Source organism: Mesoplodon densirostris, chromosome 3, assembly GCF_025265405.1.
Source record: "Mesoplodon densirostris isolate mMesDen1 chromosome 3, mMesDen1 primary haplotype, whole genome shotgun sequence".
NCBI classification, from domain to species: domain Eukaryota; kingdom Metazoa; phylum Chordata; class Mammalia; order Artiodactyla; family Ziphiidae; genus Mesoplodon; species Mesoplodon densirostris.
The window spans coordinates 141,387,427-141,650,663 of NC_082663.1; the positions used below are offsets into that span (position 1 = coordinate 141,387,427).

At 54.1% G+C, this 263,237-nt stretch overlaps 13 protein-coding genes and 1 pseudogene across 38 annotated transcripts; 8 read left to right on the top strand and 6 right to left on the bottom strand.

Moving 5' to 3' along the window:
* The first annotated feature begins 5,069 nt into the window (after positions 1 to 5,069).
* On the top strand, positions 5,070 to 37,590 carry PGPEP1 (pyroglutamyl-peptidase I). Of its 3 annotated transcripts, XM_060093874.1 has the most exons (5): positions 5,070 to 5,187; positions 7,237 to 7,289; positions 20,504 to 20,620; positions 29,566 to 29,798; positions 34,854 to 35,134. In XM_060093874.1, exons 1-5 carry the CDS (start codon positions 5,154 to 5,156, stop codon positions 35,044 to 35,046), a joined length of 630 nt encoding a protein of 209 aa, XP_059949857.1. In that variant the 5' UTR covers positions 5,070 to 5,153; the 3' UTR covers positions 35,047 to 35,134. The 3 variants fall into 3 exon arrangements, with proteins under 3 accessions (XP_059949857.1, XP_059949858.1, XP_059949859.1); XM_060093875.1 differs by lacking the exon at positions 29,566 to 29,798 and having other exon boundaries at positions 34,854 to 37,590; XM_060093876.1 differs by lacking the exon at positions 7,237 to 7,289 and having other exon boundaries at positions 5,100 to 5,187.
* LOC132486548 (COMM domain-containing protein 10-like) lies at positions 22,248 to 22,875 on the bottom strand. Its single transcript, XM_060093878.1, has one exon. It carries the CDS (start codon positions 22,873 to 22,875, stop codon positions 22,267 to 22,269), a length of 609 nt encoding a protein of 202 aa, XP_059949861.1. The 3' UTR covers positions 22,248 to 22,266.
* A 10,395-nt stretch (positions 37,591 to 47,985) lies between the features above and the next one.
* On the top strand, positions 47,986 to 48,792 carry LOC132486549 (ferritin light chain-like; annotated as a pseudogene).
* Positions 48,793 to 62,037: 13,245 nt separating this feature from the next.
* GDF15 (growth differentiation factor 15) lies at positions 62,038 to 64,544 on the top strand. The gene is made up of 2 exons (XM_060092174.1): positions 62,038 to 62,344; positions 63,650 to 64,544. The coding sequence occupies exons 1-2, from the start codon at positions 62,062 to 62,064 to the stop codon at positions 64,291 to 64,293; spliced, it is 927 nt and encodes a 308-aa protein (XP_059948157.1). The 5' UTR covers positions 62,038 to 62,061; the 3' UTR covers positions 64,294 to 64,544.
* Positions 64,545 to 67,425: 2,881 nt separating this feature from the next.
* LRRC25 (leucine rich repeat containing 25) lies at positions 67,426 to 70,227 on the bottom strand. The gene is made up of 2 exons (XM_060092175.1): positions 69,437 to 70,227; positions 67,426 to 67,564 (listed from the first exon to the last, which is right to left on the bottom strand). Exons 1-2 carry the CDS (start codon positions 70,225 to 70,227, stop codon positions 67,426 to 67,428), a joined length of 930 nt encoding a protein of 309 aa, XP_059948158.1.
* A 12,696-nt stretch (positions 70,228 to 82,923) lies between these two features.
* SSBP4 (single stranded DNA binding protein 4) lies at positions 82,924 to 99,938 on the top strand. Of its 7 annotated transcripts, XM_060093882.1 has the most exons (17): positions 83,548 to 83,935; positions 92,037 to 92,109; positions 92,481 to 92,542; positions 92,629 to 92,713; positions 96,122 to 96,211; positions 96,931 to 96,990; positions 97,076 to 97,145; positions 97,332 to 97,399; positions 97,484 to 97,551; positions 97,881 to 97,926; positions 98,023 to 98,058; positions 98,159 to 98,213; positions 98,297 to 98,367; positions 98,446 to 98,524; positions 98,924 to 98,952; positions 99,099 to 99,206; positions 99,577 to 99,938. In XM_060093882.1, the coding sequence occupies exons 1-17, from the start codon at positions 83,877 to 83,879 to the stop codon at positions 99,604 to 99,606; spliced, it is 1,089 nt and encodes a 362-aa protein (XP_059949865.1). In that variant the 5' UTR covers positions 83,548 to 83,876; the 3' UTR covers positions 99,607 to 99,938. The 7 variants fall into 7 exon arrangements, with proteins under 7 accessions (XP_059949867.1, XP_059949862.1, XP_059949866.1 ...); XM_060093884.1 differs by lacking the exon at positions 83,548 to 83,935 and adding an exon at positions 82,924 to 83,001 and having other exon boundaries at positions 92,655 to 92,713; positions 97,332 to 97,551; XM_060093879.1 differs by having other exon boundaries at positions 83,542 to 83,935; positions 97,332 to 97,551; positions 99,099 to 99,322.
* A 256-nt stretch (positions 99,939 to 100,194) lies between these two features.
* On the bottom strand, positions 100,195 to 104,009 carry ISYNA1 (inositol-3-phosphate synthase 1). The gene is made up of 11 exons (XM_060092176.1): positions 103,918 to 104,009; positions 103,123 to 103,251; positions 102,819 to 102,980; positions 102,313 to 102,445; positions 102,027 to 102,220; positions 101,681 to 101,830; positions 101,385 to 101,600; positions 101,108 to 101,272; positions 100,894 to 101,007; positions 100,603 to 100,820; positions 100,195 to 100,477 (listed from the first exon to the last, which is right to left on the bottom strand). The coding sequence occupies exons 2-11, from the start codon at positions 103,240 to 103,242 to the stop codon at positions 100,276 to 100,278; spliced, it is 1,674 nt and encodes a 557-aa protein (XP_059948159.1). The 5' UTR covers positions 103,243 to 103,251; positions 103,918 to 104,009; the 3' UTR covers positions 100,195 to 100,275.
* Positions 104,010 to 107,908: 3,899 nt separating this feature from the next.
* Positions 107,909 to 188,774, bottom strand: ELL (elongation factor for RNA polymerase II). Its single transcript, XM_060093888.1, has 12 exons — positions 188,628 to 188,774; positions 136,068 to 136,115; positions 129,195 to 129,316; positions 128,656 to 128,819; positions 126,228 to 126,502; positions 122,554 to 122,678; positions 117,011 to 117,107; positions 115,294 to 115,768; positions 111,382 to 111,448; positions 110,997 to 111,168; positions 109,768 to 109,812; positions 107,909 to 109,024 (listed from the first exon to the last, which is right to left on the bottom strand). The coding sequence occupies exons 1-12, from the start codon at positions 188,760 to 188,762 to the stop codon at positions 108,908 to 108,910; spliced, it is 1,842 nt and encodes a 613-aa protein (XP_059949871.1). The 5' UTR covers positions 188,763 to 188,774; the 3' UTR covers positions 107,909 to 108,907.
* A 7,808-nt stretch (positions 188,775 to 196,582) lies between these two features.
* FKBP8 (FKBP prolyl isomerase 8) lies at positions 196,583 to 212,930 on the bottom strand. Of its 9 annotated transcripts, none has more exons than XM_060093893.1 (9): positions 212,911 to 212,930; positions 204,177 to 204,478; positions 201,675 to 201,844; positions 201,423 to 201,511; positions 200,910 to 201,130; positions 200,166 to 200,338; positions 198,181 to 198,258; positions 197,549 to 197,680; positions 196,583 to 197,122 (listed from the first exon to the last, which is right to left on the bottom strand). In XM_060093893.1, exons 2-9 carry the CDS (start codon positions 204,475 to 204,477, stop codon positions 197,036 to 197,038), a joined length of 1,251 nt encoding a protein of 416 aa, XP_059949876.1. In that variant the 5' UTR covers position 204,478; positions 212,911 to 212,930; the 3' UTR covers positions 196,583 to 197,035. The 9 variants fall into 9 exon arrangements, with proteins under 9 accessions (XP_059949876.1, XP_059949880.1, XP_059949874.1 ...); XM_060093897.1 differs by lacking the exon at positions 212,911 to 212,930 and adding an exon at positions 205,883 to 205,978 and having other exon boundaries at positions 204,177 to 204,502; XM_060093891.1 differs by lacking the exon at positions 212,911 to 212,930 and adding an exon at positions 205,883 to 205,958.
* Positions 212,931 to 213,122: 192 nt separating this feature from the next.
* Positions 213,123 to 220,531, top strand: KXD1 (KxDL motif containing 1). Its single transcript, XM_060093906.1, has 5 exons — positions 213,123 to 213,212; positions 215,976 to 216,097; positions 217,141 to 217,293; positions 218,710 to 218,756; positions 219,555 to 220,531. Exons 2-5 carry the CDS (start codon positions 215,997 to 215,999, stop codon positions 219,782 to 219,784), a joined length of 531 nt encoding a protein of 176 aa, XP_059949889.1. The 5' UTR covers positions 213,123 to 213,212; positions 215,976 to 215,996; the 3' UTR covers positions 219,785 to 220,531.
* A 1,001-nt stretch (positions 220,532 to 221,532) lies between these two features.
* Positions 221,533 to 224,063, top strand: UBA52 (ubiquitin A-52 residue ribosomal protein fusion product 1). 3 transcript variants are annotated; one of them, XM_060093907.1, is made up of 5 exons: positions 221,533 to 221,635; positions 222,563 to 222,673; positions 222,941 to 223,027; positions 223,678 to 223,780; positions 223,866 to 224,063. In XM_060093907.1, exons 2-5 carry the CDS (start codon positions 222,571 to 222,573, stop codon positions 223,957 to 223,959), a joined length of 387 nt encoding a protein of 128 aa, XP_059949890.1. In that variant the 5' UTR covers positions 221,533 to 221,635; positions 222,563 to 222,570; the 3' UTR covers positions 223,960 to 224,063. The 3 variants fall into 3 exon arrangements, with proteins under 3 accessions (XP_059949890.1, XP_059949891.1, XP_059949892.1); XM_060093908.1 differs by having other exon boundaries at positions 221,556 to 221,635; positions 222,560 to 222,673; XM_060093909.1 differs by lacking the exon at positions 221,533 to 221,635 and adding an exon at positions 221,641 to 221,657 and having other exon boundaries at positions 222,560 to 222,673.
* Positions 224,064 to 224,167: 104 nt separating this feature from the next.
* REX1BD (required for excision 1-B domain containing) lies at positions 224,168 to 228,077 on the top strand. 6 transcript variants are annotated; one of them, XR_009531491.1, is made up of 5 exons: positions 224,168 to 225,490; positions 225,585 to 225,667; positions 225,886 to 226,177; positions 227,158 to 227,300; positions 227,852 to 227,939. XR_009531491.1 is itself a non-coding variant. In XM_060093901.1 (5 exons), exons 1-5 carry the CDS (start codon positions 225,389 to 225,391, stop codon positions 227,922 to 227,924), a joined length of 627 nt encoding a protein of 208 aa, XP_059949884.1. In that variant the 5' UTR covers positions 224,168 to 225,388; the 3' UTR covers positions 227,925 to 228,077. The 6 variants fall into 6 exon arrangements, 5 of the variants coding, with proteins under 5 accessions (XP_059949884.1, XP_059949886.1, XP_059949888.1 ...); XM_060093901.1 differs by having other exon boundaries at positions 227,158 to 227,234; positions 227,852 to 228,077; XM_060093903.1 differs by having other exon boundaries at positions 225,949 to 226,177; positions 227,158 to 227,234; positions 227,852 to 228,077.
* Positions 228,078 to 228,345: 268 nt separating this feature from the next.
* Positions 228,346 to 238,945, bottom strand: CRLF1 (cytokine receptor like factor 1). Of its 2 annotated transcripts, none has more exons than XM_060093899.1 (9): positions 238,824 to 238,945; positions 233,931 to 234,212; positions 233,466 to 233,595; positions 233,129 to 233,298; positions 231,733 to 231,890; positions 231,430 to 231,598; positions 229,334 to 229,521; positions 229,178 to 229,220; positions 228,346 to 228,672 (listed from the first exon to the last, which is right to left on the bottom strand). In XM_060093899.1, the coding sequence occupies exons 1-9, from the start codon at positions 238,933 to 238,935 to the stop codon at positions 228,659 to 228,661; spliced, it is 1,266 nt and encodes a 421-aa protein (XP_059949882.1). In that variant the 5' UTR covers positions 238,936 to 238,945; the 3' UTR covers positions 228,346 to 228,658. The 2 variants fall into 2 exon arrangements, with proteins under 2 accessions (XP_059949882.1, XP_059949881.1); XM_060093898.1 differs by having other exon boundaries at positions 229,178 to 229,225.
* Positions 238,946 to 245,278: 6,333 nt separating this feature from the next.
* On the top strand, positions 245,279 to 250,960 carry TMEM59L (transmembrane protein 59 like). 2 transcript variants are annotated; one of them, XM_060092177.1, is made up of 8 exons: positions 245,279 to 245,521; positions 247,104 to 247,263; positions 247,349 to 247,458; positions 248,599 to 248,751; positions 249,323 to 249,425; positions 249,775 to 249,892; positions 249,995 to 250,112; positions 250,357 to 250,960. In XM_060092177.1, exons 1-8 carry the CDS (start codon positions 245,360 to 245,362, stop codon positions 250,483 to 250,485), a joined length of 1,053 nt encoding a protein of 350 aa, XP_059948160.1. In that variant the 5' UTR covers positions 245,279 to 245,359; the 3' UTR covers positions 250,486 to 250,960. The 2 variants fall into 2 exon arrangements, with proteins under 2 accessions (XP_059948160.1, XP_059948161.1); XM_060092178.1 differs by having other exon boundaries at positions 248,686 to 248,751.
* The last annotated feature ends 12,277 nt before the right edge of the window (positions 250,961 to 263,237 follow it).

Genomic DNA, 263,237 nt, shown 5'->3' on the forward strand with positions numbered 1-263,237 from the left:
GGAAAATGAGGTTTGGAATGGGAAAATAACTCATCTGAGAGCAGGCACCACGTGAGGAGCCAGGAAGAATTTGAACCCAGGCAAGCTGGCTCTAACCACCACACTTGCTGCCCTCCATTCTCTCCCTAAGAATATTGCATAGAAATTTTAAGAGGAAAAATTCTTCACAAATGAAATGTTTTTGTTTGTTTTGTTTGTTTGTTTTTACAACTCCGGGAAATAAGGTGTGGTACCTGAGTCCATTACATCGTACGGTCAATTTCTTGCTTTTTAAAATTAATTAATTAATTAATTAATTTTTTGGCTGCGTGGGGTCTTCGTTGCTGCGCCTGGGCTTTCTCTAGTTGCGGCGAGCAGGGGCTACTCTTCGTTGCAGTGCACTGGCTTCTCATTGCGTTGGCTTCTCTTGTTGCGGAGCATGGACTCTAGGCGTGTGGGCTTCAGTAGTTGCGGCATGTGGGCTCAGTAGTTGTGGCTCGCGGGCTCTAGAGTGCAGGCTTGGTAGTTGCAGCACACGGTCTTAGTTGCTCCGCCACGTGTGGGATCTTCCTGGACCAGGGCTTGAACCTGTGTCCCCTGCATTGGCAGGAAGATTCTTAACCACTGTGCCACCAGGGAAACCCCAATATCCTGGTTTTGACAATGGTTTAGTTAAGTGTCCATGGAGAGGGAACTATTTTTGCAACTTTGTCAGTCTTAAAATATTAAGTTAGAAAAGTTGAATGGTCTAAAGAATTGAAAGCAGGATCTCAAAAAGATACTTGTTATCCATGTTCACAGCAGCATTACTCACAATGGCCAAAAAGTGGAAGCAACCCAAGTGTCCACTGATGGATAGATGGATAAACAAAATGTGGCCCATTAATACAGTGGAATATTATTCAGCCTTAAAAAGGAAGGACATTCTGACACATGCTACTACATGGATGAACCTTGAGCACATTATGCTAAGTGAAATAAGCCAGTCACAAAAGGACAAATACTGTATGATTCCGCTCATATGAGATACCTAGAAGTATTGAAATTCACAGCAAAAGAAAGTAGAATGGTGGGTGCCGGGGGCTAGGATTGGGGGGGGAATGGAGAGTTGTTTCGTGGGTACAGTTTCAGTTTTGCAAGATGAAAAGAGTTCTGAAGGTTGGTTGCACAACAATGTGAAGAATGTACTTTTAACATTGCTGAACTGTACACTTGAAAATGGTCAATTTTATGGTTTTACCACAATTTTTAAAAATCGAGTGGTGTTTTTTAAAAAAGAGAGTGTATCATCTTTATTTCTTTTTTAAAAAAATTTATTTATTATTTATTTTTGGCTGTGTTGGTTCTTTGTTGCTTTGTGCAGGCTTTCTCTATTTGCGGTGAGCAGGGGCTACTCTTTGTTTTGTTGCGTGGGCTTCTCGTTGCGGTTGCTTCTCTTGTTGTGGAGCATGGGCTCTAGGCATGCGGGCTTCAGTAGTTGTGGCTCATGAGCTCTAGAGAGCAGGCTCAGTACTTGTGGCGCACGGGCTTAGTTGCTCCGCAGCATGTGGGATCTTCCCGGAACCCGTGTACCCTGCCTTGGCAGGTGGATTCTTAACCACTGTGCCACCAGGGAAGCCCTCATCTTTTATTTCTGAGTAGTCCATGTATGTACACAGTGGAAGAAATGCTGAGGGTGTCTCCCCTCCACCCCCACTTTCACCTCCCCCATATCCTGGTTCCCTCCCCAAAGCCCCCACTGTTATCAATTTCTTACTCTTCCTTCCTCAGATATTTTCTGCATTTGCAAACACATTTTTCTTACTCTGACATTTGTTTTTCATTCCATCAATGCTTCCACGCTGTTTTTTTTTGATCATTGTGATAAAATACACATAACACTTACCACTTCAACCATTTTAAGGTATATGATCCAGGGACTTCCCAGTGGCGCAGTGGTTATGAGTCTGCCTGCCAATGCAGGGGACACAAGTTCGAGCCCTGGTCTGGGAAGGTCTCATGTGCTGTGGAGCAACTAAGCCCGTGCGCCACAACTACTGAGCCTGCGCTCTACAGCCCGCAAGCCACAACTACTGAATCCCGTACTCCTAGAGCCCGTGCTCCGCAACAAGAGAAGCCATCACAATGAGAAGCCCACAATGCAGAGTAGCCCGCAATGAAGAGTAGCCCCCCGTTCGCCACAACTAGAGAAAGTCCGCATGCAGCAATGAAGACCCAACGCAGCCAATAAATTAATAAAAATAAAATTAAAAAAATAAAGTATATGATCCAGTGGCATTAAATACATTCACCATGCTGTGCAACCATTGCCTCTTATCTAGTTTCAGAACACTTCCATCACCCCCAAAAGAAACCCTGTCCCCATTAGCAGTCACTTCCCATCTCCTCTCCTGCAGCCCCTGGCAACCACTAACCTGCTTTCTGTCTCTATGAATTTTCCTGTTCTGGACATTTCATATCAATGGAATCATACAGTATGTGGCCTTATGAGTCTGGCTTCTTTCACTCAGCCTGGTGTTTTAAGGTTCATCCATGCAGTAGCATGTGTCAGTGCTTCATTCCTCTTCACTGTTGAGTAATATTCCATTGTATGAATGGACCACGGTTTGTTTCTTTAACTGTTGATGAACATTTGTTTTCTTTTCTTTTGGCGATTGTGAATAGTGCTGTCATGAACTTTCACCTATAATATTTGGACACCTATTTAATTATTTTGGCTTTATCCCTAGGAGTGGAATTGCTGGGGCCTATGGTAACCATGTTTAACTTCTTGAGGAACTGCCAAACTTTTCCACAGTAGCTGCACCACTTTACTGCACTTGGCTTTCCAATGTAACCATCATGATTTTTTAAATAAAGAGCTCTCCATCCCTCCCCCTCCCTTCACCTCGCCTCTCACAGGCACTGAGCTGCTTGTTACACTGTTGCAAAGCCAGACTGTGAACACACAACTTAGCCCCTCTAGCCAGCTTTCTTTGGCCCTTCTTGTCCTTCCTTAAGGACTTTGGTCCTGCTTTCCCTTCCCTACGGACTCACCCACTTATTTCTGATCCAAATCCCAGTCCCTTCCATGTGTGACTTGGGACCAGTGGCTTAGCTGCTCAGGGTCCCTTTTCCTTACTTGCAAAATGGGATAAGAATAGTTCCTCCCTCCAAAGATTTGTGATATTAAAAAAGAGAACATCAGTGATGTGCTTAAACAGGGCCCGCATCCAGTGAATACTAACTTTTACCCTCGTCACTCTCAGCAGTAGCACGTGACTCAGTTTTTCTGATCACCGCTAACTCGGTGTCATCAATTTCCTCTTTTTTTTTTTTCCCAGTGCGATGGGGGGGGGGGAATGAAACCCTCTGTGGTTTCCCTCTCTTCACATCCCCAGCTTCTAGCAATACATGCACTTTGTACCAGACACTTATTACAGGTTTGAGTTATAAAACCAGATTCTTGGTGAGATTTTTCTTCTGTTCTTTTCTTCTACTTGGCTGAGGTCTCGCTCCCACAGCTGGCCCAGGCTGGATTCCACATTTTCTGAATTCTACCTGAAACTGCCAGAGACCAAAATAGCCACTGAGTGTGTGACCTCTGGTCTGAGCTTGCAAACAAGGCTCCCGGGCAGTTCAGAGAACATTGCCTTGGATATTCTGAGGCCTGGGCCAGAGGCAGACGGTCCTTGGTCAGCACCCTGACTAATCTGGGCCAAGGCTGCTTGGAATGAGATGTCAGTGACCCACGTCCAAGGTCCGGTCCTGTTTCTAAGGATGTGGCCAGAAACTCAGCCGTATTTTTTGGCTATTTTTGGAAGAATGCTGGCCTCTGCTGAATGTGGGTTGGGGACCTACTGTGTGCTAGGCACAAGGCTCTAATGGAGACATAACCCTGCTCTGGAAGTCAGGGCAGGAAATGGGAAATAAACCAGAAAAGCAGTGTCGGGCTTCCCTGGTGGCCCAGTGGTTAAGAATCTGCCTTCCAATGCAGGGGACATGGGTTCGAGCCCTGGTCCGGTAAGATCCCACATGCCGGGGAGCAACTAAGCCCGCAAGCCACAACTACGGAGCCCACGTGCCTAGAGCCCGTGCTCCACAACAAGAGAAGCCCCCGCAACGAGAAGCCCGCGCACCACAATGAAGAGTAGCTCCCACTCACCGCAACTAGAGAAAAGCCCACGCGTAGCCAAAAATAAATAAATAAATAAAATTAAAAAAAAAAAAAGAAAAGCAGTGCCTATAAAGGAATGATTTCTGAATGTGATTGCTGCTCTGAAGAGGATGAAACAAGGAAATGAGATGGACCTACTGGGGTGGTGGTGAGTTGGGGTGGGGGATTTCAGCCAGGGTGAGGAGGACCCCTAGGAGGAGGTGATGTTCCAGCTGAGCCCTGAAGAAGCAACTAGTTTTGCAGGAACCTGTAGGGCATGTTCCAGGCAGAAGAAACAGCAAGTGCAAAGGCCCTAAGGTGGGACTGTGTTGGGTGGGCCCTTGGAGGATTGCTGAGTCTAGAGCAGCTGTGTATTGGGGAGAAGGAGGGAGGGGAGGCCCAGGTATCTGGGGCCACATCAGCCTCCTTAGCAACACAGGAGCCTGCTTTGGGCACCACCCAGCTGTGGGTGCCCGGTTTTCACCTTATTTCATTCCCCCCTCAAACTCCTGGCTTGAATGCCGCATCTGTGACCCCAGGAGGCTTTAGGTGAATGGACTTCCGAACTATTCCTCAGCTTCCTCATCTGTAAAAGGGGCCGAATAATGGAGCCTTGCTCACAGGGAGGTGGGGGGCACCGATATAGCTCACAGCAGTTGATCCGTGAACATTGTGGAATGAATAATAATTCATGAATTCAATGAATGAATTCAATCATAATTCATCGTCCCCAGCGCGTGACTCGAGTTCAAGCGGCCACAACCTGCAGGACGAACTGTCCCCATCCAACGGGTGGGTAAACTGAGGCTGGGGAGTCCGGGCAACCACGCACTACTGTGGGGAGAGTTAGGGATGGGGCGTGCACTCTGCGTCTTGGTCGCGGGGACGCGCACGCCCAGAGGCCCGGCCGGGGGCGGGGCCAGGGCGGGGCGAGGCCGGGCTTGGGGGCGGGGCGGCGCGGTGGCCGAGCGGCGGCAGCGGCGGCAGCGGGCTTGCCGGGCCGGACAGGAGTGGGTCAAAGGCGCAGCCTGAGCCCGCCATGGAGCAGCCCAGGAAGGCGGTGGTGGTGACGGGTACGCGGGTAGTGTTCTGATGGCGGCCGCGGCAGCGCGGCCCATGGCGGGGGCGGGTCGGGCGGCTCCGGAGGCAGCGGGGCCGGAAGAAGCGCGGTGGCCCGGGTGGGGCAGGTGCTAGAAGTCGTCCCAGGTTTGGAAGATGTCATCGCCCACGGGAGCCCAGCTCAGTCCGCGCGACAGAGAAAGTGGAGAAGGGGGCGCCCCTGTGGTCCCACTGTCAGGAGTCGGGGCAGGCAAGGACGTGGGTGTCCTGGCAAGTGCCCCACACGGAGCAGGCCCCTCTGGCCTCCTTCCTGACCCGGTTGGGGACAGGGACCCTCCGGGCACTTGTTTTTTGTGTCTGCCCGGCAGGCTGGACTGGACTCCTCCCTGCCCCTCCCGAGGTTGGGTTTGTCACCACCCCCGGTCCCAGGGGATAAAGGCCGATTTGCGGGCAGGAAGTGCCCCGTGACAAGTTAATCTCTTGCCAGCCACTGCTCCCCGAGCCCTGCGCTAATGGGGGGCTGCTCTCCCGAGGCAGGGGCAGGTGAAGTTCGGGGAACCTCGGGTGCCCGGCCGTTCTTCCGCTTGTCCCAAGGACTGTCTTGGTCAAAATCTTTCCTGCCCGGGCTGTTTGTGGGTGAGCCTGGATCCCCCGCCCCACTGTCACCGACTCCCTAAAACTAACTGCTTCTCCTCTAGGAGACTCCACCTCGGAGCCTCGTGTGCGGTCAATTTCTGCCAGGCCTCTTGGTGGTGGTGGGGGTGGGGGTGCGGTATTATTTTGACCCTGTCAGGAGGGGTCAGAGTGAGAAATCCAGCTAAACTAATCCAGGTATATTGTGGTCCAGGGAGGTTTGGGCTGGTCCTGGAATTCCCAGGAATATGGAAGTAGCCACTTACCTAACAAACAGGTGTGTCAAGTTGCCTGAGGGTCACTTTCCCCTGCAGCCCTCCTATATCTGCTTATTTATTACTTTAGTCCTGACTCAGCAGGCAGCCACGGGATTGGGCATTTTTCTTGCATGAGCTCATTAAATCTTTACTGTCTCCATTTTGCAGAGGGGGAAACTGAGGCTCACAAAGGTCACCTTGTTTGTAAGTGGCTGAGCTGGGACTCATACTTGGTCCATGCAGGAGGAGGAAAGGGGTGGAGAGGTTCTGACCCTACTTGGGGGCCCCCTGCTGTTCCAGGGAACAGTATCCCGCCATGATACCACTTGGGACACTTGGCCCAACTGGAGTGACCCATGATTCAATGACAGCCTTTATAGAGAGGTTTATTTCTTAGGTGGTATGTTGGGGCGATTAGAAGAGGGAGGCCACAGACTCTCCTGGGTCTGTGTTTGAATCCATGCTCTTCGGTCTTCTTGCTGTGAGACCTTGGGCAGCTGGCTTCACCTCTCTGTACCTCAGTCCCGGCTCCTCTAAAATAGGCCCAGGAAACACCCTTGCCTGAAAGGGAGGCACAGGGAGGCTGAATGCCACAGGGCATGCAGAGCACTTAGCACATCCTCAGGTGAGAATCTGGTTTGTAAATGGGGCCTGGAGTTTGAGTAAGTAGGGAGGAGGGTGGTGGGATGATGTCTGGACAGCCTGACCTGGGAGATATCCACGTGCATCCCTTAAGGGCCGTTCCTTATCAGGTGATGATTCACAGACCGCCTATGGCTCTGCAGTTCCAGAGTCCAGGGAAGAGGCACAAAGACAATGATAAAATTATATTTGGGGGTCAAGGATAGGGGAAGAAATTGGGAAGGGAACAAGGCCAGCCTTTTCTGGGGCCAAAGGAGGGCACTGGCCTCTTGCTGGGCATGAAGGTCAGGTGAAAGTGAGGACGAGAAAGGACTCACAGCTTCGGTTAAGAGCAGACAAGTTTGTGTGGTGGAGGGCTCTGAAGGGCCACTGGGTGCACCCCAAACTTGGGACCAGGCCCCCGACATTGTTCCAGGTGGCAGCTGCTCCCGAAGCTCCCTGCTCCATTCTCCTGGATGAAAGCAGCAGCCTGGCCCTGGGCAGGCCAGGAGGGGCCGCTGGGTGACATGCTGCTTTTCTTATTTTTTTCAGGGTTCGGCCCTTTTGGGGAACACACTGTGAATGCCAGCTGGATTGCAGTCCAGGTAACTGGATCCAGAGGGGAGGATTCAGGCTTGGGGCTGGGCTTCCCCTGGAAATACTTGACACCAAAGAAAGGAAGGAACCTACGAAGAGAATGTCTCCCGTGAAGCTTCCTGAGAGATATTTAAGTCTGATATACACTTCCTCTCAGATAGTTACCACTGTAGCTTGCGTTTGTTGAGTGCTTGCTCTGCGCCAAGTATTTTTTGCTGCCCAGCATGCTGAATTCTGCCAACAACCCTTAGGTGCAGTTATTCTTGTGCCCACTTTATGGGTGAGGAAACTGAGGCACAGAGAGAGTTATCTGAGGTCATCCAGCTCAGAAACCAGAGTGGCATTTCTTCGGAAGTATCCCATGCCACAGCCAGGTTTTGGAGGACCAGGCAGGGATATTGGGGGATGTATTAACCTTGTAGAGCGGGTGCAGTGACTCTGAGTGTTGCTTCCTGGCAGCTGGAGGAAGCAAAGGCTGCATATTGCAGGGGAGGAGGTCTTTCCCGCTGTCCTGAGCCTTCCAGTTTCTTTGTCAGCTGGGGCATTTGGAGGGACAGACTGGGGAACAATGGGCAGAGAGAAAGAGAGAGAAGTTTTCTCCTTATATAAATCAGATCTGCACGGACCGAAGTCAAACTCGTGTTAATCCTAGCCCATTAGCTGCTTGATTTAAAGCATCCCCTGCTTTCCACTCCAGAGCCCTGAATTCAGAGAAAAATCCAAGCTGAAACCTCAGTGTGTCTATTCCCAGTTGGGGTGCCCCACCTTTTTTGTTACCCTTCTTCCAGACCTCAAAATCTTGGCCACATTCCTCTCCCTTTTTAAAAATTTTCACCCCACTTTGCTAGCAGAACAGAGGGACAGGATCCCCGGGATTCCGCAGATGGGAGCATGTCTGAGGCCCTGCTCATCGCACCCGCTCCCTAGAGCCCCAGACAAAAAGGAAACAGCATGTTTCTGAAGACGTGTGTGTCTGGCTTTGTGCGAGTTTCAGACAGGAGTCTTCACGGGGCTGAGTGGACACAAAGCCGTGTGTCTGAATTCCTGGGCCCCAGACACTATGATCTGCATCTAAATAGGAGAAAAATCAATTAAACAATCTTTGGAAATCCCTCCGAGCTTTGGGACTTGGATGGTGGAAGATGGCAGCTTTTCATCCTGCTGCCGGTGGGGAAATACCCCTTATATTTCAGTCACCCATCTCTCCAGACCTCACCTCTAGAAGACTTTCAGTTTCTTCCTCAACTTTATGAGACAAGAAGAGAGAATTCTCCACCATTCCCCGCTAAAAAATGCCAACCTTCCCAGATCCAATTGTTTCCCTTAAAAAAGCAACAACAACAAAAAACTGGAGTTGCGCATACATACCGAGTGTGCACAGCAATGTTAGTCCGTGAAATGCTACACGTGTACCTCCGCAGCACCTGAGTCCAGATCAAGACCTAGAACATTCTCAGCCCCTTCTCTGTTGGTCCCCATTGCAGAAGCCCCTTGTGTCCTTTCCCAGGTACTCCCACTGCACCCGTCAACCCCTCTCCCAGGTGTAAACCTCTCTGCTGACTTTATGGCCTCCATAGGTGAGTTTTACCTGTTCTAGAACTTGGTGTCAATGGAATTGCACTTGGGTCCCATGCCTTCTGCACAGCAGAGCATCTGCCGGATCCACCCACGGGGTGGCTAGGAGCCGCTGGTGGTGCTTTTCAGTTACTCTGGATAAAACAGATTTGCCCATGGAAAGGGTGTAGTCATTGATTGGATGGGTCAAATCCGTCCCTCAAGAAAATATGCCTCAGAGTGTTCTTGGTGTGATCCAGACATGAGTTGCAGGCAGCCATTGATGTCTGTCACCTCAAGCTGAAGATGGGTGTTTGGTGAGGTGGAGTGAGCAGCCATTACTTCCTGTCCCGACTGATTTTTCTGAAGCTCAAGTTGCCACCTGTGGAAGGAACTCCTCCTCTGCCAGGGACCAACTCACTTCTCTCTGTCTCTCTCTGTTTCTCTGTCACTCTCAGTCTCTCTCTGGGTGTCTCTCTCTGTCTCTCTCTGGGTCTCTGTCTTTCCCCTTCTCCATGTCTCTTTCCATATATCTGTCTCTCTTTGAGTTTCTCTTGGCCTCTCTGGGTCTCTGTCTCTTCCTGTCTCTCTCTCTCCCTCCCCCACCTCCTTCTCTCTCTCTCTCTCTCTCTCTCTCTCCCTCTCCTCTCTCTCTTATCTGACCTTCCTTCTTCATGCCCTGGGTGAACTGGCACCCCAGCAGACAGTGAACTGTTTCCCACCAGCCACATTCTGGAGGTAGGAGTTCTGGGGACAGAGGGGCACCCCTCCTTTCCTCTTTCCCAGGAAAAAATGCCGCTGCCCCTAGCACCCCACACAGGAGGGACTGCATTTTTCAAGTATCCTGTCTCCCCACAGGTCTTGGGTGGTGGGAGTGGGATGCTGGCTGAGGGTCTTTCTCGCCCTAGGAGGCTCAGGTGGGTGTTGAGGGCTTGGACCCCCTTGGCTTGGGGCCTTCTGTAGCCTTCTCTGCCCAAGTGGGGCAAGGAGGAGTCGGGTCACAGGTCCTGGTGACATCGCAGGACAATTACTGCCACAGTGAGTCTAGACAGACCTGCTAAGGATATTAACCAGGGAACAAAGCGGGTCTTTGTTACGGGGTCAAGGGAATCGGTCAGACGCAGCCGCGCGGCGGGGTCTTGTCAGGTAGATGGGGTGTAGACAATGTGTTGTCTGGGGCGCACAAGCCCCGTTACTTTCACAGTCTGTGCTTGGTGGCTGTGCTCGCTGCACATTGTCGTGGGACTTGGGGTGTGCTGCTACCCTCCCCCCAGGAGAACTGTCCAGCCCTTTTGGAGCAGAAAGTGGTCAGAGGCCAAGAATTTCGCTTGATTATGGGCCACCCACTTCTCTTAACTTCAGATGAACGGTGTAGCTGCTCCTCCCCCACCATTGCCCTTATTAAAATTGGGGAATCATTTGTATAAAATCATGTACAGATCTTCAGTGCCCCCATCACTTTGGTGAAAAGTATTTATGCCCATGTCACCAATACTTCGATCAAGGTGGTTGATTCCCATCAACCCAGAACATTCTTTCCTGCTACCCGCCCCTCCGCCCCGCTCCCCATCACTCCTCAGCTGCTTCCTGAGCTCCGTCACCGCAGATGAGTTCTGCCTGGTCTCAAGTTGCAAATAAATGAATGGGATGGAACAGCCTCTGTGTTCCTCTGGCACCAGCTGCTTTTGCTCAGCCTGTATTGGGGTGTGTGTGTGTGTGGCGGGGGGACAACTGTCTCCTTTCCCGACCCACCCCTCCTCCCATTGGCACTGACACTGGGGGCTTCAGGGTTTGCTCCCCAAGGATAAAGCAACAAGGATGCCCCTCTCAGGGTCTCTAGTGAGCATGTGGACGCCTCTCTGTGGGGATGCTGGCCATGGGGTGTGTGTATTTCTTTGATGGTGGGTTTCTTAGTTTATTTTTCCCCCCAGATGGGGAGGGGGTAGGTGGGGACCCAGAGGACATGAGGAGGAAAGGTTAGGACAAGAAGGTGATTCACTCCGTGGCTCCCTGGTGGCACCAGGTCATTTCCTACCATCAAAAGTCGATGTGGGCGATTCTTCCCACTAATGCTTGGTAAACATCACCCAGTGGGAGAGACCCTTGAGTTACTCTGGGCGGGCAGTGGTGCTCAGCACGTAGCGCCTGGTCTGCTGAGTGAAGGGAGAGGGGCAGAGACAGGATCCATAAGGCGGGGCTGCTGTCCTGAGCTGGGGGTCCGACCTTGGCGTATCACATGTCATGGTGGCCACCAGGAGGGTTACTGCGCCGTGTAGAGGGTTCCTTGGCTTGGTCACTAACCGAGTTAGTAGCATCCTCAGTACCCCACCCCCCTGCCCATAGAGATTCTTCCACCAAATTGACTTGCCTGGGCATATGGGTGGCCTGTCCCGTGGACAGCTTTGGGGATAACTCCCTGAGTGAAACTCTGAACAAATGAAGATGATCCTTTTAAGTCCTCACTTAACTGAGAGATGGATTCTTTTCATTACTGGACTTTCAACATGTTGCCAGAAAGCGCTGCCAGGGCCATGGGGAAAAGAAATGGGAGGGGGCAGGGAAATTTCAAGCTGTGGGGGACAGGAGGGTAAGAAAAAGTGGGGTCGTGGTTGACAGGATGTAAAGATAGATGAGATTATTTACCTTATGCTGAGAGGTCTTTGCTGGAGATTTCTCCTCCCAGCCATGGCAGGAGAGGATGACAAAGAAATCCTTTCACACCCAGATTCCCCAAGTGTTAACATTATATTACATTTGCTCTTTCTCTACAGATAAATAGGTAGGTAGATAAATATAGTTTAAAAAATTTTTTGACTTCCAAGTCATTTTTTAAACTGTGGTATAATATATATAATATAAACTTTACCACCTTAACCATTATTAAGTGTACAGTTGAGTGGCATTAAGTACATTCACATTGTTTTGCAGCCATCACCATCATTGGTTTCCAGAACTTCTTCATCTTCCTAAACTGAAACCCTGTCCCCATTAAACACTAACTGCTCATTCCTCACTCTCCCAGCCCCTGGCAACTACCACATTCTCCTTTCTGTCTCTATGGATCTGACTACGCTAGGGACCTCATATAAATGGAAGCATACAGTTTTGTGCTTTTGTGCCTGGCTTATTTCATTTAGCATAATGTTGTCAAGTTTCATTCGTGTTGTAGCATGTGTCAGAATTTCCTTCCTCTTGAAGGTTGATATATATCCCATTGCCTGGTCTCAGGCTTTATATACCACATTTTGCTTATCCATTAATTGGTCAGTAGACACTTGGGTTGCTTCTACATTTTAGCTCTTATGAATAATGCAGCCATGAACATGGGCCTACAAATATCTCTTCAAGATCCTGCTTTCAGTCCTTGTGGGTATACACCCTGAAGTGGAATGCCTGCATCCTATGGTAATTCTGTGTTTAATATTTTGAGGAACTGTCATGCTCTGTGTCATTTAGGGGTCAGTTGCAGACATGATACTCCTCTATCCCTAAATAAGTCACTGTGTATTTCCTAAAACACAGCCTCAGCACAGTGATCAAAATCAGGCTTATTGGACATTGATACAATTCTATAATCTACAGACCTTATTCAGATTTTGCCAACCACCCTGTTAATGTCCTTCACAGCAGAAGAAAGTTCCAGATTATATGTAGGTTCAGTTGTGCCATTTCTTTAATACCCTGTGGTCTGGAAAGTTCCTCAGTCTTCCTTTGTGTCTCATGGCATGACATGTTTGCTAAGAACTGCTCAATCCTTTGGAGAGTGTCCGTCAAGGTGGCTCCTCCAGTGTTTCCTCATGACTAGATAGAGGCTGTGTGTGTATTTGGGGCAGGAATCCCACAGAAGTAACGTTGTGTCCTTCTCCGTGCATCATATCAGGAGGCACTGGATATATTGATGTGTCTCATTCTTGGTATCATTGACCTTGATCACTTGCTAAAGTTGTGGTCTGATGGATTTCTTCTTTGCAAAGTTACTATCTTGCCCTTTGTGATGAAAAAGTATCCCATAGAGAGATACTTTGAGACCCTGTAAAGAGATATTTTGAGACCATATTAGCATCCCCTGGTGAGTCTCACCTGAATCATTTATTATTTTAGTATGATGCCTGCCAAATGATGGTTTTCTAATTCCATCTTTCCTTCGACACTTTTTATGACCTTCTGTGAGTTTATTTGTATCTGCGTGGACTCATGGGTACTGTCTTCAACAAATGATAATCTCTTACTCTTAATTTTTTTTAATTTTTATTTTATATTGGAGTATAGTTGGTTTACAGTGTTGTGTTAGTTTCAGGTGTACAGCAAAGTGATTCAGTTATACATATACATATATCTATTCTTTTTCAGATTCTTTTCCTGTATAGGTTATTACGTCTTACTTTCTTAATTTTGATGTTCAAATTGTCCCAGATTTGGCCCATGGCAGCCCCTTCAGGCTGGCTCCTGTATCATTCTTTTTTTTTTTTTTTTTTTTCGGTACGCGGGCCTCTCACTGTTGTGGCCTCTCCCGTTGAGGAGCACAGGCTCCGGACGCGCAGGCTCAGCGGCCATGGCTCACGGGCCCAGCCGCTCTGCGGCATGTGGGATCTTCCTGGACCGGGACACGAACCCATGTCCCCTGCATCGGCAGGCGGACTCTCAACCACTGCACCACCAGGGAAGCCCGTAAGCATTCTTTATATACAGTTGACCCTTGAACAACTTGGGCGTTAGGGGCACCTACCTTCTGCCCAGTGGAAAACCCATCTGTAACTTACAGTCAGTCTTCCATATGCTTTGTTCCTCCATATCCACAGTTCTGCATCTGCAGATTCAGCCAAGCTCGAACTGTGTGGTGCTGTAGTATTTACTGTTGAAAATAAATCTGCCTATAAGTGGACCCATGCTATTCAAATCCGTGTTGTTCAAGGGTCAACTGTATTCTAGATATAGATCCCTTGTCAGATACACGGTTTGCAAATATTTTCTTTCACCCCAGGTGCTGTCTTTTCATTCTATTTATTGCGTCCTTTGATTCACAATTTTTTTTCATTTTTATGAAATCTTAATTTCTCTATTTTTTTCTTTTATTGTCTGTACTTTTGGTGCCATTGAATTTGTTTTTAAGATGGAAAAGAGCTCACTGGGTCTCCTTTTGGGGATTAAGGGAAGTTTCATTTATAAACCCTTAAGTTTTTCCCCTACCTCTAGTATATACTGAGTCTGAGGTCAGAAGGGCAAGCTTCAAGAGTTCCCTGGTGGCCTGGTAGTTAGGATTCTGGGCTTTCACTGCTGTGGCCCGGGTTCAATCCCTGGTCGGGGAACTAAGATCCTGCAAGCCTTGTGGTGTGGCCAAAAGAAAAAAAAAAAGAAAGAAAGAAAAGAAAAGCAGGCTTCAATGTGATAGTATCACTCACTATACATGTTCTGATCTTGCAGTGCAGCTAGGTCACTTTTTAGCCTTTATGCTTCACACATGGGTGCAAGAAACGTGCATAAGGATGCTTGCTGCAGTATGGCTTAAAGCTGAGGAAAATTGGAAGCCACTTAAATATTCCAGTGTAGGGGAATGTTTAAATCCAGCTAATTTCTGGGATGGAATATTATGCAGCAGGGAAAAGGGAAAGGAACAAGATTTACATGTAATAATGTAGCTAGATCTCCAAAACCAACTGCTGAGTGGAGAAAGCATAGTTGCTGAAGGATGCAATTGATGTAAAAATAAATACTATGTGTTTTCTCAGATAGGTGTGTAGAAGGGATAGAAATAGGTCTGCATGGATGTGTGTGCTGTTAACAGTACTTTCTTCTGAAGTATGGGAATGGGACCCAGACTCGGGGTGAGGGGGCTTCGAACTTGATCTGTCTGGCTTTTAAAAAATATACCAACTATTTTCATGTCCTCATCTACTAATTCTACCATCTGTGTTGTTTCTGGTCCTGTTTCTTTTCTTTTTCTTTCTTTCTTTCTTTTGTTTTGGCCATGCCACATGGCTTGAGGGATCTTAGTTTCCTGACCAAGGATTGAACCCGGGCCATCAGCAGTGAAAGCGTGAAATCCTAATCACTAGACCACCAGGGAATTCCCTGGTCCTGTTTCTTTTCTTTTCTTTTTTAAATTTATATTTACAATGGTTACATAGCAGGGGTTTTTCATTTCTTTTTTAAAACATTTATTTATTTATTTTATTTTTGGCTGCGTTGGGTTTTCGTTGCTGCGTGCGGTCTTTCTTTAGTTGTGGCGAGCAAGGACTACTCTTCGATGCGGTGCGTGGGCTTCTCATTGCAGTGGCTTCTCTTGTTGCAGAGCTTGGGCTCTAGGTGCTCGGGCTTTAGTAGTTGTGGCACGCGGGCTTCAGTCATTGTGGCTCACGGGCCTAGTTGCTCTGCTGCATGTGGGATCTTCCTGGACCAGGGCTTGAACCTGTGCCCCCTGCATTGGCAGGCAGATTCTTAACCACTGCACCACCAGGGAAGCCCCCGGTCCTGTTTCTATTGATTGATTTTTCTCTTCATTATGGGTGGTAGTTTTTGGCTTCTTTGCATGCCTGGTAAGTTTCAACTGATGCCAGACCTTGCGAATTTTACCTTGTGGCATGCTGTATACTTTTGTATTTCCTCAAAGTATTCTTGAGCTTTGTTCTGGGATACAATTAAGCTACTGGAAACAGTTCCTTTCCAGGCTTGCTGTTCAGTTTTGTTAGGCAGGACCAGAGCAGTCTTCACTCTGGGGCTAATTTTTCTCCACTTCCTTGTGAAGTTTTTCCACTCTGGCTGGTGGGAACAAGTATTTCCAGCCCGGTATAAGCTCGGGGGCTTGTTCCCTGTGTTCCTTTCAAGTGGCTCTATTCCTGGCCTCTGCATGCGTGTAAACCCGTCAGCCCTCGGACTCTCAAAAGATCTCTGGATCAACTTCTAGACTGATCTCTCTCTCTTCCTCCCTCTCTCTCCCTCTCTCTTCCTCTCTCCCTCTCTACACACTTTCTCCTTTCTACCTACTTCCCTCCTCCCCTTCCCCTCCCCCCTCCTCTCCCTCCCGCTACCTCCTCTTCCCCCCAGGTCCCTCCTGTCCAGGACTCCACTCTGCAAACTGTAGCCCTCTTACACTTTCTAGAACCTCAGCTTTGACTCCTCAACTCCATGTCTGAAAACTGTTATTTTACACATTTTGTCTATTTTTTTTTCACTTATGCCATGTTAGGCAGAAAAAGTCACTTGGATTTTTTTTTTAAAGGAAACACATTAATGTTTTAAAATATAATTTAACATTGTTTTATTTTTTCTAGTTTCTTCTGTTGTTTTATTTTTTCTCCCTATGACATGGGTACTACTGTTCACCCATTTACAGATGAAGGAACTAAAGCACAGAGAGGTTGAGTGACTTACCCAGGGTCACCCAGCCAGGGAGTGAGGGTAGGGGAGGGAGAACAAACCTGGTCACCTGTCTTTAGAGGCTCCACCCCTGATTCCTACCCTCCACCATCCACGCAATTAAGAGCTGCTTTTTTCCTTTTTTAAAAAATTGAGATGAACTTACATAGTATAAATCTATTTTAAAGTGTACAAATCAGTGGCATTTATTACATTCACAGTGTTGTCCAACCACCACCTCTATTTAATTCCAGAACATTTTTATCATCCAAAAAGGAAATCCTGTCCCCGTTAGCAGTCACTCCCCATCCCCAGTCCCCAAGCCCCTGGCAGCCATTGATCTGCTTTCTGTCTCTGTGGATTTGCCTGTTCTGGATATTTCACATAAACAGAGTCATATAATATGTGACCTTTTGTGTCTGGCTTTTTTCATGCAGCATGATGTTTTCAAGGTTCATCCACATTGTAGCATGTGTCAGTGCTTCGTTCCTTTTCATGGCTGAGTAATATTCCACTGTATGGATGGACCACATTTTGTTTATATCCTTTCACCCAGTGATGGATACTTCGGCTGTTGCAAATAGTGAGGAGCTACTTTTAAATGTAGGAAAGGATGAAAAGGAAAGGGGTCACAGCCAGCAGTGAGTCCAAACCCCCACTTACAGTTAAGAAAAACAAAGCACCCTCAGGAGGGTCGGGTACTTGCCCAGGCTCACCTGGGTCTGTATTTGTTCTCAGTCCAAGCTTGAACTGCTCACTTGTTCAGCCGACATTCACCAGCACCTAATGTGTGCACATCTTGGGCCGTGGCCAGGACATTGACCTGTGGGACCGAGAGAGCATGTAAAGCAGGCTGGGCATCCAGAATGTCTTCTTGGGAGGCTGAGACATGAAGGCTAAGGAGTCAACTGACCGGAAAGTGATGGGAAGAGCATTCTAAGCGGAGGGAATAGCCAGTGCAAAGGCCCTGAGGCAGGAGTGAGTCTGGTATGTGGGAGGCTGTGTTGGGGGAAGTGAGCAAAAGGGGGACAAAGGGAGAGGAGGGCAGCATCCCGACCCCTCAGAGCATCGTGGGCTATGGTGGGGAGTTAATATTTTTATTCTGAGCATGGCAGGAGCCACAGCAGGGCGGAAGCAGGGAAAGGCTGCATTGTGATTTTAGATGCTGCCTTGGGGGACAGGAGGCTGGGGTAGTGCTGGGGAGGAGATGGGGCTTGATCTCCACATCAATTTGCCAAAACAAAACTTGGGTGTATCCAACAAACGTCAAGAAGCCAGTGGTCTATAACATCCTATTATTTTTAATGTGTGACCATTCAAAATAATCAGTCCGGGCGTGCAGCATGCACAAACAGGGTGAATATTGATAAAATCACGGGAATGGAAACAGGGAGCACAGATCTAAAACCTCCAGTGCCTCTCAGGGGTTCGATGGTGTAAAAAGCAATACGGTGAGGTAGGAATCGTGGTTGTGTGCCAGCGAGCACCAGGCCTGCCTCGTCTCTGAATCCATAAACCCTTGAAGAAGGTCCCCTCTGATTCCCATCACCACAGTCCAGGGAGTTGAGAAGACAAAGGAGCATGAAGAATAAAAATATTAGTGTCTAAGAAAACTGATTGTGGGAGAAATTAAATATTTTACAAAGTTTTCTCTTTAGTGTCTTTTAAAATAGATTTCACACAAAATATAACCACCCTCCCCACCAGCCCTCTTCCCATCAGTGTCTGCAGCTCACCGTGCACCACGTTTGGGGAGCAGGTTTGCGCTCTGCCCTCTTCTGTCCGGCGGGGAGGGCTTCCTGATCTCACACATAACTGGGCTTAGCAAGAGGGCCGGGCTCCCAGATCCTGGTGTTGGCATTTGAGACTCCCCCCGCACACACACCTGCCTCGCCCCACCTACCCTCCAGATGTCCTTGTCTCCAGGTGACCTCTTTGGGGAGCAATTTGGAATTATCTATCAGTGAGGAAAGACCTGCTGTTCCAGGCATCAGATACTCTCCAGAGCAACTGCAGTCAGTGGGGCACAGATTTGGGATAGCGTGGGTAGCAAGGTCAAGGCAACCAGAGAAAGAAATCCTGTAGCCGCTGCAGGAGATGCAAGAACTCACCTCTAGGGACTTCCCTGGTGGTCCAGTGGTTAGGACTCCACACTTTCACTGCCTTGGGCCTGGGTTCAGTTCCTGGTTGGGGAACTAAGATCCCACAAGCCACGCAGCGTGACCAAAAAAAAAAAAAAAAAAGATAAGAGCTCACCTCTAGTGAATTCGGCAAGGCCAGATGCGAAAACTGCTTCGCCTGGGACCTGCCCATAGAGCTCTGTAACATTCACCAGTGGTAGCATGTCCAAATTACTGCATGAGATCTGAGAATAATATGAAACAGCCTGACCGATAATCATTATTTGGGGTATTAATTTTACTATGAAGAATGCTCAGTTTTTGATATTAAGCTGAAACCTTCATCCCTGAACGTCTCTGCCCACCCCTGGACGCCAGAGCTGCCAGGATCATCATTCCTCTGGGAAAGTTGGTTCTGGGTTGTGGGCCATCTTGGGGAAGGAGGCCCAGTCATGGGCTCTGCCACACTGAGAATCTGAAGAAAGCATCCGTGTTTCCCCAGAAAAGTACGCATGTGGTGATCCATCATAGCCCTTTTTTCCCAGATATATATTTATATATACATATATATGTATGTACTTATGTGTACATATTCTTTTTCAGATTTTTTCCATTATAGGTTATTACAAGATAGTGAATATAGTTCCCTGTGCTGTACAGTAGGTCCTTGTTGGTTATCTATTTTATATATAGTGGTGTGTATCTGTTAATCCCAAACTTCTAATTTATCCCTCCCCGCCCTTTCCCCTTTGATAACCATCAGTTTGTTTTCTATGTCTGTGAGTCTGTCTCTGTTTTGTAAATAAGTTCATTTGTATCACTTTTTTTTAGATTCCACATATAAGTGATATCATATGGTATTTGTCTTTCTCTGCTTGACTGACTTCACTTAGTATGATAATCTCTAGGTCTATCCGTGTTGCTGCAAATGGCATTATTTCACTCTTTTTTTAAAAAAATTATTTATTTATTTATTTTTGGCTGCATTGGGTCTTTGTTGCTGTGCTCAGGCTTTCTCTAGTTGCAGCGAGCGGGGGCTACTCCTCGTTGCAGTGTACAGGCTTCTCATTGCAGTGTCTTCTCTTGTTGCGGAGCACAGGCTATAGGCACGTGGGCTTCAGTACTTGTGGCACGTGGGCTCAGTAGTTGTGGCACGTGGGCTCAGTAGTTGTGGCTCGTGGGCTCAGTAGTTGTGGCTCGTGGGCTCAGTTGTGGCTCGTGGGCTCAGTAGTTATGGCTCGCAGGCTCTAGAGCGCAGGCTCAGTAGTTGTGGTGCACAGGCTTAGTTGCTCCGTGGCATGTGGGATCTTCCTGGACCAGGGCTCAAACCCATGTCCTCTGCATTAGCAGGCATATTCTTAACCACTGTGCCACCAGGGAAGTCCCTATTTCACTCTCTTTTGTAGCTGAGTAATATTCCATTTATATATATACCACATCTTCTTTATCCATTCATCTGTTGATGGACATTTAGGTTGCTTCCATGTCTTGGCTATTGTAAATAGTGCTGCTATGAACATTGGGGTCATCATAGCCCATTTTTGTTTATAATTCATGATGTTTTTAAACCCCTTCATTCCTGAGATGGTTAGAGGCTCCCTAAGGAGTTGGGTCCATCTGTAAATGTATGCTGAGACCCTGCTATCTACCATGCACCAAGTCTATAAATAATTCTTAACAGGTGTAACAAAGGGAGAGCATAATAACAAACAACAGAAATAATAGTAGTAATGGTAGTCAACATTATTCGAGTACTTACAGTATGCCAAACATTGCCTGGAACTCTTTAGCGTGAATTAGTTCCTTCATTTGTTATAACTACCTTGTGAAGTAAGTACTTTATTATCCCTATTTTACAGATGAGGAAACTGAGGCACAGAGAAGTTAAGTGACTTGCCCAAGTCACTGCCCTTACCCCCACAGGCAGGGTTCAAATCCAGGAGACTAGCCTCAGAGGCCATGGTATCATGCTGCTGCCCACGGAGATGCTGAGAGAGTGGGTGGGGAAGGAGCTGAGGGAGGAGCTTTGGGCTGAGGGAGGAGCTTTGGGATAGACCAGCACATGGGCCTTCCCGCTCTGCACAGTGAGTCAGGAACCCCGCCTGTCTTCCGAGGATAGGTCATTCTGTCCCCAGGGATCTAGTTATCCCTGCAGCCCTGACCTAATGCCACATTTCCTCTGCTCTTGCTCCCAGGAGCTGGAGAAGCTGGGGCTCGGTGACAGCGTGGACCTGCATGTGTATGAGATTCCAGTGGAGTACAAGACAGTCCAGAGGCTCATCCCCGCCCTGTGGGAGAAGCACAGTCCACAGGTAAATGGGGCAATTGAGTGGGGTGAAGGTAGGTGCTTCCCCATCAGGACCTGCAGGTGGGTGCCCCACACATGGATGGTTTGTGTGACTTTGTTCCTGCTCTGATCACATGGCTGATGCCACAGCCTTATTTCCTAAAGTGCTGCACTTTCCTGGGTTACCCTTAGAGGTGAGGGAGGAAAGCAAACATCTGGAACTTCACAGAGCCTGGTTATGTCCCACTTGAGTTCTGTATCAGTCATGACCTGTTTGGTTATAAGTGACAGTCAAATCACACCTCAACCCAGCTTGAGCACAAATGTTGGTATGCTTCAGGTATAGCTTGATTCAGGCGCTCACCCAATGTCATCAGCCTCCTCTCTTGACCACGTACCTTTGCTTTGCTTTCCACTTTGCTTTTGCTTTGCCAAAGATAGGTGGTTGCTGGCTGATATCCTCCCAACTCAGCCACTCAGCAGAAAGAGAATACCTGTCCTCCAAATAATTCCCCAAAGTCTATGGCTGATTCTCATTGGCCAGCTTGGGTCACAGGCCAGTCCCTGAGCCAATCACTATGGTTGGGGAAGAAGGAATGCTCTAATTTGTGAAGTCTGGGTCCCACATGCCCACTCAGAGGGTGGTGTCACCTCTCTCCAAACCTCCTAGAATGAGAAGAAATGGAGGGTGGTCCACAAAGGGAAAATAGCTGTGGGAGGGAGCTGTGGTTTTAACCTGATGTGATGGAATGGAGGCCAGACAGGCAGGAACCACACCCTCCCACAGAGGTAGTTTTGGCCCAGCCAAGACCTTGGGCAGGAGCCATCTGGGAACTTACCTGGGCTGGTATCTCTGACAAGTATAGTCCCAGTCCCCTTGGGGGGCCTCACTCAGCTTCCTACCCTATCCTGCTGTTTCAGATTCTCCAGGGCTGGCTGGAGGCATCTTCCTTTCTAAGAAGCCCTCTCATTGCACCTCAAGTAGAATTTGTCCCATAAGAGGTGGGTGGGGGGGATAAATTGGGAGATTGGGATTAACATACACTACTATATATAAAATAGATAACTAATAAGGACCTACTGTATAGCATAGGGAACTCTACTCAATACTCTGTAATGGCCTATATGGGAAAGTAATCTAAAAATGAGTGGATATATGTATAACTGATTCACTTTGCTGTACACCTGAAACACAACATTGTAAATCAACTATACTCCAATAAAAAAATTTTTTTTGAATGTGGCTACTTTCTTATTTTTATTATTGTAATTAACAAAGTTCTGTGTTCTAACATACACATTACACTTTGTATCCATGGACCCTTCTTGATACATAAAAGTATCATCAAGTCTGTAAAAAACAAAAAGGTCAGGCAATAAAGCAAAAATAGGACAGTAAAAACAATATGATATTCACTTTTGTTTCCTTTAAAACAGAAGCGTTCTTCACAATTGCTTGCTGTTGGCTCACAGAACTAGAGAATGTATATTAGAACATCAGTACTCAGAAAAATGATCTTCCTTGGCTATTATTTTGATAAGAAGCAATAAGCCATATAATTTACAAGAAAAAAACCAATGAATCCTGCAGAAAACACAACCTGCCAGTTTATCTTCAGTGCAAAATAATAAGGTGGCAGGAGCGTATAGAGAAACAAGTCTTGGAGAACATCATGTAAGGGAATCCAGCTGTGCTTGTATGGTCACAAGCTTGTTATAGAAATCAAACAATTTCTTGTGACTGAATTCCTCAAGAACTTTCTTCAGGCTCTTCGACTCTTCATTGCTCACTCCTAGCTGTAACACAGCTTGAGGAGATTTTAGTTTTGCTTGGGCAGGATGAGCCATCTGAAGGTTAAGCTGCCATCCGACCGTCTCCAGCTCGTGGGGTGCGAGAATCCTCTGCCTGAATACTTCAATGGTTTCTTGACCCATAGACGACCAAGCGCTGACAAATGCTTCTGCTTTGTCTTGTCTAAGTTGAATGTTCTCTAACTGCTGCTGCAAAGCAGCTGGCTTCACGTTGTGGTATACTGCCTGTTCTAAAATGAATGATATTGTTGCAAGAACTAGGTGAAGATCTTGTCTCTCTAGAGAAAATGCAGCTTGAAGTCTTTCTTCCTCTTCTTCACTGAAACTATTCTCAGCCTTCAGATGAAGTTTTTGAAGAATTGGGGTGAGCAATCGTGGAAATCTTCCTCTATCTATTTCATTTATCAGCGACACTGCTTTCTTCATGCTGGGGCTCTCCTGCAGAATCAGTGCCGTGGATGCTGCCATCCTCGAAGCTCCCTCAAAATTTTTTTTTAAAATTAGAAGTTGGGGGCTCCCCTGGTGGTGCAGTGGTTGAGAATCTGCCTGCCAATGCAGAGGACACGGGTTTGAGCCCTGGTCTGGGAAGATCCCACATGCCGTGGAGCAACTGGGCCCGTGAGCCACAGCTACTGAGCCTGCGCGTCTGGAGCCTGTGCTCCGCAACGGGAGAGGCCGCGACAGTGAGAGGCCTGCGCACCACGATGAAGAGTGGCCCCCGCTCGCCGCAACCAGAGGAAGCCCTCGCACAGAAACGAAGACCCAAGACAGCCAAAAATAAATAAATAAATTTATTAAAAACAAAAATTAGAATTTGTCCCTTTTTACAGAGGGGAACCTGGGGCTCAGTGAGATGTGACTGAAGGTTCTGTGAATGAGCTTTTTCCTCTACTGTCTATATAGTCCTGCCTTATTCTAGTTAAAAAGAAAACCTAAGGCATGAACATGTCTTAAAAATGTCTCACTATATAGAAAGGAATAAAGAAGAAAGATTTTGGGTCCGGGCTGCTGCTGATGAGCTGTGAGGTCTCAGGGAAGCTCCTTGGGCTCCCCGTGCCTCAGTTTCCTCCTGTGACAGGTGGAAATAATAATAGTCGGGAATCAACCAAGCAAAGATCAAAAATATTTGTAAGAAAATTCCAGAGAATTCCCTGGTGGTCCAGTGGTTATAACCCCATGCTTCCACTGCTGGGGGCCCGGGTTTAATCCCTGGTCGGGGAACTAACATCCAGTAAGCCGTGCAGTGCAGAAAAAATAAATAAATAAATAAATTCAGAAAGTTCCAAAAAGCAAAACTTGAATTTGCCTTGAGCTGACAGCTATTTATTTGTATAACATTTGCATTCTATTAGGTATCATCTAGAGATGATTTGAGGTGTACAGGAAGATGTGCAGTAGGTTATATGAAAATACTACACCATTTTATTTTTATTTATTTACTGTTTTTGCGGTACACGGGCCTCTCACTGTTGTGGCCTCCCCCACCGCGGAGCACAGGCTCCGGACGCGCAGGCTCAGAGGCCATGGCTCATGGGCCCAGCCACGCCGTGGCATGTGGGATCTTCCCAGACCGGGGCACGAACCCGCGCTCTCTGCATCGGCAGGCGGACTCTCAACCACTGCGCCACCAGGGAAGCCCTCCTTTGCCATTTTAGATAAGAGACTTGAGCATCCCCAGATGTTGTTATCCGAGGGAGGGGGGGGGGAACCTGGAACCAATCTCCTGTGGATACCAAAGCGAGGGGTGACTGAAGTACTAAAATTCTACCACCCAATTCCAGTGCGTGGGTGGGGTTATCCCCACACCAAGCAATTCTTGGAGAGCGGCTGTGGGTCCTACAATTCAACTCAATTCTGACACTACCTACCCAGAGATAGAATCGCATTCCACAGGGTAAGGGCTCCATCCCACAGGACTGCCCTCCACTTCAGATACCAATCTTTTTTTTTTTTTTTAAGTATAGTTGATTTACAATGTTGTGTTAATTTCTGCTGTACAGCAAAAGGATTCAGTTATACATATATATACATTCTTTTTTTAATATTCTTTTCCATTATGGTTATCACAGAATATTGAATATAGTTCCCTGTGCTCTACAGTAGGACATTATTGTTTATCCATTCTATATAAAATAGTTTTCAGATGCCAATCTTAAGTCTAGGTTGTTACCTGTGCTTCTGTCCAACTGGCTATAAATCAGGGGTTCCCACGACCCCTTCCTTGGGTTCCATTAATTTGCTAGAACAGCTCACAGAACTCAGGAACCCCATTTACTCACTGGATTACCAGTTTATTATAAAGGCATATAACTCAGGAACAGCCAGCCAGATGAAAGAGATGCATAGGACAATGTATGCATTGTCCTATGCCCTCCCGAGCATATGCTGCTTCGCCCTCCCGAGTGCCCTACTCTCCCCAGCTGAACTCCATCTCCAGGCCCTCTCCCTTCCTCTGAAGTAGCGGGGTGGGGCTGAAAGTTCCAACCCTCTAATCATGTGGTTGGTTCCCCTGGCAACCAGCCCCCATTCTAAGGTGCTTTCCAAAAGTTACCTCATTAACAAAACAGGGGAATTCCCTGGAGGTCCAGTGGTTAGGACTCCACGCTTCCATTGCATGGGGCACGGGTTTGATTCCTGGTCAGGGAACTAAGATCCCACATGCCATGCAGCAGCAGCAAAAAAAAAAAAATTAACCAAACAGGACCCCTTTACTGCTCTCATCACTTAGGGAACTCTAAGGGTTTTAGGAGCTCTGTGCCAAGAAGAGTGAACTAAGGACAAATATATATTTCTTTTTTATTTTTTAATATTTATTTATTTATTTTGGCTGCACTGGGTCTTAGTTGCGGCATGCGGGCTTTTAGCTATGGCATGAGAACTTTTAGTTGCAGCTTGCATGTGGGATCTAGTTCCCCAACCAGGGATCGAACCCCAGGCCCCTGCATTGGGAGCATGGGGTCTCACCCCCTGCACCACCAGGGAAGTTCCAACAAATGTACATCTCTTACTATAGATCTCGCTATCACAAGCACTAACATCGTGAGTTTGTGGTGGGGATGAGAAGGATGAGGCCAGTAGGGCAATAAACAGTTCTCAGCCCACCCCAGGGTTTCTCAGCTACACTGGGGCCAGAGCCTTCTCTGTGATGGGCTGTGCTGTGCACTGTAGGGTACTGAGCAGCATACCTGACCACCACCCATGAGATGCCAGGAGCACTGTATCTCCAGTTTGATACCCCATAACGTCTCACCCCTGGTTGAGAACTCCTGGTCTATAGTAAGCTCTTTTTTTAAAAAAAAAATTTTATTTATTTAGGCTGCGCCAGGTCTTAGTTTGGCACACAGGATCTTCGTTGCGACATGTGGACTCTTAGTTGTGGCATGCGTACTTCTTAGTTGCGGCACACAGACTTCTTAGTTGCGGCATGCATGCAGGATCTAGTTCCCCAACCAGGGATATAGAACCCCAAGTCCCTTGCATTGGGAGTGTGGAGTCTGACCCACTGGACCATCAGGGAAGTCCCTATAGTAAGCTCTTAATAGTGGTTAACTGGTACCACAGCTATTGTCATCACTCACATCTTCTTCACACACACGCATCTTCATATACATTTGTGCTCACCCGCAAGTACTGTTTAAGCATTGTACTGCATGGATTAGCATCCTGTGGCTGACATAACAATTGACTGCCAACTAGGTGTCTTAAAACTACAGAAATTTATAAGCACACAGTTCTGGAGGCCAGAAGTCCAAAATCAAGGCATGAGCAGGGCTGTGGCTCCCTCCAAAGGCTCTAGGGGAGGATCCTTCCTCGTCTCTTTCAGCTTCTGGTGGCCCCAGGCATTCCTTGGCTTGTGGCCTCATCACTGTGTCCTCTGCCACTGTCTCCACTGTCTCCTTTCCTCTCTCTCTGTCCCTGCTCTGTGTGTCTCTTTTAAGGGCATTTGTCAATGGATTTTGAGCCCATCCAGATAATCCAGGAGGGCCTCATCTCAAGATCCTTTACTTAATTACATCTGCAAAGACCCTTTCCCAAATAAGGTCCCAGTCACAGTTTCCAGGTATTAGGGCAGGGACATACCTTTCCTTTTCTTTTTTCTTTTTTTTTTTTTTTTTTTTGGTGGTGGTGGTGGAGTCAACATTCAACCCTCTATACTACAGCTAGCTGCTATTTTGTTTTTGCATTCACAGGAATTACAGTGTTACCTGATGCTCCACTGGTTTATGGAGCACCAGATAACACAGTGTGGGTACTAGGCATCCAGTAACATAGCCCCTGCTCCTGGCTAGTTATATTCTTGAGAATCACGGCCTGCTAGACGTTACCATGCCAGCTACACAGGACAGTTTAAACTTTCTAGAAGCCACAATTGAAAAGCATACAAAGAAGGAATTCCCTGGTCCAGTGGTTAGGACTCGGCACTTTCACTGCTGTAGCTCGGGCTCAATCCCTGGTCTGGGAACTAAGATCCCACAAGCTGCATGGCCAGAAAAAAAAAAGCATACAAAGAAATAGTGAAATTAATTTTAATAATATCTTAAATGTCACCCCTTATTTCTAAAATATTATGTCAATGTGTAATCAACATTTAAAAAGTTATTAATGAGACATTTTACTTTCTTTTTTACTTTTTAGCCGCACCGTGCGGCATGTGAGATCTCCGTGCTCTGCAGTCGAGTCTTAACATGCAGCGTCTTAACCGCTGGACCACCAGGGAAGTCCCTACATTCTTTTTTCATGCCCAGTCTCCGAAACCGGTGTGTGTGCTGCACTGGCATCTCAATTTGTATCAGCCATGTGTCGGCAATCTGTGTATCTTCTTTGGAGAAATGTCTATTTAGCTCTTCCACCCATTTTTGGATTGGGTGGTTTGTTTTTTTGATATTGAGCTGCTTGTATATTTTGGAGATTAATCCTTTGTCAGTTGCTTCATTTGCAAATATTTTCTCCTATTCTGAGGGTTATCTTTTCGTCTTGGTTATGGTTTCCTTTGCTGTGCAAAAGCTTTTAGTTTTCATTAGGTCCCATTTGTTTATTTTTGTTTTTATTTCCATTTCTCTAGGAGGTGGGTCAAGAAGGATCTTGCTGTGATTTATGTCATAGAGTGTTCTGCCTATGTTTTCTTCTAAGAGTTTTATAGTGTCTGGCCTTACATTTAGGTCTTTAATCCATTTTGTGTGTTTTTTTAAATTAATTAATTAATTTATATTTATTTTTGGCTGTGTTGGGTCTTCGTTTCTGTGCGAGGCTTTCTCTAGTTGCGGCAAGCCGGGGTCACTCTTCATCGCGGTGCGCGGGCCTCTCACTATCGCGGCCTCTCTTGTTGCGGAGGACAGGCTCCAGACACGCAGGCTCAGTAGTTGTGGCTCACGGGCCTAGTTGCTCCACGGCATGTGGGATCTTCCCAGACCAGGGCTCGAATCCGTGTCCCCTCCATTGGCAGGCAGATTCTCAACCACTCACTGCACCACCAGGGAAGCCCATTTTGTGTTTATTTTTGGACATGGAAGCAACCTAAGTGTCCATTGACAGATGAATGAATAAAGAAGATGTGGCACATATATACAATGGAATATTACTCAGCCATAAAAGGAAATGAAATTGAGTTATTTGTAGTGAGGTGGATGAACCTAGAGTCTGTCATACAGCATGAAGTATGTCAGAAAGAGAAAAACAAATACCGTATGCTAACACATATATATGGAATCTAAAAAACAAAAAATGGTTCTGATGAACCTAGGGGCAGAACAGGAATAAAGACGCAGACATAGAGAATGGACTTGAGGACATGGGAAGGGGGAAGGATAAGCTGGGACGAAGTGAGAGAGTAGCATTTACGTATATATACTAGTGGGAAACAGCTGTATAGCACAGGGAGATCAGCTCGATGCTTTGTGACCACCTAGAGAGGTGGGATAGGGAGGGTGGGAGACGCAAGAGGGAGGGGATATGGGGTTGTGTGTATACATACAGCTGATTCACTTTGTTATACAGCAGAAACTAATACAACATTGTAAAGCAATTATACTCCAATAAAGATGTTAAAAAAAAAAGTCACTGGGCCTCCCTGGTGGCGCAGTGGTTGAGAGTCCGCCTGCCGATGCAGGGGATACGGGTTCGTGCCCCGGTCTGGGAGGATCCCATATGCCGCGGAGCGGCTGGGCCCGTGAGCCATGGCCGTTGGGCCTGCGCATCCGGAGCCTGTGCTCCGCAACGGGAGAGGCCACAACAGTGAGAGGCCCGCATACCGCAAAAAGAAAAAAAAAAAAAAAAAAAAAAAAAAAGTCACTGTAACATATATCACCGTAGGGAAATAACCAATAATCAAATAAAGAAAATGCATAGAAAAAACGTTTGTATCAGCCACATTTCAAATGCTCAATAGCCACATGTGTCCTGTGACTGCCATATGGCACAGTGTGCTCATCAGTCTGTATTTTAAATGTTCACATATTTTCTTACAGTGCCCTTTCTGTATATAAACATACACACAAATAATTAATATTTGAAGTTAAACTGTATTCAGTTTGGTATCCTGCCTCTTATAAATATGTTATCATGAGCATTTAATCATGCAGGTCATTAAAAATTCTCCCTTAACATTATTTTAACAGCTGGGTAATATTTAGTAATTAATACAACCATTCTCCTATTATTGGGCATGCTGGTCATTTCTGTGTTTTGGGGGTTTTTTCCTCACTTTTATAAATAACACTGAAGTGACCATCAGCAAATTATTATCTCTTTGATTGTTTTTAGGTTAGATTCCTGGAAATTATACCTTGGCTTTTGTGTTTGGCAATATGTCTTGAAGATTATTTCATACAGAATTGCCTTGGGCATGTTAACAGCTACAAAGTAGCTCATACTTTACTTATCCAACCCCCCCACCTCACCATGGATGGCTAATTAGGTTGTTTCCAAAATTTGATTGTAATGACAAAGCTGCAGTGAACATCTTTGCATATTTCACATTCTTGCATGTTTCACTTGGCACACCTTTCTGTAAGAGTGACTGTAGGGTCTATTCCAGCAGTAAGATGTCAGAAAGCACATAACCCCCAGCAGAGCTCTGTGAGGAGGCTGCCCTCTCCTTGGCCTGGGGGGACTCCCAGTCCCATGACCAGACCCTATTAAGCCTTGCCCATCTGTCTGCAGCTGGTGGTGCATGTGGGGGTGTCAGGCATGGCGACCACAGTCACGCTGGAGAAGTGCGGGCACAACAAGGGCTACAAGGGGCTGGACAACTGCCGATTCTGCCCTGGCTCCCAGTGCTGTGTGGAGGATGGGCCTGAAAGCATTGACTCCATCATTGACATGGATGCTGTATGTAAGAGGGTTACTACACTGGGCCTGGATGTGTCAGTGACCATCTCACAAGATGCTGGCAGGTAAGGCACCATGGGGCCCTATGTGTAGGTGTGAGTAGGGGTTTCCCTCCTACATCAGCCCAGGCTGGGTGTTGAACAAGCCAAGTGTGTTTGACTTTAGCCCCTTTGGGCCAAGTGCTCACTTTTTTTTTTTTTTTTTTTTTTTGTGGTACGCGGGCCTCTCACTGTTGTGGCCTCTCCCATTGTGGAGCACAGGCTCCAGACACGCAGGCTCAGCGGCCATGGCTCACGGGCCCAGCCGCTCCACGGCATGTGGGATCCTCCTGGACCGGGGCACGAACCCGTGTCCCCTGCATCGGCAGGAGGACTCTCAATCACTGCGCCACCAGGGAAGCCCCCCAAGTGCTCACTTTTTCTTTTTCACTTTTGAAAACATAATTGATTTACCATCTGATTAAAGCATGGGATAATTTTTTTAAGCATGGGATATTTTAACAGTATTATACATAATATTTTTACATAGAATTTCACAGTATATAAACCTCACAATGCATGAGGCACAGAGTTAAGTATATATGTGTATGTGTGTGTATATATATATAAAACAGGTTCCACGGATTCTGCTTCTGGAACTCGTTGTGTGTGGATTGTGGACCCTGGCATCTCCCACCTGCACGTTGCTCCGGCCGTCTCCCTGCTGTTCCTCCTGCCACGTCTACCCCAACCCTGACAGTCCTTCTCTCCTAAGCAGTCAGTTTCTATATTAGTTTCCTGTGGCTGCTATATATAACAAATTACCATGTTGGTGGCTTAGGACAACAAACATTTATTCTCTCCCAGTTCTGGAGACTAAAAGTCCAAAATCAAGGTGTCAGCAGGGTTGGTTCCTTCTGGAGGTTCTGAGGGAGAATCTGTTCCATGCGTCTCTGGCTTATGGGCGCTGCTGACAACGCTGAGTGTTCCGTGGCTTGAGACGCTTTACCCCAATCTCTGCCTTCATCTCCACATGGCCTTCTTCCCTGTGTGTGTCTTCACATGGCCTTATTTTATTTTTTTTTAAGATTTTTTTTGATGTGGACAATTTTTAATTGAATTTTTATTGAATTTGTTACAATATTGCTTCTGGGTTTTTTTATATGTAAATTTATTTATTTATTTTTGGCTGCATTGGGTCTTCGTTGCTGCGCACGGGCTTTCTCTAGTTGCAGCGAGTGGGGGCTACTCTTCGTTGCAGTGTTCAGTCTTCTCATTGCAGTGGCTTCTCTTGCTGCGGAGCTTGGGCTCTAGGAGCGTGGGCTCAGTAGCTGTGGCTCGCAGGCTATAGAACGCAGGCTTAGTAGTTGTGGCGCATGGGCTTAGTTGCTCTGTGGCATGTGGGATCTTCCTGGGCCAGGGATCAAACCCGTTTTTCCCTGCATTGGCAGGTGGATTCTTAACCACTGCGCCACCAGGGAAGTCCCTGCTTCTGTTTTATGTTTCAGTTTTTTGGCTGCAAGGCACATGGGATCTTAGCTCCTCGAACTGGTATCGAACCTACACCCCCGGCATTGGAGGGCGAAGTCTTAACCATGGTACAGCCAGGGAAGTCCCCATGTGGCCTTCTTACAAGGACACCAATCATTGGATTTAGGACCTACCCTAAACCACTATGACCTCATCTTAACTAATTACATCTGCAAAAACCCTATCTCCAAATCAGGTCACTTTTTTTTTTCAGACGTTGGGGGTAGGAGTTTATTAATTAATTAATTAATTTTTGCTGTGTTGGGTCTTCGTTTCTGTGCAAGGGCTATCTCTAGTTGTGGCAAGCGGGGGCCACTCTTCATCGCGGTGCGTGGGCCTCTCACTGTCGCGGCCTCTCTTGTTGCAGAGCACAGGCTCCAGACGCACAGGCTCAGTAGTTGTGGCTCACGGGCCCAGCCGCTCCGCAGCATGTGGGATCCTCCCAGACCAGGGCTCGAACCCATGTCCCCTGCACCGGCAGGCAGACTCCCAACCACTGCGCCACCAGGGAAGCCCTCAGGTCACATTTTGAGGTTCTAGATGAACACAGATTTGGGACAGAAACTAACTATTCAGCCTATTAGAGGGTCTATTAATTTAAGTCCGATGATGTCCCTAACTTGCTTAATTCTTCCTACAGCTGCACCTCGAATGAAATCCCAGCTCTCCACCATGCACAGGTTCTGTGTGGTCTGGCCCCTGCCCACCTCTCCACCCTCCTCTGCCTTCACTCTTGCCTCACCACTGCCTTCCAGACCCACAAACCAGCCTCCTCCTGTTCCTCAAACACACCAAGCTCACTCTAGCATCAGGGCCTTTGCATATGCTAAGACCTCTGCCCAGAGCTCACCTCCCTCTGATAATACCTCTTTCAGGTCTTAACTCCAAAATGTTGCCCCCTTGGGAAGGACTCCCCAGCCTCCCAGATCTCTCTGTTCTATGCCCTCTCAACACCAGATACCTTGATTTCTCAACACTTTGTACACCTCTCCAGTCCAAAGGTGGCAGGTGGCAAATTCAGTTGACAGAATGAAGAAGTGGCTGAATTTACCATCAGTCTTTTTTTTTAATTATTATTATTTTTTAAAGATTTATTTATTATGTCTTTATTTAATTTATTTTTGGCTGCGTCAGGTCTTAATTGCGGCATGCGAGATCTTCCCTGTGGCATGTGAGATCTTTCGTTGCTGCACGCGGGCTCTTCTCATTGTGATGCGTGAGCTTCTCTCTAGCTGTGGCGTGCGGGTTTTTTCTCTTCTCTAGTTGTAGCGCGCGGGCTCCAGGGCACGTGGGCTCTGTAGTTTGTGGCACTTGGGCTCTTTAGTTGAGGCTTCTGAGCTCAGTGGTTATGGCGTGCAGGCCCAGTTGCCCCGTGGCATGTGGGATCCCAGTTCCCTGACCAGGGATTGAATCCGTGTCCCCCTCATTGTAAGGCAGACTCATTACCACTGGACCACCAGGGAAGTCCTTTAATTATTTTTTTATTAAAGTATAGTTGATGTACAATAGTATACGTTACAGATGTACAATACAGTGATTCACAGTTTTTAAAAGTTACACTCCTGGGCTTCCCTGGTGGCGCAGTTGTTAAGAATCCGCCTGCCGATGCAGGGGACACGGGTTCGAGCCCTGGTCCGGGAAGATCCCACATGCCGTGGAGCAACTAAGCCCGTGAGCCACAACTACTGAGCCTGCGCTCTAGAGCCTGCGAGCCACAGCTACTGAGCCCATGTGCCACAGCTACTGAAGCCCGCATGCCTAGAGCCCATGCTCCGCAACAAGAGAAGCCACTACAATGAGAAGCCCGCTCAAGGAAGAGTAGACCCCGCTTGCCACAGCTAGAGAAAGCCTGCACACAGCAACAAAGACCCAAGCAGCCAAAAATAAATAAATAAATTTATTTTTTAAAAGTTATACTCCATATATAGTTATTATAAAATATTGGCTATATTCCCTGTGTTGTACAATATATCCTTGTAGCTTATTTTATACCTAATATTTTGTACCTCTTAATCCCCTTCTCCTATATTGCCCCTTCCCCCTCCCACCAGTCTTTTTTTTTTTTTTAATTTATTTTTGGCTGCATTGGGTCTTTGTTTCTGCACGCGGGCTTTCTCCAGTTGCAGCGATCGGGGGCTACTCTTCGCTGTGGTGTGCAGGATTCTCATTGCGGTGGCTTCTCTTGTTGCGGAGCATGGGCTCCAGGCACACGGGCTTCAGTAGTTGTGGCACGTGGGCTCAGTCTTTTTTTTAAACTAATTTTTTGTTTGTTTTTGGCTGTGCCACACAGCTTTCAGGATCTCAGTTCCCTGACCAGGGATTGAACCAGGGCCCTGTCGGTGAAAGCCCAGAACCCTAGCCACTAGGCCACTAGGGAACTCCCCTAAAATTAATTTTAAGTTACTCAGATAATTCTAGAGTATATTCTCATACTTGCCTGTTGTGAAAGATTCTCTTGCCCTCTCTCCTCCCCCCGCCCCTCCCCGCCCCAGGGATCCCTCGGTTAAATCAGAGACTTAAATTATGACCCTTCCTACTCACCCTCACATATGTTTCCATACATATGTAGGACATCTGGCGTATTACTTTTGAATTTTGTCCTGTTTCACTTTGCTTTCACGTGGATGGGGTTACGTGGTGTGCATTTTCATGAGAGTTCCCTTCCTTGGTTTCACTTGTGGGCATGTGACATGGGTCTTAGTGAGTTCTGTCTTCCTGTGGCTCCACTGCCTGCCTTGTAAACGGCTGCATAGTGTTCCACTGTGCAGATGAACCAGAGTTTATTAAGCCACTCCTCTGTCAGTGGACATTTAGGTGGTGTTTTAGTCTGCTATAACCAAAAAAACCCCAGACTGGGCAGCGTATAAACAACAGAAAGTTACTGCTCACAGCTCTGGAGGCAAGGAAGTTCAAGATCCAGGCATGGTGGTGTTCTGATAAAGGCCTTCCTATAGGTTGCAGACTGCCGACTTCTGGCCATGTCCTTACAGGGTGGGAGGGGATTTGGGGGGACATTCAGATCCTAGCAGGTTGCTTCCTGTTTCTCTGCTTTTACACATCATGCTGCAGCAGATACCTTGTTTATCTTCCTTGTGCTCTTGTGCAGATGGCTCCTGAGATAGAGTCTAAAAACTCAAAACATCAGTCATAAAGTCTATGCATTTGTAATTTTTTTTAAATTATTTTTTAAAAATTTTATTGTAGTTCATTCACAATGTTGTGTTAATTTCTGCTGTACAGCAAAGTGATTGATATATATATATATATTGTTTCATATTCTTTTCCGTTAAGGTTTATCACAAAATATTGAATATTGCACATTTGTAATTTTTTAGCCTGCCAGATTGCCCTCCCCTGGGGCAATTTGCATCCCAACCAGCAGCATCTCACACTGCTTCCTTCCCCACATATACCTCAGCACTTGGAGTTATTTATTTATTTATTTATTTATTTATTTATTTGCTGGCCTGGGGAGGGAGAAGCAGTATTCCATCTTGTGGATGACTGATGAGGTTGGGGCGGGGTGGGGGTGTCTTATGATGGATTTCAATGGAACATTCACTCTCTGACCCCATTTGGTCTCCTTCCCATCCCCCACACCCTGTGGCTTAGGTACCTCTGCGACTTCGCCTACTATACCTCTCTGTACCAGAGTCACGGCCGCTCAGCCTTTGTTCACGTGCCCCCTCTGGGCAAGCCCTACAATGCAGACCAGCTGGGCCGGGCACTTCGGGCCATCATCGAGGAAATGCTGGACGTCCTAGAGCAGTCAGAAGGCAAACTCAACTGTTGCCACAAACACTGATTGCTGCTCAGGCCTCCCAAGACCTCATTCTGCCAGGGACCCTGAGAGAGACGTCCGCCCTTCGGGGCCTGACCGGGAAGGACGAGCCCATCAGCTGGGGATCTGTTTTGGATCAAATATGCCAACTTACACACCTCCTCTCCCTTTTTCTCTGCAAAAGCACTGGTTGATTTGAAGGCCGCAGTGAAGATTTTTTTCTCTATTTCTCTTTGCATCTGGGGATACAGCTGTGGCAGCCAGGAAGCCGGGAGGTCCTGATTTCTGCAGAGAACCCCGATCAGGTGTCTCTATTCCGTGATCCCATGGCTGGGGCTACCTGCCATTCTAAGTCTGTGGTGGAGGGATTCCAGAGTTCCCTCCATCCGTGACTGTTTTTTCCCAAATGTAAAAGCCTCATGGAGACTCTTTACCCTGATCCATGTCCCAGCAGCCTGGACAGCCCCGGCAAGGGCCGCCTTGGGATCTGGCATGGCTTTTTTTTCTTCTTTCTTATTCTCTTTTTAAAAACAATAGTGCTAGTTTGGGCACAGAGTAATTTATATTCCCTTTGGTTAAAACGCGGGCTTTAGCCAAACACAGAAGTGTCTTTTCTTTTTCCTGGGGTGCAGCCCCTTCTGCCTCCTGCCCTGAACACTGGACCTACATCTTTGTTTTGGGGGTGACATTGAGGTTCCCTTGCTCAAGGGGTGTGGCACTGGGCCCATGGCCAGACCACGGGGAGTGGGGGGTGGCTGGTGCCCCAGGAGACTGAAAGGGTTGGCTGATCCTTTCAACGATCGAGCTGTGAGCTGTACCCACGGGGCCACTGGGGCCGGGCTGCCGGTGGGAAAGCAGACTCTCATTTCAACATGCACATGACTTTTTCTTTTTTTTTAATATGTAACAATGCGTAGCAGCTGCAAACCTACCCCACATCTGACCTGGATTTTCAGTCTTGGTGCTTGTTTTCCTTAAGGGGAGAGGGCCAAATGGAGTCTGGGGGCTGAGCTCCATGTGTGCTGGTATATTTGAGCAGGAGGGCGGTGGGGCAGCCAGCAGGCTTCGTGTAGTTGGTTTTTGGATGCGCCTAGGACTCGGTGAATTTTTATCTCACTCCCTGGTAAATTTTTATCTCACTCCCTGGTGACTTTGAACTTACCAGCAGGGGTGAGAGTGACATCTCCCAGGAGGCAGCTAAATTCAGCTGGACCCTGACACCCATCAGAGAGTGGGGGTGGCAGAAGCAACCGTGAGGAAAACACACGTTTTGGAAGTATTCTTCTATTTTTTTGGAGAACACGCAGTTTTATTGCTTCACTAAGTGTGAAGCGTGTGCTATAGTCTGATGCTGTGTTGGATCATGTTGGTGTTTCCCAGCTTGCAGCTCTTTTGAAAACAGCTGAGATTTTTGTTTTGTTTTGTTTTCTTAAACATTCGCCCTCTTTCCCTCCTGTTCCGATGCCCAGGGTGGTTGCTGCCTCCGTTGAGCTGCTGTGTCGCTTGGAGACCAGGTTGATAGGTTTCTGAGTGAAATGCATTTTGTGAGTCCTGGGCTTTCTCTGGAGGGGAAAAGTGGGCACAGGTGGGTGACATGGGGTTAGCATATGGCATATGGTGACGTGGGGTCAGCATATGGTGGGTGTGTACCACGGCCCGCAGGGTAAAATGATCAGGACCTAGCTCCCCTGTCCATGCCAGCCCTCCCTCTGCCAGAAATGCCCCCTCCACATCCCTGGTCTGAGTTTGCAGTCTCCTGAGAAATCTGGAGCATAGGATGTCATGGCATCTACTCACTCAGCTGGCTTCTGTGAGCAGAGGCTCTTTTGAATGTGGCGGGGCTCAAGGCCAGGGGGTCCCCCAGAGGTCTTATTAAGAATGGCATCTAGCTCTAACTAGCTCTGTTCTCTAAAGGTCTGATCTGTGGGGCTCTGAGGAGGAAATGGACCTAGGCAAGCTGGAGTAGGGAGGGAAGACTGGAAGTGAGCCAGGTTTGAGCTTAGCTGGGTGCCCACGGAACCCAGACACACCATCCCCAAACTCTGCATTTTCATCTTTCTTTTGTCCTCCCTTCTCTTCTCTGTTTAAAGCACCATGTGGTTTAGCAACTTAGAGATATAATTTATTGTCTGATCATTGTTGAGTGTGTGTGTGTCATTTTTGTGTTCCTGCCATGGTTTTAGATTTCCTCATCAAGTCAAACCAGAACCCTGTCCTTGTTCATGATGTAGAGCACATAGCTCATTTTTATCTAATCAGATAGCCATTAAACACTTCACTCGCTCCCTGCCAACTTTAAAATTTTCCTGTTTTAATTACTTTTATCTTTTTCTTTGGGGCAAACCCAGCCATTCAGTCCATGGTATATCTGTCTGCATTTGTTAGGTCCCGGACAAAAATGTCCTTGTGTGAGAAGAGGGGGGCCAAGTCTCATTCCTTCTGCCTTGTCATTTCAGAGTCTGGGTTGTCGGGGGCACAGAATAGGGAAAGGGATGAGCCTGTGAAGTGGGTGCAGCTTGGCATGTACGGAGGTGAGCAGTGCCAGAAGGGGTGGGTGCAGTGAGTGTTAATGGTGGAAGGATGGGCTGAGGGATGTGGTGGGAAGGCTGGTGGGGGAAAGGTGAGAAGGAACGCTGGGGGTGGACTCAGAGGAAAGTGGAGGAGGCCTCTCTCTGGTGAGCCCTGTGGAGGGTACTGAGGTGGGGGATGGGGGCAGAGACAGTGATCCGGGCGTCGGGTGATGGCATCTCCTTTAAGGTGCCAGAGCCTCTGCACCTTATAACTTTATTCTTCTCTAAGCCCCTTTGGCTCCCCCCTTCCCACCAAAAAGAAGGTCGATGGTCTGCATATGAGTACGTAGCTTGAAAAAGAAATAAGACAGAGTGGATAGAAAGAAAGGTGGGAAGAAGCAGCAATTCCAGTTGGTGGACTGGGCTTGGTGCCACCTGCCTCATCTGGTCCGATCAAGGAACAGCCGAGGTCTCCTGGCCACTAAGAGAGACAGGGCCGTGGGGCAGCAGGGGGTGGTGGGCAGAGGTCATGGCTTCCCAGTCGGTGCCAGGTCTTTGGGGAAAGGTCAGAATGTGATAGTTTCAGCAAGAAAAGTAGTTTTCAGCTACGCTGCTCTTTGCTGGCATGGAAACTTCTAGAACAGAAAGGACCTGCTCAAGGGGACGACTGGAAAAGTATATTCTTTTTTTTTTTTTTTTTTTTTTTTTTTTGCGGTATGCGGGCCTCTCACTGTTGTGGCCTCCCCCGTTGCGGAGCACAGGCTCCGGACGCGCAGGCTCAGCGGCCATGGCTCACGGGCCCAGCCGCTCCGCGGCATATGGGATCCTCCCAGACGGGGGCACGAACCTGTATCCCCTGCATCGGCAGGCGGACTCTCAACCACTTGCGCCACCAGGGAGGCCCTGGAAAAGTATATTCTTGATGCCTTTTGTTATCTTAGAAGTTTCTGCCAGGAAGCCAGGCCAGTGGGTGTGCATGTACACCCACAGGCCTGTTCCCCCGAGGGGTGACCGGGAGGGGGAAGGGAGCTGCTCGTGGAAATCCTCCCAGCACACTGGCCTGTTTTTTGCTGCCACTGTCTAGACTGTTGACCTTTGACGTCTTCACCTCTTGGAGTGTCTGAACCCAGAAGTCCCCTTCGGGGATGGTGGGACAAAGCCCCATTCTTCTCTGAGGGCCCAGCCTCCGCCCTGAGACCACTGGAAGCCTTCTCAAGCCTGCAGCCAGTGTGGGGCACTGACGGTGGTCATACAGACAGAGGCAGCTGCCTTATTGTCAGGTCATCCCTCATGGCCAAGAGTCTCATGGCCTCCACAGACTTGTGGGGAGCTAAAAAGGGCTTTGTTTTTATATCCCCAATTAAATTTCCCTTCTCATGGAACAAGTGCCTCGTAAAGGGACCAGGGCTGCCCCTGCGAGGAAAAACCTCTCCATTTTTGCAGTGAGGAAGTGTGTTAAAGGCCAGGATCCCCCTCAGACCCAGGGCAGAATGGCTGTTGAGGGGAAAGGACATGTGCCAAAAATCCACATCTTGAAAGTTAGTTCTTGGATGGACACTGGGCATACCTGCTACGAGATCCTGTCCCCCAGTTTAGGGGCACTTGTCACAGCTTGAGTTTCAGGGGTTCCTAGACCTCCAAGGGCTCCAGTCCAGCCCGAGCTGCTCCCCTCACTTAAAATCTGTTTCTCCTCCTCCCTCTCCTCACCCAAGGCTTCCCTTCAGCTGCCCAGAGACCCACAGAAGTGCCTGCCTCTGCATTACACATGGGGCACAGAGAAAGGGGACAGGATGGGAAAGAGAGAAGCACCCCCAGGCCCTGGTTCCCCGCTGCCCAGACTGGCCTCACCCAAGCCGTTTGCAGGGGTGGGACCTGGGGCCAGTGGCTTTTGTGTCCTGCTCACTTTGAGGAAATCCCAGAGAAAGCCGGTTTGGAATGGGGCTCTCTGTTCCCAAGGCCTGGCTGGATGCCACAGGAGACCCATCTGGATCGTGGGAAACAGAGTTGGCCTTCCTCCTGCCCAGGCATATTTCCGGGGCTTCCTTAACATCTCAGGTTTCTATCTTGTTGTAAATCTCTGTCTAGGAAAAACCCTTCCTGCTGAAGGTGACCCTGTGTTCTCTCCGCAAAGGAGGGTCCAGCCCCTGCAGCTTCGGGGTGGCTTCTCCCTGAATGCAGGGAGACTCCTATGAGTGCCTTGTCTGAAAGTGCCGTGTCTGGGACCCCAGGCCGGGCAAGGGTCTGCCAGACTTTGCTGGGGGCTGGGCCCTGGGAGACCCCAAACTTGACACCCCAGAAAGCAAATAAAACAGTTGAAATATGCAGTTTCTTGTGTGTCTTTGTGAGAAGCTGGCATCCGCCAGGGTCATCCTCAACCTGGGGTCATCAACTGGCAGAGGGGGCCTCAAATCACCAGTATTTCTGTCCTTGGTGCTTGGTGTGTGACTGGTACTTGGTGTGTGGCCACTGCAATGAGTGTTCTGAATGGATAATGATGAGAAGATTTCTGTACTGAGTGTTCCACCTCCTACAACCCACTGCCTTCGTTCTGAGGCACAGAGAGGTTGAGTAACTTGCCTGTGGTCACACAGCAAGGGGGGTGGGGGGTGGGATTTGAATCGTGATCATGTTGACCCCCAGTGTGTGCAGAATTCCCCTGTGGGGGAGGTGCTATTACCACCTTTTACAGCTGGGGAAACTGAGGCTCTGTCTGTTGAAGCCCCTTTTCCCAAGGAGACGAGGGGCGGGAATGTGAACCCAAGCTGGCTACTCTGGACTGAGCAGCTTGAACACCGGAAACAGGATTCGGTCATCCCCCCGTGTCTGTCCTCAGCAGGAATGGGGACACTCCAGAGTCAGTGGCCTTCAAAGAAGAAGGGGCTTCAGCAGTAAGGAAATGGCTTGTCTTTGGGAACATGGGTCCCAGGGGAGGGGGTACCCCCTCCAAGTCCCTGAGCCCCCAAGGTCTTTTCACCCCAAGATGAGGTGTCTATAGCATGGTGGTTTTGCTTCTAAGGCTGGCTCTTTCCACGGCCCCAGGGTGTGAGCAGGGTCCCAGGTGTACCATATAGATGCTCCTGTGGTCACTGGAAGGGGCTGTGTCCTTTTTACATGGGGGATCCTTTTCCCAAATCCTGGAAACCTCCCCTCACCTCCCTGGTTCAGTGGGACCCCCCGCCTCCCCTTGGCCACGCTGCCCAGAGAGAAACCCCCTGACCTCAACTGTAGCCTACAAGTTGCAGGCCAAGAGGGGCAGCTGTGTGTGGAGGGGAGGTGGGAGGGGTAGCAGGGCTGATGGCGCAGGGTCTCAAGGCCTGGCAAGTGGTCTGGGTGTTATTCCAAAGGCTATGAGAAGCTGAGAGGTGGGGGACGATCTGAGGCCCACTTCCCTGAGCCTCAGTTCCCCACACTCATGGGCCTTGTGTGAGAATTCAGTGAGATTCTGCTTTTACAGCTCTGGCACATAGTACTTACTTAATAAGTACAACTACTATTACTTCCTCCTCCAGGAAGCCCTCCTGGCTGTCCAGGTACCTCCTCTGCCTCCCATAGCTGCCTGGTTCCCCCCCACCCCCGTGCCAACATACTCTGGGTAGTAACTGACTAGTTCTATGGTAGTCCCGGAGGACAGGCAGGTCTGTCTGGGGTCCCCTGAGTCTGTTGCACCCAGAACAGCACTGGGCACGTAATAGGTGTGCAATAAGCTATGGGAGAGAGGAGAGGGGTCGGTGCTGGGTGTTCCATTCTGAGGCCAACAGGGGGCGCAGGGAGGCGCAGGAGCCTCCGGGGAGGGGAAGGGAGATGACACGCCCCTGAAGGCCAGGCGCCTCCTCCAGCTCAGGCCCCCACCCTGCCTGTTCCCTGCCTCTAGAGCCCCATCTCCTCTTGGCTGCTCCAGGAACTTATAAATTACCTACTGTGCGCTGGGTTTGGACTGGGGACACACCAGGAAACCAGCAGCTCCCAGGCTGGGAGTACAGTGCAGGGGTCCCAGCTGTGATGGGGGACAGACAGGCAGCTGAAGGGTCTAAGGTATATTCAGGGAGGCTAATTCAAGAGTAAGGCTTGGCCCCATTCAACAGAGTTTCCCTCAGCTCTTGCTTGGATGTTCTCGGTCTTAAAGGTGAGGGTCTCAGACAAGAGTCCATCCCGTTTCAGGGATCTGCCTGGGCCCCTCTCCACCTCTCACACCCTCGGTGGCTCCCCTTGGCCCACAGGAGAAAGCCAGACTCCTCTGCTGGACATCTGAACCCCTTTTCCCTTGTCTCTGCTGACCCCAGTTTGTCTTTTCTGCCTGGAAGTCCCCCCTCCTCCATTTACACCTAGAGAACTCCTATGCATCCCTCAAAACCCAAAGTTTTGGGGGAAGATGCTGAGGTCATCTTGGGACACTTTGAGTGTGACAGGCCTGGGTGGGGGTAAGAAGGGCAAAGTACCACACCAGAAATCCCAAACTAGGCCTTCCCGCACACCCTCTTCAACCTTCCTACTGGCTCCTTCCTGCCCTGGCATCTGGCCACTAGGCATTCAGCAGTTTCTACAAGGAGTGTCCAGACCTGCCCGGACATGTCCTGGTCCCCTGGAAGAGAGGAGGGGTGCGCTCAGGCTTCCCCCCACCCCCAACACACACACATACACACACACACACACACACACACACACACTGATGGGGGTGTTGGTGAGAAACAGAAAAACAGAAATGCAGAGAGAACAAGGGAGAGAGAGAGAAGGACTGAGGGAGGCAAAGAGAGAAAATGTGGAAACTTCCTTGCTGTTTTTTCTTCTAAGTTGCCGTGTTTAGGGTGAGGACACCTAGAGGTGGAGAGGGGCCCAGTCAGCCAAGGAGGAGGAGCTGGGATGCTGGGTGACTGGGAAACCACACTGTGTGAGTCATGCACAGGGCTGCCCTCTTCTGGGCCTCAGTTTCCCCCAGTGTCAGGGAACTAATTCCCCCAGCCCCGTGGCAGGGCTGGGGGTCCACACTCAGCCAGGGCCTAGTGCACAGCAGGTGCTCCATAAATGTACACCGTGGTCAGTGAAACCATTACAGGAGCAGGCATGCAAACCAGGGCGCTGGAGGGGTGTGTGTGGGGGCGGGAGGTGGGGGGGTTAGGGGTTCCGGGCAGTGAGCATGTGGGGCCCCAAGCCTGATGCCTCAGCTGACCCACTTCCTGCCCGGCCTGGGCTGTGCTGGTGACCACCCGCAGCCAGGAATCCGCACAGCCGGTCCCAGGGCCTGAGCCAACCACTTCCGTCCCCCGCTCCCCCTGCAGCCCAGGCCCTGCTGACTCACACTCAGCTGTCCCCACTCTTCCCTCACTGAGCACTGATTTTGAGAGGTAGGGGCGCTGGCAGAGGCCCAAACCCCGAAGGCAGGGAAGTCACGGCCGGCTGGAAGCATCACGGAAGAGAAAGAATTATACCCCAGGTTTAACTGCCTGAAAAATGAAAACCTGCTCTTGACAAGGAAAAAAAAAATGAATACTTTTGGGACAGTCCTTTGGAATCAGTCACAATTTCAAACTTCTGGCCACCAAAAAAATCCATAAAGAAATTGAAAAGATAAGCCAGGGACAGAGAGGAGATACCTGCGATGCATTTAACTGACCAAGGAATAGCTTCCAGGACATATGAAGTGCCCCCACTCCACCAGACACACTAGATGGAAAGAAAAAACACCACACAGAAAAATGGGCAGATGGCATTGTTTTTGCCATAACAATGACCACGAACTGGGTCTTACATTTCTGGCTTACAACAGCAGAAATTTATTCTCTCACAGTTCTGGTGGCCAGAAGTCCCAAATCAAAGTGTCTGCAGGGCTGGAGGCTGTGAGGGAGAATTGGTCCCAGGCCGCTCTCCTGGCTTCTGGTGGCTTCTGGCACTGGTCGGCGTCCCTTGGCTTGTGGCTGCATCACTCCAATCTCTGCTTCCATCTTCACGTGGCCTCTTACAAAGTAATCAGTCATTGGATTTAGGGCCCACCCTACTCCAGTATGACCTCATCTTAATGTAAATAATTACATCTACAAAGACCCTCAAGGTCACAATCTGAGGTTCTGGTGGACATGAATTTGGGGACACACTATTCAATGCAGTACAGGCATGGAAAGGCAATTCTGGGAAGATGAACCCAGGACAACCAATAAATAGAAGCTCAATCTAGTCATCAGGGAAAAAAATTCACTGAGATCCCATTTCACTCTTAGGCAGGGGACAGAGTCACTGGTGGTGGGCGTGGGAATTGGTTTGACCACTCAGAAGAACAATTTGGCCATGTTAACATAGCTGAGGATGGCTGGACCCTCCCTCCTGGTCCTAGTGTGAACCCTAGAGAAACCTACATGTGCATGCCTTTCCAGCAGCATGGTTCATAATAAGAAGGAGCTGGGAACTAGGGAAATGTTAGGGTGTGTTCTTATGATGGAGTACTATACAACCGTGAAAAGGGATGCACCAGACTTGCAGGCAGAAATCTCCAATCCAGACCCTTGAGTGAAAATAATTGTAACAGTGTGATACCATTTTTATAAAGTTTTTTTTAATTTGCATTTTTGTATTGTGGTAAAATATATATAACATACATAGAATTTGCCATTTTAACCATTTTTAAGTGGGCTGTTAGTGACATTAAGTACATCTGAAATGTTGAGCATACACATAGAACATCACCACTATCTACTTCCAAAACTTTTCCATCACCCCCAAACAGAAACTCTGTAACTGTTAAGCAATAATTCCTCATTTCTACCCCCTCTTCCTCCAGCCCCTGGTAACCTAAAATTGACTTCCTGTCTCTATGAATTTGCATATTCTAGACATTTCATACCAGTGGAATCATATAATGTTTGTCCTCTTGTGACTGGCTTATTTCACTCAGCATAATGTTTCAAGGTTCATCCACGTTGTAGCATGGATCAGAACATCATTCTATTTTTATGACTGTGTAATAGTCCATTGTGTGGATATACCAAATTTTGTTTATCCATTCAGTTATTGGTGGACATTTGCATTGTTTCCACCTTTTGGCTATTGTGAATAGTGCTGCTGTGTACATTGGTGTACAAGCTCAGTTTGAGTCCCTGCTTTCAATTCTTTTGAATATATATCCAGAAGTGGAGTTGCTGGATCATATGGTCATTCTGTGTTTAGCTTTTTGAGGAACTGCCAAACTGTTTTCCACGGCATCTGCACCATTTCACATTTCCCCCAGAGGTCCAAGAGGGTTCCAATTTCTCCACACCAACACTTGTTATTTTGCTAATAGCCATGCTATTGAGTATAAAATAGTATCTCGGGACTTCCTTGATGGCGCAATGGTGAATAATCCCCCTGCCAATGCAGGGACAGGGGTTCGATCCCTGGTCCAGGAAGATCCCACATGCTGTGGAGCAACTAAGCACATGTGCCGCAACTACTGAAGCCCGGGCGCCTAGAGCCCGCGCTCCACAACGAGGGCCACGGCAATGAGAAGCCTGCGCACCACTACGAAGAGTAGCCCCCACTCACCGCAACTAGAGAAAGCCCACGCGCAGCAACGAAGACCCAACGCAGCCATAAACAAACAAACGAATAGATAAAATTTAAAAATAAAGTGGTATCTCACCATAGTTTTTTTTGTTTTTTTTGTTTTGCTGTACGCGGGCCTCTCACTGTTGTGGCCTCTCCCATTGCGGAGCACAGGCTCTGGACGCGCAGGCTCAGCAGCCATGGCTCACGGGCCCAGCCGCTCCGCGGCATGTGGGATCTTCCCAGACTGGGGCACGAACACGTGTCCCCTGCATCGGCAGGCAGACTCTCAACCACTGCGCCACCAGGGAAGCCCTCACCATAGTTTTGATTTGCCGCAACTAGAGAAAGCCCGCACGCAGCAATGAAGACCCAACGCAGCCAAAAATAAATTAATTTAATTTAATTTAATTTAAGAAGAAATTGGAGTGATGCATCTACCAGCCTAGGAACACCAAGGATTGCTGACAAACACCTGAGGCTGGAAGAGACAGGGAAGGATTCTTCCCTATAGATCTCAGAAAGAGCGTGGCCCTATCAATACCTTGATTTCAGACTTGTGTCCTCCAGAACTGTGAGAAAATAAATTGCTACTGTTTTAAGCACACACACACACCCCAGGCAAAAAAAAAAAGAAGAACATGAGAAGGATACAGAGATGTGGAAGGCAAGGCATCCGGGAAGGGGCGCAAGGCTTCCATGCCCTCTTGCAGCACCTCCACGTGTTCACCAGCCCAGAAACTCTCTGAACCCGGTTCTTTTGGGATTTTTATGGAGGCGTCATCACGTAGGCATGATCAATCATTAACTCCATTTTCAGGCCATCCCCCCCCTCTCTGGAGAATGGTGGGAGAGGGAGTGTGGCTGAAAATTCCAAACTCCTAATCATGGCTTGGCCCTTCTGGTGACCAGCCCCCATCCAGGAGCCATCCACGAGCCCACCCGGTCCCATGATTACAACAAAAGACACTCCTATCACCCAGGAAATTCCAGAGGATCTGTGTCAGGAACTAGGGTCAAAGACCAAATATTAGAACAAAAGATGCTCTGAGTGTTCTTATCACGTAGGAAATTACAAGGTTTTCAGGAGCTCTATGCCAGGAACCGAGGGCAGAGACCAATATATATATATATATTTTTTCCTATTATCTCACAGTGCGTAATTTTCTTTTCCTGCAACATGTTTACCTGTCATTATTATCAGAGTAATTCTGGCCTCATTAGAACTGTCACTTCCCCTTCTATTTTTTCGAAGAATTAGATAAGAATTGGTATTATTCCATAAATGATTCAGAATTCACCAGTGAAGCCATCTGGTCTTGGACTTCTCTGTTGGAAGGTTTATTATTATTATTATTATTATTATTATTATTGGTCACATGGCATATGGGATCCTAGCTCCCTGACCAAGGATCAAACTCACGACCCCTGCATTGGAAGCGCAGAGTCTGAACCACTGGACCACCAGGGAAATCCCGAAGTTTTTTGGTTCTTTTTGGTTTTTAATTAATTAATTAATTTTAATTTTTGGCTGAGTTGGGTCTTCATGGCTGGTTGCGGGCTTTTCTCTAGTTGCGGCGAGCGGGAGGGCTACTCTTCGCTGCAGCATGTGGGCTTCTCATGGCGGTGGCTTCTCTTGCTGCAGAGCACGGGCTCTAGGGGCATGGGCTTCAGTAGTTGTGGCACACAGGCTCAGTAGTTGTGGCTTGCGGGTTTTAGAGTGCAGGCTCAGTAGTTGTGGCACACAGGCTTAGTTGCTCCACAGCCTGTGAGATCTTCCCAGACCAGGGCTCGAACCTGTGTCCACTGCATTGGCAGGCGGATTCTTAAGCACTGCACCACCAGGGAAGTCTCTCTATTATTTCTTTATTCTCTATTTAATTTATGTCTGCTCTAATCTGTATGATTTCCTAACTTCTACTACCTTTGATTTTAGTTTACTCCTCTTTTCCTACTCCCTCAAAGTATAAAGTTAGATTCTTGATAACTTTTAGTATGTTTATAATTGACCAGGACCCTATGGGGCCTTCCTGGGACAGACCACCCCCCATGACCCCACCATGTCCTCTGCCTGCCTCTTGTCTGTAGAAGAACATTAGGCTCCTAGGCCTTCCTCAAGTTCCAAAGCATAAATTTAATCAGAGATGTGAGAAAATGCAGAAAGGAGGGAAAACAGTCAAGCAAGACAAAATAATACTAGTTTAGACATTAAACAAAGTCAAGAACATTTAGTTCCATCTCAAGGGCTGTAGATAATATTCTGAGCCACATCCTTTGAGCAGTTTTTCAGATACTTGAAACCTCCACCTGGTGGAAAAGGGTAACCATATGCTGCCCGCAAGCACGTAGACTTCAGGCCAGTTGGAACCAGAAGGTTGATGATGTTGACTCCCGATTACCTCACCACCAGCCAATCAGAAGAATGTCCATGAGCTGATCACACACCCACAACCCCCCTCCCTCACCTTGTCCTTAAAAACCTTTCCCTGAAAGCCACCAGGGAGTTCAGGTGTTTTGAACACTAGCTACCTGGACACCTTGCTTGGTACCTGCAATAACTGCTGCACTTTCCTTCACTACAACCTGGTGTCAATAGATTGGCTTTACTGCACGTGGGCAAGTGGCCCGAAGTTTGGTTCATTACGTGTTGTATTTTTGTTTTCATTCATCTGCAAGTATTTTCCAATTTCTTTCGTGATTTCTTCTTTGATCCATGGTTTCTTTAAGAGTGTGTTAGCAGTGTGCTCAGCGGTCCCGTGCATCTGTCTCTTGCTTCAACAGTGTTTGGATGGAACAGACCCAGGAACACCCTTTGCTCCAGCCTCTGACCACCCTCCAACATTTTTTGCAGTCGCAACATTCAGAATCAGCCACTCAGTTATCCTTGGTCACCAGGACCAGCCAACATCATTTTTCGAGATTAACTCCTTATTACCAATCAACCATGAGTTCCCAGATTCATCAGAATTATTCCACTGAGGTGGAGGCCGCCATCAACCGCCTGGTCAACATGTATCTGTGGGTCTCCTACACCTACCTCTCTCTGGGCTTCTAGTTTGATCCCGACAATGTGGCTCTGGAGGGCATGGGCCACTTTTTCCTTGAATTGGCCGAAGAGAAGTGCGAGGGCGCCGAGTGTCTCTTGAAAATGCAAAACCAGCACGGCAGCCGTGCCCTCTTCCAGGATGTGCAGAAGCCATCTCAGGATGAGTGGGGTAAAACCCAGGACACTATGGAAGACGCCATTCTCATTGAGAAGAACCTGAACCAGGCCCTTTTGGATCTGCATGCCCTGGGTTCTGCCCATGCAGACCCCCACCTCTGTGACTTCTTGGAGAGCCACTTCCTAGAAGAGGGGGTGAAACTCATCAAGAAGATGGGTGCCACCTGACCAACCTCCACAGGCTGGCTGGTCCCCAGGCTGGGCTGGGCGAGTATCTCTAGGAAGTACTCACCCTCAAGCATGACTAGGAGTCTCTGAAGTCCAACGGCCTCTGAGGAGCCCCTCTGGTGTCAGGGCTTCTGCTTGAAGCCCGTCTCTGCAGCCACTAGGCAGCTTTTTAACCACCCTGGGGCCCTCTCCCAAGCCTTGGACCAAATCGAAACAATAAAACTTTCTGCAGCAGAAAAAAAAGAGTGTGTTGTTTAATATCCACATATTTGTGAACATTCCAGCTTTCCTTCTGTTATTGATTTCTAGCTTTATTCCATTGTAGCTGGAGATGATTTCCGCTTTTTAAAATTTATTGAGAGTACACCTGTAACTTATATAATACTGTACATCAACTATACTTCAATAAAAATAAAATTAAATAAATGATGCCAAAAAATGTATTGAGAGTTGCGTTTTTGCCTAATAGCTGATCTATACTGGAGCATGTTCCATGTGCATTTGATAGAGATGTGTATTGTGCTGTTGGAGTGTTCTATAGATGTCTATTTGGTCTAGTTGGTTTAGAGAGTTGCTCATTCCTCCATATCTTTAATCTTCTCTCTGGATGTTCTATCCATTATTAAAAGTGAGATATTGAAGTCTCCAACTGTTATTGTAGAACTATTTACTTCTCCCTTCAAGTCTTAGATACAGCTTTGAGTTACTGTTTAGGGTCCTTTCATTTTAACCAGCAGGACTCCCTTTAGCATTTCTTGCATGGCAAGTATAATGGTAACAAACTCCCTCAACTTTTGCTTACCTGAGAATGGCTTGATTTCTCCCTTTTTCTTTCCTTCTTTCTTTTTTTTTTTTCTTTTTTCTCTCTCTCTCTTTTTTTTTTTTTTTTTTTGGCCATGCAGTATGGCTTGTGGGATCTTAGTTCCCCAGCCAGGAATTGAACCCGGGCCCTGGCAGTGAAAGCTCCAAGTCCTAACCACCGGACCACCAAGGAATTCCCTCTCCCTTATTTTGGAAGAACGGTTTTGCTGGATATAGAATTCTTGGTCAACAGTTTTTCTTTCAGCAGTTTAAATATGTCATTTCATTGCCGTCTGGAGTCTAGGGTTTCTGATGAAAAACTGGCTGTTGATCTTACAGAGGATCCCTTGTACTTGATAAGTAGCTTTCTCCTGCTACTTTCAAGATTCACTTTTCGTCTCTGGCTTTCAACAGTTTGATTACAGTGTGTCTCAGTGTGTGTCTGAGTATATTCTTCTTGGAGTTCACTGAGCCTGTGAGATGTGTAGATTTGTATCTTTCATCAAATTTGGGAAGTTTTTGGCCATTATTTCTTCAAATATTCTTTCTACCCTTCCTCTCTCTCTCTGTCCTCCTTCTGGGACTCTCATAATATATATGTTGGTCCTCTTGATGGTGTCCTACAGGTCCTTTAGACTCAGTTCACCTTTCTTCATTCTTATTTCTGCTCTTCAGACTTGATAATTTCAATTGTCCTGTCTTCAGGTATGCTGATTATTTCTTCTACCTGCTCAAATCTTCTGTCGAACACCTCTAGTGAATTTTTCATTTCAGTTATTGTACTTTTCAGATTCAGAATTTCTGTGCTTTTTTCTGTGCTTCATGCTTTTTTTTTCTTTCTTTTTTCCTTTAGCTTTTGAGCATGTTTAAAATAGTTGTTGTAAAGTTTTTGTTTAATAGGTCTGATGTCTGGGCTTCCTTAGGGATGATTTCTGTCAATTACTTTTATTCCTTTGAATGGGCCATACTTTCATATTTTTATGCCTTGTGATTTTTTTTGTTGAAAACTAGGCATTTGAATATTATAATGTGGCAAACTCTGGAAATCAGATTCTACGCCTTCCTGAGGGTTTTGCTGTTTTGATTTTGTTTTTGAATTGTTGAAGGCTGTAGTATTCCTTTTGTTTAGGTACTTTTCCAAACTATTTTTGCAAAGACTGTATTCCTTTTCATGTGTGGTCACTGATGTCTGTCCATTTAGCTCATGTTCAGCCAATGTCTTGACAGAGATTTCCTGGAATGCCAGGAGCTAAAAATGAAAAACCCAAACAAACAAACAAAATCCGCATCTCCCAGTGTTTGTAGATGGGTTCTGGGCTGGAATACTCCTTTAACTTTTAGCCAGGTTTGTATTGAGACTAGGGATCAGCCTGAGGTGAAGCTCAGAGTCTTCTCAGTTCTTTTCTGAGCATAAGTCTTGCCCCTGGGTGTGTACATAGATTTCTAAATTCCCTCCATACACACAGGTGCTTTTGAATGTCCTAATTTCCCCCAGTAATTAGGTAATATCCCCCAGCTTTTCCTCTCAGGGTTTAAGTGGTTGATAATATGTTTTGACCGTAACCTTTTGCCCTAAGTGTCTGTATGTGTTTGGTTCAGCTTGCAGTGCTTTTGAGCAACACCCACCACTTTTCCAGCCCAAGCTCCAAGTTAGGCAGTTCAGAGGTGAGCTGCCATGTCAGTCCTTCAAGAAGCCCCAGACAGGTTAGAATAGACGTACACAATAATTTGTGAATAAGATCTGCACTGCTCCCACCAGATCCAAGGACCACGGTCCTGCACTGGGAACATGGGTTACTTCCGCTACAAGACCACAGCTGTGGGACTTCCCTGGTGGCACAGTGGTTAAGATTCTGCCTGCCAATGCAGGGGACACGGGTTTAATCCCTGGTCTGGGAAGATCCCACGTGCCGCGGAGCAACTAAGTCCATGCACCATAACTACTTAAGTCTGCGCTCTAGGGCCCATGAGCCACAACTACTGAGACCGCGTGCAGCAACTACTGAAGCCCACGCACCTAGAACCCATGCTCCACAAGAGAAGCCACCACAATGGGAAGCCTGCACACCACTGTGAAGAGTAGCCCCCGCTCGCTGCAACTAGAGAAAGCATGCGTGCAGCAGTGAAGGCCCAATGCAGCCAAAAATAAAAAATAAATAAAAATTAAAAAAAAAAAGACCACAGCCAAGCTGCAGAGTGGGTGGGGCAAGGGCAAGTGGAAATGCCACGAGTGTTCCTACCATTTTCAAGTTGCCTTTTTCTTGCTTCAACATGCACTTAGTTGTTACAAATTTCTGTTTTCCAGAGTTCTAACAAAGTCAGTTCTGATAGTTTTTGTTTGATGGTCCTGTAGGGGAAGGAGAGGTTGGAGCTGCATACTGCACCATTTTGTTGATAAAATTTTAAATATACTTACTATATATATATATATATATATATATGGCATGCATGGGGATGATCAAATCAAATCCCAATTTTAGACAAAGGCTTGGTGAGTGGTGGGTGGTGGAGGTGTACACGGGCTTCAGCTCTCTTGGGAATGTTTCTTCAGCAGGGTGCTGGGTACTTGGGTGTTTGTTACTTTATTATTGATACTTTTGTGTATATGCCTGGAATATTTCATAATGAAAAATAAAACTGACAGGAGAAGGCTTGGTGATTTCTCAAACATAAAATTACCACATGACCCAGCAATTCCACTCCTTGATATATACCCAAGAGAACTGAAAGCAGGTGTTCAAACAAAAACTTGTACACACATGTTGATACCAGTATTACCGAACTGGGTCCATTTGCCTGACACACAGCAAGCCAAACACTGAGACTCTGAGGTTTGCAGCAGAGAAAGAATTTATTCATAAGGCAGCCAAGCGAGGAGATGGGAGAACAAGTCTCAGATCTGCCTCCCTGAAGGCGAGGGGTTTGGGATATTTATGGGAGAAGCAGGGTGGTCTTGGGCATAGGAAAAGGTGATTGGAGGTAAGGGAAAAGGTGAGGTAATCGGTGTTCTGCACAGGCGTATCTGGGTTACACGTTTCTGCATCTTCAAAAATGGAGGCACTTAGCATGATCTGAGGGTGGAGTTTTCTGACATCAAAAGGCCATTCAGGGTTTCCCTGGTGACACAGTGGTTGAGAGTCCGCCTGCCGATGCAGGGGACACAGGTTCGTGCCCCAGTCCGGGAAGATCCCACATGCCGCGGAGTGGCTGGGCCCGTGAGCCATGGCCGCTGAGGTGCGCGTCCGGAGCCTGTGCTCCACAATGGGAGAGGCCACAACAGTGAGAGGCCCGCGTACCGCAAAAAAAAAAAAAAAGGCCATTCATCCAACGCATGGGCCCAGTTTTGGGGTTAGTGGTCCCCATCAGCCTTAGTTGAGCAAGAGCTGACTCCTGTAAACAACTGGGCTATGTGACTCTGGGAAGGTATGCAATTAAAGAGAGGAAGAAAAGAATGAAAGAAAAAATAACTAAAGCAAGCTTAATCAGTGAAGGCAGTTTACAAGCAGAGGAGTTTCAACAAGCTGTTCCCCTATCTGTTGCTCTGCAAGACAAACTCAAGAATTCCTGTTAGTCATCTGCTTCTGTTAACTCTCTGGGGCCAGTTTCCGTGGTTGCCACGGGCTGGAGGAGGGGGCATGGGGAGTGACTGCTGATGGGGACATGGTTTCCTTTTGGGGTGATGGGAAAGTTCTGGAAATAGATAATGGTGATGGTTACACCACGCTGAGAATGTGCTAAATGCCACTAAGTTGCACATGTTTAAATGGTTAAAATGATACATTTCATGTAATACGTATTTTACCACAATTAAAAATTTTATTTAAAAACAAGGTCCTATTGCATAGCATAGGGGAACTACATTCAGTATCCTGTAGTAAACTGTAATGGAAAATAATTTTTAATTGTTTTAATAATAAAATAAAATAAAATAAAAGCAACTTTGCTCAAGTAACCCCAGCCATCAATTGGGCACCTTTGAGGGTGCATTCACATGCTCATAGATTTTTTTAAAACTTACCTTGACTGTGAAGAGCTGCAAAAAAAACCTCTCCAGGTGAGGAAAACTACCTTTGACAAGGAAAACATTCTAGGATGTGAAGTGCTTGCTTGCCCTGGTCACAGAGCCAAGGAGAAGCCAAACTCGGATTTGAACCAGGCTTGTCTGCTGTGAATGGCCTCATGCGCCTGCATCAGCTTTCAAGTTCCTTTACCAGCCTGGTGCCTGGAGTTGCCTGTCTGACCTCAGGGTCTTTGAACATGCTGTGTTCCCCTGCCAGAATCACCCTTTCCTCTACTCCTCCCATGCCTAGAGACTTTTCTTTTGCTACTTGAAAGGAGGTCTGGCACATAATAGATGTTAAAGAAATATCTGTGGAGCGAATGGATGAAGGAGTGAATGGATAAATGAATAGATGAGTTCCTTTAAAGCACCTCTCATGTGAGCACAAGGAGAAAGACGTGTGGATCCTCACAGCTGTGGCCTGTCCAGAGCTCAGGACATTGAAGGAAGAGTGGCACAGAGAGGCCAAGCCACCTGCCCAAGGTCACACAGCCAGGAACTGGCATGATCAGGATTTGAACCTGGATCTTCCTTCCCTGAGCCTGGGTTCTTCCCACAATGCCCAGGTATTGCAAGCCCATCATATGCCCAACATTACAATTTCATCAGTCCTATCTGAAGGGTAGCAGACGGTGCCACTCCAGAGCCTGCCTCTTTGGCATAAAGATTCTTTTGAGAAACTGCAGGTACAGGAGAAACTCTGAAAACAGAGTAGAAGTTATGCTTTTGTAAGGGGCATTTACATTTACAAAAGAAGTCTCCATTTGTTAAGTGTGTCTCCCTCTCTGTACGAGGAGGAAGAGCATGGCTGTAAATCCCTGGAGAATCTTATCAGTGGAGAGAGCACAAATTAAAACCTGCAGAATGAATCTTACCCTTGTTTACTGTGCTTTTCCTGGTCACCTCCCAGAATGGGCCTCAACACCCACCCCAGGCCCAGCACCTTTCTTTTGTCTTTAGCGGAAGATGGTATGTAAGGGAGTGGCTGGGGCCCTCTTGGGGAGTTTTACTCAGTTTCCCTCTGTATCTCCCATATATACACGAGATATACATGTTAAACTTCTGTGTGTTTTTCTCTTGCTAGTCTGTCTTTTATTCCAGGGGGTCTCAGCCAAGAACTCAGAAGGGTAGAGGGAGAATTCGTCTTCCTCCTCCCTGCCCCACATCTCATGCTGGCCCCTGAGGGTGGCCAGATACCCTCTTTTTTTTTTTTGCGGTACGCGGGCCTCTCACTGTTGTGGCCTCTCCCATTGTGGAGCACAGGCTCCGAACGCGCAGGCTCAGCAGCCATGACTCACGGGCCCAGCTGCTCCACGGCATGTGGGATCCTCCCGGACCGGGGCACGAACCCGTGTCCCCTGCATTGGCAGGCAGACTCTCAACCACTGCACCACCAGGGAAGCCCCAGATCCCCTCTTTTTAGAGGCTCTGGGGCAGACAGAGCAGGCTGGGGGCTGGCTGCCTGGGCTTCAAGCCCAGCTTCACTGGTTTCTGGCCTTGGCACAATGCCTCTCCGGCCTCAGGTTGTCACCTGTCAAGTGAAGATCATGATCCGCCCCCATCAGGTCTTATAAGGATTATGTCTTATGTGCCAGACACATAGTAGTGAAACTGAGCCCCCCTAAAACCGAGTTCCCTTACCAAGTTTAGGATTAATCCCTCTATCCCAAACTTCTTTCCCTTTCTTGTCCCGTCTGACCTCAATCCTGTGCTAACTGAACACTAATCAACCAGAGTCAGATGATTAAAATTGCTGATGTTGATAGCATTGTTAATGTACCAAAATGGCTATTGTAGATAACATCGCTAACATACAAACTCAGCTTGTTTCTCCGGGTCGAGATGAGCTCACAGACCCCAGAGCCATGGACCACCTGGCCAGAGAATCATAAACCAGACATATCCTGATGCCTGAAACTATGATTAAGAAATGTCACAGCAGGGGCTTCCGTGGTGGCACAGTAGTTAAGACTTTGTACTCCAGGACTTCCCTGGTGGTGCAGTGGTTAAGAATCTGACTGCCAATGCAGGGGACATGGGTTCAATCCCTGGTCAGGGAACTAGATCTCACATGCATGCTGCAACTAAGAGTTCACATGCCACAACTAAGGAGCCCAAGCACTGCAACTAACACCCAGTGCAACCAAATAAATAAATATTAAAAAAAAGAAGAAGAAAAGAATGGGTACAATTCTGATTAAAAAAAACTAGAAATGTCACAGCAATGTCACAAGATGATTAATTTCAGCCTCTTTGTTCTTCCCCTTTTAAAAAAAAGTCCTAACTCAGGGGCCAAGGTGGAGCGGATTGGAGGCTGGTCTCCCACTCCCTTGCCTGGTGCCCTGCAATAAACGTTGTACTTTCCTTCAACACAACCTGGTGTCAGTAGATTGGCTTTGTTGCGTGTAGGGTGAGCTGACCCGAGTTCAGTTTGGTAACAGTAGGTGCTCAAAATGTTTCCCCTGGTATTTATTCTTTGCTCCACACTTTGCTGCAGATGTAGGTGTCTCCCCACACCATCGCCACCATTCACTGCTGTGATGTTTCTTAGAGAATTTCATGGCCCTTCTCTGGACCACACCTCCCTTGATGAGCTGGTACAGATCCCTCAGTCCCTGTGAATGTGACCTCATTTGGACAAAGGGTCTTTGCGGAAGTAATTAAGTTAAAGATCTTGAAATGAGACTGTTCTGGATTTACACTGGGCCCTAAATACAATAAGTCCCCTACATATGAACCTTCAAGTTGTGAAATTTCAAAGATGCGAACATACATTCCATCAACGTGGGGCGTGAGTGAAACTGCAGCTTGCCCTCTGTCTCCTCTTGCTGACGATCCTTCAGCTCTACCATCTCCCACCTCCTCTCCCTCCTCCAGTCAGTAACTCTTCTTGCGTGTTCACTGGATGCCAGCCCTGTATGCCAGCTGTTGTACTGTACTACTGTACTATTCAAGGGACTGTACTGTAAAATTTTAAATGTTTTCTTTATTTTTTTGTGTTTGTGTGTTTTGTATGTGTTATTTGTGTGCAAAGTATTATAAACCTATTACAGTACAGTACTATATAGCCGATGGTGTTAGTTGAGTACGTAGGCTAACTTTGTTGGACATACAAATCGGACTTATGAACGCGCTCTCAGAATGGAACTCGTTCGCACGTAGGGGACTTACTGCATACTGACAGGTGTCCTTAGAGAAGAGGAGGGATAGACAGAGAAGAAGAGAAGGCCATGGGAAATCAGAGGCAGAGACTGAAGTGATGCAGCCACAAGCCAAGGAACACCTGGGGCCACCAGAAGCTGGAAGAGGCAAGGAAGCCTCCTCCCCTAGAGCCTTTGGAGGGAGCACGGCCCTGCTATGATTTCATATGATTTCATAGTTCTGGCTTCCAAAACTGTGACAGAATAAATTTCTGTTGTTTTAAACTACCCAGTTTGTGGCAATTTATTATGGCAGCCACAGGAAACTAACATAGCGATACTGGGACTTGGTCCCAGAAAGCTCTGGTCTGACAGGGCACAGAGCCAGACTCAGACCCTCCAGCCTTGTGTGGTCAGGATGAGGCCAGAGGGAGGCCCCTCAGCCTGAGGGAACCTGGGCAGAGAACAAGGAAGTCTTATTGGAAGATGGGGCATCAAACTGGGGTTTAAGAGGTAAATAGGAGTTTGCCAGTGGGGGCCATTCTTTCTAAGTAAGCTTGCCCAGACCTATCTGAGCTCAACTCTAGCTGAAGCTGAGACATTATTGGCCAATTACCCATAATACCAATAGTTATTAGTTCTTGGGAGTGTAGCTCCAATCAAACTTCATCTACTCAGTGCTGCCCTATAAGAGGGTAATACTGAGAAACAGGCTGCACTGAGAAACTGAGGTTTGGAGAGATTAGTAACGCTTCCCAAATCTGCTTGGTATCTCAAGGACTAAGCCACGATTTGAACCCAGTCTGCCTGTGTACCCCCATCGATGACACAGGCACATGTTGGCCTGGAGGGACGTTCACAGCTACAGGACAGCAGTTCTCCTTGTCGGTTGAACTCAAGAGATTTTTAAATAACCTGCTTTTTCACCTCTTCTGGATCTCGTGTCATGACTGTGTTTGCCTCTCATAATGAGAAACCAACAACTGGGTTTGGGTTGTTTCTTGTGTGTCGCGTGTGTCTGATGAGGGTGCCTACGGCCAACAGAAGGTGGTGAAGAAAAATTCTAGGAGGTTGGGAGCTAAGCCAAGTGAAGGGAACAGCCTGACCCCCGGCCTCTGTGCTCGGTTTACCTGTGCCGTGGTGTGGCCTCTGGGACTCGTGGAAGCTGCCAGTGAGGAATGCAGGGTCCCGGCCGACTGAGCTCATCGCTGGCTGGCTGCCTGCAGCCTGCCCCACTGTTCCTCCCAGCTTGGCCATGGGACTGGCCATGAGGTCATCGGCTAACAATGCTGTGAAGGGGAGCCAGATCGGCCTGGCTGCCAGCATTCCAGAATTTGGTGAAGTGGAAACCACCATGGAGCTAATGTCATCCTTTCCTGTTCTAGGGACCACCCACGGGCTGTGTCCCCTTGAGAAGTTCCAGGAATAAAGGGGAACTAATTACTGGTCCTGCTCGTAAAGTGACAGACACCCACTCATGAGTCAGCAGCTCCACTCCTGGACATGCACAGTGGAATACTATACAGCAAGGAAAAAGAACAAGGCACACAATAGGTGAAGAACACAGCCATTCACAGCCATGGTGTTGAGTGAAAGTCACCAGACAGAAAAGAGGATGCACTGGCTGGTTCTGTTTACATCAAGTTAGGAAACAGGCAAACTCATCCATGGTAACAGAGGTGGGCACAGCTGTTATCTGAAGGTAGGGAGAGTGATGGAGCTGGGAATGTTCTGGAACCTCATTTTGGGAGGTGGTTATGTGAAATGTCATCGAACTCAACACCTAAGATTAGGCCTTTTTGCTTTCTGTAAGTCATATCTTGATAAAAATTTAAAAATAAAAAGGCAGAGGGCTGTAGAAAACATTTTTGTGATGCCTCAAAAAGTTACACATAGAATGATCATATGATCCAGCAATTCCCCTTCTGGGTACAACCTCACAAAAATTGAAAACAGGTCCTCAAATCTTCATGTATGTGTTCAAGAAAGCACTACTCACAATAGTTCAAAAGGTGGAAACAGCCCAATGACCATCAATGGATGAATGGATGAATGAAGTGTGGTGTCTTCATATGCTGGAATACTATTCAGTCATAAAAAAGAGAAAAGCACTGCTACACACTCCAACATAGATGAACCCTGAAAACATGCTGAGTGAAAGAAGCCAGATCCAAAAGGCCACATGCTGCATGATTCCTTTTATATATGTGATATTGTGACTTATAATAAGAAATATACATTTGGTCTTCCACCCCATTTCTGGCATAGAGCTCCTAAAACCCTTGGGATTTCCTGTGAAGAGAGAGATAAAGGTGGCTTTCGTTATGTTATCGAGGTGACTTTTGAAAAACAACTCAAGGATAGAGGCTGGTTGCTAGGAGCACAAACCATGCAATTAGAGGGTTGGAACATTCATCCCCAACCTCCCATACCCCCCAGTTCTGGGGATGGAAGAGGGGTTGGAGCTAGAGTTCAATCACCAATGGCCAATGACTTAATCAACTGTGCCTATGTAATGAAGCTTCCATAAAACCCCAAAGGATGGGCTTTGGAGAGCTTCTGGGTTGATGAACATGCAGAGGTGCTGGGAGGGTGATGCGCTGGAAGAGGACATAGAAAATCCATGCCCTTTTCACATACCTTGCCCTATGCATCTCTTCCATCTGGCTGTTGATCCGTTTCCTTTATTTTTTAAAATATAAATTTATTTATTTATTTATTTATGGCTGCGTTGGGTCTTCGTTGCTGCACACGGGCTTCCTCTAGTTGTGGCGATCGGGGGTTGCTCTTCGTTGCGGTTCACGGACTTCGCATTGCGGTGGCTTCTCTTGTTGCAGAGCATGGACTCTAGGTGCGTGGGCTTCAGTAGTTGTGGAACGCGGGCTCAGTAGTTGTGGTTCGTGGGCTGTAGAGTGCAGGCTCAGTAGTTGCGGCACAGGGCTTAGTTGCTCCACGGCATGTGGGATCCTCCCGGACCAGGGGTCAAACCGTGTCTCCTGCCTTGGCCGGCGGATTCTCAACCGCTGCGCCACCAGGGAAGTCCCTCCATTTCCTTTAATATCCTTTGTAATAAACCTGTAATCTAGTGAGTGAATGGATTTCCTGAGTTCTCTGACTGGCTCTAGCGAATTAATCAAACCCAAGGAAGGGATTATGGAAAGCTTTGATTTATAGCCATTGGTCAAAAGTACAGGTGACCACCTGGACTTGTGACTGGCATCTGAAGCGGGGTGGTGGAGGGCAGTCTTGTGGTACTGAGCCCTTAAGCCGTGGGGTCTGACGCTATCTCTGGGTAGACAGTGCCATAACTGAGTTGAATTATAGGACACCCAGCTGGTGTCGGAGAATTGTTCATGTGGGGAAAGAATGTTTAATATGAAATGTCCAGAATAGACAAATCCATAGAGATAGAAAGCAGATTAGTGGTTTCCAGGGGCTGGGGGAGGGGGGATGGGGAGTGACTGCTAACGGGGACGGGGTCTCCTTTTGGGGTGATGAAAATATTCTGGAACAGGTGGTGGTTGCACAACATTGTGAATGTACTAAATGCCACTCAGTTGCTCACTTTATTTATTTATTTATTTATTTTATTTATTTATTTAGGCTGCATTGGGTCTTCGTTGCTGCACGCGGGCTTTCTCTAGTTGCGGCGAGCAGGGGCTACTCTTCGTTGCGGTGCGCAGGCTTCTCATTGCAGTGGCTTCTCTTGTTGTGGAGCATGGGCTCTAGGTGCGCGGGCTTCAGTAGTTGTGGTGCACGGACTTAGTTGTTCTGCGGCATGTGGCATCTTCCTGGACCAGGGCTCGAACCCATGTCCCCTGCATTGGCAGGCGGATTCTTAACCACTGCGCCACCAGGGAAGTCCTGTTCACTTTAAAAGTTGAATTTGCTGTTAATTTCCTGGGCAGGCTCATACCTGGGAGGCATGAGAAGCTGTCCTATGACAGCTTTCCAAGAGAGGTAAGGAGGTGAGTGGTGATAGCTTCCGCGAAACTCCTCCCAGGCCTCCAAACTCTGGGTTCCCAGGGGACCCAGGCATTCTGACAAGACTCAGATGAGGTCTGCGTGGCCTTTGTGGACAAGTGCAAGATCCTATGGTGGGACTGTCCCCTACAACTCTACCCACCTTACTTGCCCCTCAAAGTCTTGGTTTCCTTATCCCTAGAAAGGAACTGAGTCCCATGGAAATAAGAGGACTGGTCCAGCCTCCCAACCAGCTGCAGTCAGATGGACATGATTGTGACGTGAGCAGAGAGACGTCTCTACTAAGCACCTGCTGAATGCCCGGGGCATCACATCGAGAGCCTCAGCCCTCCACCCCCATAGCTGGGCGATAATTCCACTGCACAGAAACTGAGGCTGAGACCCAGTGGAGCCAGAGGCTTGGTGGGGCTCACACAGCTGGAGGTGGGGAGGGCCTGGACTCCATTTCTCCAGTAGGAGCCTTGCTGTGTGACACCCCTCCCTTGTATCTGTTGCCTGCACACACCCCATCACACTTTACACACCCCCACGATCTGCTTTGCACAGAGGCCCATCCTCTCTGAGGCCAGGAAGCTGGGAGTAGGCACAGGGATGGATGCCTGGGGCCAGGAGTCCTGAGCAGTAGAGCAAGGGCTGGGTACCCCAGGAGAAAGGATGTTCTTGGGGCACCCTCTACCCCTCTATCCTCTGGTGGCTGGACCTGATACCAGCCTTCACTGCCCCAGGCCCCAGCACCCCAATTCTCTGCCACCTCTTCTTCAGGCCCAGCCAAATGATGGGGGCCCAGAGTAGCTTCATCCCTGCCCAAGCCTTCAAGAAGCCCCAAGTCTGGGGCAGACAGAGCCAAGCACACACACTCCCAGCACTGTGGGGTCAGGGCTAGGCTGGAGGAAGGGATGGGGTTGGAAGCACCCTGCTGAGCCTGGAAAGGAAATGTCAGAGAAGGCTTCCTGGAGGAGGGGCTTTCTGAGTAGGGTTTTGAGGAATGGATAGGAGTTCCCCAGCTGAAGATGAGTAACTGCAAAAACACCCAGTTTATCAAGCACCTGCTATGTGCCTGGTCCTGTCCTTTACACCTCATTTGACCTTCTCTCCAGTGAAAGTCTCAATCCTTCCTTATTTTCCAGATGAAGAAATAGAGGTGTGATGGAGAGGAATGATTTGCCCCAGGTTGCACTTTCTGGCTGTTCTTTTCCTCTGCTTCCTTTGTTTTTCACTATCTTCAGCCTTTGACCCTAAGCAAAGAGGGGAGAGCAGGAATCTCATCAGGGAAGAAAGCCACCTCACCTCTTAAGCTCCTGTTGTGGAGTTTAGCACATAGTAATAAATCTTTTTTGAGAAAATTATTCTTCCCTCCAGTCCACCAAGCTGGGATGATGTCCCCATTTCACAGAAGAGGATACTGAGGCTCAGAGAGGCTCCTGAGGGGGGTTCCCCAGCATACCTAGGAGCAACCCCCCCATCAAAAAGCACTGCCCCCTGAAAAGCAGCCAAAGACCCCTCCCAGTTGTGGTCCCTGGAGTGTTTACTCTGCACCCACGGTGGGCGGGACCAGGCAGGCGGGGGCGGACAAAGTCCGGGGACTATAAAGGCTAGTCCAGCAGCGTCCGGTCAGTCCCAGCTTAGAGCTTAACTAACACAGCCATGCCAGGGCAGAGACCGACACCACCACACTGCTCTCCGATGCTGCTGATGCTGCTGATGTTCTCCTGGCTGCCGTCGGGAGGCGCCCTATCTCTGGCCCAGGAGCACTTCCCCGCTTTCCCGGGACCCTCATACGTGCACTCCAGTCCTGATGTCTCCAGATTCCGGGAGTTGCGGAAACGCTACGAAGATTTGCTGACCCAGCTTCGAGCGAACCAGACCCGGGAAGACTCGAACCCGGACCTCATTCCCCTTCCTCAAGTCCTGATAGTCACTCCAAAGCGTGAGTAAAATCTCAGAGGCCCCACCCTGGGCAGCTCCCATCATTTAACCAGTGGTTCTTAGACATAGAGGCCTAGACCTACCGCCGAGCCTCAGTTTCCCCATCCGTGAACCCAGCAAGAAAGTCACCCCTCGAGGCTGATGGGGGAACTAAAGCCTGGGTTTGCATCAGGAACAGGAGAGGCTTAGCCAACCTGAGATGTTACAACACCTCCCCGGGTGGCAGATGGGGAAACTAGGGCCAGAGAATCCAGAGACTCTACTGAAGACTCAAAGAGTCCGGAGAACCCAGAGACAAGGTCAGGCGAGGGGACATGGTCCCTGCCCTTGGATGTGAGGAAAGGGTTAGAGGGGGATTTCCAGTGGGAAGGATCCAGGGGTCCGGCGGAAGGGCGGGGCGGGGGAGGAGACAGAGTGGTGCGCAGAGATGCACAGAACCTGCTTGGGCTGGTTGTGAATCTGATGCAATTGCGCGCCAAGGCACTGCTAAAGTTGCACGTGACTGGTGCCTTAGGGAGGGAGTGGAGTATCTTCACGCCCTCCACCGAGCCTCCAGCGGAAGGAGGGGGTGCAAGGACATGTGGGCTGCGCTAGGAACTGGGAGTTGAGGGAAGGGTGTCAGGCCAGAAGGGAGAGCTCTTATCCCGCCCTAATCCCACTTGTGCTGTGGGACTCCAGGAAAACTTCCCTCTCTCTGAGCCTAGCGACCGGGTTGTGAGCCCTCAAACCTCAGTCTCCCCAGTATCCCCAACATCTGTACCAGCCTGGAGGTCTGAGAATCCTAGGGAGCCAGACACCCTTCATTTCTCAGATATGGAGGAAACCAGAGAGTTGAAAACACAGTAGCTCGTTGCTGTATCCCTAGCCCCGGGCACTTAGTAGAACTTCAGTAAAAGTGATTTTGGCAGCCAGAAGGAGGCGGAGCCAGCACTGGAATCTCAGTCTCTCTAAAAGATCAGATACACATTCATTCCTGCAAGTATTAACTAAGCACCTACTATGTGCCAGGCACAGTGGTGACCAAGCAGACAGAAATCCCCGCTGAGATTCTGGTGGGGGAGGCAAATAATAGACAGCCAAATAAAATAGGTCGGTGCCAATTTTAGGCAGGTTGGAGTGGTATGTAACCAGCCATGCTGAGATTCAGGGGAGGAGTGTGGCCGGTAGAGGAAGTAGCTTGTGCAAAGGCCCTGAGGTAGGATCTAGCTTGGGGCGTTGGAGGAAATGGGCACACACACACACCACCACCACCCCACGTCCGGCACACAGTAGGCCCGTGAATGACTGGTTTTCCTCTCTCCCATAGTGCGACTTGGACCAGGCGGCCACCTGCACCTGCGCATCCCCCGGGTCGACTTAACTGAGGGGCTCCCTGCAGCCTCCCGCCTGCATAGGGCTCTTCTCCGGCTGTCCCCGAGGGCGCGGAGCTCGTGGGACGTGACGCGGCCACTACAGCGTCAGCTCAGCCTCGGAAGCTCCCGGGCTCCCGCAATACGCCTGCGACCGTTGCGGCGACCGGACGAGTTGCTGGAGGCGTTGTCTTCTGCACAGCCCCAGCTTGAGCTGCACTGGCGGACAAGCGCCACCAGGGGGCGACGCCACGTGCGTGCTCGCACCCGGGACGGTTGCCCGCTCGGGGAGGGGCGCTGCTGTCACCTGCAGAGCCTGCGCGCGTCGCTCGAGGACCTGGGCTGGGCTGACTGGGTGTTGGCGCCGCGCGAGCTGGACGTGCGCATGTGCATCGGCGCGTGCCCGAGCCACTTCCGATCGGCTAACAGGCACGCGCAGATGCAAGCGCGCCTGCATGGCCTGAACCCTGATGCTGCGCCTGCCCCATGCTGCGTGCCAGCCAGCTACGATCCGGTGGTGCTCATGCACCAAGACAGCGACGGCCGCGTGTCACTCACGCCCTTCGACGACCTCGTGGCCAAGGACTGCCATTGCGTGTGAGCGGCCCTGGTCCTTCACTTATGGCACAAATGCAATGGAAATGACTTCAGTTGTCCTTGTCTGTCTAATGGGCTCGTGGAACCTGAAATACCCGATTCCTAACCATTGCTGTCTGCTCCCTCCTGGCCCAAACCTATGTATTTATGTTTGTATTTATTATTAATTTATTGGGGTGATCTGCCTGGGGACTGGAGGGCTGGGGAGGCGTGATCTGACAGGGTGTGTGTTTATGGAAAACTCTGGTAATAAAAATGAAGCTGTCTGACCTGACCCCTGTGGTGTCCAGGATGGAGCTGGTGACCTTGGGAAGAGCCCACCCCCGCTGGCCTCAATTCCCTCAGGGGAGCTGATATGAGATGACTGGAACAGTCCGGGGAATGGGTGGCAGGACGTTCTTGGGAATGCCAAGAAATTGGACGGTGCTCATGATGGCAATGGTCCTCAAGCGCAGCCGGAGACATCCCTCTCTCTATTTCTGTGCTTCTCTACCTCCCTATTCCTCTGCTTTTGTTTCTGAGACCCTTTTGGGTCTCAGTCTCCCTCCATCTCTTCTGATCTCTCAGTACTCCTGTCTCCGTAATTATCTGGCCCTGTCTCTATCACCATCCTGCTCTCTCTCCCTCCATGGGGGTCACCTTTCCAAACACAGGCAGCCCAGAGTCAAGTGCATTGTGTGTGAATCTGCCCCCGACTTGGAAGAGTCCCATTACCTCTCCTGTTTGTGGCACCTCCCTTCATGTTAATGATGCCTCTATCCTTTCATATAAAAAGAACAGGGAGAGGGACTTCCCTGGTGGCACAGTGGTTAAGAATCCACCTGCCAAAGCAGGGGACATGGGTTCGAGCCCTGGTCCGGGAAGATCCCACATGCCATGGAGCAACTAAGCCCGTGTACCACAACTACTGAGCCTGCGCTCTAGAGCTTGCAAGCCACAACTACTGAGCCCGTGGGCCACAACTACTGAAGCCCGCGTGCCTAGATCCCCTGCTCTGCAACAAAGGAATCCACTGCAATGAGAAGCCTGAGCACCACAACGAAGAGTAGCCCCTGCTCGCCACAACTAGAGAAAAGCCCATGCACAGCAACGAAGACCCAACGCAGCCAAAAATTAATTAATTAACTTTTTTTTTTTTTTAAAAAAGAGCAGGGAGAAGCAAGTTGTGAAGAATGTTTTCATGCACACCACATCTCCCAGGTTATATCTTTTCCTACTTAGGAGCTTGGAATTGCTGAGATGTACCAAGCCCAGCCCCTTCCCCACACCCACTTGCCTGTTCACCCTGAGGAACCGTCATGGGAGTCTGGAGGACAGGGCACCCAGCTTCAGCAGTGAGTGAGATGTGTCCCCTGTGAACCCCACCATCCAGAGGCAGATCTGAATGACTGCAGGTGCCCCTGAATGTATTCAGTGAGTACCCACTTTGTGCCAGGCCATGGCTGGGCACTGAGGACACGAAGGAACAACGTAGGCAAAAACCACTCCGTTCAAGCTCAGCTGAGTGCAGGGACAAATGAGTATAAATCATAAGTGGCTGATGGTAGTTAAGAATTGTGCAAAGAGGTCAACCCAGGCAATGCATTAGTGAGCAGAGGAAGACAGATTTTTGGCAGCAGGAGTGGGGGCTCGAGTAGTGTCTAGGGCAGGGATGCAGGGATGCAAGGAAGCTGGAGACCCTCATAGGTTGCCTCTCCCACGCTGGGTCACTCCCAGGTGTTTGGGAAGCCAAGGGAACCTCAAAATTAAACTCAATGTCAGGATCACCTAAAGGTAGCAGCTGCCATACTGAGTCTCTCCCCAAACATCAATTGTTGCCTTTGCCGGACACTGCTGCCCATGTGCCTTTTCACACCTCCAGGCTGGTCCCCCTGCCCAGTGTGCCTTGTCCTTTCTACTTCTCGAACACCTATGCATCCTTCAAAACACACTTCAGATTCCCCTCTTACATACAGCCCTTTTTAAACTCCTTCATTCATCTTCCTCTGGGTACCGTCGTTCCATCTCTCCTTCTGGCCCAGGCTTGACATCCCAGGACTGGGGGTGTCTGTGTCCAGCTCTGTCTCCCCTAGTTTGGGGGCTTGGCAGGAGTCGGGCTGGGAGCAGCTGACAGGAAACCCAGCTGAGGCATGAGCTTGAACAAACTCTTGAAATACACTGAGCTCTGGGAGTGATGAACTCTGCCTGAGGAGGAACCAGGGAAGGGTTCTCAGAGTGGCATTGGCATTGCACCTGGGCCTTGAAGGGTGCGTTAAGGTGTCTCAGCATATTAGAGCTAAAACAGCCTTAGAGGCCAATTTTAATCACCTTGTTTTACAGATGGGGGAACTGAAGCCCAGAGGGTTAATGGCAGAGTCAGGAAGTGGACCCATGCCTCCTGATGCCCAGACCAGAGTTCTGCATCTGTATTTAGATGCTTAAGAGTGAGAAAACATGGAAGGGGATGGCAATCTGGGCAAAAGGAAAGGCATGGGTAAATGTCATGAGAAAATGAAAGCTTCAGGAGGGAGGTGAGCTTGATGGGGAGGAGGCCCAGACCAGAAGGACAGAGGAATGGGAGAGGGCAGTGGGTTGGGCAGGGCTGGGTCACGCAGGTCTCAACCACCAGGCTAAGAATCTGGGGGCAGTGGGGAGCCATAGAGTGTGCGTGAGCAGGGGAGGGGCGCAGTCCCATTCAAGAGTTATAAGGATCCCTTTGAGGCTAGTGTGGGCTGCCCTGGGGGGCCAAGTCTGGATACCAGGCACCTGAGAAGGGGACCTGAGAGTGACAGAGGGGAGAGACTGGGGGTTGGGAGCAATTTGGGAGTCCCAGAGCTCTTGTCTTGGGAGCCCAGCAGCCTCATCTGTCCCACAGAATTTATTGGGCAATACTTGCACACCAACGGGAGGGTGACGACAGAATTCACACGTTGACCCTCCCATCCCTGTGTTGGGGTCTCTCCTTCTCCACTTCTAGCAGCCGAGTGGCCTGAGGAGCAGAGTGGTCTAGGGAGGGGGCTGCAGAGCCCCCCCTGGGGCCTCAAGGATGATCCTTCCCTGGCCCCATTCCTCAGATGGGAAGACTGAGGCCAGGGAAGATCCAGGGTGCCCCAAGTCACCTGGAAGGGGGTAGGCTGGAGTTTGAGATGTTGAAGGCTCAGCGCCCAGGGATCACATACTCCTCTTCATCCGATGAGGCCTGGCCCAGCGACTGCAAGTTGCAGTAGACAGGCTGGGAATCATGGTGGAGGCTCTCATAGTTCATGTAGAAGTTGCTGTCCTCTGAAGGGTGAGGCCTGTGGGGACAGACAGATGGGAGGGCAGGTAGAATTCAGGGAGCAGGCACATCAGCTTTGAGAGGCAAAGTAGTTCAGGGCGATTGAGTCCACTCCTAATATTTACATATGAGAAAAGTGAGTCATGGGGCAGTGTTCTCCCAGCGTGGCCCAACTTTCTGTGAGGAAAGCAAGTAAGGGGCAGTGATTCAGGGAAGATTCTGTGGATTCAGTATTGTAACGCTGTGGTCCAAGGACCCTGAGTCATTGTAGGGTTTTTTTCTTCCTTAAAGTTGAGATGGTTGCCCATTTTTTACATTAAATTGTAGGTTTTGTTTTCCTCTTGAAGAACTGGAAGCTCTAGTCACACCAGCCACATGAACACAAGTGGCTGGAGCTGAACCAGTGCCCCTTCAGATGGGAAATGTTTTCACCAGGTCCCCGGAAGCAACTGAATTTGTGGTCTTGATACAAAAATAAAACTCTGAGCCTCAGTTTCCCCAACCACAAAATGGATCAGGGAGGAGGTAGCTTCTTAGGAATGTCTTGCTATGGTGGGCAAGACACCCAGAGGAGAACTTTCCTGCCTCCAGAACATCCTAACACCCCCATCCCCGCTCCTCTTGTAAAAAAGGCCACTTTGGGTAAGTGGTGTCTATCAGTCATTTGTACTTTATTATAAATTACTCCAAATACATAAATGGTTGTATGGGGATGGAAGTCAGGGTTTGTTTCTTGCTTCTGCTTCTGACCTTGGGCATGTCATTCCCCTGCCTTCCAGAACCTCCATTTCTTTCTTTCTTTCTTTCTTTTTCTTTTTTCAGTCACACCGCATGACTCGTGGGACCTTAGTTCCCCGACCAGGGATTGAACCCGCACCCTCACCAGTGAAAGCAGAGCGTCCTAACCACTGGACCACCAGTGAATTTCCAGAACCTCCATTTCTGCAACTGTAAAATGTAGGTTGGGATTGACACATCCAATTCTAAACAGTGTTTTTAGAGGAGACTGGTCCTGAGGTCTTGGTGACAGCGAGGCAGAGGCAAACATCAGAACACAAGCTGCCTTAGGGAGTGTGATGCCTTCAACTCCTTACCTCAGCCCACTTCCACTTTTGAGCCATATTTGCATCTGCTTTGCGTATTCTCTTATTTCTCACCAACAGCCTCCCACAGGCCTCCCCACCTTTTGGATTCTGCTGCCCCCAAACCCAGCCATGACCCTCTTCCCTTACTGCTTGGATCCTCCCAGCCCCCTCCAACTTCAGTCCTGATGTCTTGCCTTCTCAAAACACATGCACAGCAGATTCTCTGTTCTCTCCCACCTCCAGGCTTTTGCCCTTCCTTGTGCCTGCCCCCCTGAAATCCCCTCCACTCCCTCATCCAACCAGGAAAAGTTGAACCCATCTATCTAAGCCCAGGCAACTTTGGAGGCAGGGCTTTGTGGGGTAGAGAGAGACACAGACGGCTTTCTTAGCATCTCCTATGTGTCAGAAGTAGACCGGAGTGCTGTCCCATTTTACAGAGACCGAAACGGAAGTTCAGAGACAGCCCTGGGTCACACGACATCTGAGCCCAGGCCACTGACCGCTACCGCAGAGCCCCGACTCTGCCTTGAACACCTGCCTCCTCTCTCCCAATCCTTGGCAGCCAGAAGCTGGGTTTGCAGGTCACGAGAGGGACGCTTGTCTCAAGCACAAGAACTCAATTCTTGTCCCAACTCCATGAGGCGGAGGGCTGTTATTGGCCCCATTTTATCGGTGAAGAAACAGTGACTCAGAGAGGTGGAAATGACTTGCCCAAGATCACACAGCCTGTAAGAGGCAGAGCTGGGAATTGAACCCTGGCCATCTGGCTCCAGAGTCTTGCAGGCAGATGTGTGTGGGTCACTCACCTGTGTTCAGCCCACTGGTGCCTGGCAGCTGGTTGGCCCACAGACATGTTCTCATAGTCAGAAGTGGAAGGTCCGGGCAGGGTGGCTGCTGGGAGCTTAGGGCTGAGGCCCCGGCTACTGTACCGTGGCTGCTGGCCCGAGCCAGACCTAGGACCATTCTGAGCAGCCCACGTTTTGCTCATGCCCCGGCTACCGCCTACCCGATGTCTACAGAGTCTCCACGCCAGCACTGGGCCAGCAATGGCGAGCATGAAGAACAGGCTTCCACTGGCCACCAGCGCTCCTATGGTTGTCATGGTCAGAGGAGGGGCACAGCCCACTTCCAAGAAGGCAGAGACGTTGTGCCAGGCGCCGGTGGACACATCCAGGCACCGCAGAGACAGTGGGCCAGAGCAGTTGTCCCGCCGGACCTCGTGCCAGGGTAATAGGACACAGCTGCAGTCAGCCCTCAGGTCAAGGTCACAGTGTTCGGCCAGTGCCCTGTCCACGGGGTCCAGGGGGTTGTTGGTCACATCCAGGACCTGAAGCTTTCCCAGGTGAGCAAAAAAAAGCGGTGGGAGCTCTCGAAGGCCATTCCCAGACAGGTCGAGATGAAGCACACTGCTGGCCTGCAGAGACTGGTTCTGAGGCAGCCGGCTCAGGCTTTGGCCACTGAAGTTCAGGCATGTGTCCGTGAACTCCCTGGTCCAGTCCACGTCCCCCGAGGACACATGGCACGACAATTCCTGGCTGCCTGGATGGAACAGCAGCAGCAGCGGCAACAACAGCACCCATACCAGGGCGCCCCCCATGCAAGCAACCTAGGCAGAGACACCAGAATCCAAGCCCCAACCTCAGTCTGGGGTCACCCTCCCCCTCGCCACGTATGTTCGTTATATATATTTTTAATAGCCGAGAGCAGCTCAGGCCACTTCTGAAGTGTTAAAACTTAGCCCTTCCGCTGGTGGCTCCTCTTTGATTGGCTCTGGCCCCCTGCCTCAGTCTCCCCTTCTGAGGAATGTGTGCCTAACCCGGATGCCTCAGGGGCTTGGAAGGCGAGGAGGAGACCTGACCCAGACAGCCCCTTCCCCTTCTCTCAGATCAGCCACTTCGGGCTAAGTTGCCCAATTTCCCCGAACATTTCGGGAGCCCTCTTTGGCCAAGTCGGGGACTATATGCAAATGAGCCATTGCCCCGGAAACGACCCCGCCCCCTCTGCCTTTCTTTTCCGAACTGCAGGCTGCTGGCGGCCGGGGGGGGGGGGGGGGGGGGGGGTGGTCTGCTGACGGGGTCCCACCAGCTCTGGTTTGCACAGACCCAAGTTCTAGTGCCTCCGTCCTACCTTTCTGGTCCCGCTGCCACGCCTTGGCCTCGGTCGTGCTCTAGAAGTCTCCGGCGCGGAGGGGCTGCGTCGTGGCTCACCTGGACGCGGGGGGTCAGAAGGTCTGACCCTCCGCGGATCCGGATCCACTGTGGTGCCTGGCGCTTCTCAGGCTCTACCCAGCGACTCAGGGGAAGAGGAACTGGTGTCGGCTGAAGCGCAGAGGGGAAGAATGAAGAAGATACAGAGACCCGCCCCCCCACCCCCACCCCGCTGAAAGGCCTCAAGGACCAGGATTCTTAGGGGAAGGGCAGGGGCAGCCTGCTTCCTTCTTACTGGAACCCAATGACTACACGTCCCCCAGTAACACCCCAACTAACTGCTACCTCATCAACTCACTTCCTGGTCTCAGCTCAGTTGACTCCCAGCCCATGCATTCATTTATTCGTTCAACAAACATCATCCATGCTGAGCCTCCAAGAGACTTCAGCCCTGTCCAGTTTCTTCAGGAGCAACCAGTCTCGGAAAAAGACAGAACCGGACACAGGCGTCCCAAGTCTGATGGGGTCAGGTCAAGGCCACAGTGAGGGACGGGGTACTGGAAGCTTTCCTGGAGAGGAAACATTAGAATTGGGGTTTCAACACATGAGTAGGAGTTTGCCAAGGATTCCTTGGCAAACAGCCTTTGACTTTCCAAGCTCCTAGCCTCTCCCACAAGCTCAGAGCTCTCCTCACGTACAAATCATGCCTCCATGCTGCAGGGGGGATGTGAGGAGGGCTCCCTGGGGGAGGGGATGTTGAGTCTGGGGCTTGGAGGATGAGTTGCAGTGGAAGACAGAAACGAATGCATTGCAGATTCCAGGCAGAAGGCACAACAGGAGTAAAGGTCCTGCAGCTTGAGAAAGCATGGCCGGCTGGGACAGCGTCGTTAGGAGTGGAGTGGCTGGAAGGGACAGACTAAATGGAGGAACTGGTGACATGGGCAGGTTGGGGAGGCAGCACAGGCCTCCAAAGCCAGGTGGAGGAGTGGGGCTTTATTCCCAGGGCCAGGCAGGTGTGTGAGCAGGGGAGGGGCACTGTGTCAAAAGATTCTTCTGGAGTGAGTCTGGGGTCTGGAGGTGGGAAACCTTTTGAGGAGCCCAGAGTCCCAGAGGGAGAGGGGGAGCTGAGTCAGACCTGAGGGATAGTGACACAAGAGAGATTGAGGAGGGAATGAGTACAGGTAGGCTGACAGAGAGTCTCAACCTCATTGGGGTCCAGGCTTCAGGCAGACCAGGTTCAAATCCTTTCCCGCCCCTGGCTCACTGCTTGACTTTAACTGTTCTGTACCTCAGTTTCCACATCTGTAAAATGGTACCTCAGTTTCCACATCTGTAAAATGGGATGTCAAGAGTCTTTCCTGGACTCTGGGAGGCTGGAGTCTACTCCCCCACGCTTTCCCCTCTCCTCAGACTCTGCCCCTTTGCCATCTCCAAACTCAGACGAATGGTCAAAGGTCTTGAACTGAGACTTTGGGGAAGGGCTGCAATTTGTTCTTCAACAGCCCAAAGATACTCACTCCTAGTAAAAAACAGGAAATCACAGCAACTCTGAGACACTGTTTGATTCCATCTATCAGATGGGCAAAAATTCAAAAGTGTGATGACACCCTGTGCTGGCCAGGCTGTGGGGAAACAGGCAACCCCACACATTGCTGGGGGAGCATCTGTAGTGCAGCCCGATGTAAGGCATCCTGTCACGGGAATTATGAATGCACATGCCCACTGATCCAGCATCCCACTCCTGGGACTCCTGAATATTTTCATGTTTACAAAATGACAGGGGCAGGAACTGATGAGTGGATAAACTAAATGTGGTCCATCCATACAATGAATATTATTTGGCCATAAAAAGGAATGAAGCTCTGATACACACTACATGTGGATGAACCTCAAAAACATTATTCTGAGTGAACAAAGCCAGACACAAAAGACTACATAGTCTATGATTTCATTAATATAAAGTGTCCAGAACAGGCAAATCCACAGAGACAGACAGTAGATTAGTGATTGTCAGGGGCTGGGGAGGGGGATATGGAGAGTGACTGCTAATGGGGATGGGGTTTCCTTTTGGGGTAATAAAAAGGTTCTGGAACTAGATAGGGATGATGGTTGCACACACTGTGAATGTACTAAAAATCACTGCATTGTTCACTTTAAAGTGGCTAAAGTGGTAAATATTTTGTTAAGTGTACTTTGGACAATTAAAAAAAACTCACCTGAAACTTACAAGATATTGTAAATCAACTATGCTTCAATAAAAAAAAATTTTTTAAGGCAAAAAGATGACAGAGCTACAGGATGATTCATTGCAGCATTGTTTGTTTTATGAAAACAAAAATTGGAAACCACCTAAGGGATTGATTAGATCAATAGCAGTTCATCTATCCTGAGAGGTGCTACAGAGTCATGAAAATGAAATTATAGATCTCTATGAAACAATAAGGAAAGACTCATTCATTTCCTCCACAAACCATTATTAAGCTCCTACTGTGTGCCAGGCACTGGTCTAGGAGCTGCAGATACAGCCATGAACAAAACAAACTCCCAATCCCCGTGGAGTTCTTGTAGTAGTCGGGGAGGCTGGAAACATGCAGAATCTATCAAGAAAATATGGGACTTCCCTGGTGACGCAGTGGTTAAGAACCTGCCTGCCAATGCAGGGGACACAGGTTTGATCCCCGGTCCGGGAAGATCCCACATGCCGCGGAGCAACTAAGCCCATGCACCACAACTACTGAGCCTGCGCTCGAGAGCCTGCAAGCTGCAACTACTGAGCCTGCATGCCACAGCTACTGAAGCCTGTGCACCTAGAGCCCCTGCTTTGCAACAAGAGAAGCCACTGCAGTGAGAAGCCCGTGCACTGCAATGAAAAGTAGCCCCCTCTCGCCACAATTAGAGAAAGCCCGCACGCAGCAACAAAGACCCAACGCAGCCAAAAATTAATTAATTAATTAATTAAAAAATATGTAACAGGTGGCAGAGAAAGTAAAGTTGGGAAGCAAGCAGGGAGGGTGGCAACTTTTTAATGGGATGATCAAGGGAGGGTTTATTGCAAAGGATAAGGGGGCTTATTGAGTACGGAGGTGGGGGAAGGGCATGCAGGGAGTAGAACAGCCTGTGTAAAGGCCCTGGGGCGAGAGTGGGCCTGGGTGAGAGCAGATGTCTTCAAATGAATATGTTAACTAGTGGGGGGGGGGGCGCAAAAAGCAGCTTCCTACAGAAACTTTTTTAAAAAATCTATTTATTTTTGATTGCGTTGGGTCTTCGTTGCTGCGTACTGGCTTTCTCAAGTTGCGGTGAGCGAGGGCTACTTCTCATTGCGGTGCGCAGACTTCTCTTGCTGCAGAGCACTGGCTCTAGGTGCGCGGGCTTCAGTAGTTGTGGCTCACGGGCTCTAGAGCGCAGGCTCAGTAGTTGTGGCGCACAGACTTACTTGCTCCGTGGTATGTGGTATCTTCCTGGACCAGGGCTCGAACCCATGTCCCCTGAGTTGGCAGGTGGATTCTTAACCACTGCGCCACCAGGGAAGCCCCCCTATAGAAACTTTTGTTGAAACAGGAAAAACAAATACCCTGGGGTTACCTCTTAGTGGCAGATGGATGGGAGGGAGAAGCTCCCCATGTATGTTTTTATCTTTTTTCTTTTAGAATCCTATCATATCATGTGAATACAAATCACAGTCAACACGTTCAATCCAAACATTGAAATCAGCCAACAAGCACACACAAGAACTCAGGCTTTTAGGATGAGAGGAACAGAGGGGCGCCAGCTGGCGGGCCTGGGTGTGGGTGGATTCCAACACTGAGGCCTCTTAGAATAGGAGGAAATGAGGAAATGAAGTGAAGGAAATGAGGAACTAAAGGGCCATATACTCAGGCTTGAGGTGGGCTGTGTGGGCGTGGGATAGGCCGGCTTGGGGCCTGAGACAGTGGGTTCTGGAGGTGGGTCTGGGGGAGCCTGGGGCCTGGGCCTTCCTGCTGCAGCCCTGGCAGGCCATGGCTAGGCTGTGGGAAGAGGGGCTACACTGGCCCTCAACCTGGCTGAGAGGAACCAGAAGCTTCCAGAGGGCTCATCTTCATATTCCCCCTCCTGCCCATATGAGTCCCAGGCAGGGCCAACCTGTCATCACAGAGACCTCTGTGGAGCCTCAGAGACACCTAGAGACCTTCAGAAACCCCAGAGAAACCCAGACATCCCCAAGACCCCAGAGATACCTAGAAGAAATTCAGAGACCACTCCCAAAGACAAAGACAGGGATGCGGGGAGTGCCCTGGGGTAACCCAGGCTCAGGGCCACCAACTTGTGGTCCCACAACTTTGCCACATTTGCCCAACACCCTCTGATCCCCTGTACACACCCTGTGCTGGGTGAGGCCTCGGTGTGTCCCCAGGAGTCCCTAGTCTGGGGAGCTGGATAGGGGCCAAGGGTTTCCCCTCCCCACATCCACCTCCAGTCCTGTCCCGAGGCTCTCACACTTACCTGGAATCAACCCCTCTCCACCTCCGAGCTTCCCCAGGGCGAGGCCTCTAAATCTCCGGCCTCAGCCCCTTCCTGCAGTCTCCATTCTCCTTGTGACAGCCTTTGAACTACCGGCACCCCCATCCCCTGGCTCTGGTCTAGCTACTCTTAGAGTCCAGTCTCACCCCAGGCGGGGTGGAGGGCAGGTTGCTAGACAGCCCAAGCCACAGTAGAAGCCCTTTACAGGGCCTGGGGATCTTGAGGCCTCTGAGGAGCTCTGGAGCTGGCTGGTCAGGACCACAGGCAGTTATGATGCCCAAGGGCTGGGCTAAGGTGGCCAAGCCAACTTAGGGGCAAACCTGGAATGTGAGCAGACTCCAGCAACTGCAGACCTCCATGCGTTAATTCAGCAAACAGTGCACTGAGCCACTTCATTGCTGTGTGACCTGGGGCCAGTACCTTAAACTCTCTGTTCCTCCACTTCTTCCTTTGTAATTTTTAAAATAAATTTATTGATTTATTTTTGGCTGCGATTGGTCTTCGTTGCTGCACATGGGTTTTCTCTAGTTGTGGCGAGTGGGGGCTACTCTTCCTTGCAGTGAGTGTGTTTCTCATTGTGGTGGCTTCTCTTGTTGCCGAGCATGGGCTCTAGGTGTCCGGGCTTCAGTAATTGTGGTCCGCAGGCTCCATAGTTGTGGCTCGCGGACTCTAGAGCGCAGGCTCAGTAGTTGTGGCGCACGGGCTTAGTTGCTCTGCGGCATGTGGGATCTTCCTGGACCAGGGCTCAAACCTGTGTCCCCTGCATTGGCAGGTGGATTCGTAACCACTGTGCCCCCAGGGAAGCCCCAATTTTCTTTTAAGGTTTTTTTTTTTTTTTTGATGTGGACAATTTTTAAAGTTTTTATTGAATTTGTTACAATATTGCTTCTGTTTTATGTTTCGGTTTTTTGGCTGGGAGGCATGTGGGATCTTAGCTCTCCCACCAGGGATCGAACCCTCACCCCCTGCATTGGAAGGCGAAGTCTTAACCACTGGACCACCAGGGACGTCCCTCTGCTTCCTCCTTTGTAAAATGAGGACAGTAAAAACCACCGTGCAGGGTGGCCGTGAAGGTCTGGGAGACGAATGTGAACGTTAGCATGTGCCTGGTACCGGGCCGTGTGTGACTAATACACCAGCTGAGTGTCCCAAGGGTGGGGGAGGTGTAAATGGTCCATCATGCACAAAAATCAAATTCAGAAGGTAAAGCTTGATTCTTAATGTAATGGAAAGACCTTATTTGAGGTCACATGGCTTCGTTGGTTATAGTAAAATTTTAGAAGCCAAGAATGCCTTTAGGAGAGGGGTGGGCAAACAAAATGTGGCACCAGGGCAGCTGCGGTCGGCAAGCACCCTCCACCTGCCAGACCGGCATTTCTTTGCTGAGGCTGCTCTGGTCACAGGAGGCCACAATGTTGGCCCACACGGCTCTCCTGGGAGCAGTCCTGACCACAGACGGAAGGAGAGTTGATTAGAAACGCCTCGGATTCCTCCTCCCTCCTCCGTCCAGTAGGACGTCTCTGAGGCACTTGCTCTTGGCGGGCTTCTTGAGGGCCCACTGGGAACCCAGCCTTGTGGAGCCTGCTCGTTGGCACCCCTGCAGGTCCCCGTCTCTCTTCTCACCCGGACCAGGGCTTCCTCCCAAATAAGTACTGTCTTGAATTCCAAACTCCAGTCTACTTCCAGGGGGCCCCAAATTAAGATAGGTGGAGGAATATAAAGAAACATTATAAGCCATCAGATTTTTAAAACATTTTAAGTAATTATAAATAGCAGCAGCCAAGCACTGGCTATTTAAGAAGCATTAAGCAATGTCATCTTCACTATAGCTTCTTGAGGTAGGAACTGTCATTACCCCCCATTTCACGGACGGGGAAACTGAGCCACAGTGTGTTTGAGTAGCTTGCCCAAGGCTCTACAGCAACCGAGGGTGAGCCCTCAAACCGTGTGGTTAACCATTAGGCTACACTGTGCTCAGACAAGATTCATTTGTCTGCATCTACGTAGAAGCGTGTGCAGAGCCATTGCACGGCACACGATGACAATCTGCCGCTCCTGGATGCGCAGGTTTAGACTTGACTTCATGGTAGTGGCTGCCTGGGGGTGGCGGGGCTAAGAAGGTTATTTAGCTTATTTGCTAGGTTTTATTTAATTTATTTTTTACTTTTGGTAAGATTTCCTTCCTTCCAGAAATATTTACTGAGCACCTACCAGATGCAGCAAAACTCTCACCCTTAGAAAGGTGAATTGGGGGAGGGGTGGGAGGTTGGGGGAGATCTGAAGAACCGTAAATTAGCAAATTTAAAGGAGGTTAGGAAATAATAGGGCTGGGGAGAGGAAAAGTTAAAAAGAATTTGGGGGATTTGGAGAAAGACAGGGCGGTTTGCAGTTTTGAACAGGGTTCGTCAAAGAAAACCTCTCGAGGGAAAAAAAAAAGAAAACAGACAAAAAAGGAAAAAAACATGTGCAGGTAAGAGCTCAAAATGAGAACACTTTGGGGGGGATGGGAGAACTGGGTGATTTTTTCTGTATTTTTCTTCTTTTTGCCATGAAATAAGTCAGTACATAAATATGTAAATATATATTTGGAAGCCTACTTGGGGGCATGGGCAAGGTCAACAGAGGTGTACCAGATTCCATGCCTGAAACTTGGGGTCTCAAGAGCCACTCCAAAGGCGGGGCCCGCTGGGACCCTCCGGAGTTGTGCTTGCGAATCTCTGCTGCCCTCGTGTGGCCAGGCTTGGGATTTCAGGTTCTGGTGGCTTTGAAAGAGGCAGAGAATTGGTCCCTCCCACTTCTCTGACTCCCAAACTCCATCCCGACCAACACGGGGAGGATGGGGGGAGTTCAAGACGGTCTGTGTCGCTCTCAGGCTGAGACCCCTGAAGGAGGGCACTGGAGGCCTCAGACCCCAGAACAGAGGGGACGTTGCTAATTTTTAACTCATTCGGTCGGCAACAGGTATTTATTAAGCGCCTGTGTGCCAAGACTTGTAAGTGCTAGGGACATAGCACTGAACAAAATAATCGAATTCCCTGCCCTCACAGAACTCATGGGTTACTGGGGACATTGGCAATCAACGTGCAAAAATAAGATTTGCGGGAAAACCCAACAGGGCAATGTGATCCAGATGGCTGGAGGGCCTCTCTGAGGCCTGAAGGACAAAGAGAGGCGGGCTATGGGGAAGGGCCGGGGAAGGGCTGGAGAAGGGTGTCCGAGGCCGGGAGGACAGCCTGTGCAGAGGCTTTGGGGTGGGAATGAGCTGGGTGCAGGCAACAGGATCATGGACAAAACTGCCCAGTTTCTGGTGCTTAGTGAGCATCCACTCTCCAGTGCTGTTATTCAGCAGAGGAAGCCCCCCACCAAAAGGAAAGAAAAGACCCCTCCCCCTGTACCGCCCCGGGATCTTAGGACTTTAGGTTGCCATGGAAACTCCACCACAGAAAGAGAGGCGGAGCTCCAGAGAGAGGTGGTGAGGGAGGGGCGTTGCCAGGGCACCCCAAAGTGGGACCCGGTGCCTCCATTCTCTAATGTGTGTCCCCCGGCGAGTGACTCCCCGGCTTTGAGCCTCAGATCTGCAGAACTTTCTCTGTAGCTGCGATAGGTTTCTCCCTCCCCCATTTCTCCCTTCCCTGCTCTTGAGGTTTCCACAAAATGCCTCCAATCTCCCAGAGTATCCCAGACCCAGACAGGGAGCTGGGTGCACTCCAGTGAGTGGGGTGCTGCCTCTGGGTCGCCCATGTGTCTCCCTTCATGCTTCTCTGGGCCTCAGTTTCCCCATTCTGTAACATGGGGAGAAAAAAATTCTGCCTCTCTCAGGAGGCTGCTGGGAGGATTTTAAGGGATGGTCAGAGCTGGGCGTACCAATTCCTACTGATTAGTTTGACTCTGGAAAGTGCAGGGCGGAGGGGCGGAGTCTTGATTTGTGAGCTGTGGAGCCATGGAAGGTGCTGGAAGCCTGGCAGTGTGCTGGCTCAGGCTGAGCTTCGCGGAGGATGAACGGGGGAGTGAGCTGTAGGTTTGACTGAGGCTCCTCCATTCAGTCCTCCTGTGTCCCTTCTCTCGCCTGAGTTCCTCAAGACCCTGAGAGCCTGGGAGCTGAGGTTCAAGGCCACACAGCTGGACCGACAGCGCCAGGGTTCAAACCCAGGTCCAGATCCTCCAAGCGGGGAGTTCCGCCTCCAGGTGATCAGCCTTAGGGTATAACCCCCATTTCGCAAACCCGAGACTACAAGGGTTTGCTGGCTGTCCAAAGAGTCCAGCCTGTCTTAATGACCCTCCGCCCTGTGTCCCTTCACAACCCCCTCTCCCCGTACTTGCTCCTCCCACCAGGTCTAGGCTGGAACCCGCAGCCCAGCCTGCGCCGGTGCTCACCAGCTGCTGTGGCTTCTTCCCTCCCGGTGTTGTTTGGGTTTTAATTTTTGTGTTGCACTTAGAAAATTACCCATAATTACAGCTTCTGAAAGGAAACGTCTCACGACGCAGACCCTGCTCCCAGCTGTGGCCGCCTCCCACGCACGGCTGAGGAGGGGTTGCAGGGGTCTCCAGCCTGGATCCTGGCCCCTCCCCGAATCCCTCCCTCCCCCTGTCCCCCCCTCCCCATTAACCGGCTGCTTCCACCTCCTGTGGAGAGGAAAAACCATCATCGGGAAAAACCAAACTAGCCTTCCCAACGACTCAAGCAACATATTTATGGACCCCTACCGCTGTGTCTGCAGGGAGAGCAGATCCAGAGGGAGGCGGAAGCTGCCAACAGATGACTTAGGCATTATTTTATCGTAACAGTGACAAGTCCAGCCAAGGCTAGTGAAGAACCAGTAATCTGGAGGAGATGGCCACGGAAAGCAAGGAGTTAGGGGGAGGGAGAGATGGAGGAGGACGAGAAGAAGGGGAGGAGGAGGGAGGAGAAGGGAAAAGAGGGAGAGGAGGAGAAAGAGAAGGGCGAGTGGGGGAGAAGAAGGAATAATGCGGCCAAAAGTCGAAGGAGGCCAGAACAGGCCAGGCCAAGAGCCAGAGAAAAGAGCGCTCCAGGAGGCAGGAACGGCCAGTGCAAAGGCCGAGAGGTGGGTCTGAAGAATGGAAGGGTTGGAAGGGAGTGAGGGGAGGGATGGCTCCTCCTGCAGGCAATCCCCCTGCCCTACAAGCAGAGCCGAGTTCGGGCTCTCCCAGGCACCGACCCCGACCTGAAGGGGCTGGGGTTTGGGGGCGTCGGTGGTCCCAAGAGTCAGAGACCCAGCTCAGGGCTGCAGTCCTCGGCAGCCACACGGGGGCGACCGAGAGCCGGCAAAGGAGCCGCAGGTCTGGGGCCCAGCCTTAACCCTTAGCGCTCCATGCTTACCGTCCCCCGCCCCCACACCGGCTCCTAAATCAATTCTCTGGCCTACCAGGTCCTCCTGAGCCTCTTACCGGGTCAACCTCCCTGCCTCCTCCACGCCATCCCGATCTACCTGGCAGCCCCATGGAGCTTCTTAAAATCCTGACGCAGATCCCGCCCCTCGCGGCTACACACCTTCCTGTGGCTCCCTATTCCTTTTAAAACAAAAGGCCAACCCGTCCCCGCCAGGAATGGCCCGACCCGTTTCCTCCTTTCCCCCTCGCCCTCCTCGCTCTGCCTCCAACACTTTAACCGTGTGCCCACCTCAGGGCCTTTGCACTTGCCGTGACTACAATCTGAACATTATTCTTCCAGATCTTTCGGATCCACCCCCTCCCCTTATTAATATATATATATATATATATATATATATATGTTTTTGCAAGGCGTGCTTTCTGGTTGGTTGTGCACGCGGCTCAGCTCCCCGGACACCGCATGGGGGCTAGAGCTTGCTCTTCTCCGACTTTTCCGCCAGCGCCGAGGCAGTGTTTTGGAGATCCGTCCCTGTTGCCATGAGAACCGCGCTAGTCTCTCCCGCCGGCCGCGCCTCCCCCTCCGCAGCTAGCCCCGCCACGGGCGCCTCCGTCTCCCAGCCTCCCTCCCTCCGCCTTCCGCCCCTGCGGTCGCCCCGTCCTCTTCACCGGGGTCCCCTCCCTCTGCCCATCACGTGGAACTCCCTGAAATTATCCTACTGTTCGCCAGCTTTTGACTGTCCGCCTTTCCCATCAGACCCTCTGCTCCACAAGCAGTAGCAACGTGTCCCGACTGGGTCCACAGAGGCCGGCACACAGGAGACACTCAATAAATGTTTGTGGGGAGGATGAAGACTCACATCGACTCAAGGAACCGGAGCTCAGAGAGGGCCATGGACCCGCCCAAGGCACACAGAATTCTGGGGAGCAACAGAGCATTAGGAGATAAATGGGGGCGCCTGGGGGGGGGAGCGTCCGTGGGAATCACAGCTGTCACCAATACACTGTGTGGCTTGGGTGAGTCACACCCTCTCTGTGCCTGGCCGGGAGTCTTTGTTGGAGAGCGGTGATGGGAACGGGTATTAAGATGAGGGTGTCCTTGACGCCCACGTTCACCGGTGGCCCCCGGGGCATTGGGCAGTCCCCATCTCGACGTCCGACTGAAGCTGGCCTGCCGCGCCCCCATTAGTGCGCAGCGAGGGCCCCTCCTCCGCGCCGGCCAGGGGCCCGGGAGGTCTGCGGGAGAGGAAGTTGGGGGAGGGGACGACCGGCTGGACAGGAAGTGGGAAGGGTTGGCGTGTCCCCCCCTCCCCGCCGGCTGTGGCCCCTCGGGATGGAGGCGGGGCTGGGGCCGGCCTGGCCCTTCCCTTCCTCTCCGCCTGTCTGGAACCGCAGTGGTTCAAGACTTCCCGCCCGGCAGAAGACCTGGGTCGGGGGGAGGCCGTTGGGGGACTTCTAAGAGGGAGGCATAATGGGGGGTCGGCCGGCAGCGGGAGGGGCGCTCCGATCAACACACAACACACGACACAGGAAATGTGAGCGCACAGCCACACAACACACGTCCCAGGGGGCCAGCAATACACCCATTCGGGGAGGCACACACACTAGTGCACAAAACCTGACGCGGCGTCACTCGGCCCCGCACGGCCGCTGCGGACACATAACCACCGTCGCAGAGCCAGGGACAGTTGCCCAGACAGCGACTGGGTGCCTGCCAACCCCCCACGCACAACGACGCACACGTGCACTCACACAGGAACTGCGTGTTTACACACACACTTGTGGTCGTAAAAAGAAAAAAAAAACCTATGGCAAACGTTCACAGAAGCATCTAGACCTAGAGTCACAACTGGACCGCCTCCCGCCACCTAGCCCACGCACGTCCGGCGCACACTGCCCACAGGTACCCTGGCACACAGGCCTCCGCCCCCACCCCAGACACCCCTGCCCTGCGGGTGTCCTTGCCTCGGTGTCGGCCTCCATCTCCTCTGCACACCTCCTGGGGGGGAGAAGAAGGGCCCTAGGAGGGAGAATGGGGTGCCCACTGCCTGCACCCCTGACTCCTGCAAAGGTGCTATTAAAGTTGGAATATTTACAGCTGGCAGCACAGGCTGAGAGGCGGAGCCAGCGGGAATGACGCAGTCAGTCAAGTCACCCAGCACCTACACAATTGACACGGAAGTGTGACTGTGGGGCAATGCAGGGTAGCTCCCAGGGTGTGGCCTGGGTACCCCAGGAGCTTCTTGTCTGTGTGGTGTCTTTGTGTTGCATGTATCTGTGTTGTGTGACTGTGTGTTGCGTGTGACTGAGCCATCTGTGGTTCGATGAGACCCCAGGTCCCTGTGTGGAGCCCTCGGGAGGCTGCGACGGTGTGCCCCAGGGTGAGGGCTCTTTCCACAGCTGTTGGAAGCTGTGGCATAGCGGTGCCGATGCGTGTCTCTGTGCGGCTGTGTGCGTATGTGAGCGTCGAGTGTGTTTCAATGTTTTGTAACAGCCACTATTTGAGCTGTGTATACCTGCGTGTATGACAGTGTATCCCTGGGCAGACTGTGTGTGTGGCGGTTCCCACCCGTGCTGGGCGTGGGTAGCTCTGCGGGGCGATACACCCAGTATGACTGTCTGTAGCTTTACGGGGCTATCAGTAGTTGTTACAGTAGCTATAGAGACTATGTGTGCAGAGTCCTGTGTCAGAGAGTGTAGCCGCAACTAAGTGTGTGGCTGTGTTCTTGGGTGTACAATTTGGGTGTATCTGGAAAGTGTGTGTGTAGCCGTGATCAGCTGTGTCCCGCTGTGTGCCCCCGGGTGCCTGTCCCCAGTCGCACCGAGTATGTGTATCCCCGCGCCCCCTCCCCCCGCGGCGGGCACTGCGCGTGCGCGCCCGGCCCACGGTCCCGGCGGCGGGACCCACCCGCGCTCACGCCATCGCCCCTTTAAGAGCGGCGCCCGCGGGCGACGGGGAGGTGGCGGGCGGGGGCGCGCGCGGCGGGAGGAGGGGGCGCGCGCTTCCCGGAACAGCCCGCGCTGAGGGAAGAGAGGAAGAAAATAAAACCCGCGGCCGGAGCCAAAGCTGGAGCTGCCGCCGCCGCCGTCTCGGCCGTCTGGAGCTCCCCCGCGCGGACGATGCCCGCGATGCCCGCGCGGGGCTCGGGGCGGTGAGGCCCGGGGCGCGGGGTAGCTATGGCGACCGGGAGCGCGGCCCGCGGCGCCGCCTGACAGGTGTGGGGCCCCGGCGGCGGCGGCGGCGGCACGGAGCAGCATGTACGCCAAGGGGGGCAAGGGCTCGGCCGTACCCTCCGACAGCCAGGCACGAGAGAAGTGAGTCGGTGGTCCGGGACCGTGGGAGACGGGGGCGGGGCTCGGTGGCCGCGCCGCTTCCGTGGCCCTAACGCCGGCGGGCACCGCGTGGGGCACGTGGGTGCGGGGCAGGAGCGAGATTTGAGGGGCGCGCGAGAGCGGAGGAGCTGGAGGGTCGCGAGCTACGGGGGAGCTCGCTAGACCCAAGGGGCGTGAGGGGCTTAAGGGGTCGCGAGACTTGAGGGGACGCGCGAGATTCGAGAGGTAGTGAGAGTAGAAGGGACCCGGGAGACCCGAGGGGGGCGAAATTGCGGGGGTGCGCGAGATTCGAGCGGTTCTAGAGAGTCGCGAGACCTTCCCGACGGCTGAGCCTTGGGTGTGGGAGGTTGCGAACGCGTGTGCGCGCGGAGTCGCCATTCGTGCCGCTTCCCCCATCCTCTGGGGAAGTTTCCCGGACAGGCGAGACTGGCCGCTCTGGGCGCCTCCCCCCCCCCCCCCCCCGCTCCTTACCGAAAGCTTGAGAGACGCGAGAAGGGCTTGAGGGGCGCCGGCCCCACCCCTGAAAGGCCACCTGTCCAGCCGGGCCTGGGGCAGCTGGGTGGGGCCCTTGGGGAAGCCGCAGGCTCACAATCCTGGGGCCCCCACTTGTTCTGGGCATGGCGCTGGGCCGTGGGTAGCAGATGGTCTCAGCCTGGTAGAGGGGCAGGTTCCTAACTCCCAGACTCTGCAGTGAGGGGCGGAGGGCGCTCAGAGCTTCTTGGGGTGGGGAGGCAGCTGAGCTGTTGGGCTTGCCTGCTGGCCCTGCCCTGCCACTTACCTGCCCTGTGGCTTTGGGTGAGGGAGCACTCCCTCTCAGGCTTATTTTCCTATCCTGAGAAATGCAGGCATAATAACAGTGCTGTCTCTTAGGTTTGGGGAGTGTTTGAAAGGTGCTAGGACGTGTGACTGTCTCACAGCAAGGGTACCCAACAGTTTGCGATATTGTTAAAGTGCCAGGGAAAAGAGAAGGCTTCTGATGTCTGATGGCCAATGGCTGATTTGCAGGATCCTAGAAGTCAAGCCACCTAGGGCGGGAAACCAGCTGCTGGAGCAGTTAGGAGGCTGGGTTACTGGGGAGAGGTCTCATGATAACTCTCTTTGAGGGCCAGAGCAGGAGTGAGGATTGAACGTCTGGGCAGTGAAAAGGAGCCCTGAATACGGGCTCTCTCCTGTCTTTTCTTCCTGGACTGACCTTGGGACACCACCTCTCCCCCGCCCCACCCAAGGATGAGTGTCCATTCTCTACCCAGCCTCGGGGTCATTTTGGAGAAGAGATTCTTCTGGCCAGAAGATGCTAGACAGATGACTGCCCTTCCAGATCTCTCTTGTCTGTCTGCACAGTTATGAGGTTGGGGTCCATTTCCAAGCACCATTAAGCAGGAAGACTTTTTGAAACTGGCACCTGGCTCCTGCCCAGGTTGGAAGCAGGGGGTGTGTAGGCACCCCACTCCTGGGGATCTTGGCACATCTCCAGCCATCCTTGTACCCTGGCTTCTGGGCTCTGGGGCTACCACTCCCCCAGTGGGAATCGTTCACTTGTTCAGACATGTACTGGGCTGGGTCTTGGGGTGTAGTGGTTGGGAAGCCAAGCCCTGGCCCTGAAGAAGCCCACATCCTAGCTAGGAGGAAAGTGAGTTAGTTACTCAGCAAGCTGATGGGAGGATCTGGAGCTATGCTCTGAGAAAAGCAAAATGGGAAAGTGGGCGGTAGTGAAGTGTGAGGAGGTGTGTCAGGTGTGCAGCAACCTGGAGGAAGAGCTGATGGCTGAGGACACAGCAAGTGCAAAGGCCCTAGGGCGAGGCCAGGCCAAAGAGCTGGGGCTAGTGCCCAGGGCGGGGATGTGCTGTGTGGGCCAGAGACGCTTGTGTTCGTTCGAAAGTACACTCCAGCTCCTTTGTGGAGTGGGGCTTACTGGGGGTCGCGTGAAGGTAGAGGGCCGGGAGACCTGGGGGAGGCAGGCACAGTTATCTGGGAGAGAGCTAATGGTGGCAGCTTAGGGGGTGGCCATGGAGATAAGAGAAGGGAGGAAATAGGTTTGAGCTGGGGTGATGGTGTTTGGAGTTGCGTTTCAATCCCACTAGACAGTCCAGGAGAGATTTTGAGTCTTTGAACTGGGCCTCGGCTCTTGGCTAGGGGTAGAAGAGGGGGTTATCTGACTTCTTGGCCAGAGCCATCCTGCGCTCATCCATTTCTTGTCTAGAGGGTCCTGTAGCAGCGTTGGCTTGGAGACGAGGTTTTGCCACTAAAGAAAGTTTGGAAAACACCAGATGGTGGCATCCACTTCACTGACAGGGATGCCAGGCCCTGGAGAGGAAGGACCCTGCTGAAGACTCAGGTTCTGGGGCACAGGAGAGCTCTCAGATGCTTGGGGCTGATACACTAGAGAGGCGGGCTTGTTACTCTGAGCCTCAGTTTCCCCTCTGAAACGCGGACAGCCGGCCTTGCAGGATTCTCACGAGGACTGGGGGAGAGGCTGCAGATAGAGCACCCCTCACAGGCATTCACCGATCATGCCACTTCCTGTCTCTGGGCCTTGGTTTCCTCCTCCGTGAAATGGGGTGAAGGGGGTTCCACTGCTCGACTCTCCGGGACTGTTTTTTCCTCCCTGATCTCACCCTCCTGACTCCTCCTGCCCTTCTCCTTTTTCCTTCTTGGGCCCCTGTCCTGAGCCCCCTCTGGCTCCCCATCTCAGCACTAGGTCTGGGCTAGCCTGTCCCAGAAATGGACTTAGCGCCTGCTGGGTGCACAGATGGTGGGTCCCTGCTCTTGGGGGCTCACAGCAAACCGTGGTGACTGCTGGGTCCAGGGAATACAGGGAAGGGATGGCAGGGTGGGCGAGAGGGAGGCTGGGGTCTGAGTGGGCTGCCTGCAGGAAGACACAGCCTCTCCTTGTGTAAATGATGAACACTCCAACCTACAGGGAAACCCCGAGATCACTTCCCACCCAGAACTAACTAGCGCTTGCATTCGGTCACTGGTTTCAGGTCTCTTTAAATAAGATGAAGGTAACAGGGACAGTTGAAGGCCCCTGTGTCCCCTTTGCATCCCTTCCCCCTTCCAGCCCCAAAGGGTGTGCTGTCCTAAGTTGAGGGGAGAAATCTAAATGTTTGCATCGTGTGTGTACATCCTTGAACACTTTAAGTGCTGCCACGTGGGTTTAGAATAGTTCCGTAAGTGATGGTCACTGTCAGTGTCACTGGGCGTCTTGTGTTTTTCTCCCAGGATTAGTTTTGTTTTTAAGATTTATTTAGTACTTATTTATTTTATTTATTTTTGACTGCGTCGGGTCTTAGTTGTGGCACACGGGATCTTCGTTGAGGCATGCAGATTCTTTTGTTGCAGCACGCGGGCTTCTCTTTAATTGTGGCAGCGGGTTTTCTCTCTGTAATTGTGGCGCGTGGGCTCTGTAGGTTGCAGCACGCGGGCTCTCTCATTGAGGCGCGTGAGCTCAGTAGTTGTGGCACGCGTGCCTAGTTGCCCAGCAGCATGTGGGATCTTAGTTCCCTGACCAGGGACAGAACCTGCGTCCCCTGCATTGGAAGGCATATTCTCTATCACTGGACCACCAGGAAAGTCCCCAGGGTTAGTTCTGATGTGGGCACATCACCTCAGGTAGTTTGTTCATTATCCCAGCAGGCAAGGGACTCACCATGTGTCTGTCCCATCCCTAGCTGGGCTTCCAGGTGCCCGTGCCCGTGGGCATCCTTGTTGGAGGGGGGTGCATGGGTAAGAGGTTCTTGAGAAAGGAGCCCCCGAACTGAGTCCTGGAGGCTGAGCAGAGCCCGTGGACACAGGGGAGCTTTCTGGGAAGGTCTTGAGGCAGTATCTGGGGGGCAAATGCTGGGATGGAATTTGTTAGTGGGGGCGGTTACTTTGGCTGCTGGGTAGGAGAAAGGCTGTAAGGGGCAAGTGTGGAGGCTGCCAGGAGGCCGGTGAGGAGGGTGGCCACCACCCTGGCTCTTAAGAGCTGAAGGCCTGGCTGTGAGGGTGGCAGAGGGGAGGGAGGAAATGTGTAGGCTGGAGAGTCCCTTAGGGGCATCGGTGGGACCTGGTGATGGATTAGATGGGGGTGAGGGGGTGACACAAGGCCTTGAGTAGAGAGGGCTTCTCCCAGCCCCCAGCAGTATGTGCCTCCAGGGGCTTTAAAGGGGGAGGGGGAGCCGGGCAGGGAGCACCTCTTACCTTAATTCTTGGTTATTATGGTAATTCTTGATGATGCAGGTAGTACTGCTGCGTTTTAGTCCGGGAGGCTCCAGTACCCCATTCTGTCACTCCTTCCCTGCGCAGCTGCAGCTTCTCCCCGTGAGCACTCCAGGTCTGGGCACCCTGTATCCTCCAGGTCACCGTTCCTTCTGGAGGGAGGGCCCCCGGTGCACCCCACACTCCCTCCTATCTCCTGCCCTCTTGCATCGGGAGCCCCTCTGATGGGTGGGCTCTTCATTCTGCAGGTCATTTGCTGACCAGGGCTGGGGTGGGGCCAGGATTTGGATCCAGAGCCCAGGCCCTTTCCCACAACCCATCTCAGGGCCTAGACAGTGACCTGCAAGCCAGAAGCCCTCCCTGAGTGGCGGGCCCTGGAGGTCCTGAAACAACCTGACCAGATGTCCAGGCTTCAGAAGTTTTCACTAAAAACAAAGCTGCTCACAGTCTCTGAGACTTGATCTTGATAAAAATTAAAGTACCAGCATATAAGAGAAATCAAGCAAAACTGAAAACCTTCTCTGGCTCCTCTTTGCTCTTGGGATAAAACCCCAAATCCTTAACATCAGAATAGTAAGTAAGTGCTGACATTCATAAGTGCCTACTGGACATCCCAGGAGCGAGGGGGTTCAGGGTTGGTTCGTTCATTCATTGGAGTGGCTGGGGGCCCAGGATGCCCAGTGCTGTGTAAGCTCAGGAGTGAGACGAAGTCCCTGCCCTCCCAAAGCTACATCCAGTGGGGGCTGCAGGCAGTAAGCAGAGGGCCTTGTGTCAAATGGAGATAAATATGATGGGGGGCAAGTGGAGAATGGAGCAGGGCTGCCGTTAGAAGTGATAGGGAAGCCTCTGCCCCGTGACTTTGGAGCCATGAGGGTCTCTAGCAGAAGTGTCTCAGGCAGGGAAATGGCTTGTGCAAAGGCCCTGGGGTGGAGAGGTAGAGAGTGGCCAATGTGTGTGGGAGGCACTGGAGGGTCTGAGTGAGGAGTGCTGGTGGGGAGGGGAGGAAGCAGCCCCTGGAGGGGCCCTGTTGAAATCCAGGTAAGTCATAGTGGTGGCCTGGACCAAGTGTGTGCTGAGGAAGGCAGGGAGAAGGCTCAGAGTCAGGAGAGAGAGTGCTTTTCCCTTAAGTTTTCCCCCTAAATTCAATAAATGTAGTGATCTCTGGGGGACAGCTAGGTGGATCTTCACACTTGCGCCGCACCTATGTGAGTCAAGACCACCCAGGTCAGGGAACAGGACGGGAAGGAGAGGAAGAAGCTGGGGTGGGGCTGGGCCTTTAAGATGTCAAGTGGACAGCAGACCCTGAGTTCCAGGGGGAGGCCGGGCTGGAGGAACCCTGTGGGCAGCTGCACCATGTCAGTCATCAACATAAAAGCAGGAGGGGAGGCCACCCAGGGAGAAGAGAGGAGAGCTGGGTCAGGGCGGGAGGAGGGAGGAGAGCGGGCAGTGGTGGGCTCCGGGACCTGCATCCTGGGTCGGATGCCACCCCTGGACAGTGGAGGGTGAGAGGTGATGGAGAGGGACCCGATGGGCTGGCAGTATAGAGCCCTTGGTGGCCTTAGTGGGAGCCAACATGTTCTTCAGGAGGCTCCCTGAACCCTGAGGAGAGGCTTCTGCCCTTGGTGGGGGTGGGGCCAGACTGCAGCCCCCATGTGCTCCCCCTGCCCTGCTGCGCTTTCCTTCTGGGCAGCCTACCTGGATCCCCCCACTCTGTCTTGCTCCCTGTCTCTGTGCACCTCATTCCCTGCACTGTTCCCCCAAGGTGGTGGGGGGCCAGCTGGATCTCTTCAAACCTCTCTCTTTGCCTGGAGGGTCCGTTGGTGAGCAGGCTGGGGCTGCTCGTGTCTCCTCTGGCCCCATTGACTTTTCATGTTCATTTCTTCACTGATGGACTCGGGCCTGATAGATGCAGTCCACTCGTGAAGGCTCAGGAAGCCTCTAGAAAGGGAGGGGGGTCCCAGGAGTGAGTTGGACAGGTGAGCCTGGAGGCTGGGGGGTGAGGAAGACCACTGGGCTGGAGAAGGGTGGATGCTGGATACTGCCGGGGTGCGATGTTGGAACCTGGGGGCGCCCGGGCTGGAGGCGCTGCCGAGAGGGGTGTGATGACAAGGCAGGAACCTTGGCCAGTGTTGGGGGAGACCCATGCTCAGAACTATGTGAGCCCCACAAATCCTACCCCTCTGTGCCCTGTTTCTGTCCCTCCGGTGGCTGTCACAGCTCACGTGGTGTAATGTGAGCTGTGGACATACCTTGCCCTGGTTCAGCTGCCCACCTGGACTCCCTAATGTACCCCCTTGTACTTCTGTAGCACACACTACCTTCCACCCCACCAGATGACTTAGCTCCTCCTTTGTATTTTTGCTCCTCCGTCTCTCCCCACGAGCAGGTAGCCTCCAGGGAGACAGGGCCTGTTGTGTTCACTGCTCAAGGAGGTGCATGTTTGTTGAATGAATGACTGAAAGGACGGATGGATGGATGAAGGAAGGAAGAGGGTCCAGGGCAAGGGCAGAAGCCGTGGGGTGGGGCCTGGGACAGAAGGGCTAGAACTGCCTTGGTGAGGTCTGAGCTGGAGCTGGGGGCGGGGGTGCTCTGCGGAGGGGGCTGGGATGTGAGGATTGAGCAGCCTGGCTGGGAAGGGTGAGAGAAAGCAGGAGAATGAGTCAAAGCAAGGTTATTTCAGGATGGGGCCATCAGCCAGGGGAGGGAGGCCAGCTGAGCGGGGAGGCATCTGGAAGGGCCTACAGCTTTCACCAGAGCAGCCTCAGGCTGGCCCTGGGGGAGCCCCTGGTCTTAGATCCAGACTCCCCTCGGTCCACCTGGGGCCTGGCTGGGTAGTAGGAAGACCCTGGAGGTGCCCGGAGGGACCGGTACTGGTAGAGTGGGGGCTGGGGAATGGGTGACCCTAGCGGGTGGGGAATTATCCCTCTGCTGGCAGGTGTGGAAGACAGATTGGGGGGTGGAGGCCAAGGATGGAAAGGCTTGGAAGGCAATGTGGATGGTCCGGCCTCCCTGTGTGGGCCCATGGATGGTGTTGCTGGTTGGAGCGTGGCCTGTGCTCTTGGGGCGGGCAGTGGCCAAGTTGGTGTGTCCAGGGGTACTGGGCACTGTGGGCACTTGGACAGGGCGGTGCCGTGGCAGCTGAGTGGCACTGCTGGCCCCACCTCCCATGTCCCCAGACTCCCCCTTGGGGGGCTGGTATGGGTATGTCATAGCCACCACTGGTGGATGGGAACTGATCCTGAGGAAAAGGATGGGGTCTAGGGAAACCTGGAGGAGGAAGACCTCGGGTCAGAGAGCCCCTTTTCTTCCAGGCGAGGCTGGGAGTGAGTTAGGTGCTGGGCCCTGGCCACATGGCCCAGGGTGCCTGCTGGGAGACCCCACCCAGAGCACAATCTAGAGTGAAGCCCAGGAGCTGTTCCTCCAAGGAAAGGAACTCCCTGGGGCCAAGGCTGCTATAAGATCTCAGCATTGGCAGGATGGGGCCAGGACTTGGTCCATCAGGGGGTGTTGAACTGAGCAGAATTTGGCCTGGAGGTGGGGGGCTGGGGACTGCTAGGAGTGCTGCCTAGAAGAGGGGCCTGCAGGCTGTGTGTTGATGGATGTGTAGGAGTTGGTCAGGCTGAGCAACTGGTGAGGAGGCCATCTCTTCTGAGAGGTGGGGGAGGTGGGGCGAGGGGGGGACCAGCAGAGGGAAGTGAGTGAGGCTGGCAGTAGGTGGTAGGTACGATGAGGGGCTCACTGTGGGCCCCTGCCCTTCTCCACCTTCCCACCAGAGGGCAGGTGCCTCACCTTAAAGCCCCTCCCAGGGACCCTCGGGGCGGAGCTTTGGGGCCGCCCGGACCTCCTGAGAGCCTGAGCCGGCCCCCACCCCTCCCGCCTGCAGGTTGGCGCTGTACGTGTATGAGTACCTGCTGCACGTTGGTGCCCAGAAGTCAGCCCAGACCTTTCTGTCCGAGGTAAGCTGGCTTGGCCAGGCAGGGCCCCCACAGCCAGCCCCTTCCTTGGCACCCACACCCTGGGGTCCTCCCTACCCCATTTTTATCAGGTCTCCGTGGTGGGGTTGGGTTGTGCCCTGGGAACTGAGGGCTGCGGAGCGGCGGGGCTGGCATCCTGGTGTCTGTCCATCCATCTGAGGATCTGCCTCCCGCTCCTCTGTCCCTCACCTCACCAAGCTGTCCCCCTCCTGGCTCCCTTGCTCTGATCTGCTGGTTTCCTGCCCCGGTGTTTCCTGGGCCCCCGGGGTTGGGTTGGGGCTGCCTCTTGGGAGGGGAAGGGGTCAGACAGGGCCAGGCCGTTAGCCCTCACCTTCCTTCCCTCTCCCCTGCAGATCCGATGGGAGAAGAACATTACGCTGGGGGAGCCCCCGGGCTTCCTGCATTCCTGGTGGTGGTGCGCGCAAGGCTGGTGTGGGGGGGACATGGGGGGTGCTGGGGGGGGCGCGTGGGGAAACCATCGTCCCCCCCTGCCGCCCACAGCGTGTTCTGGGACTTGTACTGTGCAGCGCCCGACCGCAGAGAGGCGTGCGAGCACTCGAGTGAAGCCAAGGCCTTCCAGGACTATGTGAGTCCCCGCCCTGGGGGCTGGGACCAGGGCTCACGGGTGTGAGCAGGGGCCTGTAGCCTTGGGGGGCTGCATGGCCCGAAGCTGGCTCAGGTGGGCTAGTGGGCCGGGCTGTGGGGTTTGACCTGAGATCATGGCTTCTGTGGGGTCCCTCTGCCCCCCCACTGCACCCAACTCCTGACGGTCCCCATGAGCCCCACACCCTCCCGAGGCCAGCCCCTACTTTGCTCCCCCTCACGTGAACCCCATGTGGAACCAGGTAGACAGAACCACAGCTCCTGCCTCCCTGGCTGCCCAGTTCCGTGTATGCGGGGCCGGATGGGCGGCCACCACTGCTTGTCCCCTCCCACCCCAGCCTTTCCAAGCCTTCTGGGGTGGGGGCCCAGGCAGGGGTGCTGGGGGACGGCTAACTGCCCGTGCACCCTGGAGCAGGAGAGGCCGAGCACTTGGCAGATCTCCCAACCTTGCTCTGCGACTGGGGCTGCTGACTTCACGTCTTTGGCCTCAGTTTCGTACAAGTTGAGTGGGAGTCAGAGGCCTGTCCCTAGAGGAGGGTGCGTAACGTGAGGGGGCGGGCGGCACCTTGTTGTCATGGGGAGATGGCAGCCCCCTGCCTTTAACTTCTTCACCCTGGCCCGTGGGGATTGGCCACCTGGCCCCTGAGAGAGGTTCCCCCTGCCCTCCCCCCTCCCTTGCAACCACTCTTCCCGCAGCGGGCGCCTTCACATCTTGTGCCCTCTGCTCTGCTGTGCCCTCTGCTCTGCTGTGCCCCTCAGGGCCCGGCTGTTCCCCGCCCTCTGCGGTTAGTCTGGGTCCCACACCACGCACGGCCTCGCAACAGAGAGGTCCCCCTGTGGAGGCGTGCAGGCCTCTGCAGGGCCAGGGTGCAGCCCGAGAAGGCTGGGGTTCACCATGTCCCTGAAGATGCCCCATGCACGCTGTATGCGCATTTATGGGAGCCGAGGTCGCTGCTGTTCACCCCCATCAGGTCCCACTATTCATGTTGTGGTCCCGCCAGAACTGGGGTAACAGAAGTGTGTGGAGCTGTGTGCGTGCGTGACTCCGCGTGGGCCCGGCTCTCTCTCCCCAGTGTAGCCCCCAGCTCCTCCCTTTGCCTCTCCCGGGCCTCTTGAGCTCTGTTTCCCCTCCCGGGCTGCGCAGCCCTCCCCTCTCCGCGCCTGCCTTCGTCCCGCCCCGAGCCTGGCGCCTCCGGGGAGGGGAGAGCGCGGTCTCCCAGCGGAATGAGAGCGCTTCCTGGGGCGCGCTGCTGGTTACCATGGCAGCGGGGCGCGTCAGGGGAGGGGGGTGGCGCCCCGTCCCTGGGGTGACAGGGTCCCTGTGTCAGCAGACTGAAGCCAGCTACACGTTCTGCCCCACCTCCGCACTTACTGGGGGTGGGGTGAAGGGGCGTTCTGCCGCCTCTCCCTCGCAGTCGGGGCTCCCTCCTCCCGCCCTCCGCCCCCTGAGGGGGCTCAGTCAGAGCCTCCCGGCTGGGGGCCAACCTCGGCGTCTCCAGGAAACGCGAGCGCGCCCAGCCTGTTGTTATGGCAACGCAGGCCAGGCTGGCGCCTCCGGGGGTGGTTGATTGACTTGGGGGGTCCAGCTCAGGTCACCCGACCGGGAGGGTGGGCCCTACCCCCCCACCCCCCCACCCTGGATTAACCCTTCAAGGCTTAGAGTTGGGGAGCCCCATCTTCTCCCCGCCCCCACACCTCACAGTCTGGAGCGGCAGCCACCCGCACCACCACCCTCCCCAACCAGGAAATGCTCTGGCGCCTGCTGTGGCTCAAAAGGGGGGCTGCCCTCCTGCCCTCCGTAAGGGTTGGGGAGGGGTGGACAGACCCAGGGCTCAGAGCTGTTTGCCTCCAGCCACTGAGGCCGGCGCCAGGGAGAGTAGCTGCTCTAAGCCATCGTGTTGTGTTTGTGGGAGAGGGCGAGGTGGAGGGCAGGGGTGACCCAGCATTTTGGAGAGGGGCTGAGAGCTTCGTTCCCCGCCCCCCACCCCCGGGGTCGCTTGGGTTTTCAAAGATTTGTGCTGGGCCCTGGGAGTGCTCTCACTGGTACCCTCCCAGATTGGGCCTGGGTAGAAATCCATTAGAGGCTGACCTTTGAGAAAGAGCAAGAAGGGGGCAGGTGTCAGTCCACAAAGGGAAGGGTGTAACTCCAGGGCCCCTGCTCCGACCCAGACGAGGGGCCCCTTTCCCCACTCCTGTAGGGCAGTGTGCGCGGTGTGACCATGGGCTAAGTGCTTAACTCTTCGGAACCCAAATGGCTGCAGTTCCACAAATTCCTGAGTGGCCCTGTGTGCTGGCTTGTGCCAGCTGCAGGGACAGCAGTGACCCAGACAGACCAGCCTCTTCCTTTTGGGGCCTGGAGGCAGAGGGGAGAGGGCAGATGATGCAGAGACAAGAGTTAAGGGGCCTTAAGAGAAGTGCTCTACTCAGTGCCTGCAGAGTCTTCCCCCTTCCCTGTCCTTTTGATGTGTCTCCTCTGCCCTAAAGACTAGGCCTCTATCTCCCCCTTTCCCCCTGCACTGTGGGCCCCAAAGGCAGACAAGCCTGGGACTTGGAACCGACCAGAGGAAGTGGCCTGTCAGCCTGTCCCCCTGCCAACTCTGGGCCTGCCACCAGCATCTCCACCCTTGGCAGACATGGGAACTCCCCTCTCAGGCACCCGGTCTTCTCCCCTCCTCCATCTGAAGAGAGGTTGGGGGTCTGGAGACCCCACTGCAGAGTTCTGCTCTTCCTTCCCCTCCTTCCTGGAGGAGGAGGAGGGGGAGTGGTCTGTACAGTAGCTCCAAGGAGGAGCCCTCTGGGAGGGAGGTTCATCTTGAAGCTGTCTATTGATTTTTCTGTCTGTTGGTTTGAGGTGTCTTGGGGGCCCAGCTAAGCTGCATTGCCAGGCAGGAGGAATCAGGGCTGGTTGGCTTGGGCTGGGAGTGGGGGACTGTGCCCCCGCCCATCTGAAGTTAGATTCAGACCAAAAGAACAAGCCTGTGCTAGAAGGATGTGGCACGCACTGGAGTCCCGGGTGGATGGCATTTTCAGACCCCCGGAATCCTCAGGGTGGGGACATTAGGGGCTGAGGTTCCTGATCACCTGGGCTGTGGGCTCAGCCAGGCTGGGCCCTGATCACCTCCAGGGTCACGGGTTCAGCAAGGAGGCAGAGCCCTTGCTGAGGGCCACCCAGCACATCTGGTTGCTAAGCCAGGGTGGGGACGGGCCGCAGCTCTTCCCTCACCTAGAGCCGCCTCCCCCCTCCGCCCCCCACCCCGCAAATCCTCCCGTGCCTGAGTAGTTGGATGGCTTGGGTTCCTTGTTCCGCGGGGCCAGCTGCTTGAGGAGAGAAGGAAACACGTGGACAGGAAGTGACCTGACTTGGCTCTTGCCATCTCCCCCACCCCTGCAGAGCGCTGCAGCGGCCCCCAGCCCGGTGATGGGGAGCATGGCTCCCAATGATGCAATGGCATCAGGCCCCATGGCACCCGGCTTCTTCCAGGTATAGCCGGGGCTGGGGCTCCCTGTCTCCTGACCCTGGGTGGGCTTGTGTGGGAGGGTGACAGGCAGGGGCAATGACGGGGTGGCTATGCTCCTGCGGGCCTCGATAGTGCCGGTGAGGGAGGGGCCCTCTGGCCTGGGCCCCCGCTGCGGGAGGGGGCGGGGTCTCTGCACTAGGCCTGCGCCTGTGTGTGTCGGGGCGCCTGGGGCCGCACAGCTTGGCTCGCTGAACCACGGGTCCTGCCCATGACCTTCCCCTTAGGGTCCACCCCACCCCCGCCACGTCCCGCAGATGGGGCTAGTTGGCCCACACTCCTGCCTCCACGGGTGTCCCCTCCCCTCCCTGGCCAGGCTCAGCTGAGCCACAGGAAACGGTGGAACTTCGGGTGACCTCGCTCCTCCCAGCCCACCTGGTTCTGTCCTCCTAGGGCCCCCCAGCTCCCAGCCTCCCCCCACAACCCCAACGCCCCCATGATGGGGCCTCAGGTTCCGGTAAGGACCTGTGGTGCCCGGCCCCCTCGAGCACGCACACCCTTCCCCCTGGCTCTTGGGCCCGTCCCACTGCGCTCCCACGCCCCCGGCGCGGCTGGCTGAGGTCTGCTGGCTTGTCTTGGAGGAGGGGGAGTGTCCAGGCTGGGGGCCCGGGTGCGGCAGGAAGCGGGTAGCTTTGGGGGCTGAGTAGGTGGGGGGAGGTGCTGATCCCCGGCCCACCTCTTCCAGCCCTTCATGTCACCGCGGTTCCCAGGGGGCCCTCGGCCCACCCTGCGGATGCCGAGCCAGGTGAGAGAGGGATGAGGGGAGGGGGGGCAGGACTTGGGCCGGGGTGGGGGCACCCACACTCAGTGCTGCCACTCCCCCTCCACAGCCTCCCGTGGGCCTACCCGGCTCCCAGCCCCTCCTCCCTGGCGCCATGGACCCCTCCCCACGTGCTCAGGGTGAGTAGGGAAGCTCCCGCTGCTGTCCCCCGCCTCCCCGCCTCCCCGCCTCCCCGCCTCCCGTCAGGATCCCAGAGCCAGTTCCCCGCCGCCGTCCACCGTGCAGGAACACCCCCAACCCCCAGCACAGCGCCTGTCCACACCGGGGAACGGCCGCGGCCTGAGCCCTCTTCCTTCTGCCCCCAGGTCATTCGAGCATGGGCCCGATGCAGAGGGTGACGCCTCCTCGGGGCATGACCAGCGTTGGGCCCCAGGTAAGGGCTGGGCCCAGGCGACAGGGGAGCTTCAGGGGCTGCCCTCTCTCGGCTTGCCCTCTCACGGCCCCTTTACCTTCACAGAGCTACGGAAGTGGCATGCGGCCCCCACCCAACTCTCTTGCTGGCCCGGGTTTGCCCACCATGAACATGTAAGGCCCTCAGGAACCCCCGGGAGTGTGCCCATGCGGGCCACCACCCAGCTTCATGGGCTGGGTATGATGGGGCAGACCCCGAAGCCGCACAAGAGCCCCGATACTGTTTACACCACTGCTGGGTGGGGAAACTCAGGCTCAAAGACCAGTGAGTGATGGATGGGGTTGGGATTTGAAGGCTGGCCTGGCATCTGTGCTTGGTTACTTCTCGGCCAACATCTGCTGCTCTGAGGGCACGTGGGGCAGGCTGGGGGTGTCAGGGAGTGTGTGCTGGGGGGCTGTGTACCGCCTGGCTTAGACCCAGGGTCCACCACTGTCTGTTCTAGGGGACCCGGAGTGCGTGGCCCATGGGCCAGCCCCAGTGGCAACTCGGTGAGTGTCGGGATGGCGTTGGTGGGGGTGGGGGGAAATTAGGAGTGTGCGTGTTGGTAGAGTGAGCGGACTGCTCACAGCTGCCTATCTCCCCAGATCCCCTACTCCTCCTCATCCCCTGGCAGCTACACGGTGAGTGATGCCGAAGCTGGGACACCCGACCTGGGGGCAGGGGTTGTGGGGTGGCAGCTGGAGGGCTTTTCTCACCTTCTGTGTCTCCCTCTGTGTGCAGGGACCCCCAGGAGGAGGTGGGCCCCCTGGAACACCCATCATGCCCAGCCCTGGAGGTACTACAGCCTGGGCGGGGCATAGGGAGGGGTGTGTTTGGGTGAGGCCCTCTCACACCCCGCCCCCTCACGTGCTGCCTCAGACTCCACCAACTCCAGTGAGAACATGTACACCATCATGAACCCCATCGGGCCAGGCGCCGGCAGGGCTAATGTGAGCTGGGGCTTGCGGGGGTCGGGGTGGGGGCGGAGAGGTGGTGGCCCGAGGCACAAGCTGCTCCTCTGCCTGCAGTTCCCGCTTGGCCCTGGTCCGGAGGCCCCCATGGCCGCCATGAGTGCGATGGAGCCTCACCATGTAAACGGATCCCTGGGTGAGTGGGCGGAGTCCCGGGACACACATAGACACCCACACACACGCCCCCGCCCCACTGCTTCGCGAGCCTCGTGCGCCCCCTGGCGGCCCCCTTCAGCCCCTCCGCCTCTGTGCTCAACCGGCGTTGGGGGCGCGCTCCGAGCTTCTCTGGGCTCAGTGACTGGGGCTGCGCTGCGGGCAGGGTCCAGTAACTAAACCGTGGGGACGCCCGGCCGCCGGCACTGACCCACCACCCCCGATCTGGGCCCTCCGCCCGGGACCCCCGGCGGTGCCCCAGTGGGCTGGGCCGAGGAAGGGGGCGCGGCCGCCGGGGAAGTTCGGAAAGGGGTCGGTGGAGCCGGCTTGGCGGCGGCGCAGGCGCGTCTGAGCCGCGTCACCGCCGTCTGTCGGTCCACAGGCTCGGGCGATCTGGACGGGTTGCCGAAGGTGAGGGGGCCGCGCTCCCGCGGGGGGTGGGGGGCGGGGCTGCGGGGTCGTCCCCCGTGGAGAGGCCTAGTCCTGGTTGGGCCGCGTGGCGGTCGGGGCCTGCCCCGCGTGGCGGGGTGTTCCGCTCTGACCGCGGCCGCCCCCAGAGCTCCCCCGGCGCCGTGGCCGGCCTGAGCAACACCCCGGGCACCCCGCGGGACGACGGCGAGATGGCGGCCGCCGGGACCTTCCTGCACCCGTTCCCGAGCGAAAGCGTAAGCGACTGCGTCGACTCCCCCCCCGCGGCGGCGTCGGGCCGGAGGGGCCTGGCGGGCAGACCCCGGCGGGGCGGCCGGGGGGCCAGAGCAAGACCGTGACCGCGGCGGGCCAGGTGGGGGGGCGGCCGCGGCATCCTTCCCTTCCTCCCGCCTTCCCCTCCCCAGGCCCGCCCTATCGCCCCGCCCCGCCCACATCCCACCCCAACCCTGGGACCCGCGGCCCAGGGCGGCCTCCCCACGCATTGCCACCTGGTCCCTTTCCATCCCACGTCCATCCCGCCCTGTCCCCCCTTCCCCCCGGGGGCGGGTCCCAGCCTAGGCCGGAACTGAGCCGGCCCCCGCGCGCCACCCCCTCGTCTTTCCGCAGTACTCCCCCGGGATGACCATGAGCGTGTGATGGGGCCGCAGCCCCTTGCCCACTGCCGACCTCGGCTTCTGCCCAGCGCCCCTGCCCGGGGCCAAGGTCCAGGGGCTCGGGTGGTCTGCAGGGTGAGGGTCTGAGGTCACACCGCGGGCAACTGGACTCCCGGTCAAGGCTTGGATGGCTGGGAGGCCCCGCGCGAAGGACTCATTTTATAAAAAACACAAGGACCTCAGAGACGTTCTTTCCTGTATGGGCCCCTCCCGCCATTTCTGTTTTGTCCAGGGGGCTCCTTGGGGGACTTCTTTTCCCCTGGAGAGCAGGGGTGGGCCCCATCAATAAACATAACTCGATTTTGGTTTTTGGCATCTGGTCTCGGGTTTCTTCACTCTGGCTTAACAGCCACAGCCTGCTCAGCCTAACCTTCAAGGGTGGTGGTTAGGCAGAGCCCCCCTCCCCCCGGGGGTTCTGGAAACCCCCTGAGAGTTGGGACAGCAGAGTTTGGAAGAGTAGGTAGAAGTCCAGCCGGTGGAAAAGGGAGATGTGGCTGGTATTGGGGGCCGTTAGGGTTAGGTCACAGGCACCAAAAATCCACAGCTGTGGCTCATAGTGGCACTGGCTTTATTGTCTTAAGGGGGCCTGGAAGGGTCGGGTGCTGAGGAGCAATGGGGGCAGGAGTTACAGGGGAGCTGTATGGCCATGGCCTTAGGTGGTGGGCATCTGGGGTGCCTCAGCCTGTGAGTGCCCATAGGTGTCACCAGTACAGCCATTGGGGGCAGTTGGTGCTGATCCTTTCTTGCAAGGCACAGGGCAGGCGGTGGCCACATGCCCAACTTGCTTGAGGCCAGGGCGCTCCATCTTGTGCTCCAGAAGCATGTGGTTCTGCGGCGGGAGCCCCACGCAGGCCCTGAGAGATGGTCACGGCTCAGCAGGGCCAGACCCCGAGACTGCCCTGCAGTCCCTAGGCCCTGTGCACAGCCCCGCCAGTGGACATCTGGGCCGTAGGTGGGGATCCCCAAGGTCGGGGCACACCTGAGGATATTCTCGATGCAGCTGCGCTGGCGGAAGAGGGCGTTGACCACTGGGCTGCCCGGTGGCGCAAGCGGCGCCTTGAAGAGGAAGCCAAGCAGCGACAGCACCGGGTGGAAGCTCTGCGGCTCCGGGTCGATGTCGGTGCAGAAGCTCACACGCTGGCACAGTTCAGTCAGCAGGGCCAGGTCCAGCATGATGGGCGTGGCCAGGAGCGAGTCCTGCGGGGCCAGCGGGTCAGGAGGTGGGCCGGGCTGGTGGACAGCCCCACTCCTGCCCCCTCTTGCCCCACACCTCGCACGTGTTGTGCAGCACCAGCGTGTTGGTACCGCCCAGCATCAGCTCCGATGTGTACTCATCCAGGGCACGCTTGCTGTCGCCCACGTATGGAACGTACTTGATGACCACCTGGGGGGCGGCACGAGGTCACACGGGTCCCTGCCCTTCTCCGTGGAGAGCACTGCCCCACCCCACCTCCCACCCCTTGCCGCGCCTGCGCCCCACGCACGCAGTGGTCGGGCTCTTCGCCCGGCGAGTAGAGCACTGGGTTGCTGTGCACCATGTCGTCCACCACGCTGCTCTTCGACACCTCCTTGGAACGGAACTGTGGCGGCGCCGACAGGTTCTGCCCGTCGTTGTTGCCCAGGTGGTTGTAGCTCACGATGGACATGGTCTGCGGGGGCAAGGAGACCCGCGGCAGCTGCAGGCCCCGCAGCACACAAGCCCACCCCTCGGGGTCCACGCCCCCCCCATACTGAGCTGAGCAGCCCCCCAGGCCCACACACCTTGAGGCCAGAGCCAATAAGGAAGTCCACGAGCACGGACTTGACCTTGGTCTGCCCCGACTTGAAGTCGTCTCCACCCACAAAGACACGGCGCTGCCATGCAAGCTCGAGGGCACCAGGCACCAGCGTGTTCTGTGGGGACCCATTGAGGAAGGCGCAGCCCTCCAAGATGCTGGCCACGGCAAAGAGGGTGGAGGGCGACACTTCCAGGCCCAGCTGCGGGCAGAAGCGAGCAGTCAGCACAGGAGTCCTTGGGGGCTGGCCCTGAGCCTACCCCACCCCTTGGGCGCGCCCACCTGGATGGTACGCAGCAGGTTCTCAGCGGTGTCATTGAGGCCCGGGACCACTTCGCAGAAGCGCTCCGTGTTCGCTGTCCACAGCACGATGACTTTGTCCAGCCCGGCGCTGGACCGGAAGTCGCGGATGTCCCTACGGATCTGCTCCAGCTGGGGGGTGGGGGGCATGGAGGGGGAGGAGGTTGTACAGGCTCCCCGGAACTCTGGAGGCCTGGGCCACTCAGTTCCCCAAGCGCAAAGTGGGACCTGGACCCTCGGGATGGAAGCACGGAGACAACAGAGGGGTAACAGGTGGTGGGGAGGGAGGACAAGTGGCAGGGGTAACGGACGCGGGGAGGGGCTGCACCTGCTGCGCGCGCGTGCCCGGGATTACGTTGTCGGCGCGCGCACTCTGGTTAGCTGCGATGAACTCGGGGATGTAGACGGAGGGCCGCGGGCGCAGGGCCTCCATGTGCGGCCACAGTTGCTCCTGCAGCCCCCAATCCAGTACCTGCGCGCGCCGCATCGCCTCCGCCAGGTTCAGCGACGATATGTCCCAGCCTGGGGGGGACCCTCAAGCTCGGCCCGGCCCCAATCCTGGGCCCCTCTAGGCCCCGCCTCCCACCCCACCCCCGACCCAGGGCCCCGCCCACCGTCGAACACGAGGTCGTCGGGTGCCACCATGGGCAGCAGCGACTTGAAGGGCACGAACACCTCCTGGCCCTCGGCGTCCAGACCCAGGCTAACAGTGCCCGCCTGCGTCAGCGAGCCGTAGTAGTTGGCCTCCTGGGTTGGGGGGGTGGGCAGAGGGGGCTGAGTGAAGGGTGGGCGTGGCGTGGGCCACGAGCTGGCCAGGACCCCTATCGGCACCCTCAAGCCCCGCCCTACTTTTGGGCACCTCCCCTCGGCGCTCCAAGCCTGGGCGGAAGCCGCTCCGCTCCTGAGGTCCCACCCCGAAGCCCTCCCACACCTTAGGCTCCGCCCCTGCAAGACCCCTGAGGAGTTCCCCCCCCACCCCGCCCGCGGAAGCCCCTCCCTGGAGTCAGCCCGCAGCCAGAAACCCTGCCCACTGCGGGCCCACTCCTCCGTAGAGCCCCTCCCCCTCCGCATGGATTCCTGCGAAGCCTTCTCTCCGACCGAGCCTCGCCCGACCCCCCACCTTGCGGCCGGTGCGCGTGGGCCAGGACAGGCGCAGTCGGTTGGCCAGCACGGCAGCGGTCAGCGTGGAGCCGTTGTTCCCGCCCCAGCCGACGAGCATGACCCCGAGTCGGGGCACCTGCCGGGCGGTCCGGAAGGTGAAGCGCGTGGACGTGGGGTGCACCTGAGGGCGGGCAGCTCGGTGAGCCGCGGGGCCCTCCCGCCTCACTGCAGGGCGGGAGTCGCAGAAGTTGGGCAATTCCCGCTCCCTCCCGGCTCCCTGGTTCCCCCGTTCCCGTGGCCCGCCCGGTCGGTCCCTCGCTTACCTTGAGGACGCCGCCCTCGCGGCTGACGCACGTCGTCCGGTACTCATACTGCGCCTCGATGGCCTCGGGGCTGTAGACCACGTCGGGGCTCTCGACCACGAACTCAGTTGCGGCCTCCATCGCGACGAGCTGGGGGCGCGGGGTTGGCAGGAGGTCAGAGGGGGCCCGAGAACCGGCCGGGCCAAGCCGACTTCGGTCCCCGGGGAGCCTGCACCCCTCCTGGGGCGGCACTCACCGGCGCGGAGTCGGCTGGCACAGCGGGGGACAGCTAGAGCTCCGGGCGCGCGAACTCCAGAGAAAAGAGCCGCGGCCCCACCCCCGCCCCGCCCCTCGCTCCGCCCGCGCAGGGGAGGAGGGGCGCTTGCGTTGGGGAGGGCGTGCACCGGCCGTGGGGCTCGGGTTCGAGGCCCTTCTAACAGGACCTTCCGCGGCTATCTGGTCCCCGGCCTGGCAATCACGTGGGCCGCAGCCACCCACCCCCACCCCCCACCCCCCCCGCCGCCCCGGCCCTAGCTCGGCGCGCGTGATTAACTTAGGGCCCGCGGCCGCTTATCCCCATTTTACAAAAGAGGACTTTAAGGCTGTAAGTGAGCCAGGCCCCAACCACAAGGCAGGAGGTGGAGCTAGGCTAGGAAGCTCATTCTTTGCGTGGGGGGGACCAGGGGGCGCGTCTCTGGAGAAACTGAGGCACGGGACACTGAGGCAGAAGACTAAGTCAGGATTCGGATTTCAACGCGAGACGCTCCTCCAGCCCAGGCTCCCTCCTCCTCCCACTTCCTGAGCAGCAGCACCCACCAGGCACTCCACCCCCACAGGGCTCGCATGGAGCGGGGGTGGCTGTGAGTCCTCGAGTCCTTGGTGTCCTCACCTATAGCAGGAGGGCTTGATAGGGCCGCGCTGGAGTGGGGGCAGGGGGAGAGACTGTTCTGTGGGGAAGGGAGGGAAGCGGATGGGCAGGGCAGAGGCGGCCAGCTGGGAGGAGCTAGGCCTGCAAAGCACTGAGCCCCTCTAAGCGCCCAGTGATAAAGGAGCGTGGGAACTCGGCAGGCGGGCGGGGGCGGCTCCCCCAGGAACTTTCCAAAACAAGCGGCCTCCTCCGGCTGGAAAGTTTCCACCACTGGAACTGGCCCAAAAGGTGGATCGTTGGGAACGTTTGCAGGAAACTTGGTCAGAGCCTGGCCTTGGGGAGTGGGGGCTCTAAGACTCTGGTCCAGGCTTTGCCCTCAAGGGGCCCCAGTGTAGGGGATTCAGAAGTGGACTTGGGACACTCCCAGCCAGAGGGACCTAAGAGGCGGGGATGGGCAGGGCAGACTGCTTGGAGGAGGTGGCTGCTGGAAGGAGTCTTGAGATACTCAGACATCTCCTATCAAAGATTTGAAGAGCAGCTGCCCAGGCAAAAACCTGGGGGACTGGTTTCAGGGACAGATGAAACGGGGCTGGGTGTGAGGGAGAGGGAGGCAGTTTGGGGACCAGGGCAGACCCTCAGGGCTGGGTACAGGGAATTCCTTATAATAAATATTTGGGTTTTGTCCCCGATTCCTGGCTGGAGATTGAGTTCAGTCACCAATGGCCAAGGGCTTTCCTCGTGGTCCAGTGGTTAGGACTCCGCCCTTCCACTGCAGGGGACGAGGGTTAGATCCCTGGTCGCGGAACTAAGATCCCGCATGCTGCGCGGTGCGGCCAAAAATTAGAAAAAAAAAAAAAAATTACCGACGGCCAGCGATTTACACAATCATTATGTAATGGAACCTCTGTAAAAAGAACCCCTAAACAACAGGATTCGGGGGAACACATGGAGGTGCTGGGAGGGTGGCACACCTGGAGGAGTCATGGCAGCCCTGTACCATTCCCTACACACTGCTCTTGGCTTCTCCATTCGGCTGTTGAAGTGTTTTCCTCAGCACTTTGAGCCATTCTAGCAACTCACCAAACCTCTGAGGGGGCAGGAGGGAACCCCTGATTTATAGCGGGTTGGTCAGAAGTCTGGGTGGCCAGAGACTTGTGGCAGGTGTCTGAAGTGAGGGCCTGAGCCCCTTCACCTGTGGGGTCTGATGCCAGACCTGGTAATGGAACTGTTGGACCTCCAGTTGGTGTTGGAGAATCTGCGGGAGGCTGTGCCTTCAGGCCGTGTGTGATGTCACAGGAATGGGTACAGAAAGGTCTCCAAAGACCCAGCCCTAGGAAACCCCAGCACTCACAGGACAACCTGTGGAAGGTGCTGGCAGGAGGGTGGTGGGGGCAGAGCGGACCCGGGCAGGATCCCTGGAGGGTCAGTGTTGGGGCAGCTGGGAGGGACGTGGCTGCTTTGATTCCAAGCCGTCAGTTGGTGCTGTAAGGCCATTGCGGGGACCGCCTGGGTGTGTGACACGGGGTGAGTGTGCTGCCTGGTGGTGAGCAGCGAGCAACTGGAGACCCCTGATCCCACCAGACCCCAGGCTTCTGAGGTCAAGGGCAGAGCTGTTGAGGTCACTGCTGAGTGCCAGCGCCCAGATGGAGCCCGGTGCACAGGAGGGGCCGCAGGATCTGGGTGCAGGATGTTGTCTGGCAAGTGGCAGGGGCCGGTGGGTGACCCCAAGCCCCTTGGCCACGGTGCAGGTCGTGAGGGTGGGAAGACCCTGCTGGGCCCCTGAGGGACTGGACTCAGGTGCCGTTGGCTCGGGAAAGGATGGTCAGGGAACCGCCTGTGGCCATGGTGCCATGGGGCAGCGTGGGGGCCGTGGGGGAGGCTGAGGCGCAGGAGGCCAAAGGAGGCAGGTATCGGCCCTGGGCCCGGGGTTGTGGCAGCAGAGACATTGTTACCCCTTAGAACAGCACGGCCAGGCCGCCTGGGGAGCAGGGTACATTCTGCCCCGCAGGGCCTGCCTGACCTCCCCTCCCGCGCCCCTCAGATTCCTGGGCCGCCTCAGAACTCAGGCCAAGGCCACTGGCCAGCAGGGCCACCAGAGAGGCTAAGGCCCATAGTCCCTGACCCCTGGACCCCTTTAATCCTGGTCTTATTCTTTGTCTGTTTTTCCTTCCTAAAATAAACATTCCCCCCCCACTGTGTCCTTGGAGGGTAGAACCTGCCCCCTGCCTTCCGCTCCTCACCTAGAACAAGGGGCAAGGATGGCCATCCGGCTGGTGTCCTGAGCCTGTGGGGCTCCACTGGGCCTTGGTGTCCGTGTCCCCATGGAGGGGGGCAAGGGGACCCCCCCACCCCAGCATGTGGCCCGGGAGGAATAATCAAGCAGTGCCGTTACTCACTGCCGTTTCATCAGTCAGTCACAGATTGTTACCCCAAATAAGAGCACTCCCTTTGCCCCATGTGGCCCCCTACTGGGGGCTTTGGCCCTGTGGGAGCCCCGGGGACCCCCCTGCTTGGCTCAACCCACCCTGCACACTCCACGGGGGCACTGCCCTTCTTATACACTGGCTGTGGCTCCCTGCTGCCTCCACCTCCCATCTCTTGACATCTCTCACCCATGACCAGGCTGTCTGGCCTCCTGCTCTGGCACCTACCTGCAGGGCCCTCCGCCTCAGATCAGCCCTCCACCTGCCGGCCTCATTCCTGGGCGGTGGCTCTGGCAGGCTGCCCAGTACTAGCCTGTGCCCTGCCCATCACCATGGCCGCCCCATGGCCAGGCTGCCTCCTCACCCCAGCCCACCCCAACACAGAACCAGCCGCCCACCCCCGGGGGAATGACACACACACTCCCAGCTTGGGCCGACAGGTTCAGTTCAGTGAAATTTATTGTAGGTTGAAAAAAATCAGCATTCACCTGTTTAGTGTACAAAAAGGACACTAGTTCTTTTAAGAAAATATTAGGAAACTAAAGATGCAGATGCCTTTCAATTGTAACATTTTGGCAAAAGTGAAAAGTTCTTGTAAACACCAACTCCATGGCTCAAAAGTTTTTCTCCACAGTACAATATTAAAAGGAAAAAAAAAAAAAACACAGTATCAATAAGTTAGACCATATTTAATCAGCTAGAGCTTTTGTCCATCAACCCCCAAAGCACAAAACTTTTCTTAGCTTCACGATTCCTTAAAAGGAGAAAATAAACAACAACAACAAAAAACAACGAGGAGGAGGAAATTGAACTGAGAGTCCCTTGAACTGGATCCCAGGGCAGAGGGCGGCTCGGCCCTCCAGGGTGGGGCCCTCCTTGAGTGCTCCCATTTCACCTGAGTCTGCACGTCCAGGCTGAGTACAAGATGGCTGTCGGGGGAACCTGGGGTCCCAGGGTCTGCTCAGCCCTTCCCCCTCTCCATCCCAAATGAGAAACAAAACAACAGCTGTTGAAACAGAAAGGATCAGCATCCTCGGCACTCCAGGCACCCCAGGGGTCCCAGAGAGACTCTGGGGTGGGGTGGGCACAATGCAGGCGTGCCTGCTCTTTGGGAAGCCATTAGGAGACACCGCCACAGCTCAGAAAACTAGACGTGTCTACGAGAGCATTTCCGCTCTCCCTCGCTACTGCTCCCAGCAGCACCTCCGCCCCCGTGACCCCTGGGCTGTGGGCTGCAACCACCCCCATGACCTTCCCCAGTTGTGGCTTCACTGAACACAGCTCTGAATTCATGTGAACGCTCGCTTTAGACCCCACCGCGCCCGGGGGTCCCTCACACACAAACACGCACGCCCCCTGACGCCCTGGGGGACATTAGACTAGGCACAGTGACTAAGCAGCAATTGGGGTGTCCTCGGGCCAGCACCCCCAAAATGGGTGGATCCAGCGCCTTTTCCAAGCTCACTCTTGCCCCTGCCCCCCCGCCCCCCGGCTCTATCGACCCCCCAGCCCCTCCCTGAGTGCAAACCCCGTGGTGGCTCTGCAAAGACGACCCCAGGACCCACAAGTGGGCTGAGGGGCGGAGCGAGGTCAACAGCATGGAGACCACTTGGTCTCAACAGTGCGAAATGAAGAGCAGCAGCAAAGGGGAGAATTGAGAAGACAGTAAAATAAAATCCGACACTGCTGCCGCAGAGCGCAGGCTACAAGCACAGAAACTCCCAGCGACCCCTGACAGCTGAGGGCCTGGAATAGCAGGGCGGGCCTGGTGGCTCCCAGCAGCTGCTCCTGGACCAGCTGGAGTTTTCCAAATAGAGCTGCGGGGGTCGCATTGCCCTGCACGCCCCCTTAGAGCCAGGGAGAGGCTGTGTGTGAGGGAGACCAGCGTGGGAGAGGCACCCCTGCCCACCCCCCACAGGTTCTCTCCTGGGAGCCCTGGAGCTCACAGAAACAACGCCGAACTTCCCGAGCATCTGTAATACTGTAGAAAGGACACAGGGCAGCGCCTAGACCCTGGGCGTCCAAGGAGGGGAGGCACAGGTTTAGAAAAAAGATGCTTTCTCTTTCGTATAAAAATAGACTCAAGTCTCATAAGCAGTAGCTAAAAGTGGCTGTCTTTGTATAAAACTAGAAAAGGCAGGCAGGCAGGCCGGCCTTGGAGTCTTTCACTGACAGGAAGCTGAAGCCCCTGGGGGGCCGGGGTGGCTGGCGAGGAGGTGGGCTTCTTGGGGAGCCCATCCTGGGTGGGGAGGTGTGTGGGGCCCCGGGGGAGCTGGACACCCCACCTGGGTCTGCGTGACCTGTGGGCGCCAGGGCTGCAGGGACTCCCCTGAAAGCCGGCGTTCCTGGCTCAGATGAATGCGTCTTCCTCACGTTTATTTTTTCAAATAAATCTCTTTTTTCCTCATCTTCAGCTCCCCCTCGCCCCCAGCTCCCCCACCATCCAGAACGGTCAGCCCGGTGAGGTGAGCTGGCCTGGCTGGCTGGGTGGGGCCTCCTGCCCTGTGGCCTTGGGCTAAGGCCAGGCCTGCAGCTGCCGCTGGTCATACTCAGCGATGAGCCTCTTGATGTGGGCCAGCTTGCTGTGCAGGTACTCACAGCGGTGCTTCTCCTGGCTGTAGTTGGTGTTGGTCTGTAAGAGAGCCGCCGGGCTGAGACTCGCCCACACGGCCAAGGCTGAGAGCCCAACCCGAACTCGAGCTGCCCAGCTTGGCTGCCCCAGGTTCCCACTCGCCCTGCTTGCAGCCTGAACTCTCCATGCTGTGACGGGGACCCCTGCTCTGCCCCTCGGCTCCACCCTGGGAAACGGTCACAGCCAGGGTGAGAGGCTGAGGCAAGATAGGCCATGAAGCTTCCACGCTGGGCTGGGGCCTGGCTGGCAGGAAGCCACCCTGGCACATGTGGCCCTCAGGAACGAGAGCTGCTGTTGTGGAACCACATCGCAGGAGACTGTCAGGGAGCCCGAGGCTGGGGGCTTGGTGCTCCCAAGGAGATAGCCTGAGCCCAGGAGGCTGGGCGTTCCTCCCAGACTCTAGGAGCTAAGGACTCAGATGGGGCCAGGATGGGGGCAGGGAACTAGGGCTCCTCCCCTGGACCTTTGAGGGAGGCGGAAAGGACCTGGGGCTGTGCCCATCAAACATTGGGAGAGCGGGGGTGGGGGCCGCAGGGGTGCCCGGGGAGGGGCTGCACCCAAGCTCATATGACAGGCTCAGCTCCTCAGCTGTGACCAGGGGCAGGGGCTACTCCGAGGTCCTGAGACCAGCCCAGCGAGGCCCTTCCTCCCTCCCTCCTCTCCCAGACTGTGGCGCCACTCATCTTGAAACAGCTTCTTCTGACCCCACCTCACCTACCCCCAACAAAGGGATGGAGACTCACCTTCTTGATTTTTCGATATTCCTGTAAAATCTGCCCACGAGTAGTCTGGAGGAAAAATAAAAGAGAAAGCGAACAATGCATTACCTGCAGGACACCCCAACTGAATGGCCCCTTCTCCCTGATAACCTGCGACCTGCAAGGTCACTGCATGCTGGGGGACAATGACCTCAGCATGGCGTGATGGCGTGAGGAAGCACAGAGGAGGGGCAGGGGGCAGGCTGGGGGATGAGCAGGGCAGGAGGTGGGGGAGGAAGCTGGGCCAGGGGAGCGAGGGGCAGGGGCCCAGCCTCAGGGACAAGCACGAGGCCATACGGTAGGAGGGGCAGGCTGGTCAGGGCCATACGGTAGGAGGGGCAGGCTGGTCAGAGCCTCGGGAGGAGGCAAAGAGCAGATGGGACGGCCCCCTTCCCTCGCACCCAGCTGGCCTGTGCACAGTTCAAGGCCAAGCGCAGAAGCCCCCTAACCACCTGGGGAGTGTCCTTGTGGGGCCTGCAGGGAGGAGAGAGGACAGGGATGCCCTGGGGATTTTCTGTCCTAGACCCTCAGAGGCCCCATTTCTCTGCCCCAATCACAAGCCATCTCCTCTGGAAACCAAAGTGGCCTCCACCAGGGGAGATGGACCCCAACACCATGATTAATCAGGGCTGGCCCTGCAGTCAGGTAACCAGCTCTGAAAGGTGACACAAGGGGGAGGGTTGGCGTCCCAGGGCTGGTGACCAAGCCCCCTGCACTGAGCTCCCACATGGGATGGCTAGGGGAACCCAGGTGCCCTTGGCCAGAGGAAGAGGGTTGGGGTGGGGGGACCCCAAGGACCCTCCATCCCCTCCCACGTCCCACTGTGTCTGTGACAGCTCTGATGGGCCGTGGGGTGTGGCCTGGCACAGCCCCTCCTGGCTGGGGGACTGAGAATTCTCATGTGACGTGGGTAGTGGGCTGCAGAGGGGACCCCAGGCGCTCTCAGAGGTGGGGACACAGGCACCCCAGCCCGCTGCTCCCCACTGTCTCCACTGCTTGGAACACTGCCCCCGTCCCCGCAGGTCATCTCCCACCTGCGGAGTCAGTCACAACCGGCCCCACTGCTGAGGAGGCTGAGCTCCAGGGACAGGCCTAAACCACTTGGGGAGTGGGAAGGAAAGGCGAGCAGGGCCCTCCACCCAGAATACAAGGGAACATGCCCGAGGATGCCAGCACCGGGCAGAGCCATTGGATGTGTGTGGGCAGGGCTCTACCTCGTACTCCTCGGAGCCCTGGGAGAGCTGCCGGAGCTGGGCATCGAGCTGCGTGAAGCGCCGCGTGATCTGCTCGATGCGGGCGTGCAGGTCTCGGTACTCGCTATACTCAGCATTGAAGTCGTTTTTGTAGCTCTGGCGCTGCTCCGAGGAGGAGATAGTGGCGTATTTTCTGGAGAGACCAGAGAGAGGAGCAGGAGGGGCTCAGGGGGCGGCAGGAGAGAGCCTGGAAGTGCCCACAGCCTTGCGGCCGGCCCCACCCAGGAAGCAGCCCTGACCTCCAGCAGACTGGGCCAGGAATTCACACACATGGCCTGGGGTCAGCTCTGCCTCTAACCTGCAGGGCAGGGGCCGGGAGGGGAGAGGCGCAGCCGGAAGTACTCACAGCAAGTAGTCGGGCGTCTCCGAGGTCGACGTGGGAACACTTGAGCTGCTGCAGGTCCCATTTAAACCTACAAAGAGCAAACACATAACTCCTGAGTCCACAGCTCGTGTGTCCACAGTGAGATCCTCAGAAGGTTGATGCCTTGTTGTCTGAAGGCCCTGGAGGGGACGCTGCGTGGAGAGGATTGCTGAGGCCACGTAGCGGGAGCCAGGACCGGCAAAGGAGGCATGAGCACTGGGCAAGTGCTGTCTGGCTACCTCGGGGGTCCAGCTGCAGCCAGGAGTGCCCTCAGCCCGTGGGAGAAGTGGTGAGGCAGCATGGTATGTGTCCCTAAAGCACAGCCGTGCAGAGATGGCATCGTGGGTACGTTTTCAGCAAGCACCCCAAAGGACGGATTCATGGCAGGGCAAAGCCTGGGCAACAAGTCCAGAGCCTCTGCCGCTTCCACTGACCTCGTGTAAAAGATCACTAAGCTGAAAACCAGTGACCCCTGGATAATCGAGTCCCGGGGGTATCCTGGTCTCTAGCCCTACAGGACAAAGACAGACGGCCTCCAGGGAAAGCCCTGGCTCCTCTCTACACCTCTCCCTGTGGATGGAGTCACAGGCTCTGCAGGCTCCGGTCCCTGGTCTGAGCCACCCCCTCTCCCCATCCTCCCGTTCTTCACACCAGAGATGGGACTTCAGGATCAGAGGGGCAGCCCCGGAACAGGGCTGGGCTGGTGGCTTGAGAGGCCAGGGACTGTGACACAAGACTGTCCACAGGGCTTGAGGCCTGCCCAGGCTGCAGTCAACCAAAGCTACAGTCCGGTCCTTTTCCCCTGGGAAATTCTTCCAGCTGGCCTCCCCCTCCCCCCAACTTAGAAGCAATTTTATCACTTTGAAGCATATCCTGAGTGCTTATTTTTGTGCCTCTCTCAGAGGAAAGCAGCCCACCCAGTGGATCAGCGGTTTGCTGAGCCCTTCTGTGGTTTTATACTCCAGCGCGAGGTGCAATTCCCACTAATGGACGGAGCCCACCCCCACCTGGGTGTCATCTTTGAAGAGGCTGTGGCCTCCCCAGAATGCAGCCCAACAGGCACATACATGAGGGTTTAGTATACACTCCCACCACCCACACCCCACACAGGACAGGCCTCCTGGGGTGTTCCGCCTTGAGGCTTAGGGTCAGACTGACCTGGCGCCCAAGACACCGTTGGGGTCCAGCCTGTGGCAAACCTTTGTGGTCCCCACGCCTGCTCCGGCACTGGCTGTGTGAGGCTGTCACTTGGCTGCCCCTGCACTAGCAGAGCTGGTTCCCACACCCATGTGTCCCCTCCACTAGCTTCTCCTGTGCCTCCCCAGGGCAGGGGGTGCAGGGACATGTCTGTGAGTTCACCCTGCAGGACCCAGGTCTGGGTGCCAATGGGAGAGGGTGTCCCCGTTTCCACACAGGGGTCAGTGGGCCTGAGCTTGGCCTGGCTGAGCCCAAGCCCTCCACCCAGCATGCCAGCCTGCCCAGGAAGGCACCCTCTGGCCACAGGAAGGATCCACAGCCTGAGCAAGAGTTGGGGGCAGGCACGAGGGTGGGCGTAGGACCCAGGAGTGGGCCTGCGGCATAGGGGGATGAAGATGGCCAGAGGGGGGCCTCGAGAGTAGGAGCCACAGGGAGGCTGAGCTGAGCCACCTGCCTGACAGGTGGAGGCCGCCACACCTGTCAGGGTCAGAGGCAATCACAGGGCAGGGCTGGGAGAGCAGGGCCAGACTAGGAGGACAGTGTCACCCAGAAGGGTGGGTTAAACAGATCCTTCTGCCCCATAGGACATAAGGGTGAGGAAGCTTCCTCAGGGGCTGCCCTGGAGCCCGGGCCCTGGAGCCCTCTCCAGCAAGGCTGGGGGAAGGAGTCACAGCAGGGGTAGGGGGAGAGAGGGAGAGAGGGGGAGGGAGGGAGAGGGAGAGAGAGAGAGAGAGAGAGTGTGTGTGTGTGTTTTGGGAGCTTGGTGGGGGGGGCTTTGCACCCACCTATTACCATTATCATCTGAGCTGCCTGAGAGACCGCTTAAGGTGGATCACTCGGCACCAGACCCAGCTTCCGGTGCCTCAGTCACCCTTTTCCTTTTTCTTGGGGCCTCTACTCCCTTGGTTGCCTGACCCCAAACGTCACTTTCTCACCTCGGCCGGCCTGGGCAGCATGTTCCTGGCCCCATCTGATGCCCGGCCCCACAGTCCTCCTGCCCAGGGCCCTGCCAGAAGCACACGGCATCCGCTTCCACCATCTGGGACAGAATGCGCTGCCCGGCTGCTCAGGGCCTATCTCCCTGAGGAGGAGCCAGATCAGATGGTGTGTGCTCAGGGAACCGGGCCGCCTTCTCCCCTGCGACCCACCCACAGGTGCTAGGAAGCCTAGCGTGCAACAGGGTTGAGGAATACCAGGGGACTTGACGGAACTGCAATGTCTGTCTTCACTGGACCAACCCTGCTCTTCCAGGACCTGCCCTCCAGCCAGAGGGAGGGGCTGGCGCTACCGTGAGGACAAATATAAAAGCCTTAAGGAGAAGTGGCTCCACCCCATCCAGGAATGCCCCCTGCTGGGGACCCTCCTGAGGAAATAATCAGAAAGCTGCAGCAGGTGGCCCCATGGCTGCACCTCTGTTGCCACATGCTGATAAGGTTAAATTACATGAAAGGAAATTCACAATGGAGTCAGTGTTGCTAAGAAAGCTCTCTAAAAATGGAACCAAGAGGCCATTAAGGAAGTGTGACTTGTGCACGTCTCAGCCTAGATGGAATCTGACCTTCTGACCCGATGAAGTCATCTGCCAGAAACTTGTGATAGCCTATCTACTCATCAGACCCCCTACCCTAAAAACACTCGTGACACTCTGTCTACTTACTGGACCCCTAACCTCAAACAAATATTTTCTGACTTGCATCAGAGTTAAACCTCCTCACCAGGCAACCTTTAACAAACTCGTGGCTTTCTGTCTGTGTAAGCCCGACTCTTTCTCCTCCTCAGAACACTCTTTCGCGCTCACCTGAATCTATGTCTCCCGAACTGTAATTTTTAAGACCTCAAATACACAATTTTCTTATCTGCAGCCTCCTGAATTATTCTTGGGGTTGACAGTGGCCACAAAGGGTGCTCGGCTCAGGTACCTAGGGCTATAACTGGAGGCGGGGGAGGCTCTGGGGGACAGGACCCCAGCCCCACCGCCATCCTAGCCTATCCATGCACCTCCCCAGTGCCCCGGGCCTGAGAAGGTTTCCCTGCTCAGCACATGGCCCTGGCCAGCCTTGCACCCCTCATCCTGCTGAGGGTCTGTCGACTGCCAGCTTCCCCACAGGCTGCAACTACAAGACCGTGTTCTGGCTCTTACCGTCTGTTGTTCTATGGACGGTCTCCCACCTCCTTCTGGGTCCACCTCCCAAACCCTTTCTCCACAGGCTGAAATGTTCGCCTAGCAGGCCACACCAGGTCCCTAGTGATCCAGGGGCTGCCCACCTCCCTCTCTACCAGGCCCTGCCCCACCACTGCCTTCCCTGAGCCCCAGTCCCACCCTGTTCTCCCTCTGTGTCTGGGACCTCCCCACAGCCAGAGCTGGGCCCTGGAACTGTTGCTCTCCCTGTGTGACGTCTCCTCCCGTGAGCCTCAGCTCCGTCAGGCTCCAAGCCCCCGGCCCCCAGAGCTGGCCTGGCACACACAGGACTGCAAGAGGCTCTCAGAATAACACTGCCAGGGCAGTCACAGACGAGCCGGTACGAGGACACAGGAGGCAAAGAGGCCTAATGTGCAGGCTGATTCGAAGTGGGGGCTTGTGGGCAGCCCTCTCGGCACTCTGTGGAGTGAGGGTGGTGGGCATGGGGCCGGTGCTCAGGCTCCTGGTGACACCCTCCTGCAGAGCCCCTGCCCCTAGGCCTGCCTCTTGGCACCTACCCGGGGCGACTGGTGGGGCTCCAAGGGGGCCCGGCATCTGGTCTGGCGGCCGGGGCCGGTGCCTGTCCTCAGCCGCCCTCTCCTTGTCTTTGTGCTTCTTGGATTTCTTCTTGGACTTGCCGTGCAAGGAGCTGCCATGGGGCCTGCTGGGCTGGGCACAGTCCGTCAGCAGGGGCAGGTTGAGGCACTCAGTAGGTGCCGGGGCGGCCACTTCCCCACGCTCGCAATCCCGGCCGCTGTGGCCCAGGTCGTTGCTGACATCGGCCAGGGGGTCGTGGGCCCGTGGTGGCTCCAGCCGCGGGGGCAGGTGGGCGTCTGTACCAGCCAGTGGGCCCGGGGTGGGAAGCAGGGCCTCACGGCCGTGGGGCACACTCAGTTTCCCGTTGACTGCAGGCTGAGCTCTCTGGGTGAAGTGCGATATCCTGGGTTTCTTGTTGGCCAGAGGGTCGATGAAATCAGGAGGCTGTGGCCGTTTCTGGGAAGGAAAGGAGACAATTTCAGAGGGGAGACTGTGCCTAGAGTTACTGGGGAGAGGCTGGGCACCACAGGCCCGGAGGAAACCCAGTGACCACACGCAAGGCCCACGCTGACCACATGGGGGCGCGCGAACACTAGCTAGGCCCAGGATGCCCAGAGCTCAGCAGGGGCTGCCTGCCCAGGGGCTCAGCTCTCAGCTGGGCCCAGAAGCCACCAGAGCGGAGGAAGGACACTGGGTCATTAGTGGACCTGGTTGCAGCCCATAAGGGCCACCTCTGGGAACTGGTCTAAAACATCACTGTGCTCAGCATCTTCCCTGGACGATGGGAAGAGTGACAGAGTCAAATCTGAGTGATACAGGGCAGCCCCACAGGCCAGGACCAACACCTCCAGGCCCCTGACTACTTGGATCCCCATGGCAACCCTGTGACATAGTGCAGGCTTCATCCCCATTTCACAGACAAGAATACTGAGGCCTTTGAGGCAAGGCCAGACCACAAGAATGGAGCCAGGATCAGACCAGGTGGCCCAGGACCAGGGAAGCAGCAGTAGGGAGAAAGATGGCAGATGGGCAACCCAGGATCAGAGGGAAGCAGTGGGGACGCAAGTGAAATGAGGCCCTCTGTCCTCCACAACGGCCCTACAGCCACAGGGAGGCTTTAGGGTCATGGGCCTAGGCTGGGTGCCTCCAGGGCAGAGGAGGAAGAGGGAGAAGAGGGGCTGGCCCCTCCCAAGCAGGGGATGGAGACGTGGGACTCATAAGTCAGAGCATGCAGGTGGGTGGGGAGAGCTTTCACCAAACAGCTCAAGCAACGGTGAGGCAGGTATTGCTGAAGATCAAGCCCCCAACAGCAAGGCCCCCCCCAAATGCCCTTCCCGACTACTGACTAACATGGCCGTGGCCACTGCTCATAGGACCCCACTGGGCCCTGGCTGGGCTGCAGCCATACGCTTGATTTTCCAACAGCCCTGGGAGGCAGGAGCGCCCACCATACAGAGAAAGCAGGAGGCTCAGTGTGGTTCAGCAGCCTGCCCTCCCTAGGCCACATACCCACAAGTAAACCAAGGAACCATAACCAAGTCCCAGGCCCAGGACACCCAACCACCAGCCAGCTGCTCACTCATTCAAGAAAGCTTGCCAGCCCTGAGCCGAAGGCCCAACAGGCTCCCTAAGAACCAAGGTCAGGTCAGGCCCACTGGCTCTGGTGAGACCCACCCTCCCTCCCCACCACGCTCCTACCTGAGGGGGTGAGGCTGAGCTCCCATGCTCGCCTGGAGGACTGTTGGCCGCAAGGTCCCCAGGGAGGCCGCCTGAGCTCTGTGGCTGGCACAGCTTCCTGCAAAGGAGAAGCAGGGTGGGTTGGAGGGATCCTCAGCAGTGCCCTGTGGGGCGCACACACGCCCACCTGTCTCTGCACTGACACCACGCTGTCCCACTCACGCCCAGTGATTTGGGAGGGCCTGACTCCAGAGCAGAACCAGAGCAGGGCTGAGTGTGATGGATACACCAGGGCCCGGCAGGCAGAGAGCAGCCTGAGCACATTCCACCCTGGGTTTATCCACAGCTGCCCTGTGGCCAAGGTCTCAGCCTCACTGCCAGGAGGACTGTCCCATTGGGTGTTCTGCGCCCAGAGAAGGGTCAGATGACCACCCACTCATCTAGACTCCCATTACCACGGAGACCAAGGACCCATATAAAATTGACCAGACACTCAAGATCCATGCTGTGTCCCCAGGGGCGCTGCTGTCACTGGGGTGCTGGTCCTCACTTTTAAAAACAACTGTCATCCTAATAAACAACACTCACTGGAGAAACAGAGAACACGGAAGAGGACTGAGATGCCCTGGTCTGTGGTGGGAGGGCCTCCCAGATTCAGCTCCCATCATCCTGGGAGCCCAGGCCACAGCACCTCCAGGGATGGCAGGGGTGGGTACCAGTCCGGCGGGACGCGAGCACAACAATGTAGCCAGGGAAGAGAGAAGAAACACCCCAATGCCTGACACACAAATGGAGGCCCCGACAGTCACCCTGGCTCGGCGGTGGGGAGGGGGCTCTCCGCTTAGCCTCCTGCACTCCCAGAGACTGTGCGTTTCGTGGGAGCCCAGGCAGCTGGCCCGGTGCTGGGAGTGGTGCCGAGGGCCCTCCACGCCCTGCAGGGAGGCTGAGCTGAGGTCCAGGGCCATGTCTGAGCTGCTCTAACCAGTGACAAGCAGAGCCCAGCCCCTGACCAACAGCCACACTCTAGACAACTGCTGCTTTCCCCTCCACGGTGGCCTGAAATGCAAGCAGCGCCACAGGAAAAGGGCCCGAAACATGCAGGCACTTGGGGCAACACCATCCACGAGGCTGAGGGCAAGTCAGACAACTGCTGCTCCAGCCACATGGAAGCAACCAGAGCTTTCGGTTAAAGACAGAGAACCAGGTATTTACATCCACTCTCTTTCAAGCCCCCACTAAAAAGGCATAAAAGAGAAAGGGAAAAAGAGAGCAATGAGGGGGCTTCCCTGGTGGCGCCATGGTTAAGAATCCGCCTGCTAATGCAGGGGACACGGGTTCGAGCGCTGGTCCAGGAGGATCCCACATGCCGCAGAGCCACTAGGCCCGTGTGCCACAGCTACTGAGCCCATGTGTCACAACTACTGAAACCCACATGCCTAGAGCCCGTGCTCTGCAACAGAGAAGCCACCACAGTGAGAAGCCCGCGCACCGCAACGAACAGTAGCCCCAACTCGCCACAACTAGAGAAAGCCCACGTGCAGCAACGAAGACCCAACGCTGCCAAAAATAAATAAAATACATTTATTAAAAAAAAGAGAGAAATGAGCGATGATATTCAATGCAGAAGTACAAGTGGTGACTGTCCTATAGGATCCAAGAAAACGGAGTCCCAGGCCACAGAACCCCACGGGCCCAGGGTGGGTGCCTCAGGAACCTCAGCAGAGGGGTCCCTGCCAGGCTGTCCCCCCAGAGCCCTGCTCTGGGTCCCGGCCTGCTGTGGGGCAGCAGGGAAGGGAGCCCACAGCATGTTCAGGAGTGAAGGAGCCCAGGCCTTCTCCAGGATGCTCGGGCCACACAGGATGGACAGAGACGTGGCCTCGGGAGAAGAGGAAACAGAGGGGCCTATGGGGGATTCAGAAACGCCTCAGCAGTGCTCCTGAGGAGGCTGAGTTGCCAATGGGAAAGTCCTGATGAGGCTGCACCCGGGCTTCCAGGCAACAGATGTCACACCCCAAGACAGACAGGAAAATGCATTTGAAAAGAAAGAGAGACTCTGTAAGGGGATGAAAACTTTAAATCCACGAGAAAAACACCACCCTTAATAGCCTTAGAAAGACATAGAACTTAAATACACATTTCTCCAAAGAAGACATACAAATGGCCAATAAGCACATGAAAAGATGCTCAAGGTCATTATTCATCCAGGGAAACACAAATCAAAACCATAAGATACCACTTCACACCTGCTAGGATGGCTAGAATCAAAAAAATGGAAAATAACAAGTGTTGGCGAGGATGTAGAAAAACTGGAACTGTGTACTGCTGGTGGGAATGTAAAATGCCGTGGCCACTGAGAAAAAGTTTGGCAGTTCTTCAGAAAGTTAAACACAGGATTACCTTATGGCCCAGCAATTCCACTCCTCAGTGTATATTTGAGAGAAATGAAAATCTATGTCAGCTATATTCATGTCCTGGTACATGAATGCTCATGGCAGCACTATTCCTAATCATGAAAAGGTGGAAACAATCCAAGTGTCCATGGACAGACAGATAAATGAATCAACAAAATACCCCCACACAATAGAATACTACCTGGCCATAAAAAAGAGCGAAGCTCTGACACATGCTACAGTGTGGATGAAACTCAAAAACCTAATCCAAGTTAAAGAAGCCAGACACAAAAGGCTAGAGTACATAATCCCATTTATATGAAATATCCAGAACAGACAAATCCATCAAGACAAGAAGCAGGTTAGTGGTCGCCAGAGGCTGGGAGAGGGGGAACGGGGAGTGACTGTTAGCGTGGGGTTTCGTTTTGGGGTGACTGCTTTGGAACTAGAGAGAAGTGGTAGCTGCACCTTGGGAACTAGCAACAATGGTAAAAAAGAGACAGAGGGAGAAGCTGAAGAAATCTTCCAAAAGTAGAAGAAATTAAAAGAAACAACAGGGAAGACAATGGTGAATGGTGCAGCACAGCCCCCAGTGGCAGAATGAGAGGCAGGGCGAGGGAGGACAGTGAGGCCTCTCACAACCACACCCAGGACGGGAAGAAGGATGAGGCACGTTTTCAGACTGCAAGGGCTGGGGCGCCGGTCCCAGAGCACCCGCCAGGCCATCCTGTGACCATGCAGATGTATACAGGGCCAGGAAGGGAACCTCCGTGGCTCTCCGGGGGCCAGGTCTTCAACATGGAGGGAAAGTTCCTTCCAATCTGGAAGACTAGACTTCGCCAACTGCCAATTCAGTGTGACGGCCACCCAGGTGTGAAGATATGACAGACGGACCTCCCAAAGCCCTCTCCTCTGAGAGATGCTCCAAGAGCTGCGTCCCTTCAACCCCAGGGCAGAATCACAGACCCAGGAACAGAAGGACCCGCAAGGGAGGGGGGCAGCTCCCGGTGGAACCCCTGATCCCCTGAAAGTGATAAAAGGCCATGGGACAACCACGGGGAGCTTGGGGTTGGACAGGGACACAGAACACTGAGCAGAGAAAGTAACAACTCGGCCAAGCAGGTTACCAACTCCAGGGAAAGCATGATGCATGCGAGATGGACTGAGGCTCAGTCGGGTTGTCTAGGCTGTGTGCCCTGGGGGAGGTGAGGCCAGGACATGGGCAGGTCGGGGTGACTGATTTCAGGGCCAGGTGGAGTTGAGGCCTCATCCTGCACTGCGACGTCCACAGACTCCTCCTGGGACGGGACAGGCCCAAGCAGCTACACACATGGGGACTAAAAGCACAGAGGAAGCATCCAAATAAACAGCCGAGATGCTGGGAGTGCATGTCTGTGCAGAGCAAAGGCACGGGGGCCCAGGCAGACCCTGGAAGCATGAGCATGTTTAACTCAGGTATGAGCTTAGAACACGCTGTAGGAAAAGGAGGTGTTATAGCCCCTGGGGTGACACAAGTCCCCACACCCTGCCTGTAACAACAGACACACCCCAAGATCCTATTTTTTGCCTTCTTGCCGTGAGACCACAGCATCAAGACCTGCTATAACTGGGGCTTTCTTCAGGGAGGGAGAAACCTAAACAAGAAAAAAAAAAGTTGTGCAGAGGGGCGCCTGGAGTAACCTTCTGTGTGGCTGCGGGCATCAGGGATGTTGACCCTGACCCCTGCACGCCAATCAGTTCAAGCTTCCAAGGGCAGTAGGAGCTGTCAGCTTCCCAAGAGGCTTCTGGCGGCAAGGCTGCTCCCCCAGCTGGCCCACGCAGACGGAGAGAAGAGCATCAAGACAGCCCAGAGCGAAAACAAGGGAGGAAGCATGAGCTTGGCATTATACTGAGCTCCAGAGTCCGCATCCCTAGAAACCTCCCACCTAACACCCCTCAAGATTCAGCCCAGGCGCTGTTTCCTACAAACCACACCCATTCACACAGAGACAGGCTGCTTGCTCTCGGCCACACCCCTTCCCGGGAGCTCTGGGAGGCCAAGACCCTTGGGGTCTGAGATCAGCGAGAGGCACCCAGTGAGAGGCTCTGAAGGAAGAGTGGAAGCAGCCTCAAGGTGCCCCCCACGTGCCCCTGGCCACCTCAAAGCACTAGGGTGGGTGTAAGTGACTATTTCAACCCTTTGCCAAAAAACGTGATAGATGTGAACACCTGCAGGAGGTGACTGCCTACCCAAGATGTGCTTTGCTGGGGCAACAGAGGACCCCCAGAGAGGGCACTGGGGGCCGGGGGGGCACCTTCTGCTGAGACCGTCTCCTTTCAGCCTCCCTGAGCACCCAGAGACCTCCAGACAGCCAGAGCAGTGACCCCGGGACAGCAGGTGAGTGTCCCACAGGGCCAAGGAGGAACTCAGGGTTCACCTAGACCGGCCCCGACTCAGCTCTGCTTTCCAGACGCAATTACTGCTTTAAACAGCTAAACTTTAAAAAAAAAAAAAAAAAAACCCCAAAAACCCAAAACCCTTCATAAATAGCTCCAAGTCCCTGAGAAATCACTTAAGGACTAATTAGCATATCAGGCTGTTCTGAACAGCACTTCACTTCACAGCCCGGGCTCCGGAGCCGGGCATCAATTGAGAAGGAAATCATTAATTGCTTGCCTCAGATGGGGGCCTACTTACCCACTTCTCCCTAGAGCTACCGTGGCCACTCCTGACTTTGGGTCCCAATTAACCAGAGAGGGGATGCATTTAATTAATGCTGTTTAATCATGTCTGTGGGGAGTTTTGTTTTGTTTTGTTTCTCTCTGCTTCTTGTTCTTGAGAGGTTCTTTTTAAGAAAGAGGGCCTGCAGCAGACGCCTGTGGGGATGTGCAGGTTTTGGAAGCAACCTTGACAGGAAGGGAAAGAGTGGGCAGAAGAAACGGTCTGGGGCCTTCTGTCCAGGCACTCTGGTGTTCAAGACGGTGACTCATGCCCTCCAGCCCACTCGGTGAGGGCTGGCCTCTTCCCTACAGGAGGACACGGTGGGCCACCCAGGCAGTCTCCACAGACCCCTCCGTCCTGCTTGCAGGCCCTGCAGCCTTTGGGGCCAGATGAGGCCCCCCCAGCATCCTTGGGATGAGATCTGCCCCGGGTCCAGGGGCTGGGAACTCGCTCAGGGATAGGGAGGCAGTTACCGGATGAGCATCCGCTTCAGCAACTTCTGGTCCCCCTCCGAGTAGCCGGGCCAGTCCTTCTGCACATCCTTGTACACACAGTCCTTCAGCGTGCACGTGCCATCCTTGGCATTCACGTTGGCTACCTGCAAGACAGAGCTGGTGTCACCTTGTGTGAAGCCCAAGAGAGACAGATGTTCCTGAAAGCATCTGCGGTGGGGGGAAGGGGGGTGCGGGGGGGCATGGAGAGGCGGAGACAGACATGAAAGGGGAAAGAGGACAGCACACTCCCTCCACGAGCCAACACCTCACCCCACAGCTCCGCTGCGTGCCAGCGCAGCAACCCTTGGGGTGCAGAAGGGTCAGGGCAGCAGGTCCATATATATACGTCTTACAGCTGCTGGAGGCCAGGTTGGCTCCAAAAAGGGGAGGCTGCCATCTATACTCCCAAGACTCCATCACCAGCCCATCCCCCTGCTATGGACTGAACCATTTTTGTCCTCCCAAAATCCATGTTAAATCTTAACCCCCTTAATCTAAGGTGATGGTATTCAGAGGTGGGGCCTTTGGGAGGTGATTAGGTCATGAGGGTGGAGCCCCCATGATGGGGTTAGTGTCTATATATAAAGGAAAACCCAGAGAGCTCCCTCACCCCTTCTGCCCTGTGATGACAGTAAGAAGGCAGCTGTCTATAAACCAGGACGCATGCCCTCACCAGACACCCAATCTGCCGGCGCCTTGATCTTGGACTTCCCAGACTCCAAAGCTGTGAGAAGTAAACGTCTGTGGTGTATAAGCCATTCAGTCTATGGTATTCTGTTACAGCAGCCCAATGGACTAAGATACCCGCTCTCGGATTCAGACCTCCTGTGGCAGAGTCAGCTGAGACTGGGGTGCTGGGTGAGGGGTGCCTCCAGGGGCCAGGCTGAGCCCACCTTCCCTGCAACCAGCCAGCCCTGCTGCTGCTGCTGGTTAACAAAAGCTGAGCTTGTCTCCAAGACTCTTTGCGAAGATGGATTTAAAACGTTTGCTGTAAGATGCTTGACAGAATTCAGGCCCCCGACCTGAAGCGGGCACTTCCCTGAGTGTCTCGCTTGGGCACCATGGTCTCCAGAACACGCGTGTGTAGCCGTGTGGCTGGCACGCTGTCTTTCGCTATCACTGAGACTACAAGTTCTCCACATCACAGCAGTTTCCACAAGGAGCATTTTTAATGGTTGAGTAATATTCCACCAAGTGGCTACACTGTGATGTACTCAAACGTTTCTCCTTTATTGGATGCTGACGCCGTTTCCAGTTCCTCTGTAGCATAAACAGATGTCACTTGTGCAGGTTTTTCCATGCTGGTGATGGTTTTCTTCAGCCAGCTTCCCGGAAGTGGGATTAGTGGGTCAAAGGCTCTGAACATTTTTATGGCTCTTGATACGTTTTGCTAAAATGCCCTCCAGAAGAGCCACCCACCCATCAACACTCCCACCAGGAAGATGGAACGCCTTAAATCTTTTCTGTTTTCACAGAAGGAATAGAGAAGGCGCCTTTGACCAGTGTGGTTTTGTTAGTGCTGTTCATCAGAGTCTCTGGTCACTTGCAGGGGCTGGAAATGAGCATCCTGGGTGAGGCACAGCCCCCGACACCTTCCCATCCCCAAGCTGGTGGGGGTCCTCCTGCCCCCAACACCGCTGTGGAGAACAAGTTGGGTAGTAAACACAGAAGCAAAAGCACAGATGGGGGCAGTTTAGGAGAAATCAGAGCGGGCACGAGGAAGACGCTCTACCCCAAGACACTGGCTGGGCCACCCCCTAGGAGCTGCCAAACCCAAGTCCACTGGAGAAGCTGGAGCCCAGTACGGGGCCTCTCTGGTCCCAGGAAAGGACCAGGAGCAATGAGAATGTCACAGGGGTTAAAAATGGAGCAGCGCCCCAGGCAGACCTAAGTCAGTACCACCAGCCCCTCTCTCTCCAGAGAACTGAGCCTGGCATCCCTGCCGCATCTGAGGGCTGCTCAGTGGGTAAATCTCAGGTGTAACCAAGTGCTCAGTCAGCTAAGGGTCACATTCTGCGTTGTGCTTTCTTACTCTGGGCACAAACAGGACGAGATTAGAGAGCAGGAGCAAGGGCATTTCTAAGAACGCTACACCAGGGGCTGAGGGCCCAGCTGGATGGCAACACAAGCTACGGGCACATCCAGGGGCGGGCATGGCTGCCGCACTTGTCTCCAGTCCTGACTCATGTCTGATGACTCTGTCCAGCTCCCTTCAGCCCTGCTGAGGTCACCCCGTGCAGCAGGAGGCAGCTCTGGGTGGCCCCCAGCCCAGGGAAAGGGCCTCCCATGTACTTCCCCCAATTTCCCAGGGGCAAGGCCGGCACGCGACTTTCCAAGGAAACGAGCGCCCTGGGAATGTCGTTCCTGGTTCTAGAGCTTTCTGGGTGCTTTGGCAAGCCTCTTTGCCAAAGAAAACTTCTGGGCCACAGAGCCATGCATCTATCTTCTAACAGGCCCCGAGCCAACTCCTAAGCTTGCAGGGAGAAACAGTGCTGCTCAGTCCTTGCCAGCATGACCTCCATGTGGGGGACAGTGGCTCAGGAGGCCAAATCCGGACAAAGGCACCCAGTGAGTGGACGTGGGCGCTCCTGACAGTAACGTGAGTCTCTGGTGAGCACCTCAGCCCTCAGGATACAAGAGGATTCTCCTCGGGTGAAGGATGGGGGAGGCACCCTTCACCTGCTCTGTGGATGGGGCCCAGCCCCTGCCCAGACCCGCATCTGTGCCTTGGAATGCAGGGGTATGTCACAGAGGCCTCTCCTCCCTCTTCACCCATTCCCTTTGCCCTGAACTCTCGGGGGGTAACGGGTAACACAGGGACCCCAGCCAGAGCACGGAGGGATGAGAGCCATGCCGACATCCTCCCAACAAATGTGCTGTGTGGTCACAGCAGCCTTGGACTGCACTGGGGATGGGGAAGAGAAGTGCCCAGAGGCCTGCTGAAGAACTCGGTAAATCTGAAACTCATCCTCAGACATAGCTACTGATGGTCACGGCGTGTACTTTCTGCTATAGGAGGCACCATCCAAGTGCCCGGAGTATCTGAGGCAGGGCCACGCCTCCTCCTCAGGATGCTGGCATGACTGCTGCTGGCTGTGCCATCCTCACAGCGCTCTGAGGTGGCCCATCCCCACTTCATGGCAAAGTGGCATCCACATGCCCCAGCTGCTGTGGTGAAGCCGGAGTGAGCCACTCACCTTCTCAGGGGTCCTCAAGTTGCCTCCTCTAGGGTAGGGCCTCAGGAAGGTGCTGGGGCCACCGCCCTTGCTCCAAAGCCCTGGCTGCTTAACAGTAGGCTCCACCTGCTGGCACCACGTTCCTGCCCGCTTAGCTCTTGACCCCAAGAGAGGTGCTGTGGACATGCCCCAGCCACAGATGGAAGCCTGAGGGTCCAGACATGAAGCCCCTTGCCTGGAGCCACAACTGATGAGCAAGAAGGAGGCCCTTGCTGTCTGACTGTGAAGCCCGAGCTCTTGCTAACTCACGCTTGTGGGTTCCTCAGACTTCGTTCAATTCTAAAAACCTTGTGCAACTGAAGTCTTGGATCCCCTGTGCTACGCCCACTGCCTGTGTGTCCGCAGCTGGTAAGAAGGAGGGCCCTGGACAGTGAGTGCCACATGCGCAGCCCAGGCCAGCCCAGGGCAAGCACGTACCTGCTGGAGGAGGCCATCCAGTGTGTCCTTGTCCGCCTGGGCCAGGCCGTCCTTCTGCAGCCTCAGCAGCAGCTCGGCCTTCCGGTAGGGCCTCAGTGCCAGCAGGTGCAGCACCCGATCACGGAAGGGCCTCTGAGACACCCCGCTGCCCCCGCTAACGCTGCCAGTGCTGGTCTTCTTGATGGCGCTTGCCAGGTTGATGGGGGTCGCCCGCTTCCGGGAGGGCACAGCATCCACTGCCCCTGGGGCCGGTTTTCGAAACTGAACCTTTTTGCCTGCAATAAGAGCCAGGCATTAGGGATTGGAAGGGGTGAGGGAAAGGCCACCGTGTCCCACTGCCTGGGGCCAATGCCAAGTTCCTGAGCAAGCTCGTGGACACCCGTGGATGACCGATGGCCAACAGCCCCAAGCTCTCACTAAGCCCAAAAGGAAGGCAATTCAAGCCTCGTCCAGCCCCACCTGCTCAGTGGGGCCCTTGGGCAGCCGAGACTGCCACCTGCTGACCACAAACAGCTCAGTGGGCATTTGCAGGGACCCACAGTCTCAGAAGCGGGAGCTACAGGAAATAGAAGTGGGCTTAGAGCCTTAACTGACTTCATCATGGGCAGCCTACATCCTGGGGACCCAAAACACCTGACCCATATGGGGAGAGGGGGCTGGTGTTAACAAGGGAGTCCCGTAACTGCCAGAGGAAGGCACACAGAGCCTGAACTTCACAGCACTACGCTGGTCCCATAGGATCCGCCGTTCTTTTTTATGAAAAAGGAGAAGAAAATAAAGGCGTCAGGGCCACTTGGGCAACTGCTCTGGAGACCCCAGGGTGTGAGCAGCTCCCCAGCTGTGGCCCTGGCAAGTGCTCCTTGGGCAGACCTGGCTGTGCTCAGAGGCCCGGGGGCAGCAGGCCAATCCCCCACCCTCTTGCTGCAAACAGAGACGTACGAGGGGATCCTCCACGGGGCCGCCAGCACTGCTCCCGAGGGAGGGTGCTTCCACTCCTAAGTCATTAACTCCACCTTGGACGGCGCTCCCGCCACTGCAGGAACGAGGGCCGCTGAGCAAAGTCAGCGCACATCTTGAATCCTTGGGCCAGAAACCTCTCCACGACGACTTCCTTTGCATGTATCCCTCAAATCTGATTTGTCAAATGAACACAGGGAAGAAGTGCTTTTAGAATCCTCAGGGCCAGACTTCATCCCCAGAGGACCCATCTGATGGGCCGACATGGGGTGGGGGGAGAGGCCTGACACACCCAGGACGTGCATGTCGGTGGCTTAAGAGGCCAGGACACGAGCGTTTCTGCCAGAACGTAAACTACTGCAAAAACCTTCATTGTACCCGAAATGGCACCGCAAGACGAATTTTGGACCAAGTTTTTGGCTGGAAGACCGACCCAAAATTTATTAAAATGTGTACAAATGTCCACATTTGCATCTTGAAGCAAAAGCAGGCTCTGAAGCCCTTTTAGATTCTGGCTGGCACCTCTTGGGCAGCTTACAGCCCAGGGCCCAGGCTCCCTGGTCACTTACAGCCACATCCACTGGGGCCCAGCACTGACAGGCAGGACAGATTCCTGCACCGTCTGGGGTTTCATTCAGAGCCAACCCCACTGCCAAGCAAGGAAAATCACATGCTCTTTGGAGCAACGTGAAACACTCTTGCTTTTCCTTAAAGAAGAAAAAAACCTCAAAAGCCATCAAGGTTCTCCCTTGCTGTAAGCCATTTCACATCTCTCTCAGGCCTTTCTTGACTGGCAACGAATTCCAGTGACTCTTTAACTCCATCTGCACCCAGGAGGCAGGAAGACTACGGCAAGATGGTGGAGCTTTCTAAACAGACAGTACTTTTCTCCCTACTTTTAATGTTGTCAGTGTCTCGACTTCACTGAAACTGTTTCCAAGCAGATGCTGAGGGGCCGGAGCCTTCCCAGTGAACAGAGATCAATGCGTTTCCTTCCTGGTCTCCACCCTACAGTCCCTCGCTGGCCCCAACACAGCAGCAGGCCGCCCGCCACAGAGTGCATCTCGTCATCTGCACCTTGCCCCGGCCACGTCGGTCTTGGGAAGGAGACATCTGGGCAGGTGAGGGCAGGGGTGGCAGCTGGAGGACAGACCGAAGCTCTGGCTTCATATAGGGTGAGTCCCCATGATGGGTAGAGGTCCCTGAGGCTACAGCCTGGGAGAGGAGCCCTGAGATTCAGAATGCCTGGAATTCTCGGGCCCCTTAGTCCATCTTGGGTTCAGAAGGCAGCAGATGCCACCCAGGAAGGACCTTCCGTCCTGACCCAACACTGACCCAGCTCATCCTACCTCTGTCAACCCATCACTCCTGCTCCTGGTCTGGATGGGCCCTGAGTCTCTCCTGCTCCCCCGACAGCTGCCCAGCAGGTACAAGACCCCCACAGGTGGAGCCCCAGGCCCCTGATCCTCACCCAGGTAACGGCCTCCGGGCTTGATGACGATGGCGCCTCGACTCCGTGTCTCCTCCTCAGCCTGTGCCAGGCTCTGCCGTGCTTTCTGGTAGGAGTCGTCGGTGGCACACACTGTGATTTTGTCCTGGATGCTGCCCAGGCAGTCCAGGTGGACATCCCCATGGCTGCAAGACAAGGGGCCAGAAGCTGAGATGAGCACCTGGGATGACCAGGAGACATGGTCACCACCCCCATGTCCAAGAAATGGGGTTTGGTGCTGACTTGGGCAACAGGGTTTCTTCAAGGCACATCTTGACCCAAAAGAAACAAGGGAACCCAGGTCCCTGGGCCACAGGTGGCACGCCAGGACCTAGACCTGTGCCCTGGACACACTGTAAGGAGCCAGGGTAGCTCACTTGAGAAGGGGAAGAAGGGGCGCTGGGGCTGGAGGTGGTGGGTAAACATCTGCACAGCAGGCTGGGGCAGGGGACGCCACAGTGGAAGTCAGGGGAGGCGGGTCTGCCCACTGGGAGACCTGGGGAAGGCTGGGCAAGGCTCACCTGGAGACGTACTGCTGGATGCAGTCAAAGCTGCCCTGGGGGCTGTCACGGCCGATGTTGGAGAGGTAGAAGGAGAACGTCCGCGGCTCCGTGGGGCAGTCAGGCTGGGGGATGGAGATGTGCTGCGTGGAGAGGGGGGGACATCACCGGTAGGTCCACAGCACAGAGGGGACCACAGGATGGGCCAGCACAGGACCCAGGCCCATCCCTGAAGCATGCCCCTTACAGTGGGAATGTGCAACCACATTCCTTTGAAACGCACCTTTGTTTTCCCGACAGTGACAGGACCAGCGTGTCACCATGGACAGGCTGCTGGTGGGTCCTGGGTTCTCATGCAGTGGCAGGGGGGTGGGATCCTGTGTCTGGTTTCTAAGCAGCAATGGCAACTCAGTCTGAGGAGCACAGGGCACTCAGCACACAACCAGAGGCAGGGACCCCACCACAAGCTGGGCCATGACTCAGTTTCCCCACCAAACAGGGCTGATGTGGTTCAGGACAACCGTAAAGATGAGATGAGACAAGATGGGTGGGCGTCAGCAGCGGGCAGGGCATGCTAAGAGGTCGGGATGCCCTGACCCGCACTCCCACTTAGCAACGCCCTCTCCACTTCCTCCAGACCAAACACTGACTCCACCTGGGTGTCTGTGAATAAGGGAGGCACGGGCCCCAAGGGGCTCACAGATGGGCAGCACTTGCCCCCAGTCAACCATGACAGGGGATGCGTGTGCCATGGTTTATGTAACCCCAACTTCAGAGAGCACCACTATAGCCTAGGCGAGGCAAAGCCACAGCCGCCAGAGAGAACAGACAGACGGCCTGGCTGACAGACAGACAGACAGCACTAGTCCTGGCCAAAGTGCAGGGCTCAGCGTAGGCAGGACATCCAGCGGCCACTTTATTCCAGGTCGACCCTCTGGCCCCCTGCCCACACTGGGTGAAGGCCAGCAGCTGCTGAAAAACACAGACAGGAAAACCTCACATTCCGGCTGCCAGCCCCTGTGCAGGCAGTGGAAGGGCCTCCAGAACCCTGTCACCAGAGGTGACCAGCCTTAAAGTAATCCCTGGGCTTGAGCACAGGAGCTCATCACAGCTAGGCAGACACACTAGGTGGAGTCACAAGCGGTCCACAAGAAGGGGCAGCACTGGGGCTTAGGGGGCAGCAGGCCTCGTTCCTGGGCTCTCGCACCAGCCCAGCAGGCCAGGGCGAGCACGTCTTCTCTTTGGCTGTGTGAGGACACTAACATGCCTCATCAGCACTGGACAGAATGCGGCTCTCAGGGCTGAATCCCCCCTGCCCTGTGCCCAGCTGTCACATGTGACTGCAGGCAGCTCAGCCTGTCTGAGCCTTGTCCGTGAGAGCAAGGACACGGCAGCTTGGGCCACAGGGAGGGATGCGGCTCCCCTGCCCCAGCCCTCAGGGTGGTGTGTAGACCCATGAGGGAAGCTGGGAGGTCACACAACCCAGGGCTGACTCAAAATGCTGCAGGACCCCCTCAATGCACAGCCAGTTCCTGCTCCAAAGAGAGGCCCCCGCCGTGCACATTGAGAGCCAAGGCGTCACAGAGTGGCACCCAGGCACAGCCGCTCAGGGCAGGAAGAGCCTGGCCTGGGGGAGAGGGACAGTCTGCACCAGCCGTCCAAAGACTGCCAATGACCTTGGGCCAAAGATCATCCCTGTCCCCCACCTCCCCGCCCCAGGATGAATGCTGCCCAGGAGAAAGGCTGCCCCGTTGGCCCAGCTCCAACCAGCCACCCAGCTGGGGTCTGTCCAGCGCTCCCTCCTGGCCCTCCAGCATGATCCTGTCAATGCAGTACGGGGGCAGGCCCCCCCCCCGACCCGGGACACACACCCAGTGGCAGGTGAGGCCAAAGTCCATGGAGGAGACCAGCAGGGTGGCAATGCCAGGTCGGCCCTGGCCAGCCATGCAGGCCTTAATCTCAACACAGACACCTGTTTCTTTATGAGGGTCAAAAAGAGATGGAGCAGCTCACAGTCAGCGTCTAAAAAAATCAAACCCAGACTGCCTGCTGTCACTCACCTCGGGCAGGAAAACACACATGTATACACACACACACACACACACACACGCTCCAGTGCGTGTGCAGCATCTCATCCAGCACTAGTAGCCACCCTGTGTTGTCTGCACATTCCTTTGCAGATGTGACTTTTGTTCTCCATTATAGAAGTAACTGAAAACCCAGCACTCAGATGCTTCTGAACGTCACTGTGGGAGATGCACCCGCAGCCAGGTACACACTGATGCAGTTGCCCAGAATGTGGCAGGAAGACTGTGCACCACAAAGTCAGAAAAATCAAAAGGCACTTCCGATGGAGCCTGAACCCCAACACGGGTGGCTCTTCCTCCATCCTGACCTTGATCCTCTCCCTTGCCCCATCCTGGCTCTGGCAGAGACCAGGCTCCCCAGGTGGCATTTTCCCATCTCAGTCTGCTCAAAGGGCAGTGGCTGAGATGACTGCCACAGTCCCCATCAGGCTATCGCCCCTAAGAGGAAAGGAGAGGGTACGTACAGCATGAGTCCTGATGCAGCCATGCTTCCCTCTGGGCAGGGGTGTGGTGGAACCTTCCTTCACTGTGATCCTTTTACCCTGTGAGAACCTTTTCCACATGGGTATGTCTGGCCACTTCCAAAATCCTGGAGGCGGGGGCACAGCACAGAGCCCAGAGGAGGGTCTGTGTAGCTATTGGGGCTGCAGGATGGTGGGAAGGGGAGGCTTGCTTGGAGCCTGGCACTGGAGGCTCTTCAAGCCCCAGGCCCTCCCCAGCTCTGTGGCACCACCGCCTATGGAATCCTCTGGTTAACAGGCTGTTTTGCTGCTGGTTAATGATGCTGGTTAATGGCTACCAGTCACTGGAAACCAGCAGGGAAACCAGCCAGCTGGGCATGAATGGCTCAGGAATGCGCGGCTTTCTCTGTGACAGCAGAGAGCTCCACACATTTTCCGAAACTTGGCCCCCGCTTAGCAGTACGTGTGCCTTCTGGACCGAGTCTCGGCTGTCCCATGGGGACCACCACGTGGCCCTCAGCTGGCCCGAGCATGGCAGGTTTGGGTGCATCTGATGTTAGCCCCAACTCCTGGTTATGGGGAGGCAGAGGGAGTTGCCATAAACTTAAGCATGTGTCTGTGTGCACAGACGAACAGATGGACCTGGAGCAACAAACAGCCTTGTCCCATCCCAAATGGTCCTGGGCACCTGAGGGGCTGACATCCGCCTCTGAGGCCTGAGGCCCAAGAGGGGGTGTGGGTTCCGCTGCGAGTAGGTCGAGTCCCTGCCAGAGCCCTACATCAACCCCCTCTGAAATCTGTCCCAAGTCAGGCCGGCAGCCCTCCCCCAGACCTGCGGGGCCTGGTCTGTCTGCGGTGCAGGTGGGAGCTTCGATGAGACAAATCAAGTCCCGAGCTGGGTGGGGGAATAAATGGTGGGGAGCACTTGGTATTCCAGTCAGGTAAGAACAAGACAAAACAGGCACACACAGGAACCAAACTGACTAGCCAGGCTCTCTCTAGCCAGAGGGGTTTTCAGAGAATGTTTGTTTTCATTATTTTTCTTTTCCAGGGAACCCTCAGAATAAAATATGTTTTGGGTAAAGAGTTACTACTGCGCAGCTGAATACAACTCCTAAGAGTTGTAGTGGCCTCTTCCGCCCACTGGGAGGCTAGCTTCCTCAACCCCAAACCCAGGGCGCTTTCTAAGCACCTATTTCCTTCTCGAGAGCCGCTCCCGCAAGCTGTGGGCCCTGGGAAGCAGGAGTGCACAACGCCCGCCCACCTGCCCGCCCCTTCCCGGGCTTTCCAAGTTATCCCCGTGACACAGCAACAAGCACCCCTGTGGCTCAATCTTGCGCACATCCCTAATGATTCCCGCAGAGTTGGCTCCTAGATCACAGAGACACCAGTCAAAGGCCCTTGACAAGTGCCACCAAACCTCATTCTGCAAACTGTCATTTGGCTTCCTGCTGCAGCACATGCAAATGCCTTCAACAGCCCTGGATGCCAAACCTACTTCCCTTTCTTTCTTTTTTCATCAACTGAAGAGTGCTGCGCTGCAGCCGGCCAAGTGGGGCTTTCTTTTCCCCTCTGCAGCCTGACGTTTCACCAGCTGTCAGGGGCTGACACCTTAGAAGTGACCCCTGATGGCAGAGGGGCCCAGGTCAGCCAGCTCAGTGTCTGTGAGAGGGCAGAGAACACACATGTACACGGCAAATGAAACAAAGGTGAGCATTTTGCTCTGAAGACGATGCCCTAGATGCCCTAGATCATGGACGTGCTACAGGTGGGGCCAGGCTCTCCGGGGAACCTGGCAATGCCATACAGCCGCCCCAAGGAGCCAGCCAACACCGGGGCCCAGCCGCACAGCACCCAGCGCTTGTGGCACTCACAGCACAGGCGGGGAGGTGGCTGGACTGGATGTGACTCCCAACCCAGGAGTTGAGTGACACCAAGACCCTACGCCAGCTGTACTGCATTCACATCAGGTGGGGATTAGCACCAGGAACTGAGTGAGCGGGTTCTGGACTGCAGGGAGGACTCTGGTTCTCCTAAGGCCATGTTAACCTGCATACAACCCTCGAGGTGGGTGGCCCATCTCCTGGGCAGGGAGGCCAAGGGACAGAGGGAGAAGATCTGGCCAAGGTCCCTGAGCTAAGGAGCAAACAGGGTCTCAATCTTCAGTCTGCCAGCTTCATGGGCCTCTGGGAAGTGGGCCCTGTCAGCCTACATGGGGTCCAGAACAGCGAGTCAGCCCAAGCATCAGGAACATTGAATGAGCCTGCCCAACTCCACCCGCCAGCCTCCTACTCTATTTCCAACCTCACAGGTGGAGTGTACAGAGCGACCAGGAGAAGTGAGAGTGGACAGCGAGGCACCCTGACTCCTCCCCTCCTCCGCTCTGAGTGACCATGCAGATAAGGCCTGGCCAGGACAGAGTCCGCTGTGTGCCTGGCACCAGGCCAGGCCTCTCACACCTGGCAGGGAGGAATGGTCACATTCCATCAATGCCCAGGAGGAGAAGGACAAGGTCCAGAGGTCATAAGGGGCAGACTCAGCACCTGATCCTTCACAGCAAGCTGGGAAAGCATCCCCCTCGTCACACAGCCCCCTCCAGCCCTCACATGGTCTCATACAGGGAATAGCCTCTTAGTGGAGACTCATGGCCTGGCTTGCCCCAAGCTGCAGCGCAGGGCCTCCACACCCTCAGAACCTTCCAGGAACTCCTTTACACATGAGAATGCCCAGAAGGAAGGAAATGTGGGCAAAGCATAAGTCTAAAACTAAGATGTTGGGACCCCTAACTTGAATGGATGTGGCTCCTAGGTTTTGCACAGGAATTTCGGCGACACAGGATACAACCCAGGAGAACCTCACAGCGCTTCTATGAGCAGCCAAGTGGTGCCTTGCTGACTAGAAAGCATCGCTCACTGGATAAATGAACACCAATCCGTGCACTGGCTTCCTCATCCTCCCACGGCTGCTGAGGGCACAGAGTGATCATGGGCCACAAGAGGGCGCCACTGGACCAGTCTGGCAGCAAGCCCAGCATTGACCTCCAACCCCTGGGGAAATGTCTCAGGGAAGATAAAGTGGAGGCTGCAAATGGGTGACTGGCAGAAGACTGATGAGGCCAATGAAGGTGTGGAGGAAGCCCCAGAGGAGGCATGGGTGGGGGGGGTCGGGGGCAGGGCCCTGGGGCCTTTAAGGGCGTCTCACCGACCTTGACTGGTCTTGGTGTGATGGTCAGTTCGTGTGTCCCCCTGGCCAGGCCACAGCCCCCAATGACTCTATGAATGGTAATCTGGGTGTGCCGTGGAGGTACTCTGTAGATGCAGTGACACCCACGACCAGCTGACTTTAAGGAGATGACCCTCCATTCTCTGGGTGGGCCTCATCCAATCAGCTGAAGGCCTTAAGAAAGAAACTAAGGCTTCCATGAGGAGGAAGAAGCTCGCCTATGAACCCCAGTGCCAGCTCCTACCTGCCCCATGGAATTCAGACTCATCAGCCCCACTACCACATGAGTCAATGTCTTGCAATAAATCTCTTGGTATCAATGTATCTACACATGCAGACACATATCTCCTCAAGGCTCCATCTCTCTGGAGCATGCTGGCTGGGGCAAAACCCACAGAACCCCTGGTTCTGTAAGAAGCCAGCAGGCTGTCAGGTGGAAACTGACTTCGACACATATGGCAACTCTTCAGATTAAAAAAAAAAAAAAGTCCTGCAATGAAGACTAGAAGAAAAACTAAAGTGTTCTAAAGCACCTTTGGTAGGTGGACGATATGGGAGTCCTAAGACCTGGGGTGGGTAAGGATTATGGACAACCCACCCTTTCTTCCATTCCCCATTTTTTCTGTAAGATGGTTATTTAGAATCAAATATCTTTCACGAAAAACTGGGAATGTTGAGTTTCTATAACCCCCCTGCCCAGTACCAAAAGCCAGACAAACACCCATGGTCCCAGGTCCACCGACAGAGACAAGTGTCCCACCCTGGCGGGGGCACAGTTCCAGGCTTGCTTGGGCTCTGGGGCCATAGTTTTGAATCAGCACAGAGATCAAATCAGAACAGGGGTTTGGTGGCTACAGGAAGGAAGTGGGAGAGACTGAGGAGCCACTGGACAGGAGAGCTGCCTTCAGGCCACAGATGGCCTGTTGGTGTGGCCCCAGCCACAGGACCAGCCTGGAGACAACCAGAGGCAGATCTTGACTCAGCATAGGGCCCAGCCTGGCACAAAGGTGGATGGGGCCAAAACACTGCTCCCAGCCAGCTGCTGTGCCCAGCAAGCCCTAACAGGGCAGGGAGCACACCAGCTCCACAATTCTAAATATGATTAAGACCAAAAAAAGACTCACCCCCTGACTTCCTTGAAATCGGATCGAAGGTCTCAGTGAAACAGAGTCCTGCAAAAAAGCAAGATGGAAAAATGTCAATAAAGATATCTGGAAATCCAAAGACTCACTTCCCAGTCATACAAGGAGCCAGATAAGGACAGCGTTTTCAGGAGGGGTGAAAAAAAAACCCACACATGTTGAAAATTACAGGAAAGGTTACCGGAGCAGAGTTTTGAAGGATCAATAGGAGTTCCTCAGATGGCACAGGGGCCAGGGCTGAAGGTACACATGAGAGGCAAGAGTGAAGATACAGGCCATGGGCAGCCCCCCTTCCCCATTCTCCAAACACCAACATCAGCCCAGGTCATCCTGCCTCAGAGACACCCCACTGGAAAGGAATCGGGGTAGGTGAGCACCACCAGCCAGGAGGCAGGCTGATGAGGTGACGCCCTGCCCCCCAACACCCTGGCAGGACAGAGCCCAACGCCTGCCCAGCTCCCACGTCACAGCTTCAGAGCAGCTTGTCACTGCACTTGGAGTGGCGGAATTTCCAAATGTCACAAGAAAAAATACACCAAAAAACTCAAAATAATTTAAGCTTTAGCTATTCAGAGATCAGCCTTCTGGTGGAATTTTAGAAAGAACACGGATCCAGATGGAGGGTCGCACCTCTCTTTCTCATCTATCTTGGGGCCCTCAGCACCCACCTTCTGTGTAGCAGACATCACCCGACAGGGTAGTGCTGGTTTGTCACCACAACCCCTTCCCTCTACCCCCAAACCCACAGGACCCAAATTGGCCTCTGTGGCCATTGTCCTCCCCAGTTCCTCCACAGGGTGCCGATGTCTTGGGCTCTCCCACCTCCATCGGAGCCCACCTCTCAGGTCTCCACCCTAGTGCCCCCTAGAGGGAGGGGAGGCTCTCCCACCTGGGCCCCCCCACGCCTCTCTCAGAGCGTCTGGAGTGGCTACCTGTCTGCTCCCCACCCAGAATGTCAGGCCCCCCGCAAGCGCTGGGTGGGTAGAGGAGCTACATACACGTGGGGAGAACCAACCAGTGGGCAGACTGGCCTCTCGGTGCCCGTGACCCCGTCAGCCACTGGGCCGAGGGCTGTAGGCATGTGAGGGAGACAGGGCTCAGCCAGCTTGGACCCTGTGGGCCACACACTCACCCCACTTTGCTTACCAGGAGCCTCCCCTTTTGCCAAGGATCTCCAAGGACTCCGCCATTTGGAGCAGACCTGAGAGGTCACACGGAGCTCCAGCACTTACCTCCATGGGATCTGACCCCCCAGAAACCACCCCACACTTCTAAAGCACAACACTCCTCACCGCCAGGCCGGCGTCAAGGTAAAGCCACCCTGTCTGTCGTCATTACGGAGCTCTCTACTGACCACCTGATCATGAAAGCTAGGAAGTCAGGGTGTTCTTGGCCAGGGAACAGCAAGTGCAAAGCCCGGAGCAGAGACGTGGGACACCATGGTAGTAGAGAGCATGCAGAACTTGGTTGTCGTGCCCCCAGGTCTCTCGGTCCAGACCTCCATGCAAGACTCAGCTCGGGGCTAACCACAGCACCATGTGTGTCTGTCATCCACACACAGCAAGGCCTCTGTGTTCCAGGGGCTTGGGGGACAGGGGCCATGACGTCAGCAATGATGCGAGCCCGGATTTAGGTAGCGAAGGAGAGGAACTAAGAAGGGTACACCTTCCCAGAAGAGACTCCACCAGGGCAGCCCCCTTGGTGCCTGGCTGACTTGATGGTGTGGTGGGCCATCCTCCCCCTGGATCACATGCTCCCTGTGGGCCATCTAGTGAAGGATTTAACTGGCCTAGTTGTCAAGCAAGTTATTTGGGAGACTCCTTTCTCACAAAGTCATTCAATCCCCAAGGGCACTGAGAATAAGACTTGATACTGTAGAGAAGTTAGCTGAGAGGTCTAAAAGCCCAAGCTTCCTCCACTATGCCAGGAGGGCTGGCTTCAAGTGCATGTCCCCATGCCGCCTGACTTTCATCATAGAACCAGGGTCCGGGTCACATGGGTTCTTGTGGTGTCTCCTCCCTCCAGTAGGAGGATCAGGCCAGGTCCTTCTCGTCAACAAGAGAGCAATTCACTCATACCACTGTGCGCGCGTGTGTGCATATGCACACGCACGCGCACACACACACGTGGGTGATGGGCCACCTGTCTATCACTATTAGCAAAAAAGACACCAAGCCAAGACCTGTCTAAATTCCACCAGCCACTGTGCCGGCAGAGGGGACAAGAGGCCCCATTTGGAAGGCTTTGGAACAAAAAGACGAGTCAATGACACTTGGTCAATGACTGAGGTGTATTCTTTTTTCTTTTTTTCCATTTTTTTGGGTCACACTCCACAGCTTATGGGATCTTAGTTCCCTGACCAAAGATGGAACCCGCACCCTTGGCAGTGAAAGCAGAGAGTCCTAACCACTGGACCGCCAGGGACTTCCTCTGAGGTACGTTCGTTTGTTTGTTTTATAAATTTACTTATTTATTTTATTTATTTATTTTTGGCTGCATCGGATCTTCGTTGCTGTGCGCGGGCTTTCTCTAGTTGCGGCGAGCGGGGGCTACTCTTCGTTGCAGTGCACGGGCTTCTCACTGCAGTGGCTTCTCTTGTTGCAGAGCATGGGCTTCAGGCGCGCGGGCTTCAGTAGTTGTGTCACGTGGGCTCAGTAGTTGTGGTTCACGGGCTCTAGAGCGCAGGATCAGTAGTTGTGGCGCATGGGCTTAGTTGCTCCGCGGCTGGCTGTTTGTTTACTGACTGACTGACTGGCTGCACCTCGCAGCTTGTGGGATCTTAGTTCCCTGACCAGGGATTGACCCCGGGCCCTCAGCAATGAAAGCACAGAGTCCAAACCACTGTACCGCCAGGGAAGTCCCTCCCCTGAGGTGTATTCCAATGGCACTCAGCCCATGCCGCCTAACAGCTGGCGACCAAGAGCAGTCAAAAGCACATCTGCTGGCACCAGAGGGCCCACCCTCAATGATCTGGGTTAATGCAGCTGCCTAAGCTGGCCGTGGCTCTCGCCCATCAGTTCTCCTCTGTCCTGGGGGTGACAGCCTTGACCCTTTCTGCAGAACTTTCCACATGGGGTGCCTGTAGGTAAGCTGCCTGCTCACCACTGTGTCCCCCCCCATCCGGTTTCCAGGAGGAAACACAGGCACTGGCCAGGGCACCTCTCCAAGGGCTGCAGGAGTCTCTGATTTTGGAGTGTCCTGCACACTGGCACGTGACCATCCCACCTGTCACAGACTCCCAGCTCGGAGGCCCAATAACATTTTAATGAAGCACAACAAAATTAAAATTGTTACAAGCAGGTTTAAGAAAAGAGAATTTTCTAAAGCGTTCTAAAATGTACTTAAAAACTACTTGTGCGTCTTCAACATCCACCAAAGTGGCCTTTGGCACATACTGTTTTGTTGTGGCGCAGGGGCTACCTGAAACGGAGATCTGTTTTAGATCAAAGTAAAGTTTCTATCTTCTTAAACAGAAGTTTTTAGGCGCTTACTGTGAAGCAAATACACTTTATTTGAATCACTCAAAGTGCATCCAGCCCTGTCACCTCCAAGAAACTATCGGAAGGAAGCTGGTCACGTGATAACTCATCGGTTCTCTCCCTTCCTTCTGAGTCAGGTTCAAAGTGGGGCAGGTAGTCTGAGGGTAACCCCAAGTGCCGTGGGCCCCTCTGGAAACCCTGCCATATGGGTCGCTCACAATGACAGAGGTGCCTCCCAGCACCTGGGGCCATGGCCCCACTTCCACCCTCTGCTGTTTAAACAAGGCAGGACAGGACCATCTGGGCTAATTCCCACTCCAACCAGCAAGCTGCAGGGGACGCCAACGGGGACCCTCACTTGCAGGTTGCTGGGTGTCCACTGGGTGCGCTCAGGACACAAGCCCCACCCATCAAAGGCCTGTGCCTGACTCCAGTGGGTGGCCACGGGGCTGTGGTGGGAGTAGGAGTGGCTGTGGTCTACTAGCAGTGCTGCACACTGTGCAGGTCTGATGCTGGCTGTTCCCGAAGGCTCCGGGGAAACCTGGGCAGAGCAGCCTCAAGGCCCCAGGCCGGCAACTTCCAACCTCCTGTAGGCAGGCCACACTGAAATCCAAAGATCCAGGATCCCTGAGGAACAGCCCACCTGCACTTCCCTTGACTTAACAGCCTGGTGAAGGCTCGGGACCCAGAGCCATCCCGAGCAGGGGGGGCACCACGGGACCAGGGCACATGGCACCCAGGAACACATGCTGCAGGCCGCAGTCTAAGAGCTGCATTTTAGGCTTGTTATTGCTAAACTCCACCACAAACCTCAAGTATCAGAGAGGGTCAAATGACTCGCCCAAACCCACACAGGGCCAGGATCCAACTCCACCTGCCACCTCCAAGGCTCTCTGTGCTGGGTGGTACACAAATTTGCAGCCTCCTTTTCTCTGAGCCCTTCAGGGACTTGTAGGCTGACCCCAGAAGGACACAGCCACGTCTGCTGCAGTCACCTCCAACCTTCTGTCTGGAGATTTTGGTGATTAGGCCGGTGACCCATGCCCTGCACTCCACTTAGAGGGGGCAGGCCTTTCCACCACTGGAAGGCCATGGTGGGCCACCCAAGCCCAGGAAATATTCACTGGATGGATGGAGGGGTGAATGGATAGATAGCTGTCCCGTTGAATCTTCTCAGTTCCTTCACAAGCAGGCCCCCATGTCAGGGCCAGACAGACCACCTGGGACCAGATAAGCCATCCACTGGTGACAACTAGGGTACTGGACAAAACACACAACAATGCTTTCAAAGTGAACACAGGCAGCACTGCCCAGAGATGTGAAAGAAGGGAAACGGCCAAGGGAGCCTCTGGACTGCTCAGCTCACTGCCTCCAGGAACCTCTGGACCACGGGCCAGGGAGGCTGAAGGAACTGCATGTGCGGGCAAAGGCCCATGAAGGTAAGGACAGTGCAGAGGGATAGCTCCTGGCACCTGCAGGGGGCCTTGAGCTGCTGCCCAGGAAGGCTTCAGGTCTCTCCCTGGGGTGGGGCCCCAAGCGCAGGAATATGGGCCAGGAGACGCCATAGACAGCCAGCCCAGAGGAGTCCTCACTGCACCACTCAGCAGTGGAGCTAAACCAGCCCTCATTTAAGGGATTCTCTTATTCCCCTTACTAAGAAATTTCAAAAACAAGCTTCCCCAACATCAGCTGATCCACTGCTAACCAAACTGCCTGCCAGCAGCCAGCAGAACTGACACGCTTTAAGACAATAAAATCCAGCAGACAATCCCATGGAATCTACAACACACAGTATCCAAAAACCAAAACTCTCCAGACATGTGAAGCTGTAGAAAAATGTGAACCTTAACCCAGGAGAAAAATCAGTCAATGGAAAGAGACCCAGAAAGGACAGAGAAGATGGAATTATCAGACAAGGGTTTCACTTTAGAGCAACTATTCTAAATTTAAAATGCTCAAGGGCTTAAAGGGAACCTTGAACTGGTGAGAAGAGGAATATGAAGTACCAGAGGAGAGTCACATGGAACTTCTTGAGCTGAGAAATGCAGTATCTTGATGAAATACTTACGGGGTGGGATTAACGTTAAACACTGTGGAAGAAAAGGTTAGTGAATCCGATGACAAAGTAATGTCAATTTACCCAAAACGAATCACACAGAAAAAAAACTACAGGAAAATGAACAAAGCCTTGGTGAGCCCGGCTGCGTGTCTGAAGACTGTGGGAGGTGAGGAAGGCCAGCCCGTGGCCCTAGACGGTGGGAAATCCAGGCGTGGGAAGCGTGAGGGGAGGAGTATTACCACAGGCGCCCAAGGCCAGTCTGTGTGAGTAGGAACACGGAAAAGCCGAAGTAGTGCCCGGACATGAGGAAGACGTCCAGATGTCTCACCGCGGCAATGAGCACCGCGAGGCTGCGTGGGACGTTCTGGAACCTTGCCATGGAGTGCTGTGTAGATGGCGGTGCAGGGCCATGGCCCAGAAACGTATGTTAGGTGAAAACTGTCTTCCCACGCCGCTTGCACACTCCGACAAGAACTCTGTAGATATGCGTGTGTGCATGCATGTGGGAAAATAAAAAGATTACTAAAAAAAAAAAAAAAAAAAAATAGCCGTGGTGAACCGTGGGACAGTACTAAGAAATCCATTATACATGTAACTGGAGTCCCAAGGGCATGATATCCAAAGAAATAATGGCCTCAAACCCCCAAATGTGACAAATACTATAAATCCACAGACCTAAGAAGCTCCAGGAGAAAACAAAGAACCATGTGGCAACACACCATAAGCAAACAAGTGCAGCGGGCTGACTGATGCACCACAAACGGAGAAGCACTCATGAGGCCAAATGTCAGAAACAAGCTCAGAGACCACAGAAGGACATCTTCAAAATACTGAGGAAAGAACACTGCCAACCCAGAATTCCATATACAGTGAAAAGAGAAGGTGACATAAAGATCTGTTCAGACAAAGGCTGAGAGAGTCTGTTTGCAGCAGATCTGCATTACAAGGAAGGTTCTGGAAGTTCTTTAGGAGGAAGGGAGAGTGACACCAGATAGACATGCAGATCTGCACAGAGGATGAAGACTGTCAGGTTATGGTGAACATTTATGAGCATGAAAGACCTCTTTCTCATTATGTTTCTGTAAAAGATAATTGATAGTTGAAGGCATAAATAACCATAATGGAGTACGGGATCTGGATGTGCAACACTAAATGGGTGGCAACCAGGGGCAAGGAGGAGGGGGAGACGGGAGCAGACTGTCCCAGGGTCCTGACACCATCTGACCCACTGCAGGAGATTAACTGGGAGGGCGTGGTCTCCCGGTGCCAGAGCTGACCCAGACCTCCCTGCACCTCAGCTCTGGGGACGTGGAGCAGGTGGACTCGCATATTTGCCTCTGGACATGCTGAACGTGCACCTCTGGCCTGGTCAGACCGTTTACCCGTTCTTGCCCTCAAGGGGTACTTCCCGAGCCTCGAGGGTCCCAGGCCATGCCTCACAGAGTGGAAGAGCTGGACACAGAGAGGACACCACATGGCCGTGACTGCACACAGAAGGAACAAGTAAGGGGCACAGTGCACATGGCGTAAGGAGATGAAGCGGAGACGCTGAGGTGGACTGCAAGCAGCAAGGGTGGCAGAGACACCAGCCATGGGTGAGAAGGCAAGGTTTTTGTTTTATTGATTGATTGATTGATTGATTGGCTGTGTTGGGTCTTCGTTGCTGCGTGCGAGCTTCCTCTAGTTGTGGTGAGCAGGGGCTACCCTTTGTTGCGGTGCGCGGGCTTCTCATTGTCATGGCTTCTCTTGTTGTGGAACACGGGCTCTAGGTGCTCAGGCTTCAGTAGCTGTGGCATGTGGGCTCAGTAGTTGTGGCTTACGGGCCTTAGAGCTCAGGCTCAGTAGTTGTGGCGCATGGGTTTAGTTGCTCCACGGTGTGCTCCACAGTGTGTGGGATCTTCGCGGACCAGGGCTCGAACCCGTGTCCCCTGCATTGGTAGGCGGATTCTTAACCACTGTGCCACCAGGGAAGCCCGAGAAGGCAAGGTTTGAGGGCAGCCATGGTATAAGCGAGACAGGGGCCCCTCTGGGTTCGTGGGCCCTCTCAGAAAGTAGATGTGGTACCAACAGTGTCTTCTGAGCAAACAGGCAGAGGTGTCTTTATAGTAGGACCAGCGTCACCCTCCAGACCCACCTAGCCTGCCCTGGACCCCAGCAGCTAGGACGTCCCTGGTGGTGCATGGGCTGAACGTGCAAACATGGTCCTTCCTTGACTTCTGGCTGGCTGTTCCCTGCAGGGGCTGACAGCTCACAGGATCAAGGACGCACCGCTTGTTAGGGGTACCTGCCATCCTGTTACCTCCTCTACATTTTAGGGAGCAAGAGGGACTGACAGACTAGCCTGGGCAATGCCCACTTCCCTGTCTCCTCAGCAGCTTTCGGGTCAGCCCTCAGACAGTGATTAACAAGCCACCAGGTAATGTAACTTCCCATGACACCACCCCCCAGGCACAACACCGCCCATCTCCATGCCTGTCACACTTGGTACATGCACAGGCTATACCTCAGGCTGGCAGCATTACATATGACACGCTTATAGTCTCTTCAGACCCTCTGAGGGCTTGTGTTGCTCACATCACAGGCTCACAGGTCACGCCCTCCCCCGGGGCCAAGCTGCCCAGTGTGGCACCTCCTGAGTAGCAGGCACCGACCCCCACACCAGCCCCGTCAGCACCCCGAGTAGCAGAACACCATCCCCCATTAGCAGTGCAGGGAGGATGAAACCAGGAGCTGCTCAGGACAAGTGTCACTGCTAGTGCCATGCTTTGCCTGAGAGCCCAGGGCTGAGTTGGGAGGCCTGGCAGTGGTGGGCAGTGGGGAGGCCTCAACACAGCAGGGCAGGGGCGTCCACGCCCTGAGGTCACTCAGCCCCCAGGCAGCTCCCCAATGCGTGGGGCGCAACTTGGGTGAAGAAACCTGTTTAATAAAGATGTTGATGCATGTAAGAAAAAACAGGGTGGGCACAGGGCAGTGACGGGCAGGGGAACAGGCAGGCCTGTGGGAGAAGGTGTGAATCCTGGCCCGAAACTCCTCTTCCCTAAGATGGGGCAAGGGCGAGAAGGAAGCTTACGGCAGGGATCCTCTTCTCTCTCCCATGGAGAAGAACACTTCGAGGGTGAAGCAACAGGAAGTGGCTTACGAAATCCACCTCCAGGTCTAGCGACCAGTTTGTAGGAAGTGCAGTGGGTAAGGCATCAAGTTACACTTGCAGTTCTCCACTGGGTGACTCTGCCCCAGGGGACACTGGCGACGCACAGAGACACTTTAGGACGTCGTAACTTGGTTGTGGGGGGCTGCTCCTGGCATCTGATGGATGGAGGCCAGAGACTCTGCCCAACAGACTACGGTGTACAGGATGGCCCCACCATAGAGTGACCCAGCCCCAGACGTCAGTGAAGTCAAGGCCGAGAAGCCCTAAGCTAGCTGTTGCCACATGGAACGCAACGAGGACAGTGACTGCCAGGGCAGAACATGGGAAATTCCTTGGGACCGATGAACTGGTTTCTTCAACCAGATGAATGGCTCGAGGGGAAGAATGGAGTGCTATAAATTACCAAAGACTTAACACGAATGTCACATGTGGCTCTGTGTGGACCCTGCTTGAACTAGCCTCAGTGAAGAGCCTGTGGAGAGCCAGCAAGGGTGCTCTCAGGGAGCTGTGCGGAGGCGATGTCTAAAAAACACAAGTCTGTATCTGTTGACATTCAACACAGTGATTGAAATAGCCATGGATGAAATGAAAAGATACCTGGGATCGTTTTAAAGATGCTCTAGCAAAATCAAACAAACCAAAAATGGGGGAATGAGGAGGGCACAGGGAAAAGTTGAGACAAGATAGGTAAAAGCTCAGAGGGTGAGACTGACGGCCAGGGGGCAATTGTTATTCTCATCTTCATCCCACAACCCATGCACATTCCCATGTGAAAAGATTTAAAATAAAAAGTAGAACAAGATAGAAAGCCCAGGGCTTGCCTGGTGGCGCGGTGGTTGAGAGTCCGCCTGCTGATGCAGGGGACACGGGTTCATGCCCTGGTCCGGGAGGATCCCACATGCTGCAGAGCGGCCGGGCCCGTGAGCCATGGCCACTGAGCCTGCGCATCCAGAGCTTGTGCTCCGCAACGGGAGAAGCCACAACAGTAAGAGGCCCGCGTACTGCAAAAAAAAAAAAAAAAAAGATAGAAAGCCCAGAGGTAGGGCTTCCCTGGTGGCGCAGTGGTTGAGGGTCCGCCTGATGATGCAGGGGACGCGGGTTCGTGCCCCGGTCTGGGAGGATCCCACATGCCGCAGAGCGGCTGGGCCCGTGAGCCATGGCCGCTGAGCCTGTGCGTCCGGAGCCCGAGCTCCGCAACGGGAGAGACCACAACAGTGAGAGGCCTGTGTACCGCAAAAAAAAAAAAAAAAAAAAAAAGAAAGCCCAGAGGTAAACCCACGCACCTATGGTCAACTAATCTATGACAAAGGACGCAAGGATATACAATGGAGAAAAGACAGTCTCTTCAACAAGTGGTGCTAGGAAAACTGGACAGGTACATGTAAAAGAATGAAATTAGAACACTCCCTAACACCATACACAAAAATAAAATCAAAATGGATCAGAGACCTAAATGTAAGACCGGACACTATAAAACTCTTAGAGGAAAACATAGGAAGAACACTCTGACATAAATCACAGCAAGATCTTTTTTGATCTACCTCCTAGAGTAATGGAAATAAAAACAAAAATAAACACATGGAACCTAATGAAACTTAAAAGCTTTTGCACAGCAAAGGAAACCATAAGCAAGACGAAGAGACAACCCTCAGAATGGGAGAAAATATTTGCAAACGAATCAACGGACAAAGGATTAATCTCCAAAATATATAAACAGCTCATGCAGCTCAATATTAAAAAAACAAACAACCCAATCCAAAAATGGGCAGAAGTCTTAAATAGACATTTCTCCAAAGAAGACATACAGATGACTAAGAAGCACATGAAAAGCTGCTCAACATTACTAATTATTAGAGAAATGCAAATCAAAACTACAATGAACTATCACCTCACACCAGTTAGAATGGGCTTCATCAGAAAATCTACAAACAACAAATTCTGGAGAGGGTGTGGAAAAGGAACCCTCTTGCACTGTTGGTGGGAATGTAAACTGATACAGCCACTATGGAGAACAGTATGGAGGTTCCTTAAAAAACTAAAAATAGAATTACCATATGATCCAGCAATCCCACTACTGGGCACATACCCAGAGAAAACCACAATTCAAAAAGACACATGCACCCCAATGTTCACTGCAGCACTATTTACAATAGCCAGGTCATGGAAGCAACCTAAATGCCCATCGACAGACGAATGGATAAAGAAGATGTGGTACATATATACAATGGAATATTACTCAGCCATAAAAAGAACAAAATTGGGTCATTTGTTGAGACGTGGATGGATCTAGAGACTGTCATACAGAGTGAAGTAGTGAAGTAAGTCAGAAAGAGAAAAACAAGTATCGTATATTAACGCATATATGTGGAACCTAGAAAAATGGTACAGATGAACCGGTTTGCAGGGCAGAAATTGAGACACAGATGTAGAGAACAAACGTATGGACACCAAGGGGGAAAAGCCACACGGGGGTGGGGGTGGGGGTGTGATGAACTGGGCGATTAGTATTGACATGTATACACTGATGTGTATAAAATTGATGACTAATAAGAACCTGCTGTATAAAAAATTTTTTTTAATTTTTAAAAATTTAATTTTTTTTTTTTGCGGTACGCGGGCCTCTCACCGTTGTGGCCTCTCCCGTTGCGGAGCACAGGCTCCGGATGTGCAGGCCCAGCGGCCATGGCTCACAGGCCCAGCCGCTCCACGGCATGTGGGATCTTCCCGGACCGGGGCACGAACCCGTGTCCCCTACATCGGCAGGTGGACTCTCAACCACTGCGCCACCAGGGAAGCCCCCCCCAAAATTTTTTTTAATTTAAAAAAAATTTTAAAGTGCAGGACTTCCCTGGTGATGCAGTGGTTAGGAATCCGCCTGACGATGCAGGGGACATGGGTTCAAGCCCCGATCCAGGAAGATCCCACATGCCGCGGAGCAACTAAGCCCGTGAGCCACAACTACTGAGCCCGCATGCCACAACTACTGAAGCCTGTGCACCTAGAGCCCGTGTTCTGCAACAAGAGAAGCCATCGCAACGAGAAGCCCACGCACCGCAGCAAAGAGTAGCCCCTGCTCACCACAACTAGAGAAAGCCCGCATGCAGCAACGAAGACCCAACGCAGCCATAAATAAATAAATAAATAAATAATTTTAAAAACATCTTTATTGGAGTATAATTGCTTTACAATGGTGTGTTATTTTCTGCTTTATAACAAAGTGAATCAGTTATACATATACATATGTTCCCATATCTCTTCCCTCTTGCGTCTCCCTCCTTCCCACCCTCCCTATCCCACAATAATTTTTTTTTTAAGTGTACATGTACAAGACCCCCCACCCAAGGCACACTGAATGGACAGTGTGGGAGGGTGTGAGGCTGGTGAGCACAGAGCTGGTGCTTCACGTGGGGGAAAAGGATGGAGCCAGTGGAGGTGGAAGGACCATCAAGGACGGGGCAGATCTGGACACAGTCCCAGGATGCCCACCACTGGCTGAACGTGGGGAGCATCAGTACCCAACACTGCCCCTCTCGGTCCTGAAGTGCCCACTGGGGGCAGTGGCAACTGTGCCCAGGCAGCATGCTCCCTGTGGCCTGAAGCCCCCGTAACTCAGAGGTGCCTGAAAGTGATGGGAGGGAAGGCTTCTGTTCCTCCTTAAAGAGTCTGTCTTTCTGATTCTACAAAGCACAAACGTAGCCCATGAACTGATTCTGCAGAGCTGGGATCCAACCTCTCCTGAGCAGTGCGTGGCCAGAAAAGGGCGAGGTTAGGTCCTGGGAAAAGGCCTGTCAGCCGACCTCCTGGCAACTGTCCCCCAATTTCCAGTAAAGCAGAGACGATTGGGAAACGGCTTTCAGGAATCCTCCCTGCGACTTCCTGGCAGGTTCCGAGTGGGATGCTGAGACCATAGAGAGTTTAGACAGTGTCTGGGACCAAGAGGGGCCATTTGTGTGAACCACAGGCGGGTAGGAAGGCCTGGGATGCATCCCCAGATCAGTCCTGTGGGCGTGGCCAGCTCAGGGCCAAGCTGGGAAACCTGGGCGGACACACTGATAAGATTCTTCTACCCTTACTTGATGAGGTCACAGCAGAGCAAGGGCATGGCAGGCCAGCACAGGGGCCCACAGCAGCTCCTCCCCTTGGCCGGGAGGACGGCACAACATTCATCATTATGTGAAGGGACATGTAAAGGCAAGAAAAGGGATTCCAAGTGGCCATAAGCCAGGTGTAAATCAGGACCCACACGGTGGCCAGCACAGCAAGTATTTCTTTCTAAAGTCACAGAAGTGCACAGAAAGCTTAGGGAAAAAATTTTAAGACATCCTGAGGATTAGAAAAACAGATGTAAATCACCTGCAACTGTCTCTGACACCTTCCCATGCATTTCTGTTTGCTCTTCTTGGGTCAGCAAATAAACACGGTCAGCACCAGACGGGCCACCTTCCTTTCTGCTGCAATTCCCACATGCCCACCTGTACTCCAACTCTCCCCTCATCCCCAGTGACCTCCAATCTATGTTCTGTCCGTATGGTTGCATCTTTTCTAGAAGGTCATATAAATGGAATCATACTGTATTAGCTTCCTGTGGTTATGTAACAAGTCACCACTAACTTGGTGGCGTAAAACAACAGAAGTTTATTCTCTCAGTCCTGGAGGCCAGAAATCAGTATCCTTGGGCTGAAATCAAAGCATCACTGGAAGGGCTGACTTCCCTCTGAAGGCTCTAGGGGAGGATCCTTCCTAGCTTCTTCCAGCTTCTGGAGGCTCCAGGCATTCCTTGGCTTATGGCCGCATCACTCCAATCTCTGCCTCTGTAGTCACATCACCTTCTCTTCCTCTGCATCAAATCTCTCTCTGCTCTCTCTTAAAAGGTCACTTGTGGGGCTTCCCTGGTGGCGCAGTGGTTGAGGGTCTGCCTGCCGATGCAGGGGACACAGGCTCGTGCCCCGGTCCAGGAAGATCCCACATGCCGCAGAGCGGCTGGGCCCGTGAGCCATGGCCACTGAGCCTGAGCATCTGGAGCCTGTGCTCCGCAAAGGGAGAGGCCACAACAGTGAGAGGCCCACGTACCGCAAAAAAAAAAAAAAAAAAAAAAGTCACTTGTGATCACATTTAGGGCCCATAAACCCAGGATAATCCCATCTCAGAATCCTTAACTCTTTAAAATAATTTTTTCTTGGCTTTTTTTTTTATCTAAACATAGATTTACATTTATCATATTTTACTATTTTTTTAAACTTTTTAAAACTTATTGAATGAAAGATTCTTTAAATTCTACAGTGCTTTACAATTTTCAGAAGTTTCACCCACATGATTTCAAATAATCCCATAATAACCCTTTTAAAAAAAATCTCCTACTCCTATACTGTCCCTCCCTGCTTCCCTCTCCCCACTGGTAACCACTAGTTTGTTCTCTGTATCTGTGAGTCTGCTTTAGAATCCTTAACTTACTCCCACCTACAAAGTCGTTTTTTTCACATAAGGTCACATTCACAGGTTCCAGAGGTCAAGGCCTGGACATCAATAGATAAGGGGGCCCTTATCCGGCTGACCACACAACACTTAGCATAATGCCTTGGAGATTCAACCACGCTGCTGTCACCAGAAGTTCATTCCTTTTGACTGCTTAGTATTAACCCACCATATTATACTACAGTCTGTTCATCCATCTGCAGACTAAGTTAGGACACTGGGGTCATTTCCAGTTTGGGGAACTAATGAATCAACTGCTATAAACATTCACATGCAGGTTTTTGTGCAGACACGAGTTTTCATTTCACCTGATGAACAGCCAGAAGCGTGACGGCTGGGTCCAAATGGTAAGTGTATGTTTAATTTCATGAGAAATGGCCACACTGGCTTCCAGGGTGGCTGTACATTCTGCAGTCCCATCAGCAAGGAAGGAGAGTTCCACTTGCTCCCCGCCCATGTCAGGATTTAATGTTGTCAGGTTTTCTATTTTAGCCATTCTCGTAGGTGTGAAGTGGTATCTCGTGGTTTCAACTTGCACTTCCCTAATGACGTGGAATGTTCTCATGGACTAATCTGCCATTCTTGAATCTTTATGGTGAAGCTATACAAATCTCCAACGCATTTTTTAAAACTGGGTCATCTTATTATTGCGTTTTGAGAGTTCTTCTTATATCCTAGATACCAGAGCTTTAGCAGATGAGTTTTACAAAGATTTTTCTCCCAGTCTGTGGCTTGTCTTTTTTTTTTTTTTTTTTTTGCTGTACGCGGGCCTCTCACTGCTGTGGCCTCTCCCGTTGCGGAGCACAGGCTCCGGACACACAGGCTCCGCGGCCATGGCTCGCGGGCCCAGCCGCTCCGCGGCATGTGGGATCTTCCGGGATCGGGGCACGAACCCGTGTCCCCTGCATCGGCAGGCGGACTCTCAACCACTGCGCCACCAGGGAAGCCCCTGTGGCTTGTCTTTTTATTCTCTTAACAATGTCCTTCAAAAAGCAGTCCTTAATTCTATTTTTAAAAATTTATTTATTTATTTATTTATTTATGGCTGTGTTGGGTCTTCGTTGCTGCGTGCAGGCTTTCTCTGGTTGCGGCGAGCAGGGCCTACTCGTCGTTGTGGTGTGCGGACTTCTCATCGTGGTGGCTTCTCTTGTTGCAGAGCACGGGCTCTAAGTGCGTGGGCTTCAGTAGTTGTGGCATGCGAGCTCAGTAGTTGTAGCTTGCTGGCTCTAGAGCACAGGCTCAGTAGTTGTGCGGCACGGGCTTAGTTGCTCTGCGGCATGTGGAATCTTCCCGGACCAGGGATCAAACCTGTGTCCCCTGCATTGGCAGGTGGATTCTTAACCACTGCGCTACCAAGGAAGTTCCGCTCCTTTCTTTTTTTTTGAATGGCTCCATTTTATTAAAACCTTCTAAATTCTTACCAACTTCCCTCTCCTCTCCGCAAAAAGAAGTTCCAGAGAACTGCTGAGTCCAACACCACCACCCCCGCCAGATCCCACTGCAGGGTCTCCTTCAGAGTCCCATGTCTGCATGCTCTCTGCATCATGACCCCAGACACTCCCTGGGTGCTGACCAGCCAGATGGTGCAGGGTTTGAGGACATCATCTGGTTTCAGCCTCACAACACCCATGGGGTGGGGTGGGGTAGGTGGTGTCCTGCCTGCCCCTGATACCCCTGCCTCACCCTGAGCGGCAGCACACGCTGCTCCACTGCTCACACACCCATAAAGCCAACAAGTCAGGCCTAGGCCATGTGGAACAAAGACCACTCCCCTGCCGGGTCCCGTGTCCCTCGTGTGCCAGCAGACACGACTGCCCCAGGTGTCCAAAGCAGTGACTCTACAGAGGGGCACTGGACAAGTCAGAGCACAGGGGACGTCAGTACACAGGAAGGGCAAAAGGACCCGCAGGGCAGGGTCTGGTGTGTGTTCTACTTAAATGTCGGTGGGTGGGTGGCATCTGAGCCCTGACTGGAGGGGAGCTGCACAGACTTGCTGGGCACAGGCTCTCCATGGAAATCACAGCCAAATTGAACATGGTGACTTGTGGTATCAAGGACAGCAGGCCTCCATCAAGAAACTCACTCCCATCTTTGACTACTCAGATATCAGGGTTCCTGCTGTTACGACTGAGGAAAATAAAGTACAGACGGGGGGCAGAGCTGCTGGAGGTCACAGGGCAGGGCTGGGGGCCCCAATCCACCAGCAGAGCTGATCCCAACCTCACAGGAAGGCCAGTCCTGGGGCCCTCACACGGCTCATGCTCAGTCACCGCCCCATTAGACTGTATCCCAATTTCACAATTTATCCAAACTCTGTGAAAAGCACGTGACCCCGTAGTAATGGGATGAGACAAACATTTGCTAAACAATTCTTCACATTAAAGTGCTCCTTGGGGCTTCCCTGGTGGCCCAGTGGTTGAGAGTCCGCCTGCCGATGCAGGGGACACGGGTTCGTGCCCCAGTCCGGAGGATCCCACATGCCGTGGAGCGGCTGGGCCCGTGAGCCATGGCTGCTGAGCCTGCGCGTCCGGAGCCTGTGCTCCTCAACAGGAGAGGCCACAACACTGAGAGGTCCGCGTACCGCAAAAAAAAACACAAAAAAGTGCTCCTATTCCGCTGAGCCCTGTTCCATCCACAGCTGCCTGCAGCACATCCCAGGCCTGCCCCCAGGGGAGTGCGCTCTCATGAGCCACCAACCCTGCCACCTCTCTGAGCTCTGCAACCCACGCCTGCGCCAGGCCCTCTTTTCAACACCTTTGCCTCGTTATTATTTCATCTTTCCCATCTGCCTTTCCTCAAATAGAAAAATTAAGAAGCCGCCCCACGTCAGTACCTGCTGCACGCCCCCGGCACACGCACCCTGCAGCACTGAGCAGAGCCTGCGGAGGAGCCAGGTCCACACGCTGGACTCAGCCCCCTGTCCCCACATGGCCGAACCTCGGATCTCATCTTGTCTGTGTTACCGCTGCCCTGTGGGAACAGAGCAAGCTTGCGCAAAGGACCACAGCACCGTGTCTCGGAGTTTGCAGCCCAGGCCCTTTGCTCTGCTCTGGGGACCTGAGGCCCCCTCCCTCTGAGCAGGGAGTTGTGTCCTTGGCCTCATCTTACTCTCTTTCAGGGAGCCCTTGACAAGGCTGATGGAAGCACACCGGAAATGCAGACAAATAGGAAGGAAGATATCTGGGGCACTCTGCACCATTGCGCTTCTGACGTGCCTCGCCAGGAGCCTGAATGCTGGGTGGGCTTGTTTCTCCTTTCTATTTTTTTATTTTTTTAATATTTAAAAAAGAATTTTTTTTGATGCGGACCGCTTCTAAAGTCTTTATTACAATAAAGTTTGTTACAATACTGCTTATGTTTTATGTTGTATGTTTTGTTTTTTTGGCTGCAAGGCATATGGGATCTTAGCTCCCCGGCCAGGGATCGAACCCGCACACCCCCTGCATTGGAAGGCGAAGTCTTAACCACCGGACTGCCAGGGAAGTCCCTGTTTTTCCTTTTTAAATGCTCACTAAAACTCATCATCAGGCACTGAACTCAGCATCAAACTTCACTCTGCTCTAACTTGTCCTCTGCCCATGACCTGGGGGCAACATGATCTCTCTCTCTCTGTCTCTCTCTCTGTCTCTGTCTCTCTCTCTCTAAGGAAGCTGAGGGCTTGACCTAGATGGCCTGGGTCCTCTGGGGCACAGCCCAGGATGCTGCTCTGCATCTCGGCAAGGAGCTCAGCTCGAGTTGCCCCCTTCTCATCACCTACAAAGCACCCCAAACCTGTCCCAGGAGATGCAGGCACAAATCACAGACAAATAAATGCCATGGCTGAGAACTCGGCCTTCTCTCCCCTTTGGGATGTGATCCCCCACCCCACCCCGTGGCCTCCAGCTGGTGCCCACAGCAGGGTCACTCTCCTGTATCTCCTTCTCACACACACAAATGACCTGCAATCTGGACCTGGGAGCTGCCAGGTCAGGGACCTGCCTTCCCAGCCTAGGAGCTCACTCAGCATTGGTCCCACAGTGTCACCTCGGACACATGCTCCCAGTCCATGTTACCTCTCCACCCCACCAGCCTCTGACCAGCTTCAGGCATCAGCTCCAGGCCATATTCAACACCCTCCGCCACTTCTACCACTGCAAAGGAGTAAATCCTAATTGCTCAGAACCATAGAAAAGGCCTCACCATGCAGACCCTGACTTGAACACACCACCACTCACCAGCTGGGGACCCCGGGAAGAGAGACTGCCTCTGAGCAGAGCCGATTCTCGAGCAGCTGGGCAGTAAAGGCTGCCTCTACCACAAGGTTGGGTCAGAGACACGGCCTTGGAGCACAGGCTGGGATACTGTTCCTGAGGGTTCCAGAGACATCCTGGAGGCTTGGAGAAACGTCTGGACAAGCCAACCTTCCCAGAGAGCTGGGTAATCTCTCTCTTTCTAGCAACTCTGATATATATATATTTTTTTAAGATTAATTTTATTTATTTATTTATGGCTGCGTTGGGTCTTCGTTGCTGCGCACCGGCTTTCTCTAGTTGCGGCGAGCCGGGGTTACTCTTTGTTGTGGTGTGCGGGCTTCTCATTGCGGTGGCTTCTCTTGTTGCGGAGCACAGGCTCTAGGCACGTGGGTTTAAGTAGCTGTGGCACACGGGCTCCAGTAGCTGTGGCACACGGGCTCAGTAGTTGTGGCTCACGGGCTCAGTAGTTGTGGCTCACGGGCTCTAGAGCACAGGCTCAGTAGTTGTGGCGCACAGGCTTAGTTGCTCTGCGGCATGTGGGATCTTCCCGGACCAGGGCTCGAACCCGTGTCCCCTGCCTCGAACCCGTGTCCCCTGCCTCGGCAGGCGGATTCTTAACCACTGCGCCACCAGGGAAGCCCAACTCTGATATTTTGAGCCAGAAAACTCCAAAAGTCTCAAAGAGCCATCAAAACCTGGGAGAAGAGAATTCCCTGGCGGTGCAGTGGTTAGGACTCCGCGTTTTCACTGCCAAAGGCGCGGGTTCAATCCCTGGTCAGGAACTAAGATCGCACAAGTTGCGTGGCAGGGCCAAAAAAAAATAAAACAAGAATTTGTTTTAAAAAAATTCCGGGAGGGCCTCCCTGGTGGCGCAGTGGTTGAGAGTCCGCCTGCCGATGCAGGGGATACGGGTTCGTGCCCCGGTCTGGGAGGATCCCATATGCCGCAGAGCGGCTGGGCCCGTGAGCCACGGCCGCTGGGCCTGCGCATCCGGAGCCTGTGCTCCGCAACGGGAGAGGCCACAACAGTGAGAGGCCCACATACCGCAAAAAGAAAAAAAAAAAAAAAAAAAAAAAAAAAATTCCGGGAGAAAAGATGGCCTAGGGCTTGGGACCCGCCTACAGGTCCCTCGGTCATTGGCATGCTCTTGTGGCACCAGGGGGTGGGCACTGACTGGGCCCAGGGCTTGTCCTGGCCTGTCCTCAAATGTGTGGGGCAGGAGAGAGAACAAACGTGACAAACAAACACGTGTGAGGTGTGTGTTCTGGGCAGCAAGGCCTCAGAAAGCCAACACCGCTGAATTCAGCCCACAATCTTCCTTCTCCTGGAGGAGCACTAGGGCGCCATGCACGCAGCTGGGCCTGGGTGCAGCCTGCAGTTTGGGGATAGGGCTTTGAGCAGCCAGGTGGCTGGCTCAGATATGGGCCCCTAGTTACCAGCTACATGTCCCAAGAAAGTCTTCAACCTCACAGGGTCTGACATGGAGCAGGCTGTATGAAATCGGCACATTTTTAAACTTGTCTTTGAGAAACAGAACCTAACCTGACCTGGCCGAGGCCGGGCTGTGCTGGACCCTTGGGGAGGCCCTGGGAGCCAACACTGCCCTGAGTCCTGCACCTGCAGAGATCTCCACAGTGAGGACCCGTGTGGCTGTCGGGCACTCGGGTCTCATCACTATCAGAGCCCAACACGGATCAGTCCCTTCCGATCCTTGCTTGGCCTCCGACAGACCCAGGTGTCAGTCTCTGGGAACAGGAGGATCCTCTATCACGCTGACAGACAGAACAGGCCTTCCTGGAACAACCTGGACTTTCAGACTCTGGACACTCAGGAGCTGCTGGAGCCCAGAGAGGCGGAGCCCAGAGAGGCAGGTCCCAGCTGCCCATCCAGCTGTCATCCCAGCCATTGGCTTCAGACCAACCCCTCAAAGGGCTCTCTGCCAGCTGCCGCTGCTGGGTGGTGAGTACAGCCCCCTCTGAGCACGGACGGGCTGACTGGGAAGTCTGCGGGGCGGGTTGCCTCCACCACACTCCTCCTGACCTGGAGTTCTGAGAAATGTGCCCACGGGCCCCCGGCAGGTGAGCAGCGAGTGACGCTTGGCCCAGGCCGCCTCTCCAAACACATCAGCTGCCACCTGGCTCCCATCAGCAAAAGGATCAGCCCTGTTCTTGGGTTAAGTTGTGCACAGGTGTCCACCAAGGTCCACCAACTGACTGTCCCCCCTAGAAACATGACCTGCCCCCAGAGCAAACAGCCCAACGAGAAATGTCACCAAACTGGGCCCATGCTGCAGAGCGGGTGGGGCAGCAATGCTGGTCTCTTCTGGGGTGGGAGCAGCATGCGTTCTGCCAGCAGCTTGCACCCAATGGCCCTCAAGAGCCTGACCGTGGGGACCTCCCGTGGACAAGGTCACGTGTTTCCACAATCAGCTCTGGGTGCATGAGGAAACTGAGGCTCAGGGAAGCCAGCAGCTTTGCTCAAGGTCACCAGCTCAGGAAGCGGCAGAGGACACACTCAAACCCAGGACCGCCCCCCAAACCAGGGGGCGGAGGGCCCTCTACTCTTTTAGGACAGATCTTTGCCCCTGACTGCCTTTCCTTCAGCATCAATGGGGTCATGCTGCTTTGGATGCTCCTGTCACCCTCCTCAACAGGCTGACCAGCGTCCTCGCCGGAGCTGCACGGGGCGCTCCTGTTTCTGCAGATCCATTTTCATTCATCAGCCTGCTGGAGGAAAGCCTTGCCCTGAAAGCACAAATGAGCCAGAAGTCTGAAACCGTCAGCCACCTTTTTACAGAACATCTTGTCACCTGCCTAAAAACAAAAGTGACTGATCTCGGCTCAAAGTGACAAGATTAAGCATTGTGTATTTGTGTAAAGCTGACGCGCCCCAGAAGCCAGAAGGCAGCTGGAGTTCTGCTGAGCAAACTGCGGATCTGAGTAAGAACAGAGCGTAGACGTAAAAGAGGAGGAGTCCTTCCAGGACTCTTATAAGCATTCGTCAAATCACATCCTGCAGCCCTGGGGGCTCACGGTGACGCCCTTTACGATATTCAAACCCAGCACTTGTGTGACACCCGCCCTAAGCCACTGTCTGGGACATTCTTCCCTGCATCCACCCGGCTGACTCCTCAACTGAGGCTTCCTCAGAAAGGCTCCCAGTGGGGCACGCTCACTCAGACTCCTGCCACCAGGTGAGGACATCTCCCTGACAGACATGCTGGGCTGGTCTGAAGATGAGTCCCAGGAAGGAGGATGTCCTATCACTGCTGGTCTCCAGTGCAGATGGTCTGGCACCAGGTCACCCAAGTCAGGGCTCAGCCGCATGCAGAGTAGAGACGTGAGCCAGCCCCAACCGCACCGTGTGGCAGGTGAGACGCTGCTTCCGGGAGCAGGGAACAAACGTCCCTGCCTGGCTATCTCTCCTAAATATGATCTGGAAATAATCCCAAGCTCACAGAAAAGCTGCAAGAGCACAAAGAATACCCAAATACCTTTAAACCCCACACTGACCTGCCCATAAGCTCTCTGCCCCTACGCACACATGCACGCCATAACATATAGATTTGGGTGCACACACTTGCTTTCCCAAACCAATTGAGAGTAAGTTGCATACACCACTGCGCTTCACCCCTAAACACTCAGTGCGTCTCCTAGGAGTAAACCACATGACAGCCGCCAGCTTCACCATGTTCATTACTGACGGGACACTGTGCACCACTGTCTACCTTCCACGTTGCCACCTGGCTCGGTGGTGTCCTCCCACTGCCCTCCCTCCAGTGAGGAGAACAGCACACAGCACTGAGCCACCCCGTCTCATCAGCCACCTTTAATCTGGAGGTTTCTTGGCTGTTTGTTTGTTTGTTTATTTATTTACTTTTGGCCGTATTGGGTCTTTGTTGCTGTGTGTGGGTTTTCTCTAGTTGTGGCGAGCGGGGGCTACTCTTCGTCATGGTGCACAGGCTTCTCATTGCAGTGGCTTCTCCTGTTGCGGAGCACAGGCTCTAGGCTCACGGGCTTCAGTAGCTGTGGCATGTGGGCTGAGTAGTTGTGCCTCGCGGGCTCTAGAGCGCAGGCTCAGTAGTTGTGGCTCTTGGGCTCTAGAGCGCAGGCTCAGTAGTTGTGGCGCACGGGCTTAGTTGCTCCGCAGCATGTGGGATCTTCCCGGACCAGGGCTCCAACCCGTGTCCCCTGCACTGGCAGGCGGATTCTTAACCACTGCGCCACCAGGGAAGCCCTCTTGGCTGTTCTTTGACGTTTAGGACATTGACATTTTTGGAGGATACAGGTGCCCCTGCCTTTTCTTTACTAGAGCATGCTACATTTTGGGTCTACCTAGTGTGACTGTGATGAACTGCACTGTGCTCCATCCGCATGATGGGAGGTGACCATTGTCCTCCACGGCACCCCACCCAGAGGCACTCGCAGAGGGGTCTGTCTGCCCTTCTGGGATGGTTAACTCTGATCACCCAGGCAGAGCCACCCTGTTCTGTCTGCCTTCTCCCCATGCAGGTCACAACAGACGCTTGCTCTCCACCCACAGCCCGGGTTCAGCCAGCCCCACCCTCCATAGCTTCGTGGTGGTGACTGTAAAACTCAGTCCCTGTCTCTGGCAGCCTCGGCATCCCACCATAAGCAGGAGCCCTCCCTTTTCCCCACTAATTTATTTACATGCTACCATCAGCAGTATGGTGAATTTCATGTATCAACTTGGCTAGGCCACGGAACCCAATTGCTTGGTCAAATACCAGTTGCAGTGAAGGCATTTTTTAGATGTAATTAACATTTAAATCAGTAGACTATGAGTAAAGTAGATTACCCTCCACAACCCTCCCAATCAGTTGAAGGCTGTAAGAGAAAAAAGGACCAAGATCCTCTGGAAAAAGGAGGACTTCTGCCCCCGCACAGCCTTTGAACTCAAGATACAACATCAGCTCTTCCCCAGGTCTCCAGCCTGCCAGCCCGCCCCACAGGTTTTGGACTTGCCAGCCCCCATGACTGCATGACCCAGTTCTTTAAAAGAAGTCTCTTCTCAAACACAAATGGCAAATAGACACATGAAAAGATGATCAACATTGCTAATTATTAAGAGAAACGTAAATCAAAACTACAATGAGGTATCATCTCACACCGGTCAGAATGGCCATCATTAAAAACTCTACGAGGACTTTCCTGGTTGGCGCAGTGGCTAAGAATCCGCCTGCCAATGCAGGGAACACAGGTTCAAGCCGTGGTCCAGGAAGATCCCACATGCCGCGGAGCAACTAAGCCCATGCACCACAACTACTGAGCCTGTGCTCTAGAGCCCGTGAGCCACAGCTACTGAGCCCGCGTGCCACAACTACTGAAGCCCGCGTGCCTAGATCCCGTGCTCCGCAAAAAGAGAAGCCACCGCAATGAGAAGCCTGTGCACCGCAACGAAGAGTAGCCCCTGCTCACCACAACTAGAGGAAGCCCACGCACAGCAACGAAGACCCAACACAACCAAAAATAAATATAAATAAAATAAATTAATTTAAAAAAAACTCTATGAATAACAAATGCTGGAGAGGATGTGGGAAAAGGGGAACCCTCCTACACTGCTGGTGGGAACGTAAGTTGGTACAGCCAATATGGAAAGCAGTATAGAGGTTCCTCAGAAAACTAAAAATAGAAATAGAATTACCATATGATACAGAAATCCCACTCCTGGGCATATATCAGACACAAAACGATACATATGGGACTTCCCTGGTGGTCCAGCGCTAAGACTCAGCGCTCCCAATGCAGGGGGCCCAGTTTCGATCCCTGGTCAGGGAACTAGATCCCACATGTCGCAACTAAGACCCAGAGCAGCCTAATAAATAATTTTTAAAAAGATACATGCACCCCTACGTTCATAGCAGCACTATTCACAATAGCCAAGACGTGGAAACAATGTAAATATCCATGGATAGATGAATGGATAAAGAAGATGTGGTACCTAAATACAACGGAAAACTACTCAGCCATAAAAAGGAATGAGATAATGCCATTTGCAGCAACATGGATGCAATTAGAGATTACCACACTAAGTGAAGTAAGTCAAAGAGAAAGACAAATACCATATGATATCACTTATATGTGGAATCTAAAATATGACACAAATGAACCATCTATGAAACAGAAACAGACCCACAAACATAGAGAACAGACTTGTGGTTGCCAAGGGGGAGGGGGGTGGGGGAGGGATGGAGTGGGAGGCTGGGGTTAGCAGATGTAAGCTATTATACATAGAATGGATAAACAACAAGGTCCTACTCTATAGCACAGAGAACTAGATTCAATATCCTATGATAAACCATAATGGAAAATATATTTTAAAAAGAATGTATATATATGTATAACTGAATCACTTTGCTGCACAGCAGAAATTAACATAACACTGTAAATCAACTGTACTTCAATAAAAAAAAAAAATTTTTAACACACACAAGGGAATTCCCTGTCGGTCCAGTGGTTAGGACTCGGCACTTTCACTGCCGTGGCCTGGATTCAATCCCTGGTCAGGGAACTACGATCCACAAACTGCGAGGCTCAGCCAAACACACACACACACACACACACACACACACACACACACGCAAACAAGTCTCTTCTCGCTCCTTCACTCCTATTGGTTCTGTTTCTCTGGAGAACCCTGATATGGACAGACTCGTGGACTGCCTTTTGCAATGGTCTCAAGTGCATTCCAGTCCTTACTTATCCTGATACTCAGATTGTCTCAGACTGGTCCTGGGGTCCTTGGTGCTGGCTCCCAACTCATCCCCGCCCTCCTCTGAGACCTCTCTGATGTCCTAGCACCACAAGAGGTTCTGGCCAGAGCCGTGGGGTTGTCCAGCTCTCAAAGGAGCCCCGGTTCCGAGACTGAGACTAGGAACCTTCCTCATTCCTCACAGCAGATTACAGAGGTCCATGCCCGAGACAGCTGCTGAGGGCCCTACATCGGAAGAAGTATACAGAACAGGGCTCACATTTGGGGCGTCCTTGAATTTGGGTGGGAAGAAAAAACACATCTATTTCCACTAACTGTAACTTAGCATTTCCTTCAGTTACAAAGGCAGGCAACAAACTACAGCAGTTATGAGCAGTATCAACTCTGATATGCTTTAGCGCATCAAATGATGGTTTGTTGCTGTCTTCAAACACCATTTTTGCTCACCACAATTTCAAAATTACAGCAACTAGATCCACTGCTAGATCTCATCACGTAACACATTAACATAATAAATTTGTTACTAGGTCACACATTCCTTTTTAATACTTTATTCACTCTCTGTGTAGCACATTTCCTTGGTAATTCTACATACTTTAGGCATCTGAGAGGGATCATGCCCAGAAAGGGTCGAGGCCCCTGTCTGTGATTCAGTGACTTACCAGGAGCTGCCCCAAATAGGGCACGGCCACGACAGCCTGACTGGGAAGGTGCTTATAAAGTAGGCTGTAGTTCAAAAAAAATTACCCCTACTAATCCACTGTCTCTAAAACACTATTTACTCCTGGCCTCAGAAAGTTGGGGGTGAAGAATCACCAGATAAGCCACATAAAGTGCTAACTCGGGCATGGAATGTCAGCACCCCGGCCTCCACACCAGTACTGCTGATGCCCACGGGGTGGGGGGTGGGGTCCTCCATGCAGTGGGGAACACATGGCTGAGTCCTAGAGCATCTGGTTCCAATTATTTAAAATGCCATTATTACATCATGAACACAGGTGCATGCAGGCGCCACAAGATGTCACACAACTGAGAGGACATTTGGAAATGAATGATCCCCCCCCTCCCCGCCTGTCTGGAGTACCTCCCCCTGAGCAGGCCCCTCTCTAAAGCCTCGCCTTCTCACTCAAGTTGCCCTTCTGCAGCATCAGGCTGCCTACTCCCTGGAGTGGCTGTCCCTCCTGCCCCATCTCCCCAAACCCCCTGGCAGGAAGAGCCTGTGTGCTGGCCTCAGCTGGGCCTCCATCAGCTGGGCTGAGAGGACACCAGGAAAGGTTAGAATAAGTACATGTTCCCCCCACACCCAGCAATTCCTCCTAAGACCCCCTCCCACCCCCAAAATGAAAAGAGCAGCTCTGAACACCTCACAGAGCAGGCTGGGCCAAACTGCTGCTCCTGATCTGGTGCGGTTTCTAAAGCCACTTAGACAAGCAGAGGCGACGGCAGGCTGCCTTCGTCTTCTGCACCAAGACCAGACCAGGAGGGTAACTAAGGAGGAAAGCAGGGCATGTACCAAAGACAAACCATTTCTACAAGCCCGGGGATTTGTATGAGAACCTAAAAAGGAAAGAAGGAGACCGTCACAGGCAGCTCTGACCCCAGGGTGGTGAGAAGGGGCCACTGTCACCAGAGCTGCCCACCAGGCCCTGCTGGGAAGCTCTACCCAGCACCTACCAAAAAACACCCTCTCTGTACTGCGGCACTGCAGAGCTTGCCTGGGCTCTAGGCAGCATAATGACACCTCTGTCCCCTCTGAGGCTGCTAGCCAGGGCAGAAAGGGCTGGGCTTCCCTGAACGCAGGGTGTGGGGCTTCATCTTGGGCAAAAACCAGAGACCATTAAATGGGAGCGAGACGCCCGACTCAGGAGGATGAAATGACAAGAACATGGCATATTTTTCCCTCTCTAACCTACCACGTGACCCAACGGGTAGGGCAGGCAGGACGTCCATACCTAGACAGCCCCACAGACAAAGGGAGAGGGCCCACCAGCCACCTGGTCCCTGGGAAACACCGTCCTTTACCCTGCAGCCTAGGAAAGGCCTGCTGGGTCACTGATCACTTCTCCCAGTGTTGTCTGCTCTGGTCCCAGCACACAGGTGCCCTCCAGAGGGGACAGTCCCAGAGACCCCTAAGAGGTGACCTGTCCTACAAGGGCACAGTAAGGTCTCTCTCACCAGGCAGGTAATCAGAAACAAAAATCAATACTAGAAATCTATTCCAGGGCATGAGGATCCCCAAAGACCAAAGACCCCCCCCGAAATCCCCCCAGGTCTTTCTACCCTCCAGGTCCCTCCTCTCTGCTGCCTGGCACTAAAGACCACAAACGAAAATTTCCAACTCCCTACCTCTGCTCAGCTCGACCCCTCCCACCACCCCACACTCATTTGCCAGCATTCTGGGTGCCAAACCAGGTAACTGCATCTTCCAGCATCTTCTTTGCCTTCAGAGCTGCATCAGCTCTGCCCATGCCAGACTGGAATCCTCTCCCTCCACGTCCTGAGCTGGCAACTCCTGGACACCTGGCACCTTTGGCAGGTGCAATCTCAGAATCATCTCGCCTAGGACTTAATAGCTGGAGAAGGCAGCAAAAGCACTACAGCAAGCCGGAAGGATGGAGGCAGGAGGCAAGGACCCAGCAGCCAATAAGACAGACGCTGCCCTGTCCACTCAGGGTCCCTTGGCACAGTTTAAGAGTGGACAATAGAGTGACACTGGGAGAGGTTGTTCTGATGGGATGAGAGGGGGCGCTGAGCCGAGACCAGAAGGACAGGAGGTGACAGACCTCAAGGGAGGCCAGACCAGGGAAACGGAGCAGGGAGAGAAGGGCCTGAGCACCCAGAGGGGCGTCGCTTGGTCCCATGCGCGTGTCAACCACTGCTCTGGGTAGCTGGGGCACAGAACAGGAGCCAGTAAGGAGCAGCAGGAGACCCCAGATGGGAGATGCTGGCCTCTGCCGTTCCTCCTCACTCGTGTCCCCATTAGCTCCCCACTACAGCTGAGGGAGGAAAGGCAGGGGGTGGTCCAAACAGAGAGACCAGTCTTAAGGATGCTGAGCCAGGCAGAGCAGAGTGACGGGGAGGGAAGAGGGGCCCCCAGCACTAGGCAGAGCCGGCAGAAGCCAGGTCCCCTGCACAGCCACTTCCTGGGAGTCTGCACTACGGGAGGGGATGGGCAGGCTGACCCCGAGTACATCAGCCTGGGCTGTGGGAAAGATCTGGCAGAGGCCAGTGCCTCTGCTGACCTTCTGACCTGAGCCTGGGGTGACAGGGCTCAGGGAGGAGGGCCGAGCAGAGTCCCCTGCACTCTCCAGAAGGGGCCTCTCCTTGGCACACCTGCTCCCTGCCCTGACGGCGGGGATTTGCACGCCCCAAAAGATGATGTCCAGGGTTTGGACAGGCATGCAGATGTGGCCGAGTGCATCCTCTCCTCAGCGTGACAGCGATGAGCAGAGGACACCCCTTCACTTGGCCCTTCATCTGACACTCCACTCAGTCCCCCGCAACCTCCAGGGAAGGGGCAACTGCTCCCTCCTCACAGAGGGAGAAACTGAGGCTCAGGCCATGCCTGAGCCCCACGACAAGGGAAGGAGGACTCAACCCAGACCGGCCAGGTCCCCACGCAGGTGCCTTTCAGCATCACCAAGCCAAACTTCAGATCCTGACAACCTCGAGCTGCGACAGCCGTGCCTGAGTGTGTGCCACGTGGCATGTTGGAGGAAAGGAGAGCCATGCGTGAGCCCAGGGGTGGTGCAGCCCCTGCCTCACACAGGAGGACCTCAAGCACAGACACTGGCTGAGATTCCAAAAGAGGCAGGAGCCTCCTGCAGTGAGCGATCTGTCATCTCGGAGACAACGGAGCCAGAGCAACCTCCAGGCTCAGGACGCAGCAGAGTCTCCCGAGGGGTGACCCAGGAAAGTGCTGCCTCCACCACTCGGCTGCTCAACAGGCCAAACCTGAGGAGACCCAGCCATGTGCCACACCTGTGAGTGACAGAACACGTCTTCCTGGACTCGACAATGCATAAAACCAGGTCAGGTGCAAGAAACAACTTTTCTTTTTTTTTTCTTTTTTTTTTTTTTGCGGTACGCGGGCCTCTCACCACTGCGGCCTCTCCCGTTGCGGAGCACAGGCTCCGGACGCGCAGGCCCAGCGGCCATGGCTCACGGGCCCAGCCGCTCCGCGGCATGTGGGATCTTCCCGGACCGGGGCACGAACCCGTGTTCCCTGCATCAGCAGGCGGACTCTCAACCACTGCGCCACCAGGGAAGCCCAAGAAACAACTTTTTTTAAAGTGTCTAGAAGGGTAGTCTGTGTAGGAGACACAGTGAGGCCAGCCTCAGCGACAGGAGGAGCACAGTGGACTCTCACCGTGGCCGGAATACCGAGTCTTCTAAGTGAGCAAACATCACTCCAGCAACACGAAACCCCTAGAAGGAAAACTCAAGTCTCCTGCCTTCCTACTCAACAACCTCAGGTCAACAAAACCATTTTATCTCAGGCCTGAAATTAGATTTCGGGAGCAGCTTACAATCTGCGCCATCACAGAAGGAGAACCTGGCAGGACTCCAGGCCAGCCGCCTCAGCGGAAGGAGGACCAGAAGGTCTATTTAGGAAAGGAAGACGGAAGTGTCTCGCTGGCACTGACAGTCGCGTGCATCGGCAGTGAGACTGCACAGTACAGTCCAAACGCTTTCTGGACTTCTAGGCTAGGAACACAGAATCAACCAGAGTGAGAGATCAAGTGAAGTTGGGGGCCCTCGGCTGGTCCAGCCTCACATTACCACCACGCTGCCCCGGGGGCTGGGTTAAGGAGAACGTAACATGAAACTCACAGCCTTATGCAGGAACGATAAGCCAAAAGGTTCTAACCCCCTCCAAGGTCCAGGGTCCCCTCCTCCACACCACTCCAAGCCATTCAAACCCAACCCATAGCTGGGGGGGAAGGGCTGGGCATTGCTTGAAAGCTGAGGCAGCACCTGGAGGTGTCCTGTCCTTTCTTTATAGGAGATCGGAGCAGTGCACCTGCCAGGCTTCCACATCAATCAACCGGTCCCAGCAGAGACAGGGAACCAAAGGCTTAAGAACAGGAATGATACACTGGGGCTTTCAGCAGCTGCTGGGACTCAAAAGCAAAACTTCTGTCTCAGGGCCCAGAACTAAGATCAGAGGATTCGCTTCCACTTCAGGATCTGCCACTTAAGAGCTGTGTGACCTAAGTAAGACACTTAATCTCTCTGGCTTGGTCACACGGGGCTGTGCTGAAACAACGTACAGAACAGCACAAACCGGCTCTGCCACACACGTGACCTCCAGCTCCTTCCTGCCTCTCAGTTTTTGAACGCTGGAAAATAAAGCATTGCAACACTCTTTAAAAAAAAAACAACAACAACAACCCTGACGCAAGGAAGAAGGCAAGGCCGAGAGACCTCCGAGGACCTCCAGAGTGAGGGAAACGACCCTCTAATCAACTGTGTGGTCAGTTTTCTCATCTGAGAAATGGGAATGACCTTGTTCCTGCCTTTTTTGTCCCCACCAGGGACGGCTGACAGGCCAGACCCAGACAAAGGGAGCGCCCCGCCCCCCAAACCAAGGGAACCATCAGAGCCACGGAACCTTTCCCAAAACTGTATTGATGACCTCAAATAATATTCAACAAAGTGATAACAAGTCAATAATAATAAAAGTAATAATAATAAGTGCTCATTTAAGTAAAACATGACTACTAGCTGCACTCATGTTTCCACATCTGCCATGTACGTGGTGGGTATCTCCATAAGGACCCCAGTGCATGTTCAGCATTTGATTGAACCCCCTTAGATGGTGCTCACGAAGCACTCACCACGCAGACATCTGTCGTGGATTCCTTTAACAGCAGCCCCATCAACCCTCTGGTCATGACATTTGAAATCCTGCAGGTCAAATCCAGTTTTCTCCAAGCAGGACCTGTCAGCAGATTCCTCCTCAAGGAATTGACTCTGTCAAAGGTAGAAATAGGAACCACCCTTGCAGGATGGAGGGATGATGGGGGAATTATGGCTTCCTTCAGGGAAGCAGCTGTGTGTTGGGGCTGATGGATGGCACATCCTCATCCCAGCCAAGGCCAGCATGGCACAGGGGCCCGGACCTCTCAGTGAGCCCTCACTCTGACCCAGGGACAAGCAGTGACTCCCATGGCCTGGCACAGTGGCCCTAACTGACCACCCCTGCCTCCTGAAGTTGGCGTGGGCTCAAACACTATACATATATGGAATAATTTTGGGAACCAACAGGGGCTATACAGACTAGTATTTTCCAATCCACAAGCACGTTTTTTCCACTAATATGTCACTGAGGTAAATGGAAGCAAACCCAAGACCCTGGAAAATAGTCTAACAACACAGTCTAAGTGCTTCAAAGTCATTGGGCAGCTGGGTCCACGGTCACACTCAAGCAAGTGACAAATGGCCAGCTGGTTGCCAACTTTACACATCTGACTTGCCAGAGAAGAGCCTATGAGTAAGTGTCACTCACAGGGACAGCCAAGCCAAAACTGAGGCGATCTTGTTTGGTCAAGACTGTGGTGGGTCACAGACTTTCCTGGTGGTGTGCTGGTCAAGAATCCACCTGCCAATGCAGGGGACACAGGTTCGAGCCCTGGTCTGGGAAGATCCTACATGCCACGGAGCAACTAAGCCCGCGAGCCACAAATACTGAGCCCATGTGCCACAACTACTGAAGCCCACACACCTAGAGCCCGTGCTCCGCAACAAAAGAAGCCACGGCAGTGAGAAGCCCGCACACCGCAACAAAGAGTAGCCCCCACTCGCCGCAACCAGAGAAAGCCCGTGCGCAGCAACGAAGACCCAATACAACCAAAACTAAATAAATAAATGAATAAATTTATTTTTTTAAAAAAGTGTGTGGTGGGTCACACCTGGGAGAAGAAATGACCACGCCACAATGCCGCTCTGGAGAGCAGACAGCACTCAGGTGGCACCCAGTGAGAGAGCTGAGGGGGTTAACTGGCGCGGGAGTGAGCCCCATTCAAAGACACACACACACCAAGAGGAAAAGGCGACGACTGGCGCAGACTGAGAAGACGGTACAAGTGGCTAAAATACATGAGAAGCCACCAACAAAACACAAATGAGAGATACCATTTTTGCCCAGCACTACCACAAAATTAGGAAGAATAAGACAATCTGGTATGCAAAAAGAAGTGGGAAACGTCCCGGGACACGCTCGCAGAGGTGGCATGAAAGGTCAGCTGCTGGGGGCAGTGGGGAACAAGGCACAACCCACAGGACAGCAGAGCCTGGCCCTCCCTCGAGTCTGTGGTCGGGATGGCCAAGTATCTTGAGCCAGGTGCCAGTTGCTCAGGGGAGCAGAGGAGGATGCACTGGAGTCACGAGGCAGGACCTGAGGGGCCTCAGCATTCAGCAGGGTGTGCTCTGTGAGAGTGAGGCACTTCCCACTGGACTGCCTGACACACCTGGCTGGTGCCTAAGAGCTGGCTGCACCATGTAAGAGCAAAACAAAGTCGGAAACCACTGATCCAGAGAGAGAAGGCCCAATCAAATTCAGAGGCTCACGGCAAAGGCCTGGTGTGTGCCAGGCCCTCTCATGCACACTCTGTCCTTGGGGAGCATTCTGGACTCCAGGAGTGTGCTTCTTGGTGGGCAGGAAGGAGGGGAGGCAGCAAGAGCACCGACACTAAAGAGGAGACCTTTTTTCTTTTTGGCTGTGCTGCACAGCTTGTGTGATCTTATTTCCCCGACCAGGGATCAAACCCGGACCCTAGGCAGTGAGAGCGAGGAGTCCTAACCACTGGACCGCCAGGGAAGTCCCGAGGAGACTTTCAAAGAAAGGCCTTTGGCTGTCAAGGAGAGAATGCTGGGGCCTGGGCAGCGGGGTCCCCGGGAGCCCTGTGAATCACACATCACCGCCTACAGGTGGCCCCCAGCAGCAGTGAGTGGCACCACCACCCGGCTGTTTGTAACAGGTGGCAGAAACTCCATGTTAGGCCACCAAATGTCCCAGAGCTCTGTAGGACAGGAGGGGCCCCTATCACTGTGGCTGGATATCCCGTTAAGGACCCACACTCCCAGCCAGTGATGAAGGAGGGCTCCAGGAAAGCAGTGGACCCAGAGAAGAGACACGGCGACCCTGGGGTGACGGCACAAGAACACACGGCAGGCCCCGTGTCTGTGGGTGCAGAGAGGCTTCCGGGAGCCACGACCACAGAGCTATCTATGCTGACAGAGTGCTTTCCGTGAGCCGTGGGTGTGACAGGAGTGAGTCAGGAGGGGACAGAGGGCATCCCAGGTGAGGGGGGCAAGGGGCACAGACCCCTAGGGAGGGAGGGGTGCAGGCGTGCACCAACTGCTCCAGGTGGAGGCACTGGCGACAGCGGTGCTGCAGACTGGGGCAGCCAGAACCCAGGGTGAGCTGGCCTTTGTCAATTCTGCAAATGGGGACCACAGCACCACAGAAAACCCTCCAACCAGCCAAATTAGGAGGAAACCTTTAGAGTCAAATATCCCCACCAAGGACATTCCAGGACCCCAAACAGTGGCTTTTTGGGTTTCCCAAAACCCTATCCATGAAGGAAGACAAACAGCAGCAACACCACTGGCCGCATCCCAGATCTCCAGGACAGAGGAGCAGGAACGTGGCGTGCAGCATGGTCAGTGTTCTGCAAGGAAACTCAATGACCTTCCTCTTTTTGCTTCTGAGCCAACTTAGGGAAGAAGTTCTGGGCCCATAAATGCAGAATCCAAAAGCCCCTACTTGAGGAAAGCATTCAGCAGCCTAGCAAGGTTTGTCAATGCCCAGGAAGGAGCCTGGTCACTGGTAACAATACGGGGCTCCAAGCAAATGCCCCAATGCTGCCATCTGGGGTGCCCCCAACCCAGGCAGGCTGTGGAGGCTCGGAACGCCCTGGGAGTGGGATGACGCTGCCCGGGATGAGGCCAGAATCTCACCAAGGGTTCCTGGGCAGAGCTGGGGCCCAACCCCCATGGCATGGGCCACCCAGTAGGACTCCCCGGCCCGCACCAGAGTCACCCCTGTCACCTGCTTTATAAAGTGGCGTTTAAACTGGTTTTACTTGGTAAAAAGGGAACCCAGCTCAAAAAGAAAAACGTTAAAATTAGCATAACACACCAGGCCCAGACCCGCTGCAGAGGAGGTGTTGTGAGCCGCGGGTCTGGAGAGCGCTCCGGCGGCACTGTCCACCCTGGGGCCTGCGCTGCTGCCCCAAGCCACTCCAGAGGGGATTTTATGGTGCTCTGGGAGGGAATACCACCACCCTGGGGTGAGAACTGGGATAAAGCTGGTGAGAAGGAGGCGGCAGAGCTTTTATATTTGGAAAAGGAATCTGGCAGAGCCGGAGAATGAGGAAGGGAGAGATCAGACACGTGTGACTGAGGAGAGTCCCCCCACTGAGAACAGTTACGGCCTCCAGGGCAGGAGCCTGCTGAGGGAGCTGAGCTGACAGCACCCTGAATCTGGAGCAGGATGCTGGCCCTTGAAGTGACAGAACAGACTGGGCAGAGTGAGCTGGACAAGGCAACCACACAGGGCCTGCACCCCTCCTGGACACGGTCCCACCACATGTTCATATGGTACGGTTCACCCCACTGCTACAGCGTGCCGATGTGGCTCCAGACGCTGGGACAGGAGCACTCACACCTCAGGGGACACGCTGAGTGCTGGGGATACACGGAGGAGCCCTCTGAGCAGAGAATACAAAGATGGGGGAGAGAGAGGCCCATAGAGACCTAGAGGAAAAGTGTTTGAGGCCCAGGCACACATGCTGTTTCCTGAAGCTTGTGCCCTGCGGTGCCGTGTGCTGGCCACCCTCCCCAGCACTCTGACCTGTTTGTCTGATCTCGGCACTCTTGGGAGAGGGCCGGGCTTCTTCCTCAGCACAGCCTCCTGGGCCTCCTGGGGTGTAGACTCTTCCCCACCACCAGCTCTGGCCCGAGGAACTCCACTCTTCCAACAGGTCCCAGCAAATGTTCCTTCTCTAGCAAGCCCTCCTGACCTGTAGGTGGAATTAGAGCCCACGGGACCGTCGCCCTTCACTCAGGACCCACAACGCCCGGCACAGGGCCAGGCACTCCAAAACTGGGATGTCACACCTGGGGCCTGGCTGCAGCCCGGCCTGTCCACCTAAGGACAGGTGCTCTGGGCCAGATGCCTGGGGCTGACCAGGACCCCACATGTCAGCATCCCACTTGCTTACTCCCTGCGGCCAGGGCCTCGCTTGGGCCTCAGAGCCTTGGGAGGACTCACCAGGTGGCTGCAGTGTGCAGAGGACACACACACACTGCTCCATTTCAGGCCCTGGGCAACGGGTGTTCGGCCACCATGTAGACAGGCTGGGGAGGTGCAGGGGACTGAAGAGAGGCAGGAGGCCAGCCACCCTGTTGAGGGATCTGCCCGCGTGGACTGACTGACGCCACTCCTGTTCTGTTTTTCAAATGCAGTCTTGTGACACTCTGAGTTACCAAAATCTCAAGGCACATCCTGAGTGAAAACGATGACGTGGGGATCACTGTTCTAAATTTCCCCTAAATTTTCCGCAGACTTCAGGATTCCTTCTGGATGCCTATGTGAAACTGCTGTGCACATCTGATTTCAGTCACGTTCACCTATGACTGGGCCAGAAAGGGAAGCAACTACAGGCTCCAGAATCCTCAATCCCAGCACCCGGTTTTCAAAGCAACAATGTTCTTCCGTCCAGAATTGGCCAGCTTGCAGAGCTCAGACCCCACCTGCCAGGCCTAAGGCCAGCTTGGTACCACCCACAAGGTTAATCAATGGCTTAATAAGTAACAACAAAGAACACAAGACCCAACTTTAAACAAACAGAGCTCCCAGCCTGCATCCTGCCTAAGGCCCAGCAGCATCTGTGCATGAACTGTGTCCCCGCTCACCACCTCTAACGTGCTCTTTACAATGGAACATGCCCCTCTGCTAAGCCCTGTACAGCCACCACCAAGTCCGGCCACCAGCCTGTCCAATCGACAGGCTCTGAGGGCCCGCAAAGACCCCATAACCTTGAGCAGCATAGGAGCCGGCTAGCCTGAGGTCTATGATGCCTGCACCCAGGAGATCCCTGGCCTATGGCTCCAACAGAGAAGCAAATGCCTACCTTTCAGAGACACCCCAGGCCTTGACTCTTCTGCTAGACAGCTAAGGCTGCAACATGGAAGGAAGGCACAGACCCCACAACATGACCCCCATCCCGTGGGGGGGTAAACTGCGGTCCAGAGGGTGGTGCCACTGTCCAGCCAGTCCCCTCTCCCCAAACCGTGTCCTGCACTGCACTCTGCAGCCACCCAGCCCATGCATGGTCAATACCAGTGAGAGTTTAGAAACAATACGGCCTGACTCCCTACCCCGGCCCTCAGCTGTCTGAGGTACAGAGCTCAGACACCCGGAACCTCTGTACCTAGGCCTGCTGGGTGCCCATATGAACACGGGGCAGTGGGCAGCCTCCCCAGGTCTGCAGGCTGGCTCAAAACCAGCCCCAGCTCAGCCAATTCGAGGTATCCTGCTTCACTGCCCCAGGCCTGAGCCCTGCGTCCTCCAGTGACCTGCTTCAACACCTCCAAGTTCGCCCGCCCCCTGAGCTAAGCAACAGCAGGGGGACACCCACTCTGTGTGCTCACTCTTGAATGGCTGAGCCCCAGGAACAGCACCAGGAGCTCCAAGAAGAGGGCATGGAGGCAGAAGCCACGTCCGCTCAGACCAGCCACTCACCAAGGCTGAGCTGTGCCCAGCAGATCACACACTTGGCAATTCCTGTCACACGAAAGCATCCAGGCCTCAGTGAATTCTTACATGAGAGACCAAAACCAGGAGGAAGAGAGGCAGGTGGCAGGAGCTGTGTGAAGATCTCAGGACAAAGTGCAATCAGAGCCACGGCTCTGGGGCACAGACCCTGGTGAGTCACCTTCAACCCCTGGGGAAAAAGAGGTCCAAAGCCTTGTGCATTTGTAGCATGGCATCAGTCCACCTTCCGCTGACAGCCTGTAAGCCTCGCCCTGCACACCCAGGCACTGGCACACCCCTTTCGCTGGCCCCACTCTCACAGCCCAGGCTCACCTGGGGGGTCACTAACCTCACCTGCTCAATGACAAGAAGGGACCCTCCCCACAGAGATGCTAGATGGCAGGGCTAAGACCAGGGAGGGCCAGGGGCCACATACCATTAATCCTACACTCCAGGCCAAACACCACCTCAGAATCCTTCTTAACACAGCTCCGCTTCCTGTCAGGGCAAGCTGGCACGGATCACTATGTCATGTGGCTCTAAAAACAAGGCTCTCAACTAGTGGGACCCTGTGTACAGGTAAGGGAGCAAGCATGGGCCTGGTGCCCTCCCCAGAGCAGGCTGGAGACAAGCTGGACATAGGCGGCCAGGGCTGGTTGTCCTCATCCCACTAGCCAGATCCACTGTAAGCTGAGCATATTTTGCTGGAACCAGCAGACATCTGTGAGCATCCAATACCAAAAATAGTACAACCAGAGGAGGAAGGAACATGTTCTTCTAGCTGTGGCCTGTCCCTGCCCCAGACATCTCCCAGCAGTCTCTCCACCCTGGGACGTCCCCAGTATGATCCCCCTTTGGACCTCCCCCTTCCCTCGAACTTCCCCCTACACCGTCCCCCTGCCCACCCTGCCATAGCTCAACAGTCCCATCTGATTCTACAAAGGGAGAAACGCCACCATATAATAGCAAAATCATGCCATTTCTGGGAACAGAACCCAGAAACCACAGCCCCTTGGCAGAGGCCTGCCCAAGAAGGCCTTCTCTAGTGTCCAACTCAGAATCATCTACAGATGGCACTTGTCAGAATCTAACTACAGGTAGCACTCATCCAGAGCTGAGAAAGCTCCAAAGGTTCACTGAACGCCAACCCCCGGGCCCCGCCTGAGGACAGCTCACTCCTGGGGAGCAGAAGAGGCCTGCTGCCTGTCGTCTCCACACAAGGGACCCAAGGGACCCATCTGAAACCACTGTCATCTGACTGTTCCTCATGTCATGAAACACACATTCGAAAACACTGCGGGAACTGACCCCTTACTGGGCACAATCCCCCCTCGGAAGGTGACACCAGCCCCACTGTACACCCACGGAGCTGAGGCTGAGGGATGAGGAGGACTTTAGCCAGAGCCTGACTCGAATCAGAGGCAGATGCCCACCCTCCCAGCTCGGCCAGGGACATGCACACAGCCCTTCCCACCCAGGCTGCACAGTTATGTTTCTAGAGTTCACCAGAAGGTCACAAATAAAAAGGCCAGGCCCACTGGAAGCTGTGCCAAGCCTGTCACTGTGCCTGAGAAAAGCTGCTCCCAGGAAACCCAGTGACTCACAAGAGGGGCAGGAAGCACTCGGAGTCTCCATGAAATTGGGAGGGCAGGCAGTCCCAGAGTGGACACCTTTGGGTTTGAGGCTCGGTTTAATCTATGCTGATGTGACCGTGGGCCAACCACCATTCTCTAGACATCCCATCTATGAAATGAAGAGGCTGGACAAAAAGGACCCTCTGAAGCATCAGTCTAGCCCTGAGATGCAATGGCAAGCTGTCTGCCAGGGCTCACCCAGGGACCAGGGGTCCGAGGCCTGAGCTTTCCCCCAGGACAGCAACAGTCTGCTAAACACACCCATCCCAACACTCCAGACCAGCAAATGCAGGCTTCTGTAAAGAGCCAGAGAGTTAATGTCTCAGGCTTTGAGGGCCAGATAGTCCCTGTTGCAAAAACTCTGCCACCGTTGCAGTGCGAAAGCAGCCATAGACAACACCACTGTGTCCCAATAAAACTTTATTTACAAACACAGGTGGGGGCCAGATTTGGCCCTCATTTTAGACTCTAAGGCTGACACTGAAGAAAGGAACACGCCGTTAACAGTGCACTTCATCAGCGTCCTTATCCGATTCTGTTCACCTAACATGGTGGCAAATTACAGAGGCCTTGGTCTTGGGGGCTGACAGCTACAGCAGCAACACTGGGCACAAGAGACCTCAGATTCTTCAGGGCCAGAAAGAGGGCCCATCAGTTCCACCACTAATCCCACAGGTAAAGGGAGCAGTCAGAAGGGCGATGTGGCACTGGCTCACTGTCAGAACCTTGAAAATGTGGCAGGGAGGGACCCACCATCAAGGGCGAGGCCAAGCTGAGCTTGCCCCCACTCTAGTCCCTGTGAGCTAGGCTGTCCTGACTCAATTCAGTGGGTTTTCCCCTTCCTGTTGGAAGTGTTGCACCGGGACCGTTAAATCACTCCCTCCAGATGTGGGGAGAACCACAAGGTCCACAGCAGGAAGCTGAATTTCCCCAAAAAGTCACCGTGTAAAAAAAAAAGGGGGGGGGAGGGGACTTCCCTGGTGGTCCAGTGGGTAAAACTCTGCACTCCCAATGCAAGGGACCCAGGTTCAATCCCTGGTCAGGGAACTAGATCCTACGTGCCGCAACTAAGAAGCCCGCACGCCACAACTAAAAACAAAAAAGATCCTGCATGGGCTTCCCTGGTGGCGCAGTGGTTAAGAATCCACCTGCCAATGCAGGAGACACGGGTTTGAGCCCTGGTCCGGGAAGACCCCACATGCCACAGAGCAACTAAGCCCATGCGCCACTACTACTGAGCCTTCACTCTAGAGCCCACGATTCACAACGACTGAGCCTGTGTGCCACAACTACTGAAGCCTGCGCGCCTAGAGCCCGTGTTCCGCAACAAGAGAAGCCACCATAATGAGAAGCCTGCGCACCTCAATGAAGAGTAGCCCCCGCTCATCGCAACTGGAGAAAGCCCGCGCACAGTAACGATGACCTAACACAGCCAAAAAAAAAAAAAGATCCTGCATGCCGCAACTAAAACATGCTGCAACTAAGACCTGGTGCAGCCTAAATAAATACATAAATACATAAATAAATAAAACTTTAAAAGGAAAAAGGAACCTCCCGGCCCACTTACTCTCTTCAGGGTAGTAAGAGAAGGCAAGGTCACCCTGAGCCCAGGGCAGCATAACAGGGTGGTGACCCCAACCAGGGCCCTTGGGCCCTCTCAGATCAGCCTCCCATGGATGGAGGGAACCAAAAGCATGGGGGCCAGGGTGTGCGCTGTGCGCGCGCATGCATGCACACACCATGCAAGAAAAGGGGAGACAGAAGCAGGACTGGACAGGGAGCCCACCTGCTGGAGTCCCCCCAGAGGGCAAGTGGGCTGCATCTGCCCAAAGGGTCCCGAAAAAAACACTGCTCCTCCTCCCCCTCATGCACCTTCACACAGGCCCTGAGGCCAGGTCAAGGGCAGGAGCGGGGTCAACGGTACTGGAGGTCTTGAAGGCTGAGGCTCAGCCTACACCTGCCCAGTGCCCCACAAAGGGCAGTGCCTGACGCTTGGGGTCTCCAGGCCGCTTCCCACCTGGAAGAAAGCCCATTTTCCAAAATAGTCCCCTTGTGATTCAACATGGGACATAAACTGCTAAACTCACAAAAGTCGAGTAGATTCTGCCCCATCGGAGCTCATGACCAGGGTAGGGCCCAGCAGCCTCAGGTGCCCGCAGGGAGGAGCCCAGCCCCTCCCTGTCACATGACCTCAGGGCCTCTGTTTGGTTTTAGGGGGAGTGGGGAGCACAGAAGTCTTGCCTTTGGAAGGGCAGGAAGTGGTGAGGGTTGCAGAGAGCTGAGCTACCTGAGCTGACCCCATGTCACACACACTTCCACCCTTCCCTGGCCCTCAGCCCCCACTGCTTGCCCCCTGCCACAAGTTCTCCAGACCACCCAAGGTACGTACTAACTCTCCCAACTTAGAGACCCGGGTCCTGACTGGGCCCAGGCTCCTACACCATCACTGCTATCTCAACTCATTACTGTTATCCTCCCCTTGTCACTGTCATCTCCACTTGACCACAGCTTCTCATTCAGGGTGGGGCCACACCTGCTCTCCCTACCCTTCCTGTCACCTGCTCCCACGTGACCCTCTCAAAATCTTCCCTCAGGCAGGACCTGAAGCCAGCCCAAGCCCACCTCAAGTGTGGGTGCCAACATGCCTCCGTTCCGCTGGGGTCAGGTTCTCTGTCACCTTCACATGGAACTCCTGAGCCTATCAATAGTCCAACAAGTGCCAGAGGCCCTTCAGACCTTAACTCTCACCAGAGAGTCACAAGCATCTTAGTACATTTTAAAGGCTCCAAGATCACCTCTCACCCGTCAGGATGGTTACTATCAAAAAAGGAGAAAATAACAAGTGCTGGTGAGGATGTCGAGAAACTGGAACCCTTGTGCACTGTTGGTGGGAATGCAAAATGGTGCAGCCGCTATGGAAAACAGTATGGAAGTTCCTCAAGAAGTTAAACATAGGACTTCCCTGGTGGCGCAGTGGTTCAGAATCCGCCTGCCAATGCAGGGGACATGGGTTCGAGCCCTGGTCCGGGAAGATCTCACATGCCACGGAGCAACTAAGCCCGTGTGCCACAACTACTGAGCCCTGGCACCACAACTACTGCAGCCCATGCACCTAGAGCCCGTGCTCCGCAACAAGAGAAGCCACTGAAATGAGAAGCCCGCGCACTGCAACGAACAGTAGCCCCAGCTGGCTGCAACTAGAGAAAGCCTGCGCACAGCAACGAAGACCCAAAGCAGCCAAAAATAAGTAAGTAAATAAATAAATTTATTTAAAAAAACAAAAAAAGAAGTTAAACATAGAATATGATCCATATGATCCAGCAATCCCACTTCCGGGTGTATACCCAAAAGAATTGCAAGCTGGGACTCAGATAAGTGTTAACCTATGTTCATAGCAGCATCATTCACAGCTGCCAAGAGGTGGAAACAACCCAAATGTCCACTGACAGATGAATGGATAAGCAAAAAGTGGTAGATCAAAACGATGGAAAATTATTCAGCCCTAAAAAGGAAGAAAATACTAACACATACTACACCATGGACAAACCTTGAGGTCATTATGCTAAGTGAAATAAGCCAGTCACAAAAGGACAAATACTGTATGATTCCACTTTTAAGAGGTCCCTAGAGCCATCAGATTCATAGAGACGGAAAACAGAATTGCGGTTGCCAGAGGCTGGAGGAGGGGAATGGGCAGTTAGTGTTTAATGGGGACAGAGGTTCAGTTTGGGAAGATGAACAAGTTCTGGAAATGGACGGTGGTGATGGCTGCACAGCAATGTGAATGTACTTGATGCCACTGAACTGTGTACTTAACAATGGTTAAGATGGTAAATGTATGTTATGTGAATTTAATTTTACAATTAAAGATAAAAAATAGGGCTTCCCTGGTGGCGCAGTGGTTGAGAGTCTGCCTCCCGATGCAGGGGACACAGGTTCGTGCCCCGGTCCAGGAAGATCCCACATGCCGCAGAGCGGCTGGGCCCGTGAGCCATGGCTGCTGAGCTTGCACGTCCGGAGCCTGTGCTCCACAACGGGAGAGGCCACAACAGTGAGGCCCGGGTACCACAAAAAAAAAAAAAAAAAGATAAAAGATAACAGGACTTCCTTGGTGGCGCAGCGGTTAAGAATCCGCCTGTCAATGCAGGGGACACGAGTTTGAGCCCTGGTCCAGGAAGATCCCACGTGCCGCTGAGCAACTAAGCTCGTGGGCCACAACTACTGAGCCTGCGCTCTAGAGCCCGCAAGCCACAACTACTGAGCCCATGTGCCACAACTACTGAAGCCCATGCACCTGGAGCCCGTGCTCTGCCACAAGAGAAGACACTGCAATGAGAAGCCCGCGCACCACAACAAGAGTAGCCCCTGCTCCACGCAACTAGAGAAAGCCCATGTGCACCAACGAAGACCCAACACAGATATAAATAAATAGGAGTGGTCTTAAAAAAAAAAAAGATAAAAAATAACAATAATAAAAATTTTTTTAAAAGGCTCTGAGAGATCCCAGGTAAAGACTGGGGTTGACCGGTCTTAGCACTCCCAAGGCCTCCCTGACCACAACCCTGCCCCCAGTCCTGCCTGTCACAGAAGGAATCCCCCAAGGGAAAATGTTCATGCATAGAGTGAAATCAGCCATGGGGTCGAGCCTTCCACAGGGAGCCCCCAGGAAGGGGCTGCAGCCGTCTACACCCACACAAAGCAGAGGAGCCACAGCTACTCACTCAGGGCTTCCCTGGATGATGAAATTGACCCCAACTTCCGGCTCAGGCACCCCTTACCCCCAACTTCCTCTGGCTCCTCCACCCTCCCAGCCTCCCTTCCAGCCTCCCTCCTTCAGCTACTCTCTCAGATCTCATGCTGACATTCTAGGCCTTTCCCGGATGGTTTCACTTGCCCTGCTTCCCGAGGGCACCTCCCTCCCCATCGCCGCTGCATTTCTCCCACCTGGCAGCCATCATCACCATGCCCTCGGCTGGCCTCCCCCATAGGGATGTGGGGACTGCAGGGTGAGACCAAGTCAGTCAGTCTAATAAACAGGACACGAAGGCCACAGGCACACGCCCAGATGAGGAGAGAGGTAGGCCAGGGACTCCTCAGGCCTCTCATGCCCGTGTCCTGCCACTCCTGTCCAAAAAGAAGCCGGGGGGCCCAGGAAAGGGCAGGGGTGGACGGGGTGGCCCCTCATTACTCGGCTTTTGCACACCTTTGCCAGGGCCACACTCAGCCAAGCTGGATGATGGAAGGGCCAGGAACCCCTCCTCACATAACTAGGGAACAGCATTCTCGAATGGAGAGGGGGTTTGGCCCCTCGAGACTGCCCTTGTGTGACTCCCCAACACTCACAAGCTTGAGCACAACCTGAAGGCAAAGATGGAGCCACTACACCCTGGGCTCTGGGGCTGATTCCTCACACTCTGCTGGCAGCGGCCACCAACCCAGCGAGCTCAGCAGTCATCCCCAGGCCCAGTCGGACACGACCTCCCGTCCCTCCTCAGCTCCATCTGGCCTCTGCTCACTGCCTGCTCCACCAGCACTGCCCACTGAGGCCGCTCAAGGGATCAAGAAGGGGGATGCATGAGAGGGCCCAGCCCCCTCCGACACAGTGCGGTGGACTTCCAGGCAGGAAAGTGGCTAAAAAAGACTGGGGAAATCCATTTAATCTAGCCATTCTTTACAAAAAAATCCTTGACAATAGAGGCAAAGAAGTGGATACTTTAAATTCTGAAGGGCTTCACTTTCTCAGATCCTTTGTAGAGTATGCGCGCGTGCGCGCGCGCACATACACACATACACACACACACACACACACACACACACACACACACGGGGGCAGGAGTGGTCAGCATCCATACGTTTCGCCCATCTGACCTGGGAGGCCACTACAACTGCAGGTGTTGCTTCAACCCAGGAAACTGAGGCTTGGGAGGGAGCCAGCAGCCCGGGGACCCCAGGCTGTCAGCAGGACCTGGCTGGAGCCAGGCTACCTGACCCCAACGTGTAGCATCCTTTGAGGGAGGCACTCCCTTGTTAGGCCACCCTCCCTTAGCATCTAGGACAGACCCAGGGGCAGCAAGGCAAACAGTGAGGAGCTGACACCCTCCCAGTAGGCCTGGGTTAGGAACCAGGGTAGATGGAAGGGCACGTACTCGGGAAAGGTGTCCTGTGCCAAGCCTCAGTCTCCCTTTCTGAAGGTCTATCAGGAGAACACCGATGATGGAGCAATGATGTGGAGCATTACCCACAGCCCCTGATCATCGGCGGCTCATTAATTTCTTGAAAGCACAGCAGTCCAAGGCGGGCTGAACTCCTCCAGGACCTCCTGTTATGGAGTGTCCCTGGGAACCCTGGGAAGTGCTAAGCAAGCCTTGAGCCCTCGACCCAATGTTATCTGCACTTGGACAGCATAGCCCACCTGCTCGCCTGCCCATGAGGCTGACTTGGGGTGACAGTGACACCCAAATGCTGTCTCAGGTTGCAGCCCCTATGTCCAGGCCCAGCCTTGGCTCCCCCAGTGTCCAGAACACCCACTGTCCAGAAACTGGTCAATGCCAGCACAATAAAGGAAGCCTGCTATCCAACTGCCCCTGAGCAATGAACACAATCCAAGAACCAGAAAAAGAAAGGCTGCTGGCTTCCACAGCCACCACATCCGTTCTAAACCGCCTTCAAATTGCACTGGTTAGGACACTGGCAAGAAACTCATGACATCCACACCCTGAGACAAAGGCGGCAACCCAGAAAGACATGGGCCCTGAAGCAGCATCACCATGGCTGCACACGCATGTCTTCCACCTCGCCCCACATCAACGACGATGATGCTGATGTTGTTCACCCACCACAGACCTGCAGCAGCTCTCTGATCAGCCATAGTCGCCTTTCCTCCAGCCAAGAGTCACTCCAGAGGTGACCATTAACGTCTCATCAAGCCCTGCATAACCCGACTCTCACAAACCCAGCTCAGGCATGACAGTAAGCCGAGTGTGCAAAGACACTTCCGCCCTATGGCCAGAATCAGGAAAGCTTAGAAATGTCCACCTCCCCCAACCAGGTACAGGTGGCAGCCCAAATACTTCTACATCTGTCCCCTTGCCCGACCCCAGTGGACCCCAGCTCAGGCCATCAAAGTCTCCACCCCCAGCCTCCCCACCTCTAGGCCTGACCTCCCTCAGCATCCAACACCACAAACCAGACCAAATCCCTCCTGGGCCTCGATTTCAACATACAATAGTTGTACCGTTCAGCACCTGCAACCTCCAGCTCCACTCGCAAATGCACAGGTACACCAGGGGTGCCTCTCACTGCAATTTACCATCTCTGCACAGTCCTCAGTACCGGACAGCAGACTAGGACTAAAGCCACTAAAAAACAAGGTTTAGCACTGCAATAAAAAAGAATCAAGACCTAAGATTATATGAGGACACCACTATGATGTCCACTTCCTCTGGATGCAAGACAGAGGGAGGCGCTGAGGTGCTAACAACAGCCCATGGAACAGGGAATTGCTAGTGTTCTTCACTGAACTCTACAGCTTTTGTGGTAAAAAGAAAGAAACTTTTGACATGTGTCGCTTTTAAACAGGAGTTCGGTGACCCCACAAACTTCACAGACATGCGAGGCCCCCTCCCCTCTGGAGGGGTTGTGGCGAGCCACCAACGCACCCCTTTGACCTGGTGACTCAGCCAGGAGCCGCATCTCAACGTGGCCAGGGAGGGACCCAGCTAGAAGGATATAATTAGCATCAGACTCCAGTGCAGCCACTTAGTGTGGGAACAGGAGATCTCCCCCTGAATGGTTTACTTGGACACCAGCTTCTTTATTAAAAAGCAAAGTGATAAAACTGCACATGGTGGCTGTCTGTGTCACTTACTGCACTGCAGGTCAGAGGCTGTTTGCAGGGATTGTTCTAGAAAGCATCCCTGTGGTCTCTGGGTGACTGCAGAGTGGCCATGTATCGCTAGAGATGAGATCTCAGACAACTCCAGGCCATGAGGGTCACAGACCAAGGAGAAAGTCATAAAGGCAGAGAGCAAGGGAGCAAGGCCCTACAAGTGAAGGACCTAGGGGAGGCAAAACCCAAAGGCACAGGATGGATTTCCAACCAGGCACGTTGAGCAGGGCTGTTGCCATGAAGAAGCAGATTTCCCAAAACCAGGGTCTGCTCTGGGACGAGAGATGCACAGAACAGGAGAAACAGTCTTGTTTCTCAAGGACTCCCCAGAGATGTCACAATCTGGGTGTGATGTCAAAACTACTTCAAGGGTGATGAACTCTGGCCTTGCCGATGAGTCAACAGAGGGTGGGTTTCCGAGAGCCACCAGCTGTTTACACACAGTCACCATGGTGAATGGCTGCCGGAAGCCTAGTCAAGGGTCAGTGGCAGATGCGGGGCTTGGTCCCTCACACAGCCTCATAGGCCATCTGCAGAAATGACCAGCACTCACTCCATACCCCAGGTTGCTCGCCTTCCCTCAGTACCTATGAGACATGCGCCTCTGGGAGGGACTCACCCCACCCAGACCTATTGAGTGCCCACCTTGAAACACACAGGCAAACCGAACCCCTACGTCATGCTCCTGACACCAATGCGCCAGCCCAGTCCACTCGGCCACCACCCTTCAGAGGAGGCAAAGCTCAAGGACACACACACTGCATTCCAGCCAGATGCCCGGTTCTCAGCCCCATCCCAGCTGGGAGACTCCTTCTGGTGACTCGGCCTCCCAGAGTCTTTACCTGTTTCCTCACCTGAGAAATGAGAACCGCTCCCCACCACAGGGCTGACAGCCAGGGGACAAGATGAAGTAACATGTACAGCTCAGGCCAGCGCTGGCATGCAGGGCACAATCCACAGGCACTGGTTATCACCTGCAGGCTTTCTCAGGGGAGAGGGCAAGGTACAGTCAAAGCTGGCAACTTCAGGAATTTGCATGGCCACTCATGTCACCAATGTTCTCGGGACCCTGGGATGCTGGCATGTCATGAGGACTTGAGACCACAGTGGGACTCCCTTTCATAGCTGTGGCTCAAACTCCCGCCCAACTGGAGAGGCAGCCTGGGCCAGCGAGGACAGTCAGCGTGACCTCAGACAGGCAACGCTGCCCCTCAGAGACTCAACTGCCTCCAATGAACAGTGGGAACAATAAGCTAGCCTTCCTGCCAAAACTGTCAAGAAGATGACACGTGCCTGGACAAAGGGCTTACAGGGGCCTGGCCAGAGGCCAGGAGGGGCAGCGAATCTAGCTATTCCTGAAGACAGCTCGGGGACTTCCCTGGTGGCGCAGTGATTAAGAATCCGCCTGCCAATGCAGGGGACACGGGTTCGAGCCCTGGTCCGGGAAGATCCCACGTGCCAAGGAGCAACTAAGCCCGCGCGCCACAACTACTGAGCCTGCGCTCTAGAGACTGTGCTCCGCAACAAGAGAAGGCACCGCAATGAGAAGCCCGTGCACCGCAACGAAGAATAGGCCCTGCTCGCCGCAACTAGAGGAAGCCTGTGTGCAGCAACGAAGACCCAACGCAGCCAAAAAAATTTAAAAAATAAAGACAGCTCATATGAAAAACAGACAGGGCTGGCAAGAAGCGACCTAGTTAGGGCCGAGTGGGGCGGCCCCCCAGGAAGGAGAGACGAACCCACCTCCTGGGGCCTCACAGTGGGAGGGGAGTAGAGGCTAAATTAAGGCTCCTCCTGCCACCGGTGGCCAGGCTGACACCCACGCAGCTAGCCCCTCAGCAGCAGGCAAGCAGCCCCTAGCGTGGGTCCAGAACAGTCACAGAGTATTTGCTGCAGACCTCCTCTTCCTAAGCCCGTCCCAGGACAGAGCCCTGCAGCTGCCTCCACGTCTTTACCTGGGCCTTGCCCCCTGCCCAAACACCCTCCCCAGCCCCTCATGTCTCAAGGCCTATGCATGTGCCATGCCTGGAACTCACACCCCTTCCCCCCAGGGGACCCCTCGCCCAGCAGACCTCAGCTCTGGCATCTCCTAGGCAGCGCCCTTTCACATTGCCCCATTTTATTTCCTTCCTGACAATGACTGCTGACAAGCTCTTCATGCAGATTTGTGTGCCACCCTGTTCATCATCTGTCTCCTGCCTCTAGAATGCCAGCTCGAGAGACTGGGGACCCATTTGGTCACTTATAAATGTCCAGCCCCTGAGCAGTGTCCCTGTACAGACCACGCGCTCAATCAGATTTGGGAAAATGTAAGAGCCCAGGCTCTCCCATAGTCTCTGCTCAAACCTCCAGGTGGGAACCAGCCCTAGGTACCGACACCAAGTGCTGAGACCCTGGGAGGGGTCAGGGCTGCACCGAGGGCCGCACGTGTGCCAAAGGAATCCCAACAGCCCTGAGAGGAGGAGCCAGAGCTCAGAGAGGGCAGGGCCCGGGACCCTCAGAGTCCGGAGAGAAGGATCTGGAGCTGGGAGGGGTCAGGTACTGGGACCCTCAGAGCCCTGAGAGAAGAATCCAGAGCTCAGAGAGGGTTGGGCACTGCCACACCCACAACCCTGAGAGAGGAAGGATTAGGAGCTGAGAGGGCTCAGGTACTGGGACACTCATAATCCTAAAGAGAAGAAGGATCCAGAGCAGCCACTGGGATCCTCATAGCTCTGAGGAGGAGGACCTGGACTGGGAGGGGTCAGGCACTGACCCAAGGCCTCATGCAGGTAGAGCCGAGATTCAGAGATTCAAACCCAGATAGCCTCCAATTCCCAGGTTGCTTGGGCCCCTCCCTGGGCCCTCAATTTTTCCTGAACAACAATATGCTACTCTTCATCAAAGACCTTTTAATCTGGGAGAGGGGAGGATCACTCAGCAACAGAGCCCACCCAATCCGACGATGAAATACTCAGGTGGTCGAGGGAGGTGCCCCAGGGAGGGTCACTTCCATAGAATCACTGTCAGGGACACTTCTCTGAATAGGCGCATGATGCTGTCTTGGAAAGATGGGTTGTGTTTACGCTTCCCCTCTCTTCTCTCCCGGAAGTAACCCATCACAGTGAAAAGGGAGATCCGTGGGAGTGCCTTGGGATGCACTCAAGACTGCGTGAATGGGCTTCCCTGGTGGCGCAGTGGTTGAGAGTCCGCCTGCCGATGCAGGGGACGCGGGTTCGTGCCCCGATCCCGGAAGATCCCACATGCTGCGGAGCGGCTGGGCCCGCGAGCCATGGCCACGGAGCCTGTGTTTCCGGAGCCTGTGCTCCGCAACGGGAGAGGCCACAGCAGTGAGAGGCCCGCGTACAGCAAAAAAAAAAAAAAAAAAAACTAAAAAAAATAAAAACAAGACTGCGTGAAGCCCAAGTCTGGACGCTGGCAGCTGCACATATGACTACATCTTTACCTTCCACCATGTTCCAGGCTGGTCACTAGGTCTGTACAAAGGCAGATCAGACTCCAGACCTCTCTGCAGAGGGAAGCTGTCAGGGACTTCTCCGGCTACTCCAACAGCTAGGCTCCCAGGAGCTACAGAGAAAGTTTTGAAGGATGCTCCTCTCCAGGCCCCTACCACATCTGAGTCTGTAAAAACCTCTCTGCAATTACATTTGCCCCTTGAACAACACTGGGGCTAGGAGCACCAATCCCTGAGCCATCAAAAATCCCTTATAAACTTTACAGTCGGCCCTCCATATCCTGAGTACTGAATCTGCAGATTCAACCAACCGTGGGTCCCCTAGTACTGTAGTATGTGTTTAGTGAAAAAAAATCCACATACAAGTGGACCCGGGCAGTTCAAACCGGTGTTGTTCAAGGACAACTGTAAAAAGTAAAAGTAAAAACCCTCCCCACAAGTTGTCACTGGCAAACCATATAACCACAGCGCTAGAGAATAGAAAACTCTAGACGCTACTGACAGTCAAACATATGAGGTTTTGTTAATAACTCATACACTTCACTAGTCACACAAACAAGTTCTTCAAGTCACCTTCCCCATGCCCACCACCCAAGAACACTGAGTGTGCCCAAGCTGTCCTGATTTTACTTCAGTCCACTACATTGCCCACTGGATAAGATTAAATACAAAACTGCCAAGTAACTTAAATCACAAGTCAGCCTCTGAGAAAAATGAAAGTTTGAGTCACCCCCAAAATTTAGCCCAGCCAGCCAAGTTAACACGAGTAGCTCGAGAAGGAGAAGCTCTTCGAGGGAGCCCCTTCCGGCTGATCAACACGGACATACACAGCTGGGCTCTCCGTGGGACGAACTTGAGTCTACAGTTATACCTTCACCCTCATAGGAGGAAGATCCAGCTTAGGGGATGAAACCAACACCCTAAATTAAAAATAGCAGCGTGACAGCATGAGGTGGACGCACAGGCGGGCCTTCCGGACGACTAGATCAAGGGAGGGCAGCATGGCAGGGAAGGCGGGGCTCCGAACTCACAGTGACCAGGTACCAAGCTCACCTTATTTACATGACGCATAAGCTCTCCCCCAGCTGTTTCTAGGAAATCCTGCCTTCCAGGGGAACAAGTCAGAATTGCCCAGGGAAAAAGACTCCCGGCTGGAATTCCACAAGGAAGGGAGGTTCAAGCTGGCCACCGTGCCCCCTCCTCCTCATCTGCAGTGGCACCCCAGCCTCACCTTGGGGAATCCCTTTTGACAAGGTGAGAACTCACTCTTCCAGAAAGATGAAATCCCGGTTCTATGAAGGGGACACTGAGACACGAGGACAGGAAGGAAATTGTCCAAAAAAGTGGGAAGAAGAGCGGGAAGGGTGGGCACTGGGAACAAAACAGGGGAAGAAATTCCCAGCTTAGCTAATGGTGCCGAACAAGTCCAGGGCAGGAAGAAAGCCACATTCCTTCCTAGTTAGTCTCTCTCCTCACCCGCCCGAGGCCCCCCCATCCCCAGTACACACGCGCACACACACGCACACGGCAGGGCCTCCCTGAACCCGACGCCAGACCCCTCCCCCTATAGCCACTGACTATGAAGCCCCCACTTTCCAGGAAAGGAGGAAAAGGGCTCCCAAACCACCTCCCCTCAGGACCTGACCACTGGGCACCTGCAACTTCTGTCCCAACACAGGAGGAGGGCGCCATGACACAAACAGAAATGGGAAGAAGCAGTTTCTGACCACGGCCCCAGATGTGCCCCAAAGTCAGGCCTGAAAGAAGGTAGAAAGCCGCCTCTCCCCAACCCCCCGGGCCAGGTGGCAGAACTGAAACGCCTCGAACTTCCCGAGATGGGCCCAAATCGGCCCCTGAGAAGTTTGAGAGTCAGCAGCCAGGTGCAGTGGCCAGAGCGCCTCCCCAGGTGCCCACAACAGGCTCCCAGCTTGGGAGAGGCACCATGCCAGCAATTCCCCCCACAAAACACTCCCATTTTCTAAAGGTGTCCAGTGACTCAGGTTCACCTAGGGAGTTGGGGACAAGCTGTCAGGTTCTGCCCAAACTCCCCTTCACAAGAACCAAGAGTGAACCCAACTCCAGAGGCCTCATTGGAAAGCATCGAAGACGGCCCCCAAGTGTAGACAAAACCTCCGCAAACAAACGGAACAGGACCCCACAGATGCCCCGACAGCGGTGCCCCACTGACCCACCCTGCCAGCGTCCTAGACGGAAAACCTGCTCCTCAGGGAGCAGTCAGTCATCCCTACCAGCCACCCTGCAAGGAGCCAGACTGAGAAGTCCCAAACCCCCACCTCCAGTGCTCGGACGGCGCTGCCTCCACCCCCTCCCCTGGTCAGGTGAAAAAACGAGTTCTTGCCCAGGTGCCGGTTAAGTGTCGGGAAAGGCCCCGGACGCCTCCAGGTGCCGACACAGAACGTCCCCCGGACCAGGCGCGCAAGTTCGGGCCCCTCGGCCGCCCTGGGCCGCCCGCCAGGGTCGTCTCCCCGCGCCGAGGCTCCCCGTGCTCCGAGCCGGACAGGCGCCCACCCCGCGCCCCACCGGCCCAGGAATCCGCGAGCAGCACCTCAGACGCCGGACCCCGAGCCCCCAGGCAAGGACGTCACGGAGAGGGGCGCGCGAGGCCGACCTGCGCCCCGACGTCCCCGACGGCCGCGCCAAGCCCCATGCCGCTCACCTGGCTGGCGCGGTAGCTCTCGAAGGCCCTCAGGGCACTGTCGGTGAGCTTCACGTGGAACACGGACACCTTGCTGCCGTCGCTCACTCGCCCGCACGACAGCCCGTAGCTCCGATCCTCCTTCAGCGCCGCCATCTTGCGACCATCGCTCCCCCGCCCCCCCCTTCCCGGCTCCAGGGCCGGAGGCGCGCCGGCCACGCCCCACCCCGCCGCCCGCTGACGCGCTGCATTATTCATGAGACGCGACTGGCGACGCCCCCTCCGGATCCAGCGAGAACCACAATCGCCGCCGCACCCACCGCCGACGTGCTGCATTATTCTTGAGACGCGGCTGGCCACGCCACCCTGCGGGCCTTGTGAGGCCCACAGTCACCACCCCGACTTCCTGCATATTCATAAGATGCGGATGGCCCCACCTCTCAAGACTCTAGAGGTGTCCACTTTCGTGCCCGGACTCCGCCCCGACACGCGCCCACCTTCGGGCCCCGCCTCAATGTGTATTATTCATGACCCTGACAACCAGGCCCGTCGAAGCCCCGCCCCACCAGCCGCTGACGTGATGTATTACTTATGCGGTCTCTCCAAGTCTTCCGCCTTTGGCTTCTGTTGAGAGCCCCAACGAGGGCGCGGAGGGGGCCAGGCCGGCGCAAAACACGTGGTGGGGGGGGCGGAACCAGCGGCAGGCTGGGTGGGTGGGCGTGACTATGCAAACCGAGCGCGCGTTGGACGCTGGGTTGGGCTGGTGGGGCTTCCCTAAGGTTGTTGGGGAATTGTGGGGGCTGGTAAACTTTGCTCGCAATAAGACTAGACTTTTTTTTTTTAATATTTATTTATTTATTTTGGCTGCGCTGGGTCTTAGTTGCGGCATGCGTGTGGGATCTAGTTCCCCCACCAGGGATCGAACCCGGGCCCCCTGCATTGGGAGCGCAGGGAGCGCAGAGTCTTACCCATTGGATCACCATGGAAGTCCCAAGAGTAGACTTTTTTTTTTTTTTTTTTTTTTTGCGGTACGCAGGCCTCTTCCTGCCGCGGCCTCTCCCGCTGCGGAGCACAGGCTCCGGACGCGCAGGCCCAGCGGCCATGGCTCACGGGCCCAGCCGCCCCGCGGCACGTGGGATCCTCCCGGACCGGGGCACGAACCCACGTCCCCTGCATCGGCAGGCGGACGCCCAACCACCGCGCCACCAGGGAAGCCCAAAGAGTAGAGTTTTAATAGAATAAAATCCTACATCCCCACGGGCCCTGAGAGATGGTGGTTGTCCAGTTCTCCTATTAAAAAAAACATTTCACATATAAAATTAACCCATTTAAAGTGTACAATACTGTGGCATTTAGTACATTCACAGTGCTGTGCAGTCACTACCACTATCTAGTTCCAGAACATTTTCATCACCCCTAAAGGAAACCCCATACCCACTAAGCAGGTTATTCCTCACCCCACTCCCCAGCCCCTAGCAACCACTAAGCTACTTTCTCTATCTATGAATTTGCTTTTTCTAGACATTTCATATTAATGGAATCATACAATATGTGACCTTCTGTGACTGGCTTCTTTCACTCAGCATGATGGCTTCAAGGTTAGTCCATGCTGTTACCTGTATCAATGCTTCATCCCTTTTTATGACTGAATAATATTCCATTGTGTGGATAAACCACATTTTGTTTATCCATTCATCCATTGATGGACGTGTGGGTTGTTTCCACTTTTTCACTATTACGAATAGTGCTGCTGTGAACATTCAAGTACATGGTTTTGTATGGATAGATGTTTTCCCTTCTCTTGGGTCTATACCTGGGAATGAAATTGCTAAGTCATATGGTAATTCTATGTTTAACCTTCTGAGAAACTGCCAAACTGTTTTTCACAGGAACTGTGCCATTTTATCAATTTCTTGTTTTACACATGGGGAAACTAAAGCTGAAGACCAGCTCTGGCTTGCCCAGGAAAGCTCCTCCTGGGCTCCTGGGTCTTCTGACCTGCAAAAAGTTCCTGAGTCATTTTCCTTCTCGCTTGAATCTAATTTACGGTGGTCATAGAATGAATATTTTGAGGCAAGAGAAGAAGGTGAAGGTGTACGTCTCTACCCAGGTGGTCTCATTAGTTCTGCCCACCAGTGCCAGGCTGGCACTACCATCTCTTAACCTCCGATCATGAACTGCTGACCCTAAAGGCAATGCTAGAGTCTGTGAAACCTTTTCCCATACCTGTCATTAATATCTCCATTTACAAATGGAGAAACTGAGGCTCAAAAGGGTTAGGCAGCATGTGACGATATTCACCCTACCAGTGAATGGGCTGCTTGGAACTTTGAACTTGGATCTTTCTGATCCAGAGCCCTCCTGATTACCCTTCATCCTGCCTCTGGTACCTGGGTCCCTTTCTGTATTTCCTCATTGAACCCCAGCACAGGGCCTAGCACAGAGTAGGTGCTCAGGAAATATGTGTTGAATTAATAAATGATCTCATTTAATCCTCACAACACAGCTACCAGCCCATTTCAGGGATGAGGAGAGCGAGGCTCGGAGAATCTGGAAGGTCTTACATACTGCTGCAGAGATTCCAACTCCAGCCTGTCTGAGCTCAGGGCCAAAGCTCTGGGATCCTCCACCCTTCACCTGGGATCAGTCCATCCTACCACCAAGATGCCAGCATTTGCTCAGACACGCTGACCCATTTACCCACTGCTGTGCCCAACTGTGTATCCGGAGGCTGGGCGAGAAAAATATTGGAGCAGGCCAGAGCTGCACTGCCCCTAGAAGGGCCACAGAAGGGCAAGAAGGGTAGCTGTGGAGCAGGCAGTCTGGAGTTAGAGGATGGGGAGGGGAGAGACAGCCAGACGGCTGAATGGAGTAGAACGTGGGAGGAGCCAGCTCTAAGTGCTGACCAGCTTGCTGTGTGACATTGGGAAAGGCACTTGCCCTCTGAGTGTAAGTGGATTCATCTGAGAAACAGACAACAGTACTAGTAACAGTCACCCCACGTAGAGTATTTAAAACACATGAGGCTCTGTGCTCAGTGTTTGGCACCCACAACCGCCTTTTGAGGTGGATACAGTGGCTTGGTCCCATCTGCCAGAGGAGGAAACTGAGCACTTAGAGAAGTTAAAAGACTTAGGAACACTGCAACCATGGGCTGTAGTGCTTGGTAACAAGTATTGATTTTTCTCCACTTTACACTTAATGCCCCAGTGGCTCCCAACAGGACCCCTGAAACGATAATGGAGGAAATCATCAGGCATTGGCATGCTCTCCAAAAGCCTTTAAGAACTAGGTCACCCAAGAAATTGGAAGCCAGTTGATCACCTTGGGTAGCCTCTCAACATATATTCCACCTAGCAAGCCCATTGAAAAAGGTCTAGCTCTGTGATGGGAACAGTGACCCTAGCCTGACCCTCACCCCTTGTAGCCTTGGATGTGTCTCACCCTCTCTGTTCCTCATTTTGCTCATCCATAAAATAGGGATAATAACAGCATTTACCCAAGAGCCTGGCCCTAGACCAAAGGCAAATGGCATCATCATGGAAATTGTTATTATTATTAATGGGTTTACAAGAGTTTATGTACATAATCTCTTTCTGTTAGACATTTATGTTGTTTGCAGTTTGTGGGTTTTTAAACCACACTAGGATGAACACCCACTATTCATTAGTTGGTTATCGCTAATATATGTATTAGTTTGTTATTGCTGCCTATTGCTGTGTAACAAAGTATCTCAAACTTAGTGACTTAATATAAGGAACATTTATTATCTCACAGTTTCTGTGAGTCATAAGTTTAGTATGTTTTAACTGGTTCTCAGCTCAGGGTCTCATGAGGCTGTAATCAAGGTATTGGCTTGGCTGTGTCCTCATCCAGAGGCTCAACTGGAGAAGGATCTGTGTTCAAACTCCTTCAGGTTGTTGGCAGAACTCATTTTTTGGTGGTTGTAGGACTGAGGTCCCCACTTCCTTCTCAGGCGCTGGCCACGTGGCCCCCTCCATCTCAGCAATAGAGACCTCCCTCATGTTGAATCCCTCTGACTTCCTCTTCTACAACCAGCAGGGTCAGGCCCACCCAGATTATCTTAAGGTAAACTGTGCCCAATAACAACACAATCATGGGAGTGAGGTCTACCACATTCCCAGGCCTGGGATGACACAGGATGAGAAATCTTAGAAACGCCTTAAAACTTCTGCAACGCACAGCCCTTAGAGACACATCTCTGCACATCTGTCCCAGAACTTCCTGAAACTTGAGATGCTAGGTCAGAGCAAATGGACCTTTGGGATTTTGAAGCAAACAGTTTTGCAGCAAAGGGAACGTGATGATCCATGAGAACACTCAGTTTGGAGCTGGCCCCTTTGCATGGTGGGGTGGCCAGCAAGCAGCCTGCTCCGGTGTTCCCTTAGCTGGGCACCTCAGAGCCAGCAAGTCTATCTTCTGGGGCCTCAGGACTCATTTGTGCAATGGGTAGGGGGGGCGCTCACAGCTCTTCTTGGGACGGGGGTAAAGACATCTGTTGTCAGGGATCCCCAAGACCACCCTCGGGTTTGATAATTCACTAGGAGAACTCAGAAAAGCTGTTACATTCGTGACTATGGTTGATCACAGCAAAAGGATAAGGATCAGCAAAGGAAAAGGGTGCATAAGGCAGAAACCAGGAGAAACCAGGCACAAGCTTCTGGTTGCAGACAGCACTGAATTTTCCCAGCAATGACTGTGACAACACACATAGAATATTGCCATCCAGGGAAGCTCACCCGAGCCTTGTCCAGGGTTTTTGCTGGGGAGGAGGGGTCAGTCATGCAGATATGGCTGACCACCCATGTGATGAAATTCAGTCTCCAGCCCATCCAGAGGTTGAACTGATACCATGTGGCCAAAAGCCCCCACCCTAAATCATATTGTTAGCATGGACTATCTGGTGTGGCCCACGACCTCAGGTAAACACTTACACCAGTCAGGACATTCCAAGAGTCTAGAGGTGACCTCCCAGGTGCCAGTCAAGGGCCAGTCCTTTAAATGTGCATGGTTTGGACAACCCAGGCCTGATGAGTTATTTCTTTACCACGCTAAAGCAGGTGGGGCTCCAGGTGCCCTCATGGCTCCAGCAGAAGTACCACAGAAGGCTTTAATAGTTCACTGTGTGTCACGTGACCACCCAGGAGCCAATCACTGTGGCCGGGGGCTAGAATGCTCTGATTGGTCAGGCCTGGGTTGCAGATCCACCCCTGAAAGCTGGTGGGGAACCAGCTCCATCTGCATGATGAGGAGTAAAGGTGAGTTCTACCAGGAGGAGAAATAGAGCACAGGCACTCAGAGACACTGATGATTCCACACTGGGTGACCCCAGCCAACAGTCACCACCAGGAAGTTGTCCTTTAAGGATGACATGACATGGAAGTATGCAAAGGTCATCCCACTGAAGTGCTCAGGAGACATGAGCTCTCACACGCAAAGCTCATTCTACCATGTTCACTTCCAACTCACAGCCCACTGAGAGTCGCGCCCCTCGAGGGCAAGTTCAGGCTGAGTCATCGCCCAAGACAGGGTACACAGAAGGCACTGGTATACGTTTTGATGTGAAAGAAAAATCCATCCTAGTTGTCCTCTGAACATACCACGCACCATCCAGCCAGCATACCTTTGCACATGCTATGCCTGAGCCAGGAGCAAACACTGTTTGCCACCCACCAAAGGCCTCCTTGTGCCTTTAGGGCAACTTCGATGCCCCTTGTCCTGGATGTCCTGGCTCCCCACCCCAACCCTGTTCAGACTACTGAGGATGGAATGACCAAGGGGGTGAACACATTAAAGTCACACATCTGGCCGTGGCATTCAAGGCCTTTCTCATCTCCTGGCTTTAACTTGCAGTAAGATGCAGAACCAGCTGGTGGGTGGAGCATGTGCTCTGGAGGCAGGCTGACCTGGGCCAAATCCTGCCTGTTGCTTCCAGGTAGTGGGACCCTGGGCAGGAGCTGTCTCCCCTCTGGGCCTCGGTCTGCTCAGCTAATAATGGGACACAACCAAAGCAACCACGGAGAAAAGGGGCAAAGGTGGAAGGCACACCCAGCCTGACTCCATCATTACTAAAAAGCTAGTCTTCAGGACAGTATGGAACCTGCCAAGGGGATACAGAGACCCTCACCATGGAGCAGAGTCCAGAAAAGACACATGTGTGGTCAGTTGCTTTTGACAAAGCTGCCACAGTAACTCACTAAGGAAAAGTAAGTCTTCCCCACAGATGTTTCAGCAACAACTGATGGCTACATGGGAAAAAAATGGGGACTTCCCTGGTGCTCCAGTGGCTACGGCTCTGCACTCCCAATGCAGGGGGCCCAGGTTCGATCCCTGGTCACGGAACTAGATCCCACACGCCGCAACTAAGAGTTTGTGTGCTGCAACTAAAGGTCCCACACGCGGCAATGGAGATCCCGTGTGCTGCAATTAAGACCCAGCGCAGCCTAATTAATTAATTAATATTTTAAAAGAAGAAAAAAATGAACCTCAACCCCAACCTCACACCACATACAAAAATTAACTCAAAGTGGCTCATAGATCTCAATGCAAAAGTTAAAGCCATAGAACGTTTAAAAGAAAACCTAGAAAATCTCTACATGCTGGGCTCTGCAAATAGTGACAAAAAGCACATGGAATGGAAGAAAAAAAAATGACAAATTGGACTGCATCAAATTTTAAATGTCTGCTCTTTGAAAGACATCATTAAGAAAATGAAAAGTGAGCCACAGAGTGGGAACTATATTCACAATATACCTATACGACAAAGGACTTGTCCCCAGAATATATGAAAAATGGGCACAGAACAAGGCTGCTGTGGGTAAACAGTGGACTAACGCCATTGCCAGCACACAATCAGTGCTCAGGAATGTCAGCGGTGGTGACTCTCACACCCGGGCCAGGAAGTCACCCCAGCCGGCCCACAGTCCCGCTGGCCAACCTTCAGGCCAGCTTCCCAGCCTGAAGTCAAGGAGACTGAGGAAAGAGGGGGGTATCCTGCCTGAGATGCAGGTCTCCCAAGCCTGGCCAACCCATGGTCCCCGCCCCAGCACCTTCCATGGAGCCCCCTTCCTGTCTGAGGACGAGGTAGAAACTTCAGGGGGCTGAATGGTGGAGAGGAGAAGCAGGTCCAAGCCACCCCGATTTGTGCCCTGAGAATAATCCAGGTGGCCCAGCAACAGCCTGGAGCAGGCAGGGCAAAGATCTAGTTTCCAGGCCTGATGGCCACCTTCTGCTGGGTGGCTGTGGCCAGTTGCTTCTACTCCTGGACTGTAAGGGATGGGGGCAGGCCGAACACTTGTGTGGTCTATCTCGGAGACAGCAGCAGCGAGAGGAACTCAGGTTAATAAAGGCCCAAACACTGGCTCTGGCTGTCCTGGTTGTGACGGTGGGCAACATTTTGGGAAGAAGCTCCGACAGCCCTGGGTTGTAGGGAAAAGGAGATGGGATGGAGCTCCTGGAGTCAAACCCAACCCCTCCCCATAGCCCCCAAGGCCCTGCAGGGTCCAGCTCTGCTGACCACCCACCTTTATCAACTTTGGACAGACGCTGCTCCAAGGTCTTCACACTGGCTATGTTGCTGCCCAGACATGGGGCTGTCCCCTTGCTGCACAGCCAGACCCCTGTGGTCATGGAGGGCTCAGCACAGTCCCCAGTTAGGTCCCATCAAGGTCCCCAATTTCAGATGAGGCAACAGAGTCAAGAGAGGTGGGGTAAGGAGCATAGCTAGCTGTGAACCCCCACAGAGCCTGACCAGGGACCCTGAGCATAACGCCCCGCTATTCCAGGTCTCAGTTTCCCCGTTGGTAAAGACGGTCTGCTGTGACCTGAGAGCAGACAACCCCCACTCTAGTCCTGGCTCGGCCATATCCACGGTCCTGTGTGACCCTGGATAAGGCACAGGCTGTCTCTGGCTCAGCCCCAAGCGATGGTAAAAGAAGGCTCCAGAGCCAGCAAGGTGCGGGGTGGGAGGCTTTATTTCACTGTGTGTGTGTTGGGGGGTGGGGTGGGGGGTACCTGGACAGAGGGCAGCAGGCGGGGCAGGAGGAGTTGGCGCTTGGACAGGGAATGGGTGGGGGAAGGGCTGCCCCCAGGCCTGTTGGGAAGGAGAAACTGAGGCTGGTCCCTGTTGGGACCTAACCCAGGAAGTGGGGTTAGGGGTGGGAATTGGGTCTGGAGGAATGAGGGCCCCCTTGCTCCGGGCTGGACGTGGGACCCGGGCCCTGCCTCACTTTCCTCCTATAGGGCTCAGTCCCTCCTGCTTGCTGGGCCACGTGACCCCCAAACCTCACTGCCCCCGCCCCAGAGGAGGGGGCCAGGCCAGTTAGGGCAGTGGACAGGGAGCCTGGGGGAGTTAGGGAGCGCAGGGTGGGGTCCACAGTGAGTGGAGGGGATGGCGGCCACCTAGGCGGTCAGTTCCTGGCAGCGATGACCACAGAGAGCGCCACGCCCCCCAGGGCGACAGCAGTTGCCCCAAACAGCCACTTCCATGGGATGGACTGTGGATAAAGCAGAGGGAAGAGGAGGCTAGACAGCAGTCAAGACGGATGTCTTGCACTTCAGCTAGCAACAGGCCCCAAACAGGCCTCCCAGGAAACCACTGCCTTACAATGCCTTGCCTGCCTCTTGGAAAACTCCTACTCATGCATCAAAACTCAAGCCAAATGTCCCCTCCTCTGGTACACCTCCCCTTCCCCTCTGGAGGAGCCCCACCTTGAGCCCTCCAGATTGTGTTTTATCTTCTGCTTTAGTCCTGGTCACACAGCACTGGGGCTTCTCTGTGTCCCCAGCATAGTCCACAACACCCCAGTTCATGAAGACATCAACGTTTGCAAAATGAAGAAACGCCCTCTGCATGGCGTACCCTGCCCATAGCCCATGCCCCTACTCTGGGAGCCTCCTTGTGCCCGCCGGCCCCAGCTCACCCAGGCACCCTTGCCAGGACACTTGGCAGGCAGCCGGCTGGGGTTGCCTAGCATCTTCCGGTACAGGGCGGTCTCAGTGCTCCGCTGGGCCGCGTGCTTCTTCACCAGCTTTGAGAGCTCTGCATGGATCGTCTGTGAGAGGGGGGTGTCTGTGAGAGCAGGTGGCAGCAGAAGCCAACGATCACTGCTAGCAGTCTGCCTTTCTGGGGCCCTGGGGCCCTTCGGGGCTGGAACCACTGGGACATGGGAATTCTGTCAGCTATTCTCTGGGCATCAGCGAAGTGAGGGCTGCTATCTCCATCCTCCTAGGAAGCCAGAAGATGGAGTGGAGAAAGGGCGGCCAGGAGAGAGGAAGGTTCTGGGAAGAAAGCTGAAGACACTGGCATTGGCCAGGCTGGCTAGTGCCCTTGGCCTCTGGGACCCCTGTTGGGGGTGAGTCCAGACTGCCTATGCAAGGGTCAATAAGGGTCTCAGTAGGTGGGCTGGGGCCCTTCAGCTACCTACCCCCTGCCACTTCCCAGGTAGAAACACCATAGGGAAAGCCACAGCAAGAAGGCTAAGGGGCAGACCACAGGAAAAACTTCCCAGACAGGCCGGCACAGCAAATCTCAGGGTGCCCCCGTTCTGCTCACCTTGTTGGAAGGTTCCAGCTTCAGCGCTGCTCTCAAGATGGGGATGGCCTCACTGTACTCGCCTTGCTGGGCCAACACCTGTGGGAGGAAGTGGGGAGTATATCATTCTGGACCCACGCTGGGCCATGTTCTCCTTCAAGAGACCCAGCCCTGCCAGGCTCCTGGCCACCTGACTAGTCCCAAATGTATCTCTAGCAAGTGCCCCGGGGGTCCAGTCACCCCTACACTGCTCCCCTGAGCCCTCAGACTACATGAGCAGACCAGCAGGCTTGGTGTCACTCCCCTAACCTGCTCCTTCTCCTGGGTGTCTGGCTCATCCTGCGCAGGAGACCCAGGTGCTGGTCTCTCCTCCTCCTTCACCACCTCGGCTGGCTCGAGAAGCCAAATGGATGCTGCCAAAGCTCTGGCCACATCGAATGATTCAGAGCCAGGCATGTGACTCAAGCCAGCCAATGAGATCCAGCCTGAACTCTGATGGTACCACTGAGAGGCCAGTTGCTAAGTGCAAGGGATGGAAGCCTGGAGCTTTTGGCAGAGCACGAGGGAGCATCTTGGTCACCCTGAGAGAGGAGCCTGCCTGAGAGAGAAACACGGCAGACAGACACAGCATCTGCACAACATTTCTAAACACCTGGATCCAGCCGTGCCTGAAGCCAATTACCCCTGACTTGGCAGTTCCACAAGTCGTTAATTCCTTTGGCTGAATCTATTTGAGTGGTCTTCCATCACCTTCAACCAGCAGACCCAAACACGTATAAGGCTACATGAGCAGACAGTCTCACTCCCCACAAGAAGATTCTAAACCCTTGAAAAACAGGGACAGCATCTTTTCTCTCCTCTCTGTTTCTATGCAGAACTCTACACACAAAAAGTACTTAAAAAATGCTGGCTGGCCTGCTCAGGCCTCTCATTAACACACTAGGGGACCCTGCATTTGCTTGCACCTCAGTTTCCTTGGTTTACTGCTAAAAAACGCTGAAAGCACCCCCTATCCCAACAGAGTGAAGATGAACAGAGATGGGGACAAAAGCAATTAAAGTCAAGTCCATTCAGGCCAAATTCACTCCTACATTCCACCAGCACTTACTCAGCACCTACTGTATGCCTGGCTCTGTTTGAAGGGCTAGAGATTTAGCAGTGAATGAGACATACAAAACCCCCACCTTCTGGTAAAGGAGATGGACAAGAGGCATGACACCTGGCCATGCTGACAGTGACACGGGAAACATGAAGGCAGGGCAGAGGATCAGGGTAGGTGTTATAGGGAGGACTTCCTGAGGAGGTGACATCAGAGCAAAGACTTGAAGGAGGTGAGAGAAGGACCCATGGGTGTATTTGGGGTATGAATATCTCAAGCAGAGAACATAGCCTGTGCAAAGGCACGGGGGTAGGAGCAGACCTGGCCCAGGCAGCAAGTAGTGGAGAAGCTGAGCAGGATGCAAAAAAGCAAGAGTATACTGGAAGATGATGGCAGGAGGAAGACCAGATAGCTCAGAGCCTTAAAGGCTGAAATAAGAACCCGGCTTTTACTCTGAGGGAGATGGGAGTCACAAAGGGTTATATGCAAGGAACAGTTACCAATGGGCCAAAGGGCAGTGTCGGGGAGTAGAGGGAACCTAAGACCCAGGGTTCAAATCTGACCTCAGTCAGGGGACTTCCCTAGTGGTCCAGTGGTTAAGACTCCACGCTTCCAATGCAGGGGGAACGGGTTTGATCCCTGGTTGGGGAACTAAGATCCCACATGCCGTGTGGTGCAGCCCACAAAAAAAAAAAGAAAGAAAGAAAATCTGGCCTCAGTCAATGAATTGCTATGACCCAGGCCACACCCCTGCACCTGTCTGGGCCTCAGTTTCCCCATTTATACCCCAGGGAGCTTGGCTGACTGATACCTATGCCTTTCTCAAATCTAGGGTTTGGGACCAGCGTCACTGCTCTGAGGTCAGGGAGCCAGCCTGCCCGCCTGCTGCCTGTGAGCTGCAGCTCACCTTGCCCTTGCGGAAGAGTGCCTTGATGTTGTCGGGCTGGTGCTCGAGCACAAGGCTGCAGGAGCGCAGCGCTGCACGATAGTGGTCCAGCTTCAGCTGTGAGGCTGCCAGGTTGTTCAGACACTTCACCTTCAGCTGCAGGAGCTGCTCCTCCTCCTCGAATGTCATGTCCACTGTGGGGGGACAGCACTCAACTACAGCCACTGTCACCACGCCGCCAGCCGCCCACAACCATCTGCAGAGGGATGATGTGACCCAGGCCAAGGCCCACCCCCGTGCACCTGGTGCTGGAGGAGACTTGGGGGGAAGGGTCTCTGAGTGTCCCAGTCACAAGAGATGGGGAGTTTCCAAGATCCCAGTGCTGGGGCCTCTACCACCTACTCCCTGGGGGACCTCAGGCCTCTCTGGCCTGTTTCCCCATCTCTAACACGGGCCAATACCAGTGCCGTCCTCAGGGCATTCCCAAGGAGTCAACAAAACGGAGCCTAAGTGAACGAGGGCCTGATCATGGATTGACAGTATCTGCAGTCACCCACGTTCCAACATCTACCTGAACTCCGCAACAGTCCACTGACCTGGGATATAAGTCTAGAAATATCTAAAGACTAGGCATAGCTAAACATCTATCCATATTCTAGAATTTTCTATAACATTTTGAATCTGGGGCCCTCTGTGGCTTGAAGTTTCTAGCACTAGTGGGGATGGCTTTGCAGGGGAGGTGCTGGGATTCGACCTGGCAGTCACCTTTGGCACTAGAAGTGATGGCCTTGATGGCGAGGTCGTAGGAGTTGGCGGCCAGCACGAAGTCGGCCCGCTGGTAGTGAGCATTGCCACACTCCCGCTTCCGGTTGGCCAGGGCCACGCGTTCCTGCCCCGTGAGCATCTCCAGGTCAGGCCCATCCACGGCAGTCTTCAGGGTCACCTCCAGGCACAGGGCCGCGTGTGGGGGGATGTATGGGCTCCTGCTGGGGGATGGGGTGGGGACAGCACTCAGACCCAGCGGCCACCATGACTGAACCCCAGACACGCTAGGTTCAGTGGGTGCAGGCGGGAAAGGGCTGTCACCCCCTCCTCAGTAAAACACAAGGGAAGTTAACTCTTGCTACTCGAGCTCCGTGACTTGGTGCGGGAGTTCCCCTCCCGGAGCCTGTTTCCTTTTCTATAAACCGTACACTTAGATGGGGTGAGATGCGGGAGCAACCCATCCCACCCACTTCCTCACCCCCACAGGGACCCCTGCAGGCAGCAGGTACTCACCTGCCCTGGGGGCCGTAGCAGTACTTGGAATCAGCAGTGACCATAGCCGTCTCTCCCACGTCCATGAGCGGGACGCTGAGATCCAGGGCCTGGGGTCGGGGAGGGGAGCGGCATGAGTTGAGTGGGTCCAGGTGCAGCACAGCAGTGCCCACCCACCCGGCCGCCGCCGCCACCACCACCACCACCACCTCCCCTGCATCTCACCCCAGCCCCTCCCCACCCAGAACTGCCCAGGCCCTGCACCGTTCCCACCTGGATGACATCACAGTCACCCAGGGTGAACACCAGCTCCGGCTCCTCCTGTACCCGTGTGCCATTCTCCAGCGAAGTCTGCAGCTGCACGGTGACCACCTGGCCCTTGGCCGGGCGGCTTGAGCCTGGTGGGCCTGGAACCAGCATCTTCTTCCTCAACAGCCCATTCCCTGCCATGGAGCAGGGACAAGCAGCCTGTCACTGAGCAGCTCAGATGGGCTGCCCCCTGGGCACTTCCCCCTCCCCAGCTCTGCCTATCCTGGGGGTGGCACAGCACCAGGGCACAAGATGAGTTTTCAGTGGCCACTCTGCCACTTACTGGGCAGGTGACCCCATGCCTCTGGGCCTCGGTGTCCCCAGCTTGGACGCTGGGCATGAAAGGATTGATTTGGGGACTGACGATACTGGCTCCAAGGATGGGCTCAGTGAACGCTGGCTGGTCTGTTATCTTAAGAAAACCAAGGTAGTTCCCCGGTGGCCTAATGGTTAGCATTCTGGGCTTTCACTACTGTGACCCGGGTTCAATCCATGGTCAGGTAACTGAGATCCCGCAAGCCATGCGGTGTGGCCAAAAGAAGAAAAAAAAAAAAGAAAGTCAAGGCTCAGTGAGGGCAAAGGGCTGAGAAAAGCCATCCTGCCTACCACAATCAGGGAAGCAGGGATACCCAGTAATGAGACTCTGGAGGTACCCTCTCCTCCCTCCTCCGGTTCCAATCTCAGCCCTGTGACATGTGGACCTCAATTTACCCAGCCATGAAATGGGGTGGTCAGGGGGTATCCTGGTGACACCTAGTGAGTAGTTTGCTTGGTTAGCAGAGTACCTGTGATGCCAGGACTGTGTCCCGACCAAAGCACCACATCACAGAAGGACCTATAAGCAAAGGTAGCCCCCAACGCCCCCCTCCAGCTGCCGAAGAGACCCCTCCATACCCCAAACGATCTTAGGAATGGCCAAATGGCCACAGCCAACACCTACTGAGTACCAGGCATGAGGCCCCATGTTCTCATGAATCCACTTAAGGAGCCCCCACAATGATGACACCCACTGTCATGCCATGACAACTGCTGGGGCAATAGAGGGCTTACACCTATGGGGCACGTCAGACTGACATCATCTGCAGTCACCCATGTTCCAACAAGTACCTGTATTCCGTAATATTCCACTGGTCTGGAAAATACTACCATGAATCTGAGTAGACACTAGTCTAAAGGTTAGGGGCAGAGAGATCTATTCATACTATGGAATATTCTAGTGTTCCAAATTTCTGCAGTGCTCCCCAACTTATACATGCCCCCGCATCCAGTTTGAGAACCAGTGATCTAGAGGATGTCGAGAGACCCCTGTGTCTTGAGGTTTCTGGGCACTAACAGTGGATATGCTGGTAGGACCTCAACCAGGCACTGCCTCTCACCCAGGTAAACCAAGGGATGTAGAATCACATCCCCTCTCAAGGCCTCAGTTTCCTTGTCTAGAAGCCTGAATTCTGACTTCAGAAAGCAGCTGGCTTGAATATAAACAAACAGAGCCATCCTCATGCTCAGGCAGGGAGCAGTGCAGCTCTTAATATCATTAGAGAAGAGCTTCCCAAACTTTAATACAGCCACGGAGGCTGTGCAACCTTGGACAAGTGCCTTCACCTCTCTGAGCCTGTTTCCCTATCTGTAAAACGGGGATATGGCAGGAATTACATCGTGGGGTTGTTGTGAGGATACAATAAGATGATGCACAGGCCTGGCACAGAACCAGTGCTCAGTAAATATCACCTGGTGTTATTTTTAGGCGCAGTAAAGTTTATATCTGTAGTGGAGGTGAAATCAGTACCAATTCGATTTTACCAGTGCCAGTATTATTTGATACTACTGTATCATTAGCACTAATGATGGCAGTAATAATGTTTTACTATTATTTGTGTGGCCATTAGCATTATTTAGTGTATTAGATATCAGAACTAGTAGCGCTGTGTTTATCTTCTAGAGTTGTTGTGATGGGGTACATGGGGGTGGCACATGTGTGGGTTCTCCTAGTTTCTTTCTTGCAGGACTCTTCTGAACAATTAGCACACTAATGAATACTATGAACCAGACACAGGGATGAACAAAATGGGATGTTCCACAGATCTATTTGACCTCAGGACACATTGTTCTGGGGACAGGCACTTGCCAGACAAATGCCAAGAAAAGTGGGGGTTGGGAGCTGCCAGCGCCTGCTGTGCTGGCTGTGTGGCTCTGGGCAAGTGATTCAGCCTCTCTGAGCCCTGTCAGCAGCTCTGCGAAAGCAAGTCATGGGGTGGGGAGGCAAGAAAAGGGCATAAACATGAAGTGTCTCAAACAACTGCCTGTGGCTGGCGATCAACGTGGTTACCACATGTTTTACTTCCAACCTCCTTCACAACAGAGATGGGGAAATGAGGCTCAGGGGAAGAGAGGGCCTAGGCCAAGGTCACTCCTGAACCTGAGCTGTCCAGGCGCTGTCGGTCAACCCGAGCCACCCCTGCTCCTTACCCAGGATGTCCAGCCACTCGTCCAGGGCCGGGGCGGGCTCCGGCTCCGGCTCCATGGCAGCCAGGAACTCTCGGGCCAGGGCCCCGGGCTGTTCGGCCTCCTCCTGTGAGGGCTGCCCTACATCCTCAAGTGGCGGCAGCTCACTCAGATCCTCCTCCTCCTCCTCCTCCTCCTCCTCCTCCTCGCCCTCTGCGTCTTCCACCCCGTCCAGCACTTCGAAGTCCTCAAGTGGTGGGACCCCAGCAGGTGGCGGGGCAGTGGGCTCAGGGTCCGCAGCAGAGGGCTCAGCACAGGATGCCATGCTGCTGGGGGGATGGGAATTGGCCCTGGTGAGGAGAATGGATGGGGGTAAGAATCCCACCAAGCCCCTCAAATCTCCTCTGCCTCCATTCTCCACACCGCCAATCACTTGCTGTGTGACTCAGGGGCTCCAGGCCTTAGTTTCCTCATCTACAGGGTGGGTAGAGTAACAACCCTGGTTTGTCCAAAGGACTTAACAACCCACTCATCAAGCCCTGGCATCAGGTTCAAACAGTGTTAGCTATTATTAATTATTATTTAATCTTTATAAACACCCCGGGGAAGTAGGGAACATCCCCCTGCAGAAAAGGAAATTGAGGCCCAGAGTGGCGAAGCCATTTGCCCAAGGTCACAGAGCAAGCCAACCACGGGAGGCAGGATTTGAACCTAGGGCTTTATCTGCTTAAATGTCCAGAGCTGGTGCTGGGATTTTTTTTCAGGGGGACAACCCCTGAGATCTTGGGGAGACTTTTTTTAGAGCCCAAGGGAAAAATAACTGAATCTTTACCAGGGCTCCCCACCTCCAGTTGTCCCTTCTCCTAAGGGGAGCCACCCAGAAACCCCAAGGCTTTCCTTCCATACACTGAACCTAATACCACCGCCCCCAACACCAGGGACTGTGACCCAAGTCATTCCTTGGAAGCCTTTTCTCCTCTCCTCAGGCCTTCTTACCACCTTCTCAAAGTAGCCTCCTTTGAGGAGGAGTGGTCGAGACCCCCACGGCTTCTTCCTTGGACCATCAAGAACTGTCCGCCTCCCCCAGGCCCCAAGCTCTGGCGGTGGTAGAGCCGTCATTCTAACCCACAGCATCCCCTCCCTAACCTTCACCTGCCTGCTCCTTCCGGGCTCGGGTCCCATTTTCTGAGACCCTCCCAGCCCCCACCCTCACCATCTCCTGCGCTCGCATAAATAGCCCTCCCCCCACCCCAAGCACCGACCCCAGCCCGGGCCAGCTTCCCCCACAGCTGGCCTGTCGCCCCCAAACACCTTGATATCCCCAGACGCCTCCCCCATCCCATAATACCTCACGCTCTCCAGACGCCCCCTGCACCGGCCTGGCCTACCGTCGACCTCCCACCCAAGTTCCCAACGCCCTACGCCTGTTTGACGCCACCAGTCTGGGGCTCCCGACCCCCTGCAACCCTCGGGCGCCCCCGGCCCTGCACGTCTCTGCCGGCAGCGCCTCCACCCGCTGCCCTTGACCTTCCGTGGCCCCCACCACCAGCTGCCCTCACCAGGCCGCGCCCTCTCCGGCACTCAGACCCTCCGCGCCCCCCGGCTCGCTTCCCCCGCGGCCCTTCACTCCGCCTAGCAGCCGCAGCCCCCGCCGCGCCGGTCCCCGGCTAGCCCAGGTCCGGGCAGCGATCCGGGCCGGCGCTACCCCGCCGGCGCCCCGGGACACGTGCCTCCGGCTCCGGGACCCCGGCCTGGGGTCCTGCGCCCCCCTCCCCGCCCCCAGCCGCGGCCGCCGCGCCTCGGGAACCAGGCTCTGGCGCCCAGCACCGCCCTCGCCGCGCCCATTGGACGCCGCCTCAGAGACTGCAGCGTCCATTGGTGTGCGAGCACATCCGTCTCAGACACAGGCACCGCCCCCTTCCTGCTTGTATCCGTGGGGCGTTCTTAAAGGGGCAGAGGCTGTCGCGCCAACCCCGGACGGAGGCGGGGGCGGAGGTGGGGGCGGGGGGCTGTAGATCCGAGTCAGTTCTCGGGTCAGCGCCGCGCAGCTTGGCCAGACTTACAACCCCTGTCTGAGCTTCATTCTGCTCATCTGTGAAATGGCGATAAACACCTCTATGCGCGCACTCTCACCTTGGGGGCTGTTGGGAGGACAACACTAAATGGTATTTCCTTAAGGAGCTCAGGCTTGCAGGTCAGGGCAGCCAGACTGCTGGATAACCCACTCTGAACCGTTAGTTACTTCTGTAGACCCGAAGCCCCGAGGGGGAGCGACGTGCCCAAGAGCACACAGAACCTCCGCCCCCCCCACACCGCCCCCGCACCTGGTCTGTCTAATCCCGGGAGGGTGGCCTGGTGCATACAGGAGGAACTCAATAATGGCTAGGTTAACTGCTGAGTGAGCAGGGCCACTGGGAGGAGTCCCTCCTCCCTGCACCTTCTGCTAGAGTATGATAAGGTGCCCACAGCCCCAGGAGAAGGTGGCAGCATTGATTAGAAGAGTTTTTATGGCTCTTGTTTTGAAAGAAGGGGCACTTACTCCTCTTCACTATATTTTATTTTCTTCCCAGCAATTACCCCCTTCCAGAATGATCTTGTTCACTCTTTTGCTTCCCCCCTTGCCCCCACTTTGCTCCAGCCTGGAAAGAATTTTGTCTGTTTTGTCCTCACCACCTCCTTGAATGATGCCTAAGGGCCTATGGGAGTTCAATAGATGAATGAATAATTGAATGAATTAATGAATAAATGAGCAGGACACTGGCTTTTGGAGGTAGCTAACACTGGAGAAGGTAACTGGCTTTTGGCGGTAACTTGTCAGATAGGTGCTCTGAGGTCACCTCCTACTGGAAGCCATCCCTGACCTCCCCATGGCAAGGCCAGGTGTCCTGATTGGCTGCAGTCTTGGTAAAATCAACCTCCACTTCATAACTGATTCACTTGTGTCTGTGCCATCAGTTGACTTTTGCTTCACTCAGTAGACTGGAAGACCCCCAAAATCTGAGAAGGGTACATTGTTTCTTATTGTTTTAGTCCTGAGGCCTACATACTGCATGGCACAAAACAGAGGGAGGTATTCAGGGAAATCATTGTGGAATGAAGGAAGGAAGGCGAGGAGGAAGGAAGGGTGGCCAGTCAGAAGAGGTGGTGGTGGGACCTTCCTGGTGGTGCAGTGGTTAAGAATCCACCTGCCGGGCCTCCCTGGTGGCGCAGTGGTTAAGAGTCCGCCTGCCGATGCAGGGGATACGGGTTCGTGCCCCGGTCTGGGAGGATCCCATATGCCGCGGAGCGGCTGGGCCCGTGAGCCATGGCCGCTGGGCCTGCGCATCCGGAGCCTGTGCTCCGCAACGGGAGAGGCCACAACAGTGAGAGGCCCACATACCGCAAAAAAAGAAAAAAAAAAAAAAAGAATCCACCTGCCATTTTTCACAGAACTAGAACAAAAAATTTCAAAATGTGTTTGGAAAAACAAAAGACCCCGAATAGCCAAAGCAATCTTGAGAACGAAAAACGGAGCTGGAGGAATCAGGCTCCCTGACTTCAGACTATACTACAAAGCTACAGTAATCAAGACAGTGTGGTACTGGCACAAAAACAGAAAGATAGATCAATGGAACAGGATAGAAAGCCCAGAGATAAACCCACGCACATATGGTCAACTTATCTTTGATAAAGGAGGCAGGAATGTACAGTGGAGAAAGGACAGCCTCTTCAATAAGTGGTGCTGGGAAAACTGGACAGGGACATGTAAAAGTATGAGATTAGATCATTCCCTAACACCATACACAAAAATAAGCTCAAAATGGATTAAAGACCTAAATGTAAGGCCAGAAACTATCAAACTCTTAGAGGAAAACATAGGCAGAACACTCTACGACATAAATCACAGCAAGATCCTTTTGGACCCACCTCCTAGAGAAATGGAAATAAAAACAAAGATAAACAAATGGGACCTAATGAAACTTCAAAGCTTTTGCACAGCAAAGGAAACCATAAACAAGACCAAAAGACAGCACTCAGAATGGGAGAAAATATTTGCAAATGAAGCAACTGACAAAGGATTAATCTCCAAATTTTATAAGCAGCTCATGCAGCTCAATATTAAAAAAACAAACAACCCAATCCAAAAATGGGCAGAAGACTTAAATAGACATTTCTCCAAAGAAGATATACAGACTGCCAACAAACACATGAAAGAATGTTCAACATCATTAATCATTAGAGAAATGCAAATCAAAACTACAATGAGATATCATCTCACACCAGTCAGAATGGCCATCATCAAAAAATCTAGAAACAATAAATGCTGGAGAAGGTGTGGAGAAAAGGGAACACTCTTGCACTGCTGGTGGGAATGTGAATTGGTACAGCCACTATGGAGAACAGTATGGAGGTTCCTTAAAAAACTACAAATAGAACTACCATATGACCCAGCAATCCCACCACTAGGCATATACCCTGAGAAAACCAACATTCAAAAAGAGACATGTACCAAAATGTTCATAGCAGCTCTATTCACAATAGCCCAGAGCTGGAAACAACCTAAGTGTCCATCATCGGATGAATGGATAAAGAAGATGTGGCACATATATACAATGGAATATTACTCAGCCATAAAAAGAAATGAAACTGAGCTATTTGTAATGAGGTGGATAGACCTAGAGTCTGTCATACAGAGTGAAGTAAGTCAGAAAGAGAAAGACAAATACCGTATGCTAACACATATATATGGAATTTAAGGAAAAAAATGTCATGAAGAACCTAAGGGTAAAGCAGAAATAAAGACACAGACCTACTTGAGAATGCACTTGAGGATATGGGGAGGGGGAAGGGTAAGCTGTGACAAAGCGAGAGAGAGGCATGGACATATATACAGTACCAAACGTAAGGTAGATAGATAGTGGGAAGCAGCCGCATAGCACAGGGAGATCAGCTCGGTGCTTTGTGACCGCCTGGAGGGGTGGGATAGGGAGGATGGGAGGGAGGGAGATGCAAGAGGGAAGGGATGTGGGAACAGATGTATATGTATGACTGATTCACTTTGTTATAAAGCAGAAACTAATAATAATAATAAAAAAGAAAATGCAGAGAGGAATTCTAAAGTACTTGGAATGTTCTGTTCTTAACTGGGGTGCTGAATACATAAGTATTCACTTGTAATTATTCTTAAACTGTTCTTGTGTATTTTATATGTTCTTTTTCTATAAAACAAATTTATTCTCATTAAAAAAAAAAAAAGAATCCACCTGCCAATGCAGGGAACACAGGTTCGATCCCTGGTCTGGGAAGATCACACCTGCCGCGGAGCAACTAAGCCCATGTGCCACAAATACTGAGCCTACGCTCTAGAGCCCGTGAGCCACAACTACTGACCCCGCGTGCTGCAACTACTGAAGCCTGTGCGCCTAGAGCCCATGTTCCGCAACAAGAGAAGCCACAGCAGTCAGAAGCCAATGCACCACAACGAAGAGTAGCCCCCGCTCGCTGCAACTAGAGAAAGCCCACATACAGCAATGAAGACCCAATGCAGCCAAAAATCAATCAATCAGTAAATAAAATTTAAAAAAAAGAATCCGCCTGCCACTGCAGGGAACACGGGTTCGAGCCCTGGTCTGGGAAGATCCCACATGCCACAGAGCAACTAAGCCCGTGCACCACAACTACTAAGCCTGCACTCTACAGCTCGCGAGCCACAACTACTGAGCCCATATGCCACAACTACTGAAGCCCGCACACCTAGAGCCCGTGCTCTGCAACAAGAGAAACCACCGCAATCAGAAGCCCGTGCCCTGCAACAAAGAGTAGCCCCTGCTTGCCACAACTAGAGAAAGCCCGCACGCAGCAGCAAAGACCCAACACAGCCAAGAAAATAAATAAATAAAATTTAAACAAAATAAAAAAGGAAAATATTTGGGACCAGCCAAGTCCCTTTTGGCTTCAATGTGCAGCCCCCACCCCTTCCAGGAACCTCGTAAATGTTCCCTGGCCTCCAACAGAGCCCAAGAGACCCCTTGAAAAGCTTGGTTTCTCCAGTCTGGGCCTCTTCTGCTACAGCTTGGCAAAGCCATGCAGACAGAGCCACGGTTCTACTTTTCCCAGCAGCCGCCACCCAGGCTCTTCTCAGCACTGGCTGCTGTCTGGCTCATGGAGCTCCATAATTCTTAAAAGATCAAATCCACACTACGTGCTTTCCCACCATCCTGTCTTTGCTCCTGTGATCCCCTCAGTCCTGAGTGATTGTCAGCACCTGCAAAACTCCTAATCCTACTTCAAAACTCCATCCAGATGTACCTGCTTCCTGGCCTTCAGAAGTCCTTATAACCCCACTCTGCAGGTTCCTCCAACCTTGAGTCTCTCCTCCCTCTAACCCACATTGTTCCCTTCAGGGCTGGGATTGTCTGTCAGGCTCTCCTTCATCCTCCAAGGTTAGGCAGGGACTGAGTATTTTCTGGATTCTCAGAATATGGGCCAAACCCAGAAGGGGTGACTAGAGGGTTTACTGAACAATTTTTAAAACTGTTGGTTGAACTATAAGAATGTATAAGATTCCTGATCATCATTAACTTTTCAGTGAATGAATGCAGGAGAGCGTGAGAGTAATAATAGAGTTTACCCTCAATTTACCAAGGGCTTACAATGGGCCAAACTCTGTTGTAAGGCAGCGGTCCCCAACCCTTTTGGCACCAGGGACTGGTTTCGTGGAAGACAATTTTTCCACGGATGTGGGTGGGGTGGGGCAATGGTTCAGGCCGTAATGCCAGCAATGATTCAGGTGCTAATGCGAGAGATGGGGAGTGATGGGCAGCGGCAGATGAAGCTCTGCTTAGTCGCCCGCCGCTCACCTCCTGCTGTGCAGCCCGGTTCCTAATAGGCCGAGAACAAGTACTGGTCCACGGCCTGGGGTTGGGACCCCTCTTGTAAGGAATTAACCTGCATGATTTCTTAAGGTTAAGCCATTTGCTCAAGGCCACCCAGCTAGGATGTGACAGCTGGAATTAGAACTCAGATATGCCAATTCCAGGGCTCTCAAAGAGTCTTCCATGTGCCCAAGGGTATGTGTGTATCTCTCAAGCTCTTAGCAACCTTAAGAGGCAGATGCTAGGTTCACCCAGACTCACAGTTAACAAACTGAGACACAGAAAAATCAGACATATAATATATAACATACATTTCATAAGACCTCAGAAACTAATGATAACTGCTAACACTTATCAAGCAATTACTATTTGCCCCATTTTGTTCATGCATTTAACTTGGGTTATCTCACTTAATGCATCCTCATCTCAGTATGAACTCATGGTTTTCAGTAGAGACACAAGGGAACAGATATAGAACTAAAAATAGATGTGTATATGCATGGGTTAGTAGACATACTTGTATTTCGTAGCTCTGACTGCTGAGAGGGTCTCTAAGCAATAATACCTGGGTAGCAGTGAGCACACCCAGCACCCAGATCTTGGTCTCTAAATACCATTCTCCAAGAAGCAGAACCAGGCTCCTTGGAGAAATGGCTGATTCCAGGGATATTCCAAAGCAAGCACAGAACATCTTGTGGTGCCAAAAGTAAGGACGTACTCACAGAAACATGGAGACATATTAAAAGGACATAGGAGCTAAATTAAAGGGGCAGTAAAATAAATAATATAGAAATTAAGGGCTTCCCTGGTGGCGCAGTGGTTGAGAATCTGCCTGCCGATGCAGGGGATACGGGTTCGAGCCCTGGTCCGGGAAGGTCCCACATGCCGCAGAGCAACTAGGCCCGTGAGCCACAACTACTGAGCCTGCGCGTCTGGAGCCTGTGCTCCGCAACAAGAGAAGCCACCGCAATGAGAAGCCCGCGCACCACAACGAGGAGTGGCCCCCGCTCACCGTAACTAGAGAAAGCCCACATGCAGCAACAAAGGCCCAATGCAGCCAAAAATAAATAAGTAAATAAATTTATAAAAAAAAAAAAAAAAAAGAAATTAATTATAAGCCACAGAATAAAATAAATACTCATGACTCCATAGTGATATAAATACTTGAATACATAATTGAGAAGAATGGACAGCTCTTGTTTACAACAGAATTCCAATTAATAATTAAATTAAAAATCACCATTATGCAAACACATAGTAAGTAATCATTATTGCTGCCAAGAGCCATGAATGGATGCTAAAACTAAAGGGTGAAAAATATGTAAACAACAACAACAACAAAAAACCAAGACCAAAACACCAAGGGTATTTACATGGTCTCTTAAGTATCCCCCCATGGGATACTTATTAATTGCAAAGGAATTAATAGTTGAGAAGCTGGTAGACACTGCCTTAAGCAAGTAATCAAAGTTAAGTCACCAACAATGAGACATATCAACATCCCAGTGCCTCCTGATACGATGCATTGAGAAGGAAACAACATCACTTCTGTGGGGTTCTTTCCCAAACTGCTCGACTTCAGTCTAATCATGAGGAAATATTGAACAAACCCATAATGTTAGGTATTCTACAAAACCAGTACTCTTCAAAAGTCTTAAGGTCATGAAAGATTAAGGAAGACAGGAATTGTCACAGAGTGGAAGAGACCAAGGAGACATGACTAAATGCAATGCAGGATCCTGGCCCAGAAAAAGATTACCAAAAACGGAGCAGGGGTTTTTAAACCCGAGTGAGTCTGATTCCCAGCCTGGAAAGCAGAACATTTGGGTCTGGATCCACCACAGGCCACTCGAGGATTATATGACCCTGTGGGAATGCCTGCCGCTCTCGGACCTCAGTCTTACCATCTATAAAAGTGGTTGTCTCATCATCCCTCCCCATTCCCCTCCCCCCTTCCGGGCTGCCGTGGAGCTCGTGCTTTGGAAACTACGCAGGCGCGAGAGGGACTGCTTGATTGGCTATTTGTTGTGATGCACCCGCAAATAGAAGCTGCGTCTAAGCTCCACCCGTTCTTGCCGCGCCTCCACGCACGCAAGTCAGCCCAGGGCACGTCGCCGCCACGCGCTCTCGCACGCATGGTGCGTGGTGACGTCGCGGCGGCGCGGGCGCCATCCCGGAAGCGCGAGCAAGGCCGCCAGATGTGCAGGTGCTGCTGCCACCGACGCCGGGGCCGAGTTCGGGGTGGGGCTGGGGTCGCAGGGGCCTCTGGGGAGCCGGGCCGGGTCGGGCGCGGTCCTCGGGTTGTAGCGGGGTGGGGCGCGCCGCTGGCAACATCTGGGCACCCCTCCTGCGCACAGGCCTCAGTTTCCCCGTCTGCGCGGTGGACGCGCGGGCGGCGCCATGGGTCGAGTCTGGATCCGAGGCGCGGGAGTTGGGGCCGCCTGTGTTCAGGCTGTGCCGTGTCTCCCGGAATCGGGCGTTGACCTGCTTGGGCCTCAGTTTCCCGCTTCACAGGGGCGGGGCATGAGGGGATTTGTGAGACCCGCCCCGCCTCGCGGGTTTTGTTGAGCTTGGGCAGCCAAATTAAATTCTGTTAAATGACTTGGGTGGAGTTGCGGCGCCTCTCCGCATTGGTGTGTGACCTGAGCCCACCCCTGGGAGTCTTAGGTGCCCTCGGAGATGCCCTTGTAGGGGAGACTGGGTATTAAATGAAGTGCTGTATAAGTGTTTGTTCTGTATTCTTGGAAGCACTAGGGAGGCCCTCATTAGAATACTGATTCCCCGGCCCTGTCCTAGGATTTCTTCACACTCCACTTGGAGAAACTGACTATTCCGAGCCCAGCACCTCTTATCACTATTGGTTTTAGTCCCCACAGACAGCATTGTGAGATTCTGATTCTTTGTTATACCTATTTTCTGGGTGAGAAAACGGATCTAGGAAGTGAGGTGACTCTCCCAAGGTCACACAGCCTCCCTCTCTGCGTGTGTCCCCCATAAATATATTTGGAGCAGGGATCAGAGCCCATGCTGGGTCATTTCCACTCTGTATGTGGGCCAGATTAGCAGTTAGTCAGGGAAGGCTTCCTGTGAGAGGCAGCTGGTGGGGGAGTGTGCCTTGAATCCCTCAGCCCTCACATCTGGGAGCCAGAGACAGGAAAGAGCCCATCTTTGTAGCAGAACCATTTCCCACAGGTCCAAATCCTGCACCTGCCAGGCTCTAGCTGTGGGCTTCCCACCACATTCTGTCCTTTGAGAGCCCAAGTGTCTTTTTTTTTTTTTTGCGGTACGCGGAGCACAGGCTCCGAACGCGCAGGCCCAGAGGCCATGGCTCATGGGCCCAGCCGCTCCGCGGCATGTGGGATCCTCCCGGACCGGGGCACGAACCCATGTCCCCTGCATCGGCAGGCGGACTCTCAACCTCTGCGCCACCAGGGAAGCCCCCCAAGTGTCCTCTTTATACATGATCTTCTTTGGAAATGTGGAGGGTGTGGGTGTCCATGCCTGGCACATAGAAGGAGCTCAAACATGGTGATTGGGGAGGGGGTGGATTTCATCAGGTGTGGCAGTTTATCTTCAGAAGGCACGTAATGGCTGCAAACTGATAGCCAGATTCTGGGCACAAATAGATACGTATTCTTGGCCTCTATGGTGTTGGGGTAAGAAAAATATTAGTTGCTAACAGTTGTAAATGAGGTGATTTCACAGGAAAAAGAAATCCATATTTCAGGTTTATTTCTGGAGACAATCAGAAGTCTGGCAGGACCAGGTGCTGTAAGAAGCAGCTGACCTGTCACAGGTAGCTACTGAACGTCAGAGTCACACATTTGTGGATCCTGTGGTCTGTGGGCATTTGAGTTGTGACCCACGTTCACTGGCTGTGTGACAACGGCCTAGTTCCTCAGTCTTTGAGCCTCAATTTTCTCATATATAAATAAGGATGGTAACAGTTGCCAGTGTTTGAAATTGGTGTCTTGTTTAGTATACAGTAGGTGCTCAATAAAGAGGAGGGTAGTTAAGTGGGCTCTGAAAGCCCTTCCTGATCCTGTGTGTGAATCTTAACCAGTTGCAAGTGGGCCTTTCTGTCGGCCATTAAATGTGCAGACCTCAGAGCCAAGCTATGTCAGGATTCTGGGTTTTTCCTGAACCCCCTTAGGAGGGTCAGTGCTGAAGCTGTGGTCCCTCCTGCCCTAGCATGGTCCAGGAACTCCCCACCTGCTGGGATGGCATCTGTGTGCCAGGGAAGCTGGGAGCCAAGAGCCACAGAGCCATCTGGGTTGCTGGGGCCCACAGCCTGGCTGCCAGTGCCTGAAATTCTTGGCTTTAACTTGCTGATATAAGTCTAGCTTCAGAGCTGAGTTTGAAAGGTTCTGTTTGCCTTCATCAAACTAAATTCTTGGGCAATTCCTTTCTGTGAACAAGGTTCTGGGCTGGGCTCTGGAGACAGAGCAGCGAGCAAGAAAGTACACACGCCTCTGTTCTATTGGAGCTAATATTGCTGTGGGGGTGACAGGCAAAAGGGTTAACTGATAACTAAGATAATTTCAGGAAGAGATGAGACAGTGGAGCAATTAAAAAAAGGTGAAGTGATGAGTGACCAGAATAGGGGTAGTCATCATAGACCTCTTGGGAGAAAAGGCATTGGAGGGGGTGATGATTTGAGGGGGCAGCCAGGAGGAGGGGGGCAGATCTATGCAGGAGGAAGGTGCCTGTAGCTTTGGGCACATGGAGAGGGGCGGGTGTGGAGGTGGGAGGGGTGATGGGATTGTGATGTGCTTGGGTGCAAGTTATAAATAGGAACTCCTGTAGTTCTCGAAACACCCCCGAGTTCCTGGCATGACAAAGCTGAGGCTCAGGTGGCATGACCCACTTACGGACAGGTGGCCTGTGGGGTTTCCAGCCCCTCCTCTCCATCCCACCTCCCCCCACTTCCTGATGCAGACTGAAAACACTTTCTTCCTGCCCATCTCAGGCAGCGGAGGAGGAGGAAGAGATGGACCCACCGGACTCGGCCTCGAGGGTCTTCTGTAGCCGCATCCTGAGCATGGTGAATGCGGACGACGTCAACGCCATCATCCTGGCCCAGAAGAACATGTGAGTGGAAGCCAAGGGCCCTGGGCCCCCGGTGTGGGAAGGAATCCACTTGCTGGCCAGCATTCTTGCCCTGCCCGCCTCTACCTTGGGCCCACAGTGGTGATAAAATGAAGGAAATGAGCAAATCTGCTGGCTGGCTCCAAAGTAAATTCCTTCCTGGTCTGGAGGCGAGGCCTTGGCACAGGAAGCAGGGCTCTGGGACAGTTTCGCAGCTGCGGACAGTTTGGCGGGGACCACAGCGGCTCCTTTCCCGAGGCCTGGGGTGGGGAGACTTTGGGGGGGGATAAGGAAGGAACTGCTGGGGGATTTAAGGGAGCCAGTCGGCTCACTTCCTGTTGGGAACCTATTCTCTCAGAGCCTAGGCTGTCTCTGCAGAGCACCCAGGGTCACTTGGAAGGGCTGTCAATGGCCTTTGCCCTCTTTGGGGCTTGGCACTGTGGCCACCATAGCCTCACCCTAATTCCAGCCTGCTCTGTGGGGAAGAAGGGCTGACACAACCTTCGGGGGGAAACATGGTCTCTTGGGGCTTTATTTTTGTGTCTTTAAGCCAAAGGCTCTTCCTTCCATTTACAGCACAGCACAGACCTGATACCTTACCTTTCTTGCCCTGTGACAGGGGTGCTGGATATGTCTGGGTCTCAGCAATACCCATCTCCCTCCTAGGTCTTTAGTTCAGATTCAGACCTGACCCCGGGGAACTCCCAGACCGAGGGGAGACAAAATCAGACTTGAACCTTCCGGGCCTCGGGGTGTCAGGGCTGGGCCAGAGAAAGAAGCTGGGGCTAGGGGAGTCAGAGTGTCAAAGAGTCTACTTGAGGGAGAGGGTTAAGGCTACATGAGGAGGGTACACTTGAGTAGGATTTTTGAGTAGGGTTTTGAAAGTTGAATAGGAGTTTGCTAGCTGGCTCAAACACCAGGTAGGACTCCACAAGACAAGGGAATGGTCTACGCAAAGGTCATGGAGCAGGAAAGGGCCTAGCAGGATCAGTTGGCAGGGACCTGGAGGCTGAGCAGAGGAGTCGGTGCCCTTTTTCCGCCACCAGGCTGGACCGCTTTGAGAAGACGAACGAGATGCTGCTCAACTTCAACAACCTGTCAAGTGCCCGCCTGCAGCAGATGAGTGAGCGCTTTCTGCACCACACAAGGACCCTGGTGGAGATGAAACGGGACCTGGACAGCATCTTCCGCAGGATCAGGTGGGTGCTTGGCCCTCCAGTCTCTGCCTCCTGCTCTGAGCCTCTAAGCCTGAAAAGAGGGTTCCTCCTCTTTTCAATGAGGGCCGTCCTCTCCACGTAGCAGGGCGGTGGGGAGATTCAGCTTGTTTTACGAGGCTTTATTGCACACTTAGTATTGGAGAAGATCTGAAAATCTTGGAGTGTCTGAATTTAAATTTTATTCCTTTTTTGAAAATGCAACATAGTGCCAGACCCATAATGCAAAAGGCAGGCAGGAGCAGACAGTGAAAGGCTAGCCTCATGTCCCCCTTGGCCTCCACCCAGGACTTCTCCCAAGAGGAAAATGAGATTGCCAGGTTTTGTGGGTCCTTCTCAAGCTGGTCCACGAGGACAGAGAAAGATGATGTCCAAGTCCCCAGCCACATAGAATGCTTGACACAGCCCCCGGGGCTGCTATCACCACTGCTGCCGTTAACAACTGCCGCTGGGGCGCCCAGGCCTGGAACAAGCTGGTACTACAGCTGTATTTCTGGCTGACGGTGCCGCTTCTTCTTTTCCGGGGGCAGCCACATCTGCTGGCAGAGCAGGTGCCACAGATTGAGGGCAACATGTTTCCTTGGAGCATGCTCTGTGCAGAAATCACAAGACAGGCCGGATAAATCCTTTATCAAAGCGTATCTCTTCTGGGGCATCTCACCAGGCTGGTTGCCCATGTGTGGTGTTGCAGGGGTGGGAGTAGAGTAGGAACCACAAGGGTTGACACCTTTTGTGTGTATCTGTGTCACTCAGGAAGGAGATAAGTGTGTCCACCCAGGCAGGGAAGCAGCAGCAGTGGTACTTCAGGGTGGGGGGGGTTTGGGGGGGACAGTGCTGGCTGGCCATAGTCAAGGGTGAGAGACTGCTCTGAAGAGCCTTTTGTAATTCTTTGTAAACAGAACTGCCTTACTTCAGGTAAAAAGGAAAAACCAGCAGGTTAAAAAGGGAAGCAGGTGCTTCTCTGTGAAGTTCAGTTTAGTGAGTGCCAGTGTTCAGTGATTGGGATGTGGATAGTCAGCACTCCTGGCCCCCACAGACATCCTCACCCTGGGGATGGAGAGACAGGCTGGGACAAGTCACCCAGAGGAGTGCCTGTTGAGGCAAGGGGAAGGGAAGCTTCCTGGAAGGTTGTCCTGGTAGAAGAGGTTTAGACATGAGGCACTGCAGGTAGAGGGCCCAGCCAGCACGCAGAGCCAGCACCAAGGACACGCAGAAGTTGGGTGACAGCTGGGTAGCTGCCATCCGTCCTGGGGGTGGGAGGTCTGCTGGCTGAGCGCCCAGTCCTACCTCCAGCCCTGGAGCAGAGTATGACAAGCAGTGAGGGGGAGGTTCCTGGCCTGCACCGGGCCCAGCCTGCACACTCTGCGGGTTCAGCCCTGTGTGCCTTCCCTTCCCCTGCAGGACACTGAAAGGGAAGCTGGCCAGGCAGCACCCGGAGGCCTTCAGCCGTAAGTGTCACCCAGAGCTCCTACATCCCGTTTCTGGGCTCTGTGCCCTTGGATGCCAGGGCCCTCAGCCCAGGGCTGGCTTCTGGAAGGTCACCTCAAGGGCTGACACCAAGCCCGGGCCCTAGTGGGCAGTGGGTCCAGTAAGACCTGGGGCAGGGGCGGGAGTGCTGGCCTGATCTTCTTGGCAAGCTGCGGAGCAGGTGTTGGGACGAGAGTCTCCTCCCTTGGGGGAGGTCACACGAGGGTATGTGGACAAGAATGATGACAGTCAGTCCTTAGCCCAGTGAATGTCACGTACCCCTACGAGCCAGGCTGTTACCCACAACCACCTATGAGGTGGGGACTGTGCCCAGAGGGGCAGTGACGTGTCAGAGGAAGCACAGCATCCCCCATGCTGAGCTTCAGTTTACCCAGTCTGCAAAATGGGCCAACAGCTCCCCAACTCGAGGGCCGCTGACCACCACGGCAATGCCGTCATTCCCAGTTTATAGAGCAGGGAGCCGAGACATGGGCAGGTGAGGGGCCTGGCCCAGGTGACACAGTCAAGAGGGCAGAGCCAGGCTCAGACTTGCCCCCAGGGCCCGCGTAGGCCTAACCCCAGAGAACCTGAGTCTTTACCTTACCTCACCTTAAAGAGAGGCCTCTCACCTGCTTGGGCCTCAGTTTCCTCATCTGTAAAATGAACCAAGTTATGTCCCATGGGGTGGGGGTAGCTGTCAGGGGTCCCGGGCCCAGTTAATCCCTCATCACAGTGCCTGGCATGGTGACTAAGCCAACTCCTGGGCCTCCTTCCTCCAGACATCCCGGAGGCGTCCCTCCTGGAAGACGAGGATGAAGACCCCATCCCGCCCAGTACCACAACCACCATTGCCACCTCGGAACAGAGCACAGGCTCGTGTGACACCAGCCCCGACACAGTCTCACCCTCCCTCAGCCCCGGCTTCGAGGACCTGTCCCACGTCCGGCCTGGCTCCCCTGCCATCAATGGCCACAGCCATACAGATGACGAGGAGACGCCGGGCGAGTAGCCCTAACTCCCAGGAGCTCGGAGGGGTCTCAGGGCAGCAGCGGTGCCACTGCCCAGATGTCTGAGGTGGCAGTGGGTAACCCTGCCTTGAGACAGTCAGCTTTGCCACCCTACTCTGTCATTTGGGGCTCACTGGGGGACAAGGCTCCTTCCCTGGGGTATGGAATTCCTGGGGATCTATCATTCCCCCTCCTTCCTCACTGAGAACGTCTCTCTTCTGTAGACCCCTCTGCCAGGCCAGGGGATGACCAGTCCAGCTGGAGTCGGGTTGGGCGCAAGGGAGCTTTTCCAGAGCCAGGCCTGAGGTCTGCTCTGAGCAACACCTAAAGGTTCCCAGAGACCAGAGCCAGATGTCCTCTGCCCCAGCACCCTGGTCAGGACCTCCTCAAGGTGGCCAAGCACTGTCATGTCTGAGTTCACCCCAGCCCACCCCTGTGCCTACTAATTCTGGTCTCCTTGCCCCTTCCTCCAATGACAGTATTGAATACTTTCTCCAGTCATTATCTCAAGGAGGTTTCTGAGACAGTTGTAGAAGCCTCAAGGCAGAGATTAGCCATCCACTCAGCCTGGTTAGGCCCTGTTTCTCGGACCAGAGGTGTGGACCCTGAGGGCCCAGCAGGCTTCTCCTGGGGCCTCCATGGAGCAAGCCGAGCCACCTTGGAGAACAGAGTTAAGCAGAATATTTTTGTACCCGATGTTTACAGATGCTGTTGTGAAGTTATCAATAAAAAGACTCTGTTACTAAAAAGGGAAGGGTGCACCTAGCATTGGCTTCCTTCCATCCTTGGGCCCAGCAGTCCAGAATGGGGGCAAGTGCTGGATGTGGGACAGGATGGTTATGGACAGCCAGGCACCATTGAGCTGGAAAGAAGTGGGCTGCTCTCCTTTGAGTGGGAGTCTCCAGTGGTGGCAACCATAATAACCCCACTTCCTATCACCAACCAGGCCTTCAAATGTGCTGTTCCCACTGCCCACAACATTATTCCTTTACCTCCGTGAGTAACTCCTCCTCCAAATCTCAGCCCTAAGGTGGGCTCCTCAAGGAGCTAGGGTCTCATTCCCCATCAGACACTCTCACAGAGTCCCCTCATCTTTGGAGCACTTAGAAATTACGTTATTAAAGGCCTCTTCCCAGACTTCAGAGTGTCTGCTTTTGCCTGGTCCATAGGGGGCGCCGGGAAGTGTTCAAGGAAATAAGGTACGCTGCCAAACCCACAGGTAACTTCTCAGTTCTCACCGCTTTCCGGCGCCCAGCACTTTTTAGCCATCCTTGAGTCTTCTCCGTCTTATATCCTTAACAGACCCTGGGTCCCACCCCATTTCCTTGGGTGAATGCACCAGCCCCACCTGCTCGCCGTGCTCCTGTGCGGACCCGCCCTTTAATCCATCTGTGCACAGCGGCCGGCCTCAAGTGGCTCCAACACGTTCGGCCCTTACGCCGCCTCCTGCCTCGACCCTTGCGTCTTGGACCCGCAGACCCTCTGCTTAATGCCTCCACTTCAGCACAAAACAGTTTCCCCTACTCTGTTGAAATATTTCCGGAGCACGCGCTACGTGCGGGCAGTCTTCAGGCGGCCTGGAAACAGCAGGCAGAAACACCAGGAAAGGTGCGGCATTATCCTACGTGACCCGACGGGCGGAGCTCACACCCCGAGGCAGGTGGGCACCGATCGCCCACAGGCGCCGCGGCTTTGTGCGCCCGCACCCAACAGGGGGGGCGGGGCCGAGGGCGGGGCGCGGCGCGGATTGTGACGCAGACGCGCAGCGTGCTCGGTGCGCAGGCGCCCTCGGCGGCGAATCGGCGGTTTCCGGTTCAACGGCCCTCTTTCTCTTCAACGAGACAACGGAGCAGGTCGGTGATGGCGGACTTGCGGGTTGGCCCTGGGCAGGGTTGGTCGGTAGCCTGCGGGGGGCCAGGCAGCGGAGGGGGCGGCCTGGAATCCGTCTAGGCGAGCTAGGCCCTGTGGGGCGGCTTAGCAAGGCACACTGGGCCGGGTTCCGAGCCCGAGTTGGGCCCCGGGAGGGAAGCCGGCCTTTGGAAGAGGACCCTGCCCGCTCCGCCGGTCCCAGCTATCTGACGAGGCTTTGGGGCGAGGATGTGTCCTTCGGGGCAGATCCGATTTAATGGGGAGGAGTATTAACTGTAACTTTGTCTCGTGGCGCACACTCTGTCAGTCCATTTAAAAATATTAAGCCTTTGAGCTGGGTCTCTACCCGTCTCCTTTTCTAAATCTGTAAGGAGAGTCTGGTAGTAGCAGCCATTTTCTAGCCTTGGAAAGTGAAAAAACAGAAATACCTGTGTAAACAAGTATCAGGCACGTGGTTGGCAGTTGTTACTTATGGATTGGATCAAAGGCAGAAAATGTGGTCTGAGGATTAGGGCGTAACCCAGAAGGAAGCCAAAGTTTTGGGTGTCTGTGCTTGCAATTAGGAGAAGGGACTGTAGTGAGGAAAGCGTGTGGGGGGGATGCTACTAAGATGGGATTCCCACCCCGGCTGCAGGAAGAGCGGGGGGTGGTGGAGGAGAGGAAGGATGGAACCTCCAGACCGTTCTTGGCAAGGTGGTGCCGTAGACCTGTACTTTTCGTTCCACCTTCAACGACGAAGCTGCTGGCTTGGAGGGTGGAAGGAAACAGGCTCTGGGGCGGGCCTGCATTTGAAGTCGATGCTGGAACAGGGCTGGCAGGAACTAAGGCTGGCCAGCCTGTGAGCTCGGGCTGCTCAGACCTTCAGTGCTCACCATTCCATCCGGCCATTCTCCCCCCTCTCTCGCCAGCAGACGCAGAGATGCAGATCTTTGTGAAGACCTTGACGGGCAAGACCATCACTCTAGAGGTCGAGCCCAGTGACACCATTGAGAATGTCAAAGCTAAAATCCAAGACAAGGAGGGTGAGTTGGGTTGGGGCTGTGTGCTCCGCAAAATGGGGTCCCTTCAGCCCTGGGGATCTGCTGTCCTGTGTGGAATGGGTGCTTTGGACAGATCTCAGCCATGCCAGTGCTTCCCCTGTGTGATCTTGGGAAGGCAGCTTGTCCTCTCTACCTCATTTTCCCTTTTGACAGTTTGGGGGTGATCCTGGCACAGCCCTCTGGAGGGAGGGGAGATCTGCCGGTAGTATTCTTGCCAGAGCTTTAGTAACTGAAGTGCTCTCTTCTTAGGCATTCCACCTGACCAGCAGCGTCTGATTTTCGCGGGCAAACAGCTGGAGGATGGCCGCACTCTGTCAGACTATAATATCCAGAAAGGTACGGGGGTGGGGTGGCTAGACAGTACCTCAGTGAGGCCTAGGACCCAGGATGGGGCCCTGACAACCTCTTCAGCACTGGGAGGGGGCTGTAGAGGAGGATTGTTCTTAAGGTGAGGATCACATAGGGCTAGGGAGTATTGCTTTGTAAGATACTGTTTCCATCGCTGGAAAGCATCTCAAGATCTCCACCAGGATTTCCAAATGGCGATGGTTTCTCATGTTCTTATTCACTTTTTTTCTTTAATTCTTGTGTTTGTGTTTCTCAGTGTGATAACTAAAGAAAATCGGCACCACTTTTTGCAGCAAAAGATTTAAATGTCTTACCTAGGAAAATAAAAGGTCGTCCTCGCACCACTTAGAAATTGCCTTGCCTTTGGGGAAACCCAGGTGGACACCACTGTTGATGTATATTTATATTAGTCTCAGACTCCCCGAGGACTGGTGGGAAATGACAAGGTGGAGGTTCTGTGGGGTGGGCTGGGCTGGTGTGTCCATCTACACATAGAACGTCCAACGGATTCCGATGTGTCCCTGCCACACGTGAGAAGCTTTGGTCTGCAGGGCACTGGAGGCTGCCCTGCACCTGTGGGACTGAGGTGGTGAGCCTAGGCTCAGTCACTGTCTCTCTGTGCCCTTCGTTTCCTATAGAGTCCACCCTGCACTTGGTGCTTCGTCTGCGAGGTGGCATCATTGAGCCTTCCCTTCGCCAGCTCGCTCAGAAATACAACTGCGACAAGATGATCTGCCGCAAGTGTGTACTCTTCAGATTGGGGGTGTGGGCTGGCCCTGGTGGGGGTCAGGATGTGCCCTCACCACTCGCTCGTGTCCTCGCACAGGTGTTACGCTCGCCTGCACCCCCGTGCTGTCAACTGCCGCAAGAAGAAGTGCGGCCACACCAACAACCTGCGCCCCAAGAAGAAGGTCAAATAAGGTCCCTCCACCGGCTTCTTCTTTGCCCGCAGGGTGGCCTCCTGCCTAAGCCCCATGGCCCTGGGGCCTCAGTAAAGTTTCCCTTTCGTTGACTGAAGCAGTAACTGGTGTCCACGTGGTTGGTCTGTCCAATGGGGAGGTGGCTGAGGTGCGGGCATCTCCCTTAGGGACTTCCTGTCACTGAGTTCTTCATAGCTCTTGGGGGTCCTCTGTCCTGGGTTCCAGTTGTCTTACCTGTAAAGTGGGCCATGGTCTCTGCCCTTCATGTCTAAAGTTGTCATAACCACAGCACAGGCAAGTCTCACTCCTGGCCCTCTGCCACATAGCCTAGTGAGCCCACCCATCTGGATTTTGTCATCTGTAATATGGGAATAAAGACCTCAGCCTAGGGACTGGTGGGACCTGGTCAGGCACATTAACAACCCTCACATCTGGGGCCTGGAGGTGTTCAGATGTAGGTGGATGGCGGGGTAGGAAGGAACACCCCACCTAGTGTAAAATACCTGTCCTCAATTTTGACTGACCTTTAGGAGCTCCTGGGTCCCATCCAAGACTGATGTCTGTCAGGTGAGGGCTTGTAGTGCCCTGACAAGGCCATGCTTCTATTTGTCGGGGTGATTGGGGCTTCCTGTAGGTGACAACCCAGGCCTAGACAGTGATGCCTGAGAACAGCTGAATGCCTGAGAACAGCTGAGACCTGGAGTGCCAGCTAAAGGCTGTCACTACAGGCCTCAGTTGGGTTTCATTTTTGTCAGTTGCCCCCTCCTCCCTAAGGCCAGGCCACCACCATCTTTCTGGTCTACCCTGTGTCCACTCCTGGAGGAGGAAGCTTCCTGAAGCTCAAACTAGGCAGTGTATGTCCAGCTCCCAGGCCTTCTCTGTACTTAATAGGAACCCTCCCACCCCCCACCCCTGACCTCAGCCCTGCACCAGACTCCCACCTCAGGGCCTTTTGCACAGCCCCCCCCCCCCTTCAGAGCAGTTCACACAGAACCTGTGGGTGCCAGTGACTTGAATTCTCCAGTGTCAGAACCTGCGTTCAAATCTCACTCTTGTCACAACCTTGTGGCATTAGATGATGGCTATCACTTATTGGATTCAATTTTCTTTATCTTAGTGGGGATGGGATGTGAAGAAGTGAAGTCGGGTTTTGACATAGCTGCATAGAAACAAGCTGAAGGACAGCCTTGCTGTATACAGAGCCGTACATTTAAGGTCGAAAACGTTAAGGCAGGCGCTGGTCGGGAACAATCACAGGGTTGCGGGTGGGCGGAGGGTGTCAGGCCCCCAGTCTTCGCTCCCCATTCTTCCCCCGGGGTCTCCAGGTTAGCTGGCCGCCACAAGCTGGCTCCAGAGGCCTCCGGGCCTGCAGGGGGCGCCAGGCGCAGCGGAGCAACCTGCTCCCGGGCGGGACCAGAGCTGCGCAGTCATGATCATCACTGAGGCCGCGACGGAGTCCGCTGTCCCCGCGGTGCCCGGTGATGTGGAAGCCACTGGAGCCCCGGAGCGCGAGCAGCTGGTGTGGCCCTGGGTGAGCTCGAGCCCGAGCGGGGACAGGCGCGGGGCGGGCGGTGCAGGCACGGGGGCGCCGGCTTCATACCCTAGCCGTGCCCCTCGCCCCGTAGAAAGATGCCGCGATACGGGCGCTGGTGCAGCGCATCCACCAGTTGCAGGCTGAGCGCGCGCAGGCCTTCCGCCGGCTGGATGAGTAAGTGAGCGCGTAGGGGAGGGGAGGTGTCAGCCCCCCAGCCCGCTCCGGGGATGGACGTGCCTTGGGGGAGGAACTGGGTCCCCACGGGGCCGCGGTGTCAGAGGTGGGGCGGGATTTGCGGGGAGACCAGATCGCTCCCTTCCGCGTGCGCAGGGGTGGGCCCGTCTTGGGTTATCCTGCGGGAGTCAGAACGTCCTCCACACTCTGGGGTTTAGGGGACACTTGGAGGGCTTTCAGGTGGTCGATGCGGGTGCAGGGCCTGAGAGCCGGGGCCGTAGCCTCAGGATCCCCGCCTGCCGTAGAGGCCACCGACAGTACCTGAGCAGCGGCCCGCCCTACGACTTTCCGCGCTACCGGAGCACAGTACACGAGGTGACCCAGGCCTTCGCCGCCGCCTCGCGGGAGGTGCTGGCGGTGGAGGCCGAGCTAGCCGGACCCCGAGCGCAGCCGCTGCTTGCGAGCCACGTGCGCAGGCTGCAGCAGCTGGAGGAGACGCGCCTGGCCACGGTGAGGTCCCGCCCCCCGGCCATGTATCCCCCTACTCCACAGTTTGTCTCTCGGGCCTTGGCCCACTGTGTACCCCTTGGGGGAGGGGCCAGATTCCGTCCCCTTGAACCCCGCCCCTGGCGCCCCAGCACCCCCTCTTCCTGCCCCACCTCAGTCATCCACTGAGAGTTCACTCGAGAGTCTCAGGGTTAACCCCCTCCTGTCCGCCCCCACTTTTCACCCAGATCTTTAGTCCCAGGACACGCCCACTCTATCCCAGACCCCGCCCCTACAATGCTCCTACCCGCCCTGGCTTGTCCCAATGCCCCAGGCCAGGTACTCAACCCCCTGCTGATTGGGGGCCTTGGATTTCCAGGCCAGGTCCCCTTCCAGGTACACCCTCGATCCCAGCCTAGGTTCTGGGCCTGTTCCTCCCGCTAGGGATCCAAGGCCCAGCCTACTCTGCCTCTACAGGCAGTCCTGACCAAGATACACTACCATTCCCAGGTCAGCTCCACGCGAAGCCGCGCCCACATCACACTCTACGCTGGGATTCCCAGGCCACGCTGCTGTAGAGACCCAATCCCAGTCTAGGTTTTTGGCCTACTTCCACCCTGGGATTGTAACTCCCTGGCTGGTCCCTGAGACTCCGCCTACTTCACAACCCTCACAACCCACCCACCCCCGCCCCCGCCCACCTGTCCCTGGCTGAGATTTCACCACTGTTCCCCTTCCCCGCCTACGTGAGGCCATGCCCATGTTGCGCTCTGCACTGATTCTAGGGCCCGCCCACTCGGCCCCTCTCCTCAGGAGCCCCCCTAAACCTAATCCTAGATTCCTCCTGCGCTAAGTACCGACCCTTGAGACTCCCGCCTGCTGTGGCCCCACCCTTGCGCTGCCTTTCCTGGTGCTTCAGTGTCTCTTCCTCCCTACTATGTGGGAGGGCAGGGGGTGGCCTCTGCCAGTTGTGACATCCTCCTTGCTGCCTATTCCCCAACCAGGTGGCCCTGCTGCAGCTGATGGGGACACCAGAGCTGACTGGGCAGGACAACCTGCAGATGCACCGGCTGAAGATGAAGTGAGCACCGCCTCCCAGTGGGCTGACCATTTGCACATGCACCCTTGGGCACCCTCCCCCAGCCAGGTGCGCCCCAGGGCTGGCAAGGGCAGATCTGCACACGACCCTTAGGGTGTGCACGCCAGAGTACTCACTTGGTGACTCCTAGATGTACTACACACTCCCCCAGCGCACAGGCTGTGCAGTTTCACACCAGACTCGCTGTGCATTCCCAGGACACAGCTGTGCACCTCATACACACCAATCCTGCTCACATGGCTCGACTCCGAGCTTGGACATGGTCGCCCAGGCCCCACCAGGCACACGCCGGCACACTCCTGCCTTTGGCCCCCCAAGCGCACACATGTGCACACCCACTAGACATGTGCCACCGTCACCCTGCACACCTTCCTGATGGCACACACCCACCCAAGATGGCCTTTTCTCTTGCCACTCGGGACCCGTGGGACCACCCATCCTCCCAGGCACCTAAATGGTCCTTCTGGCTGCTAGTGCTGCCTGGAGGTTTGGCGGCAGGCAGGAGAGCCCGGGGCTGGCTACAGCCCCTTCGGAGCTGCGCAGCGGCGGCTAATTTGCCCCATCTGGGTTTTATTTATAGTTCCCATCCACTCTTGTAGGGTAATTAAAACCATGGAAGCGATCAGCGATGTTCTCCAGGATCTCAGGTTTGATGCAGAATCTGCCGAGTGATGGTGGCTCCCCAGGGACAAGCCAAAGGAGATGGGAAATGGGGCATGCAGCGCTCTGTCCTGACTGCCAGCTGGCTGGGGTCATGCCCCACCGGACCACTGACCCTCTTCAAGTTCGCCTCACCTCTCATAATAAAGAACCTAAAGAACCTTTCGTCTGCAGCTGCTCCACTGTCTCTCTGTGCTGGGGTGGGATCCCACAAAGCCAGGGATGGCGGGTGCAAGATTCCCCCACTCCATGAGTGTAAAAACCCTGGTGTTTTGAATCACACTCTCCAAGGAGTTTGGAACCAGATATTTCAGATCATGGAGAGAGTCAGAAATTCTGGGAGGTCAAGATTCCCATCCCATCGGGTCATCAGGATTCCTCGTCAGTCCCCACCCTAGGCCACTCTAGCCCCAAACTCACCTTCACAATCGGGGCACCTAAATAGTTTGTTTATTTAAAAAGACTCTTTGGAGTGGTCCTGGGTAGGGGGGAGTAATGACCCTTTTTCACCCCCAGCCCTGGCAGGCGTTCTGGGAAGCTCAGCCCCCCTCACACACATTCCCCCCACTGGGGTGCACCTCACGTGGAGGCCAGAGCTGTTGTGGCCCTCGGAGCTCAGAGTGCTCGCCCCAGCTGCTGCCGAGAGGGCTGGGGCACCCTGAGGTGAGGGTACAGAGGTGGCCCCCAGTCTGGGGGTGGCCCCTGGGTCTCCATGCAGCAGGGAGGGCAGCCCCAGCCTCTAGAGCTTATCTGGCAGGACCTGCAGGCAGAGGGGAAGCCAGGCTTAGCAAGGAGCCTGGCGGGGGGGGGACCAGGACCACAGAGCAAATGAGGAGGCCCCAGTTCAGGTCCTGGTCCCACCACTTTCAGCTGGGTGACCTTGCGTAGGCTATTGCCCCTCTCTAGGCACCGGTTTCCCCATCTGAAAAGTAATATCTATCTATCCCATGGAGTGTCCTGCAGGTAATGTGCTTGGCACAGGGCCGGTATGCAGTAGGCGCTCATATAATGCTACCGGGTGGCTATGTGCATTCATCCCTGAGGATGACATTCCCCTCTGGACATTTTAAAGGGATCTGGACGCTCTTACTAGACTAAGGACTACAGGGGCAGGCACACAGTAGGTGTTAACGTAAATGCTGATAAGAGATGGAGGAAGGGATTGCACCTCAGTAACTAGGGCTGAGGGTGGAGGGCCCGTGGCCTACGGCCACCAGGAGGGTCCCTTGTCTCCCTGCCTGCCCACCCACCTGGGCCCCCCTCACCTCTCGCCGCGCCCCGTCTGCCCGAGGACAGGATCCCCTCGTCCTGTGCTTGGAAGGAAGGAGGCAGTGTCTGAGGGGTGAGGACCTACCTCCCCAGCCCGTTTACCCCCCTGGCCCCACCCCTCCACCTCTCGCCCGGGCGTCCCTCCTTCCTACCTGGTTGCGGGTCTTATGTGATTTCTGCATCCAGGCTCGCCACTGGTCATAGAGGCGGAAGCTGAGGTTCGAGCAGTACGCGTGCTTCTTGAGCCAGCCCAGAAACTGCTTGAGCTCGCGCCTCACCGGCCCCGAGCTCGGCTCGCCGCCCCGCGGCTCGCACGTCCCGCCGCCCGGGCCCGGGCGCTCTAATAGGGGCGGAGAGACAGAGTCAGAGCGCGCCCGGCAGAGGGCGCGCGCGGGCAGGAGAGGGATGTTCCCTTAGGGCACCTCCCTCCCTGTTTCTACGGGACCCGGTCCTCCCCACGGCCCAGCCCAGCACTGCAGCCCAGCTGCGCCCCCAAGGAGATAGGGGGCAGGGGAAGGAAGGGGCTCCTCCTCCACATCCCTTCTAGGAACCCGATTCCCGTGGCCTGAGCCAGGTGTGAGTGGAAGGGGGCGGGGGGAGGAGAGAGGCCAGGGCCAAAGGGATGAGAAGCAGACAGAGCAGGGGGCAGAGGAAGGAAGAGAGAGACGCTGATGAGAAAGAGCTGGAGAGAGAGAGACAGAGACTGAGCGATGGAGGCAAGGAGAGACAGATAGAGGGAGAGCGAAAGCAATGAGAGACAGCCAAGGAGATGCAGAGGGTCGAGAGATGGAGAGCCAGAGCAGGGAGGGACAGAGACACTGGGGGTGTAGGGACGCAGAAACCAAGAAAGGCAGAAAGATAGAAACAGGGAGAGAGAGTGAGTGACAGAGAGATGAAGGGAGACAGAGAATTCGAGGTGGCTCTGAGGGGGAGGGGCAAGCCCCCAGGACAGGCCTGAGAGTACAGCCCGTTGGATGGGGAGTGGGCCAGGAGGGCCAGGTGGGAGGCCGGCCTGTCGGTCCAGTCACTGGCCGCAGCCAGCCCTGAGCAGGCCGGCGGATAAGGACATCGGCCTCACATCATAAATAACGCCGGGGACCCGCTGACAGGCCCTGGCACAGCCCCGGCCCCCACCGCCCCTGCCGGCTTCCCCTGGCCTCCCCAGCCTCCCCAGCGGACACAGCCGCCTGCTGGCTCACGTGCAAGAATCACAGGTGCTGGGCACGAGCAGGGGCCAAGGCTCAGGCCCCTCCCAGCTGTGCTAGTTCCCGCCCACCGCCGAACCTGGAGGGGCCCGGGACGGGGGCTGGGGGACTGGCTGGAGCCCTGCTCTGCCACTCCCTGCCTCTGGGATCCTCACTGGGCCTTAGTTTCCCCATCATCCCAGGAGCATGAGCCAGGATTTCAAGGGAACTGAGTTCAGATCCCTGTGTGACCTTGGGGCCTTGGTGTCCTCATCTCAGAAAAGGGGCCCTCCCTTAGGTGAAACCACTGGGGGAGCAGGGGATGGGAGTCTCAGTAACTATTACTTGCAAACGCTTGAGTGGCACCCACCATGAGAGCACTTTCCATGGGTTATCTCTCATCTAACCCTCACAATAGCCTGAGGCAGGCATGATTATCATCCCCACTTTCCAGATAGGGAAGCTGAGGCCGGACAAACCAAATAAGATTTCATACCATTTCACAAAGGAGAGAAGGGAGGTCCATGGGCTTAGATAAACCCCCGACCACAAAGGGACTCAGACCCAGCCCCTGATCATGCCATCCCGCTACCTTTAACAGAAGGGGAAATCAAAGCCGGTCATAGGGAGAGTTGGCAGCCCATCGTCTTAGAAGCAGGGGTCTCAAACTCACTTGCCCTTAGGGGCTGGGGAAGGGGTACATGTGGGTGAAACAGGCCAGGTGGGGATGGTGCAACTGAAAGAGTAAGGGCCCTGACTTAAGGGACAGCCTCTGCTGATGGGGGCTGTGGAGTAACTCTGGTTGTGTCCTATTACATTTTCTAGACAATTTTTCTAGGGAATCTAGGATATTTGTGTTCAAACTTATTGTTTTTAAAAGTCTGCCAGTAGGTCAAACTTTTTTTTCCAAATGACAGGCCAAGAAAATAGATCCAAGGGCCACAATTGGCCCCCCGGGGCCAAGAGTTTGAGACCTCTGCTCTCTTGAAGGGAACAAGGAAACAGAGGCCCCAGACTGGTTTGGGGCTGGTCCCAGGACCACCCAGCCCTGTTGGGGTGCTCACCACTTCGGGGGGTGGAGGCAGCCGTGGGGTGGCTCCATTCGCTCCATATCCCTGCCTTCTTGGAGCCATAGATGCCAAAGGGGTTGCAGCGCACTTGCACAAAGTAGACGGTGCCTGGCTTAAGGCCCGCCAGGCGGCAGGAGGTCTGGTTGCTCACATCGTCCACCACCTGGGCGGCAAGGGAAGGGTCAGAGGTCGTCCACCATCTGGGCGGCAAGGGAAGGGTCAGAGGCGGGGGCAGCTTGGGGTGGGGAGGGGGGAGAGGAGGAGGGAGGAGCAGAACTGGGGGGTGGGTGCGGGCACCTTCCAATCCACGCTGTCCTCCACTCGGTAGCGGATCTGGTACTTGGCTTGGAAGAGGAAGTCCTTGAGGGCAGGCGGTGAAACCCAGCGCACGCTCAGCTGGTCCTCCAGGCCCCCTACGCGGCTCACGTGCACTTCTGGCGGGGGGTCGGTGGTCACTAGGGGGGTGGGGTGGGGCTTAGTCACCGGGCTCTCTTTGGACCTGGCTGGCCCCTGTCTGGGTCCAAATACCAGGGAACGTGGCTTAGATGACACCTGCCTCCGTTCTCCCCTCTCCCCCCTTCAGAACGGGTGGATTACATTAGATAATATTCAGGAAACACTCAGCACCTAGAAGCACTCAATTAATGTTAGCTGTTATCACCATTATTATCTGTGACAGGAGAAACATAATCCTACCTTCAGGGAACTATGTAAAAAGCAGACACTCCCTGGATGATGATATTATTTTTTTTGAGGGGGGGGTGGGTACACGGGCCTCTCACTGTTGTGGCCTCTCCCGGTGCGGAGCACAGGCTCCAGACGCGCAGGCTCAGCGGCCATGGCTCACGGGACCAGCCGCTCCGCGGCATGTGGGATCTTCCCGGACCGGGGCACGAACCCGTGTCCCCTGCATCGGCAGGCGGACTCCCAACCACCGCACCACCAGGGAAGCCCGATATTATTATTATTATGCCCAGGAGACCAGGGAGCCAGCCCTCGGGCTGCCAGACTCCTGGGAAGTTCCCCCAACCCCCCCCACTGCCCACCTCCTGCTCTTTCCAACTTCACAAAGGTCCTCAACGTGACGGCTTTGCTCGGTGCAAAGGGACAACTGAGGCTTAGAACGTGCCCACTGCAGCTTCAGGACTTAAGGAAGCAAAGTGGGAAGCAGGAGGAGGGAGTCACTGCAACACTTCTGAGGAACCTTCTGGGAGCCCTTTGGGCAGCAGGGAGGGCTGGCTTCTTCCCCTGAGGCCTTGGTGAGGGGCCGAAAGGGTTAAGGCACAGGCCTGCTTGGGGCTGAGAAACACCCTAATTAGATTAGGCCCAATTCTGCTCGCAGATCATCCATTTCCTGCCTCCCGCCTGCACGCCCCCCCCAGCTACAGGCTGCTGCTTCCTGGGGCGCCTCCAGACCTGGGCGCCCCCCCCTCCCAGCTCCCCGGGGGGCCCCCCTCAGCACACCTGGGCTGCCGAGGGGGAGGCAGCCAGGCCAGGTGTTCTCCACAGAGTAGGGGTATCCTGGCTGCTTCAGGGGGCTGGAGACGGACGGGTGGATGCCTAGCTTCTCCCCATCCCAACCAGCAGCGCAGACCTCAGCTGAGCTGCAGCTTGGCTGGGCTGGTGGGGGCCGAGGGGGAGGGGGTGGATCCCAGGTGGGCCAGGCTGGCTTTAGCTGGGGGGCAGGGCTCACCTACATCCAGGATGTCCAGTGTCAGCACATCAGAGCGGGCCGAGCCCAGCCTGTTGGTGGCCTCCACCCAGATCTCATAGGGTGTGAAGAGAGCCAGGTCCTTGGGGATGTGGCAAGAGTGAGGTCCGACCGTGTGGTATTCCTCACATGTGTTGTCCTGCCCATACCACCTGCAGGGGCAGGAGGGGAGGAGGACATGTGAGGGTCCCTTTGGGCCCCCAAACCTCCCCCCAGCAGCCCCAGAGTGCAGAAAGGACACCAGTACTCCGAGAGGGAAGGCTTGGCCAAGGCCACACAGCCAGACTGGAACACATGTCACCCGAGGGCCACCACCAACCTCAGCTTGTACTTGAGGGAGTAGTTGGTGTGGAGGAAGGTTTCCCCGTGGGCCCCCGGCGTCCAGCGGCATGTCAGGTCCTTCATGTTCTTGGACCAGCAGCTGATGTTGAAGGGTTTCTCTGGGGGCACTGGGGAAGGGGGGTGCAGGGGCTGAGGGTCTGGACCGGCCGTGGACAGGTGGAAGGGGGAGTTGCTGGCTGCCAGCTGGGGCCCCCATCTTGGAGCGGAAGGAGGATGGACAGAGCAGATGTTGGCAGGACCACCTGCATAGCTCTCTTGAGGATGGTCTTGTGGGGGGGTGGTCTCCAGGCTCTCATTCCCACCCTAGCGGCCTGTACCTCTCAACTTATGCCAGTATACCCATTGTTCAGCCCCAGACCAGAGGGCCCATGATTCATGCTCCTCTCCAGAGGGAGATGTTGCCCCCAAGAGCTACCCCTAGGTGTCCTGGGGGCCCACTTACGGCCAACATAGAGGCAGGAGCCGGCTAGGATGCTGCCGTCACGGGCGTGGCACACGAGGTTGTCCCCCGACTGCTGCCTGGATCCGTTGAGGTTGGCCAGGGCAAGGGCTAGAGTGGAGGCGTTGAGCATTCGGGACAGCTCAGGGGGCAGGCGGTGCCCGTTGAGGGTCCAGTAGAGGCCCTCGGCGGTGGCCCCTGGTGGGTCCCCGTGCACTGAGCACGTGGCCTGCAGGGAGGAGCCGATGAGGAGCGTGGGGTCCTGGGGACTGATCACAGCCGTGTCTGGGGTCAGAGAGGAGCACCCGTCAGGCCTGGGATGGAGCTGCCCTGAGCATCCCCCACCATCCTAGATCCTCCAAGACTCACGGTAGTCCTGCAAAGGAGCTTTATATGATCGTCCCCATTTTACAGAGAAGGAAACTGAGGCTCTATTAGGTCAAGTGACAAACCCAAGGTTGGTGGCAAAGCCAAGATTCAGCCCCAGGACTGTCTGATTCCACAACTCAGGTCCTCCCAAACCACTTCCTCACTGACTTGTTTAGGGCTTTCTGAGTGGTTACAAACCTCACTCAGATCCAAGCACCTCTTGCTTTGCACATACTTCTGACAACCACTACACTCTGCTTTTTTTTTTTTTCATTTTATTTTTGACAATTAGAAGTAACAGACTGTGTGTTCTTTCTCTTCTACCCCCAGAACCTCACACATGTGTCTCTGTGGGGAGGAAGGCACTTCTAAAAAGGGGTGCCCTGACCCCTACTAGAATCCTGCTCATTTTATGGATGAAAAAAAACAAGGCTCTGAGAGATCGAGTCCTTTGCCTAAGGTCACCAAATAGAAGAAGGGCACACTATTTAAACCTATATTTGTTAGTCTCTGCGCTGCCACTGGAACTGAGAGTGACTGTGGCAAGCTCTATCTAGGCTCCCCACCCCCATCCAAAGGGACTTGCCGTCATCCTGCTTTCCCTCGATTCAGTTTTCCTAATCTGCAAAATGGGAACAAGAAAACTCACAGTCCTCAGGGCCATTGGGAAGATCAGATGGAAAGTGACTTCCTAAACTGGGTTGTGTGTGAATTGGGTGCTGGGCACAGGGGCCTCTGGGATGCCGTGGTTGATGCCTTTCCTCCTGCCTTCCACAGGAGAAGCCTTCTAGTCCAAAGATTAGAACTTAAGAGAGACCTGTTTTTATCCAAGGGGAAACCAAGGCACAGAAGAGGGGATGGGGATGCACAGTTCAAGCCCCTGATGCCCCTCTGAGTCTCAGTCTCCCCACCTGGGAAGTGGGCATCATGGTATCAGCCACATGAGATTGTTTGAGAAGAGTGAAAATATTGTCTTAAGGACAACCCTGTGGGATCTTTAAGCCAGGCTGAGCTGTGTTCGAATGCCCCCAGCTCACTCTGGAGGTTAAGCCAGTTCTTTTACTTCTCTGAGACTTTGGGAAGGGGCCTCTCCCTCCACCAAGAGTGGTAATGAGGACTCATTCACTCATTTGTTCATTCATTCATTCAAGGAGCACCTACAGTGTGCCAGGACCTGAGGGCACAATGGTGACCAAGATACCCCAAATTCATGCCCCTTTGGGCCTTGAATCCAAGGGAGCAGTAGGAAAAAGAACAAATAAATGTCTAGGAGAACAAGTAAGGGAGAAAATAAAGCACGAATCAGTGGTGGCAGCTAAATGGCCCAAGAGGCCTGTCTGGGGTGGTGGCATTTGAGCTGAGATGTGAATAAAGTGAAAGAAGTAGCCATGAAAATATACAGAAGAGAGTGTCCAGGCAGTGGGAGCGGCAAGTGCAAAGATACTGGGGGGCAGGGGTGGTAGGAAATGAGGTCTGGGAGGTTAGCAGGGGGCCAGACCTGCAGGGAGGAGTTATTCCAGGGTTCTGAGCAAGGGAGGGATTTATATTTTAAAAGGATCACTGGGCGGCTGTAAGCAGGGACTGCAGGGGGGCAGAGAGGCAGGGGCAGCCCAGCTTCCCGGGCAGCCAAGGACAGGGTGATCCTGGTTCCCCTGGGAGGCCCCTAAATGCCAGCGGCTGCCCTGTGCTGGCTCTCACTGCCCCAAATGGGCGAGATGGGGTGGACACAGTTCCTGGGGCCAGCCCTGACGATTTTCCGGGGCAAACTTGGCTTGAGGGCCATGTCTTGCTGGAGCCTGGGATCGCAGTTGCGTTTGGGGCTTGGCCCAGGGCTCGCCGGAGGTCTCAGCGTCCGTGCGAAGGAGCCGGCTGTGCCGGCCAGAGCCGAGGAGGCGGGGGCGGCTGGGGGGCGGGGGGCCAGGGGGCCGCCCCGGAGGTCCCAGGCAGCCAGCCGCCCGCTAATTCGGAATTCCTTCAGCATGAACTCGGGCGTGCCAGCGTCTCTGCCCCGGCCCACCCACCGCTTCCTGCCTGGGCTCCCCCAGCAGGGTGGGAGGCATGGCCAGGCCTGCCCGGACCCCAGGCCCATTCTCAAACCTCCAGGGGTGGGTCACGGCCCTCCTGTCCCCCACTCACCCCCACGGCCAGGCCAGGAAGGGGGCTCTCAGGGGGGTCCTGGCTGGCTGTGGCACTGCCCCTCTGCCACACCAGCCTGGCCTGGGCTGGTGTGGCCTGCCTGCCAGCAGCTGCAGCTGCCCTCCCAGGGCTGGGCGGGGGACAGGGCAAGAGGGCAAGGCCAGGCGGGCCTGGACAGGCCAGTCACCCACCCCAAGCTCCAGCAGGAAATGTCACAGGGAGGACTTCTCCTCCTGGGACGTGGGTGCCCATCTTGGCTGGGGCACCTGGGCAACTGGCTTCCCCTCCCCTGTTCTCAGTTTCCTCCTCCGTAAAATGGGAGGAAAATACGTTCTACCTGCTGGGGAGATGAATGAGATGAGCTCACCATGTCCAGAGGGCCCAGCACACTGCAGTGCCTAGGAACTGTTGGGATTAGGGCCCCTCCCAGCTCTGGGGTCCTGGCTGGCTGGTGCGCTCCCTCCAGGCCTCCCCAGACAATGGGCCAAGGCATTTGGGACCAGGATGCACACATTCCAGCCCAGGCAAAGCAGCTGGGGACAGCTCACTGAGGTTGGGAGGGCCCTTGGCCTGGTTTGGGGGGCTTCCTAGAAGGCTCCCTTAAGCAGATCCCTGGGCTAGGCTTTTGGACAGCCCCCCTCCCCTGCTCCCTGCCTCCCCGCCTTTCCCTCAGAGCTGGGGCCTTTAAAAGTTTTTTCTCTCCCCCTTCCCAATCTGGAGCCACTGCCGTTATTAAAAAGGAACACCATGTGTTTTAAAAGGGAAAAGTGTGAGGCTCTCTGCAAGCAAGGCAGGAGGGTGGCCTCTACCCGGGGTCCCCATGGGGGTCCCCATCTCCTGTCCCGCTGGTACCTGCAGACGCTTTATGACCCACCCGCCTGTTGGTCAGGTGCTAAGACACACCACACCGTAAGTAGAAACATATTGCTGAGGTGTGAGAATCTTTAATTTCTTCCCCCTTAAAGGAAAAAACACACGCACAACAATCCTTCTACCACCACCACCTTTGCCTGCTGCTCTGCTGGCTGGGAAACAAAGCCTGCCACTAAAGGTGGCATTCACAGGTGTTGCCCACTGGCTGGCAGAGCTGTCAGGAACCCCAGGAGGGCCTGGGGAAGCCCCTCACCTGCCCAAGAGCCTTGGGCATGTTAGGCTTTCAGCAAGTGCCTCCAGGACACCGGACCCTGCTCTTTCTGAAGGAGCACCGCAGGGAGCCTGCAAACAGCTCTGTGCAGTGTAGGTCCACCTCGGGTGCAGTGTTTGCCCACCCGGGTCGACTTGTGTGCCTGGATGGGGTGCGTGGAGTGACTGCGAACATCCAGGGCAGGTTGTGCCTGCGTGTGTGCCCTGTGCTGCCTCTCCCTCGAAAAGAGTGTGACCATGAATGTGTGTGTGTCAGGGATGGAATGTGTGTGTGCGCCCCGATGGTGTGCGAATGTGCATCTGGGATGCAGTGTGCGCACATCTGAGGGCGAGGGTGACGGGCCACAAGCCAGTGTGAGTCTTTGTGTGTCTCTGGGTGTGTCCCAGAGCGGGTCTGGATGTGGAGACCGTGTCCTGGCGGGGGTGTGCATTGGGTGGGGGACCGGAGAGTACTGGAGGCCAGGCGCTCCCAGCAGGGCGGGGGTCTCGGCCTGCGGGGGCTGTGGGCTCCCGGTGGCTGCTCCCCCACCAACGGCTGGGCCTGCGGTGCCCGGACTCGCTGGGTTCCGCTCCCTCTCACTCTCACCCACTCTCTCACAAAGATTTCTCTCCCTAGAGTCTCCTAGCCCGACGCAGCGTGGCCGGGAACAGTTCTGAGCGCCGCCAGTGGCGAGGACTCCATGGACCCCCGCGCTCGGGGTCCCGCAGGGGGAGGGCGGCGGCGCCGGCCCGCGGAGAGGCGCGTCCCCGGGGACCCCGGGCCGCGCGCCAGGCGGCCAGAGCGGCCCCCTCCCGCCCCGCCTTCCTCACGGGGCTCATCCCTCCACCCGGGGGGGCCCCGCTCAGGGCCGGCACCCAGCGCGCCTACCGCGTGCGCCGCCGCCCAAGAGCGGTGACCCGCGGTCTCCGCGTCTTCGAGTCAGCAGACGCTGTCGTGTGCGCCCACCGCGTCCTGGAGTGCAGAGGGTCCCAGGCCGCGGCCCCTCGACCCCCCTGGGCCGACTCGGGCGTCCTCCAGAGGACAGCCCAGGTAAAAAGGCCTCGGCAGCGGAAGCCGGACCCTCGGGCCAGGGGACTTCGGCGCTGTGCGCCCCACAGGTGAGGATGCCCCGAGGGCCGCGCCGGGGGCGCCTTCCTTTGTTCCCGGGCCGTCCAGGTGGCGCCCGCGCCCCCTCCCCCCGCGGTTGCCCCCGGGGCGCACGCTCTCGGCCCAGGCGGGAAGAGGGGAGCACGGCGCCGGCTACTCACCGGCTCCTGATCCCGCTTGCGGCGCCCCGAGGACGCAGAGCAGCAGTAGGGGCAGCAGCGGCGGCGGCCGCCGCGCGGATTGGGCGGCGGGGCCCGGGCGGCCGGCGGGCATGGGGCCGGCGCTGCCGGGGGCGCGCGGCGGGCGGCGGCTGCAGCGGCGGCGGCGAGGGACTCGGGGCGCAGGCGGGGCGCGGGCCAAGTAGCCCGCACGTCGCTGGGCGCGGGCGCGGAGGCCAGAGCAAGTCTGAGCAACCGAATTGACAAGGCGCTAATGCGCCTCTGGCCCCGCCCGGCCCCGCCCCCGGCCCGGCCCCCGGGGGGGTGGCGAGCGCCGGGCCCCGCACCGGCCTCCCCGCCGCCCGCCAGCCCGCGGGCACCGCGGGCCCCACCCGTCCGGCCTCCGCCCCGCCGCGCACCTCACGCGCCCTTTCCCGCGGCCCCAAACCCCCCACTCTACCCTTACCGACCTGGGACCTCCCTCTCCAACCCCGCGAGCTCCAGGCTCCCTACCCCCAATCTGGGACCTGGAGCCCCCAGTCGGGTTTCCATACCCTCGCCCACTTCCCTGCACCCTGCTCTCAGCCATGTGCCCCTTCGGCGTCCCCTGAGGCCCCCAGCCCTCGCCCGCTCCTCCCCCCCATCCTCTGTCTCGGCCCCCACCCGAACTCTGGCCCCGCCCCCCCACTGAGCGGTCCCTGAGCCCCGCCTGCTCCCATCTCCAGCCCCCCTTCCTCCCCAGGGGCCTAAAAGTCGCCCTCCCTCCCGCCCCAAGCCATCGGCGCGCGGGTCCCACTGGTTTTGGCCCAGCGCTCCCCCTCCCACTTCATCCCGCCTCTTCTGGTCCTCCAGCGCGCGAAGCCTCGGCCCCAGGCTTTGCTGGAGGGAAGACGGAGAAAAAGCTGCAAGGCACAGCGTCCCTGGACCTTACCCTGGCTCAGCTGTCCCCCTCGAGCGGGACCGAGCTGGGGTTCTTTGGGGGCATCCGGGGGCCTCAGTAGGGAGTTCCCGCGTGGGGAGGCGGGGAGAAATGGGCCCCCGTGGGAAAGGGGACGGGGGCTTGCGCGGGTCCCGTATGCGGGGCAGGACAGATTCCCAGGAGGAGAGCGGTAAGGAGGTTCCCCCCGACTCGCTGACACCCCCCCCCACCGAAAAACCCGCGCAGCGGCCCGCGGGTGGGGTGCGCCACGCAGTGACTAATCGCTCGGGCGGCCGCCGCCCGCCGACTCCAGGTAACGCCGGCTGCCCCGAGCGACGCATAGTTTGTCTTCCTTTTTTTGCGTAGGGATCCTTCTCCGTGTTATTATTTTTGGCCACTGCTTGGGTTTCGGGACCCCTCCAGGCCCGGGCGCCTCACCCCCCTCCTCTTGGTCCCCACCCGATTCGGGCGCCCACGATAAAAGGGCTCCTGACCTCCAAGGTCCCGGTGGAGGGGGAGCCTGAAATGAGAGTTCCGGGGCCGCCTTCAGTCCGGCTGTTAGAGTCGCAGCCCTGCCCCCAGCCGCGTGCCCTCAGAGGGGAAGGGCTCTAACTCCCCTTTCCAGGGGTTCCCTTAGAGACCTGGACCCTCCGTCTTGGTCCCTAACCAGCCAAGGGGGTAAAAGTGTCTGAGGAGGGCTCAGGAGTTCCCATCTTGTTTGCTCACGGCTGCCCTCCACCCCTGCTACTTGGGTCCCCAACTCAGACATCAGACTGTCAGAAAAGAGGATTAAAGGATGGAGTCCGGGGTGTGGCCCTCTAGTCCCCCATTCTGGACTCTGGATGTGTTTGTGAAGGAGAGAGTAAAGCCCTGGCATACTGCACTGTCGTTTACTGGGGCACACCAGGCCTCTCTGCCTCAGTTTCCTCCTCAGCACAGTGGGTGACTCCTAGCCAGCCTAAGGGTTTCTGTGGGAAGTTGCAACGTAGCAGAAGGCTCCATGGTCTAAACACTTAGCATAGTGTCTGGCACTGGGGGCACATTCTCTTGGAGCCTCAGTTTGTCACCTCTGAAAAATGGGGCCATAGTCCCACCTGCCAGGTGGTCCAGAGAGTTAAGTGGAGGTGGCAGTTCTTGGCTGGAATTGTGTTTCCAGGATATATGCCACCCCTCCCCCACAACCTCTGTCCTGCAACGTTTGACTCCCTCCTGGAGGACTTCAGGCTTCTGGAGCAAAATCTTGATTATTTTCCTCCCCAGTCTCTGCTCCTCCCCAGTCATTCCCCAGTCTCGGGAAAAGGCTCCCCCATCCACCCAGATGCTCGGGCCAGAGACCTGGAGGTGCGCGTGACAACTATCTCCTTCGCTCATCCCCTACGTCCAACCCATCAGCAAATCCTGTTGGCTGATTCCAAAACACATCCCCATTCTGAGATTCGGACCCCTTTCCTCCACCCCATCCGGCTCCAGGCCCCACTATCTCCGTCTGGGATGCCGCCCAGCCTCCTCCTAGGCTTCCTGGGTAAATCCTCTTGCCCTTGTATGTACAGCAGGCAAAAGGAGCTTTTAAAAGAAGCAAAGCAGGTCTTTTTTGCCCTTTCACCCTCTCCCCCCTCCTTTTCTCCTCTCTCTCCTCCTCTTTCTTCCTCTCCCTCACTCCACTCCAGCTGCTGCACCCCCGTTTCTCCCAAACACATAGCCTTGTTTATTATCACGGGGTCTTTGTACATTTGCTTTTCCCCCTGCAGGGATACAGTTCCCCCAAATCTTCACCCAGTTAGCACCTTCTCTTCCGTCAGGTCACAGGTCAAGTATTCTCAGAGGGGTCCCCCAACCTTCCCAGGCACCCTCCATCCCCTTCCCCCCACCTTTTTTTTTCTGCGGTACGCGGGCCTCTCACTGTTGTGGCCTCTCCCGGTGCAGAGCACAGGCTCCGGGGACGCACAGGCTCAGCGGCCATGGCTCACAGGCCCAGCTGCTCCGCGGCATGTAGGATCTTCCTGGACCGGGGCACGAACCCATGTCCCCTGCATCAGGCGGACTCACAACCACTGCACCACCAGGGAAGCCCCCCTTCCCCTTTTTAAATTATCTTTGTAACACAGTTCTTCGAACATCATCTTTCTCTTGAGATATTTTCTTTAGACTGTGAGCACCCTGAGAGCCATTAGAACCCCATGCTGGGCCCAGTGAGGGCCACAGGAGAAGAGCTCAGTGAACATTTGCAAGATGAAAGGATGGAGAATTCTCAGTGCCTCAGAGTAGCAAGAAAATTCAGTCCCAGTGAATCATGCTGTCTGGGGTCCCAGACAGGCCCTGGACTTGCTGTGTGACCCAACCTGGTAGCCACCCCTCTCTGATCCTTACCTGTAGAAGGGTATGGGTTGTTCACCCAGTCCCTCCTTGGAGCCTGCCCTCTGCCCTCTGGGTGACCTTTACCTCAAACCTTTGACTTTAAGGAAAGTGATATGGCCTCTAGGTGCACCCTTCCCTGCCCTTGGTTCTCCAGGTGGCTTAACCCCTTCCTCATCAGTCCCACCACCTCTTTGTGCAGGAAGGGGAAAGAGCATTGATGGAACTTCTGGCAAATATTGACCCAAGTCCTTGAAGGTGGCTGGGAATGTACTGAGGTGGCAGATGGAGGGAGGGCCCCACATGGGGGAGGGGCTCCTCAGTCTTTGCACCTAAGGATTACCTTGGGGGAGACCCTCCGGCCCAGCTCCCTGCATAATTCCAGGGCACTGAGGGGGCCCCAGGGAGAGGCAGGGGTAACAGCCCCTTCAGGGTCCCACTGGGAGTGAGGAGGGCACAGAGCTGCCTCTCCCATGTTGAGACCCCTGAGACCCCTCAGTATGGGATTAGCTGCCTTGTGTTCCAGGCCAGTGTGCCCAGGAAGCAGGGACAGTGAAGGTCTTGCCCGGACGTGGGCTCGGGACAGCAGAACCTAGGTTCAGGACATGTGTGCAGGAGAAGGCGGGCTTTATCATTTCCACCCTGGAGGCTCACCTGGGGAGCTGGGTTGCCTGGGTCCCAAGCTTTGTGCAGTCTGTACTTTAAAAATCCAGCCCCCATAGGCATTGGAGGTGAGATCTCAGGAGTGAAGAGCTGCCTGTGTCTAGGTCAGGGCCAGTGTTTACCGGGCCTTAGAGGCCTGGGTTCCCTGCCTCTCCGCACCCTGGAGAACCTCGGACATCTGGGTTCCAGGAGGCGCCAGCTATGTTGGGGGTGACAGTTGTGCCCCTTCCCCTCCCCCCACCCACTGTCTGCAAGCCGCCGGCGCCAGGGAGCCGTGCCCGCTCCCCAGGCTGTACCCGGCTTGGGGGTGGGGGTCAACGGGGTCGTGGCGAGGGCGGCAAGGGATAAAGGGCGCTTGTCCGATGCCCGCCCTGACCTCGGCCGCCGTTTCCCGGACGCCCGGCCGGACTCTGATTCACGCCCAGGCCGGCCGCAGCGCCCTCCCCCCCCCTCGGCACCGCCCCCCCCGCGCCTGCCGCCCCGGGGGGTAGGAAGTGGGGCGGGGGGGCGAGGGGCGGCGCCGAGTCAACTTTCCCTCTTAAGCCCCGAAGGAATGTCGGCGGATTTCCTGAAACCCGACCCCGGCCGCCCGCCGGCCCGCCTGCCCCTCACCTGGACCTGCTCCCTCGGGAACCGCAGGAGGGGCGCAGGGGCTCACCTGGGGGGCCGGGGTCAAGTTCTCCTTCCGCTCCCGCCCCAGGCGGCCTCTTGCAGCGGAAAAGGGGGTGAGTGTGAGGCAATCAAACCCTCTCACTCCTCTCCAGCGACCTAGGCCAGCGTCCCAACTCCTCCAGCCTCAGTTTCCCCTTCCGCTTTTAAAAAGGCGCGGGTATCCTTCCTTCCTGTTGTGGTTTAAGAGACGCCTCTTAAGCCCGATTCCCCTGACTCCCCACCGCCTAGTCTTGGCAGGGGTCTGCCCACCTCTCTTGGCTTCCCTCGCTTGTCACCTGGGCCGACCCCCTTTGCCACCCTGATCCTCAAATTCCTCAGCTGTAAATTGGACAACGCTGCCAGTTCTTCCTTATAGGTTGTTACAAGAAAATACTTGGGAAGTGTTTTGTTTGGAATGAATGAAGAACAGTAATTGTGGAGGGCTTCAGCGCGCTGGGCTCTGGAATTGACATGTGTGGGCTTGAATCCTGGCTCTGCAGAGGGGTCCTGGAGACTAGGTTTCCCACCTGTGAAACGGGGGACAGTATTGGTCATAACCAATGGCTGTTTCCCAAGGCGCAGGCCTGGCGCGCGGTGGGTTAGATGCGGGGTTCCCTGGCTCTCGCGCAAACCGCAGGCTGGAGGCCCTGGCCTCAGGGTCGCGCGGCAGCCTAGCCTGGGAGGGGCGGGGCGGGGCGGGGGAGGGGCCGCGCGGGGATCCAGATGTTCAGGGTCCGCCAGGCACAGCCGCGCCTGATTAAGCCATGTGGGGGCTGGCTGAGGCGCGGAGATGAAAGCGCGGCGGCCGGCCGGGGGAGGGGGCGTGCCAGCCATCAGCCCCCACCCCCGCCAGTCCCCTCCTCCTCGGCCGGAACCTACGGCGCCCTCTGACACGCCGACCCCGAGTGGCTGCCACCATGTCTGCTGAGGCAGAGGGTGGATGGAAGATGCGCAGGCGACAGACACCTGCGCGGGGCACGCCAGAGAGAGGGAGGGTGTCATTTTTGCAAGGTCTCAGGCTTAGAGGGGAGCCCCCACTCCCATGCCTGCCGGAGAGGAAGCTAGGGGGACCTCCTAACCCAAGATTCATGGGGCTACACTCTTGTCACCTTGGAGTGCGATGGAAGTCAGAAGTGTTCCTGCTTGTCCCAAGTTTTCCCACGAGAATTAGAAATTTTAGCAGCACCCCATCACCCCTATCAGCATCTCTGTGCCGCCTCCCTCTCAGCCCCAGGCCGAGGGGCCCCTAGTCTGGGGGAGCAGGGACCAGATCCCCCAGGTTTGTAGATCAGGGCTGGGTCAGAGGGAGGAGAGGCTGGGGGAGTCCTGGAGGGTCTGGGAGGGCTTCCTAAAGGAGGCAAACTGCGCACACGTTACCGGATCTCTGACTTGGGTACCAAAGTAGATGATGACACAGACCTTCAGAAGGCCTTCTCTAACACAGCTCTGCGACACTCACGACCCTCCATCTCCGCTCTCTGGCTGGGTTCCAGCCACGACCACCGCCCTCCTACTTCCGTTTTCCAACAAGCTCATCCCCTCCTCAGGGCCCTCGCTGTTCCTTCGGCCTCCTCGCGTGGCCAGCTCCAACGTTGCCTATCCGGGAGGCCTTCCTTGATTCCCTGGCGAATAGATCTCTCCCCCATCCTACCACCCTATTTGTTTTCTTTTGGCCCCTAGCGATGCCTGAGATCCCTCGTGCGTGGATACTAGGGAGGTGTCATGGCACCCCCGAGATGGGACAGACGGCAGGGGCCACGATCCACCTGCCTCGCCCTGCCCGCACCCTGACGGTGCCGCAGCGCCGCTCCCCCGCCCGTTCTCCGCATCCCCCACCCGCCCTTCCCAGGCTGCCTCGCTCGGGTGACGTCAGCTAACCGGTCCCCGCCGCCGCCGCAACCTCCGCGCCTGCCAGGAGCCGGCGTCCCCCGCGCTCCTTGCGCCCGGCCTGGCCATGGCTTCGGTCGCCCTGATGCCGCTCCTGTTGCTGCTGCTGCAGCCTCCGCCCGCCACCCCCGCGCCGCCTGCCCGCGACCCCTTCGCCCTGCAGCTCGGGGACACGCAGAGCTGCCAGCTGCGGTGCCGCGACCGTTACCCTAATCCGCAGCCCGCTCAGGTGAAGCGCATGCGGCGCCAGCGGGAGGACCAGAGATCTCTCCAATGGGGGATGGGTTGAGGATGCGATTCCCCCGAGTCGGAGCGGGAGACAAGGGTTCCTCGGAGGGGGAAGGGGTCAGGGAAGGGGGCTCTCCAATGGGGGTGGGTCCCTCTGGTTGGGGAAGGGCTGGCGTTCCTTCGATGGTGGTGAGCGCAGGGGTCGGGGGTCCCTCCGATGAGGATCGGGATGTTCCTCCCGCAGGGGATGGGCCGTGGGGTCCCTCTGATGGGGGAAGGTTTAGGGATGCGGGTCCTTCCGATGAATTCGGTGTTGCTGGAGTCTCTCCAAGCCTGAGGCAGGGAGGAGACTGGGGCTCCTGATGCTGCCTAGAGGGTTCTGGCTCCACAATGCTGCGCAAGGACCCTTGGGGCGTCCAACCCCCACTTTCCCCAGGCCTGACAGTCCCCTTCTCCTCCCCCTCTACCCTAGCAGCTTCCACATCCTCCTCCCTCCCCGTCTCAGAGCTACCAGCCCCCACTCCTATCCTCATGCCCCCCCGCAGTCGGATCCCAATTTTCCCAGGCCTGAAGGGGGACAAAACCTCCTCTGAGCACCCCCTCCTTCTTCAGGCCTGAGAAGCCCTCCTCCCTGGAGCCTTGGGGGGGACCATTTCCCTCGATTTTCCCCAGCTTTCCAGCCGTTACCCAAACCCAACAACCTCCGTTGTTTATTCTCTTTCTCAAGCCCCTTCTCCCTCTCTCCTCCTCAGAGCTAAGAGACCCTGCTAATATGCTTAGCCTCCTCCCCAACTTCATCCCAATCCCCTTAGAAGATTTGGGGGGGTGGGCATATACCCTGAGAAAACCATAATTCAAAAAGAGACATGTACCAAAATGTTCATAGCAGCCCTATTTACAATAGCCCGGAGATGGAAACAACCTAAGTGTCCATCATCGGATGAATGGATAAAGAAGATGTGGCACATATATACAATGGAATATTACTCAGCCATAAAAAGAAATGAAATTGAGCTATTTGTAATGAGGTGGATGGACCTAGAGTCTGTCATACAGAGTGAAGTAAGTCAGAAAGAGAAAGACAAATACTGTATGCTGACACATATATATGGAATTTAAGAAAAAATTGTCATCAAGAACATAGGGGTAAGACAGGAATAAAGACACAGACCTACTAGAGCATGGACTTGAGGATATGGGGAGGGGGAAGGGTAAGCTGTGACAAAGTGAAAGAGCGGCATGGACATATATACACTACCAAATGTAAGGTAGAGAGCTAGTGGGAAGCAGCCGCATAGCACAGGGAGATCAGCTCGGTTCTTTGTGACCGCCTGGAGGGGTGGGATAGGGAGGGTGGGAGGGAGACGCAAAAGGGAGGGGATATGGGAACATATGTATATGTATAACTGATTAAATTTGTAAAATAAAAAAAAATAAAAAAATATAGTGAAAAAAAAAATTTCAACTAAAAAAAAAAAAAGATTTGGGGGGGGATCAAATTATCTACCTCCTCACATGAGGGCTTCCAGCGCTGCCCTCCTCCTGCCCCTCCCCTGGCCTGAACCCCACATCTTCGCTTCCAGGAGGAGTTGGAGGAGGACCCCACTGAGTCCCGGAAAGCGAATGCGTATAATAGGGCCGTCCTGATCAGTGCTTGCGAGCGAGGCTGCCGCCTCTTCTCCATCTGCCGATTCGTGGCCAGGAGTTCCAAGCCCAATGCCACACAGGCTGAGTGTGAAGCAGGTATGGGCTGGATGGGTGGGCCAGGGTGGGGAGAGGTGTCCTGGGAAGGGCTGTGCCCCCAGTCACCCTCTCCTGCCTCTTGCAGCCTGTGTGGAGGCCTATGTGAAGGAGACGGAGCAGCAGGCCTGCAGCGAGGGCTGCTGGAGCCAGAATCCAGAGCCAGAGCCCGAAGCCGAGCCTGAGCTGGAGCAGAAGGTGGGCACCCTCCCACCTGTGGCCCCAGGCCCATGCCCCCTCTCCTCTACCCCCCAAATCTGCACTCATATCCAGCGTCTCTGAGACTCTCCATTCCATTCGGGACCTACTGGGTGTCCTTGATTAAGCCATTTCACATCCCAAGACTCAGTTATCATCTCTGTGACTTCTCCCCCTCCCCGCCCCTGCTGCCGCCAGAACAGCCACAGTTTACATTATTTAGCAAGCATTTGTCCTGGTCCAGGCCTGACCTCAGCCTGTCCTAAATTCCTTGGGCCACCCGGAGGCAACTGAGACAGTGTCATCCTCATTTCATGCCCACAGAGCAACTGGCCAAGGTCACACAGGGCTGTGCAGAGGTGAGATTTAAAGCCAGTGCCACTAGGGCTTGTGACCACCCCTCACCTTCCTCATCTTCAGTGCCACAAGAGCTGACTGCTGAGCACCTACATGCCAGCTACTGGTCTAATCACTCTCCTTGTGATGAACAAGTGGCCACTCTCATCTGGGGTGGCTCAGAACGGAGGTGCAGGGAGCAGGTTCCCAAGCACACATGTAGTACCCCTCCCCCCACTCCAGGGAGAAATAATAACTGCTCACCTATCATAGTCTGTGAGAGAGTCTAGAAAACGCTGCATCAGGGGAAACTGAGGCACAGGAAATCCTTCATCACAGCCAGAAACGCATGGGCTGGGATTCCCCAGAAAGCCCTTTCCTTCTTCACTCATTTTCCTCCACCCCTTCCAGGCTTTCACTGTTCATAAAAGCACAGTGCACTATCATTTCTTCCTATTCTGAGTTCTCTCCTGATGCTGTCAAAATAAGAACAATGATGGTGATATTTTTAATAGTAGCAGCTACTACATATTAGGCACTTGTACCATTGTCTAGTTGAAATCTCATAGCAACCCCACGAGGGAAGAGAATCATCCCCATTTCAGGGCTCGGAGAGGGCAATCCACTTTCCCAAGGGCACACAGTCATCCAAATGCAGTGCTGAGGTCTGTGTTCATTGTATGAAGCCCTGTTGCCTCAAAGCACTTAGTGAGTTTTGATCACAGTGAATTCTCCCAGCTCCCCTCCCACTGGTTAATGCCCTACATTGGTGACATTTCTGTGCCTTGGGCCTCCCCTTGGCAGAGAAAAGTCCTGGAAGCTCCAAGTGGGGCCCTCTCGCTCCTGGACTTGTTTTCCACCCTCTGCAATGACCTTGTCAACTCGGCGCAGGGCTTCGTCTCCTCCACCTGGACATACTACCTGCAGACTGACAACGGGAAGGTGGTGGTGTTCCAGGTGAGGGCTCTGGCAGGGGCCGCACTAGAGTAGTGGTTGGGTGGTCAGGGTAAGAAGGTGGGATGAGTTGGTTCTTGGCTCATGGGGTGCAAAGTCCACAGGAAACAGGCTTCAGGCACAGCTGGATCCAGGGGTTCAGTGTCTCACTCCACCGCTGGACTCTGCTGTCCTTTTTGGTGGCTTCATTCTCAGGCAAGCACGTCCCTCCTCACAGCAGGGTGGATGCCTGAGGCTCTAGATGACAACCTCTCTGAGGTTTTAACTAAGCTGATTGGCCCTGGTTCAGTCATGTGATAACCTCTCAGCCAATCCCTGTGATTCTATTGGCATGCCTTGGATCACATCCCAACTTTAGGAGCAAGACAAATCAGGGCCCCACATTAGCAGGGAACAGCATCCCTGGTATCACAGCTCACAGCTCCATAGAGGGTGTCCTCTCTGTCCCCAGTGGAACTAGGTGCCAGCTGGGCTTGGGACAATGTAACCTACAGGGGGCACAGAGAGGTGCCTCCTAGGGCCAAGATGGTGCCTTTCTAAAGGGCTTCTCTGTGCTGTATTGTTCCTGGCCCAGACCCAGCCTGTGGTAGAGAGCCTGGGGCACGAGGGGGCCCGTCTGCAGCGAGTGGAGGTGACCTGGCGGGGATCCCACCCTGAGGCCTTGGAGGTGCATGTTGGTAAGGTCCAAGCCTAGACCAGTGTTCCTTCCACAGGTGGCTCCACTGCCACAAGGGGTTCTCCTGACAAATGAACCCTTGAGGATTGGGATTTCCATCTCTCAACTCCTGGGGTTCCTTGGTCCATCTCCCTGGGTTCCATGGTGCATCTCCCAAGCGTCCATGGTCCATCTCCCAGGGTTCCTTGGTTCATCTCCCAGGGGTCCGTGGTCCATCTTTCAGGGTTCTGATTTATTCCAGGACCCAATGCCCCGTTGCCCCAGGTCCTGGCCTCCTTTCTGTTCTCCATGGCTGCTGTTGCCTCTTGGCGAAGGCCTGGAGGCTGCTGAGAGGTGACCTATTCTCTCAGACCCTGTAGGCCCCTTGGACAAGGTAAGGAAGGCCAAGATTCGAGTCAAGACCAGCAGCAAGGCCAAGGTGGAGTCCGATGAGCTGCAGGACAGCGACTTCCTCAGTTGCATGTCCCGGTGGGTGGCAGAACCCTGGGGATGGTGGAGGGGGGTGGGGTCAGAGGGGAGTGACTGTCTGGCTCAACTAGGGCCACTGAGCGTGCCTGCTGGGTGGGGCAGGCGCTCTGGGCTTCCTCGCTGGGTCCTGGCCTGCTGCCTCTTTCTTTCTGTGCTGGTGATGCTGTGGCTGAGCTGTTCCACCCTGGTGACCACACCCGGCCAGCACCTCAAGTTCCAGGTGGGTGGGGCCCACAGGCAGGGGTGGGAGGAGAACTGCTCCCTCGTCTGGGTAGGGCTGCCCCCTCTCCATGGAGGCAGGGACCCCTGACTTGCTGCATGACATTAGGCAAGTTTCTTCACTCCCTTATGAAATGGGGGAAACAACTCCCACCCTTAGTAGGGGTAACCTCAGGTCAGGGGTGGGAAGGAGCCTTGCCAGTTTGAGGACTCATAGCCCTCGCTCCCTCTTCCTCCCCCTGCAGCCCCTGTCTCTGGAGCAGCACAAGGGCTTTATGGTAGAGCCAGACTGGCCCCTGTACCCTCCCCCGTCGCACGCCTTTGCAGACAATCCCCCGCCCTACAAGCTGAAGCTGGACCTGACCAAGCTGTAGGCCTCCATTGCCAAGTTCAGGAGCTCCTTGGGTCTTGAGTCCAGGTCAGGGTGGGACGGTCCTTGGGCTCCTCCTCTCCCCAAATTCTTTTTCTCTCCCCAGTCCCGCCCCTCCCCCTCCCCCCTCCCCCCCATCCTGGGGTTGCCCTGCCCCTGCTGGGGGGCGGGATCTGACCTTGGTTCCTCCACACCCCCCTTCCCCAGAGCGTGTTACTTTTGTCTTCTATCGTGTAGCTTCTTGAGTATTTCAACCCCAGTTCTGTGCTGCCTTCGTCCTTCCTCCTTTCTCCCCTCTGAGGGGTTGAGGCCACAGGGGAGCTGCTTTGTTCTAGGACTTCCCCCTTTTTCCCCACCCCACCCCTGGAGATGTAGCCTCGTGAGAGGAGGCCCCCCCCCAAGAGAGGAGGTGGTGGGTAGCTCCATGCTGGGAGTTGCAGCATGGGGGTCGGGAGGAATAAACCATGATATAAAACCCATCTTGGACTGAGCTTGCTTCTGTTGGTCTTTCCACCTGCCTCTTGGGGACTGGCCTGAACGTGGCCATGACCCCTGCCCACCAGGCCCTTTCTGAGATGGGGGAGGTGAACTTCGGGAACTCCCCGTGGCTTGAGTGGTGAGAACCAGCTGACACCTGGAAGGACAGCCCCTCTGCTACCCAGCGCACATCACATTCCTAACTAGGGGTGACTCTGGATAGGCGGCTTGTGCCACCTGCCTGGCCCAGGTGGGTCAGTGCCCCTTCCTGGGCCTCCACGGGGCTCCTGTGAAATGGACAGGTCACATCTTGAAGAGGATATTTGTTAATTTTGTCGCCACCTGGCTTCCATCCGCCTTTCTTTTGGGGATGAAGCTCTGCCCTCTTGGGGGCAGTCTCAGGATCCTGTCCACAGGTTCTCTCCCCTTCCTTACCCAAGAGGTCCAGACTTGGCGTTCTTTCCTGCACTTTGCATTCAAGAGGAGTCTTGTAGGACAGGAACAGCCCACCCTGATGAGGCCACAGCCATGGCACTCCATCCTTCCTGTCCATTCTGCAGACTCCCCAAGATCCTCCCAGTAAATCTTTCGGTTAAGTAGGCTAGAGTTGTTTCTGTTGCTGGCAACCAGAGATTCTTGGCTGGTGGGGGCCGCACCTCCTGGGAAGAGTTTGGGATGAGGGACATGGTGGTCAATGTGGCAGAGGTTTCCAAGGTCTGATGGAGGCCTGTGGGTGATGGGTGAGTGGTTGGGGGAAGGTGAGTTAGAGCTGAGTGGGGCTGAGTATCTGCCCCGCCACCCTTCACCCCGCCCTGTGTCCTGGGAGTTTGATGCACTTGGGCCCTCAGCCTCTACTAGAGTCAGCCGGGGGGACACCAGCAGGAGGTGGAAGGAAGGAGGAGTGAGAAGTCGGGGGTTTCTCTCCCTGTTTCCCTCCCTGCATCCTCCAACCCAGTGCCACAACTCCACCAAGTGAGCCTTCAGCCTGGGTGTGTAAACAGCTCCCCACTGTTGCCCATCCTGTGTGCTGCACCACCCCACGTCAGTTACCCAGCCCTGCTGCACCTCTGTAAATATCCCCTTTATTACTGCTCTCCTGAATCTTCCATTCTGACTGGCTCCTGCTTGCTGCCAGGACCCTGCCTGATATCATGAGCATCAGGATTCAACATAAAGGCAATTTAGGCCCCTGAGTACATTTCTGGGCCCAGTGTAGGGTTTCAGAGCAGCCCCGGGAACGTCACCAAGAAATAAGACCCGGGCAGAGGTGAGAAGTGATGGCAGGCCAGCGCTGCCCAGTAGAACACTGTGTGATGACGGAAACGTTCTGTCTGCACCACCCGCAGCCACATGGTGTTGCAGAGCCCTGGCTAGTACGACTCAAGGACTGTGTTTCCTGGTTCTTTAGTTTGAGTTGATGTACATTTAAGGTTTTTCCTCTATTTTTTCGTGGTGGTAAAAAATATGCATCACATAAAATTTGCCATCTTAGCCAGTTTTTTTTTTTTTTTTTTTTTTTTTTTTTTTTTTGCGGTACGCGGGCCTCTCACTGTTGTGGCCTCTCCCGGTGCGGACGACAGGCTCCGGACGCGCAGGCTCAGCGGCCACGGCTCACGGGCCCAGCTGTTCCGCGGCATGTGGGATCTTCCCGGACCGGGGCATGAACCCGTGTCCCCTGCATTGGCAGGCGGACTCTCAACCACTGCGCCACCAGGGAAGCCCATTAGCCAGTTTTTAAGAGTACAATTCAGTGGCATTAGGTACATCTTCAATGTTGTGCAATTATCACCATTATCTATTTAAATGATTACCCTAATTCCTCAGCCCAGCTCAAAGGGGACGTTGGCCGTCCTTTCCCCCGCAGACCTGCCCTGCCTCTGGCCTCCCCATTTCAATGGCTCTAGACAGCTGGGTGGCGTCTTGATTCTTCTTTGTCCTCCCTCCACCTTATCCCATCAGCAGGGCCTGTCCCCTCAGCCTCCAGCCCACATGCTTCTCTCTATCTCCATGGCAACAGCTGAGGTCCAAGCTGCCATCATCTATTGCCCAAAAAATGTACCCATCTCCTCTCAGAGCTCCCTGCTTCCCCTCCAGCCATGCTCCAGCTTCAGGCAGCAGCTGGGGAGCTGTTGGTATAAAGCAAACCTGATCCTAGATATCACCCATTCTGGGGTCTAGTGCTGCCATGAGGAGCCCAAATATCCACATGAACCAACAAGGACCCCCATGGCTTGGCCCAATTAGCATCTCCAACCGCTTCTACAGAGGCTTTGTCCCTTGCTGACATGGGTTCTTTCTGGATCCCTCGAACCTACCTTGTTCCTTCCAGCCCCAGGGCCTTTACACTTGCATCTCCCTCTGCCAGCAACACCCTCGAAGCCCTGTTCTACCAAAGTTCTCAACAAAAAGGGTTCCTCCTCAACCAAAGACATCCCCACCACCCCAGACTCGGCCAGCATCCCCTGTTATACCCATGTTCAGCTCCCTGTTCGTCTTCCCTGTGCTTACCACATTTACAGTCGATTAATAATTATTTGCTTCAATGTCAGCCTCCTTTAACATAATTTTATGAACTCCATGAAGGCAGCTCCTTAGGGTCTCACATGTGAACTGGCATGGAGCAGGTGACCAGTAATTATTTTTGCTTGGGTGTCTCCCTGTTTCCTTCTCAGACCCCAGAAGCAGCCTCACCCAGTCAAGCCCGTTCTCTACGCAGAGTCTGACCTTGTCCCTCTCCTACAAGCTCCCTGTTGCCCTCGGACACCACCTAATTTCCTCTGCTTACCTTTTCTTTTTTTTTTTTTTAACTTGTGGCATGTGGGATTTTTTTGTTTTTGTTGTGGCCTGTGAACTCAGTTGCGGCATGCATGCGAGAGTCTTACCCACTGGACCACCAGGAAAGTACCTCCTCTGCTTACCTTTTAAGGGCTTTTAATCCTCACCAAGCTGGCAGCCACCACCTCTTATGTTCTTCCAAACTTTTAGTCTAAAGACATAAGGGACATCAATGTTCCAGCCTCCAGACCTTTGCTATAGCTGCTCCCTCTGCTCAGAACACCATCATAGACTTGGTAGGAATCTACCTGTCACCTGTCACCCTCATCTTCCTTTCTAACAAAACTCTGGTTTGGTTTGATCAAAGCTATGTGACTCAGGGGAAGTTGAGCAGCGTGACCCAAGCTTCCTCTGGTATTGGTGGGAGTTATTGGGAGATAGACATGCCCTGTTAAGTGGGGTTGTTGAGCTGGAAGAATGTCAGTCTGAAGATAGAGGGATGGAAAGAGACGGTATCTTCATGCCTTTGCTGGAAGTCCTGGGTCAAGCTGTGCCTGAAGCCATCTTGTCCTTGATTTTTTGGCTTAAGCCAGTTTGTGTTGGGCTCCTTGGAACTGAAAAGTTGTTTCTGATCCCTGTCTCTTTGTCCTCCCTGCCCTCTCTCAAGACTGAGCTGAAAGGGCAGAGAGTTTTGTTTGTATGCTGCTGTGTGTCTAGTGCATTAAATCTTTTTTTTTTTTTTTGGCCTTGCTACATGGCTTACAGTATCTTACAGGTCCCGGACCAGGGATTGAATCAGGGTCCCTGGAAGTGAGAGCACGAAGTCCTAACCACAGGATCGCTGGGGAATTCCCTAGTGCATTAATTATTTTTTTAAATTTTATTTATTTATTTATTTATTTTTGACTGCGTTGGGTCTTCGTTGCTGTGCACGGGCTTTCTCTAGTTGCGGCGAGCCGGGGCTACTCTTAGTTGCGGTGCATGGGCTCCTCATTGCGGTGGCTTCTCTTGTTGCGGACCACGAGCTTTAGGTGCGTGGGCTTCAGTAGCATGGCACGCGACCTCTGTAGTTGTGGCTCGAGGACTCCAGAGTGCAGGCTCAGCAGTTGTGGCGCACGGGCCTAGCTACTCTGCGGCATGTGGGATATTCCCGGACCAGGGTTCGAACCTGCATCCCCTGAATTGGTAGGCGGATCCTTAACCACTGCGCCACTAGGGAAGTCCCTAGTGCATTAGTTCTTGAAACCCCAGTGAACAGCCCAGGGTTGGGCCCAGATCGGATCCCTCATAGCTGTGGAATGCATAACACCATTTGGTGCGGGTAGAAACTGTGAGCCCTGTGGATGTGTGGAGGTGAGAGAGGATTCCCTTCCAAGCTGGTGGTGACTGATGGCTGCCTGAAAGAGGTGGCAGCTGAACTGGACTTTGAAGGATGGGTAGAATCCGGGGAGAAGGGAGGGTGTCCCAGGTGCATGAGTATGCGTGTTGAAGGTGTGTGTGTACATTCAGAGAAAAGTAATACCTACCCACATAACCTGCCGTTCTGAGGGCTTCACTGGAGAAGGGGCCCCAAGTGCCAAGTGAAGACTCTTCTGGAGTCTTAGGAGAGAGGGAGCCCTTCACCTCCATCAGAGGCTCCTCCCAGGGACAGGGGCCCAAAGAGCTTACCCACAGATAAGTCCTGACTTGCTGCAGCTCTCTGAGCCTCAGTTTCCTCATCTGTCCCCAGCCCTCCCCTCAGCTCTGCAAGGCATCTGAGATGCCACCCTCTCTGCCCCTCCCTCCGCCTTCCTCTTGTACCCCAGTGCAGGCCTGGTGGAAGGTGGGTGGGTAGCTGGTGTCATGGCAACAAGCAGGAACGCCCATGTGTCTGGGTAGTGAGGGTTGCCATGGCAACCTGTGGTCCTGGTTCCCTGGCGAGGCCTGAGTTCTGGGCCTAGGGGTGGGAAGGGAGGGAGGGAGGCATCCCTGGAGACACTCTGTAAGATCTTGGAGGGAAGAATGGGGACTCATGTCTTTCTCTTCTGTGAGGGGGGCAGGTGCAGGCCAGATCCCAGCTGAGGATTGCTTAAGTCCCTGCTTGGGGCCAGATGTGAGCCCAACAGGGAAACTGAAGTCTCCAGGGGTCCTGTGTCATGTGATGCTGTCCTCCACCACCCCCTTCACACCCAGTCCCACCAGATTCCAAGTGGCTCCTGGTATGCTCCCTCCTCACGGTCCCCACACAGTCTATTCCCTCTGGCTGGAAGGCTCTGTTCTCTTCCTAGCCAACTTTTCAACCCGAATATCCCTCCTTGATCTCATGGCTCAGCCCAGACCCCCTAAATCACTATGCCCCAGCTCAAGCCTCTATCATGTTGACAATTAAGTTATTGCTTCTTTGCTTGTGTGATGATTGGTTTAATAAACGTTCCCTCTGCCAGATGTGACACTGTAGCAGTCTCGGTCACAGCTGTGTCCCACACACTGAGGAGGCTGCTCTCAATACATCTTTGTCAACACTCTCCCTCCTAGCTCCAAGCCTTGCCCATGTCAACCCAGCCAATGTGGTCTCACCTCTGTCCCTCAGGCTCTTTCAGGCACCCGGCTTGATCCATACACATTACCTCCACCTGGAATATTCTGGAACATTCTGGGCCCTTCCACAATGTTCTGGAATGTCCCAGAACACCCTAGAACATTCTGTCTCCTGCTTTATTAAAGTTGGGACATCACCTCCTCAAAGAGGCTCTCCCCAACCTCCTGGTTAAAGCAGTCCTTCCTCCCTTGGTCACTCTCAGCCCATTGCCTTCATGGCAATTATCACATCTGGAAAGGTCTTGGCCATTGATTGGTTTGTATGTCTCAGGTTTATCCTTCCCATTGGAATATACATTCCAGAATATTCTGGAACATGAAGGGCAGGGATCGGGTCTGGTGTTCTTACAGTTGAATCCCTAGCCCCTGGTGCATAGCAGGTGCATAATAAGTGCTTGTTGATTGAATGGAGAGAGGGGGTGATGAGACCAGGAGGTGGTGATGAGCTCTAGGGTAGGCAGCTCTCACACTATCCTGCTGGAACCTTGGGTGAGTTACTTAGCTCTCTGAGCCCCAGGTTTTTTCTTTTCAATCCAATGTAACTTACAAACAGCAAGGTGCACCCATTTTTACTGTGAAGCCCAATGAACGGTAACACTCCTGTGACCCAAATACAGAGTACCCGCCAGCTCCCAGGGGCTTCCTTGTGCCCCCTTCCAGTCACTTCCCAGAGGCAGCCCCACATCTGACCTCTGTCCCCTTGGCTCCATCCAACCTGTTTTTCTTTTTTTAATTAATTAATTAATTAATTAATTTTTGTCTGCATTGGATCTTTGTTGCTGTGCGCGGGCTTTCTCTAGTTGTGGCGAGCCGGGGCTAGTCTTCGTTGTGGTACACTGACTTCCCATTGTGGTGGCTTCTCTTGTTGCGGAGCACGGGCTCTAGATGCGCAGGCTTCAGTAGCTGTGGCACACAGGCTTAGCTGCTCCGTGGCATGTAGGATCTTCCTGGACAGGGCTTGAACCCATGTTCCCTGCATTGGCAGGTGGATGCCCAACCACTGTGCACCAGGGAAGCCCCGACCTGTTTTTTTGTTTTGTTTTTGTTTTTTTGCCACGCCATGCAGCTTGCAGGATCTCAGTTCCCCTACCAGGGATTGAACCTGGGCCACGGCAGTGAAAGCCTGGAATCTTAACTACTAGGCCACCAGGGAACTCCCTATTTTTGTTTAATAAATCAGCTTTAATGAGGCAAACTTTACATTTAATAATACAACCATGGGGGCCTTCCTGGTGGCGCAGTGGTTGAGAGTCCGCCTGCCGATGCAGGGGATACGGGTTCGTGCCCCGGTCTGGGAGGATCCTATATGCCGCGGAGTGGCTGGGCCTGTGAGCCATGGCCGCTGAGCCTGCGCGTCCGGAGCCTGTGCTCCGCAACGGGAGAGGCCACAACAGTGAGAGGCCCGCATACCGCAAAAAAAAAAAAAAAAAAAAAAAAAAAAAAAAAAAAAACAACCATGTTAAGTGCTCAATGAGTTTTGACAAATGTAATCCCCCTTGTTGCCCCATAATCAAGATATAGGACAGTTCCATTGCCCCAAGGCCCCGTATCCCTTTGTGGTCACTGATTTGCCTCCCTGATGATCCCCACAAGGTGGCCCCCTGGCCCAACCTCTGTCACCACAGATTAGTGTGGCCTGTTTGTGAATTTCACATAAATGGAATCACAACATGTGTCCTTTTTGTTTCTTTTGCTTAGTGTTGGTGAGATCCCTTGTGGGATACATGTAGCAGTGGGTCATTCTTTTTCCTTGTTGCATAGTATTCCACCACTGAACATGTTGTTGTCTGCTTATCCATCAACCTGTTGATGAACCTTTGGGCTGTTTCCAGTTCGGGGCTGCTATGACCATTTATGTTTACATATTTTGGTGAATCCCTGTCCTCCTTTCTGTTGGATGGATACCTGTAGTGGGTTGAGTGGTGCCCCAAATCACCCTCAATTCATGTCTACCTGGAACCTCAGAATGTGACCTTGTTTGGAAATAGGGTCTTTGCAGATGGAATTTAGCTAAGAATCCAGATCAAACTGGATTAGGGTGGGCCCCAAATCCAGTGAGAATGTCTTGGTAAGAGACAGAAATGAATATGCAGAGAGACACAAGAAGAAGACCATGTGAAGATACAGGCAGAGATTGGAGTGATATAGCTGCAAGTCAAGGGATGCCAAAAATGACAGACAACACCCGAAGCTGGGAGAGAGATGTGATTCTCTCTCGGAGCCCTCAGAAGGAACCAACCCTGCCAACTTCTTGATTTTGGACTTCTGGCCTCTTGAACTGTGAGAGAGTAAATTTCTGTTTTAAACTATCCGTTTGTGGTCATTTGTTGTGGCAGCCCCAGGACACTCGTAAAATGCCTAAGGATGGAATTGCTAGGCCACAGAGTGTACAAATACTCCCTTTTAGCAAATATTGCCACACGGCTGTCCCAAGTGGTTGTACCAATTGACATTCCCACCAGCTGGGCGTAAGAGCCATCGCTTCTCCATCTCTAAAATAGGGACACTAATTACCATTCAGAGGTGTGGTGAGAATACATGAGAATGCACAGTTCTGAGCATTGAAAACACTCTGTAAACGGTAACTTAAAAAAAATTGCAGAGAAGGTGCAAACTCAGCTCCAGCTGTCTTCACTGTTGGGTTTTTCTGCTCTTCCCTAGAAGAAGTCACACACAGGGAGCTCGGGGTGGGGACCCTCTCCCCCTGTAGGAGAAGCCAGTGGGGGCTGGGTTCTGGGGTGATAGTGGGGACACTGGGAGGCCCAAGAGAGCTGCAAGGCTGGAAGCAACTAAGGAAAGCCAAAGCAGAGCCAGCACAAGAAAATATTATTCATTCATTCATTCATTCACCGTCAGATTTGCTGCCAGTCAGTGCTGGATTCAAGAGGCTGGAAGCCTGGCAAGGCCCCAATCTGGACACAGGCTAGGCAGCCAGACTAGGCAGAGGGGAAATGGGATCTCTGCTGAGCAGCCAGGAAGGCTTCCTGGAGGAAGAGACCTGTGGTGGGTTTGAAGAACATGGGAGGGTGCACGGGACCACACTGACCAGCCCTTCTGCCACGCCAGAAGTCTGAAATCAAAGTGTTGGCAGCTGTGCTCCCTCTGGAGGCTCTAGAGGAGGATCCTTCCCTGCCTCGTCCAACTTCTGGTGGCTCCAGGCATTCCTTGGCTTGTGGCAACATCACTCCAATCTCTGCCTCTATCTTCACATGGACTTCTCTCTGTTTGGATTTACTTCTTCTTCTAGGGACACCAGTCATTGGATTTAGCTCCCTCACCCAATCCAGGATAATCTCATCTCGAGATCCTTACCTTAATTATATCTGCAAAGACTCTTATTCCAAACAAGGTCATATTTCGAGGTTCCAGGTGGACATGTCTTTGGGGGGACACCATTCAACCCAGTACAGTGAGGGCGTTTGTTCAATTTCTTTTCAGCGAGACTGTTCTCCTTGTCTGGAGCATGTACTCCGTGGCCATCACAGGGTCTGGGGCATAGGAGGCTGTCAATAAGTGCTCATTGAATGCCTGAAGAAAAGGAGGAGGGTGAGTCAGCATGGGGTGCTGGAGAGGGCATAGCCTTGGGGTCAGAGATTGGGGGTTCCATTTCCTCTCCTGAGCCTTGGCAGGATGCTTCCACTCTCTGAGTCTCACTTTCCCCACTTTGCAAGGTTGTTGTGAGGATGAGGGTCAAAGTCTGGAGGTCACCGAGTACCCAGTACGATCTTAGGAGGTATAGCTATGGTGGTGGGCTGGGAGGGTGACCCAGGCAGGAAACGTTCTAGACGGCAGGTAAAGTTAGAGAAGGTGGACCCGGTGCAGATCTGACTTCAAGGGGGCGCTGCAGTGAGGCCGGCTGGGGTGACAGTGAGAGAGCAAGATCAAGGGCAACTGTGTTTATTTGTCACTGAGCCCTGCTCACAATCCTGCAAGGAAGTGGTCTCTATGTCCCTCCCCTTTTTTTTCCCACTGAAGTGAGATTCACATAATGTGAAATTAACCTTTTTTTTTTGCCTCGCTGCGCAGCTTGAGGGATATCAGTTCCCCGACCAGGGATTGAACCCAGGCCCTTGGCAGTGAAGCCCCAGATCCTAACCACTAGACCACCAGGGAACGCCCTAAAATTAACTATTTTAAAGTGAACAATTCAGTGACATTTAGTACATTCACGATATTGTGCAACCATCACCTCTGTTTAATTGAGAACATTTCCATTTTTCCCAAAAGGAAGCCCTGTTCCCATTAGCAGCCACTCCCCACCCCCCTCCCCCAGCCCCTGGCAACCACTAATCTGCTTTCTGTCTCTATGGATTTGCCTGTTTTGGACATTTCATATAAATGGAATCATACAAAAGGTGACCTTTTGTGTCTGGCTTCTTTCACTCGGCATATTTTCTAGGTTCTTCCACGTTATAGCATGTGTCAGAGCTTCATTCCTTCTCATGGCTGAGTAATAGTCCATTGTATGAATGGACCACATTTTGCTTATCCATTCGTCATTTGATGGACACTTGGGCTGTTTCCTCCTTTTGGTGGTCGTGACTAATGCTGCTGTGAACATGTGTGCATGTGTATTTGTTTAAACACCCGATTTCACTTCCCTTGGGTGTACGCCAATTTTAAAGATGAGAAAACTGAGGCTGAGAGGGGATGAGTCGGCTGTGAAGAGTGTAGATTTGAAATGAGGTAAGATTTGGACCTGGCTTGAGGCTGGGCTCTGCCGGACACTCCCATGTGACTTTGGTCCTGGGGAGCTACCAGGACCCCTGGCTCATAGGAAGAAGCGTCTGGGAGGACATGTCACAACACTTGGTCCATAGTGGCTACTATGTTATTAATAGCAACAACGGGGGAAGCTGGGATTCTTCCCCTCGCCCAGAGCCCACTCCCACTGGGGATCAGTTACTGGGGCCTCCTTTGCCCACCCTGCATGAGGTCCCCTGGGGTTGGCTCACCTCTAAGCAGCAGTCCTGGCCCTGCCTGGCTGTGGACTGGCGTCTGCCCCCAGTGCTCCAACTGAGGTGGGGCTCCCCAGAGCTGCCTCTGTCTCAGCCTCCCAGACGGCCCACTCCTTACGGCGCAGAGCCCAAAGCCATTGCTGTGTAACTGCAGGAGCCCCTCCCCATCTCTGCACTTGACCTTCTCTGCTGTTCAGGTTCTGGCCATCTGTGGAGGCAGCACTGGGAGGAAGAAATGCAGAATTGGTGACTGTTTGCTTGGGGAGAGTTAGCAGCCCATGGTGCTTACACTGTGGGCATCTGAATGTCAGGCTCAGAGCCTTTTTGGAGGAAGGGGGACTAATTCTTTTCCTTCTTTTTTAAAAAAAATATTTTATTTTTGGCTGTGTTGGGTCTTCGTTGCTGTGCACAGTCTTTCTTTAGTTGCGGCAAACAGGGGCTACTCTTTGTTGCAGTGCGTGGGCTTCTCATGGTGGTGGTTTCTCATTGTGGAACACAGGCTCTAGGCATATGGGCTTCAGTAGCTGTGGCGTGTGGGCTCAGTAGTTGTGGTTTGCGGGCTCTAGAGTGCAGGCTCAGTAGTTGTGGCCCATGGGGCTAGCTGCTCCGCAGCATGTGGGATCTTCCTGGACGTGGGCTCGAACCCGTGTCCCCTGCATTGGCAGGTAGATTCTTAACCACTGCTCCACCAGGGAAGCCCAGGACTAATTCTTACCAAGGGAAGGATTGAGTCCATTCACATTTCACAGACGTGGAAATTGAGATCCCAGAGAACCTAAGAGTTCTTGTTCAGCCAAGAGTCACATTGATTTGTTCATGCATCGTGTATTTACTTAACATTCTGGGTGCTGCCCAGGGCTCTGTGGAGTGGCCAGGAAGAAAACAGAGTTCCCATCCCTTGAGGAGATGACAGAGGATAAGGAAGAAAAGAAAATGTAGGGAATTCCCTAGTGGTCCAGTGGTTAGGACTCTGCGCTTTCACTGACGAGGGCCCGGGTTCAATCCCTGATTGGGGAACTAAGATCCTGCAAGTGACGCATGCCATGAGGCCAAAAAAAAAAAAAAAAAAAAGAAAAGTAAAGAAAATGCAAGACAGTTCCTCAAAAAATTCCTTATAGAGCTAACCTGTGATCCAGCAATTCCACTCCTAGGTATGTGCCCCCCCAAAAGTGAACACAGGGACTCTGACAGATGCTTGTATACGCATGTTCACAGCAACACTAGTCACAATCGCCAAAAGAGGCACAACCCAAATGTCCATCAGTGGATGAATGAATAAACGAAATGTGGTCCATCCATACTGTGGAATTTTTTTTTTTTTTTTTTTGGCCATGCCGCACGGCATGTGGGATCTTAGTTCCCCGATCGGGGATTGAACCCACACCCCCTGTAGTGCAGCATCTTAACCACTGGACTGCCAGGGAAATCCCCATACTATGGCATATTACCCAGTCATAAAAAGAAATGAAGCACTGACACATGCTACAATGTGGATGAACTTCAAAAGCATTATGCTGAGTAAAATAGAACAAGCCAGACCCAGAAGGACACATGTCATTCCATTTATATGAAATGTTCAGAATAGGTAAATCCATAGGGACAGAAAACAGATTAGTGGGGTGATGGAAATGTTTTGGAACTAGATAGCGGTGCTGATTGCATGACATCATGAATGCACTGAATGCCACTGAATTGTACACTTTACAATGGTGAATTTTACGGCATGGGAATTATATCTCAATTTTAAAAAAAGGAAACCTAAAATACAGAGTTTGTTAGATAGAGAGAAAAATCAAGCAGGGCTGGGGGTTGAAGAGTGAGTGTGGGAGAGGGGAAATGCCCACAGCTGGCATGGAGTTAAGATCTACTACCTGAGTGGCCCTGAGCACTGTACATTGTTTATTTTATCTGGGCTTCTGCTCTGTCCTACAGGGACATTTTAAAGATGGGAAAACTGATGTGTAGAGCT

Excerpts from the sequence above, each read along its gene's own strand:
- FKBP8 (XM_060093893.1), bottom strand. The coding sequence starts at position 204,477 with ATGGCATCCTGTGCTGAGCCCTCTGCTGCGGACCCTGAGCCCACTGCC. Across the intron at positions 201,845-204,176 it reads CGAGTGGCTGGACATCCTGG|GGAATGGGCTGTTGAGGAAG; the intron begins GTAAGGAGCAGG and ends GCTCCATGGCAG. Across the intron at positions 201,131-201,422 it reads TGCTACGGCCCCCAGGGCAG|CAGGAGCCCATACATCCCCC; the intron begins GTGAGTACCTGC and ends CCCATCCCCCAG.
- PGPEP1 (XM_060093874.1), top strand. The coding sequence starts at position 5,154 with ATGGAGCAGCCCAGGAAGGCGGTGGTGGTGACGG. Across the intron at positions 5,188-7,236 it reads GAAGGCGGTGGTGGTGACGG|GGTTCGGCCCTTTTGGGGAA; the intron begins GTACGCGGGTAG and ends TATTTTTTTCAG. Across the intron at positions 29,799-34,853 it reads ATCTCACAAGATGCTGGCAG|GTACCTCTGCGACTTCGCCT; the intron begins GTAAGGCACCAT and ends CCTGTGGCTTAG.
- LRRC25 (XM_060092175.1), bottom strand. The coding sequence starts at position 70,227 with ATGGGGGGCGCCCTGGTATGGGTGCTGTTGTTGCCGCTGCTGCTGCTG. Across the intron at positions 67,565-69,436 it reads CACCAGTGGGCTGAACACAG|GCCTCACCCTTCAGAGGACA; the intron begins GTGAGTGACCCA and ends CTGTCCCCACAG.
- KXD1 (XM_060093906.1), top strand. The coding sequence starts at position 215,997 with ATGGACCCACCGGACTCGGCCTCGAGGGTCTTCTGTAGCCGCATCCTG. Across the intron at positions 217,294-218,709 it reads AGCATCTTCCGCAGGATCAG|GACACTGAAAGGGAAGCTGG; the intron begins GTGGGTGCTTGG and ends CTTCCCCTGCAG. Across the intron at positions 218,757-219,554 it reads GCACCCGGAGGCCTTCAGCC|ACATCCCGGAGGCGTCCCTC; the intron begins GTAAGTGTCACC and ends TCCTTCCTCCAG.
- ISYNA1 (XM_060092176.1), bottom strand. The coding sequence starts at position 103,242 with ATGGAGGCCGCAACTGAGTTCGTGGTCGAGAGCCCCGACGTGGTCTAC. Across the intron at positions 102,221-102,312 it reads CGACGACCTCGTGTTCGACG|GCTGGGACATATCGTCGCTG; the intron begins GTGGGCGGGGCC and ends GGTCCCCCCCAG. Across the intron at positions 101,273-101,384 it reads TTATTGGCTCTGGCCTCAAG|ACCATGTCCATCGTGAGCTA; the intron begins GTGTGTGGGCCT and ends TTGCCCCCGCAG.
- TMEM59L (XM_060092177.1), top strand. The coding sequence starts at position 245,360 with ATGGCTTCGGTCGCCCTGATGCCGCTCCTGTTGCTGCTGCTGCAGCCT. Across the intron at positions 245,522-247,103 it reads CTAATCCGCAGCCCGCTCAG|GAGGAGTTGGAGGAGGACCC; the intron begins GTGAAGCGCATG and ends CTTCGCTTCCAG. Across the intron at positions 250,113-250,356 it reads GCCAGCACCTCAAGTTCCAG|CCCCTGTCTCTGGAGCAGCA; the intron begins GTGGGTGGGGCC and ends CTCCCCCTGCAG.
- REX1BD (XM_060093901.1), top strand. The coding sequence starts at position 225,389 with ATGATCATCACTGAGGCCGCGACGGAGTCCGCTGTCCCCGCGGTGCCC. Across the intron at positions 225,491-225,584 it reads AGCAGCTGGTGTGGCCCTGG|AAAGATGCCGCGATACGGGC; the intron begins GTGAGCTCGAGC and ends CTCGCCCCGTAG. Across the intron at positions 226,178-227,157 it reads AGGAGACGCGCCTGGCCACG|GTGGCCCTGCTGCAGCTGAT; the intron begins GTGAGGTCCCGC and ends TTCCCCAACCAG.
- SSBP4 (XM_060093879.1), top strand. The coding sequence starts at position 83,877 with ATGTACGCCAAGGGGGGCAAGGGCTCGGCCGTACCCTCCGACAGCCAG. Across the intron at positions 96,212-96,930 it reads TGGCACCCGGCTTCTTCCAG|CCCTTCATGTCACCGCGGTT; the intron begins GTATAGCCGGGG and ends CACCTCTTCCAG. Across the intron at positions 96,991-97,075 it reads CCCTGCGGATGCCGAGCCAG|CCTCCCGTGGGCCTACCCGG; the intron begins GTGAGAGAGGGA and ends CCCCCTCCACAG.
- LOC132486548 (XM_060093878.1), bottom strand. The coding sequence starts at position 22,875 with ATGGCAGCATCCACGGCACTGATTCTGCAGGAGAGCCCCAGCATGAAG.
- GDF15 (XM_060092174.1), top strand. The coding sequence starts at position 62,062 with ATGCCAGGGCAGAGACCGACACCACCACACTGCTCTCCGATGCTGCTG. Across the intron at positions 62,345-63,649 it reads CCTGATAGTCACTCCAAAGC|TGCGACTTGGACCAGGCGGC; the intron begins GTGAGTAAAATC and ends TCTCTCCCATAG.
- ELL (XM_060093888.1), bottom strand. The coding sequence starts at position 188,762 with ATGGCGGCGCTGAAGGAGGATCGGAGCTACGGGCTGTCGTGCGGGCGA. Across the intron at positions 136,116-188,627 it reads AGAGCTACCGCGCCAGCCAG|GACTCTGTTTCACTGAGACC; the intron begins GTGAGCGGCATG and ends GCTTTTTTGCAG. Across the intron at positions 117,108-122,553 it reads CTGAAGCGGATGCTCATCCG|GAAGCTGTGCCAGCCACAGA; the intron begins GTAACTGCCTCC and ends TCTCCTTTGCAG.
- UBA52 (XM_060093907.1), top strand. The coding sequence starts at position 222,571 with ATGCAGATCTTTGTGAAGACCTTGACGGGCAAGACCATCACTCTAGAG. Across the intron at positions 223,028-223,677 it reads AGACTATAATATCCAGAAAG|AGTCCACCCTGCACTTGGTG; the intron begins GTACGGGGGTGG and ends CGTTTCCTATAG. Across the intron at positions 223,781-223,865 it reads GACAAGATGATCTGCCGCAA|GTGTTACGCTCGCCTGCACC; the intron begins GTGTGTACTCTT and ends GTCCTCGCACAG.
- CRLF1 (XM_060093898.1), bottom strand. The coding sequence starts at position 238,935 with ATGCCCGCCGGCCGCCCGGGCCCCGCCGCCCAATCCGCGCGGCGGCCG. Across the intron at positions 231,599-231,732 it reads AGGACAGCGTGGATTGGAAG|GTGGTGGACGATGTGAGCAA; the intron begins GTGCCCGCACCC and ends CTTGCCGCCCAG. Across the intron at positions 229,522-231,429 it reads TGCCTCCACCCCCCGAAGTG|AGCGCCCGGGCCCGGGCGGC; the intron begins GTGAGCACCCCA and ends CGCCCCTATTAG.